The sequence below is a fragment of the Lithobates pipiens genome, unplaced genomic scaffold, assembly GCF_037356315.1.
Source record: "Lithobates pipiens isolate NorthernLeopardFrog02 unplaced genomic scaffold, aLitPip1_a1.2 Scaffold_13, whole genome shotgun sequence".
In the NCBI taxonomy this organism is placed as follows: Eukaryota; Metazoa; Chordata; class Amphibia; order Anura; family Ranidae; genus Lithobates; species Lithobates pipiens.
Genome location: NW_027507718.1, coordinates 331,021,763 through 331,310,120, shown reverse-complemented (window position 1 = coordinate 331,310,120; position 288,358 = coordinate 331,021,763). Strand labels below are relative to the sequence as shown.

Here is a 288,358-nt window from a genome sequence, read left to right as displayed (position 1 = left end):
CTGAACCCAGCACCAAGCCCTCCTTTTGAGGGATGCCCCCACTCCATCGAGTAGGGGGAAGGCTGCTGCATTTTGCGGATATTTGGAGAACAGTAATTCAGGATGGGTGGGTCACCTCAATTATATCTCGTGGTTACAAGCTGGAGTTGCGGGAGGTTCCCCCCTCAGAGGTTTTTGCTTTCCCTCAGATCCTCCTAAAAAAAAAACTATTGCTTCTGGCATTACATCATCTAGTGCAGGGAAAGGCAATTAGCAGACCTCCCAGCTGTTGCAGAACTACAAATCCCATGATGCATAGCAAGACTCAGCCACAAGCATTGACACCCAGAGGCATGATGGGACTTTGCAACAGCTGGAGGTCTGCCAATTGCAGATCCCTGATCTAGTGCATCAAGGAGCGATTTTTGAGGTTCCGGTATCCGAAAGGAATCTGTCCGCTCAGTAGTAACCTCACTCCAGAGAGGAGACTTTCTAGCCTCCATCGATATAAGATGCATATTTACATACAGTGCCTTGTGAAAGTATTTGGCCCCCTTGAACTTTTCAACCTTTTGCCATATTTCAGGCTTCAAACATAAAGATATAACATTTTAATTTTTTGTGAAGAATCACCAACAAGTGGGACACAATTGTGAAGTGGAACGAAATCTATTGGATAATTTAAACTTTTTTAGCAAATAAAAAACTGAAAAGTGGTGCGTGCAAAATTATTCGGCCCCTTTACTTTCAGTGCAGCAAACTCACTCCAGAAGTTCAGCGAGGATCTCTGAATGATCCAATGTTGTCCTAAATGACTGATGGTGATAAATAGAATCCACCTGTGTGTAATCAAGTCTCTGTATAAATGCACCTGCTCTGTGATAGTCTCAGGGTTCTGTTGAAAGCGCAGAGAGCATCATGAAGACCAAGGAACACACCAGGCAGGTCCGTAATACTGTTGTGGAGAAGTTTAAAGCCAGATTTGGATACAAAAAGATTTCCCAAGCTTTAAACATCCCAAGGAGAACTGTGCAAGCGATCATTTTGAAATGGAAGGAGTATCAGACCACTGCAAATCTACCAAGACCTGGCCGTCCCTCTAAACTTTCAGCTCACACAAAGAGAAGACTGATCAGAGATGCAGCCAAGAGGCCCATGATCACTCTGGATGAACTGCAGAGAACTACAGCTGAGGTGGGAGAGTCTGTCCATAGGACAACAATCAGTCGTACACTGCACAAATCTGGCCTTTATGGAAGATTGTCAAGAAGAAAGCCATTTCACAAAGATATCCATAAAAAGTCTTGTCTAAAGTTTGCCACAAGCCACCTGGGAGACACACCAAACATGTGGAAGAAGGTGCTCTGGTCAGATGAAACCAAAATCGAACTTTTTGCCCACAATGCAAAACGATATGTTTGGCGTAAAAGCAACACAGCTCATCACCCTCAACACACCATCCCCACTGTCAAACATGGTGGTGGCAGCATCATGGTTTGGGCCTGCTTTTCTTCAGCAGGGACAGGGAAAATGGTTAAAATTGAGGGGAAAATGGATGCAGCCAAATACAGGACCATTCTGGATGAAAACCTGTTGGAGTCTGCAAAAGACCTGAAACTGGGACGGAGATTTATCTTCGAACAAGACAATGATCCCAAACATACAGCAAAATCTACAAAGGAATGGTTCACAAATAAACGTATCCAGGTGTTAGAATGGCCAAGTCAAAGTCCAGACCTGAATCCAATCGAGAATCTGTGGAAAGAGCTGAAAACTGCTGTTCACAAATGCTCTCCAGCCAACCTCACTGAGCTCGAGCTGTTTTGCAAGGAAGAATGGGCAAGAATTTCAGTCTCTCGATGTGCAAAACTGATAGAGACATACCCCAAGCGACTTGCAGCTGTAATCGCAGCAAAAGGTGGCTCTACAAAGTATTAACGCAAGGGGGCCGAATCATTTTGCACGCCCCACTTTTCATTTTTTTATTAGTTAAAAAAGTTTCAAAAATCCAATAGATTTCGTTCCACTTCACAATTGTGTCCCACTTGTTGGTGATTCTTCACAAAAAATAAAAATTTTATATCTTTATGTTTGAAGCCTGAAATGTGGCAAAAGGTTGAAAAGTTCAAGGGGGCTGAATACTTTCTCAAGGCACTGTATGCTTATCTTTCAACCTCATCAGAGGTTCCTACGTTTTGCAGTAGAGGAATGTCATTTTCAATTTGTGGCTCTATCGTTCGGGCTTGCTACAGCTCCCCGGGTGTTTACAAAGGTCCTAGCACCAGTCCTGGATCTTTTAAGGCCCCAAGGTGTCAGGGAAATTTGGCTGTACGCCATGCACACACCGTTTCTCCTGTGCTAATAAGCACATATTCCATCTACTGATATAATGCATCTCGCCTATAGCTCTATTTCCCGTATGTCCCCAAGTAAACAGACATCACCATAGCTTACGTTCTCAGCTCCCTCAGCATGGCTGCCTTGACGAGCAGTCCACTTGCTTTTATTTACACACATAAAGGAAGTCACAAACTGGAGGGTTTGTCTCCAACAGCCAATTGCTTCCTGTGAATGTCAACACAGGAAATGACCAAATAAGGACATGACCACAAAGGATGTGACTTTCAACACAGGAAATACAACAACCAATACAACAGTGACTAGGGGAGTCTTATGGGCATGTCTGGGTGGGGCCAGCGTGTACAATCTCCAGCCCCCTGTCTCTGATTACAGGAAGCTGGAGATCATGAATACCTCTGCCGACCACAACGATTCAAAGAATCCCGTTCTTGTCGTTTGTGACTCTTTAGTCTGCATTGTTCAGAGAACAAGGCATACCCGGACTATACTACTGTCTTTGTGGATGAGAGATTATCTGCTGGTGTATGCTCATAGCGCCACAAATATGTTGATCAGGCATACAGGGGCAACACGAGTGCACACACTTGTTAAACCGATAATGTCTTTGCAGAGCTAACACACCCCACCAGACGATCGTTCTTAAGGGGCCCTTAGCTGGCGGACATGTCTCCACTCCGCAAACACTTCTCTACATCCCCAAGGAGCTTTCCACTACCAAACGGATCTCAACCAGTCAGTCTGCCCCAGTCAGCTCTTTAGAGCGGGCTGCGGGAGTACTAACACTGGGAGACACTTATGACAATACATATTAAAATACATCTTCATAAAATTTCCACAACAAAGAGATCCTAGATCTCAGGTATCTGGACGATCTCCTGCTCAGAGATCACTCATTACAGGCTCTAGAACAGAGCATAATATGCACAATGCAGTATTTGAAAATCTTAGGCTGGATCATAAATACCAAAAATTAAGCCTTGAAACCAGCTCTAAGTCTAAAGTAGATCCTAGCTGATCCTCATAAATACCAAAAATTCAGCCTTGAAACAGCTCTAAGTCTAAAGTAGATCCTAGCTGATCCTAGATACGGTTCAAGCAATAGTATTCTTGCCACCTGTAAGGATCTGTGCCCTGAAGGTTCAGGTGCATCAGATAAGGGGCACCAGACAACCCTCCATTCGGCTCTATATGAGTCTTCTGGGGAGGATGGTATCCTTTGAGGCAGTGCCCTATGCCAATTCCATTCCAGGCCTTTACAACAAGACATCTTACTGGCCTGGAACAGAAGACAAGCCCTGTATTATCCAATATGCTTATCTCCTTGGGCACGCTTAAGCCTAAACTAGTGGTTGCAGGATTATAACCTGCGAAAGGGAAAATCCTTTCTCCCGGTAACTTGGAGAGTACTGAAAACAGAGCAACCCTAGAAGGGCTCACAGCTCTCTGGAAATGGTCAGGGACAGAACAGATCCTGCTCATCAACGTCCTAGAATTACAAGCAGTACATATGGCCCTACGGTCCTGGACAGTGGAGCTTTAGGACTGCCCTATCAGGGTTCAGTTCGACAATACCACTGCCGTGGCCTATATAAACCACCAAGGTGGTACCAGGAGCCTGGGCAGAGGGACATGTGCCAATTTAAATTGGCAGTCCATATCCCAAAAGTAGAGAACTGCAATGCTGCAGTTCTGCCAGGGAAAATGGTCCCTACACCCAGCAGCGCTGGGGATGGCCAGAGGGCGACCTATTGGCATTCAGGTTCAACAACAAGCTACAGCAATTTGTGTCCCGAACAAGGGATCCTCTGGCAATCGGAGCAGGTGCTCTGATAATTCCATGGAGCCAGTACTCCCTGGTTTTATGCTTTCCCTCCAATCCCTCTCCTTCCACATTTGTTACACATAATTGGGAAAGAGGGGGTTCCAGTCATTCAGTCTGGCCCAGAAGGCCCTGGTTCCTGGAGATTGTGAGACTGACAATAGACGGTTCTTGGACACTTCCACGTTGCCCCGATCTACTGTCTCAAGGTCCTATAGTCCACCCCAGTTTACAGTCTCTAAATTTGATGGCATGGCTCTTGAAGTCATGGTTTATCTGCCTAGCTCTGCGGAGATCCAAGGATCAGACTCCTTTTTTGTTTTTCCGAAAGGACCCAAGAAAGGGCAAGCAGCTTCCAAGGCTTCCTTTGTCAATTGGGTCCATCATTTGATCATTCAGGCCTACGGTCTGAAACATAAAGCTCATCCCTTTAGGGTAAGAGCTCATTCTACCAGGGGTGTATGAAACTCCCTGGGCTTTTCACCATCAAGTATCTGTGGCTCAGATTTGTAAAGCTGCTACTTGGTCTTTAGTACATACGTTCCCAAAATGTTATCAGGTGGATGTTCGAGCAGGTAAGGATTCCACTTTCAGCCGCAGTGTACTGCGGGCTGCCGTATAAGTTCTGTTGGCTATTGTTTGGCAGGATTTCTCCTTCCCCCTTAAGGCTATTGCTCTGGGACGTCCCAGCGGGTAATGAATATTAACAGACGAAAAACAAGCTCTGGACTGCCACACTCTTCAGAAGACCACTTTCTTTTATTGGAAAATCACATCACAGCTCAACAAACACAGCGAACAAGGAAAACATTTCTGGCTTTTCGCACTAGCTGTAGTGCTTATTCATAGCAAACCATCAAGTTTATCAAGTACCATCTCTAATTGAATAATTGAAATGATTGGTTAAGTGATTAAAATAATCAAATATTTGAAATAATTGAAACCCCCATGATAACAAAATAAAAGTTAAGTAAATGAATAAACACCGTTTATAAGACATTGGTGAATATTATTTTGAAACAAAAATAAAGAAGGTAATACACGATAGTAGATAATAATGTGTCACAAAAAATTTAAAAAATATATAAATGTGTGGAAATACATGTGACCAGATGTGATTGTGTGAGAAATTAAAAATGTAAAGATATATCAAAATATATGAAAAAAGTGAATAAAGGTATAAATAAAAAAAATCCATATTGTAATAAATTATAAAAAAGACCAAAAGGGTGAATTTGTTAGCTGGGAGTGTAAAGAAAAAAAAGACATATAGTGATCAAGTGTCCATGAATGAGTAAATAGATGAATGGTGTAAATGATTAAATAAAGAGATATCAATGTTACATGCATAAAAATTCATTAAGTGAATGAATGTAAACAAATAAATGCATGGGTGAAAACATAAATAAATAAATATATAAATACCCTTATCCATGTGTAAATCTTGCTGTGAAACCATCTTACACATATAAACACGTGTATATCAAGGACAAACCACTTAATATTTTACCAATGTAAAAAAGGACTATAATCCTCCCTGCATGTCTCATCGCGTGTGTCCATAAAGCTTGTGTAGAAGAATGTATACATTCTATTATACCATAACGTCATAAGACCATAGTCCGTTCATGAACATATGGACACACACGCATGTGTACATGCAGGGAAATAAAAGTAATTCTTCCCCATAATGTTAATTTTCTCATAGGAACTTTTTCTTATTTTATAGAACCCTTTTTATATTGATATTGAAATATTCATAAAATATACACATCATGTAAAAAACATTATATGAATACAAATTCAAGTCTCAACAGAAGAACCTGTGGTGACCTAGCTATCATAGAATAAAATAGATCGGGGATCTGCAATTAGCGGACCTCCAGCTGTTGCAAAACTACAAGTCCCATCATGCCTCTGCCTTTGGGCGTTATGCTTGTGGCTGTCAGAGTCTTGCTATGCCTCATGGGATTTGTAGTTCTGCAACAGCTGGAGGTCCGCTAATTGCATATCCCTGAAATAGATTCAAATAAATTAAAATGAATATTAGCCTAACTCTGTGTCCCATGATAATATAAAAAAGAAAATTAGTATTTTTTCATCATACATGTAAAAAGCCTTTTCTTTAAGTACATCATGGGATACAGAGATCCTTCCCCTCCTTTTTGAGAATTCAGTGCTTGCTATAAAACTGAAGCACTTCCTTTTGTGTGAGGGGTTATATAGGGGATCACTCCCTGTCTAAAGACCTTTTGGCCTACCAGTGTCCATTCGCCTGGAGATGGAGCATAGCCCAACAGGTAATGAATATTACCTAACTTTGTGTTCCATGATGTACTCAAAGAAAAGGATTTTACAGGTAAGTATGATGAAATCCTATTTTGTTTTAACAGGTGTGTAGACTTTTTTTAGCCACTGTATGTAATGTTTGGTGCACTAGCAAATTTGGATACACTGACAAATTAAAGACCATATTCCAGCCAACATTTTAAAAGCAGTTACAGCAATACTTTTGTTACTTTTGGGATAAAGGTTTTACATAAAATCTGGATAAAGGTTTTACATAAAATCTGATCATTGTAACCACCCCGGTCACTGTTAAATTATTTTCAACCTTCCCAACTGCTACATCTGCAGGACAACTTGTTCTATTGAAAGACCATCACCAGGTAAAAATGAATGGAAGCCTAAAAAAGAATATGAATGAAGTCATCCCATCTAAAAACTAATAAGCTTATTTTTTCATACATCATGGGACACAGAGCCACAGTATTTACTGATGGGTCATATAGGCACCACTAGGTGATGGATACTGGCACACCCTAGACAGGAAGTTTTTTTTTTTTGCAAATATAAGTTTTATTCAGAATTTTTCACACATACAGGGTAGAGCCCCCAAGCAAGAAAGTACAACATAGACAGTGAAGGTCGCAGCCTCCCGAATGTGCATCACAGTAACAGAAAGTACGACTACCAGTTTTGCATTACACTGTGAATAGTGAGTCGACCCCACAAAGATCACTCCCTTGGCCGGTTCCGGTAGAAGTGCCAAAGATATACCAAGTCCAGTTAATATCCCAAGGTCCGGGCCCGCGAACAAAGGTCTAGGCTGTCGTGAGCAGGCAATGGGACGTAATCATAAGAAGAGGTAGGAAGTGAGCGCACAAACAAGAGAAAGGAAAAATAAGAGGGGGGGTGAGAGATGTAGGAAGGGGAGTGGGATAGGATAGAGAAGCAGTGAGGAGAGAGGGGGGGATTTAGGAAAGAGGTGGATAAGGGAAGGAGGGACAGGGAATGGATTAGGGGAGGGGAGTGGAGGTGGTTCGGTGTACCCCATATGGACTCCTGTTAACTAACCCATCTCCACCTATTGCCCGAGAAGGGTTCTGCCTTCTGTCGAGTTCACAAACGTACCAGGTCCTCCGGTAGACTTCCTGCCTATCCTGGGCAGTCATTGTCAAATCTTCCATTTTGTTAATTTCTTCCACCCTCCGTAGCCACATTGCCACGGAAGGGGGAGTTTGTTGCTTCCAGAGCAGAGGGATACAAGATTTGGCCGCATTGGTGAGATGGCGCAATATTGACCGCGCATACTTCCTAGAGGGCAGGTCCGACACATGTAAGAGGAAGAACGCCGGGTCATTCGGGATTTGCCACTCCGTGAATTTTTGGGCTATGTTTCGGACTGCTGTCCAAAAGTCCGAGAGCTTGGGGCAGGACCAAAAAACATGCAGGATCGTACCTCTATCCTCCCCACAGCGCCAGCAGTGTGCAGACGTGTCCGGGAAGATAAGGTGAAGGCGGCTAGGGGTTAGGTACCATCTCGTGAGTATTTTATAATTCAGCTTCTGCATTTTGGTGCATATGGAAGATTTTAGGGCGAACCGCAGAACCTGTGCAATTTGCGCGGGTGTGAAGGTGCGACCCAGATCCCCCTCCCATTTCGCGAGACTAGAGATACGGTGCGGTTGCGGTGGGGTATTCAGTAATACATACATTTTAGAGAGAAGTCGGGAGATGGGTTCCGTGCCAGAGAAGTATTCCTCAAACATGGTCAGCGGTCTGGAATAGTCCGTGGGGTTCGGGATGGACTGAAGAAAGTGATGTAGACGCGCGGCGTTCCAAAAATCCAGACAATAGGGACCCATGTGGTCCATAAGGTCACCGATAGAAACCCAGCCATCACGTGCTACAAACTGAGAGGCCATAGTAAGGTTGGAGTCCCGCAACCGTCTAAACTGCACAGTCGGTAGACCCGGCAGGAATCTAGGGTTACCAAGGATTGGTGTCAGCGGCGACGCCGCGGTCGTCAGGGAGTGTTGTAATGCCGCCTTCTCACTCTGGTAGAGTGTGTTGCCCACAAGAGGGTGAGCTTTCACTTCCCTCGGTAACGCGTCCCTGCACCAGAGAGCAGACTTCAATGGGACTGAACACTGGTGTTGCTCAATTTGGGCCCATAATTTGGTGGTGAGGTTGCGACTCCAATCAATCATCCTACTCAAATGGGAGGCGCGGTAATACTGCTTGATGTCTGGTAACGCCACACCTCCTTATAGTTTCGGAAGTGATAGTTGGGAACGTGGTATCCGAGGCTGCTTCTGTGCCCAGACAAAGCGGGTAAACAGTGCCTGTACCTGTTTAAAATATGCAGGCGGGATTTTGATCAGTAGAGTCTGAAATAGATACAAAAATTTGGGTAGGATGCACATTTTCAGTAAATTACATCTACCGAACCAGGAATGTGTCCCTTTGTGCCATGAGTCCAAAAGCAGCCGCGTCTTAGCAAGCAAGGGGAGGAAATTGCATGTGTACAGGTCCGATAGGTCTGGAGGAATGTTAGTGCCCAGGTAGGTCAGGGCGGTCGTCGCCCACTTAAAATGGAAGCTGGATTGCAAATTGGGGAGCAATCGTGGCGGTATCAGTATCCCCATGGCTTCTGATTTGGTGAAGTTGATCATTAGGTTAGACAACTTCCCGTACGCCTCAAACTCTTTGAGCAGGTTAGGTAAGGAGATGCTGGGGTTAGTCAATGTGAAGAGCATATCGTCAGCATATGCCGAGAGTTTGTGTTGCGCACCCCCCACAACTACTCCCTGTACGTCTGGGTTCAGTCTAACCGTGGCCAAAAAGGGTTCTAGAGATAATGCGAACAGGAGAGGAGATAGTGGGCAACCCTGGCGCGTCCCATTGGTTATCGGTAAGGGAGTTGATAGCGTCCCATTAACTTTAACTTGGGCCGTCGGATTAGAGTGCACCCCAGATATACGAGCAATCATCCGGTCCCCCAATCCCACGTGTCGGAGTACTGCAAACATAAATGGCCAGTTCACACGGTCAAAAGCCTTTTCAGCATCCGTGTTTAACAGGACATACGGTGATCCCGCTTTTCTCACCACATGAATCAGATTAAGCACCTTCGTGGTACCATCTCGGGCCTCACGGGAGAGAATGAATCCAACCTGATCCAAATGATTCAGTTGCTGGAGATGGCTTGCCAACCTAGTAGCCAAGATCTTGGTGTAAATTTTGAGATCTATATTTAGGAGAGAAATCGGCCGGTAACTACCGCAGGATGCCGGGTCTTTCCCCTCTTTATGAATCACCGAGATGTGAGCAGCTAAGGAATCTCTAGTGAACTCCCCGCCCGACCCTATTGCGTTGAATAATGTAAACATGGCCTGCCCCAGCAGGTCTAACAGTCGTTTATAGTATTGCAGCGTATAGCCGTCCGGTCCCGGAGCCTTCCCCGGCTTCATCGTCCCTATAGCTCTGTGAATTTCCGTCAAGGTAATGGGGGATTCCAGTTCCTCACTCACCGCCGGTGATAGGGAGGGCAATTGAGACTTCTCTAAGTAGTCGGACAAGGCCGTTGGAGGCAGGGGGTGGGTCTGTAGATTGTACAGTTCTGATTAAAAATTCCTGAACCCCCGGGTAATATGCATGGGCAATTGGATTTTCCGTCCCCCCGGCGCCGCGATATGGGGAATATATGTCAGAAGCCTACGTTCCCTGACCAGTCTCGCCAGTAGCTTTCCGCATTTGTCACCTGTTTCGTAAGTCATCTTGCGGCAAGATTGAATGGCAGCTTTAGCTCTATAATGAAGTATATCCGTAATTTGCTTCCTGACGGTCAGTAGGTCGTTTTCAGAGGACGGTGAGGTAGCGTGTTTGTGTCTGGCCTCTATGACGTGTAGCTGTTCTAAAAGCTGGTCCAGCTGTTTGGTGCGTTCTCGTTTTATCCGTGCCCCGTGCTTTATGAGGACCCCGCGCACTACCGCTTTGTGAGCCTCCCACAGAACACCCGGAGTACAGTCTGGGAAGTCATTTTCCTGAAAATAACGACGCAATGTTTTGGTGACATCATCCAGAACTTCCGGGGTCTGTAAGAGACTTTAGTTTAGTCGCCAAAATCTATTCGTCAGGGAGGAAGCGTCAGACAGTCTGTAAGTGAGGAATATCGGCGCATGGTCTGACCATGTCCTGTCGCCGATAGAAGAGCATTCAACCGCATGTAATTGGGAGTGGGGGATCAGAAAGTAATCAATTCTGGTATAAAGTTTGTGCATGGGGGAGTAAAACGTGTAGTCTCGTTCGCCCGAATGTTGGAGCCTCCAGACATCTATAAGTTGTGAGTCGTGTAGTGTCTTCGCAATGCGTTTAAGCTGAGCGATCGGCATGGAGGTCTTACCAGACGAAGTGTCTACAGATGGGACCAGCGGGGCATTAAAATCTCCCCCGAGCAACAATTGCCCAACTTTAAATTCCTGTAATTTTTCCATGGTCCTCTCTAGAAAAGTGGCTTGAAGTTCGTTAGGGGCGTATACTGCCGCCAAAGTCACCTGTATGTGGCCAAGAAGCCCTTTAAGAAACACATATCGGCCCGAAGGATCCAACAGGGATCCCTGGCATCGCCACGGGAGTTTGCCAGAGAGGAGTATGGAGACTCCTTTGGATTTAGCTAGCGGGTTGGCCGAATGATATGTCCACGGGTAGTGTCTATTGCGTAGGTATGGTAGTGCATTTGGTTTAAAATGTGTCTCTTGTATAAAGGCAATATCAGCATGTAATCTTTTTAGGTCAGCTAGAAGAATGCGACGCTTTTCAGGTGTATTAAGGCCCTTTGCGTTAAGTGATAGTATGTTCACATGTGATACCGACATAATCAAACCGGGGGAACCACCAAACTAGAGTAAAGGGGAGTGGGGAGAAGGGGGGGGGGAACACAGGGGCGGGCAGACGGGGTCGGTGAGGAGGGAGGGAGGTTTCAGAAGGGGTCAGAGCGGGGTAAGGGTGGGGGCGGGGGTGGGGTGGGGGAAAGGGTCCAGAAGGAGAGACGTAGCAAGAAAAAGCGGAAAGGGAGAAAGGAGAGATAGAGACAAAAGAACCCAAAGACAGGTGCTAGTATAGAAAGAGAGGGGATAGAAGAGGGGAGAAATAAAGAGGAGGGGGGAAAAAGAAAAACAAAGAACCGTAACACGGGAGTGGGCCTATTGCCCCCGTCTCCCTATAGAACAAAATAAGAGCATATAATTTCCCAGGGGGAACAAACCGCACCCCCCGGTAAAATATGCCAGCCTATTGGTGGGGACGACACTGACAGGAAACCAGGTAGCCAGCTCCACAGCCCCGTCTCCCACCTCGTGTAGGTCACAGATGCACCATGTATAACACCTCAAAACTATAGAACAGAAACATATAAAATAAATAACCAAACCAAGAGATAACAGTTCAAGTAAATCATACAAATAGAGTAGAGGATAATAATAATGAGCAGCAACCCAGGCAAGGTGGTTAGCAGGGCATACCGTATCCGGGTAGGGCAACCGGAGCCCACTCCGTGCACATACAACCATCCTTACCTCAGAGTCCCACAACCCCCCCCGTCCCCGAACACCCCCCACCCTCCGTGAACAGCAGGTGCCGCCCGCTGGGATACCCGGCCAGATGCGTCCTCCCCATCTTACCAAAAATAAAATGCAAGACAATAAACGTAGTGACATAAAGTAAGATAAGAGAAAATGAAAGACATCCCCCCTCCCTCCTCACGTAGAACATTTCAATCAGGTCCCAGAGCCACTCATCATACGTAAGGGCTGGCACACGTCCGAGCGCCTGAACAAAGAGTACCGGTTGTGCATATAAACTCCCCTTCTGGATCGGTGACAAGGGCGGCCTGGCCGGTGTATCACCCCGGCGGTGTCCGTCCACAGGGTCTAGACGTCCCCGCCACAGGCAATGAAAGAACTGTCCGACACAATAGCGGGGAGCCAGTCTGCTCGCTAAGGAGCGCAGTCACAGCAGCGAAGTCTCAACCGATAATCCTTCCTGGCATTAAATCAGAGTCAGCGAGAAGCAATGTCTCCTATCAAGGGGCCCGCAGCAATGCGGTGGCAGATTGGGGCAACAAAATCCAGTACGTAAACCGCGGTGAATCAAATGAGGATATCACATCGTTCGTTGCACAAAGGTGACCCAGCTTGCGACCCAGCATAGGGAGATGAGCTGTCTCACGAGGCACGGTCTCCCAGATGGGTAGTCAATGGAACGGCTCCATAAACGGCTCCATGGTGAGGAGGGGAAGTCAGGGTAGCAGCTGGAAGGGAGCCAAGGCGGGGATGTCATCCGCACAGGCCACAGTCGCAGCGTAGGTCAGCGGTATAACATAAATGACGGTGGCGGTGGCGGCGATGGTAATGGCGGTGGCAAGAGGGGGGGGAGGGGGGGGAGCGGAGGACAAGGGATCAAAGAGCAAAAGTTACCTTAGAGCTCGCGGGAGTCATCCCCTGAGGGTGCCCTGGGTCTGCGGCGGTTTCTCTGCTGTCTGGGCGGCAAGTCTCCCCGTCGTCCACGTCTTGGGTCTTGTCCCTGCTGATGGGGCAGAGATGCTAGCCAGTTCGGGACAGCGATAGGTTCCACATTAAGAAAACTGAACAGAGCAGGTAGGGAATCAATGGCGCGAAGAGTGAAGAATCTCTGGTCTTTTCGAAACGTGACAGACAGCGGATAGCCCCAGCGGTATGTAGCACCACAACGGCGTGCAAGGTCCAGCAGGGGCTTCAGTAAAGCACGCCGTTGAAGGGTGGCACGGGAGATGTCCGGGAGGATCCTCACCTCTGCTCCATCAAATTCCAAGGTAGGGGCTTCCCAGGACTTCCGTAAAACCTCCTCTTTGAGGCCATAATGATGAACCCTTCAAACAACGTCACGCGGCCTAGCCAAATCCGCAGACTTGGGGCCCAGAGCACGGTGCACTCTGTCAAACTCCAGGTGGGAAGGCAACTCCACTCCTGGAATATTGCGGAAGATTGCAGCGACAGTGTTTCCGCTAGATCCTCTGTTCCCGTCGCCTCAGGCAGCCCCCGCAGCCGCAGGTTGTTTCTACGGCTGCGGTCTTCCATCTCCTCCAACCGTAATTGTTGCGTGAGTAGCATGTCCATATGGACTTCTTGTGAGGCCTCCATTGCTCCCATCCATAGCTCCAGGGCTGTCAGGGAATGCTCTCCGCCAGAAACCCTAGTCGCCAGGTCCTTCACCTCTTCCCTGACGAGAGCTATCTCCTTACGGTGAATCGCCTCCACCTTATCTATCAGGGCGGTGATGTCGGCTCTCGTGGGGAGAGCTTGTAACAGCAGGCGGAGGTCCGCATCCACTTGCTGTGTCTGTCGGGGGGTCTCCATAGCGTCCAGGGCAGCACTGCGGGTCGCCAGGGGTGTTCCCAGGTATGGAGCAGGCAGGGAAGCCTGAGAAGCCTCCGAATCAAGGTCTGGCGAGGAACAGGCAGCTCGGTCAGCGTCCGCGTGGGCGCGCTCCGCCGCCATATTGGGGCCTGATGAGTGGTGCTGAGAAGGATGAAAAAGTCTCCCAATATCACCCGAATGCGATGCAGGAGTCGGTGGTCGGGTAGATTTACTTTGCTTTTGTGTGGTCTTCTTCTTTGAGGTGGGCATAGTGCGGTCTAACTGTATATTTTATCCGCTAAGTTGAGAGACGGCCGGGAGCTCAAGCGTTGCACGTCTCTATCCTTCCATGTCCAGGCCACGCCCCCTAGACAGAAGGTTTAGCCCCCTATATAACCCCTTCCCTTACTTGGAGTACCTCGGTTTTCTTTTGCCAGTGCCTTAGGTGTTCGTCACAAGTAAAGATGTGTTGTGCTGAGCTCTACTGGAATGTTCCTTACTGGGGCAAGCCATGCAACCGGATCCATTCAAAGTGTCTTTTTAGGCCGAATTGAATGGTACCCGGGCCTCGGTTTTACCTGTAACGCTTCTCTTTTTAGAGAGCTGGACCCCAGTAACCAGTATTTGTTTTTTTTTCAGCCATATTCCTACCAGGGTGCTTTACAAGCTCAGAGCTGCGGATCTCCTGAAAAAAAGGGGGCATCAGTCCCTGAAGGTTTTTCTAAACGGAGCCCACCGTGAGAGGTGAAGATCGGGTCTGTTCCCACAGAACTCTGCAGCTAGATAAGGTAAGAGAGATACCTAAGAAATGTTTCTAATTCTTGTGGGTTTTCTCCTTTAAGTAAATGTATGCTATGCCTAAAGTCGCCACAGGGGGCTGTCAAGAGCACATACCTTTCCATGCTTGTCAGTCTCGTCTCTGTGTCCAAGCTGCACGCTCCTCTGAGCCCATGCTCCAGGTAGGATGTGGGAAGGGGGGGTTTTCTTGTCTGGAATGTCCCCCCACAGCTTCCTTCAGGTTAGAGGTCACAGGGAAGTCGGCAGTATGCCGCACCGCCTTCTGCCGCATCTATTACGGTGGCTCTCCATCCACCGGTCCTCCTCTCCTCAGCCCCAGCCTCCCCTCCATGTGCGATCCAATCAGGATTGGAGACATCAGCTTGCGCAGGAAAAGCAGTCTTTTTTGAAAAAGATGAGGGGGCAGAGCTTTAGCGTGATGTCTGCGTGGTTTAACGCCCACAATGCGGGCTATACAAAGCTATAAAGTGCACTCTTTTGCAGGTGCGCACAGCTCAAGGAGGGACACAGAGGAGACGGGGACACGTGAGTGTGGGTGACACAGGCTTTCCCAGGCAAATATTTACTTAGCATCAGACTGAGCCTTGATAGCTGCGGCAGTTGCTGGACTATTTGCTCAGCAGTGGGTGCATTTTCTGGTAGTACCTCTGCATTTGTGCTTGGCACTATATGGCAGAAGGGGTCGTACAAATTGCCCCAAAAATAGGGGCTGAACGGGATTTCCTTTAGACTCTGAGGACCTCCCCCACTGCGGCACCATCTCCCCCTGAAGGACCTAGGGAGGCTGGTCAGAGTGAGCCACCGGGGTCATGGGCTGCAACTGCTTCTTGCATTTCAGCCCCTGTATATATTACTCAGGAGATTTTTTCCTCAGCCATAAGTGGATTAGAGGAAAGATTAAATGGCCTTTATTGCATCTTCACAAAGTGGAAGAAAATGCATTAGGTCTCCGTCTACCACCCAGGACCCTCAAACAGAGTAACTCTGGGAAAGGGGAGACGAATCCCCCTCAGAGGACCGAGATGAGACTGATTACTCCTCTTCTGAGGAATCAAAGGGGAAGGACCCTCTTCAGCTTCACAGGATGAGAAATTGCTGGTGCAATCTCTTGCTGGAATGGTTCGCTCCACATTTAAATTACCCATAACTGAGTCGGTTGAAAAACCCACGTCTTGTTTGGGTTCACTTAAGCCTCCTCAAACTGCACATGTGTTTCCTGGTCATTTCTTGCTGGAAAGGATTATTTATTCTGAGTGGGATCACCCAGATAAACATTTTTTCCCTCCTAAAAAGTTTTCAACACTTTATCCTATGGAGGAAAATTTCACAAAGATATGGGGTATACCGGCAATTGACGCCGCTATATCCTCTGTGAATAAAAGTCTGACTTATCCGGTTGACAACCCTCAAATGCTTAGGGATCAGCCGATAAAAAATTGGAATTCCTATTAAACATTTTTTCCATTGCAGGTTCAGTAGCTCAACCTGCAGTGGCAGCAATTGGGGTATGTTAATCCTTGAGAGACCACTCGAAGCAGGTGCTCAAGGTTTTCCCTTTTGACAGTTAAGAAAAGGACTAAACTGTCCCTCATTTAAACAGGCTCCTTCTCCAGTGCCAGGGGCATCAGCCTCCAGGCTGTCGCGACGGCCTCCACTGTCAGGCTCAAGGGGTAAAACTCAGAGTCAACCCCAGGGACAAAAAGTCCTGGGGGAGAAAATCTACAAGACAGAACACTAAAGTCTCTTTATGAAGTGATGCCCCCGCTCGTTCGAGTGGGGGGAAGACTGCTACAGTTCTCAAGGGTCTGGCAGGAGGATTTTTGGGACAGATGGGTGGTCACTACAATAACTCTAGGTTACATACTAGAGTTCAGAGAATTCCCATCTCCTCGTTTCCTCAGATCAAATGTTCCCAAAGACTCAGAGAAAAAGAAGTCTCTCTTTCAAGCATTGGAGCAACTTTTTTTTGCAAAAAGTAATTGTGGTAGTTCCCATGCAAGAGCAGGGATTGGGGTTTTATTCAAACCTTTTCACTGCGCCAAAGCCAAATGGAGATGTCAGACCCATCCTAGATCTCAAAGATCTATACCAGTTCCTAAAAATTCAATCTTTTCGCATGGAATCACTCCGATCAGTAGTCTCCATCCTACAAGGAGGAGAACTTCTGGCATCAATTGACATCAAGGATGCATACCTGCATGTACTTATTTTCCCCGCTTATCAGAAATATCTGCGTTTCAAAGTGGAAAAATGTAATTTCCAATTTTTCGGTCTAGCTACTGTACCTCGGGTGTTCACAAAGGTCCTGGCTCCTCGTCTGGCCAGATTAAGGGCCCAGGGTATAATGGTTATAGCGTACCTGGATGACCTGCTCTTAATAGACTGGTTTGGTAGCCTGCTTAGACCAAAGCTTGGTCACTACTGTCAACTACCTGGAATACCTAGGTTGGGTCCTCAACTTAGAGAAGTCTTCTTTAAAAGACGTAAGATGACTAGAGTACTTGGGTCTGGTCATAGATACAACCCAGAAGAGGGTGTTTTGACCCCAGGCAAAAATCAGTGCCATAAAGGAGCTGGTTCAGGTAGTGAGGTCAAAGGAGGGTCCTTCTATTCGCCTTTGTATGAAGTTGTTGGGAAAGATGGTGGCTTCTTTCAAAGCGGTTCCCTATGCTCAGTTTCATTCGAAACTGCTGCAAAACAGTATCCTGTCTGCCTGGCACAAGAAAAGTCCAGGCGCCGATTTTCTGATGCGTTTGTCACCAATAGTGCGTCAAAGCCTCAGTTGGTGGTTGGTACCCAAAAATCTGCGGAAAGGGAAATCCTTTTTACCAGTTACCTGGAAGGTGGTAACAGATGCCAGCGTTTTCGGGTTGGGGAGCATTTCTGAAAGAGACGACTGTCCAAGGGAGATGGTCCAAAACAGAGAGGACCTTACCCATAAACATTCTAGAGGCCTAAAGACCTGGACATTCAGGTTGCAGGGTTGTCCTGTCAGGATCCAATCCGACAATGCCACAGCAGTGGCTTATTTCAATCACCAAGGGGGCACCAGGAGTCATGCAGCACAGGGAGTGGTAAACCAGATTCTAATCTGAGCAGAAAAACATGTGCCATGCATATCTGCAATCTTCATTCCAGGGGTAGAGAAGTGGCAGGCGGACTACCTAAGTCGCCAGCAGTTGTTCCTAGGGGAATGGCCTCTTTACCCCATCTTCTTGGCCATATGCCAAAGATGGGAGATCCCGGATGTAGATCTGTTTGCGTCCAGGTTCAACAAGATCGACAACTTTGTGTCAAGAACAAGGGATCCAATTGCATGCGGCACAGATGCGTTGATGACTCCGTGGCATCAGTTCTCACTGCATTCCCTCCTATTCTGCTGCTACCTCAACTTCTTCACAGGATCAAGCAGGTAAATAAGTCGGTGCTTCTAGTGGCCCAGAAGATCTTGGTATACAGAAATAATGAAGATGGTTGTAGGGTCCCTATGGACCCTACCACCACTTCCAGACCTACTATCGCAAAAACATGTGTACCATCCTACCTTACAAATGCTAAATTTAACGGTTTGGCTATTGAAACCCACATTCTGAAGAGTCGTGGGCTTTCAGGCCCAGTAATTTCTACCTTGATTAATGCAAGGAAGCCAGCTTTCAGAGTCATTTTTAATAGAGTCTGGAAGGCTTATGTCTCCAGGGGTGACTCTAGGGGTTGGCATCCCAGAAAGTATGTCTTGGAGAGAATCCTTGCTTTTCTGAAAATAGTGTTAGAGATGAAACTGGCCTTGAGTATCATCAAGGGCCAGGTCTCGGGCCTTGTTGGTATTTCAATGTCCACTTGCTTCGCATTCTTTGGTGCAAAGCTTTATACAGGGGGTAACGCGCCTTAACCCACCGGTTAGAGTGCCCCTGAACCCCTGGGACTTGAATTTAGTTCTGTCGGCATTACAGAAACAGCCTTTTGAGCCAATACAACATATTCCCTTTGACGAGTCCTTTTGACAAGGAAGCTAATTTTTCTGGTAGCCATTTCTTCTGCAAGAAGGGTATCAGAGTTGACTGCTCTTTCTTGTAAAGAGCTGTATTTAATCATGCACAAGGATAGAGTAGTATTGTGTCCTCATCCTAGTTTTCTCTGAAGGTGGTTTCAGATTTCCATCTAAACCAGGATATTGTTTTGCCTTATTTTTTTCCAGATCCCTGTTCTGCGGAAGGAAAGTCACTACATTCTCTGGATGTAGTGAGAGTGGACTGCTCAGATTCGCAAAACGAATGTGTTGTTTGTGTTGCCTGAAGGTCCTAAAAAAGGACAGGCAGCGTCGAAATCTATCATTGCTAAGTGGATTCAACAGGTAAATTGTTCAAGGTTATGGTTTGAAGAGGAAAGTTCCACCTTTTCAAATCAAAGCACACTCCACAAGGGCTGATGGTGCTTTGTGGGCAGTGCATCACCAGGCCTCCATGGCTCAAATCTGCAAGGCCGTAACTTGGTCTTCAGTCCATACATTCACCAGATTCTATCACCTTTGGGCATAGTGTGCTGCAGTGAGCGGTACAAGGTCCTCAAGTCTGATTGCACCCTACTTTTGTTGTCTCCTTCCACTCAGATAGCATTGCGCTGTGACATCCAAACAAAACTGAGGTACTAAGGGGAGAGGCTAAAGTGTCAGTGTCCATCACCTAGTGGTGCCTATATTACCCATCAGTAAATACTGTGGCTCTGTCTCTGTCAGGTTGGCCACTAGTTACATGCCTGAGTCAAAGGTAGATTTTTCTGCAACTATGTCAGAATTTCTTAGACAACTAATAGCTTTAATGCAGTACAGCCATCCCAGTTCAGAGACCAAAAGTGCCAGGTATCTTCTCCGTCTCCTTTTAGAAAAGGTAGACATGGAAAAGCCCAGGTGGTAATAGGGAATGCTGTGGAAGACTTGCCATACTCCCAAACACACGATGCTATGGCTTGACGTAGCATGCTTGCCCGTGTACATATGAACACTTATGTTGTGTGCAAAAGTCTCAGTATAATCACGTTTGATTCTCCTCTGTCACATCATGCCCCTCTGGTTACTAAGAGACCTGCAAAGACATTTTCCATTTATAAACAGAATGGGCGATTTATGATTTGGGTTTCTCCTAAAAAGGTTTTCACCCCTTGGAGAATCATTGCCAAGCTGTATTCAATGGAAAAAAAATACAAAAACAATTACTAAAAAGTGGACTGTTCTGGTAGTAGATCCTGCTGTTTCAGGCTTATACTTTTTTTTTAAAACACCCCCCAAAACATATATTTTTCTTTCGTTCATTGACGGACACAGCTCCAGTAATCTTGACCGTAGGGTTACTATGCCACCTTCAGGAGAGGACTAGGGAGAACATGTAATACACGTGAAAACAGAACTTTACAGTTCCACCCAGGGGGTGGTCCCTCTGGTAATAACCCCTTAGCCTGCTTCTTGCAGCCAAGTTTTTTTCTGCCTAGTGAAGGAGAAGGACCTAGGCTCCCTGCGGGAACATCGGTCCTGGGATTTTTTGCTGAATTTTTGCCTTTTGCGCAAGATTTCAAGATCCTGTGATAGGGATGAGCTCAGTCGTTCTTCTGTTCGGTGAAATCAGAACTTTGTGGACTGTTCGCACCATATTAATGTGGAGCGAATGGCCCACAATGCACTACGCCGTCACAGTGCATTGCTGGCTCATGATTGGCCAAGCATGCACTGTGAACCTGCATGGTTGGCCAATCACAGCACCGGCAGCACAGTATACACCTGTAGCTACCCTTTATTGCTGGTGTTCTCTAATACAGGCATCTGCAGGAGTTAAAGTGGGTGGTGTTGTGTGCCTCCTGCACATTATACAGCTGAAGCTACCCTTTATTGCTGGTGTTGTTCTGTTTCTGTAACGCAGGCAGCTGCAGTAATTACAGTCGGTGTACTGTGTCATCTGCTCAGTGTGCACCTAAACCTACCCAATTGCTGGTTTTCCCATCTCCCAGCAGGCCATTACTATGTCTGGAAGGCCAACAAGGAGAGGCAGACAGTCACAAGCCAATAAATAGGGCAAGCAGGCTCTGTGTCTAGAGACAACAGTGCTGATCGTGGACGCAGTGCATCGTCATCAGCACATGGCCATGGGACACGCTTGTCCTTATTTTCGGCAGCTGGATGTGTTGAGCCGCATCATGCCGAAGACTTGGTAGAGTGGATGACCAAGCCCTCCTCATCCTCTCTCACCCAGGCTCAGGGTACTAGCAAAGCAGCTACCAATGCGTCCTCTTCCCTCATCTCAATGTCATCAGTCACTCCTTCCCTAGACCCACCATGTCCTCCTGAGGAGTCCCCCGAACTGTTTGAGCACAGTGTTGGGTACATGCTCCAGGAGGATGCCTAGCGTACCTAAAATCCTCTGGCTTACTGGGTCTTGAGGATGGATCACTGGCCAGAGCTTGCACAGTATGCAATTGAGCTACTGGCCTGTCCTGCATCCAGCGTTCTTTTGGAACGCACCTTCAGTGCTGCTGGAGGCTTTGTAACCGATCGCAGGGTGCGCCTGTCCACCGACTCGGTTGATCGACTGGCCTTCATAAAGATGAATCTGTCTTGGATCACCACCAGCTACCAAGCACCTGAAGCTGATGTAACCGAATAATTGTTTTTGAAATCTCACATCCCTTCAAGACTGCCTATGCTGATGCTGAGTGACTGTCCTGTTATGTTTACTGACTATCCTCTTCCTCCTCAATGATCCTGCTGATAACTTGGACGAACATTTTTGGTTCTGGGTGACGCCACTAGCCCAATTTTTCAGCCTCTGTTTAACAGGGTCATGAAATTACAATTTTCGATGCAATGCCTTGCAGCACGGCTCATTCCTGCACTCCAACTAGAGTATATGGGAGAGGTTGCAGTGTCGCGGCACCAGCACCAGTGCCCAAGGCCCAATTTTTCAGCCCCTGTTTAACAGGGGCATGTAATTACAATTTTTAATGCAATGCTTTGCAGCAGGGCTCATTCCTGCACTCCAACTAGAGTATCTGGGAGAGGTTGCAGTGTCGTGGCACCAGCACCAGTGCCTAAGGCCCAATTTTTCAGCCCCTGTTTAATAGGGGCATGTAATTGCAATTCTTGATATAATATTTCACAGCAGGGCCCGTTCCTGCACCCACTGAGAGCAACTGTGAGGACTTATAGTGTTGTGGCACCAGCACCACCACCACCACAACCACCAAAGGCCCAATTTTTCTACCACTGTTCAACGATGGCATGTAATGACAATTCTTGATATAATCCTTCACAGCAGGGCGCTCCAGCGCCCACCAAGAGTCACTTTGAGGGCTTACAGTGTTGTGGCAACACCAATACCTTAGGCCCACATTTCTGCAGAGCATAAAGGGCAGGGCCCTACTTTCAAACATCCAACTTACAAATGTCTCCTACTTGCAAACTTGCAAATTTTTATTTCAAACGTTCGAGTCCCATAGACTTCGATGGGGTTCTAAAGTTTGCACAAATTTTTGGTCCGTTCGAAAGTTCTGGTGCGAACCGAACCGGGGGGGGGGGGGTCCGGCTCATCCCTATCTTGTGATCTGCTATCAACAGGCGGCTGAGTGACAGGTTGGAGGTTGGATAATCTAGATCCTTGTAGTCTCCCCAGCCTGGCCATCGAGTGTGTGCAGAACCTAGCTACGCGCTGGGTCGGCCACGACATGTCCCCCAGGCTCCAGGGGCGGCCGGTGAGTGCAATTCTCCAGGACACACATATGACCGGACTACCGATGTCCTTGTCACAGTGTGCAGTGGCCAGCAGCCACCCCGTACTGCTCGGGAGTGGGTCTGTGATGGGATGTCCCCAGCTTGTCTGGATGGTAAGTACAGCTCTTCCTGCCTCAGAAGGATTGAGCAGCTGGGAATTCCCTGGGAGGTCGATTAGGGGGTCCCCCTCTTCTCTCCCTGTCCCTATTTTCCTTCCCCCCCCATGGGGATGCTGCATGACGGGCCACTGAGCAGTGTGTGTACCTGAGACAGGGGTCCTCTGGGGGGGCTCTGAGCTTAGATTGGGGGCTGTGCTGGGTGTCTGTGTCCCTGGGTGTCTGTGGTCTCCCCGCTGGGTGTCTGGAGGTCTGCATGTGCTGATCACCATAGCGCTGTTCTGCCGCCATTATCTCTGTTCATTCACTGTGTACAGTTGTTTGTTGGACATTTTCTGTGTGCCTCAGTGGGAAGCATGATTGGGGGCCATTTTTCTGTAGCTCAGCGGCCATTTTCTTTGTAATTGTCCCATATACAGGGCGGCCAGCAGCCCTTTTTTTGTAGCCCGGTGCGGTTTTTATCCTCAGCGCTGGTCCCTGCTGCTCAGAACGGCGCGTTTTTTGCTCTGGACACTTGGGAGCTGATACTGGATGCAGGCACCTGTAACTGAACAACACAGCACTCAGTCAGGATGGTGAGTCCTGCGGTGGGGGCTCCTCAGTCTGCAGCAGCTAGGAGGGTTGGATTGTGCATCTGTTCTAAGTTCCCAAGGGTGGCAGACAGGGTGGGTCAGCATGGCTTCAGAAACGGATGTTTCTTCCCCAGAACTCCCTGCAATTGCAACCGGCTCATCTGCAAACAGTGAAATGCCTTTGGACGCTTTGTCGGCGGTCCTTGAAATGTTCGTTGCCAGGGTGGAAGCGGTGTGCGGGTGCAAAGGTGGTAAAAAGCGGCCCCTGCCCCCCCGGCCTTTGGGGAGAGCTCTGATGCAGACTCTGGCCCCCCGCTGAGATTGGCGGCCCCTGCTCTGTTTCAGATGATGCTGACCAGGACTGATCGGACAGTGAGGATTCCCCGTCTGGGTCCGTGCAGGACAAACCGCTAGTTGGAGCACTTATCAGAGCTGTGCGTGATAGCTTGAAAATTCAGGATACAGCAGGTTCCTCTGCTGAAGTAACGGCCCCTTTTTGGTCCCGCAAGTCAGTCCGTACACCTAAGATGTTTCTGTATCTGACTTATTTTGAGAAATTCATATACAAGGAATGGGGAAGCCTGCAACTGACCTATTCAGTCCGTAAAAGAATGGTGGTGCGCTACCCCTTTGAGGAGAGCCTGCATAAAAAATGGTCGGCTCCTCCGGTTGTGGACCCCCCAGTATCCAGGTTAAACAAAGTAACCACGATACTGGTAGAGGGGACTCCTGCATTTAAGGACCTTACCGACAGGAAGGCCGAGGCAGTGGCCCGTTCCTTATTTACGGTTGTGGGGTTAGCAATACGACCAGTACTGGCCACAGCACTAGTGTCGCAGACACTTATTGAATGGGCAAAACTTTTGCACTGTGAATTGGAGAAGCAGCAGGCTACTCCTGTCTGCGTGCAACTAGAAAACCGGTTAGTGCATGGCCTTAAGTATGTTTGTGACGTGGCCCTGGATACGCTTCCCTTGCTCTCCAGGGCTTCAGTGTCAGCAGCGGTGCTGCGGCACCTGATTTGGCTAAAATGCTGGTCTGCGGACCAGGCATCTAAAAAAGAGCCTTGACGGATCTACACTTCCTTGGTGAGTAGCTCTTTGGACCCGGAGATGACATTATTAAGAATGTCACAGGTCGGAAGAGTACCTTGCTCCCACAGGACAGGAAGACTAAGGAGCCACGCCGCAGGCAGGGGCCCTCATTTTCCATTCAAAAGAGGCTTTTTCGTCCATCCAGGACTTCAACTAAACGCTCCCAGTCTGACAGGATGACCTCTGAGGGACAAAAGCGTCCCTGGACCCGCAAGCCTAACAAGCCTGTGAACAAAAGTGCTACTACATGAAGGTTTCCGGCTGTCCGACCAATGGGTCTGCGAACTGATTTCATCTGGCTACAAGATAGAGTTTCTCTCTTGGCCACCAAACAGATTCTTCCCCTCCAGCATACCATTACTCCAGGCTCGCCGGGAGGCCCTCTTGGGGGCAGTAAGGGACCTGCTAAGCCACGGGGTGATAATGCATGTTCTGGAATCGGAAAGGTTTCAGGGGTTCTTCTCCAATCCATAGTCCCCAAAAAGGAAGGGGTATGTCTAATCTTGGACCTGAAAGCCCTCAATTGCTTTGTAAAAGTACAGAGGTTCAGAATGGAATCAGTTTGCTCAGTTGTCGCTGAACTCCATAAAGGGGACTCCCTGGCGTCTGTGGATATCCAGGATGTGTACCTGCACATACCCATATGCCTCAGGCATAAGAGCTTTCTGTGATTTGCAGTAGGGGAAGCCCACTACCAGTTTGTGGCTCTCTTTTGGCTTGGCATCAGCACCCCGAGTCTTTACCAAGGTATTTGCTCCAATTTTGGCGTTGTTGCGACAACGCAGGATCGTAATCGTGGGTTACCTAGACAATCTCCTCCTGAGAGCAGCTTCCTCCTCAGAATTTAAGGAGGATGTGGCAATCGCCATGCAAACCCTGCAAGAATTTGGGTGGTTGTTGAACCTCAAAAAGTCGGTGCTTATACCAACTCAGCGCCTGGAGTACCTAGGCTTACTGCTGGACTCCGTGGAAGCGAGAGTGTTTCTCTCTTCAGACAAACTGCAGACTCACTGCAGGTGGTTGTCACTGCGCTTCTGCATGCGAGTCCTGTGCCTCATGGTGGCCTCCTTCGAGGCAGTACTGTATGCCCAGTTTCACACCAGAGTCTTGCAGAAGGATATATTGACAAAATGGGACAAATCTCCGTTATGCCTGGATCGGCAGATTCGGGTGAGCTAGTCAGTGATGGACTCCCTGCTCTGGTGGCTGAGGTCCCCGGCACTTCGGTCCGGGAAGTCGTTCCTACTTCTACATTGGACAGTGATCACAACGGACGCCAAGCCTGATCGGCTGGGGTAGAGTACTGGGAGTACAGTCGACCCAGGGCCTCTGGTTGAGGGAGGAATCCAAGTTGCCGATCAATGTGTTCGAGCTCCGAACGATCAGGCTAACGGGCGTTGCATCCGGAGGTGTTCAGTCTGCTGTGTCTGCGGTGGGGCACACCAAACGTGGATCTCCAGGCCTCCCGTCTCAATCAGAAAGGTGCCGAGATTCGTATCCAGGACAAGAGATCCTTGGCCGGATGCGTCAGACGCGCTGGTGGCTCCATGGGGTCAGTACTGACCGATCTACACCTTTCCTCCGCTAAAACTGTTACGACATCTTCTCCGCAGAGTGGAGGCCGAGGGGATTTCGGTGATACTGTTTGCCCCAGATTGGCCTCGGCATCCCTGGTATGCTGACCTAGTACGCCTGGTTGCAGATGCTCCCTGGTGACTACCGATGCGAGAAGACCTTCTGTCTCAAGGTCCAATTCTCCATCCTGCTTTACCATCGCTGGTTTTAACGGCATGGCTGTTGAGAGCCAGGTGTTAAGGAACCGGGGCCTGTCTGACTCAGTGATTTCAACCATGTTGATGGCACGGAAATCTTCTCGGAAGATATACCATCGTACCTGGAAGGCCTACATCTCCATGTGTAAGGAGAAGAGGTAGCGTCTGCACACCTATTCTGTTTCCAGGATCCTGCTGTTCTTACAGCGAGCAGTAGACCAGAAATTGGCTTTAAGCACCATTAAGGGACAAATATCAACCTTGGCTGTTTTTTTTCCAAAGACCCCTGGCGTCTCACTCTCTAGTGAGCACTTTTATACAAGGGGCCTGGCATGTAGTCCCTCCATTGCGTCCACCCTTGCCCCTGTGGGATCTGAACTTGGTGCTATCAGCGCTTCAGAAACCGCAGTTTGAGAACATCAGGGAAATTCCCTTGTTGACTCTTTTTCAGAAAGTGGTCTTCCTAGTGGCCATTACATCGGCCTGGAGGGTTTCGGAATTGGCGGCCTTGTCTTGCAAGTCGCCCTATCTGGTTATCCACAAGAATAAGGTGGTGTTGCGTCCGCAACCTTCTTTTCTGCCGAAGGTGGTTTTGGCGTTTCACATCAATGAAGACATTGTGTTACCATCTCCGTGTGCTAAACCGACACATCCTAAAGAGGTGGCCCTTCATTGGACTCTAAGGGTATATTTGTCTGACACGGCTCCCTTTCGGAAGTCAGACGCTGTTTGTTTCGGTAGCTGGTCTGAAAAAAGGTATGGCGCTCTCATCGGCCACTATTTCCAGGTGGATCAGACAGATTGTGGTCCAGGCCCATGCCTTGAAGGGGCAGGTGCCCCCCTTTTCTGTCACGGCCCATTCCACCAGGGAAATTGGAACCTCTTGGGTTTTCCACATCAAGCGTCAGTCGCTCAAGTGTGTAAGGCGGCGACTTACCAAAGTCTCACCTTTACTAAATTCTACAAAGTGGATGTAAGTGCATTTTCGGGTGCCTGTTTTGGCCGCAAAGTTTTGCAGGCAGCTGTGTAATGTTGCAATTCTGCACTCTTTCTTCTGTTTAAACAGTTAGTTTTGAGTATTAATGCACTGTTGCATTTGTTGGCCGCAAGTTCTGATGCGGTTAGTTAAGATGATGACTCCCCTGTTAGGGAGCACCAGTGGTTGTGGGTGAAGTTTTATTGCTGTTCCCACCCCTCGTTATGACACTGCCCCCTGGGCGGAACTGTAAAGTTCTGTTGTTTTTACATGTATTACATGTTCTGCCTAGTCCTCTCCTGAAGGTAGCGTAATAACCCTATAGTCAAGATTACTGGAGCTGTGTCCATCAATGAAACTTCAGAGAAAAGGATTTTACGGTGAGTACAAAAATCCTATTTTTCTGAAAGCACATGACCAGTAGAATAAAAATAAGGTGATTTTTAGGGCACAATATATTGCGCAAATGTTTATCAAAACATTATATTTGCCTAACCACATGCCGATGGCCTAACGTATATGTACTGTGGCAGGTCGGCTCTAGTGGGAGAAATCACATACTTGTATAAACATGCTGCACTACTCATAAATATACTTATATAACAATGAAGATGTGAACTATTCAAACATTCCAGTCCATGAAAAAGTGATCAAATAAGTGACAGAGATCCACCATTCTTGTGCAGGAATCCAAATAAAAAATGCTCATGCCATCCTCCACCTGTGTCTTAGGCTGCTCTCCTCACGGTTTGACCCATTTCACCAGCGGGTCAAACCAAGCAGTCCCCCTCTCGGGATATAAAGAGAGACTGGTGTGATGTCGGCACTGGAGATCCTCTATTCCATACACATACTCTGCCTGGTTAAGCAGGCTTTCCGTGTCTGCGTTGGGCATGTATATGAAAGAAATTGGCAAATCTGGTGCTCTCCGTATAAACAATTTTATTCCCAGAAAAAGCCAGCAAACATACTCACAAATGTGGCACTACAAGCCGTGCTGGCTGTATGAGCATTGATACAATGTAAACAGGGTGGCTGCGGTATGATGTCAGCAGGTAGGCTCCGCCCCCTAAATGCGTGTCAGCCCTACTGAAGAAGTCTACGTCTGACGACACAAAATTCCTTCTAAATCAGGACAATCCGACACTCAAGGAATGAAACGTAAGCTTTTAGGTTGGGACAGACACCCCCGTTGTCTCTAATTCACCTCCCCCAGTCAAGACCAATCGTTATTGGTTTGAGAGACTACATTGGACAATTTATGATCTATCTGGGGTGAGCAGCAGAAGATGACTGTGGAAAAAGATATATGCGATCATTAAACACTACAAACAGGCATTGAGACTGGTTAGGGACTTGTGGAAAGTCGCAATTTTATTTCTTGGATTGGCAAATTGGTGATCGGAGACCCAAGGCTGTTTTACATAGACGGACAATTAAAATCTATCCCGGACTGGGAAAAATAACCTGCGAGATCAACATCCAGTAAGTAACCGAGAAAAAATCTTTTTCTTGTATTGCTTAGAGGATATACCTGCAGCTGTGGGAACCTTGGCATACGGTTACTATGATGATAGCAGCGTTTTTTGTCCTTACTATTGTCATATGCAAACAGCAGAGATCCTGATGATTCATCTAAACCATCCAGTACCTGTTTCTATTTATTCAGTTATATGTAACTACTAGAAATCAATTACGGATAATAATACACCTTCTTGTCTGTTTTTCCCCTTCCTTGGATTATTGGAGGACTACCACAAGGAAGAATATAAGGAGAATACCAATGACTATTTCTGGTTTTGTGCACATTTTTTATTTTCCAGCTGGAGAAATTTATCACCACTTTTTCTTGATGACTGACAGATTGATTGTATATTTACGATTGTACCTTCTGGGCCATCTCGGAAGGGAACGGCGTATAATTACTTCCATGGTATGGAATTACGCTGTTGTCTTTAGAAATTGTTCAGGCTAGCTCTCACCTTCTGTAGGTTGGGGGTAATTATAGGTGTAAGATAGAGGGTGTCATATATTAGGGGAGAGAGGGAGTCATCCACTGCATCAACATACCCCTCTCTTTTGAGAGGAGGAATATTTTTAAATGTACTTTTGTAGAGGTATGGCTTATTGGGGAATTGGTTAGTATAATAAAAACTTTTGTATAGGGACTTTTTGCATGGGATTTCTCTATATGGAGTTAGTATTGGGGATTAAGGTGTTTTATATGCTTTTTTTGTACTTTTTGCTGTTTATAGCTAATACATATATGTAGTTTAACTCTTTAGGGTGTGTGTTAGCATCATATGCTTTTTTGTTTTTTCTTTTTTGGTGATATATATTTTTGATTACACCCCCCGCTATTAAGTCGGTGAGTACTCATTTTTGGATTGGAGGCAGGTTTCCCTAGTTGCTTATGTTTGGTATATCCCCAAATTTTCCCAAGGACAGTCAGATTTTCAGACCTCCCTGGACCGTTTCTTTTCCCATGGTGTGGTTGTTTTGTTGCCTCTGGAGGACGGATTTAAAGGATTCTTTTTAAACCTGTTCATGGTACCAAAACCCAACAGGGGTGTATTCATCCTATCTGGACCTAAAATCCCTAAAAAAAAAAAGTACATTTTTGTGTTCCCCCATGTTTTGAGTGGAATCCACAAGATCAATTATTGCGTCTCAGACAAGGAGAATACTTGTCAGCAGTAGACATTGAAAATACCTACCTCCATTTTCCCTTTTACTCACCGCAACAGTGCTTTCTGCGCTTCACAGAAGGAGACAAATGCTTCCAATTGTTTGAAGTGCCGTCTGGCCTTATCCTCTGCACTTAAAGTATTTTACAATGCAACTCTTACTTCCACTTAAGACCTCAGAACTTCTAGATTACAGGGTACCTAGATGAACACCTGGATTCATATCACAACTGCAAATGTTCAAAGGACCATTTGGATTCTTTAGGCTTTTGGATCGGTAATTAACTTCCAAGAGTCTGCCCTCCAGCCTTCTCTACTTTTGGAATAATTGCATCTCATCCTAGATTTCTGACCAACCAGCTTCTCTCTCCAATTTCTTATGCTTGAATCTTAGAATCCAAAAGACATCCCTCAGTGAGAGTCCTGAGTCTTATTGTTGCCTTTTTCATGGCTGTTCCCTTTGCATGGGTTGCAATCAAGACCCTTGGAAAACATTCTTTTGGCCTGGAACAAACACATTTGTTCTCTTGACTTCCCTAGGCTTCTCTCCAGTTAAGCAAGGTACTCCCTAATTTGGTAGATTGCCAATCCGTCCTTGCAAATGGCAAGATTATTGCTCCCATACTAATGATAATAACAGAGCTGCTTTTACCTTTGCGAACATGTGGCAGGTGGATTGATCTTAGATGCTTGGGTGCGGAAGATGGTTTCTGGGGGCTACAAGCTTGAATTTCATTCTCTGCCACCACTTCAGTGCATGTCAATACACAGATTAGCAGATATTTATGCTGCCTTTGTGGGATTCTGAAGCAAGGGGTCATTCCAGTTATTGTGGTGGAACAGTTTGAGTTCTTAAACCAAAAGGGGGTATCAGTGCTATTTTGGATCTCAAGTCTATAAATGTCTTCAGCCATACCAAAAATTCCATATTGGAATCGATCACAGCTATTACTGGGTTTTGGGAGGAAGTGATGTCATGCATCTGCCCAATCAGTGCTATTACCTTACAGCTTTCTATATCTGTCTGTTGGATCTGGTTGAACAGCTGATTCCCACTGTTGCGGGAGGCACTTTGGTGAGCCTTTTGCTGTTTTATGCCCGAAAGAGCATTACACTGCATTGGAAAAAGTCGGCTCCACCTGCGATGGTTTTCTGGAAGCAGCTGGTGAAAGAGAGCCTACCCCTGTACAAGGATACATACTTCAACAGAGGCTGTCCCCAGAAATACCAAAAAATATGGTCAAAATGGTTAGAAGAACCATCCATGGCTTAGATGGGTGTAATAGTCTGAATAAATTATATGAAATCACACCATAAATAATAAATGCATATAAATGTTATAAGCTCAGGCCATGCGAACCGCTCAATCTTTGCAGTATAAGGCCAAGTCGCATGTACCTATGTGTAGGAATACAAACTCTAAAGACACCCAGTGTATGAGTTACAAGTCCGTATATGTAAGTCACCAAGAAATTCTCTCAAAAAATGTGAATAAAGTCCTCCATAAATGTACCATAAATAATCCACTGCTGAATCCAATTAGGTAGTGCTTGATCCGCCACCAAAAGAAATTAAATTTGCCGCTTACCAGAAAGACATGACCCCCCACTACAGAGGGTCACTAAAAGCATGGCACGTGCCCCTGGATGACGCAATTTTGTTGCGAAACGCGTAGGGATAAGCGATACGCTAACGTCACCTCCAGGAGAACGGGTCTGTCCGCATGCGTCCGGTCTTTAGTAATAAAGGGTTTTACACTATTTGGAGTTCTATCTCTCTTCCATGGTTTTGATGTCCCTATCTTGAGTCCCCCTGGATCTATGAGAAAGATTTCTGTGAGCGCTTCCCCACAACCTTTACTGGAGTGGCGGCGTAAGGAGAACATCGAGGACTCCTCTTGACTGGAAGACGAGTGTATATCCATATGCTTTTAGTGACCCTGTCACATATCAGATAAGACCAGAACTGTGTGGACTGCAACAGAGGAAACCCAAACGTGTATAAGTGAAATATAATGATTTATTAAGGAAAGTGAATAATATAAATACAACCACACAGTGCAATAAATCAACCAACAGAGACCCCCAAACAACAACAGACAGATATGTACAATAAATGGGAAATACCAGGATCGTAAACGATAGGCAGGCCAGGGTCATACACGGGGAGATCAGCAGATGGGGTAAGGAACTCAGGACAGGGAGAAGAAGGACGGATAAGACTGCAGGACAGGGATAATGGTAACAGGTGGGACAGGGTAGGGACCAGGACAGGGAAACAGGATCAGAACCACGGGTCACAGGTTCAGGGCGCAGGAACAGGTTCAGAATCGGGCTCAGGATTACAAGCAGCAGGTCAGGGCACAAGGAACAATACCAGGGCAAACATATGAGTGCTTGCCAGCTATTTATAGGCCTGTGATTGGCCTCAAGTCACACCTGATTGCAGGAGGTGCTGCCTGCTCCATACTGCCAGGATCCATCCGCTGGTGGACGCCAGTACTGCAGCCCAAAGATGATATAACATCAGCAGGGAAAAGCTCTCCTGACAGCTCAAAACTGACAGGAGACACCTGCTGGTGGACCACAGTACTGCACGCCAAAAGACAGATATTATCAGCGGATGGAACATTTCCTGACAGACCCTCTGTAGTGGGGGGTTATGTCTTTCTCGTAAGCGGCAAATTTAATTTCTTTTGGTGGCGGATCAAGCACTACCTAATTGGATTCAGCAGTGGATTATTTATGGTTCATTTATGGAGGACTTTGGTCACGTCCTATAGTGACGAAACGCGTAGGGAGGAGGAGCGACGTCCTAAAGCCACCATCTCGTGTTGTTTGTTTGCGGAAGTATTGGGCGCGAATCGAGACCGGCCGGCTCCGATTTGCTTAACGATCGTTTTAACCTTCATTTCTGTGAGTGCGCATTTGTCTCTTACGTTCGATTAAAATTTATTTGGGTTTTACACTATTGTGAGTTTTATTACTTTTTATGTAAACCTGTGAGCGGGAGTGTATTGAGAGGCGAACGGGTTCCAGAGTTCCTTCGCATCCATCTGTGAAAGCCCTGGACTGGGGGAATCAGTCATCCGCTCTGCATGGTTCTCTGTAACAAGGAACCATACACCTAAGCGGCAGTAATATCTATGGTGGAGGTTGTACACGGGTCACGTTCGTTTTGGATACCTATGCTGTCACTATATCACCGTGGAATACTTTGCAAATAGAGACTTTCTATGGACTTTATGAACACTCCAATATTCTATGTTATAATTTTTTGTCACATATAACGATGTTTTATTAACCACTTGCTTACTGGGCACTTAAACCCCCCTCAGTCCCAGACCAATTTTCAGCTTTCAGCGCTGATGCACTTTGAGTGACAATTGCGCGGGCATACAACACTGTACCCAAATGAAATTTTTATCATTTTTTTCCCACAAATAGAGCTTTCTTTTGGTGGTATTTAGTTACAGCTCGGAGTTTTATTTTTTGCTAAACAAACAAAAAAAGATGCAAAAAAAAAAAAAAAAAAAATCATGTTTTAATAGTTTGTTATAAAATTTTGCAAACGGGTCATTTTTCTCCTTCATTGAAGTGCGCTGATTAGGCGGCACTGATAGGCTGCATTGGTGGGCACTGATGGGCTGCATTGGTGGGCACTGATGGGCTGCATTGGTGGGCACTGATGGGCTGCACTGGTGGGCACTGATAGGCATAGTTAAGGCGGCACTAATAGGCACAGATAAGGCGGCACCGATGGGCACAGATAAGGCGGCACTGATGGGCAAAGATGGGCACAGATAAGATGGCACGGATGGGTGGCACGGATAAGTGGCACGGATGGGTGGCACGGATGGGCACTGATAGGTACCACAGATAGATGGGACTGATGGGCACTGATAGGTGGCACTGATAGGTGGCTCTGATAGGTGGCACTGCTGGGCACTGATGGGCGGCACTGCTGGGCACTGATGGGCGGCACTGCTGGGCACTGATGGGCGGCACTGGGGTGCAGCACCTTTGAGGCAAATTGGGTGGCACTGTGGGTGGCACTGTGGGGTGGCACTGTGGGTGGCACTGTGGGTGGCACTGTGGGCACTATGGGCACTGACAGGGGGCACTGACGGGGGGCACTTACTTTTTCTTTTATTTTACTTCAGGATGGCACTGCGGGAGGCAGGTGGGCACAGGCAGGTGGCAGGTGGTCCCTTGTATTGATGGCCGTGATCGGGACTGATGTCCCGATCACGGCCGCCGGTGATCGGCTTTTTTTTTCTCTCCTCGCGCTGTCAGCGCGAGGAGGAATAATAGCCGATTACCGGCTCCGTTCTATCACATGATCAGCTGTCATTGGCTGACAGCTGATCACGTGATAAGGGGTCGGGATCGACCCCTTACACGGATCGGTGATCAGGCGAGTCTCACGGACTCGCCGATCACAGAGCGCGCCGCGCGCGCCCCTCAGGGGGCGCGCAGGCCGCTCGTAACCAGGACGACGTCAATAGACGTAGTCCTGAAAATGTAGGTCCGCGCTAATGCCGTCATTTGGCAATAGCGCGGATCTGAAGTGGTTAATGTTTAGGGTAACTGGCTATTGGATGATACATTGCTTTTTTGTAGGTTCACATCACATTATGATAATTTATATTATTATTTAAGGGGTTCTTATTGATAATATTGGTACATATTTACTATTTATACCCAATATAATTCCACCTTCGGGTATAGTTATTAATTTAATAGCTATTCTTTTGAGTTTATTACATCTTTATGTAGGGGTTTTTCCACTTATAAATACTAATTTTATTTTTGGTGCAGCTCACCCCTTTCTCTAATTTTCACATTTATTCGAGTATCCACTATCATGTTGGTGTTTTTATAAATAATATCAAGGTATATTTGCTGTCTTCACAGATTTAGCACTTTTTATCTTCATATAGATTTCTTTGCACTTAAAACTTTTCCGCATAGGATAGATAAGTTATCAAGTCAAAGTTTTCGGAGTTTTTTTCACGTAGGTGTATTTTTTGCACATATGTAAGAGCATGGGGTTGGCCTCTACGCCATCTCTCCTGATTCCATCCGTGGGATTCACACCTTATTTAGCATAATGGTGACTGGTGCTTGAATGTAATATTGAGTTGTACTGATGCATACTGATGTTACCCATGTGAGGGTTGCTATTATGCCTTTTTATTGTGTTTTGTGTTGTTCATTTGTATGTGTCTTTAACACCAATAAAAAAAATTATAAAAAAAAAAAAATCCTAGAACTCTTTCACACTGAGGTGCTTTCACTCTAAAAACAAGTGCCTGAAAAGCTCACGAAAACCTATTTCCGTTAAAATCAATGAATACTTTCACACTGGGGCAGGGCAGAGAAATAACGCTCCTCCATTGAAATGAATGGAAAGCTTTTCAAAAGCGTTCAGTGTTTTACTGGCGGTTTAGAAGCGCTTTGGTGTGAAAGGGGCCTTAAATCACCATTTTTTTTTCACCACATCAGTGATTCCTTTGCTTTGCTGTGGGTCCTCAGCCTTTCCTATTTGTCACCCTTGTATTCAGCCTAGCTTCTGCAACCTGGGTGTTCACCAAGGTGATGGCCCTTTTGTTAGCTTTGCTGCGCTGCCTTGGCATGCCCACTGTGGAATACCTGGACTTCCTCCTGTTGAGGGAGCAGTTGGCTGAGGTTTGTGAAACTCGAACTGTCTAGACTTCAAGAAGGTTCAGCTGGATCTTGAACCTTCAGAACTTGGTACTGGAACCAATGCCAAGGGTATCTGCATCTCATCCTAGACACAGTTCAAGCCATTGGAGAATTTAAACACTCCACTCCAAGGCATGAACGCTCCAGTCCAGGAGTAATCCAACTCTTTGCTACTGCATGAGAGTTCTGGGGCTGATGGTTTGGCTTTTTTCGAGGTGATTCTATTTTGTCATTTTCACTTTAGACCCCTTCTATACAAAATCTTGACATTGTGGGATAAGTCAGTCCAGTCCTTGGACAGGCCAATTCACCTGACACCAAAGACTAGGTTGTCCCTGGTCTGGTGGCTCAGAAATCCTGCTTCGAAGCTGGTGAAGGCCCTTCTGGTCTTGTAGAAGATCACGACAGATGTCAGCCTGTCAAGTTTTTTGACACCCTGTCAATGCTAGAAATTTGGATATTTGAGCAATTCCATCTGATTTAATATTCTGAAACGTCAACCGATTTGATTACTCAAGCAACATTGTACACTCTGACTAGAGGGTCACCTGACCAAGGTTCAGTTAAATAATGCGATATTGAGGTGGCATACGGTACATTTACCATCAGGGAGGAATCTGCAGTCTTGCTGTTGCAAGAGAGGCAGAAGTGATTGTCCTGGGCAAAACTTTTATGTTTAGTCTGCCCTTAACCTCATATGTGTAAACAATTGTCAGGCAGACTACCTCCAGGTAGCAGCACCTGGACCCAGAGGGGTGGTCCCTACACCTGGAGATGTTTCAGAACCTGTCACAAGTCAGATTTCGGATGTGAACCTCCAGGTTCAATAACAAATTTGGCAGATTTGTCTTCAGGTACAAGCAGGGGATTGTTATGTGGGATCAGTACAGCCTGATCTATGCCTTTCCTCCCTTGAAACTCCATCCTTCTCATCTCTGCAGAATTGAGGAGGGTAGTTTGGTGCTCCTTATAACTCTGGACTGGGCAGATGCTTTGTGGGCTTGTCTGGATCTTTTGTCCCAGGGACCGATTTACCATTGTGCTTTGTGGTCACTAACGTTAACGGCAAGGCTATTAAAGTACAGGTTCTGAGGGACACAGGCATCTCTAAATCAGTGATTCCCATGATGCTAAATGCTCAGAAGTATGCTTCTTGGCAAGTTTCACATCACACATGAAAGGCATACATTGCCTGATGTGAGTCAAAAGACTTTCTCCGTGGGATGAATCCTGGCATTTCTGCAAATGGTCATGGATCAACATTTGGCCTAGAGTACTATAAAGGCACAGACTGATATGTGCACTTTTGTTGTAGAGACCGCTATCCTCCTATTATTAAATTTTTTTTTTTTAATTTATATCAGGAAATGGGTCCACACAGACCAACAGAATACAAACTGTCCACATAGTTTACAGTTAGTGAGGCAGTACATGAAATACAACATCAATACCCTGCTAGCATTATCGCCAAAAAGAATAAACAGCAGTATGTGGACTTGGGGCTTCACATCATCTTGTGGTCTCACTTCCCAGTTTCTTTTTAACTAACTAGGTATCCCTATCGATACCACTTCCAGTGTACAGGGGGGGGGGGGGATAGGTGAAGCAATGGAGAAGGAAGAACACAGGGGCGAAGAGAAGAAAGGGGGGAAATCAAGTATGGGGTATAAAGGGGGGAGGGAATGTAAGAAGGGGGGAAGCAAGGTATGCTACCCAATCATGGAGTGTGCATATGACCATTCTGACTTACATATGCGGGGCCCATCTCAACGTATCCTGGATGCTGCATACGGTATCTCCTGTCTGTGTTCACCCGTCTCAGGGCCTGGCCCTCAGCCGAGTATATGAACGCAGTCCAGCCTTGCCAGGTTTTAGTGAAAATCTCCTCTCTATTTTGCGCTGTGAGGATGAGATCCTCCATTTTCCTAATGTCCTCCACTTTACGAAGCCAGAGGTCAATGGCCGGCGGGACTGACGATTTCCAATGGAGTGGTATGCAGGCCTTAGCCGCTTCAAGTAGGTGGCGGATCACTGATTTTTAGTATTTTCTGTCGGGTACGTCAGTGGCGTGCAAGAGATAAAGAGCTGGGTCATCTGTGAGAGGCTGGGCCGTGAATTGTTGGATTGTCTGCCGCACCACTTTCCAAAAGTGTGTAAGTTTCGGGCATGACCAAAAGATATGCAGCATGGTCCCTTTGTCTGCGAGGCCTCGCCAACACAGGTCTGATGTATTCGGGTAGAGCTGGTGGAGTAACGAAGGCACAGATCGAAGATTTGTGGGCAAATCTGAGTATACGCTGTCTCTTGGTGCTGTTGAATTGGCAATCTAACTCTTTCTCCCATTTAAGTAGGCCCCGGGGAATAAAGTCTGCTGAGGGAGAATTTAGAAGATTATAAGTCAGTGAAAGTGTGTGTGATAGGACACCCGCGTCAGTGCAGAGCACCTCCAGGGCCGTGAGCATCTGAGCGTCTTCCTGGGGGGTGGGATCGTAGAGAGGAAATGTGTGAGTTGGAGTGTCCTCAGAAAGTCTAGTCAGAACGGGCCCGCAGGGTCTAGGAAATCCGTTGTCGTTTTCCAGCGCCCCCCTGAACTAAAGTGGGATGCTTGATGTAGTCCCGCCTCCCCCAGGTTCCGAAGACTCCCATCGTAAAGACCTGGAGTAAATAAGGGGTGGCCTATGACGGGGTACAGGGGTGAATTCGGGGAGGAGGGGGGGTTTGCGAAACTATCCGAGCGCAGACCTTTGCCGAGTTACCAATCAGTGGGTGACGTTTGATCACACCCGGCAAAGCCGAGTAGCACCATGGCACTATCCGGAGTGGAATCACACTTTGTGCCTGTTCCAGCTGGGCCCACAGCTTGTTATCCTGATGGCGGCACCAATCTATGAGCCTCCCTAGATGAACCGCCTAATGGTAGGCTCGAATATTTGGTAGGGCTAAACCGGCACGTAATTTGGGGAGCACCAAGAGTTTGTTAGCGACTATAGGTCTTTTTTTCGCCCATACGAATTCCGTGAATGCAGATCGAACCCTTTTAAAGAAGGCAGAAGGTATATGTATAGGTAGGGCCTGCATCAGGTAGAGGCTTTTTGGGAGGACGGACATCTTTAAGATGTTACAACGTCCCATCCAGGAGTGCAGGCCCGTATGCCATTGGGACAAGAGTGTTTTTATCTCCGAAAGTAGTGGAGGGAAGTTATACTCGTACAGTTTCAAGATATACGTACCGAGGTACTTCAGAGCCTTGTTTGTCCACTTCAGGGCAAAGCTAGCTTGGAGGTGGTTAAGCTGCGCCGCCGGTAACCCCACGCCCATTGCCTCAGACTTGGCGAAATTAATTTTTAAATTTGAGAGCGTCCCGTACGTTTCAAATTCCCGCATCAAATTTGGGAGGGATACCACTGGGTTGAAAATTGAGAACAACAGGTCGTCCGCGTAGGCTGACACTTTGTGTTGGGTGTGTTTAACCGAGATGCCTGTTGTGTTCGGATTTGATCTAATGTGGCAGAGGAATGGTTCAAGGGAGAGCGCGAATAGGAGAGGTGAAATCGGGCATCCCTGCAGCGTCCCGTTTGTGATCCGGAAAGGTTCGGACAACACCCCATTGGCCCTAACCCTGGCCGACGGTGTTGTATATATGACCTAGATCCATCCTAACATGGTGTTGCCCAGTCCTATGTGGCAGACATGAAATCCCAGCTAACCCTGTCAAAAGCTTTCTCAGCGTCCGTGCTGAGAAAAACACTGGGCCTATTCTCCATGTTAGCAGTATATAGCAGGTTCAAGACTTTGGTGGTGTTGTCTCTAGCCACTCCGGTGGGTACGAAGCCCACCTGGTCAAGGTGTATCAGATCGGGGATGTATGACTGGAGCCTCATGGCTATGATCTTAGTGAATAGTTTAAGATCTGTGTTCAAAAGAGAAATTGGGCGATAGTTCCCGCATAAGGATGGGTCCTTGCCTTCTTTAGGGATCACTGCTATATGAGCCTGTAATGTGGCCTCATGGAGCTTGCTCCCCTTAGTAAGGTCATTGAAAAGGTGTAGAAGATGATGTCCAAGGGATGGGAGTAAGGTCTTGTAATATTGTAGTGTTAGGCCGTCCGGGCCCGGGCCTTCCCTCTCTTGGTGTTACTAATTGCCTGTTGGATTTCAGACAGTGTTATAGGCTCCTCCAAAACGTCCCGTATTTCCGTCGACAGGGTGGGCATGTTGGAAGAGGCTATATAGTCAGCTATTTGTACTGGGGAGGGTCGGGTATTGTCCAAGTTGTAGAGAGACTCGTAGAAGTACTTGAATGTATTGGTGATGTGTTGGGGCAGCGTCTCTCGCGTCCCCTGGGAGGATAGAACAAATGGTATGTAAGACGCTGCCTGTTGGGTTTTCAAAGATTGCGCGAGTAATCTACCACATTTATTGCCCGATTCGTAGATTTTTTTACGGGAGATCTGGAGAGCTGCCTTAGCTTTAAAAAAGAGAAGGTCGTTTCTCTGGGAACGTAACGTATCAAGCTCGCTACCCAAGGGAGTATTCGTGTCTGTTTATGTTTAGCTTCTAAATTGTGAAGTTTACTGAATAACTCAGTCATTTGGGCAGTTCGCTGTCTTTTAAGTCATGCGCCGTGTTTTATTAGTATTCCGCGGATCGCCGCCTTGTGCGCCTCCCAAATCAGACCTGCATCACATTCCCCCGTACCGTTAGTGTGGAAGAAATTAGATATTTCTGACTTCACTTCTGACAGCACCGTGGCGTCCTGGAGGAGGCTCTCATTGAGTCTCCATGGCTTTTTCTGTCCCTTGTAAAAGTCTGTCAAAGCATATTGTAGTGTAACTGGGGCATGGTCAGACCACGTAATAGATCCTATGGTGGATCCTTTGACTGCCTGTAGCTGATTGTGTGGCATCAAGAAATAGTCGATACGTGAGTGGTCTAGAAAAAAAGGTGTAATCCCGTTCCCTGGGGTGGAGAAGTCGCCAAACATCCACCAATTGTGCGGCATGTAAGGCTGTGTGGATAGCTCTCCTCATTCCCTGAGGGAAGGAGGACTGCCTCGTGGAGGTGTCCTCCTCGGGTATTAGTGGAATGTTTAGATCACCACCTATGATTAGTTGGCCTTCCGAAAAGTTTTGAAGTAGGTTTAAGTGTCTCTTCACAAACAGGTCTTGTCGGCTGTTGGGGGCGTAGAAGCTAGCAATGGTAACCTTCACACCGCCAACCATGCCTTTAAGGAATAAAAACCTCCCCTCCGGGTCTGATTTTAGGTCCAGGAGAGTCCACGGCACTCTGGCCGCTATTTGAATGGAAACTCCTCTAGATTTGGCCTCCGTGTATGTAGAGTGGTAGACTGTCAGGTAGGATCTGTTTTTCAAGATAGGGAACTTGTTTTCCCTAAAGTGAGTCTCTTGTAACAAGACAATGTCCGCGTGCTGTCGTTTCATGTCGTTCAACAACATGAGTCTCTTCTCGGGGACGTTGAGTCCCTTTGCATTAAGGGTGACAATGTTAAGCACATCCATGATCGGGTAGGGGTATTAGAGGTGGGAAGGGTAAGGAAAGAAGATAAGAGACGTGTGGGTAGAAGATTGAGGCGATAGAGAGCAATAGTGAAAGGGTAAAGGGGTAAAGAAATTTTAAGGGTGTGGCCGAGAGGGAGAGGACTCCCAGTCAGCACTGTCCAACGGAGCTGGACAACTAGAATGCAGCAATTGGCTGCTATAACTCCCACCGGGTGAAACCGGATGGAAGGCGTCGACCTATTTGGGGGAGTGTTCAGAGCGGGCCAATGGGGAGTTCCCCCAGCCCCCCCCCCGGAGCCCCAGGCCAAGGGTGTATGTGTAGATGTGTATAGTTAAATAATGCCCCTATTGGCACGGCTGTTTTGGGCATAAGGCAAGAAACGTCCCATGAGTCATGAAAACTAAACAAACCAAAGAACTAGGCAAGAAATTACATTGCGTAAAATATCTACTAAGAAACTACACTGGCTGTAAACACGGCATACAAATAAATGCAAAACATAGAAACCCATCAGACATCCCTAAACCAGCAATCCCCCTCACCCGTCAATGTGGCACAACCTCCCCCGCCCCCTCCCATTGACAACCACAGATCCCAAAAGGGGTAAGACATGGAGGGGGGGAAACAGAGGGCCCCCCTCACATTACCCACCCAACAGTCCACAGACCAATATCATCCGCTCCATCCCCACCCAGCTGCTGTATGATGTCCGCCACAGTGACCCACCGACCCCCTCACGTGTTCCGAGATGTCATCATGCTCCGGGAGTCCTCAGAGGGATATCAGCCGATAGGGCCAGGCATACGGGCCATGCGGGGCCCTGAGTTCGAGAGCCGTGCTATACGACCAAGGGGCCAACAGTGTCTCTCCAAAGTGTATGAGCTTCCAGGGCCACCAGGGCCCGGCATCTCTCCACTCCTCCCAGAAATGTCTCCAGCAGCCATGGTGGCTGTGTGGTGGGGGAAAAATCAATAAAAGGGGGTTGTCAAAACACGGGAGAGTAATACTGATGGGGGGTGTAAAAAGTCAACCAGTGCAGAACAACATACAAAGTGTCAGAGAGTGTAATCATGTCTCGCGTGTTCCATTAGCAGATGTGGACATGGTGCGGGACCGACCTCGGGACCTCCGAGAGCGAGCTGGTGGGGCAGGTCTGTCCGACGTGGGGCCTTAGCGGCCCGCCGGACGTTGGATCCTCACCAGCCAATTCGGGACCGGGACTGGTTCTGCCCCCAGGAATGCAAAGAGGGCGGGGAGATCTGTTGGTTTACGTAGTGTGAAGGAGCCGCTATCCATGCGAAAGATGACTGTTAGGGGGTAGCCCCATCGGTATGTGCAGCCGTGGCATCTCGCAACTTCAAGTGCCGGTTTCAGCATGGCCCGGCGCTGTAGTGTGGCCCTGGATAGGTCCGGGAGCATCTGGATCTGCGCACCATCAAAGTCAATGACCCCATGTTCCCATGCCTTCTTCAAAAGTATTTCCTTTTGTGCATATCTATGGAGACGGCACAGAACATCACGGGCCTTGCCGGGTCAGTAGATCTGGGACCCAGTGCCCGGTGAACCCGTACGATTTCCAGAGAGGGAGGCGGAACACCCAGAAGCCTGTGAAAAATAGCGGTAACAGTCTCTGCCAAATCCTCTGTCTCCGGGAGACCCCGCAGCCGCAAGTTGTTGCGGCGACTGCGGTCTTCCATTTCCTCTAAATGGAGCTGCATCTCCTGCGTCACCGCTGCATGGGAAGCCTGCGCGTGTTCCAGGGCTTGCACCCTAGTTTCCAGCGAGGTGATCTGGGTTTCCCCAGAGGTGACCCGGTCTTCTATTGCGTGCAGCTCCGTTCTCACCTCTTGTATGTCCCTGTTATGTGCTTCTTCTATCCGCATGATTAGGGTTTCAATGTCCGCTCTCGTGGGGAGTGCCTCAATGTCCGTCCTCGTAGGCAGGGCCCGCAGCATTCTGTGGAGGTCATCGTCCAGGTTTCCCTGGTCTGCGGTAGAGCCAGCCATTTCAGGTCGTAACGTAGTTGGAGCTTCTGATAGGGGTTCTGAGGTGGGTGCTGTGAGAACATTCTGTGTCTCAGCCCCGTGGGGGACTGGTTCCGTGTGGGGTCTCCGAGGAGTGATGGTGGTGGCAGCCGGGGAAGTGCACGGGCTCCCTCTGAAGAAACGTTGGATATCGGGCTGTGAGGGCTGACTGTGTGTCTCGCGGGTCGCTGATCGTGTCCCGTATCGTTTGGGGGTTGGCATGCCGAGGTCACATCTGGTAAAGTTGTGTTGTGGCCTGTATGGTCCGGGTCAGGCAGGGGGCCCCTCCGGGGTTCAACTTCACCCCGACATCATCAAGTCTTGATCACCGGAGCAAAGTGTAGAAATGTTAAGGACAGCAGGTACTTCTCTGTGAGCGCGCTCCCCTTCTGACTTCTGGTCCAGAGCCGTCACTGAGGGGCAAACGGGTACGTCCCTGAAGTCTCCCGAGCCAGCCCCCCCAAGGATACAGCCCACACGCAGTCTCATGCACCGGAATAGCAGGCCGGTGGAGGGGGGCTCAGCTGCATGTGTGGAGGCCCGGAGAAACCCCAGAGTGCAGCGTCACAGGCCTCAACCCCCCCAACCCCTCAGTCACGGGCTATGATTACTGTCCAGATCGGGGCCAGGGCTCAGTGGGCAGGAGTGGGGAGGGGAAGAGTTCTGTGTCCCCCTTGAAGGCTGAAGCGGCCGCAGTGTTAGCCGGTGGGGCCGCCGCCCCAGGAAACTGTGGGGATGTGTAGGCCGGACTAGACCGCACTAGGCCCGAGCGGACCGCTGTGTCTCCGGGCCCCAGCGAGGCCTCCAGTGCGCGCTCCACCACCCTCCGCTCACACACAGGGGGTTAGGAAAGAGACCCCTACCTCCGTCTCCGCGCTGTCAGCTCCGGCAGGCTTCTGGGCGCAAGATGGCGGCGGCCCGGGTGTAGGAAGATGACGGCGGCCGCGGAGGGCTGAGAGTCCAAACCAGCCGCGCGCCACCCGCAATCTGCGGCAATTTCGCTCAATGTGTCCCCGGGGGTCTCAGGGGACTGTGCAGGCCCGGTTTGGGGTCCGATTCCCCGTTGCAGCACAGCGATGGCGGTGGATTAGCCGTGGAGGTCCGGAGCTCCCTGAGGAAACGTCAGTCGCCGCCCACTATCGGACACGCCCCCCCTCCATTATTTAATTTTAACACATTTCTAGAGTGTTTCCCATGTGGCTCCACCTGTGCGCTCTTGTGACTCTAGGATTTGAATCTGGTTCTCTGTGCTTCAAAAACTGCCCTTTGAACCTATTAGAGATTTCCTTTCAACACCTTCACTCGCTAGGTTGCATTTTGGCTCCATTACCTCTGTCATGCAAATGTTTTTGCTGGTAACCTTATCCAATTAAGAATCCTTACACAAGGTGGTTAAGGGCCAGAACTTCCATCCTACAGTAAGGTAATGTTGGCATTTCACCTCAAGCGGGACATTGTTCTTCCTTTCTTCTGTCTGTATGATAAGAGTTCCCTAGAAGGTGATTTTCCTCTATTGCCTGGATGTAATGCATGCTATGTGCTTTTACCTCCTATGAGCCTCTGCTTCCATTAGAAAAACTGACTTTCTTTGTCAGTAATGATAGTCCCCATGAACGGAAATTTACTACTTGTTCAACGATTTCTCAGTGGCTTAGATAGCCCATCATCTAAACCTGTTTACCACTTCTGGACCAAGCCTATTTTTTTACACTTGTTGCTAACAAGTTGAAATCAGTATTTTATGTTAGAAAATTACTTAGAACCCCCAAACATTGTACATATTTTTTTTTTAGCAAAGGCCCTAGAGAATGACTTGGTGGTTGTTGCAATATTTATTTTCATACATCAGGGGACACAGAGCCATAGTAGTTACTATGTGGGTTATAGGCCACCTTCAGGTGATGGACACTGGCATGCCCTAAATTAAAAAGTGCACTCCCTATATAACCGCTCCCACTGGTGGGAGTACCTCGGTTTTTTCGCCATCGGACGTCCAAACACAAGGAGGCATGGTTTAAAGGCACCCTATCTATTGTTGCAGCTGTGGAGAGACACAGGAGCAAAGTGGCGTTAGAGGTTGTTGACACAGGCATTCCTTTACTACTGCATCAGGCTGGGCATTGATAACAGCAGCAGAGCTGGACTATCTCTCAAGCAGTGCATGCAATTTCTTCTGATGGTACCTCTGCTTTGTGCATCGGGCTAATGTCAGAAGGGGGGTTAAAACACCTCCAGAAATAGAGCTAAAGGAGTCCCCCTCTAGCTCTGGTAAGCCGACTCATCTCTACAGATGGCATCCTCCCCTGAGAGGGAGTGACTGCTTAGAGTAAGCATAAAAAAAAAAAAGTTTAGCGACTTTAATTGTACAGGTTCTCTTTCATTGCCCAGGACCCTCAAACAAGGGAGCTAGGGGTGGGTGGAAGACGAATCCAAATCCGCACAGGGGACCGTGGTGAGGTTGATGACTCCTCTTCTGATGTGTCAACTATGGGAGAACCAGCTGGTTTCAATATCTCAATATCTTGCTGAATGGTCCACTCCACATTTGTGCTCCCTTAAAGAGGAAGTAAACCCTGATGGGTTTACTTCCTCTTTTTTTCCCTGCAAAGGTAAAGCATAATGGACTACTATGCATCGCATAGTAGCTCATTATGTGTCACTTACCTGACACAGGAGCCAGCGAAGTCACCGCTGTCCCCTGTAGTCCGCCGCATCCATCTTGCTGGTGGCGTCTCGCAGCTCCGACGAATCACAGCGGCGAAGCCGCGATGACGTCACTCCCGCGCATGCGCACGGGAGTCGCGTCTCGCAGCTCCGCCGCTGCCATTCGGCGAAGCCGCGATGACGTCACTCCCGCGCATGCGCACGGGAGTCGACAAATTAGGCAAATCCATTCTTGGACTTGCCGCATTTAGTGCGCCTGCGCGCCGCTGTCTACGGCGCATGCGCCGTAGACAGCGGTGCCCATTTTCGGGCAAATATCTCCTAATCCATATAGGTTTAGGAGATATTGCTTGGACCTACAGGTAAGCCTTAATCTAGGCTTACCTGTAGGTCAAAGTGGTTTGAAAGGGTTTACTTCCTCTTTAACTAAGTGTTTGGGTTCGTTAAAGCCTCCTCAGACTGTGCATGCTTTTTCCTGTGTATTTTTTGTATCTGAGAGGATCTCCCAGATAAATGTTATTTTCCTCCTAAGAAAGTTTTATACTTTATCCTATGGTGGAGGGAATTCACTAAGTACGGTATACTAGCAAATAACGCAGTATATCCTCTGTGAATAAGAGCTGTTATTTGGCAGACAATACTCAAATGCTCAAGCATCTGATGAATAAAGTTGGAATTCCTGTTGAAAAAAAACAAAAAAAACACTTTTTTCCCTGATAGATTGAGCAGCCTGTAACAGTAGCCTGTAGCCTGCAACGGTAATTGCTTAATCGTTGTGAGGCCAGTTCCACAGGTGTTCTAGGATCCTGCCCAACAGGCCCAGAATTCTGGCAGCTTTATGCTTGCAATAATTGCTTGTGAATTCCTTTTGTAGAACTTCTAGGCTTATAAACTAGTCAAACGCACAACTGCTGAGATGCCTATGGCGGTTTGTACCTGTACAGTCTGGGAATACCGGGTGTTATACACGGTTCTGTGCACATTGTTGCTAAACACAAACAGCTAAACGCATGAGTGCAGGAACGCACAGCAGCGGAGGATAAACTTCCTTTCACCATGCACAAACTCCTGGCTAGTTTTCCTTTTGCGGTGGAACAGCTATTTTAGGTTGTTTGGATAATTCATCCAAAGAAATTCTAGTGGGAAAATCACCCCCTTTTTTCCCATTTAAGTAAAGGAGTAAATATATTTTCATTTTATTCTTTTGTGCCAGTGGCGCCAGCCTCCAGGCAGTTACGATGGCTTCCGCCATCAGGTTCAATAGGTAATCCTCAAAATGAACCCCAGGGACAAAAAGAGGTCTTGGGGGAGGAAAACCTACAAGATACTGTAGCCTCCTTATCAGGAGGCGCCCCGCTAACTCAATAGGGGGAATTATTCTGCAGTTCTCATGGATCTGACAGGAAGACGAATGGGGGACTTCCTCAATAGCTCCAATCTGGAGCTCCCAGAGTTCCAGTTTCCTCGTTTTTTTAATCAAATCAAACGTTCCTAAGAATCCAGGGAAAAAGGTCTTTCTCTCCACATGGAATTTATCCGATCAGTAGTCTCCTTCCTACAAGGGAACTTCTGGCGTCTATCAACATCAAGGATGCTTTTCTCCATGAGCCAATCTTCCTCGCTCACCAGAAATTTCTACGCTTCAAGATAGAAAAATCTTAATTTCCAGTTTGTAGCTCTACCTTTTCAGGCTAGCTACTGCACCTCGAGTGTGTATAAAGATCCTGGCCCCTCCTTTAGACAGGTTAAGGGCTCAAAGTATAATGATACTAGCCTACTTAGACAATCTACTCTTGATATGTCAATCGGTAACCCGGTTAAACTAAGGTCTGGTTACCACAGTCAAAGCCTGGAATACTTGCGTTGGATCCTCAACCTAGTAAGATCCTCCTTAAAACCATCAAGGAGATTGCAGTGCTTAGGGCTGGTCATAGATAGAGTCCACTAAAGGATATTTTTACCCCAGGAAAGAATCGGTTCCTTAACCGCTTAGCCTCCCTGGCGGTATTCCTGAGTCTGACTCGGGGTGAGATTTAATTACCATAAGCGGTATTCCCGAGCCAGACTCGGGATTGCAACGCTGGATCCATGGAGGGGGTTACCTACCTTGTCCCCTGGATCCAGCGATGGCTCCCCAATGTGATAAGTGAGCCGCCGTGTCTCGCTCGATCTGTGACAGCGCAGAGCTCCGTTCCCTGCGAGCGTTGCGATGCACGGGGACAGAGTTCGGCGCCAAATTCAAAAAGTAAAAAACACAGTATAGATACAGTATACTGTAATCTTACAGATTACAGTACTGTATCAAATATTTACACACCCCCTTTGTCCCTAGTGGTTTGTCCAGTGTCCTGCATGCAGTTTTATATTATAAATACTGTTCTTTATGCCAGGAAACTGGAGATTGTCCATAGCAACCAAAAAATGGCCGTTTACATCAACAGTGGTTATAGACCAGCTACAAAACAGCGATAATAAATTAGAATCACTTGCAGAATAGAGCGATAGTAATTTGTGGGGAAATTCGTCATCAAACACTAAAAGTAATGACAGCGACAATTCTGCAACTCAGCATATTTCAGTGTTTTTGATTTGATTACATTATTGAATAATTTTAATTATATTATTATTTGTTATAATTATTTTATTATATTTATATATTATATTATAATTTATTTCATATTTCAAATTTTATCATACCCGGGGTGTCTATTAGACTCTTGTTTGGACGGATTTAAGTGAATTATTTCTAAGAATTATAGGCCTACAATATAAAACACCAAATTTCCATGCAAAATAATGGTACCGCTTTCAGCACCTAAAACCTGAAATAATCATACCGCCAGGGAGGTTAAGGACCGCCTCCTGCATATTTACGTCGGCAGAATGGCACGGCTGGGCACATCAACGTACAGGTACGTTGCTCTTTAAGTGCCCAGCCATGGGTCGCGCGCGCCGCCGGTCCTGAGCTCTGTGACTGTGGGACCCGATCGCCGCTGGTGTCCCGCGATTGGGTCACAGAGCTGAAGAACGAGGAGAGGTATGCGTAAACGTGCTTCCTAGTGTGGCTGTCACCGATCGTCTGTTCCCTGTTATAGGGAAAGATGATCAGTGACATCGCATGCCAAGCCACGCCCCCAACAGTAAAAAAAACACACACACACGTCACACTTAACCCCTCCCTGCCCCCTAGTGGTTAACTCCTTCACTGCCAGTGTCATTTACACAGGAATCAGTGCATTTAAATAGCACTGATTGCTGTATAAATGACAATGGTCCCAAAAATGTGTCAAAAATGTCCGATATGTCCGCCATAATGTAGCAGTCACAATAAAAATCGCTGATCGCTGCCATTACTAGTAAAAAAAAAAAAAAAAAAAATATTTATAAAAATGCTATAAAACTATCCCCTATTTTGTAAATGCTATAACTTTTGCGCAAACCAATCAATAAACGCTTATTGTGATTTTTTTAACCAAAAATGTGTAGAAGAATACGTATCGGCCTAAACTGTCGCTCTTTTTTTGTTTATAGCGCAAAAAATAAAAACCGCAGAGGTAATCAAATACCACCAAAAGAAAGCTCTAATTGTGGGAAAAAAAAGACACCAATTTTGTTTGGGAGTCACGTCGCATGACCGCGCAATTATCAGTTAAAGCGACGCAGTGCCGAATTGCAGAAAAGGGGCCTGGTCCTTTGGCTGCAAATTGGTCCGGGGCTTAAGTGGTTAAAGAAACTGATTCGGTGGGTCAAACAAAGAGGAATCCTTCTATTTATCTTTTCATGTGTTTATTAGGAAAGATGGTGGCTTCTTTGAGGCCGTTCCTTATGCGCAGTTCCATTCAAGACTGCTGCAAAACAGTATCCTGTCAACTTCAAACAAGAAGATCCAAACTCTGGACTTCCCGTTGCGTTTATCAGCCAAAGTGCATCAGAACCTCAATTGATGGTCGATATCCAAGAATCTTCAAAATGAAGATCCTTTCTACCAGTTAGCTGGAAGGTGGTAACAGATGGCAGCCCCTTTGGGCTGGGGAGCAGTCCTGGAAGAAGCGTCTGTTCAAGGGAAATGGTCCAGATCAGAGATGACCTTGCCCATCAATATTCTAGAAATTCGGGCAGTACGCCTGTCCCTGGAGGCCTGGACGCTCAGACTATTATCCTGTCAGGATACAGCCTATGGCCACATCACCCTGAAAGTGCCTGATCTCAAAGGCTAAGCAGGGTCAGGCCTGGTTAGTACCTGGTTGGGAAACCGCCTGGGAATACCAGGTGCCGAAGGCAAAATCTGGCAATGCTTATCACCAAGGGGCCACGAGAAGTCGTGTGGCCCAGAAAGAGGTGAATTTTTCTCTGTCTTGGGCAGAAAACAACATTCCTTGCCTAAGAGCATTTCCATTCCAGGAATGGAGAATTGGCAGGCGGTCTACTTGAGTTGCCAACTATTGTTTCCGGGAGAATGGTTCCTTCACCCTGGCATTATTCTGTCAATATGTATATAGTTGTCAACGGAAATTACGAACACACAGTAACTGGAGTTAAATAACTTTTAAGTGTATTTCTACTGTTACAGACCATAGTTTCTGCTTATTTGCATGGCATCTTGCTATAGCTATGTCAGTCTTGTACTGTATTCCTAATATTAATATTTTAATAGTTTTGTATGTACAGCATTTTTGTTCAGTGAAAGCACATTTACACACTGCAGAGGTTTCAGCTTCCTTGCTTATACTGCAAAGTAACCTTGCTAGATAGACCCAGGAAAAGCAAGGCTGCAGATGTTTCTGGTGGCCAGAAGGAAGTGTGCAGCTTACCTATCTGGGCCAGAGGCAATGAATGGGAGCCTCCTGCTAAAGAATTTGTAAAGTATGCTTCTTCCTTGAATAAGACTTGGGGTGATAAAGTCTCTGATCATTCTGTAGATTTTAGCCTTAAGGGGTTAGATTTTAGTAAAACAGAGAAGAGGATAGTGGGTTGGCACTTCCTTCATGTTATCTATACTGAATCACAGAGAAGGGAGAAGGCAGAAGTTAAGGTATTAAAAGACCAGCAAGCAGTGCTTCAGAGTGTGTTCGCTCAACTGCTAGTCAGGCATATGAGCGGTGTGCAGCCCTCATGACCAAATCGATGAATGCCTTAAGGAAAAGGAAAGGGCGTAAAGCCAGGGTACGTGTCATTGTCACATCTGGGATTGTGAGGATGTGCTCTCCTCAAATGATGAGGATGAGGAGATAGTTTGAGGTTTCGGATGATGGTTATCCAATGGGAAAGAAAGTGTGCCAGACCTCTCATTACTAAGCACAGGAAAATGCAACATGATTGAGCTGGGATTAAACCACAAAATTCAGGAAGCTAGTTGGGGGAGCTAGAGGAGACTAAAACACAAGACATCAGAGCAGTAGATAAGGTCAAGGACAGATAGGAAGACTACAAGCATAAAATAACTTTTTACAGAGAAGAAAGGGAATGTGGGAGAGAAGACAGGAGGTGAAGTGAAAACCAGACTAGTTATTTCTAGGAAAGAAATGTGGGTGGACTTCTTGAAGGCAGGAGTACCTAAAGATGAAATAGATGGGATTTCTACTGCAGAAATGCTGAAGAGGTGGAAACATTTAGTGGGGAAAACTGTCAGCGTTAGAAACACTACTCCTAGTGAAGATAACATCAGATTAGACATAGAAAAAAAAATCTGAACAGATCCCTCTTGTTAGCCCCAAACCAATTCCCAAAACTGAACATGAACCCAAACCCCTTTATCCTGGGGAGGAGTTTGAGAGAATCAGAAAAGGGGATTGGGAGGTTCCTCATCCTTTTATGAAGGGAAGATGAGTCTCCTGTAATGACAGTGAGGGAAGTGACACCCGCTGTGCAAATGGAGAACAGAGGGTGGGGCTATCAACAAAAACAAAGTCCAAAGACCTGCACCAGAGGTGACATTTCTGGGAATGATGTGGACAGGGCTGCAGAGGAATATTCCAGAGACAGTTGTGCAAACTATCCAGTCCCTGTTGCCCCCTACTACCAAAGAGGAGGCACAGAAGTTCATTGGAGTTGTGGGACTCTGGAGATCGTTCATTCCACATCTTGGACTGATCCTGATATATATATATATATATATATATATATATATATATATATATATATATATATTCTATAATTATAGTCACCAGGAAAAAAAACGGACTTCTCATGGGGGTCAGAGCAGTGGACTGCATTCCTTGCTGCTCACGGAAGCCATTTTGAAGCATCAGGGATTGGGACCCATGAGACAAGGAGTACAATTTCAGCTGGATATAGTGGAGCAAGATGGTACCATATTTTGGAGTCTGTGGCAGCCAAATGAAAAAAGTACCAAGAGCAATACCCATTTGATTTTGGTCCAAACAACTGACAGGGGTACAGAAGAGATACACGCCCCTAGAGATGTACCTGTTTGGGGCATACACAGCACTTCAACTTGTAGAGAAAATTACAGGGAAGGACACAGTCACCATACATACTGCATTGCCAATAGCAGGATGGGTGAGAGATAATGGACTGACCACTAGGGCAGCTGTAGCCCAGAATCAGACATTGATGAAATTGAAGTGGTACCTTCAAGAAAGAGGGTATTGCAGCTGAGGACGTTAGACATTTCAAAACAGTTGGCAGGGCTTGTTACTTTTACCAACACGAAGAAGAGATTCCTATGTTGCAGTCATCCCCCATTCAAGAGGCTCCACCCTTTGAGTCTCTGACGGAAGACATGATAGAGACAGCTGCCTTTGTCTGGGCAGAAATGGACAGCAGCATCCTACAACCCAATTACAGACAATCCTGCAGGAGACCGGAATTGGAGGATCCAGTCAGTATGCAGAGTTAAAAGCTGTAGCGATGACTCTTCAGGAGGATCCTTCTTCCCATGTCACTATCTACACTGACAGCTGGGCAGTTTTTAAAGGACTGACAACTTAGATTCCCACTTGAAAATCAAATGAATGGATGATTCATGGAAAGGTAGTGTGGAGAGGCAAAGAAGTCAGACTACATCTGGAAGGAAGCTCACTCCCACTCAACAAAAGTGGGGCATGTTGATGCACATGTGCCCTTAGTTCGACTTTGGGCACTAGATAAGAGTTGCAGATGAAATTGCCAAACTGAAGGCAACTGTGCCAACTGATCCTGTCTTGATGAACTTGGCCAACTCTGCCCACAAGCAATCTGGACATTTTGGGGCAGAAAAGCAACATATGAATGGGCACAGAAGAGAGTATTGCCGATATCCATGGCCATGATAAAAGCTGTAATATGGAACGGTACAGTTTGTGGAGAAGTGCCACAATGTACTCCACCAGGTCGATTTAAGAGGGCTGAGAGGCCTGCAGCCATCTGGCAGATTGACTTCATCGGTCCCCTGCCCCAGGGAAACAATGAACTGAGATATTGTTGCACTGCAGTGGACACCTATTCAAGACTTTTGCTTGTTCTTCCTTGCAAACATGCAGATCAACACTTCAACTGCTCCAAAAAATTGTCATTGCTTATGGTTGTCCCAAACGAGCCCAAAGTGATAACGGCTCACACTTCACCGGATCAACAGTACAGCAGTGGGCCAAAGATTCTGAAGTGGTTGTGCCACATCCCATACCATCCACAGGCAGCTGGTTTGAGTGAAAGATACAACGGGCTACTGAAGGACCAGATATGCAAACTTACACCCACACGTACACTAAGGGGGTAGGATTGGGTCCTCACACAGGCATTCATGTTAAATTCTAGGCCAAAAGCAAACCATATGAGAGGATGGCAGGGGCTGGGCCACGCATTCCACAGCTGGAGTGCAGAGTTCAGTATTTATGTAAGGTTCCTGAAAGAACAGGGCTTAACAGATGCCAGGTTACTGCTTCCCATGAAGAAGTGTTGTTCCGATATCCAGGCAAGAAGCCAGTTAGAGGAGAGATTGTAGCGGAAGGGTTGGGATCGACTGTTTATATATTATTAGAAGGAACAGATAATAAGCTTTGTTTTCCACTCCACAGGCTGTCTCCGATTTGATCAATAGCAAGACCAGAGAAAAGTGTTTTCAAGATGGGCAGCATAATGGAACATTACAAGAGCTATGGAGAGCAAGGCCTTTGATGTATTACAAGCCTTGACTTGTTTCTAAAGAACTTTAGAATGGACTTTCTAATGAACTTTTAGCCAAAGACTGAAACACCTTCTCAGTGACAGAAATATGGGAGGGGTTGCATTCAAGGAAAATTAACGTGTAGAATGAGTTGTTAGTAATGAAGAGATTTTCTGTCTGTAGGCTGAGTAAAAAATCAAGGGCAGATTGTGTTGCATTTACTATAAATAGATTATATATAATATCTATCTCAAACTAATATATAGATATAATATCTATCTATTGACGTCATGGGCTTTCAGTGGTTATATCTAAATGATGCCTGAGGCCACAGACATCATTCAGATATTGCCGTTTTCAGCCGGTGATTCCCTGCACCATAAGAACTGTTCCGCCGCTTGATCGTTCTTACGGGCGGCGGGAGGGGATGCCCCCCCTCCCGCCGCCCTCCGGTGCTTCTACCGACTCACCGTTTCTATCGGTGAGTCGGTCACAGGATCCGCCGGCCCCAGCAAGTAACCATAGAGATTTCCGGTGGACTAGATTGTCCCCGGAGTCTCTATGATCGTTCGGAGGCCGGGCGCGATGTTATGACGTCACGCCCGGCCTCGGTATTCAAATTAATGGCGCCGATCTGGCTAGGAAGCCAGGATCGTTTTTTTTTTTTTATTCTTCCCAGCCTAGAGGTGAGATATGGGGTCTTATTGACCCCATATCTCACTGTAAATATGTCCGATCATGCCATATTCCTATTACAAGGGATGTTTACATTCCTTGTAATAGGAATAAAAGTCATCAATTTTTTTTTTTTTTTTAAGTGTAAAACTAAAAATATAAAAATAAAATTAGCAATAAAATTTTTTTTTTTTTAAAGCGCCCCTGTCCCCGTGAGCTCGCACACAGAAGCCACACATGTGAGGTATTGCCGCGAACGTTAGAGCGAGAGCAATAATCATTGACCTCCTCTGTAACCCAAAATATGTAATCAGTAAAAAAATTTAAAGCGTCGCCTATGGGGATTTTTAAATACCAAAGTTTGGCTCCATTCCACGAGCGCGTGCAATTTTGAAGCGTGACATGTTGGGTATCTATTTACTCGGCGTATCCTCCTCTTTCACATTATGCAAAAAAATTGGGCTAACTTTAAAGTTTTTTGTTTTTTTTAAGCATGAAACAGTTTTTTTTCTGAAAAAAAGCGTGTTCGAAAAATTGCTGCGCAAATACCGTGCGAGATAAAAAGTTGCAATGAGCGCCATTGTATTCTCTAGGGTCTTTGCTAAAAAAACCATATATAATGTTTGGGGGTTCTATGCAAAAAAATTAGGAATTTTACATGTAGGAGAGAAATGTCAGAATTGGCCTGGATGCGAAGTGGTTAACCAAGATCAGGTTAGTCCGAGTGTTTCTCAAATGAATGCCTTGGTAACTATGGGAACTTTTGGCAGTTGTTTAAGGTAAACAATTTTGTAACCATTGTCAACAAAAGCCCAAATAAAAGGAACAGTAGAGACTCATAGTGAGGCTACTTATGCTTTAACACCCAGAGACTTAACTGTTATCAGCCAAGAAGGTACTTTATTCCTGAAGAAGCCCGAGTCCTAGTTGTCAACGGAGATCACATAGACACAGTAAGGCCCCTTTCACACATGCGGATGGTATGTCCGTATTTCATCCATCCGTTTGCGGATGAAATACGGGCATACATTCATCCCTATGGGATAGCGGGTGTCTGCGGATGAGCATCCGCAGACACCCGCTATTGTCAGCCTCCGCAACTGTCCGATTCTGCAGATGGAGGAAAATACTATTTTTCTGTCCGTCTGCAGAGCGGATCGGATGAACACGGACAGACGGTCCGTGCTCATCCGATCCCCATAGAGGAGAGCGGAGAGCTGACAGGGCGGTCCCTGCACAGTGTGCGGAGACCGCCCTGTCCGCCGCCGGCTCAGCGGGGACAACGGAGCAATCCCCGCTGAGCGAGCGGATCATCACGGGGCGGATCATTACTGATCCGCCCCGTGTGAAAGAGGCCTTACTGGAATTAAGTAACTTCTAAATATATTTCTGCTGTTACAGACCATAGTTTTTGCTAGGCATCTTGCTATAGATGTCAGTCTTGTACTGTATTCCTAATATTGTAATAGTTTTGTATGTACATCATTTTTGTTCAGTAAAAGCACGTTTACACACTGCAGAGGTCTCAATGTCCTTGCTTATACCGCAAATTAGTGCCATTATAGAGGGTGAAGGGATTGCTTAGTGTGCCATTTATATGCAATTGGTACGTAGGGTAGTTATAGAGTGCAAAAATTTGGGATAGGAGGGAGGCACCAATTCCTAAATGAGATAGTGGTGCCATAAGATACTCCCAGTCCACCCTATTGAACGCTTTTTCCACGTCCGTTGATAGTAAAAGGGTGGGCTGGGAAGATCCACGTACTTGTGCCATCAGGGATAGGGTGCAAAGGGAGTTGCCACGTGCCTCTCTACCCGGAATGAAGCCCATATGGTTTCTAGAGACCCACTGCGGGGGAAAAGGGGAGGAGCCTATTCACGATGGCTTTGGCGCATAGTTTGGCATCTATGTTCAGCAGCGAGATGGGGCGATAGCTCCCACAGTTGCTGGGATCTTTGCCGGATTTGGGGGTTATAGTAATGTGCGTATGGATAGTCTCAGGTCGGAGGGCATCAGCGGTGGAGATTGCATTGGCATAGCTGGTCAAGCGGGGTATTAAAACATCTGCAAAGGAGCGGTAGTACGCTACTGTAAAGCCATCAGGGCCCAGCGCTTTGCCATTGCTTTCAAGGCAACACGCATCTCCGCATCGGCGAACTCTCCTTCCAGAGTAGCTAGGGTGTCCAACGGGAGTCTAGGTATGCTAGCCTGTTTTAAGTAGTCTCCAACTAAGCTTTCGCTATAACTGGCGTATCAAGTACATGGGTAGCGGACGTGTTTTTCATTTTTGCTATGGAGGCGTTTTTTCTGTTGTTGCAATGAACGGGCCAACAGTCTGCTTTGCTTATTGCCCCATTCATGGAAACGTTGCGCCACTATTCAAGACTGTTGTTTCTGCTCTGTGTGAAAGAGGGTTTTCAATTCTTCTCTTTTTAAGATCACAGTGTGAAATACTGCCTGGGACTAGCTTTATGCTGCTGCTCAAAAGTAAGGGTTCTAATGTCACTGAGTAGTTACGATTGTTGGTGTGTCTGTTCTATTTTTCCTCGCACCTAATTCTATGAATTTACCGCGGATATGAGCCTTGTGTCCCTCCCAAAGTATTCCTGGTGAAATGTCAGGGTGTGTATTTTCTTTGAAATAGAGGGACAGGTCGTCCCCTATCAGTTTTTTTTTTTATCTACCTCCACAGCTAGGAGATCTTCATTAAGCTTCCAGTTTGTGGTCTTATGAGATAAAGATAGGATTTTTAATTTGAGGACAATCGGGGTATGCTTGGATATGGGGAAGGTCTCAATGTTGGCTCCTATGGGAAGTGAAAGATGGTGGTCTATAAAGAAAAAAAATCAATTCTAGAGTAGGTATGGTGTACATGGGTGTAAAGACCACAGCTTTTGCTTTCTGGATATCTGATAAGCTATAATACCACATGGGATACTGTTGGGGAAAAAAGTTTTACCATAGTCGTGTGTGGGAGGTGGTCTCCTGTGATGATCTGCCCCATAAAAATTTGCTTGCTCAGCAGGGATCACTCCATCGATCCCCGTTGAGCAGGAAGATGACAGGTTTTTCATGAAGGATGTCTCTGTCCATTGCTGCATTCATCTTTCCCTCAATCCTGGCTAGTCTCCTAGTTCCCGCCGCTGAAAAACATCCCCACAGCATGCTTCACTGTAGGGATGGTTTGGCCAGATGATGAGCAATGCCTCGTTTCCTCCAGCCATTACACTTGACATTCATGCTAATGAATTCTTTGTTTCTATGGTCAGAGTCCTTCAGGTTCCTTTTGGCAAACTTTAGGATGGCTGTCATGTGTCTTTTAAGGAGACATGGCTTCCATCTAACCACTTTACCATACAGGCCTGCTTGTTCTTCTGGCAGGTCCTCCTCTCTCCACAGAGAAACGCTGGAGCTCTGTCAGAGTGACCATTGGATTATTAAACACCTCCCTGAGGCCCTTCTCCCCCATTTTGGCCAAGTGCCCAGATCTAGAAAGAGTCCTGGTGATTCCAAACTTCTTGTATTTAAGGATGATGGAGGCCACTGTACTCATTGTAACCTTCAATGCTGCAGAAAGTTTTCTGTACCCTTCCCCAGATTTGTGCCTCGATACAATCTTGTCTCAGAGGTGTAAAAATAATTCCTTAGACTTCATGGCTTGGTTTGTGCTCTGACGTGCGCTGTTGGACCTTATATAGACAGGTATATGCCTTTCCAAATCATATCCAATCCATGAAATTTACCCCAGGTGAACTCCAATGAGTTTGTAGCAACAAATCAAGGATGCACCCAAGCTCAATTTTGAGTGTCATGGCAAAGGCTGTGAATACTTTTGTACATGTGATGAGATTTTTTTTTTTTTTTTTAATTTGCAAAGATTTCAAACAGACTTATTTCACGTTGTCATTATGGGGTATTGTTTGTAGAATTTTGAGGAAAATAATGTTATCCATTTTGGAATAAAACTGTAACATAACAAAATGTGGAAAAAGGGAAGTGCTGTGAATTATTTTCCAGATGAACTGTATACCAGACAAGTACCCTTATGTCCTAGCAGATTACACTTGGTGCCATGGAAGTTGAGAAGCAGAAACTTAACATGGGTCGCTCTCAGAAAGTGCTCTCTACACGAATGAGGGCCTTAAAAATCCACCACAAAAAAAACCCTTACCATAAAGTTTAGACAAAATACATATATACTTTTCTGAAAGCAACAACTGAAATCCCATATCACTCCAGCTCTGATATTAGTTTCTTCAAACTGGCCTACAAAAAAGATTTGTGTTCAGTACCTTGGAAGGTTAAACTGTTGGCAATCCTTGCTGTTAGAAATGAGCTTATACCAAATCCTTGTGACCAGAACATTAGCAAAAAGAGTATCTGAGATGCAAACTTTAAGCCATCCAGAACCTTATCTAGTGTTTTGCCTCAGAACCGATAGTTTTGAAGCTGGTGTCATCTTTTAATTAAGACATTAAGGAAGTACAATTTCCAACCTCCTCTGGAGATGTTCATCTGTTGAAAGTAGGCCAAATGCTCATAGAATAACAAAGGGCCAAAAGACTCCTTTCAGGAATTCCTAAAAACTATTCGTAGTTCAACACGGGGCATGAAAGGGTCATCTACTATCAACACACTGGCTAGAATCTTCGCTAGTTAAAGTGATTTAGAAGGCCTACTTAACCCAAGACCTACCAACTTCTTTAGAGCTGAAGACACTTTCGACCACAGCTTTGCCAACCCCCCTTGTACTGTAGCGCAGATCTGGTTAGTGTCTGGCCTGCAATGTCAGCTTCCTGGCTTAGAGTTGGCATGCCAACAGATATCTGTGTGGAGAGCTTCAGGCACTGGACCTGCGTTAGTGTAAAGCCAGGTACACACTAAGTTTTTTTTTTCAGTCAGAACCACTATACTAACAGTGTGAGGCGTTCTCAGTTATCTGCCCCTGTGAGCTGTTGTGTTCTGACAGAACCCCCCCACACACCCAGCTGTTTAAAATCCTATTTTCTTTTCTTACATCAGGGGACACAGAGCCATAGTACTTACTATGTGGGATGTCCCATAGCAATGGCAACTGAAGGGGGGAACAGATAAAAAAAAAAAAAAAAAAAAAAACAAAACAAAAAAACAAAAAAATAAAACAAAAACAAAAAAAAAAAAAACAAAAAAAAACACAGGAGGCCAGATGACTCATACTGCAGCCTGCAGTGTATGCGGTGCCCAAGGGCAATATCCTCATGACCCTTAATATCGATTTGAAAAACAAAAAAATAAAAATTGGATAAACATCTGAGCCAAAGACCAAGTTGCGGTATTACAGATCTGAGCCATAGAGGCCTGATGATGCACCATCCAAGAGGCACTAATCGCCCTGGATGAGTTTGCTCTTAATCTGAGAAGGAAGAATTTTACCCTCTGGCAGTACAAACAAAACCTGTCACCTCTAAATAGATTATGATCACTCTTACTACATCAAGAGACTTTAGTGCTTTCTCTTCCCCAGATTAAGGCTTCTGGGGAGAAAGGAGGAAGAATAATATCTTGGTTTAAATGAAAACACATTACCACTTTTGGTAAAAATTCAGGATGAGGATATAAAACCACCTCATCCTCATGCATGATGAAATATGGCTCTTACAAGACAGAGCCGTTAGTTCCAATACTATTCTAGCAGAAGAAATGGCAAGCAAAAGAGATTATCTTTCTTGTCAAAGAACCAAGAGAATTTCTCGAAAGGTTCAAACAGCTGATTCAGCAAAGCCGAAAAGACCAAAATTTTAAATCCTAAGGATTTAGAGGTGCCTTGATAGGGGGGGGGGGGGAATAAACCGTGTTACCCCCTGCATAAGCTACGCACCAAGAGTGGGAAGCAAGAGGCCATAGGAAGACATCGACGCTGGCTGGATCTGGCTCTTGATAAAAGTCAAGACCATCTTAATTTAAGATCCCATATGCAGGAATCCTGCCTATTGACATACTTCCTGGGGTGCCAACCCCTGGATCCATACCAAGAAACCTATGCCTTCCAGACTCTAAAGTAAGTGATTCTGGAAGCCAGCTTCCTGGGCTTAGTCAAAGTAGACACTACTGAAGGAGATCACCCACAATCTTTTATAGAGTGGGATTCAACAGTCAAACCTGTTAAACTCCATAAAGCAGGATGAAATACCGGACCTTGTGCAAGAAGGTCGGGCTATAATGGCAGAGTCCAAAGTACTTCTACTGCCCTCTTTAAGATCTTGATAAATTAAGATCTTCTAGGGCCACCAGAATCACCTCCTTTTATTCCTGCTTAATCCTGCAGAGAAGGCACGGAAGTAGCAAAACTGGAGGAAATGCATAGATCAGTGAAAAACTGATCCCCCCCTGGGAAGACTAACGTGTCTGTTCCGCCTGCTAGTGGACCCCTTATTCGATAAAGTTGTCAACCCTCGTAATGAATTTGGACGCAAATAGGTCCCTGTCCAGAGTGCCCCACCTGACATGTTGCTAGGAAGATGTCGGGGTGAAGAGATCATTCTTCCAGAAATAACTGTTGGCATCTCAAGTAGTACTCCCGAAATATTAAAATTGCCGATAGGCAAGGAGTGTTGTGTTCTGCCAAAGCTAGAACATTATTCACCTTTTTATTTTATTTATTTTTGATGCAAGCCACCTCCATGGCTCTGTTAGACTGAATCCTGTCAGGACAGTCGCGTAATCTGACCGCCAAGATTCTATGGCCAGATGTACTGCCTGAAACTTCCAACAAAGTTGATAGGCAAGGTCCTCCAAACAAACAGGGCCTGAATCCTCTTTATTCTAGACCGACAGGATGGTGTCTTGAAGCAGTCTTGGAATAAAACTGCGCGTAAGGGACGGCCCTGAAGGAGGCTACCCCTAAAAATCTCCTGCAGCCGAATGAAGGAATTTTCCTTTATCCTGATAGGTTGAATTAGTCCTACAATGGAACCGATTCAAGCCTGGGGTAAGAATACCTTCTTCTGTATAGTATCTATAACCAGCCCACAAGTAACCTCCTTGATGGTTTTAAGGACAATTTTCCTAGGCTGAGAATCCAACTTAGAGATTTCAGATATCTACAGCTGAGATCAGACTCCAGTTTTAGATCGGAGACTGAATGATCTATTAAAAGTAGATCTTCTAATAGGCCAGGACCGTTATGCCTTGAGCCCTTAACCTGGCTAAAGGAGGTGCCAGAATCTTTCAGAACACTCGTGGTGCTGTGGCTAAGCCAAATGGCAGTGCCACAACTGAAAAAAATAATTTTATATTTTAAACCGCAGAAATTTCTGGTAAGCAGGAAACTGGCACATGAAGATATGCAACTCCCCTCCTTGCAGGATGGACACAGCCGATCGAATTAAGAAAGGATCGGATGTTCAAGTGCCGATTCAGATCTTCGAGATCTAGAATGGGTCTTACCTCTGTTTGGCTCTGGGACCTTAAAAGGTTTGAGCCAAAAAAAAAAACTTGTTCCGCTAAGGGAATCTGATATCACCAACTGGGATAACAGCTGATCCAGAGGCCAGAAAGAGAGACTTCTCTTTTTTTCTCTGGAACCTTAGGAGCATTCTTTGAGGAGATGGACACTCTTGCATAAAGACTGCCGCATCAGCAACCCAAAGGACTCCACAGGCAGCACTCAAACAGGACCCGAATCCCAGACCCTCAGATCGAAAGCCGACTGGGCCATCTGGGCTCTTGAAACTCTAGATGTAACCTAGAGAAGAAAAATCGCAGAAATCCTTCTGCTCTTAACATTGTTCCTGCCAGGCTTTGAGAATCGCAGGACCTTTCCACTCATGCAAATGAGTGGGGGGGTGCTCCTTCATGAGAAGGTCTTAGCATTCTGCTTCATGGGCTTTCTTACCCCAATATCCTGGTGCTGGCCCTGGGAACTCTCCTCAACCTGACGATTGAGACCGTCGAGACTGCCTAAAGGCAGATACCCCAGGCATAGGAGAGGCTGCATGATTAGAGAACTGTTTGAACCTCCTTTTACTGGTAAAGAGAGCTTTACCCCTTTTGGATGTACTTATCCACTCTAAATAGCCTTTCCCCAGGAAGGGACACAGACTGGCTAAGGGTTTTCACCTGGTGCTCTGGCTGATCAATATCTCAGCCACGGACCTCTGCAAAAATGCACTAGTCCAAGTATAAGCCATAGGGCTTAAACGACAGAGTCCTTCATAGCATCTGTGAGACACAGTGCGTCAAATACACCAACCCCTTGTCAGGCCTACTGATCAGGCCGAACTTTCAGATCTCACACCTGTTCCTTAACCCTTTGGAGTCCACATTCCAATGCATTGGCGTGACTCAAAATGTGCTCCGCCACAATAGTGTTGTGGATCTGAATTGCTGGATCCTATAACATCAGTGCATTATCCACTGGACATGTGAGACTCTGCTCACTAAGGTAATTGCAGCATTAATAGCTGGAACCCCCCATTTTTCATAGAAATGTTCCCATTCAGAATACCATAGCTATGCATGAATATGAAAAAACATCCCCAGGTGGGGGAGGTTCAAATGAACCCTATTAGAGGTAGATACCTCAAGAGCCTGTGCTTCAGGCAACAAAAGGGTTACGCAAGGGAGTAGACAGACACCTGACTTGTGCGGCTACTCCCTCGCTGTTAGGAGCCCCTGAAGAGGAAAGATGAGCATCTTCCAATATCTGGGGAGATCTACCTGATCCCCAGCCTCCTGCACCTCAATAAAAGGGCCCAGAGGACTAGATGGGAATCTGCCAGGTTTAGTCCTATGGAGACACATAGCAATAATCTTTTAACTGGTAGAAGAAAAAAACTGTATGAAATAGACAGGAACAGAAGTGTTCTACCCGAGATGGCTCATCTGACTGGCCATTTCTCACTTTTTTTCCTCTCAGGGGAGGATAATATTCTTTTGGAAGGGTTTTTAGTTTGTTGTATACCATTAACCCCCTTAGAACCCTTAGAGGAGTTCCTGGTCCCTTTGTCACTCATAGCTTACAGTACAAAGCAGAGGCAGTACCAGCAAAAGAATGTTACACTTGCTAGGCTATAGTACAGTACATAAGCTGCTATTAGTCCTAGCTATACAGTACAATGTTGACAAAAGGGAGATGCCTGTGTCACCAAAACTGACCAGCAACCACTCTGCTCTGTCCCTCCACTGCCAGACTTCAGCTTTTCCTGTATAGTTTCAATTACTTCCTCCACGTGTGGCCGGCGTCTGACGCCGTTTAGCCACGCCCCGTGTGAAAAACGCCCCCTCCCTCCTCTTTCAACAGGGAGCAGCTGGCGGCGGAGTAAAACGGACGCGATTTGCCCAAAAATACTTTTTTTTTTTTTTAAGAGGCAGCTGGCTGGCATTCAAGGACAAAAAAAAACGCCAAGCTGGGGGCCCAGGAAGTGATCATAAACCCCCTTCATACCTGAGGGTCTGAGCTGGCTTGAACGGAGAAGAGTGTAAAAGCTTCTGCTGTTTCCAGCATCAGAATGGTGAGTGCTCAATACAGCCTCCAGTGGTGACACATAGGCATGACAACACAATACATGGAAGGAGAGATTCCTTTGAAGAAATTCTCCCCTACCTTTCCTGAAAAGCCGCTATGATTGTTCTTGCGGTAGAGGGAATCGCCGGCTGAAAAAATATATCTGAATGCCTGTAACTGCAGGAATCATTTAGGATATCCCCGCTGAAAACCCAGGACGTCATATGACGACTTGTGGTATGGAAGTGGTTAAAATTGTAGTATAAAAACAGTAGATTTACAAAACAAAAAAAAAAATAAAAATCACCAATTTCATCATGACAAAGTGCTTTCAGCAAAACAGTATAGTTAAGATGCATGGAAGTGGTATTCCCCAACTACTTGCTTACGAATTCCACCATAATGGTAAGCTGATGGAAATGTTCAGTAGATGGGGGTATCCAGTAAAGCACTTTGTTAGTACTGTACATCATTTAAAAAATAAAATAAAATCTAATTTCATCATGATGTATGCTTTTATACTACAATTTTAAAGCTAAAATTAAATAATTTTTTTACATGTTTGAATTGCCTTAAAATTCATGTTTTGCAAAAGCTGATTGGTAAAGAGTCCGCCTTAGTTCTGAAGAGAGCACCTGGAAATCTCCTAGGCTACATGTTGCCTAGGAGACATCCAGATGCTCTCCTACCACTCTGCTACACAGCTATGGTACTCCCATTAGTGCCAGATTGAAGCCTGCACACTGTAAACCCCAGGAGCTGTAAAAACCCCAACTGTACCAATCTCAGGCACTCTCCTTCCAGCTCTGCCAGTTGTGTGTCTCAGCCAGTCACACAACAGCACAGCTAATTACCCCTGTGCCTGTCAACTTCCTCAGTGCTTTTGCCAGCCTGCCCTCCACAAATATTGTGTACAGCAGATCAGCACAGGACATTGTCACTATTGATTCCAATAATGGCGAGTGTGCACACTACTTCATGAGCAGCTGTACCTACCGTATTATTCCTAGTGAATGAACAAAATACTTGTATAGCGCACAATGCGAATTGAATCGCCTTCTAGGCGCTGAGGTGTTTTCAATGTGTTTATGTACCTTCCCTGCCTGCCACAACAGTCCCAGTTTCTTATCTGGCCCCTGGGGAAAAGGAATTGCACATCCCCGAATTACACTGGTACAAGTTTTCCTCTGCTTAGAAAAATTGAAGCGCTATTGCTTCCAGGTAAAGCCCCGTATACACGGGCCGAATAGCGGTTCAATGAATGCTACCTGGCCAGCTTCTGTCGGACGAGCATACTGGAAAACCAGAAGCCAACTGGCTCCCAATCAACGCTCTCAGTCAATATCAGAGAGTGCTGACCGAAGTGTTCTGGCGGGGAGGGCCTCCTACCCTGTTGAGCGGTTCTGATGGGGATATCGGTGTACCAACGTTGGGCCATTAGTACAGCGGCTCCGACCAGAGCTGGCAGTTCTTCAACCTGCTGGTTTGAACAGAAGAATACTGTGTGATGAAGAGTGATTCTAGCACATTTTACCCCAAAAAGCTCAGTTCTTTAAACACTAATATCAGTGTTTTCAAGTTTCTCAAAAATGTAAACTGAATCCAAATTTCTCAGGAAAAAAAAGAAGCAAAAAAAAAAACAACTCAGTTTAGGTGTATGTTTATTTCTGAACACCTCTGCAGAGGTCTGGGGCTCTTCTTTTTTTAAAACAAGATTGTATTGTTAACAGCATTTTATAAACCATACTTTAGAGAAATACAGCTCACAAAGCTCTAAAATTAGGGAAACCAAAAATGACAAATAAGTTAGATATCATGTTATGAAACCATAAGCCGTACTGTTTTGCAGAAACAATGGATACAAAAATGTTTCATTCCTTTACAGCTAGTTGTCTGGGATGCTTACTCTGCTTATCCCTACTGTAACAATACAGCATACAATGGATTTTTTTCTGGGGATGTTTTGTAAAATTACAATAGAAGTTTGTCCTCTCCTCTTATAATTTGTTGAGGGTAAAGAAACTTTCCAAACTGGTTTAGTCATCCAAGAAAAAGTAGTTTCCACTCTTCTTCTGATCCACATCCTAAGAGAGGAACACAAAAAAAAAAAAAACAGGTGTATAACACAGATGTGCAAAGCATTCATGGAGCAGAGGAGTAAAATAAAAAAAATAAAAAAAACAGCACAACTGAGCATTTGTAAAGCTAGAATAGAGGCAAACAGCCAAATACGCAGTTAAATTTTAACTATTTTAGTACCATGTTAATATTGATCTCAGCTTGCAATTATAAAACGTTTTTTAAAACTACCTAAAAAATTTGATTTTTAAAACAGCTTACCTGTAAAATCCTCTCTTTTGAAGTACATCATGGGACACAGAGCCATAGTAGTTACTATGTGGGTTATAGGCCACCTTCAGGTGATGGACACCGGCACGCCCTAAGACAAAAAGTGCCCTCCCTATATAACCCCTCCCACTGGTGGGAGTAAATCAGTTTTGTAGCAAAGCAATACATGTGTATACCAAGAAGGCAGGGACCGATGTGTCCCGTGAGGTACTTCAAATTTATTTTCCCCTGTAAAGAGGACCAAGGGAATATCTCGTACTGGCTCCAAAAAAATAAATAAAAAATAATAAAGAATGCTTCTATAAGCCGACAAGACTAAAATTAAGTCCCAAGGTTCAGGGGTGACCAAACTGGAGGATTAATCCGCTTTACCCCCTGAATAAAGTTATGAATCAGAGAGAGAGAGAGAGAGAAGCAAGTGGTTGATGAAAAGACCGATATCTGGCCATCGACAGTACTAAAGGCCAGCTTCAATTCGAATCCCATCTGTAGGAATTCAAGGATCCTATCTACCTTATGACATATTTCCTGGGTTGCCACCCCTGGATCTACACCAGGAGACATGTTTCCAGATTCTTGACTCTGGAGGCCGGCTTCCTAGCATTTACCAAAGTATAACTACTGAGGCCAATCGCCCGTGATCTTTTAGATTTTGAGTCTCAAAAGCCAAAATCGCTAAATTTTGCATTTTTAAAAGGTAGGATGGAATACCGGACCTCGCGAGAGCAGGTCTGACCACAGTGGTAGGGTCCAAGGGTCCCCCACCGCTATCTTTACAATTTCACAAACCAAGATCTCCTGGGCCAAAAAAAAAAAAAAACCTCCTTCCCTTCTTGCTTGAACCTGTGAAGAAGGTGCTGAAGCAGCAGAACAGGAGGGAACGCATAGATCAGTAAAAAACTGATTCCACTGAAAAAATCAAGGCATCCGTTTCATATGCCAACGGATCCCTTGTCCTTGACACAAAGTTCCACATCTGGAACTCATCTTCTGGTATATCAACAGAAACACATCTGGGTGAAAGGACCATTGTCCCAGGAACAATTGTTGGCGACTTCAAGTAGTCCGCCTGTCAATTCCTATTCCTGGAATGAAAATTGTAAATAGGCAAGGAATGTTTTCTGCCAAGACAAATGCCCCCTTGGTGAATGATAAAAGCCACAACTGTGGCACTGTCGGATTGGATCCTGATAGGACAATTCCGCAGTTTGAGAGTCCAGGCCTCGAGGACCAGGCATACTGCCCGAATCTTTAGAATATTGATGGACAACGTCATTCACTGTTCACAAACACATAAGTATGTGCGTGTACAATACAAGCATCAAGAATACATCAAAGTATAGCAAACCTGCCCCTGATGTGTTCTTTACACAAAACACATTCGGCATCCGGGATATAGATCTATGTGCATAGTACACCATCAATTTGGAACATCTTTTATGTATATTTTTATCATGCATTTACTGTTTTTATTATCATTATACTTACATTTCCTTTACAAGTGTTAATACATTGTTACATGTACTTAGACAAATGTTTGAATGTACAATTGATATTATGAGACCACTAAGTGACACCAGGTTTGCTAAACACTGATGTATTCTTGATGCTTGTATTTTACACGCACATACTTATGTGTTTGTAAACAGTGAATGATGTTTACTATAGTGTCTCTCTCTATGTGGTTTTTGATATTGGCATGTATTTTGTTTGATCCATTAAACATGTACTTTGACTCGTTTACCTTCACGTTGTACATGACCTCATCTAAAGTCCCAAAAAACCCCAGTATAATTTCTGCATCAGGGATGGAGGCATGTTTATTATATGCCTCATTTAAAGTCCCAAAATCTCCCCTTTTTGTAAACACTCGAGGTGGAATAGCTAGACCGAAAGGTAGAGCTACAAACTGAAAATGAAGATTTTCTACCTTGAAGCATAAATTTCTGGTGAGCTGGGAAAAAAAAATGGCACATGGAAAAAAGCATTCTTGATTGATGCAGACTACTGATTGGATTGACGCCATGCAAAAATAATGGATATTCAAACCAGGTTTAGATCTTGGAGATCCAAAATGGGTCTGACATCCCGTATGGTTTTGGAACCGTAAAAAAGAACCGTAAAAATAAAAAAATAAAAGTTTGAAAAAACCCTAACCATAAGACAAGATATGATGATCGAAGCTAGAAAGGGGGACTCAATGTACACACAGCACCCCATACTGACAGAGAAACAAAGAATTGTTGACATTTTTGCAGATTTATAAAAAAAAAAGAAAAACTGAAATATCACAAGTATTCAGACCCTTTGCTCGGTATTTAGTAGAAGCACCCTTTTGATCTAATATAGCCATGAGTCTTTTTGGGAAAGATGCAACAAGTTTTTCACACCTGGAGTTGGGGATCCTCTGCCATTCCTCCTTGCAGATCGATCCTCTTCAGTTCTGTCAGGTTGGATGGTAAACGTTGGTGGACAGTCATTTTTAGGTCTCCCCAGAGATGCTCAATTGGGTTTAAGTCAGGGCTCTGGCTGGGCCATTCAAGAACAGTCACGGAGTTGTTGTGAAGTCACTCCTTCGTTATTTTAGCTGTGTGCTTAGGGTCATTGTCTTGTTGGAAGGTAAACCTTTGGCCCAGTCTGGGGTCCTGAGCACTCTGGAGAAGGTTTTCATCCAGGATATCCCTGTACTTGGCCGCATTCATCTTTCTCCCGATTGCAACCAGTTGTCCTGTTCCTGCAGCTGAAAAACACCCCCAACAGCATGATGCTACCACCACCACCATGCTTCACTGTTGGGACTGTATTGGACAGGTGATGAGCAGTGCCTGGTTTTCTCTACACATACCACTTAGAATTTAGGCCAAAAAGTTCTATCTTGGTCTCATCAGACCAAAGAATCTTATTTCTCACCATCTTTGAGTTCTTCAGGCGTTTTTTTTTTCTTTAGCAAACTCCATGCGGGCTTTCATGTGTCTTGCACTGAGGAGAGGCTTCCATTGGGCCACTCTGCCATAAAGCCCTGACTGGTGGAGGGCTGCAGTGATGGTTGGCTTTCTACAACTTTCTCCTATCTCCAGACTACATCTCTGGAGCTCAACTACAGTGATCTTTGGGCTCTTCTCCCACGATAGCTCAGCTTGGCCAGACGGCCAGCTCTAGGAAAGGTTCTGGTCATCCCAAACGTCTTCCATTTAAGAATTATGGAGGCCACGTGCTCTTAGGAACCTTAAGTGCAGCAGAAATTTTTTGTAACCTTGGCCAGATTTGTGCCTTGTCACAATTCTGTCTGAGCTCTTCAGGCAGTTCCTTTGACCTCATGATTCTCATTTGCTCTGACATGCACTGTGAGCTGTAAGGTCTTATATAGACAGGTGTGTGGCTTTCCTAATCAAGTCCAATCAGTATAATCAAACACAGCTGGACTCAAATGAAGGTGTAGAACCAGCTCAAGGATGATCAGAAGAAATGGACAGCACCCGAGTTAAATATTAGTGTCAGAGCAGAGAGTCTGAATACTTAGGACCATGTGATACTTCAGTTTTTCTTTTTTAATAAATCTGCAAAAATGTCAACAATTCTGTGTTTCTCTATCAATATGGGGTGCTGTATGTAGATTAATGAGGGAAAAAAATAACTTAAAATTATTTTAGCAAATGGCTGCAATTTATCAAAGAGTGAAAAATTTAAGGGGGTCTGAATACTTTCCATCCCCACTGTATATGCTACTTTAACCCTTTCATGACTAAGCCTATTTTCAGCATTTGGTGTTTACAAGTTAAAATCCATATTTTTTGCTAGAAAATTACTTGGAACCCCCAAACATTATATATATTTTTTTAGCAGAGACTCTAGAGAATAAAAGGGAGATTGTTGCAATATTTTATGTCACACGGTATTTGCGCAGCGGTGCTTTAAACGCAACTTTTTGGGAAAAGGGACAATTTCATGAATTAAAAAACAAAACAAAATAAAAAAACAGTAAAATTAGCCCAATTTTTTTGCATAATGTAAAAGATAATGTTACGCCGAGTAAATAGATATCAAACATGTCACACTTTATAATTGTACACACTCGTGGATTGACGACAAAGTACGGTACCTAAAAATCTCAATAGGCGATACTTTAAAAAAAATTTACGGTTACCAGGTTAGCGACACAGAGGAGCTAACCTGGTAACTCTAGTGCTAGAATTATTGCTCTCGCTCTGACGATCGCAGCGATACCTCACATGTGTGATTTGAACACCGTTTACATATGCGGGCGCGACTTCCGTATGCGTTTTCTTTGCCTCGTGAGCTCGCGGGGACGGCTTTATGGAGGGATCGGGGGTCTAAAAGACCCCCCACCCCTCCATTACACTTCAATGTATTCAGATCGCCGAAAACGGCGATTCTGAATACCGTATATCTTTTTAAAACTTGCGCCATTGGCAGCCGAGTAAACGGGAAGTGACGTCATGACGTCGCTTCCGTGTTTACTATGAGGAGACTGGAACGAAGCCGATTACGGCTTCGTTCCAGTTCCTCCCCAGCAGCCGGAGGCATCAGACGTGGAATCGGTGCTCCCGATCGAGCGGGAGGGGGGTGTCCCCTCCCGCTCCTCCGGCATAACAGCCGAGCGGCTTTTAGCCGCATCGGTTGTTATGGCTGGATAGCCAATCGCCTGCTGAACAAAACGGTACCGGGATGATGCCTGCAGGTGCGGGAATCATCCCGGTATACCTCCCGGAAGCCGAGTATGCACATCTGCGTACGCTCGGCGGGAAGGGGTTAAAAAAAAAAAAAAAAAAAAAGAACTCCAACTTCTTATCTGTTGAACCCTTTAGTATAGGAGCAGAGTCTACTGGACGAGTTTGTTTACAAAGGATATAGCAGCGTTAATCGCTGGAACTCCCCATAAAGCCCTTTCTCCATAAAATAGTACTGAGAACTTTTTCAGAGGGAAAAAAAATTAAAATAAATAAAAACTATCTGGGTGCTCTCACTCAGAATTGTGGAGCAGACCAATTCAGTGAGTGACTGAAAACAACCTTTCCTGCGAGCTTGATACTTCGCATCAGGTTCTACGGAAGAGGAGACATCAGCCTTTTCCTGGTCCTAGAGAGAAAAAATTCACCATCTCTCGCTCCTAGTTCCTCAATGAGGGTCCTGAGCAATGGACGGGGACCTGTTATGCTTAGTCCCACTCTGGGATACGTTTAAAGCATCAAACCTTTACTTTAAGCTTAAAATGATTGAAGATAAAACCTTCTTAGTAATATACACAGGGCCTGCAGTGTGTAAGAGCAGCTGCAACACTTGCTCCTCTTGACGGCTCACCGTGACCAGCCATATTACTCTCAGGGGAAGATGCCATCTCACTGGGATGGATCTAGGCTTCCGTGTGACTAAATAAGTCTTTCTAAAGCCCTTTATTGAGGTGTTTTACCCCCCTCTTCTATCATAGCCGATGCACAAAGCAGAGGTACTACAAAAGGGAATGCATATACTGCTTTAGCTATAGTTCAGCACAGTGGCTGCTATTAACCGGTTCCCGACCAGCGCACACCGATGTACGTCAGCAGAATGGCACGGGCAGGCATATTGGCGTACAGGTACGTCCAATCTTCAATGCCGACCTGCCATCGCAAACGCGCCGCCGGCATACCCACGGTCTCACGAGACGGCTGAATGGAGAAATGCCGTTGTAAACAGCATTTCTCCATTCTGCCTAGCAACTAGTGACGCTGATCTCTGCTCCATGTGATTGGAGCAGAGATCAGTGTTCACTAAATGAAAGCCCAACCCCCCACAGTTAGTAACACACCCCTAGGCACACTTAACCCCTACACTGCTACCCACTGGTTAACCCCTTCACTGCCAGTGTCATTTACACAGGGATCACTGCATTTATATAGCAGCGATTGCTATATAACTGACAATGGTCCCAAAAATGTGTCAAAAATGTCTGATGTGTCCACCATAATGTCGCAGTCACAATAAAAATTGCTGATCGCCGCCATTACTAGTAAAAAAAATAAAATAAAAAATAATTATTAACAAAAATGCCATAACACCATCCCTATTTTGTAAACGCTATAACTTTTGCGCAAACCAATCGCTTTTTGCGATTTTTTTTTACCAAAAATATGTAGAAGAATACGTATCAGCCTAAACTGAGGGGAAAAAATGTTTTTTTATATATATTTTTGGGGGATATTTATTATAACAAAAGGCAAAAAATAATGTGTTTTTTTCAAAATTGTCGCTCTATTTTTGTTTATAGTGCTAAAAATAAAGACCGCAGGGGTGATCAAATACCACCAAAAGAAAGCTCTATTTGTGGAAAAAAAAAGGACGTCAATTTTGTTTGGAAGCCACGTCACACGACCGCGCAATTGTCAGTTAAAGCAACGCAGTGCCGAATCGCAAAAAGTGGCCTGGTCTTTGACCAGCTAAATGGTCCGGTCTGTAAGTGGTTAATGGCCAGCCTGATGCAGCAGTAACGAGTCAAAGGAAATGCCTGTGCCACCAAACCTGATAATGCCAATTCTTTGCTTGTATCCCTCCATAGCCTGCAGCAGCACACAGTGTGCTTTTAAAAACTTGCCTCCTCATGCACCAGTCTCAAAGACAAGCAGAAAATTCAAGTGATACCCTGTTTCCCCAACTCTTGCCAGAATCTAAATCTGCTGTGCTAGCAGCACAGGGGTAGTGTAAAAACTCTTGCAAGAAGAGGAAGGTACAAATGCAGTTTTGTTCTTTAAGAGGAAGTAAACAGAGGTGGGCTTCACAAGGACTGATCACCGTGATAGCCAATCAGAAGCTATCACACCAATCAGGTGACCTAGAATCTGGAGTCCCAGAGCTCTCGCTGAGAACCTGGTCTATGTGCTGGGAGATTTCATTGGATTGTTAAAAAAAAAAACACTATTAGCATTAAGGTTAAAAACATACATTGGCAAGAGAAAAAAAAAAACTAATTATATAAATATTGAGACGGTCATTGCTGATCTAATAAAAGGAGAGTTGCCTAGCTGTTAAGCGGATCCTCTGGCTTCACTGCAGAAAGAGCCAGCATTACAGCCATATTTCCTTCGTAAGCGCTATGGTTTTAGCCTCGTACACACAATGAAAATATCAGATCAATAATCGTATGATTTTTTTTTTTTTTATGAATGCCGTATGGATGGAAAAAAAAAAAAAAAAAAAAAAAATCGTATGAACTGGTATCACGAGGGAAACTTTTTCGTGTTTATTCTTTGGATAACTTTGAATGAATGGTCATGATCGACTTTTGAAAACTGTGTACTATCGTATGATGGTTTTGAAAGCGTAATTTTTCGTCAGATTTTCTGAACGTGTGTACTAGGTTTTAGCAATGAGAGACAGAAATGGGGAGATCAAGCTGTTACTACAAAGAAGAAAATAACCAGAAGATGATGCAGCATTCCAGACTAACTGCAATTATCAATTTGGATGAGCCTATTCTATGCTTTTAGCTAAAACAAATTACTGTAAAAAGAAACTTGTATCTTTTTACAACCTTAAAAAGTGTATCTGTGCTTAAAATGTAAAATCATGGGTGAGCAGCGAACCAAAATGCCCGCATGGTAATCTCGCTCCTCGCTGCCTGGACACATCAGCCAATCTGAGTACTTCATGTAGGGGTTTCTTGGCTTCCCTCACTCCACCACGATCCTCCAAAGCTCGGGGACACCCCATGGGGCAAAGAAATATGTCCACCCGAGCGCCCTGCGCCAAATCCACAGACCGTGATCCTCCTGGGGTGTCCCCACCTGACGCCATCTTTGAAACCCTGGCCTCAAGTCCAGATTCCTTTTTGCTCTCCCCCTCAGAGGTAAACGGAGCAGTCTTCCATGGTGGGCGACACCTCTGAAGTGGCCCTGTACCAGCAGCCGGCACTCCATGATGCCGATCTCTTGGTCCACTTCAAAACCATTCCCCAAACTGAACCATCAGCGGCAACCACTAAGCTGGCCACGCACCTAAGGAGATAAGGGAGCTAGGCTCCCACAACAACGATCGGGAAGTCAAGATAGACCTGGCCGCCACGGTCCAACTTGTCTTCCAGATCGTTGGTGTGGGAGCCTTGAAGAAGCATGAGGCCATTACGGATCTTAAGAAATAACTAGTAGCAGCCCTTCTTCGCCTGGAAGACTTTGAAAACAGGGCTCGCAGAGGCAATCTGCACTTCAGAGGTATCCCAAGACTGTTGTAGATCTCTCCTCCACTGCCTTATTCAAAGAACTGGTTCTGGCTATCCCAATTGACAGACTGGAGTTCGATCACATTCACTGTGAGCTCAGCCCCAAGAAGCCTGAGGGACCCCCTCAGGACACAGTCATAAAATTCACCTATTACCATACCAAGGAGACCCTCTGAGCGGCGAGGGAAAAGTCTGACCTTGTGTTCCAGGGGTACCGCTACCAAGTCTTGGCAAATCTTTCACAGCCCACCATCGTGAAAAGGAGACACATGAAGCCCTACACCTCAGGAATGTTTGCCCATCAAATCTGGTACCGCTGGGGCTTCTCTTTCAAGGGCCATAGCCACACTTTGACCTCGCCGGACAAAGCTCAGACCGCCCTGGAATCGATCCACCTACTATCCACTGGAGATAATCAGAGCCCGGCTAAATCAACTCCTTCCCAGCCTCCCACCAGCCTGCCGGGCGACACATGGGAGGCAGTGCAGGGGAGTAAGCGCTCCCTCCCGTGTGCACCCCTCACCTGCGGCAGGCTCCCCGTGCTCTGACCCAGGATGAACCTTGGATCCATGAGTCTTGTTTTGCCTCTTCAACCTGGTCTACCTACCATCCACCATGACTGATGGTAGGATTTGACTCCTGTGTTTGTTTTTCCACATTTGCGCACCCCCCCATTCATTGACTAGCCCTGACATTTTTCTGACATCTTTTATGGCACGAAGCTTATCTCCCGGTTGCGCCCCTTCCCCCAGTCCCAGACACCGTAGGCGGTATATGAATTATAGCTTGCATGGACTGAGTGCAGTAATCTGAACCCCTCTCCTCCCCTGAACGTCAGGCATGGGGGGGGGGGAATTGACAGAAAGAGACCCACATGCAGGGCTCTCAGGCTCACTTCATTCTCATTCCTTATAACCACCTTCTCCCTCAACTTTAATGATTTTTTGCCTGACTGCTGCTTGCGGGCCTATTGAACATTGTTTTATGTTGTTGGGGCCTGGCCCCAGGGGTTCACCTGATGGACTCTCACGTTGAGCCCCCAGACTGTTTAGTCCGGAGCCTTATGTGACCATTTCACTAGTACTAGCTTGTGTCAGCATTCTAGGGCGATTTAACTCATTCATTTATTGATATGTCTATATTGTTGCTTTTTGGTTGATTTGTCTTGTGTACTATGCATTTCGGAATATACCTCAGCCTCAACTCCTGTAGTAGCCCGATCTGTTAGACCGCATAGCTCTATTACTAGTGGGCTTTTAGGGCATTTCTGTTGACTCCATACTGGACTAGAGTTGGTTGTCCCCGCTCCCGAATGTTTAACTCCCCTTTTTTTTCCTGCCATGTCTCTTCCCTCCCCTTAGAGATGCATCCTGGGTTAATACAGCCCCAAATAGCCATGTGTCTAGCGGCAGCGCCCCCCTACCTCGCATGTCTTTTTGCAAGATGTGGTGTACTCTGTACAACTCCTCTTCTACCAATATTTAGATTTTTTTTGGCCCCCCTGCCCTAGTCCCTCGTCCCTTTCTCATTCCTTCAGGCTGCCGCTCCCCTATGTTTGCAGATCGCAGACCTTGACCTTCGCTACAGAATTCCATCAGTCCAGCTCAATTTTGTCTCCTTATGTGAATAGAACTTTGTGAAGAAGAAGCCATAATATTCACTGTTTCAACTCACAGGAGAAGAGCACAAGGGTATTTCACCACTTAAAGTCTAGCCATGGCGACTGTGTGCTTGCAAGAGACCAGGTTCTCTATTATCGCAAGTTCACTTCCCTCTTGCTCCCCCAACTGATGGCCTATTTCAACAGTATGAAGCAGGGCGTCCTGCCCTCCCCTGATTCGTTACGGGCACACATTTCCATGCTCCTGAAAACCAATGATAAAGCCCATGAGCCCCAAGCCTTCCATTCCATCTCTCTACTGAATGGGGATATTAAGCTCTTGGGGAAGATCCTAGCCGTTCATATCAAATCGGTACATTTGCTCCCTGATCGACAAATCAGGTTGGCTTTGTACCAGGCAGGGGACAATGTCCAGAAAATGATTCACTTAATCACCTTGCTACATCACCATAAAATTCCTGGATTCCTCCTATCACTCGACATATACTCTCGTGGGACTACTTACAATACGTCTTAAAAGCAATGGGGCTTTGGGGACTCCTTCCTCCAATGGTTAGCCGCCCTTTATTCTTGACCCTCTGCCGATGTCTGTTATGCAGGATGCCCATCACCCTCGTTTCTTTTTAGAGGAATGCGACAGGTGTGCCCCCTATCTCCTGTTCTTTTTATCCTCGCCCTCAAGCCCTTACCAATAGTTTGCTGTTTGCAGACAGACAACGCTTTCCTAACTCTGATTAACCCAATTGTTTCCTTGCCTAATTTGCAGTCTTTTGACCCATTTTGCTGCTATTTCTGGGCTTCAAATCAAACCACAGAAAACCACGGCATTGAACATCTGTCTTCTGGACCCCCCGGTTTCACACCTCCAATCTACCTTCCCACATCATTGGACTACCTAGGTATCAAGCTGACTCACTCCTACTTGTCCCTTTTTTCCCCACCAACTTTTACCCTTTACTGTGTTCCATCACAGCTCTCATGGCATCCTGGAGATACCCCACTCTATGCTGGATTGGCCACATTCACGCAGTCAAGATGACTGTCCTCCCGAAAATCTTATAATTTTTTCTGGGTCTTGCCCATTAGTGTCCCCACATTTTACCTACACCTACTTCAGAATACAATGCTTTCCTTTATTTGGGCAGATAAGCACCCTAGGGTCTCACGCTTAACCCTATATGCCCGTTTAAGAGGCGGGCTTGGAGTTCTGATCGTAATGAAAATTACCAAGCAGCACAAATCTCTCAGGTCACATCCGACAATCCTCTCTAGGTTCTTCTGGAGGTTCTTAACTGGGCGTGCCGGTTTCTGCTTTGGCTTCCCTCCCCAAACTCAGCCCTCTAATGGCTCATAGCCCTAAGCTCTAGGACTCAGCCTGGTATTTCGGAAGTCTTGCATACCCGTTGCTCCCACTCCTTCCTCTTTTGAAGAAACCCATGTTTCCTCCTGGCTTAGAACAGCCACAGACCTTCAGGTTGCATTATATATTGGTGGAGCATAACGTCCTGGAGGCTGTAATAGAAACCTTAATTGGAATAACAGATATCGGACCATGGCCAGTAATGATGAAAATGAAATTGAAAGGGGAAGAACAGGGGAAAGGCCAATTGAGATTAAACAAAGACTTAATAGAAGATGTAGAAATAGAAAAGACATGCATTAAATCGACCAATATTTTTTGCTGAATGAGACACCAGACTTAAAAAAAAAAAAAATAAATAAAAAAAAAAAAAAAAAGGCAATTATGTGGGAAGCCCATAAAGCTTTTATTAGGGCGAAGGTGATCTCCATTGGGGCAAAGGAAAAAAAAAAAAAAGGAAGAAGAGGAAGAAGAAGAGGAGGAAGAGGAAGAAGAGGAAGGAGGAGGAAGAAGAACGCAAATACTATTGTAAAAAAAAAAAAAAAAAATATATGAATTAAAAGAAAAAGGCATAAAAAGCAAGCGGAAGTCGAAATCCATCAGGCTTGAATTATAAAAAGAACAAATAAAAGATTTGATGGAACAAGAGTAGTAAATGAGAGATATAAAATGGGGAAATAAACCAGGGAAACACCTTGCAAAAATCTTAAGAAATAAGAAGGCTTAAAATTATATAGAAAGGATAAAAAAATAAAAAAAATAAAATGAGAGCGGACCGATGGTATATAAAACTGATTACACAAAGGCCTTTCAAACATACTATAGTGCATTATACTCGATCAGAAATAAACACACACAAAAGAAAGAAGAAAATGTAAAAAAAAAAAAAAAAAAAAAAGAACAATATCCAATAGACGCCAATTACCAAAAATTCCTGTAGAAAGACTGAAGGAACTAGATGGACCAATTACACAAGATTAAAATAGAAAAAGTATTGAAACACATAGGGAAAAGCGCAGGACCCGATGGGTTTACGAATACTATAAATAATTTCAAAATCTATTACCAAAAACGTGCGACTACCTGAACAAAATAGTGGGAAATTAAGAAATAAGGAGTCATTACTAGCCCATATTACAAGAATACCCAAAGAGGAAAGGGATAAAACCATCTGTTCTAACTATAGGCCCATAGCGTTGTTGAACACCTATACAAAGTTATACGCAAAAATTCTGGCTTTGAGGCTAAAAAATTTGAAGTCAGAATGGGTGAACCCAGACCAAACAGGGTTGGTACCTGGTAGAGAGGGCAGGGATAATAGTAAAAAAACAATGTTAATGCTGCCAAAGAAAAAAAAAAAAAAAAAAACAACAGGGAACCCCAGGGCTACTCCTGTCAATTGATGCAGAGAAAGCATTTGACAGAGTAGACTGAGGATTCATGAGAGACACGCTCCAACATCTAGGATTGGGACCTAAAATTATGAGCTTGATTAAAAATCTATACAGTCACTTAGTGGTAAGGGTTAGCAGCAGTGTAGTGTTGCAGGGTTCAATGAAGACAGAGGTGCCCAACTCTTGTATGTATTGTCATTAGAACAACCCCTGGCAACTTTACGGAACAGTGTTGATATAGAAGGGGCGAGAGTGGGAGAGGAGGTACATAAGGTGGCGGGATACGCAGATGATATCTTACTGTATGTAACTAAACCTAGGGTGACATTACCAAACATAATGAGGAAAAATATGGGGAATGCTCAAACTTTAAGATCAATCCCATAAAACAGAAATACTAAATATAGGTGTAGAATAAAAAAAATAAAAAAAAGGAAGGAATTGCACTACAAAAGGGAATTCCCATTCAGGTGGGTGGGAAGAGAACTATCGTACTTAGAAATTAAGCTGACACCTGCATTAGAGAAGTTATACTTGGCTAATTATGGGCCATTACTGAATGAGATCAAAATGGAATTTAAGAAAATATCAATGAGACCCCTGTCCCGGATGGGAAGGATGAATATGTTAAAAATGATTATCCTTCAAAAAATAATATACAAGTTCCAAACGATACCAATAGCAATGTCAAAGTTTTTTTTGGAAAACAATGATGCTAAAATATATATGGCAAAAAAAAAAAAAAAAAAAAAAAAAAAAGGAGAAATGTTTAAACTTCTTTACTGGTAAAAGAGAGCTTTTCCCATTAGAGCTCCTTTGGCTGTATTTATCCAGATTGTCTCCAAATAGCCGTTTCACCATGAAAGGGTAAACTGGCTAATCGCTTTTTACACGGTGCTTCAGCTGACCAATTTTTCAGCCATAGAACTCTGCGAGAATGCACTAGTCCAAGCATAAGCTATGACGCTTGAATGATAGAATCTTTCATAGCATCTACTGTAAAACATTGCTGGGTCTGCTCATCAGGCAGAATTTTAAGTATCTCCACAAACTGTTCCTTAATGGACTGAGATACACCAATTGCCGCAAGAAGCGGCTGCGCTACTGAACTTGCTAAAGACACATTGTTTTTAGAAAGAAGTTCCAACTTTTATCTGTTGGATCCTTTAACATTAGCGCATTATCCACCGACCATGTGAGACTGTTGTTCACTGAAGCGATGGCAGCATCAATTGCTGGAAGTCCCTCCCATTTCTTATAGAAATCCTCTTCCATAGGATAAAGTGTGGAGAATTTCTTAGGGAGGAAAAACTTGTTTATCTGGATGTTCCCATTCAGAATACATAAGCTTTTTTTTTTAGCCATGCATGAATAGGAAAAGCATACTCAGATGGGGGTGGTTTTAATGATCCCAAATTAGAGGTGGGTTCCTCAAGAGCCTGCGCTGCAGGCAGCAAAAAAGTTGAACAAACCAATTTAGTAAGAGTGCAAAAGCAACCTGTCTTGTGATGCTACTCCTATATTAGGATCCTCAGAAGAGGATATATAAGTATTTGCCAAATCTTTGGGAAGATCTACCCGATACCCTGCACCTCAAAAAGAGGGTCCTGAGCACTAGATGGGGATCTGCTACGTTTAGCCCCACTATGGAGAGATATCATAGCATCAATCTTCTTCTCCAAATTACAAATGGTAGAAGAAAAAAACTCTTGTGTGGTATATACAGGGACTGAAGTTTCTAGTGCATCTGCAACAGTCTCCCCTGATGGCTCAATCTGTCCGGCCGTATCACCTCTCGTATCACGAGGAGGATGACATTCTTTTGGAATAGATTTAGTTTGTTGTGAAACAACTGACCCTTTAAAACCCTTAGAGGAGTTCCTGGTCCCTTTACCACTCAGCCTGAAGCACAAAGCAGAGACACTACTAGCAAAACAATGTACACTTCTAGGTTATAGCCCAGCGCTATAATTTGCTATTAATACCTAGCCTGGCAAAGTAATAATGTGTCAGAGGCAATGCCTGTGTCACCAAACTTGAAGCAAGGCAACCTCCTGCTCATGTGTCCCTCCACAGCCAGGAGCAGCTACACACACAGTGCTTTTAAAATGTCCTCCACATGTGGCCAGCATCTGACGCTGTTAGCCCCCACCCCCTGCGCTAACTACGGCCCCCTTTCTTTCAAAAGAATGTGTCTTCCTGCGCAAGTGGCAGACTTCAGGCGCCTTGCTAAAAGCGGATATGGAGGCGGGGGTAAAAACTACCATTGAGCGGCTGCGCGGTTTGTCTTTTTTTTCCCAAAAATAAATGCCTTTGGCATACAAATCCCCAGAAGGGGAAGATACCAACATTGGAGGCGCAGGAGGAGAACCAGTCCCCCCTTTCTTACTGGAGGATCTGCTTGTGGCCGGAGGAGAGGAGAAACGAAGGCTTCTGATAAAGCGCTGTTTCCCGCATCAGGCGGCGAGTGCTCAATACAGCCCCCAGTGGTGACACATAGGCATGACAACATTATAACTCAAAAGGAAAAAAATCTTAAGAAAATCTCCACTAACTTTTCCTCGCTACAGGGTTATCTGAAATAAACCCAATCTTCACCCTTCATGGTGGGCTCCGAAACCTTCAGGAACAAAGGAACCTAGAGGTTACCCACAATCCTGGACCTGCAACAGCACCCTGCCAGTAAAACTTTATGGTCTTACTACCAAAAAGTACTGGATCCCAGGGTCCAGTTCTCTAAAAAGAGAAGTGTTCGCAAGCAAAACCTTGTTTCTTCGGACACGAGGCCCAGGTACCATTCCTTTAGCCCAGGAAAGGACACGCTGAACGGAGCCGGTCAGCATGGCTAGCCCCAGCAAGGATTGCTTCCAGTGGAGCTCAGCACAGCACATCTATACTCGTGACCAACACCTTAGACACTGGCAAAAAAACGGAGAACTCCCAGTAGTGGGCGGGGTTATATAGGGAGTACAGTTCTTGCCTTAGGGTGTGCAAGTGTCCATCACCTATCAGTGGCCCTATAACCCACACAGTAAGTACTATGGCTCTGTGTCCCCTGATGTATGAAAATAAATCACTTTATCCCAGTCCTCAGCAGGTCAATCCCTGCACCTTTTGCAGAATATTGGTCTGTCCCCGATGTCTTTTCTGGAGAAAAGTGGCTTCTTTGCTGCCTTTCTTGACAACAAGTCATCTCCTCACTGTGCATGCAGAGGCACTCACACCTGCCTGCTGCCATTCGTGAGCAAGCTCTGCACTAGTGGTGCCCTGATCCCACGCAGCTGAATCAAATGTAGGAAACGGTCCTGGTGCATGCTGGACTTTCTTGGGTGCCTTGAATTGAACCTCTCTTGAAGTTCTTGATGATCCGATAAATGGTTGATTTAGGTGCAATCTAAGTAGCAAACATCCTTGCATGTGAATCCCTTTTTGTACAAAGCAACGATGACTGCACGTGTTTCCTTGCAGGTAACCATGGTTAACAGAGGAAACACAATCAAGCACCACCCTCGTTGTAAAGCTCCCTGTATATTATTTAAACTTAATCAGTGATTTCCAGCCTTGTCCTCATCAATACTGACACCTGCGTTAACAAGAGAATCACTGACATGTCAGCTGGTCTATTTGTGGCAGGCTGAAAAGTTTTTCGGGATTATGTTCCTTTTCATGGCAGAGGGACAATTAATCGCAAATCATCTGACCACTCTTCCTAACATTCAGGAGTATATGCAAATTACCGTAATATCTGAAGCAGACTGAAAAATAATATTTGTGCCATTCTCAAAACTTTTGGCCAGGGGTGTATACTGTGATTTTGGATCTCCATTAGGCAAGGAGATTAAACACAGGTTTTTGATTCATAAACACTATTTTGCAGGCTGCTCTGCATACTTACTTTAATAGAATTCATTTTGTTTATTCTTGGTCTGTAGTTGTTGGGGTCTCTCCTAAATGTGATTTCCAGCTGAGACAAAAATTTGTTCATTCCAGCAAGAAGTGTCTGAGGGCTGCAAAAGAAAAGCAACTTATTTAACAAGTATTTACAGTAAGAAATGTCAGGTGAATGAAAATAAATCCAGTGCCAGTTAAAATTATATTGTTAAAAATAACATTTCCATACACACATTGTAACCTGCCCAATGTTACGTTAACTGTTATGTTGCCAATATTAAGTGCTTCAGCAAAAGGGAATGATGATCAGCAGCAGTCCAAGATTCCCTTTCACCCTCTGATTAGCGGACACAATATGGCTAGGCTCCACAAACCTGTAGAGGTTGAGCCTTCAGTCATATACATGGCATCCCGAAAGTATTCACAGCGCTTCACTTTTACCACATTTTGTTAGGTTATAGCCTTATTCCAAAATGGAATAAATTCATTATTTTCCTCAAAATTCTACAATCAATAACCCATAATGACAATGTGAAAGAAGTTTGTTTGAAATCTTTACAAATGTAGTAAAAAAAAAAAAAAAAAAAAAAAAAAAGAAGATATATATATAAATAATATATAAAAATAAATCACATGTACATAAGTAGTCAGTCTTTGCAATGACACTCAAAATTTAGCTCAGGTGCATACTGTTTTCACTGATCATATATATAGAGTTACATATTAGGCGAGGTTGAAAAAAAAAAAAAAAAAGGCCATCAAGTTCAACCTGTGTGTGGGATTTTATGTTAGTATTACATTGTATATCCCTGTATATGTTGTGGTCGTTCAAGTGCATATCTAATTGTTTTTTTAAATTATCGATGCTCCCCTCTGAAACTACTGCCTGTGGAAAAGAATTCCACAACATGAATCGTTCTTAAGGGAAAGAACCTCTACACACTTTAAAGTTAAACCGCTTTTCTTCTAGTTTTAATTTATGGCCGCATGTCTTAATAAAATTCCCTTTTGTGGAAAAGTTTTATCCCTATTGTGGGGGTCAATGGTATGGTATTTGTAAATTGAAATCATAGCCCCTCAAGCGTTTCCTCTTGAGAGAGAACAAATTCAGTGCTCGTAACCCATCTACCTACCTCATAACCAAGGTCCTCCACCCTTGTTTTGTTGCCCTTCTCTGGACTCCATCCAGTTCCAGCACATCCTTCCTGAGGACTGGTGCCCAGAACTGAACAGCATACTCCAGGTGCGGCCAGACCATAGTCTTGTAGAGTGGGAAAATTGATTTCTGGAGTTAATCCCTTTTTTAATGCATGCCAAGATTCAGTTTGTTTTTCTTACAGCAGCTTGCCATTGCATGCCATTGCTGGGCCGGTCGTCTACTAGGACTCTACGGTCCTTTTCCATCCTAGATTCCCTCAGAGCAGGTTGTAACACGACCCCTTCGTGGTGAAGGATCAAGTATGGTTCCCTGACCGAAAGGGCCACCAACTCCGATACCCTTCTAGCTGAGGTGATGGCCATCAGGAAGGCTAGCTTGCGTGACAGTGACATTCTAATGGAATTTCCTTGATAGGCTCAAATGTTTGTTCCTTTAAACACAAACAAATTCAAGTTCCAAGGACACATAGCTGACCTAACGGGGGGGGGGGGGGAACAAATGCGTTGCCCCCTGCATAAAAGGTTCAGACCAGCGAATGGGAAAGGCTAAGGGCCTTTGGAAGAATACTGACAGGGCTGAAATCTGACATCTGATTGTACTCAAAGTCAATATGATTTCCACAGCTGACTGTAGAAAAGATAGTAGATCGGGGCGGCGTGGAAGCATCCATGGCCAGTCTATTGTCAGTCTCACAATCTCCAGGAACCAGGGCCTTCTGGGCCAGGCTTGTGCCACCAGAATGACTGGAATCCTGTGCAACAAATGTGGAAGGAGTAGGATTGGAGGGAAAGCATAAACCAGGGAGGTACTGGCTCCACAGAACCACAAAAGGAACATCTGCTCCGATTACCACAGGATTTCTTGTTCAGACATAAACTGCTGTAGCATGTTGAACCTGGATGCCAGTAGGTTGACCTCTGGCCGTCCAATGCTGGCAAATTTCCTGGAACATCTCTGGGTGTAGGGACCATTCCCAGGGAGATCTGCTGGCGGCTGAGATTATCTGCTTTCCAGTTCTCTCTACTCCTGGGATATGGACTGCCAATAGAAATCAGCAGCTGTTCCTCTGCCCAGGCTAGTATGTGGTTCACCTCCTTCAGAGCTTTACGACTCCTGGTACCTCCTTGGTGGTTTATTTAGGCCACTTTTTTCATTTTTCAGACAACCAGTCCTGAAGCTCCACTGTCCTGGACAGTAGGGTCAGATGTACTGCCCATAGTTCCAGGACATTGATAGGGCAGATTTGTTCTATTGCTTGACGATTTCCTCTGAGCCCCTCTTGGGTCGCTCCCCAGCCTGAGAGACTGGCATCTGTAGTCAGTACTCTCCAAACTAACGGGAAGGAAGGATTTTTCTTTTCGCATGTTCTGATCCTGTAACCACCAGTTTAGGCTTAAGCACGCCTGTGGATAAGAACATTAGATAATCCAGGGCTTGTCTTCTTCTGTTCCAAGCAAACAATGTCTTGTTGTAAAGGCCGAGAATGGAATTGTGCATTAGGCACTGCCTCGAAGGACACCATCCTCCCTAGAAGACTCCTACAGAGCTGAATGGAGGGTTGTCTGGTGCCCCTTTTCTGATGCACCTGATCCTTCAGGGCAAAGATCTTTACGGGTGGCAAAAATACCCTTGCTTGGACTGTATCTAGGATCAGACCTAAATACTTTAGACTTTGAGCTGGTCACAAGGTTGATATTTTATTTTTTTTGGTATTTATGATCCAGCCCAAGCTTTACAAATACCGCACTGTGCAAGTTATGCTCTGTTCTAGAGCCTGTAGTGCGTGATCTATGAGCAGGAGTTAGTCCAGATACCCAAGCCCTAAGATCCCTTAAAAGATCCAGTACTGGTGCTAAGACCTTTGTGAACACCTGGTGAGCTGTAGCAAGCCCGAAGGGTAGAGCCACAAACTGAAAATGTCGTTCATCTACTGCAAATCAGTCTTTTATATCGATGGAGGCTATAAAGTCTCCCATCTGGAGTGAGGCTACTACTGAGCGGACAGACTCCATCCAAAAGGAATGGATCAGTAGATACTGGTTCAGGGATCTTGGGTCCAAAATGGGCCTTGTGTCTGTTTGGTTTTCGAACCGTAAACAGGTTTGAATAACATTCGCGCCACCTTTTGGATACAGGAACCTCTACAATCACTCCTTGATGCACTAAATTATGTAGTTCCTGAAACAATAAGTCTTTTTGGAGAATCAGAGGGAATGGTGCATCTTAGAAACATCCGAGGGGGACCCCCCGCAACTCCAGCTTGTAACCGCGGGATGTATAGTTGAGGTGACCCACTCGTCCTGAACCATTGTTCTCCAAATGTCCGCAAAGTGCAGCAGCCTTCCCCCCACCCAATAGAGTGGGGACGTCCCCTCAAAAAGGAGGGCTTGGTGCTGGGTTTAGAAGAGTTTTGGACCCAGGTATTTTTCTGGCTCTAGCTTTGCGGCCTGTCTCTGGCTCTATCGCCCTGGTGCTGAGACACTTAAGGAAGCAGTCCCTGAGGATTTAAATGAGACACGCCTGGTGCTTTTCTTCAAAGGAAGTATAGAAATCTTCCCTCTGGAAATGTTTTGGATATACTTGTCCAAATGATCACCAAATAAATGTTCCCCATGAAAGGGGAAACCTGCCAATAACTTTTTACAAGGAAGCTCGGCTGACCAGTTCTTAAGCCACAAAAGTCTGCGCATATGTACAGACAAGAAAGCCAAACCGAGAAACCTTCTGTATTGAATCCTTTAAAGCTTCAACAGCTAAACAGCGATCAAGATCGCCAGATCATCCTCCCGGTTAGGCCTGTCAGGCAGTCTGACCTGATCCTTTATGGACTGGCAGATACCAATTAATGCAACAGTTGGCTGAATAGCTGAACTGGCCAAAGAAAAGGAAGCCTTTAATAATGATAATTTCTTGTCAACAGGGTCTTTCAAGCCCTCTGTTATCTACCGGACAAGTTCTTATTTAAAAAGGAAGAGATTGCTGCATCTATGCTGGCATGCTGCACTTAAACTTTTCATTTGTGGGATATAAAAGAGAAAACATCTTAGGAGGAACAAAAATCCTGTCAGGATGTTCCCAATCCGTATACACAGCCTGTTCCAACAGAGGGTGCAAGGGGAAAGCCTGAGCGGCCCAAAGAGGGCTCAGGGACCCCAAAGAGGACCGGAGGGCTCAGTAACCTCTGCGACAGAGGCAGACATCAACTGGATATCTTCTTGTCTAGATTGCTCAGAAGCAGACTCATCCGCCCTCCACAGAATCCTGAGCTTTTAGCTCTTCCCCCATCCTCTAACATTTCTGCTCCAAACTAGGAGGCTCTGTGGAGACAATCATGGCAGCAATCCTGTGTTCTAACCCGGTTAGGGCCGAGGACAGTTCATACACTTTGTAAACACCCACAGCCATCTCAAAATTCCCCCATATGGTCACTGCACACAGTCTCTAGCTAGATTGACATTGTTACAAACACTGGGATACCCCATAATAGTAAATAAAGGGGTTTTACTTACCCGTCCAGGCGCAACGCAGCTTAGAAGCTAAGAGCCCAATCTTCACCCATCACGGGGGGGTTTCTGTCACTTGAGGACCTTCCAAGGACTAGGTACCCTTTTCATGTGTAGGGGGTCCACTCCCTTGGACCTGTACAGCACCCTGCAGGAATGCCTTAGTGTTGTGGTGTCCTGGATTCCACCTCGCAGGTTCCAGGGCCCCGGAGGTCACATTACAGGCAAAACCTTGTAGGATCTTAAGACTCCTTTGCGAGGCTCGGGTACCACTTATTTAAAGCATAGAGCGCCTGTGTCAAATGGATCAGATCGGTCATTACCTTGATTTACTTAAAAACCGTTTGTGGGACTAGAGACTTGGAGCTCAAACAACCACGCCATCCACCTTGCAGATATGGTTAAAAACTGAAGTACTTGCTGTATGAGAGGGGTTATATAGTTTATCACTTCCTGCCTGAAGACCTTTGGTCTACCAGTGTCCATTCACCTGGAGATGAAGTATAACCCCCAGTAGGTAATGAATATTAGCCCAACTCTGTGTCCAATGAAAAATAAATAATTAATTTAATCCATTTTAGAATAAGGCTGTAACATAACAAAATGTGGAAAAAGTGAAGTGCTGTGAATACTTTCCGCATGTACTGTACAATGGATCTTAATGTCAGTAACCAGCTAAATTTAGGATGCATCTTCCCTGAGTGCATTTTTTTTTATTTTGTTTTTAAGTACACGTTATTCTCAATACAGAACTTAAGAAAATTCTCTAAATGATATGAAGCTCTTGGGAAAAAGCAGATTTTGAATGTTAATGTAAAAAAGAATAAAGAATTTCCTTCCCAAACCCAAAATGGAATCATCGATCTGGTCATAGTCCAAAACTTTTCCCGGCCAGATGTGAAACAAGGATCATTTATAACACAAACATCCTTCATATAAAACCCAATTAAAGTCATAAACTGATTTGCAAGTCATATAGACACTGTTCTAATAACTGAGAAGGCAACCATTTCCAATGTTATAGAAATCACAAATCATAACAAGGGTGCTACAGGGCAAAGACAAGAGAAAAAAAAAAAAAAAGGAGGGAAGGAAAAAAATAAATAAAAAGCGCGATTCTATTGGGCTTTAAATAACGTAAATTCTGTCTGTCAGTGAGGCTTTTTTAATTGGGCTGTTTGATTCGTCACCAGCATAACATTGGGTACAGGTTCTTTGTAATTTTTCTTGGTGTTTGGCTCATTTGCACATTTTCATAGAGGTATAAAAAGGCTACCTGTTTGCAACTGTATCCCTAGATGGGATGCCATCAAAGACGATAACACGGTCAGCAAGATAAGTGGCCATAATAAAATCGTGCTCCACAATAAATGCGGTCTTTTTGGCATGAAGAATGAATCTACAATGAGAAAATACATTAGTTTAAAGTTTAAAGAACATATTTCCTCAATACATGAAGATGCAAAAAAATAAAAATAAATAAAAAATAAAAAAACACTACCGTTTGATGACTCTGGCGGCCATGAGACGTTGTTCAGAATCCAAATATGCTGAAGGCTCATCAATTAGGTACACATCGGCAGGTTTACCCAAACACAGTGCCAAAGCCACACGTTGCAACTCACCTCCAGACAATGTCTGCACCTGTTGGGCATAATCAAACAATTCTCAAAGAATGTTCAATATTTGGGGTATAAACTATATCAAACATACATTAATCTCTCCATGACTGGAGGTTAACCACTTCACTACCAGGCACTTCCTGCCCAAGCCAATTTTCAGCACTGTCGGACTTTGGGTACAGTGTAGCATGACCACGCAATCGTCATTCAAACACTTTTTTTTCCTTCTGTTCCCTCAAAGCAGAGCTTTCTTTTGGTGGTATTTGATCACCTCTGCGGTTTTTATTTTTTGCACAAAAAATAAATAAAAAATAAAAAAAGGCTGAAACTGTTGAAAAAAAACCCCCAAGTTTGACTATTTCTGTTAAAAAGGTTTGTAAATATGTACGTTTTCTTCAATGATGGGAATGATGGGCACCGATATGGCTGCACTGATGGGTGGCACTGCTGGGCATCATGTTATATAATGGTGCCAGTCAGTGCCCATTTGTGGGCACTGATTGGGCATCATTTGCACATGTGGATGGCCATGGGGTACATACCTGGCCATCCACGTTGTCCCCTTCCTTGGTGGTCTAGTGTGGGCATCCAAGGGGGGGCTGCTCTGATAATCAGCGCAGACCCCCCGATCAGCTCTGCTCTACTCGCGTCTGTCAGACGTGAGTGAGGAAAAGCCGATCAATGGCTTTTCCTGACGACACTCTGATCAGCCATGATTGGACATGGCTGATAACGTGGTAAAGAGCCTCAGACACACCTCTCCACCGATCACCGCGATGCGCGCCACTTGCCGACCCAGCTGCCGTCATATTGCACAGGTCGGCACGATCCCGCAAACCGCTGTAAGTGTAGGTCAGCACCTTTAAGGGCGATAACAGGCAGGCACACTCTGCACAGCGGATGACCCTCTGCACGTGGCCAGGGGCCGCAATGCCCACCAGCCACTCACTATCGCGGGCACGAGAGCCAGAATGAGGATGTATGTAAACACACAGATCCCCGTTCTGACAGGACAGGAGACACAGATCTGCTGTTCCTACTAATCAGGTGCAAGTGCTGTTCAACTGCCTAGACACCACACGTGGAGATTGTTTGTTCCCAACAGCATAATATAAGACATATGTGCGGGTTTGGTGCGGGCCACCTATGGGTCCCTAGCATTTTCTGGCTGTGCATCTCTGTGGGGCGATCTTTCAATAATTCTGGCAGATAACAGCTTTGAGAGATATTTTTTTTATACACACACACCTACATACATTATATATATATATATATATATATATATATATATATATATATATATATACACACATATATACACACACATATATATATATATATACACACATATATATATATATATATATACACACATATATATATATACACACATATATATATATATATATACACACATATATATATATATATATATATATATATATATATACATATACATATATATATATATATATATATATATATATATATATATATATACACACACAAACTATTTACTCTTGATATGAGATTTATTCTCAGTTTTGTTCATTTACAAATAAATGACTACAGCTATTTGTTCTCCTTATATATGCCTCAAAAGGGAATGTTTTCCTGAAACATGTCAGGCGTTTTGGAGTTCACATTATAAAACCATATATGAAACCTTTGATCTTGTGCAGACTACATATATTTATGATTCCACGCATTGATATATGTATGGATTATATTATTATACTGTTCTGTAAAACGATTTTGTGTATCATTTTTGTGAATAAATTTGTAATATATTTTTTACTCATATTTTGGTCTGCCTTAAAAGTCCCGCTGTACCGGGGGGTACTGTGATCTCCCCGTTAGGGGATCTTTCTCTTTACACGTTTCGGGATGTTGGCGACAATGCTATTGGAAAGTTTTATGCTTTCCTTTATGGTTCATCACTTATATAACAAACCAAAATTTTGAGATTCTTTCCAGGAACCTTGCTAATTGCTTTTCAATAGTTCAGGCCCTTTTACATTGGTGCAAGCAAAAACCTATATGGCGATTGTGATGCGCTTTCAATGCATTTTTGGCACATGTTCTGGGATTCCCAGCATATCCCTTTGAACCTTGGACATGTGACTTAAAAACGCACCAAAAATGCACTGCGGGTGAATGATTAGTTTTCCATTGAATATCAATGTGCGTTTTTGTTGCACCAAAAATGAAGCATGCAGGACTTTTAAAAAACACACCGCACCCATAGCTTATTGGTTTAAAGAGTTCAATATAAAAGGATACATTTTTGTTAAGCACCAAAAGTACATCATAAACCAATCAGTATAAAAGGTCTAAGACACACAGCATTGAATGACAGTGTAGTCCGATAGTTAGAAGTGCACACTGCTAGCTCACTACAGCATTACAGATTAATGTTCCTAGTACACCTTTTCCTACTCCCACTATTGTTTTTAGCCACATCACTATATATTACAGTTTTACTCTGTGTAAGGCAATTTGTTTTAATTTTAAGGATGAAAGTAGAATACCTCTTGATCAATAATATTTTCAATTTGCATTGGCTTCATCACATCGGTTACAAACTGAGGATGGGTGTAGGCATCTCTAATCTTCTCATGTAGCAGTTGGCGGACACTTCCCTGTTTGTAACAAAATATTAGTATAAGAACATGCATTGACCAATTTGTGTTTTTTTCTATACCACTTTTGGCCTTATTTTGTGTAAAGATTAGTAACTCATAGAAACAAAACTGGGGCATACTATAATCATAGCAGAAAAAAGACCAATATTAAATTACCACTATATTTTGCAGTCTATACCTACGCTTCCACCTTAAAGTGGACCACGTTTTATATTGTGACCAGTGGCAAATTCAAACCACATTCGGTAAGAGAAGTTTCTCTATGTTTGTAAATGGGAGGTATACAGGCCAGTTCAGTAAACTTTGTGCCAATTACTGATCTAAGCCCGAGGCGTATACAATTTGACCCAGATACACTGAAAATGACTGCCTTTTTAGCCAGCAGACGTTGGTGGATTATGAAAGGCAAAGTTCCAGTGGCTGGGTATGAGTGGGGAAAGGTTCTGCTTGGAGCTCACATAAGGCCAATTGAAACCCTATTATTAGGGCAGGTTACCATTTTGACTTTATTATATGCAATTTTAAAATCTATCATACTAGGCTATTGGAAGTTTCTGAATGCATCAAATCCTAATACACTACAGGAAACGTTTTGCCCATATACAAAGTGACCCATTTTAGGTGTATACGTACTACTGACTTAGGACTGATTTTCTGTGGCTTGTAGCTCACATTAAGGAATGGTACGTCACCTGTAATGAAAATACACGAAAGCACATTTAATTCATCTAATCTGACAAGCCATTTTTACATCAATATAAACTACAGCCGGTATTACTTAGCATTCTCTTGCCCCAATGCTTATCAGTAAACAAAGTGTTACTAAACCCACAACATTAGAATCAGTCTAAATGCAGTAAAGCATGCTTGTTATACTCACCTAAAGGGTTAATCCAATGCATTGTGTAAAAAGACTATTTGATTCTGTCTTCTCTGATCCTCCCCTTCCTTTACTGTCCCCAACCCATCTGCTGATAGTACAGAGCTTTGGGGGTACTCTACACATGCTCAGTTTGGTGTGTATTGCTACACAGATTTAATTTGCATTATATATATATATATATATATATATATATATATATATATATACATACACATACACACACACACACACACACACACACACACACATACTTGTAAAAAGAGAAAAACGTTGACAATCATTTTCTCTTGGTGTATATGGAAAAATACCAGCAAAGCCTGTAACATGTACAGCCCTGAACTCGTAAGTCTAAATAGGGCAGGGGTACTTATGGCGGCAAGACCAGGAGCTCTCTGCTCTTTTACCAATCTAAGCTGCGAGGTAGGAAATAAAGCACACCTACATATGCCAAAAACCCTTTTTCCAGTTTATGAGCACTTTAACCACTTCCCACCTGGCCAATGTACATATACGGCCAGGTGGGAGCTCTCTACTTCTGAGAGGACGTTCAGGAACGTCCTTCAGAAGGAGGGGGATCGCGCGGGCACCGATCCCGATGTGCTTGTGTCACCCGGACACGGCGCATCTAGGATCAGCAGGAGGGCTCTGTGATTGGCCCTCCTGATCACATGATGGCCGTTTTCAATCACGGCCGTCATGTGATGTAAACAAACAGCCAGTTGCTAGGCAATCGGCTCTCCTCTCCTCACACGGAAGTCGTCGCTGAGGAGAGGAGAGCAGATCGCTGCAGCCGGCTGGTGATCAGTGAGTATGAGCTGTTTTTACAGCTTTTTACTAACTGATCACCAGTCTAGTATAAACCTACAGTGTAAACACACATGTCACCACAATACACGTCACCACACATGTCCCCAAAACACACATGTCCCCAATAAAAAGACATGTCCCCAAATAAAAAAAAAAAAAAAACACATGTCCCCCACATATGTCCCACTAAAATCACATGTTCCAATGATTATCTGCACACATATGTACATGATCACCTGCACACATATGTACATGATCATTTGTGTACATATGTCCGTGATCACACAAACCAATTATTATACACGTAACGGAATTTTTTTTTTACCAAAAACATGTAGCAGAATACATTTTGGCTTAAATTTATGACAAAATTTGATTTTATAGGATTTCTTTTAAAATAGAAAATGTTTTTTTTCCAAATTTCCGCTTTTTTTGCGCTTATATCGCAAAAAAAAAAAAAACAAACAAAAAAAAAAACGGAGTTGTGAATAAATACCACCAAAATAAAGCTCCATTTGTGCGAACAAAATAATAAAAATTTCATTTGGGTACAGTGTAGCATGACCGCGCAATTGTCATTGAAAGTGCGAGAGCGATGAAAGCTGAAAATTAGGCTGGGAAGGAAGGGGGCGAAAGTGCCCTGTATTGTAGTGGTTAAATACAGTATGAAAGCAAGGGAAACATTGATATTACCTCCTTCATCTGGTTTCAGCCTACCAGCAAGCATTCGAATAAAGGTAGTTTTGCCAGTTCCTGTTGAGAGAGAAAAAAATAAAAATAAAGACTTATTATTCTGGAATGAGTCCTCCAAAAAAAAAAAAAAAAAAGGTCATATGCACAAACGCGCCAAACTTTGTTGCTGAAAATTTGTATGTACCGTTTTGTATTTTTACAATAAAGAATGTTTGCATTGCACAAACATGCACTTTACAGGAATAATATGGGCTGGACTACTCCAGTTTATCAATGCAGACCAACTAATACTCTAAACATAATCATGGATTCTGAGCACTAGTACATTTTTAACCACTTGCCGCCCGCCATCAAATAACGGCGGGACAGTGCGACTCTCGTTCTGAGTGGACGTCATTTAACGGTAATCGGCTCTCCTCGCCTCACACAGTGTGGCGAGGAAAGCTGATCAGCATAATTTCCTCACAGGGGACAGTGAGAGATGTGCCCTGATTACATTAGATTGCCACCATTGCCAGCAACCCATGCTAACCAGTGCCAGCAATCACTCCCCACCAGCACCAACAATCAGTGCCCATCAGAGCCAGAAATCAGTGCCCATTAGTGATGCCAGTCAATGCTGGCTTCCAGTGCCGCCTATCAGTGATGCCCAGCAATGCCACCCATTAAGTGGCGCTTATCCATGCCGCCCATCAGCGGCCACCAGTGCCGGATATCAGGGCCCATCAGTGCACACCAGTGCCCAATATTAGTGCTTCCTCATCAGTGCGGCCTCATCAGTGAAGCTTATTAGTGCCCATCAGTGCGGCCTCATCAGCGCACATCATTGAAGGAGAAAAATTACTTATTTACTGACAGTATTTTTAGTTCTCAGTATCTACCTACTACCTGCATTCCCAAGTTTTGTAGCAAATGAGCCCAGAGAACACAATTAAACACATAGGGGTCAGACTGGTGTCCTTCAATGGATTCTAAGGAAAGGATTGAACGTGGAGTGAAATTCCAACAAACCAAATTACATCCAGATAATGGCTGACACTGAAATAAAACCAGACAGATGGAAAACAACAAAAACAAAAAAACAAACAATGCTCTCCTTGAGGTGAGGCAGAGACTACACACCTGAGATGGAAACGGACAAAGCTGGAACATTCGTTTTTTTTTTCTAGGGACAAAATCCACTGGACTTCACTTTCCTCCCTCATGTGAAATGTATGCCACTGCTGTGATGTTGTCCTACAGAATCCAGATCAAATTCCCCTACAGCAGGATGATCCAACGCTGCAGAGACCACCAAAAAACATTGAACACTCCATGATGTTGATCAGGAGATGAAATTGTTCTGAAGACCAAGTTCCCTGCACCAATAAAGTGCCCAGGTTTCTTTACCAACACAACAGATTTGTCCAAGGTGCAGAAGAGAGGCTGCATATGGGGGGGGGGCACAACCAACCGCAAAGCATAGGGAAGGCTAATGCACTGTAAAAACTATTACATGCAGGTAGACCTAGTAGATTCCATGAGGAATTTCTAAACCTGAACGAAGACATTCATTAAGATCCAAGATAGGGCGCATGCCCCTTTTTTGGTCCAAGAACTGAATACGTTGGAGTAAAACCCTGCAAACATTTTGCAACAAAAATTCAGGGGAAATGGCACATTAATCCTAAAGACCTGCGTGGGCTTAATGGACATCTATACATGTAGTGACAAAGGACAATTGGGAATAAACCAAAGAGGGGTCAAAAAGTGAAATTAGACCTTGCAGTCCCTGCAAATAATCTCCCGCATCCTATCGGTCTCAACGTGTGGGGCACAGCTTAAAGAAAAAGGAGGTTTGCCTGAGGGTTTGGCAGATCTTGCGAATGGATTTGGAGCCAAGCTTAAGGAATCTGGACAGGGATGTTGTGATAGTGGTGTAATGAAAAGGCAAAATTTATTTATTGCTGGAGACAGATGAACTTTTCCAGTCTTTTATGCTTCTTCTGTGAGGATTGGTTGCTTATGCCACTAGTAGCATCCTTGATAATGGTATCACAGCATTTGCACCCTTTACTGTGGAAACTAAGCTCAGCACAATGATAGTAAGGGATGAAAGCAAATTATTATTTTTTTGACAAAGCAGTGTTATGATCACTATTACATTAATCACTAGCTAAAAAAAAGGTCAATAGCCAGCCATTTCACTGTGACTATTCAACGGCTTAGTCACTACAAGTATACAGTACATATGAAATTGCACACATCAGCACATACCCCATGAACAGATACAATTGTGTTAAAGCCTGTCAAATGGGAAGCACACATCTACTGTGTTGAAATACTTACAATGCCTTTGGTTGCCAAAAGTATTAAAGCAGAACTCCAGGCAAAGATGTTTTATTGAAATTTAAATAAAAAAAAAAGTGTAAAAAAGGTTACCTCCCAGGAAGGGTATTCCCCTTGCAGGATTGATGCTTTATCTTTAGCATTTACACTTTTATTCACGCTTGATCGTACAACTCTTGCTATACTTCTGTTCTGTTGCAGCTATGAAAGCGGACAAGTGACAGCGTTGTGTAACTGCACATCTCCCCTGGGCAGTCACAGAATTCCATGTTTTCTTTGAATCATTTGAAAGATACAAGGTATTAAATCATTTAAGTTATTTTTCCTAATTAATGTACAGAAACATACAGAATTGTTGACATTTTTGCAGATTTATTAAAAAAGAAAAAAACTGAAATATATCACATAGTCCTAAATATTCAGACCCTTTGCTGTGACACTCATTTAACTCAGGTGCTATCCATTCCTTCTGATCATCCTTGGAGATGGTTCTACACCAGGGGTCTCAAACTAGCAGCCCTCCAGCTGTTACAAAACTACAAGTCCCATCATGCCTCTGCCTGATGGAGTCATGCTTTTAATTGTCAGCCTTGCAATGGCTCATGGGACTTGTAGTTTTGCAACAGCTGGAGGGCCACAAGTTTGAGACCCCTGTTCTACACCTTCGAGTCCAGCTGTGTTTGATTATACTGATTGGACTTGATTAGGAAAGCCACACACCTGTCTATATAAGACCTAACAGCTCACAGTGCATGTCAGAGCAAATGAGAATCATGAGGTCAAAGGAACTGCCTGAAGAGCTCAGACAGAATTGTGGCAAGGCACAGATCTGGCCAAGGTTACAAAACAATTTCTGCTGCACTTAAGATTCCTAAGAGCACAGTGGCCTCCATAATCCTTTAATGGAAGACATTTGGGACAACCAGAACCCTTCCTAGAGCTGGCCGTCTGGCCAGACTGAGCTATCGGGGGAGAAGAGCTTTGGTGAGAGAGGTAAAGAAGAGCCCAAAGATCACTGTGGCTGAGCTCCAGAGATGCAGTCGGGAGATGGACGAAAGTTGTAGAAAGTCAACCATCACTGCAGCCCTCCACCAGTTGGGGCTTTATGGCAGAGTGGCCCAACAGAAGCCTCTCTTCAGTGCAAGACGCATGAAAGCCCGCATGGGAAAAAATAAAAAATAAAAAAATAAAAAAAAAAAGAAAAAACATCTGAAGGACTCTAAGATGGTGAGAAATAAGATTCTCTGGTCTGATGAGACCAAGATGGAACTTTGTGGCCTAAATTCTATATGGTATGTGTGGAGAAAACCAGGCACTGCTCATCCCCTGTCCAATACAGTCCAACAGTGAAGCATGGTGGTGGCAGCATCATGCTGTGGGGGTGTTTTTCAGCTGCAGGGACAGGACAACTGGTTGCAATCGGGAGAAAGATGAATGCGGCCAAGTACAGGGATATCCTGGACGAAAACCTTCTCCAGAGTGCTCAGGACCTCAGACTGGGCCAAAAGTTTACCTTCCAACAAAACAATGACCCTAAGCACACAGCTAAAATAACGAAGGAGTGGCTTCACAACAACTCCGTGACTGTTCTTGAATGGCCCGGCCGGAGCCCTGACTTAAACCCAATTGAGCATCTCTGGGGAGACCCAAAAATGGCTGTCCACCAACGTTTACCATCCAACCTGACAGAACTGGAGAGGATCTGCCAGGAGGAAAGGCAGAGAATCCCAAAATCCAGGTGTGAAAAACTTGTTGCATCTTTACCAAAAAGACTCATGGCTGTATCAAAAGAGTGCTTCTACTAAATACTGAGCAAAGAAGGGTCTGAATACTTGTGATATTTCTGTTTTTCTTTTTTTTTTTTATTACTCTGCAAAAAGGTCAACAATTCTGTGTTTTTCTGTCAATATGGGGTACTGTGTGTACATTAATGAGGGAAAAAAATGTACTTAAATGATTTTAGCAAATGGCAATATAACAGAGTGAAAAATTTAAGGGGGTCTGAATACTTTCCATCTCCACTGTCATACAAAGGCAGCGTGACTCAATGCTGGCCCTGGAAAACACTGGGTGGCCATGTTGCTGCTCATCGCATGCGACAGCATGCCACAGTAGTTATTCCCAGCTTCTGATGGACCTGTCAGAAATCCTACATCACTGCATGGCTAGTTAACCCTTCCCTATGCTATCCAAAACTCCAATAATTTTTTGGCTGCAGTTACAGCTAAAAAAAAAAAAAAAAAAAAAATAAAAAAATAAAAAAAAAAGTACCTGTTCTAACTTGAATACAAATTCAACTTAAGAACAAACCTACAGAACTTGTTCTTAAGCCGGGCACTGCCTGCACACTAAGCAATCTGGCTTGGTTTACTAAATCAGGTGTAAAAAATCAAAATCTGCACAGGTTCATACCATTCTCTCCCAGCATGACCATGATTTCAGAGTCCGTGAACTCTCCAGCCACAATCCTCAGCTGGAAATCGCCCATCAGCTTCCTCATTGACGGGTACTTATACATGCACATCTTTTTTATTTCTTCTTCATTGGCAGTTTCTGCCACCTTAAAAACTAGTGAGGTGTCCCTAAATCTTAAGTTTTCGGTGGGAACATAACCATCCAGAAAAATGTTGATACCTGAAAAGAAAAAAAGTTTAAAAAACATACGTAAACCCATATTAGCATTACAAAAATAAATAATGAGAACATGATTTATTGCATACTCTATTACAATGTTAGCAAAGTACGACTTACCTTCTCTGACGCTGAAAGGCATAGTGACTACACCATAAGCACTTGGAACACCATACAAGCAGCAAATGAAGTCAGAAAGATAGTCCAAAACACTGAGATCGTGCTCTACAACAATGATGTAACTGGAGGGGAAAAAAAAAAAAAAAAGTTTTAAGCTTATATACACATTTTAGAAATTAAACAGAAGCTGTAATATTAAGGATGTGAAGCAGATAATGTAGCTATTAAGGAATTCCAAGTAATATGGAAATTTTTTATATATATTTTATTTTTTTATTACATGGGTCCAAGTTGGGCCAATTTAACAATGCATAATACAACTGGCAGATGTCCCTAGGGCCTGGAAATCACTGCAGTACACAGACACCAATACAGCGATTTCCAACTGCTTCTGGGTATCATGCACCGAGTAGTTGCCCCTGCTGCATTTTAAACCACTTGCATTTTGTAATTCTCTCATTGGATGAAAAGAAGAGCGTGAGGTCACTCTCCCTGCCTCTCTACCTCATTCAGAGAACACTTTGCATTCAATGGCACCAAATGGCCAAACTCCTGTGATCTAAATCCAGCAGGGCAGCCACTCAGCACAGGACCCAAAAGAAAGTGGAGTTCACTGGAGTAACGGCACCTACTTGAGTTATTTACAGCTTCCAGGAACATAAACCAGGTAAAGTATATGCATATTTACAGTGGCCTGAGCTGGACCAATGCAACCACATACAACATATCTGGAATCCATACCTGGAAGTGGTAGTAAAATCATTTTTTATTTACACCTATAGGTAAGCCTATAAAGGCGGCTTACCTGTAGGTGCAGGAAATATTTCCTAAATGTGCACTCAGTAGATGGTGTGCTGTGCATAGAGAGCCATGCCGTGGCGGTGACGCCCCCACCCATGCACAGGAGTGACGTAATTGCAGCTTGGCCAGTCAAGGGCCGCAGACCACAAACTCGGAAAGAAGACTGTGTGAAGATGGAAGCCCTATCAATGGTGACAGCATGCTGCTGGAGGGCTTAGTTTTAAAGGCAAGTCTTTCAATAATGTGCTAGTATGCCATGCGCATTATGACATTTGCGGGGAGATTTTATTTTTTTGTGGTTTACTACTGCTTCAAATAGTTTATTGCCATAAATAAACTATCTTCTGAGGTCCCATATGCGACTCTAGAAGGTAGACTTGACATAGAAGTGCAGTTTGGCTCTGTGGCCAACTACTAAGCAGGCACCAGAGCATATACCTGCAGTGAATATGACTGCTCCCAGGTACACATGCATTAAAAACATGCAACCTTTTTTCAACATTTGTTTTTTCCAGTTGTCTCACCTTCAATTAGGCTACTACTGAAAAACTGCAAAGCCAGTTATACTCTTACTATGCCAGGACCAGGCAAATCTAAACCAGAATTAGAAGCCAGCACTAGAATGTCCATTATTTATAGAAAAACATCACATCAGAACACAACCTGTATACCCCCAGGAGCCTCCAGGGACCAGTCTAAGAAAATCAAAGTTCTCTTGAGTGACAGTTTACAGAGCCTAGGTTATGTACTCCGCTATTAACAACAGCTTGGTCAAACACCATAAGCCCCTCTATGTTCATTTTATAGGTTAATGCTCATACTATGTTCACTTTAGCAGGAACTAAAAGTACCAGTATGCTCCATGAAGTTGCAGGGCTGGATGTAACATTTCTGTATATGCTGAAACAGAGTGTGCAGAGCTTAGCCCCGTTATGTCACACTGTATCTTGTAGGTATTCTTATTACAGCCTCCAGGTCCCAGAACATGGCTGTGCTTATATCCCGAGGGACTCTACCCTCAGAACACACCTGCTATCTGGGTCCGCTGAACTGTCTCCTACCCATGCTCCAGCCTCCCCCAGCTTGCACCGACAGCACCTCACAACCTTCAAAACATGCGGCAGCTGCAGGCAGAGAAGGGAAAGTGGGGCCAGTGAGGTCAGCAGCATGTGTCGGGGAAGGGATATGCCTGGGTATCAGAGTGCTAAAAATGCTAATCCAATAGTATCCATACCCAAAACAAGTATGAAGAGGTGTTGTGACATGCTAATCTGCATGCTTGTTCTGAGGGACTCAAAGCAGAAATCTCAGATTTTGAGAATGAACTGTCACGCAGTAGGAGTCCTGATTATGTTTCCATTTAGCAGGCCACTTGTATTTCTTACCGGTCAGGGTTAATCAGAGATCGGATGGTAATGGCAGCCTTAAGACGTTGCTTTACATCCAAGTAACTGGATGGTTCATCAAACATGAAGCTGTAATGGGACATAACTACAATTCAGTTAAATGTACACAGACTACTTCTAATTTACCAATAAAAACAAGTCTTCTTACATGTCAGCTTTTTGAATACAGACAACAGCACATGCAAACCGCTGAAGCTCCCCTCCAGAAAGGTCTTCCACATTTCTGTCCCTCAGATGAGTCAGATCTGAAATGTCAATGGTCATTCCATATTTAAAAGCAAATACAGAAAAAAGCAATGAAGTAAAACACATATCAAGCAAAAAAAAAAAAAAAAAAAAAAAAAAAAAAAGATATATACAGATTACAATTGGTGCAGAAGACTGTGCTGGATACTAACAAAATGCCATGGTGCATCTTTTGTACCGAAGAACAGTGAAAAGCTCATGGAAGACAATGGCTAAAGACACCCAAAAACGAAAACATGCTGTTACAAATTAAACACTAAGGGGCTCATTTGTAAATGGAGGGCAGATGTTTCCATCTCCTCCATTATACTACGCAGGTCTTGGGCAGTCTGCATTTTATGGCATATTCAAAAACACAGCTGCAGTGTGGAGCCTGCAATGTCACACAGCATTTTCTCTGCTTAGCAGAGCTAACTGTAGGAGAGCCAGTCATCTGACAGGTCACTTGACTGTTCTCCTGGCGTTTTGTCCTCTCCCATTAATTCAACAATGCTATGGCAGCTTTAGATTCCTGAGGCGCATGGGAAAACGAAGCTCACTTTGTGTTTATTTTTTTGTAATGTAGCAGTATGGCAGGGAACATACAGGAGTACTTACCCAGCAGTTCACAAACCCTAGTTTGGGTTTTTGTTTCATCTTTTCGATCTAAAATGGTCCCCACAGGGCCCTGAGATAGCAAAAATATTTTATTACTTTGCAACTTATTGTAAAGGCACGTCTACCCCTTCCAAGGCAAAGACATGCAAGCGTAATACAATCATATCCCCTATAGATTTCACGACTCCAGAACAAAACATTGCATACACACCTTTGCGGCTTTTGGAATTTGGTCCACATACTGAGGCTTAATGATGGCCTTCAAATCATCCTCCAAAATTTTGGTGAAATAGTTTTGCAATTCTGAACCCCTGAAATAAGTCAGTATTTCTTGCCAATCTGGGGGATCCTTTTTGAGAGAAAAAATAAAAATAAAGTATACAAAAATTATTTTGAAATTATTTTTTAACCTAAATTTAAAAGCGATCTCCATATTGCTAAACTATTAAATTCATACTGTGAAAGAAGAGTGAAAAACCTACAAGTATCACTGGATGGCGACACTGACCTTTGTTCTTTAGCAAAGCTATGCTTGTCAAAAATAGGATTTTTTTGTACTCACCGTAAAACCCTTTTTTCTGTAATTCACCGAACGACACAGCTCCTCTCATTGGGTTGTTACGCCACATTTAGGAGAATACTAGGCATTACATGTTATGTAAAACACAGAAAATTCCAGTACCGCTCAAGGGGCGGTCCCTTAGGTCAGTGTTTCTCAACTGCAGTCCTCAAGGCACCCCAACAGGTTGCGTTTTCAGGCTTCCCATTATTTTGCTCAGGTGATTTGATCAGTTTCACTGCCTTAGTAATTACCACAGCTTCAACTGAGGGAAATCCAGAAAAACATGATCTAGCCTTGAGGACTTGAGTTGAGAAACACTGCCTTAGGTAACAACCCCTCAGCCTGCCATGCAGTCATCAGTATGTCAACAAGCAGTATAAAGTAAAGAAAAAAACCAGGAGGGGCGGGTGCTGTGTCGGTCGGTGAATTACAGAGAAAAGGAACTTACGGTGAGTACAAAAAAAATCCTATTTCCTCTTATATTCACCGACTGACACAGCTCCTTTCGTAGCCATTGAGACGTCCCCAAGCAGCGCCAAAATGAGGGGCGGGAAAAACAGCATTAAAAAAAAAAAATAAATAAAAAAAAAACCTTCATCTACCATGGCAAGTGGGAACTAGTGTAACTTTACCCACAAAAAAAACGTGCGTGGAAAAAAACCACCACAAAACCAGGGTACACCTCAACAGGAGGGATTACCCACAACCGCACCAAAAACTCTGGTAACTAACTAATGCAACAGTGCATTAACTTAAAAGGAACTGCGTTTTTACTCAAAAAAAAAAAAAAAAAAAACAACAGGAAAGGGAAATATTGCATACACAATTGCAACTATACAGCCGCCTCCAAAACTTTGCGGCCAAAACAGGCACCTGCTGATGCACTGATGTCTACCTTGTAGAACTTGGTAAACGTGTGGACAGACGACCAGATCACCACTTTACACACTGGAGCGACAGACGTTTGATGTCGGAAGGCCCAAGACATTCCAATTGCCCTTGTGGAGTGGGCTGTGACCGGAAAGGGGGGCACCTGATCCACCTGGAAAAATGGCGGCCGACGAGACCGCCATGTCTTTCTTTGGACCAGCCACCGAAGAAAAAAAAAAAAAAAAAAAAAAAAAAAAAAAAACAGTCTGGACTTCCAGAAGGGAGACGTGCCAGACAAATACACTTTCAGAGCCCGAACCACGCCCAATAACACCAGGTTCAGATTCCCCAGGGGGAAACGGTGAACGCATCTGAGGGACTACATGTCGCACCCCTGAACAAAAGTACTCACTAGTGAGTGAGACGCCAGAGGTCGTTGGGGGAAAATAAAAAAAATAAAAATAAAAAAAAGACAGCCAAGGCTAATATTTGTCCTTTAATGGAGCTTAACGCCAATTTCTGGTCCACCCCTTGCTGAAGAAATAGCAGGATTCTGGATATAGAAAAGTAGCGGATGCCATCCTTTCTCCTCACACCGAGATGTAGGCCTTCCAGGTACAATGATACATCTTCCGAGAAGATTTTCGTGCTCTCAACACAGTTGGGATCACCGAGTCCGACAGACCCCGGTTCCTCAACACCTGGCTCTCAATAGCCATGGCGTTAAAGCCAGCGATGGTATAACAGGATGGAGAATCGGATCTCGAGACAGAAGGTCCTCTTGTAACGGCAGTCGACATGGGGCGTCTGCTACCAGGCGCACTAGATCTGCATACCAAGGACGCGGAGGCCAATCTGGGGCAACCAGAATTACTGGGACCCCCTTGACTCCCACTCTGCGAAGCAGACGTGGTAACCGTTTTAGTGGAGGAAAGGCATAGATTAGCTGGTACTGATCCTACGGAGCCACCAGCGCGTCTGACATGTCTGCCCACGGATCTCTTGTCCTGGACATGAATCTCTGCACCTTCCGACAGACAGGCCAGAAGATCCACATCTGGTGTGCCCTACCGCAGGCACAGTAGCCCGAACACCTCCGGATGCCCCGCCAATTCTCTTGGGTCCAGCATCTGGCGACTTAGATAGTCCGCCTTCCAGTTCTCCACTCCCAGGATGTAAAATAGCCAGCAGGGCCGGTACATGTCGCTCTTCCCACCGAAGTATGTGAGCGACCTCCCGTGCGGCGGATGAGCTTCTTGTTCCTCCTTGGTGATTGACGTATGCCACTGCAGTGGCGTTATCTGACTGGATCCTGATCGGACGCCCTTGCAGTCTCATCGACCATGTGGAGAGGCATAGCCTGATCACTCTTAGTTCGAGCAGATTGATCTGCAACTTGGATTCCTCCGTCGACCAGAGGCCCTGAGCCGACTGAAACCCCCCATCACTACACCCCAGCCGAATAGGCTGGCGTCCATTGTGATCACTGTCCATTTCAGAGGTAGGAACGACTTCCCAAACTGAAGCACCGGGGACCTCAGCCACCAGATCAGGGAATCTCTGACCAACTGGCTCACCTGTCAAAATCTCCTTCTGCAGAACTCTGGTGTGGAACTGGGCATATGGTACTGCCTCGAAGGAGGCCACCATGAGTCCCAGGACTCGCATGCAGAAGCGAAGCGTCGACCACTTGCGGTTCATCAGCAGTTTCACCGCGGCTCAGAGTCTGCAGCTTGTCTGAAGGGAGAAAAACTCTTGCTTCCCTGGAGTCCAGCAGCAAGCCTAGGTACTCCAAACACTGAGTCGTTACTACCACCGACTTTTTTACGTTCAACAGCCATCCAAATTCTTGCAGGGTCTGCATGGTGATCACTACATACTCTTCTAATTTTGAGGCGGAAGATGCTCTAAGGAGGAGATCGTCTAGGTATCCCACGATCGCAAAACCGCGTTGCCGCATCACTGCCAAAACTGGAGCCAATACCTTGTTAAAGACTCGGGGGGCTGATGACAACCCAAAAGGGAGAGCCACAAACTGGTAGTGGGCTTCCCCAACTAAACCGTAGAAACTTTTGATGCCAGAGGTATATTGGTATGTGCAGGTACGCATCCTGGATGTCTAAGGACGCCAGGGAGTCCCCTTTATGGGGTGCAGCGACTACTGAGCGAACCGACTCCATTCTGAACCTCTGCACTTTCTTATAACCTATGCTTGGTTGTCATTTTTTTGAAAAAAATAAAAGAAAATGATTTACTTTTTACTTATTCTCCCCTCCCCCCCCCCCCCATCATATAGCAAACAAACAGTCCCCTATGTGATGATTTTTAGGTAATAGGTTCTCTTTATTGAGATGTGCGGGGTCTAAAAGAGCTAACATGTCTCCCTTGTATGCCATAGAATGTTTTAAAATGCAGATTGCAAAACATCCTCTCCCAGCAAAGCACGCCAGCGACACCAAGAATTTGACCAGGAAGAAACGTCAGACGTCGCTTTCTGGGTCACAAGAAGAAGGGGAGGAGAGCGGATGGGTGCCCACTCCTCTCCTTCCCCTCTACCTGCTGGCACCAGCCATGGAGATCACAGGCCCAGCAAGCATTGTGGGGTGGCGGGGAGCCGGTACCGGGGTGCGTGCGATCGATCGGGCGGCAGCAGAGCTAGAGGAATGATCTAGTCTGCCTATCAGTTTCACACACAATCCCGGTGGCTGCAGCCATCAGATTGTGTGCATGATACCCCCCACCGTTAGGTCTGTACATCGCCAAAAGGGTTAATAAATCTTGGGTAATGCACTAGGCATTTGTGCCCCCCTCCGTGTCTGTTCTTTTGCAGGGTAAAGTTGGTTTCCCATGTCTGAGGAGGGCTGCATTGTCCCGAAGGTTACACAGACCCTGCATCTAATCCTGATCAGATGACTATCCTTTTGAGCGCTGGAGAATTTGTTTGGTCTATTGCATGCACTGCACATTTGTACAGACTATTAAGTCCCAGATGATTCACATCTATATGCTTGCTGTTGCAAAAAGCACAAGACTACAGACATTTGCTCCAGAGGCCCTGTAAAAGAGTGGTCTACTGCAGCGGTGGAGGAATTAAGGAAATCCACTCTGTCTGACAGATTAACACTACTGACAGCTAACAGATGGAGGGCCAGACCAGTCAACTCAAACTGGGATTTATAGAGGGACTCTTAACTGCCTGTAGAACCCCCCCAAAAAAGGTGAGAACGCCCACACAATCAGCCTAGTAACTTTCCTATTAAAGTGAGTGACTAGTGCACAGGCGTGTGGAATTTTTTTTTATAAACTACTTGTCTAAAGGGTGACAAAATCAGGGTTCCAATCTACACGCCAAAAAAATAAAAATTTAAATCTGAGTTTTTTTCAGAAATGTCTGGGGCTTTGTGGCGACTAAGTTTTTTAAAAATTTTTATACATTGCACAGTTTATCTCCTACTCACTCCAGCACCGCACTCGGAGACTAGCAGGGAGGGGTAAGATCTTGAAGTGTGACAAGCACCGATTGGGTGCTTGTCAGGAAAAAGGGTGCGTCAGGCTCTCAAGGCTCCCTTGCACATGGAAGCACATGGGTGCTAAATACAAGTGTATGCTAAGCAGCCAGATCAAGCTCCGATGTCCTCTCTGTTAAAAGGAGAAGTTCCCATTTAAAAAAATAAAAAAAAGATTTTTTACGATGTTGGTACTCCTAGTCGATTCATTCACAGAACTGTGAAAGATGTTTAACCCATTCCCAGCAAGTGCCATTAGTATAGTGACAGTGTATATTTTTTAGCACTGATCACTATTAGTGTCACTGGTTCCCACAAAATGTCAAAAGCACCATTGTCAGATGGTCCACCGAAATCCCTCTATAAGTCGCTGATCGCCACCATTACTAGTATAAAAGAAAAAAAATCCAGTATATACTGTGAGGGGAAAAAAGTCTTTTATCCCCTGATATTGTACGTTTGTCCACTGACAAAGAAATGGTCAGACTATAATTTGAATGGTAGATTTCAACCGTGAGACAGAACAAAATAATCCAGAAAAGCGCATTTCATTGAGTTATAAATTGATTCGCATTTTGAGAGAAATAAGTAAGTATTTGGTCCCCTACCAGCAGGATTTCTGTCCTTCAGGTGTCTTATATACTGGAAATGAGCCGAGTTTAGGAGCACAATAATCTCAGCTTGTTACCTGTATAAAAGACACTTGTCCACAGAAGCAGAGTCCAATCTCTCCACCATGGACAAGATCAAAGTGCCGTCCAAGGATGTTAGGGACAAGATTGTAGACCTATAAGACCAAAATCACTAAGCATCTTGGTGAGAGGGTAACAGTTGGTGCGATTATTTGCAAGTGGAAGAAACAAAATAACTGTCAATCACCCAAGGTCTGGGGCTCCATGCAAGATCTCACCTTGGAGTCTCAATGATCATGACAACGGTGAGGAATCAGCCCAGAACTACACGAGAGAATCTTGTCAATGATCTCAAGGCAGCTGGGACCGATAGTCGCCAAGAAAACAATTGGTAACACTACACCGTGAAAAACTGAAATTCTGCACTGCCGGCAAAGTCCCTCTGCTCAAGAAAGCACATATGCAGGCCCGTCCAAAGCTTGCAAATGAACATCTGAATGATTCAGAGGAGAACTGGGTGAAAGTGTTGTGGTCAAACGAGACCAAAACCGAGCTCTTTGGCATCAAATCAACTCTGTGTTTGGAGGAGGAATGCTGCCTATTACCCCATGAACATTATGTTTTGGGGGGTGTTTTTCTGCTAAGGGGACAGGAGAACTTCACTGCATCAAAAAGGGACTATGGACGGGGCCGTGTACCGTCAAATTTTGGGCGAGAACCTCCTTTCCTCAGCCAGGGCCATGGGTGGGTATTTCAGCATGACGATGACCAAAATCACACAGCCAAGGAAACAAAAAAGAGTGGCTCAAGAAGAAGCAGATTAAGGTCCTGGAGTGGCCTAGCCAGTCTCCAGACCTTAATCCCATAGAAAATATGTGGAGGGAGCTGAAGGTTCGAGTTACCAAACATCCGTCTCAAAACCTTATTGATTTGGAGAGGATCTGCAAAGAGTGTTACAAAATCTCTCCAGAGATGTGTGGAAGTCTGGTGGCCAACTACAAAGAAACATCTGACCTCAGATTGCGAACAAAGGTTTTGCCAATATTGACTTATCTTCTATAAAAATAAAATTATATACTTTTCTATTACTCTTTATTACCATGTATTATTGGTGATTGCCTTACAAGCACCAGGGCCTTTAAAGTGGCATAAGGGGGACCCCCCCCAATCTTCTTTATCCACTTTCTGGGATGTTGGCCCACCCCTAGTTCGATCTAATCTCTCTTGTCCCTATAACAATATGGGTCCCAGAGATTACAAGCATAAGGGATACTGAACTCCCATGAAATAACTAGGGGAGTATGGGCTGAGGTCACTTGTCCTGTGTTTTAGTGAAGACATGTTGCTTACATGCAGTGGTAATGCAACTAGGCATGGACCTAAGGTCACTCCACCCAGATGTCTGCTCGGTGCATAAACCTTACCCCTTTTTTGCTAGTTAATGTTGGCAGAAAATGTACTCAGTGCAAAACAGTGAGGTAGCGCCCGATGCTTCTGCCCAAACAGCATTTACACACACACACTTAACCACTTGCCGACTGGCTCACGCCGATATACATCAGCAGAATGGCACAGTTGGGTGAAACCCTGTATGGGTACGTTGTTCCCGCTGCACGGCGGGGGAGCGTCCAGCTGGCACGATCGCAGGCACAAGAGCCAGCATGGGGATGTGTGTGTGTGTGTGTGTAAAGACACAAATCCCTGTTCTGTCAGGGGGAGGGGAGACAGTTTGTTCCTACTTAGTAGGAACAGCGATATGTCTGCTCCCCCAGTCAGTCCTATCCCCAGTTAGAAACACTAACAAGGGCACACAGTTAACTCCTTGATCGCCCCCTAGTGTTAACCCCTTCCCTACCAGTGACATTTACACAGTAATCATTGCATTTTTATAGCACTGATCGCTGTATAAACGTCAATGGTCCCAAAAGTGCGTCAGAAGTGTCCGATCTGTCCACCGCAACATCGCAGTACCGCTAAAATAGCAGATCACCGCCATTACTAGTAAAAAAAAAAAAAAAAAAAAAAAATTTCCCATAGTTTGTAGAAACCAATCAATTTACGCTTATTGCAATTTTCTTTAACCAAAAATATGTAGAAGAATATGCTGGCCTAAACTGAAGACATTTTTTTTTTAAACATTTTTGGGGATGTTATAGCAAAAAGTAAAAAAAATAAAAAAAAGGTTTTTTTCCCCCAAAATTGACGCTTCGTTTATAGCTCAAAAAATGAAAACCGCAGAGGTGATAAAATAGCACCAAAAGAAAGCTCCAAAGCCTTTGAGAAAACACACTAGGCGATACATGTCAGGTGGGTGGTGACATTACCTAGGATGCCCTCTAGCTGAGGTTTTTTGCTTTGGTGGTGGGAGCATTGGTGCTACTTTCATTGGGGGTTAAAGTGTGAATGAAATTTGTTGCACTTTATGAGGATTTGTCAGATGAAGATTGGATGGTGTATGGGACAGTTTTTAGCATTTTGGACAATTTGCACATTTCTTTGGGATATAGATTTCAAGAACTATATCAGCTCTATTACACCAACTTAAATTGTTTGTTTTCTGAAGTTGTTACACTGCACATTTTTTGCACAGATGTAATTTTTTAGGATACATATCACTTTTGTTTCAATTGTATAATTTAGGGAGAGGATTTAATTAGAGAACTTTACTTATTCTAGGTACACTCATAAAGTAACACTTCCGAGACAGGGTCACACTTGAGCTGTGCCATGGCTTTAAGACTGGTAAAGCGCTCTCTGCCTTGCACAGTACTAGTCTGTAAAGCACCACAATGCAAAGCCTAGTGCCCAAAGACCACATTCAAGACTAGCCTTGTGTGTCCAAGTCGAGAGGGGTCTGCTAGCAAAAAATGGTCAGTCAGTCTTTAGCACAGCCAGCCTTAGTGCACTAGCAAAAACAGAGGCATGCTGGGTAGACAACAGATGACATGTGACACTTTAAAAAGTATACATCTAACAAGATTTTAATCAAATCCCTTTTCTCTCCTAATACACAAAATCAGACAATCCTAAAAAGCACTTACATCATACTTTCCAAGATTAGGTTTTTGCTTTCCAGCCAAAATTTTCAAAGCTGTGGATTTCCCAATACCATTAGTGCCAACCAATCCTAGCACCTCACCAGGTCGAGGAGTAGGCAACCTATTAAAAAATAAAATAAAATAAAAACAATTAACTGGATCTGTGTAGATGAAATAAGTAACAGAAAATACAAATTGGTAGTGGCACCACACACTCTAAAAAAGGCACAGTCTATAAGGTTTTAACCAGTATAATATTATTTGTATGGGCAGACAAAACATTTCATTTTAGCCCATAGAAGTAGAGGCCTAACCTCCTCAAACATCCTAGCCCAGGTATTAGTCTTACTCAGTCACCAACCAAGTATTTGGATAAAGTTATTAGGAGATGCAAGATTGTATGAAAATGGAATATAAAAATTCTACCATGTTTACAGGACAGATAGTTACTTTCCCGTATCCATAAATGTAAAAACATTCTAAAAATACCTTGTACTAAAAGATTTGCAATGGCAGAGAGCCTTCAGCCAATTAGGGATGAATACAAAGAAGTAAATACATTTGAGCATTTGAGGTTTCCCAACACAAAATGCATATATAATTTGCAGGCCACTGATGGGCTGACAGCCCTACATATTCAAAATCGTTTTTTGCCACAACAGGCATTCCACATTTATATATCTACAAATCCATTCCTTTCAAATAAAAAAGATGTGGAAAAAATTAATGGACATGTTAGGCAGCCGCAATAAAGCTCTAGAGATCAAATGATCATAAGCAGAAAAATAAATGTCAATGGTTTGTTGCATACAGTTTGCCCTGGGGGCACCGCTACGTGCTCACTTCCCAGCCACTGCTCCGTTTGTCCATATAACACAGAGCCACGGCTCGCCCCCTCCCCATTGGCTCAGACAGCAAAGGCCATCATGAACATCACTGGATCGGAGGGGGCCTGCATGAAGGTAAAAAACCTTCAGCCTTTAGAACAATTTTTGGCCCGTGTTGATGGACAAATACATTTGTGCTTTTGACATTCGTTTGAGACACTTCTGAGATCACTCAAAATAAGTTGTACATTTGATCTGCATTTGAATCCCCCATAGATTCATATAGGAAGAGAAGCAAACAAAGGCATGTTGACACAGCTCCTTATATTATAGGGTTACATTTATTATTGCTTACCTGTGAAGCTTGAAGGCATTGGCACAATATCGGTGAGTGGTTTCCTTTTCCAGGTTGCTTGGCAGGTTAACAATGGACAAAGCTACAAAGGGACATTTCTGTAAAAAAAAAGGGAATAAACACAAATTCACATGAAGCAGAAGTCAGCACACTGTCGGATGTCAGTACATGCTTTCTGTTTCAGCATCAATGCAGTCCAGTGCCACCTGAAGCCTCTATTGTTGCCATTTTGCAGCATATCTATATTGGGAAATGATGGCTGGCGCTGTACTTATACCGGGACCAATTCTTCAGCACGAGCAAGTGCTGATACTTAAAGCTAAATAAACACAGAAACAAAAACTGTAATATATAGCAGCTTACCAAGCCTTACATGTGGTGGCTACATTTGTTTTCTTTTTAGGGCTGGACTTTTTGCTAACTCTCCTATGCTCCCTTTCCTCCTGGCAGCAGCGCTTTGGCAGAAAAACACCTCACACTTGTAAACGTGTGTAATACGCTCAAGGTACATAAAGCCCTTGAGCGTTAATTTAACTGGCGAGAATAATGATTTATTCTGGCCACTGAAATAACACACCTAGCGTCAAAGTGCATTTAGACTAGAGCTGCCACGACGCGTCAACGTAATAAACTATGTCGACTACGAAAATTCATCGACGTGCGTGAAAGGCGTTGATGCCTCACACTCATCTCGTGGGTAATGGCGGCCGCTGCTCCTGGGAATGGAGAAAGTTCCAGCGTAGCACGAAAAGCTACACCACAACTTTCAAAAGTATGGGAATTCTTTAAACAGAGGCTAGATAAAATGGTCCTTTGTTCCCTTTGCAAAACCGAAATGGCGTACCATGGCAGCACAACTGCGATGCACGAGCACCTCAGAAGAAAACATCCTGGCACTCAAACGTACGAGCCATCTTTGTAAGTAGTACTTTTTAGTTTTGGGAGACAATGGGAGTAATTACCATTGTGTTTTGGTCAATATATGCTAGTAAATAATTACAGATACATCATCTATTAGTGCATAATCAGGGGTACCCTTATTTGTTGCTGTGCGCTTTGTTAATTGCTTTTTTTTATAGTGGCTCTCTGTTTTTTTTAAACGTTTGAAAGTTTGAGATATTCGTGGCCAATGTTGTAGCTGCATAATGCTGCAGTGCAAATGTTCAATGTTGTCGCTGCTCTGCGTATTTTGGAAGAAAAGCATGGCATCTCTTCTCTCAGGTGTGCTGGTCATACATTGCAGTTAGTTGTCAACCATGCCCTGAGGGATCCCCAGATCAGCAAGACACTGAGGGCTGCAAAGTGCCTTGTACAACATTAAAAAAAAAAGGGAGCTGGCCACTACAAAGCTTAAAGCAAAGAAGCAACAAATGGGTACCCCAGAGCATGCACTAATAAATGATGTATCCGTAAGATGGAACAGTACTTTACAAATGATCAGCCGCCTGCTTGAACAGAGGTGGCTTGTGACTGCAACTCTTTCCAATCCTGATGTCACACCACGAGGGAAGCGCTTCCTGGATTTAAAACCTGATCAGTGGAGCTTACTTGATGAAGTGGAACAAGTCCTGAAGCCTTTTGAGTGTGCTACTGTTTTCTTGAGTGGAGAGTCCTATTTGACTGCTTCCGCTCTACCTCCTCTGGTAAAGGGCCTCCAGAAATCCATACAGAGGACAAATTTGCGAGAAAGCAGCAGTCAAGGCTTTCCAAAGTGTTGCTGCACAGGAGATGACATCAAGATGGGAGCGGGAAACTAAATTCAGAAATGATGGTGGAGAAAATATATGTCTTATTGCAGTAACCCTGGACCCCAGATTCCGCAAACTAAAATTCCTGCCAGCAGAGGACAGTTTAAAAGTTCACCTCAAGGTCCAAGCTCTTGCTCTTGAAGTAAAAAGAAGATACGAGGAAGAGCAAACGCAACATCAATGTGAGGAACAACAGTCAGCCAGTGCAGACATGAAATTTTCTGAGAAGAGGCAAGTGTCTGGACAATTTGCTCGGTTCTTCAGATTCAGATGACCACCACAGTAATGGTGAGGATGACATGACTGGTCACATATAAGATCAAGAAGAAACCCACAGTGAAGTTGTGAGGAATAAGATACACTTGTATTTCAGTGAGCAGGCTATTCCAAAGGAAGAAAATCCACTGAAATAGTGGAAGGAAAATGAAGAGGTTTCCCATCTTGGCAATGCTGGCAAAGTTACTTGTCTGTGCCTGCAACATCAACCCCATCTGAAAGGTTTTTCTCAGTTGCTGTCAACATTGTGACTGAAAAAAGAGCAAGCCTAACTTCAGAGCATGTCGATATGCTAACCTTCCTCCATTGCAATGAAGTAACACAGGTCCCCAACCTTTTGCACTGTTCATGTTGGGCTGTATTTATGTTGAGATGGCTTCCTTCAGGTAATCTTTGCACTGTATTGGCCATTTTTGCACAGTGTTGAGCTTGGCTCCTTGAAAACTATGTTACCTTTACTTCACAGGTATGTTTTACATTACAATTAACACACCACAAAAATACTGCTCAATACTCTACAATAACACCATGTAATGATTACATAGTGTTATTGTATGTTGACCAGCATTTTTGTGGTGTTACTTTATAAACAACACTTTAGGGCAACAGGCATATTGCCATATAAATTCTGCCATCTTTAGCAAAAGATGCATTCTGAAAGCATTGTGTGGTTGAACGTAGTAAGGTTACCACATAATGCATCTTTTGCAAAGTGTTAGGCAGAATTTATATGGCATTTTCATGCCTCATGCCCTAAAGCGTTAAATTTATTTTTTGGCACTTTATTTTTGTATATGTCTTTCATGTGTTTTTGCACGCAGCAGTGCAGAGCAGCAGTGCCTTTGTTGCATTTATATGGCATTTTTTAATGCTTCTGGCTTTGAATTAATGGCGATGCCATTATTCGTGCCTGATGCTAAAGTGTTGTTTACATTTTATTTTTAGCACTTTTTTATACTGTAAAAACTTCAACCACTGTACATTGAAGTATTTTTTGGAAAAATTTAATAAAAGTTGAAATATTATATTAGAAGTTGTACCTTTTTTGTAAAGTTATCCTAAGGATTAATTAGCTAATCACAAAAAGAACACACTAGATTAAGAAAAAGAATAATAATAAATATATATATATATATATATATATATATATATATATATATATATATATATATATAATTTTTTTTTTTCGTTCTAGTCGATGACTTTTTGAAAAAATAAAAATCGATAGATTAGTGGACAGACAAACTAATCGTTAGTTGCAGCTCTAATTCAGAAGCATCATTCGTTTTCTCTGCCAAAACGCCGCTGCTCCTGGGCACAATGGCTGTGGGTTTGGTTTCTTTCGCTAAAAGCCTGTGTCTGCATGGAAACATAGGCTTACATCCAGGGGCGTTAAGGAAAAAAAAAAAAAAAAAAAAGAAAAAAGAAAAAAAAAAAAAAAGCCAGGCTTTCCCAATAGCCAAGTTAAAGCGGGAGTAAACTCGCATATGACTTTTACCTATAGGTAATTTGCCTTATAGGCTTACCTATAGGTACTGTAAATAGCTCCTAAACGTGCAGTTTAGGAGAGATTTACTGTACATGCAGCTGGTGATGTCGCCAGCGCATTCACTCTGAAAGAACAGCCACTCGGTCCGTAACTTCAGAGTCCTGTGCCGTAAGCCATGGCTCACACGTGCATGAGCGGGAGTGACATCGCGGCTCAGACCACTCACACAGCCGAAGTCCGTGAACCCAGAAGATGGAAGCCCTCTCAGCATGGCGCTGGAGGGCTTTGTTTTAAAGTAAGTTTCAAAGTAAGCAATGCATACTAGCACATCATGGCTTTACCTTGCAGGGTGGAAAAAACAAACAAACAAAAAAAACACACACACACACACACACACACACACACACACACACACACACACACACACTGCGGTTTACTACCACTTTAAAACTGCTGGTGTGCATGAGGTCTTAGCCTTTTCCTTTATTTCACCTTGTGGTGTACGTTCAGGATGAAGTAGTAAATCACACACCTTTGTACAACAGCATTGTCATTCTGGAGACAGGCTGATGTTAGACTAGCAGATTTAGACAGATATGACAAATAAATTGAAGCCAAACTCTGGCTAACACTTCATAAGTAGGTACCCCAAACTGTTTTTTCCTTTTGGAATTTATAATTAAATAAAAAGCTGAACATTGTAAGCACCCCTGTAATTCAGCCACCATATCTAAAGACTGGTAAGGTGTAATTGAACACATTTTTGTTTTGATACCATTTTAATGGTGTCAGCTACCTGCTGATGAGAGTTTGTGACTTTTGGCTAATGACTAATTTGACTAATTTGCTATGAAAATGAACAATGCAGATTAGTTTCCTTAGCCTATAAATAAAAAAACACATTCACAAACATGGGATCCCTGCCAAATTAAAGTTACCTTGATACAGATACCACATCCGATGCAGAGCGTTTCTGAAATCCATACAATCTTGCTCTGTGCAGTGACCTCAATGCATAGTTTTCCTAAGATAAAGAATCAAACCAATCATTTATTTTACGAGAACTTTTAAAGAAAATGTAAGAAAAAAATAATAATATTGAAGCGATGACTAACAAAATGAGTGGCAAGAAATATATCTTGAAGATATATCACAAAAGATTGAGACAACAAATCTAAAAGGGTGTATTAGATATAGTAATTCAAGCTTGAATGGGAGCATGATTCTAGTTGTCAAAAGGAGCTACCGTATTAGAACATGGGATGAACTGGATAAGATATTGGGGGATCCAGTGTAAGTGGCATCAGAGGTAAACCAGTGGGATAGACTGGTGTGATCACAAACTGGGGAGAGGGCATTAACAGGGGACATTGGAGGAAAGAAAAAGGGAAAAAGGACCTGGTGAGAATGTACACAGAGGTGGTCTTGGAGAAAAAAGGAGGGTAGACAAAATGGAGAGGTAAGCATAGTTGGGAGCAAGAAAGGTGAAAAAAAAAAAAAAAAATGGGGAGTGCAGTTAAAGTCCAGCCCAACACTAAAATCCCTGCATCTACAGACATACACAAACACTAACCTATCTAACCCTGTAAAGCTCTGCAGAGGACACAGCTGACAATGGCTGTGAAATGAATGGGGAGTGACATCACCCATAGACTTACTATGGGGCTTCTTCTGCTGTCGGCAGTGTCCTCTGTACCCGCCTCCACAGTGAAGCCACGGCTGACAGCTCAGCGTGGGACCAAGGCAAATTGGATTAAAAAAAAAAAAAACACAAACAAAAAAAACAAACAAACAGGTATGTATACTGATCATGGATGTCTGTAGATGCAGGGATTTTAGTGTTAGGGTGGACTTCTACTTTAAACAAAAACTTTGCATAGAACAGGGAGAAAATAGGCAAAGGGAGGGGAGGATCTGAAAATATGCAACAGTTTTTAACAAACACCATCTCTGTGGGCTGAGTTCACACTATTCACAATATTGTTCTATGCGCTTTATGTTGCTGCGCCACTCAGTCTAAATTAGAATAAAGTTAGGCTGCAACCTGTGTAGGAGTGCTTTGAGATGCATCCAAGTATGGTCAGAAACCATCACCAACATTGGGAACAGTAGAAATCTCTCTTTATTTGGCTCCTGCATACATTTATACATACATAAAAAGAGGATTCTTGTATTCGCTGGAAAAAAAAAAAAAGAAAAAGGATTTTCTAGGAATCCACTGAGGGACATAGGAAGTCTAACCCACGTGTTATACTGCTGCATATAGAAGGGAAAAAAAAAAAGTAGGCAAAGACCTACCCCACCCACCATCAAATCAGTACCAAGAGCATGATCATAAACATGGAAGAGAGGGACATGTGTCCCTCAGTGGATTCCAAGAAAATAATTATTTGGCAAGTACAAAAACTGTTTTTAGTTCATTGAGGGACACAGGAAGTCTCCCCTTCATGAGATTCAAAGCAATCCAAAGGTTTGAGCAATATAGCAAACAAAACATAACAAGCCCAAGAAAACATGCATGCATGCAGCATGCATGCAGCTCAAAGAGTAGCCCAAGGCTCTGTTCACACACAGGCTTTTTGAAACGCAAGCAGAATCGCCACGGTTTCAAAAGCACTGTTAAAATGTGAAATTGTACATCAGCGTGTTCTGGTGACATTCATTTCAATAGCACCTAAAAACACCTCGTGATTCTGCCGCAATTGTCTAGCAACAAATTGCATGTCGCCCAAAAGAAGTTCCGAACTTTGCATTACAATTATGACAAACGCACTGCGTTTTTAGGTGCCATTGAAATGAATGGCACCTGAACACGCTGATGTGCGATTTGACTTTTTAACAGTGCGTTTTTAAATCACGACAATTCCACCTCCGATTCAAAATGCATAAGTGTGAACAGAGCCTGAAGTTTTTTTATGCTTGAAGCTGAGGTCAGATGAGGCAAAAACATCCACCTAGTAAAAACTTAGAGAACATGTTAACAGAAGACCAGGCGGCAGTCTGGTAAATCTAAGATCTAGCTTCTAGATCAGAGAATGCAGGAATGGCTGGAACCTGAAGTTACAAGATCAGCATTAATGATCTGTGAGAGTCACCTAGCGTTTGTTGAACGAGAAGCTGGTCTGTTTCAGGCAATCAAAGAAGAGAATCAGTCATCTTAAAGGAAATGGCTGAGAGAGCCCAAAATCTGGAAAACACATCCAGACAATGGAAAATTTACTATGGGTGAAATAGCGTTGGACAGAGGGATGGAAGAAGAATGTCCTGGTTAAAGAAAAATGCAGATCTGGGGAATTCATAAGGAAAATATGGACCCAAAAGGAAGGCACTAAGAGCCTTGAAAGCGAAGATAGGGCAAATCCTCTTTTTTGGGTTTAGGAACCACAAACTGGAATAAACAAACACACTAGAAATGTTCTTCTACAGAAACTGATGCAACGCACCTTGATCCAGAAGGCCTGGAAGGCCACAATGGAAATCTGCCAGTCTAAGGAAACACAAGAATATTAGAGGTGAAAAAGGAGGGGGGATAGCAAAACAAATGGAGTGGAGACATGAAAAGGTAATTTTCTTGACAGTCAAAGATAGCGAAGACAAACTGATTTAACCACTTCGCGCCCGCGCTATAGCCGAAAGACGGCTACAGTGCAGCGCTCAATTGCCAGGAGGGCGTCCCTGGACACCCTCCTGTTTACTTCCCCTCTGCGTGCCGCCGCACATCGGGGAAATTCTGTGTTGGCCGCATCTCTTGGACACAGCCAATCACAGATTGTGCTAAATGGCCAATTACATCGGCCATTTAGCACTCGATCGGAGCTTCCAATGAGAGATCATCTCATAAGTAAACATATGAGATAATTTCTCATCACTGGCTCTCCCACCTCACAGAGACCATGTGTGAGGAGGGAGAGCTTCTGTGCTGCAGCGTGTCATCAGTGCCACATGTCATTGTCCAAGTGCTCCAGGGCCTTCAAAAGTGTAATAGGTAGTCAAGTTACATGTGATGGTGCTTCCTGCATGGTGGGCCTCTACGTGGCTAGGCTGTGGAAGTCACACACATGTGGTATCGTAATACTCAGGAGGAGTAGCAGAATGTATTTTGGGGTGTGAGAGAAATAACCTATTACAATGACAATTTTGTGGGGAAAAATAAATAAAAAATCTTAAATTTTGTAAAGAATTGTGGGAAAAAATTACATCAAAAACCTCACCATGCCTCTTACTAAATACCTTGGGATGTCTACTTTCAAAAAAAAAGGGGCAAATGTGGGGGGTATTTGTACTTTCCTGGCTTGTTTTTATGATTTGCAGTACAGTTTGTAGACTAACTTTCACACAGACCAAATAATATCCACTAATTAGGGTTATTTTTTTTACCAAAAATATGTAGCAGTATAAAATTGTGACCAAAATGTATAAATTGCAAAATTTTATCACAGAAACTAAGAAAAAAATTTTTTCTCTAAATTTTCGGTCTTTCATTTATAGCACAAAAAAGAAAAAAACCCAGGAGGTGATTAAATACCACCAAAAGAAAGCTCTATTTGTAGGAGAAAAAAAAAAAAAAAAAAAGAACAAAAAATTTATTTGGGTACAGTGTGACTGAGTAATTGTCATTCAAAATGTGAGAGCACCAAAAGCTGAAAATTGGTCTGGGCAGGAGGGGGGTTTAAGTAGGCAAGTGGTTAAGGCTAAAAAATAAAACAAAAAAGGGTATTTACCTGTTCTGTGCAATTAGATTACACATGGCGACTTCCTTACCACCCCCTCTGGAGTTTGCCGCCTTACTCCTGGTGCCTTTTCTGTGTGACCAGAAAAAGAGCAGTGGCACTGCAGTGTAAGAGGACTCAAGTAGCGTGTAGTTTTTAGGGATGTGGGGGGGGGGGGGGGGGGCGCAGCTCTACACATATCACTGACACAAAGCACATGTGAGCTGAAGCTAAAAGCTATCAGCGTCATGTTCAGCAAGTACAGAATCAAATTCAGCTGTTAGATCTTTTTTTGACCAGATTCTGACCATTCAAACAAGGTCACTGTAAGGTTATGGCAAATTAGTTATAGAATCTGCAGGAAAGGGAAGGAGAGCACGTGCTAGTAATCCCCGAGATGAGAACATGACAACATGACTCCAGGGTGCAGACCTCTGCACCATCACCTCCAATCTGCAAGCAGCCCACAAATTGGGTTTGTGGTCCAACCACATAGCAATAATGCAAGACTTATGGTCAGTATAAAAGAAAAGGCCTCAAATACTCATGAAACCTCCCTCCCCCACAAAACACACTGATTGAATGCTGGTTACAGGGAGCTGTACACACAATCCTGAAAGTTGGCCGGTTCCAGCACTTTTGGCTACATGTGCACAGCCTAAGGAAGTCTTCAGAAATAGGGCAGGTGTTGTGGCAATGCTATCAGTTTGGACCTGGAAAGTGCTCTGCAGCCAACCTTTATCAGTATGGATCCTGGAAAGAAGAACCCAGGCAACCCTCCTAGGTCGGCCTATGTTTTTGTCTGTGTAAGTTGCAATATAAGCCAAAGGGTTCGAGATTTTCTGTGTCCTTCAACAGATAATACATCTATTTGCAAAAAATCTATATCAAAAGTAAAACATTTAGAGCACATCTTTCTTAAATAAAACTATAAATGAAGAGGCAAAGCTAGAGACAGAATGATAGGTGTGGACTGGAGATGTCAGCCCATTGCCATTTCTTAAGAGACTTCCAATGAACTGAAGATACAAATACTTGGTAAACACTTTCGGTCTCTACTAGTAGTATAAAAATAAAATTAAAATAAAAAAGAATTGTCCAGATCACACATTTTAGGCAAGCAGAAAAATCTGAGCAGTAAGTGCTTGCAAAAGCCAAAAGTGGCTGTAAAACATTCCCTTTAGTATCCCCAGATGGTCTGATCCTTGCCAAAGTATTAGGACGACAGGACAAGACTGTTTAGGAGCACCCTTATATAGGGATTAACATTTCAATCCACTTACCCATTCGTACCACAGGGCAGCTTTTCTTGCACTCTTGACGACACTTCTTTGGCTTGCATTTGTCATGATTAACAATAGCTATTCTTGTTAACTTGTCTGCCATCTTGAGGGTGTAGTATTTCCAAAGAGATTTCCAACAAGTTTAAAACCAGACCTTAAAATAAAAATAAAAAAAATAAATAAAAAAAAGAAGAAGAAGGAGGTGGGGGGGGATATTACTATTTTTGAGGCATTATTGAGGTTGTACAGTGCCAGATGCGACCTTGCTTAAAGAGCAGCTTTAGTAAACCCCCCCTCCAAAATAAAAGTCAGCAGCTACAAATATCAGTGATGTCCTCACCCAATCAGCATCTTAGCTAAGGGAAACTAGCCGTCAGGCCTTCAGGCTTGACGGCCAGTGCGAAATGTGGCAGTAAAGGGGGGAGGATGCAAAGAAGTGGAACTTCCACTTTTAGGGGCCTTTCACAAGGGGCTGTCCATTTTTACAACTCCGGTTGCTCAGCAGGGATCACTCTGTTGATCCCCACTGAGCCAGTGGATGAAAATTTCCGTCTCTGCACTCTGTGCAGGGACGGACCTGTCAGAGACACTGCTCTCACCTATGGGGGGATTGGATGATTACGGATACCCTGTCTGTTTTCATCCGATTGAAGGATGGAAAATAGGACATCCATCCATCTGGATTTTGTGGAATGGATCGGATGTCAGTGGCCATGCACCACTGACATCCGACACTCCATAGAGATGTATGGAGCGACTGTTCAGATCCGCACATGTGAAAGGGGCACAAGTCTGGTCTCACCAAAAAGAAACACATACACTGTAAGTGTTGCTTTTTTGCTGCTCAGGAGTATCCTAGATGAAGATGAGAAACATTCGACATACAAAAAACTCAAGCACTTTCTCACGCAGTAACTAGTAGTTGCCACCATAGCACAAGTGGAAATCAAGGCCACATTCTGAGGCTGCATTCACACGAGTGTTTTGTAGCTTGCAGCTACAAAACTCTCAAAATAAAATTATTTTTTTTAAATAAAAAATTGTTTTGCCTGTTCACACCTGAGTGCACAAAAAGGTGTAAACAGGCAACATAGAAAACAATTGATTTATTTCAAATCTGAGAACGTAGCCTAAAGAGGAGTTCCAGTAATTTTTGTGTTTATTAAAAGTCTGCAGTTGAAAAAAAATAAAATAATAATAATATAATATTATATATATATATATATATATATATATATATACATACATATACATATACACACACACACACATATACACAATCTGGTGCACAGCTGCTGCCCTGTAGAAGCAAACTGCTATAGGGCGGTCGGCAAGCAGTTAAAGTTTTATTAAACCCAGACTATGAAATACTCCCATTACATGCTATATAATAGAGTGTTCATGCTCACAAAGCCACTAAAGCATTTGTTTTGTGTAGAGTGAAATATATCTGGATGATCCTGCCTTCAGCTGTCCCTTGCATCTTCAGTATTAAATATATCTAAAGTAGATAATTGCTAATACCTGGAACAGCAAAAAAGAGCCTTGGATGCAGATGGCTCCTGAACAAAATAAAAGCTAGTGTCAGTCATCTTTGACTCCGCCTACACCATATCAATGTACATAAAACACACGTGATATTCAATAAAGATTTATTGGGAGCTGTAAAACATGTATTTGATATTTATAATCTAATTTGAATTACTTTTCTGAAACTTTTTTTTTTAGTTATGGGACTGGCACATCACTGTAGAGAGCATATAACACTAGAGCAGGGATATGCAATTAGTGGACCTCTTGCTGTTGCAGAACTACAAGTCCCATGAGGCAAGGCAAGACTGACAGCCACAAGCATGACACCCAAAGGCTGAGGTATGATGGGACTTGTAGTTTTGCAACAGCTGAAGGTCCGCTGATTGCATATCCCTGCACTAGAGTAACAGAAGCCCCTCCCAAGGATCTTTTCCAGCGGATGCCAAAGAACAGGGAGAGATCATGTGACCATGACAGTTCTGCAGGAATACAATACTTAGGAGGAGTTTAAAAACAAAATACAGTGCCATGATATATGATAAATGGGAATGAATGACGACAATTAACACTTCTGTTTAGTATCAATTTAACTAGCCTTAAAACGGTCCCCTCCTCTAACACCTATGTAACTTGTGTAGGAGATATGTACATAGAGACATTTTCAGGCAGCTCTGGTCAGGTCACATGATAGCCTCAGTCAGTGTGCCTGCAGGGGAGTGGAGGGAGGGCCAGCAACATATGAGCCATTGAAGCCTATAGGGGAGATCATGTGACCATATACATCTTTTTTTTTAAAGGATAAGTTCACCTTTTGGGAAAAATAAACGCACATAATTTTGCAGGGAATATAAGTATGTGCATTCCCACCTAAGGAGCCTGGAAAGCATTGCACCGGTGATCAGAGGATCAAGGCTGCAATGCCAGACTCCTTCAGACAAATCAGCAATGACTGACAGTACTTGCAGTTCATGAATTCACAGGAATTAAATGAATGATGCAGACATGTGGGCGGAGCCCCACACAATCACATTTTAAAATAGTGACAGCGGGTGTGAGAAGATTGCCGACACACTGCTACAAGGAGGGGGAGAGCAGCTGGAACATGTTTAAGTTAAGTTTCACCCTAAAAACAGGTGGAACATGTAACATACTTATCCATTTACAACTTACCCTTTGTTCCGTTCACATATACATTCACTAGCCACTTAATAATAATAATAATAATAATAATAAAGTACACCTTGCTAGTACCGGGTTGGACCCCCTTTTGCCTTCAGAACTGCCATAATTCTTCATGGCATAGATTCAACTGGAAACATTGCTCAGATTTTGGTCCATATTGATATGATAGCATCATGCAGTGTCTGCAGATCTGTCGACTGCACATTCATGATGCAAATCCACCACATCCCAGAGGTGCTCTATTAGATTGAGATCTGGTGACTGTACAGGCCATTGGAGTAGTGAACTCATTGTTCTGTTAAAGTGGGTGTAAACTCTTACAAACCACTTTGACCTACAGGTAAGCCTAGATTAAGGCTCATCTGTAGGTCTAAGAAATATCTCCTAAACCTACACGGTTTAGGAGATATTTGCCGAAAGACAGGCACCACTGTCGACGGCGCATGTGCCGTCGACAGCGGCGCACTGAGCGCGCTGCAGTTAAAGGCAATATGCCGCGAATGGCGGCTCCCGTGCGCGCGTGTGACGTCATCGCGGCTCCGACGAATGACAGCGCTGGAGCAGCGAGACCCACCAAGAAGATGGAGGATCCGGACTACAGGGGACAGCGGTGATACATAGTAGTCCATTATGCTTTACCTTTGCAGGAATTCAAAGAGGAAGTAAACCCATCAGGGTTTACTTCCTCTTTAAACCAGTGGTGAGATGATTTGAGCTTTGCGACATGGTATCTTATCCTGCTGGAAGTAGCTATCAAACACCGTCATAAAAGAATGGACATGGTCAGCAGCAATACTCAGGTAGGCCTTGGCATTTAAAAACATTGCTGAATTATTGGTACTAGGGGGTCCAAAGTGTGCCAATAATATATCCCCCCCCCCCCCACACCATTGCACCACCCTGAACCCTTGATACAAGGCAGGATGGATCCATGCTTTCATTTTGTTTACGCCAAATTCTGACCCTACCATCTGAATGTTAGGAACTGAAATCAAGACTCAGGCTCACCAAAATTGGAAAGGTTGCCTGGTCTGTGTGACTTGTAGCCTCAATGTCCTGTTCTTAGCCCACAGGAGTGCCACCCGGTGTGGTCTTCTGCTGCTGTAGCCCATCTGATTCAAGGTTCGATGTTGTGCATCAGAGGTGATATTCTGCATTCCTTGGTTGTAACAAGTGGTTATTTGAGTTACTGTTGCCTATCATCTGGGTCTGTGCATTCTCTTCTGACATCAACAAGGCATTTTCTTCAATACAATTGCCACTCACCGGATATTTTTTCATTTTTAGGCCATTCTCTGTAAATCCCAGAGATGGTGGTGTGTGAAAATCCCAGTAGATCAGCAGTTTTTGAAAAAAAACTTAGACCAGCCTTGTCCGGCACCCACAACCATGCCACGTTCAAAATCACTTAAGCCCACCAACCACAAACTTTTTTTTCTTTTTCTTAAGACCCCATTCACACCTGAGCGTTTTGTAGCTTGACGCCTGAAGCTACAAAACGCTGGAGGGGAAAAAATCCATTATTCTCAATGGAGATGGTTCACATCTCCACTCCAAGTCGCCTGAAGCCCTACGCCTGAAGCTCAAACAAGTTCTGGACCCTTTTTTGTTGCGCGAATCGGGCTGATTTGGGCGTTTTTCTTCTTTTAACATTGGTGACCTTTTGCCCTGCACAAATTCGTGGCAAATCGCGGTAAAAAACGCTACGCTCAGGTGTGAATGCAGCCTTAAAGTCAGCAGCTACAAACACCGTAGCTGCTAACTTTTAATAAGGACACATACCTGCCCAGGGACCACATGATGTCGGCCCTCCTGAGGCCGATCCATCCATCAGATCAGGTGCAGGAGCTGCCATTGTAACTAAGGGAAACCGCACAGACGGTTTCCTACAGGCATGAGCGAGTCGCTTGGCGCTTTGTGAAAGACCAGCTTGTCATCTGGGACACACAAGTCCCAGAAGACATTGTGGGGGAATGAGGAGGGCTCACCGCAGAAGAGGACATGACATCCTGCGCCACGGCTGAGATAGAACAGACGTACACCACGTACTTGGGAAAAAAAAAAAAAAAAAAGCGTAGGAAGGGAAAAAAATGAATTAAAAAGATATCCAAAAAACGATTTGTGGAGGGGTTGTCTTTAGATTAAGACCACCTTACAAAAGTGGGTGGAACTCTGCTTTAAATCCACTTTCTTCCCCATTCTGATGATTTGAACATCAGAAAGTCCTCCTCACCACGTCTAGATGCCTAAATGCATTGAATTGCTGCCTTGAGATTGGCTAATTAGCAATTTTTGTTAGCAAGCAATTGAACAGGTGTACCTAATAAAATGGCTGGTGAGTGGATATATCTATGAGGTTACATATTGGTTGCACTTTTTTTTTATTGATAAGTACTAGTAGGTTTGTAAGAAAAGCGTTTAAAAAAAAAAAAAAAAGTTAATATACCTACCAAAATGGCCAATGTTATTTAACATGCTAGGGTTTGCAAAACCAGCACAGAGGCACGAGCAGAGCTCAGCAACTGTTACAGAAAGGCTGGAAAGATAAGAATAGGAGAGCAAGTTCTGCAGAGTGCAGCTATCTCATGAGTCAAGGGACAGCTGGACAGTTCCCTCTGCAGATGTGTCCTAGAGACATTAAAACAGCAGAGCTAGAACTGAGCATTTATGCAGTGTTATCAGATACTGTATAAAGCCATCATCTAAGACAGTAACAGAAAAAAAAAAAAAAAAAACACGTCACAACATACAAGCCACTGGCTCCTGCTGATAGTCCTGGCTCCCTTACTGCAAGGGAGACCACCAAGTACCCCAAATCCTGTGAGAAGAGGCTCCACCAGTGTTACCTTGGCATATCTGACCCATATCCATTCACTAAAGAAAATGAATGCCTGTTAACAGGATCACAAGCAGCGGTCAGACTTTCTACTGAAGTGAAAGACTGCACATACATGAAGAGGTACAAGACAGAGGAAGGAGATTTGAAGATTTGCCTTGGAGCCCTAGACAGGCTGCATAGCATAAGTTACCAGGGAGCTGCATTACAGGCAAATACTGTATATAACCAAACTGCACTATGCATAGCTCAACTTCATCTATGTTATGTCCATTAGCTCACTCATCTGCAGACAATTTGGACTGGCCAGAGCGTGATGAAAACTCCAGTGCATGCACCTGGGGGTTAATTCATCCCAATACCCAAAAAATGTTGGTATCGCCCAATTTACACTTAAAAGAGATGTATTTTTTTTGCTTTGTTTTTTTTGATTCATACTTAACTCGGTGGATACAGCATCAGACTGACGCCGTCTCTGCACTGTGAACTGAGCCACCGCACATCGCTGATGGCTCGGTTCTCACAGATCCCTGAGAGGAAAGCCGCTGACTGTCAGTCAGCATCTCTCATCTCTGCCTCTCCACACTCATTGGATCGCTGAGCTGTGGAGGGGCGGGGAGAGGCTGCCTTAGTGGCTCGCTGAGACTGCCATCAAGGTGGCTGGTGGATCCAGACTTGGGAAGTAGGGATGACGTGCTGCCTCAACTGACAGCAGTGACCGCTCTCTGCTGAAAAAACAGGTCAAAGGAGTGCAAAACAAATTGCACTCCTGTGACTCCGAGGAGAAACCCAGCCTCAAAAACTCAGGCTGGACTTCTTTAAACACTTTCCATCCAGGCCAATTCTGACATTTCTCTCCAACACGTACAATTCATCATGTTTTTGCTAGAAAATTACATAGAACTCCCAAAAATTATATAGGTTTTTGTTTTGTTTAGCAAAGACCCTAGAGAATTCAATGGCGGCCTTTGCAACTTTTTATCTCACACGATATTTGCGCAGCAATGTTTTCATGCTTAAGGCACAAAACAAAGTAAGCCCAATTTTTCTGCATAATACGAAGTTACACCGAGTAAATAGATACCCAACATGTCACCATTCAAAATTGCACACGCTTGTGGAATGGCGCCAAACTTCGGTATGTAAAAGTCCCCATAGGGGACGCTTTAACATTTTTTACTGCTTACATGTTTTGAGTTATTTATTGCTCTCGCTCTAATGTTCGCAGCAATACCTCACATGTGTGATTTGAACACTGTTTTCACGTGTGGGAGGGACTTACGTATGCGCTCGCTTCTGCGTGCGAGCACACAGTGACAAGGGCACTTTAAATTTTTAGTTTTTTATTGTTAATTTAACTTTTTTTTTTTTGACACTTTAAAAAAATAAAAATAAATTTTTGATCATTTTTAATCCTATTACAAGGAATGTAAACATCCCTTGTAATAGGAATATGGCATGATCTGTCCTCTAGGCTGGGAAGCCTGAAATAAAATAAAAAATGAATGATCGCGGCTTCCCAGCCAAGGCAGCGCTATTCGTTTGAATGCAGAGGCTGGGTGTGAAGTCATAACATCGCGCCCGGCCTCCGAACGATCATAGAGACTCCGGCGACCATCTAGTCCACCAGAAATCTCTATGATCACCAACTGGGGCTGGCGGAATCCGTAATCTGACTCACCAATGGAAGCAGCGAGTTGGCAGAAGCCTGCATGCTAAGGTGTTTTCAGACAGTGGGGCTAGAGGTGGGTTAGGCCCCTTTCACACATGCGGACATTATGTCCGTATTTCATCCATCCGTTTGCGGATGAAATACGGACATACACGCATCCCTATGGGATAGCGGGTGTCTGCGGATGAACATCCGCAGACACCCCATATCGTCCTCCTCTGCTATTGTCCGATTCTGCAGACGGAGGAAAATCCTATTTTTCTATCCGTCTGCAGAGTGGATTGGATGAACACGGACAGACGGTCCGTGCTCATCCGATCCCCCATAGAGGAGAGCGGAGAGCTGACAGGGCGGTCCCTACACAGTGTGCCGGGACCGCTCTGTTATCCGCCGGCTCAGCAGGGACAATGGAGCCATCCCCGCTGAGCAAGCGGATCATCACGGGGCGCATCATTACTGATCCGTCCCGTGTGAAAGGGACCTTAAGCATATAAAGAGGGATGAGCACAGCAAACGCTAGTGTAATGATTCATAAGACAGGGGGAGTACAAGGATCCTGAACACAAATTAGAGACCATTTTATTTTTTCTGGATGTTTTTTTTTTTCCATTGCGATTTAGCTGACAGTACTTCTTGGTGCTGGACTATTGCCTTTATATGCTAATAATTCGATGATGGAGGTGGCTGTGATTTCAACAAAGCACCCAGGAATCTGTGGCAACCCATGCCCGTCCCCCCCGCACAGATGCTGCCTGGGCGACCCGTGGCCTCCCCTGCAGATGCTGCCTGGGCGACCCGTGGCCTCCCCTGCAGATGCTGCCTGGGCGACCCGTGGCCTCCCCTGCAGATGCTGCCTGGGCGACCTGTGCCCCCCCCCCCCCCCCCCCCGCAGATCCTGCCTGGGCAACCTGTGGCCAAGGCAGCATCTGCAGGGGGAGGGAAGGCCAGGGGACGCCCCCAGCCAGCATCTGCAGGGGGGACCCCAAAGCGCCCAGGCATCCAGAGCCTTCCTAGTAGACTGGTGAGCACACAGCAAAAACAATGCATATGGTGTTCAGCCTGTTGTGCTGCAGCACTGGCCACTCAATGAGCAGAGTGGATTACAGCACATCTGTCTAATACGATCCCCTTGTTAGGTGTACATCCAGCCCTAGCAGTATGTCATGTAGGAGGGGGAGCAGTACTCCCACCCATGTACCTTTCTGCTCAGTACTATACGGTTCCCTATCACGATCACCCCATTCACTAATCAGTATCAGCAAAACGACTTTCAGAGCCCACTGCAAGCCGCTTATAGGGGGAAACTAGACAGGTCAGAGCAGCCGGTGACTCACTCCCAGCGTTGGCCGACCTCCCACACTCAGGCCAGATGGCAGGCCGTACAGGTGGTTACTTACCGGTGATAGGACGGGGAGGGGAGTTGTTGCCCCTAAGGCTGCTTATCGGGAGAGAGGAGGCCTGCCGGAAGATATCTTCTTACCCCCGTCTCTCGGTGCTCTCTCTAGCTCTCCTCCCCGGGCAGCAACGTGCAAACCACACGAAAAGAAACCGGCCAAGATGGCCGCCACTGACGCTTCCTCCCACACCACCAGCGTACAGCGCCGCGTTTCACCGTGGAACGCAGGCTCTCTCGGCGCACATGAGTGAGTTGGGAAGATGACGTCATCAGGAGGCTTCTAACTTGCAGAGACTGCTGGCGCTTATGCAGGGAACCATTTGAAGTGGAATTGGTGGTGCCAGGGATGAAAGGCGTACTGTAAGCAGATTGCATATGATCTCCGTCCAGTACAAAGTAGGTTCGCCATGGAGGGGGAGGGGGAGTTTCTGTCATCCTGCACTTCATTCACAGTGTTGACGGTTTGCTAAGAGTACCTGTCATTGCTATGATGGGACCTCCACCCCCAGGATTGCCCTTTCATGTGCCAATGGGGTTTATTTACTAAAGCTGGAGAGAGCAAAATCAGGCTCAATTCTGCATAGAAACCAATGAGCTTCTAACCCCAGCTTGTTCAATTTTGCTTTTGTAATAAAACCTGGAAGGTGATTGGTTTCTATGCAAAAGTGAGCCTGATTTTGCACTTTCCAGCTTTAGTAAATAAACCCCATTGTGTATTGCAAGTCAAAAATCAGAATTTATCTTTTCATTATTAGTATTTGGATACTTCATTTAACATTCATGTATAGTCAAAACTTGCTGTATGTTTTAGTTTTGGTTGTTTTCTCTGTGTCCTGTCTGGGAGATTTCTTGTCACTTCCTGTTGGAGCGATGCAACAGGAAATCTCCTCTGTTGTCACCAGAAAAGGTGTCCACGCTGGAAGGTTCTCCTCACCTATTCTGGAGAGAACTATACAATTCTACATTTCCCTTCCCTTTCTGTTCTTGTGACAATCCAATACCTGGATAAATTTAAATTGTGGATCTACCTACAGGAGGTCTAACCCCACACCACTCGATCTGAAACTAAAAAACAAAGTTTACTCTATACATACACTTTAAAGTGGGAATAAACACCCATGTATGATTTTTACCTATAGCTAAGCCTATAATAAGGCTTTCCTATAGGTACAGTAAATATCTCCCAAACAGGTCTGCCCTGGTAACCATCCTTATTTAAATGGAAAGGAAAGATAAATCCAATTTTTGTTGTGTGTTGTGTTTTTTTTTTTTTTTTTTTAACTAGAGCAAGAGGTAGGTCCGTTCACACAGGGGCGACCCGTCAGGCGACTTAGCCGCCTGACAAGTCGCGTCCCGCTCTATGCAATGGAACCGTTCTAATCGGAGCGACTCAAGTCGCTCTGACTTAGAAAAAGGTTCCTGTACGACTTTTGGGGCGACTTGCATTGACTTCTATACAGAAGTCATTTCACAAGCCGCCGCTAAAGTCGGATCCTGGTCGCCTGAGGCAGTCACGCTGCAAGTCGTGCTGCCTCAGTGTGAACGGGCTCTGAGTGTTAACCTTCCAATGGGGACACCTGTTCTGGTGTCAACTGTATAATGCCCCGTACACATGTTCCGATTATCGGACCACAAAAGTAGCTTTCGGACAGATCGTTCGATAATCTGATCGTTAGTACGCAGCTTTCGACAGCCGATCACGACAGTCCGTCCAACCAAATCCGAAGGGACAAATGGGAAAATTTTGGCCGGATGACAGCCCATCATACGACAATCGTGTAGTCAGTACAGTATGCGTCCAATAAAAGTTGTTCGACAAACACCACGCATGATCGGAAACACGAAAATAAACCAGAAGGACACACGGGTCACGCGTATTTGACATCATTTAAATACGTAGCTACGCACGACGGAAGATTTTTCCAGAATCGTACGACAAAAATCTTACACACATTTTGCACTGTTGTATTCGATCTTAGTTGTATGCAACAAAATGTGAACGATCTGTCTTACGATAATCGGAACGTGTGTATGGGGCATAAGAAGGAAGTTCCCCTTGCTTTGGAGGGATCTCTCACTTCCTGTGATGTCTCTGGGGCAGGAAATAAGAGGAAACCTTTTCAATTGGACATTGGCAGAAAAAAAAATTGACTGCTGAGTCTAATTATTTTATGACATTACAGCTTAAAACAAAAAAAAAAGTTTTGACTATACATCAACTAAAATAAAGTAAATATAGGGGCTGTCATTACTGACCTCCTGCTGAAAATACTAGTTCCCTGGCTATTATTGCTGACAATCTGACCTAAAGGCTTAAGGTTGGGTTCACACATGTGCAGTGCAAATTGAAGCTTCTTTTTCTGAGGTCAGGTTTACATCAGTATCAGGTCAGGATTTTATCCTGTTCACAACTAAATGACATGTAGGATTCAGAAGCGTTCCCATAGAAGTCAATGGGCCTGAATCTGCACCTGAGCCGGACTACACTGCTCAGAAAACTGACAGGACACATTTATAATTCTCGTTGAATCCAAACTCCGACTGCACCGGACATATGCAAACAGGCACAATAGAAAACAATGCTCTTTCACGTCATGCGAGTTGGATGTGGTTCAAAACGCATCCAATTCGCGTGTGTGTGAACCTAGCCCTACTCTTAATTTCCACCAATCATTATTGGGGACTAGAGCTGCACAATTCTGGATAACATAAGAATCACAATTTTTTTTTTTTTTTTTTTTTGCTTAGAATAAAGATTGCGATTATTTTTGGCATAACATCATCTTTCACATTATACAAAAAAAATTGGACTAACTTTACAGTAGAACTGCACAATTAATCATTAAAAAATCGTGATCTCGATTCAACCCCTCTGATCTCTATTGCAGAGTTTGCCGATTCTTTCATATAACAAGTGGAGAGACTTATCTGCTCACTCAGCTGTCAAAACATCCGGGCAGTCTGCCATGTTTTTAAAATGAAACATTGTAACTAACTCTTCCTTCTTAGGTCAAAGGGAAACTTCTGTGTGTAAAGAAAAAAATCCAGGCAGTCTGCCAAGTTTTTAAACAATGTGTAAATGCAGGAAGTTTAAAGCGATTGTATAGTCAAAATGTTAACTTTTACCTACAGGTAAGTCTATAATAAGGCTTACCTGTAGGTAAAAAAAATATCTCCTAAACCTGTATGGCTGAAAGCCCAGCAGATGAGGGACCTTGCCGAAAAGAAATCTCCTGTGCATGCGCAGGAGTGACGACATCGCGACTCCAGCCACTCATAGCGCTGGAGCCATGATACCCGGAAGACACACCGAGGCAACATGTCAGCTACCTCGGCGTGGACCAGGTGAGATGTCGGGACCCCGTTCTAAGGTAAGCATACTAGCTCATTATGTCTTTTGCCTTACAGGTGTAGAAAAAAAAAATTCTCAGCGGGTTTACTACCGCTTTAACCACTTAAAGTCTAAATCTTTTTCTGACACTTGTTTCTTAAGTTAAAATCAATATTTTTTGCTACAAAATTACTTGGAACCCCCAAACGTTATTTATATTTTAGCAGAGACCCTAGGGAATAAAATGTCAATTGCTGCATTATTTTATGTCACACTGTCTTTGCCCATCGGTCTTTCAAACGCATTTATTTGGGAAAAGATACACTTCAGTGAATAAAAAAAAAAAAAAAAAAAAAAAAAAGAAACAGTAAAGTTAGCCCGATTTTTTTTTTTATTTTTATTTTGAATCGTGATCTATCTTCTAAGCAAAAAAATTGTGATTCTCATTTTAGCCAGAATCGGGCAGCTCTACTTTACAGTTTCGTTTTTTTTTTTTATTTAATTGAAGTAGATTTTCTCCCCAAAAAATGCTTTTGAAAGACCGCTGTGCAAATTCAGCATGACATAAAATATTGCAATGACCGCCATTCTCTAGGGTCTCTGCTAAAAAATATATATAATGTTTGGGGTTCTAAGAAATTTTCTTGCAAACAATACTGGTTTTAACTTGCAAACAATACGTTCCAGAAAAAGGCTTAGTCTTCAACCACTTCAGCCCCGGAAGAATTTACCCCCTTCCTGACCAGAGCACTTTTTGCGATTCGGCACTACGTCACTTTAACTGACAATTGCACGGTCATGCGACGTGGCTCCCAAACAAAATAGATGTCCTTTTTTCCCACAAATAGAGCTTTCTTTTGGTGATATTTGATCACCTCTGCGGTTTTTATTTTTTCCGCTATAAACAAAAAAAGCGTCAATTTGGAAGAAAAATTCACTTTTTTTTTTTTTTTTTTTACCTTTTACTATAATAAATATCCCAAAAAAATATTTAAACATTTTTTTCCCCCTCAGTTTAGGTCTATATGTATTCTTCTACATATTTTCGATTAAAAAAAAAATCGCAATAATTGTTTATTGATTGGGTTGCACAAAAGTTATAGCGTCTACAAAATAGGGGATAGTTTATGGCATTTTTATTGATAATTTATTTTTATTTTTATTGTGACTGTGACATTATGGCAGACACATCGGACAATTTTGACACATTTTTGGGACCATTGCCATTAATACAGCGATCAAAAAAAATGCTAAAAAATTGCATTGATTACTGTAAAAATGTCACTGGCAGTGAAGGGATTAACCACTAGGTGGTGCTGTAGAGGTTAAGTGTGTCCTAGGGAGTGATTCTAATTGTGGGGGAAGGGCTGTGTGTGACATGTCACTGATCAACACTCCCGATTACAGGGAGTGCTGATCAGTGACAGTGTCATTAGGCAGAATGGGGAGATGCTTGTTTACATTAGCATCTCCCCGTTCTTCCTCACCATGAGAGGATCGCAGGTATCCCCACGGACATCAGGTCTGTGGGACCCGCGATCATGGTCATAGAGCTCCCGGCAGGCGCGCCCGCAAGCTGCCTCTTAAAGGGCAACGTACAGGTATGTTAATCTGACTGTATGTGCCCTTCTGCTGCAGTATATCTGCGTGAGGTGGTCGAAAATCAGTTAAAAGAGAAGTATGTGTTTTTTTTTTTTTTTTTTTTTTTTTTTTATATTCATACCTACTTAGGTGGATGCAGCATCAGGCCAATGCTGCAGCTGTCCTCAGGCATCTCTGCACTGAGAACCGAGCCACTGAAAACCACCGATGGCTCGATTCTCACTCGTCCCTGAGCGGAGAGATGCTGCTTGTCAGTCAGCATATCTCCTGCTCTGATCCCCCACGCTCATTGGAGCGCTGAGCTGAAGGGGTGGTGAGCGGCCATCTCAGTGGCTCTCTGAGACTGCCATCACCTTAATGCATCCTATGCATTAAGGTGAAAAAACTTCTGACAGTAATCAGCCCCCCCCCCCGCTGCTGTTACCCCTAGCAACAGGGATCCTGTTTTTCCTGCAGAAGGTGCTGGGGAGTCCAGTAAGGAAAAAGTGTTGCCCCATGGCTACATGGGGGCATTGGCCTGTAAAGTGTAGCAGAAATGAGACAGCACACTCGACTGAAGGCTATGACACCTTCCCCAGGAATGGATATGACTTCTGCCATAGTGATTGACTATGGGACTAATCCCAGTGACATGGGGGAGTGAGTTAGTTGAGAAGATCACCTATGTGGATGTTGGCTGCAGTGTGCTGCACTGGGAAATGGGAAGGCATGGGTTAAAGCCCAACCTGCAGCAAGGCTGAGAACTAAAATGGACATGTGGACTTTGTGTGTGCCTGAGGTGATCCAGCAGAGTGCTGGGAAAGTATTACTAGGGGTAACCAAGAAAGTACATATGCCATGCTCCTAAATGACAGCAACAGATATGCCCAGGGAAACCTCCCAGGAGCTGGCAGCAACAGTGCTGAAGGTTTCCCTGGACAGCTGTAGTGCTGCCCTAATGGATAAGAGTGTTCCGTTAAAGAGGAAGGGTGGTGTAATGGGAAACTCACAGGCTCCAGTAGGTAAGAGTCTAAAGGCCCATACACACAATCAGACTTTTTGACAGCAACGGTCTGACGGACCTGTTTTATTGGAAGAATCCGACCGTGTGTATGCTCCATCGGACAATTGTTTTTGGTTTTTCAACGGACAAATGTTCGCTGTGCATTATCTCAAACTTTCGGGCAACAAATGTCCGATGGAGGATAATCCGATTGTGTGCACACAAGGCCGTAGGACTAAAATTTAAAGTACAAACATGCATGCTCAGAACCAATGCTAAAGATCAGACAACAATAACAGAAGTTGCCCAGAGGGTGGCGGTAAAGAGTGGAAAAACCACGTGGTTGGTTTGTTGTTGGAATGTTGGCTGAAAATGTTCTGCGGTGTGTATGCAGAACAAGTTCACGGCCAATGCCCCTTCGGACCAAAATGCACGGTAAAGTCCGTTGGAAGTCCGATCACGTGTATGAGGCTTAAGACAGCCTTTAAAAGCCAAAACTACTGATGGTAATGCTGATAAATGTATTACTGGTGATGTACTCGTGAATAATGCGTTTTGCAGTCAGAGGTTGTGGAAACCTCCTGATACCTCTCTGGTGGAACAGAGGGGGCCCGCACCACACAATGAGAGTGTGTGGGTGCAGTCCAATGTGTGTACCAGCTGGTAAGGGGTTAGCCCATTTGCTAAGATTAAAAATACAGAGGTTTAAGGGCCACCAGAGCCAGCTGATAAAATTGACAAATGTATATTGTTATCTGTAATTCAACAGCATCCATCAGTGTCCCTTTGGGCAGATGATGTGGTGCTGCAGAGTACCAATGAAGGGGACACCACAGATTAGGATGAGTAGTGCAAGGAAATACTTGCGATACAGGACAAGTGTCCATATTTAACAATGTGGTGGACATGACAGCTACTATGTCCAATGCAGGGATTTCAGAGCGGTCAGTGGTTGAGTGTGCATTGGCTCGTGCAGAGATTTCCTCCAGTCAGAAGGATCAGATAAGGGCACATACATAGCAGAAGTTTTGTCCACAGCCCAACATCTGAATAATGTCCAGTGCCAAAATGACAATTTAACTGAGGGGATTAGTGTGAGACATGCATCTGACAACTCTCCAGGGGAGCACTACATTAAGATGACAGCTCTCTCCACTGGGATGGAGGTCTCTTTAATGTCTTGACATTCAGTAAATGAGCCACCCCACGTCTCTGAAAAGTCCCCAAAAAAGTTGTCTATTTAGATTTGGAATGCATTGAGGTATCCCGTATATTACTGGAAATGCATGAACTTGAGAAAGGCAAGAACATTACCTCTATGCCTGGGTAGCCCCACCTCAGCCAGACAAGCTCGTACTGTGTAGTGGCAATAGGTGAACTGAGGTAGCGCTGTTTAATATTGATCAAGAGTGGAACCGGTGAGCATGGTTCTTGGTAATAGTGTGGCAAGTGGCTTCACAGTTCCCTGTGATGGTGCTTCTGGATGTGCGATCTTATGGAAGTTGAATTGTCAAAGGAATCGCAAGAGACTGACGTGTTGAAGTTCTCTCTGCAGAATGCAGTGATGGAAAACATTTATGCTAGTGCGGTCTGAGATAAAGCTGAGCTGTGGTTGGTAGAGGATGTGTATACTGTCTCATTCACTAGACCTCATAAGAAGAAAAGGCTCGGAATGGGCGTGGTAACAGCAGAGATTGTGGCCGTTAACATTAAAGAGGTATAGATTAGGGTACCCGAAGATACACCTGAAAGACAGTACTGATAGTATTGGAAACTGTGACACTGAAATGTGTAATCTGGTGATATATGTTTTCGCCAACAATGTTTTTTTTCCAGGGGTAACCTCAACAGGGTTTATGAACCTGGAAAACCACCAATGTTGATAAAAACTGGTACATGTGTCAGACTACACCACAAAAGAGGGAGAAAGCTTAGTGTGAAGAACAGTGGGACCCCATTGAGATTAAGGGTAAGGTGTATTTGGAAGCATACCTGGAAAAAAGGGTTAGCCTATTTGGCTAACTGCTGGCACAAAGGTGTCCCAACCAGAGTGATGGGTTCAAGTGTTTTGCCCTCCAGATCAAAACAAAGATGGGAGGGTATTTGACAGTGCTGGGTCCTGCCACTGTGTGAAGATGGGCAGAAAATACACAGGATTCGCACTAAGAATTCGGAGCTCCAGAGAATTATTTCCGAGTGTTGAAGACTGGCTAATCTGCGTTCTCTGGCTTTTGTAATTCTGGAGCTTGAAGGCTTCAAAGTGTCTTGAGGGGAAGCAGCTTTCAATCCTGTGTCCAGGTCTTATTAGGGACCTGCAAGTTATGTGATGTGCATACCCATTATAAACCAAGCCTGAGCATAACTCAGAGCGCACATTTTGCAGACTGAGCCCTCTCAGAAGAGAGAACTGTATGTTCCTACCAAATGACTGCACCCCATGTTGGGGAATTCCTTGTTCACAGGACTCTGTTCCAATTGAGTGAGCCAAGAGGGGTCAGGTCGAAAAGACCAAAGCAAAGAGAGCAGTGGTGCTGCTGACAAGAGCCAGATGGCTTGGCATTTTCAGTTGACTGTTTTGTGAAGCTAAAATTCCTGTGTGGGAAACTTTATGTAAACGTTTCTTTTTCATTTTATTGAAAGTGGGCTGGTAAGACTTTAAAAACCCATGAGTTCAGATTGGCATCACTCATTAGAAATGTATCTACCACATAACCTAGGACCATGCCCAGGGTCCATGCTTTACACGGAACGTTATATATTTTGCATTCACATCAATCCCTGACTTCAAAAACCTTACAATTTAAGAATATTTTCCTATTGTTAAAACAAGATTTAAAATAGAATGTACCATAGTTTTGTGCCTTCTTTATAACACTGTTTATTTCTTTTCCATCTCATACTGTATTACACAGTCACAAAGAAGAGCCAGGTTTGTAGACTTCATGTTTGTTTAGGCCCCTTTCACACATGTGGACAGTATGTCCCTATTTCATCCATCCGTTTGCGGATGAAATACGGACATACATGCATCCCTATGGGATAGCGGGTGTCTGCGGATGAACATCCGCAGACACCTGCTATCGTCCGCCTCCGCAATTGTCCGATTCTACAGACGGAGGAAAATCCTATTTTTCTATATGTCTGCAGAGTGGATTGGATGAACACGGACAGACGGTCCGTGCTCATCCGATCCCCCATAGAGGAGAGAAGAGAACTGACAGGGCGGTCCCGACACGGTGTGCCGGGACCGCCCTGTTATCCGCTGGCTCAGCGGGGACAACGGAGCCATCCCCGCTGAGCAAGCGGATCATCACGGGGCGGATCATTACTGATCCATCCCGTGTGAAAGGGGCCTTATTCTGCTTATATTTTCTGTTTGTATGTCAAGATGTTTTCCTTTTTTGGACACTTGTTCTTAGCCAGTCCCTCTTTACATGTGTGAATTAATTTTGTCTAAGACAAAGTAACAGAACTTTGCTTACTGGACTGTCGTGTTGACCATTCACTTGTAATATCAAGGGGGCATCTCACTACCTGCATGGGGATGTCTGAAGCAGTTAAAAAACTGTTCTAAAGTCCTCTCAAAACAAGAAACCAGTCACAGGTGAATTGCCCCTTTGCGTGTGTTAAAGCTTTCTTGGCAACGCATGCAATTGCATGTGTGACGCCTGTTGTGTAGGCGTTTCAATGGGCCCTCAACACAGCTCAATGCATCAAATAATGCACCTGCACTATTAATACACCTCCATTTGTTAAACAATGCAGCTACACTTTTTTTTGGCAACATGATTTGCCCCATTACACAGAGCATTTACAGTACATCTGTGTTGTATAGTAGGCGAGGTTGGAAAAAGACGCAAGTCCCTCCTATGTGTGTTCGTTTATGTCCGTGTTTCATTGTATATCCCTGTATGTTGTGGTCATTCAGGTGCCTATCTAATATTTTTTTGAAATTATCAATGCTCCCCGCTGCAACCACGGCCTGTGGAAGAGAATTCCACATCCTAACCGCTCTTACAGTAAAGAGCCCTCTACTCAGTTTAAGGTTAAATCGCTTTTCTTCTAAATTTAGTGAATAGCCGCATGTCTTATTAAATTCCCTTTCGTGGAAAGCGAAGCTTTATCCCTATTGTGGGGTCACCAGTACGGTATTTGTACATTGAAATCCTATCCCCTCTCAAGAGAATATGTTCAGTGCTCGTAACTAATATCCTCCAGTCTTTTTATTAGTTTTGTTGCCGTTCTCGTGACTCCCTCCAGTACCAGCATATTCTTCCTGAGGACCGGTGCCCAGAACTGGACAGCATACTCCAGGTGCAGCCAGACCAGAGTCTTGTAGAGTGGGAGAATTATTGTTTTATCTCTGGAGTTAATTCCCTTTTTAATGCATGCTAATATTCTGTTTGCGTTGCTTGCACCAGCTTGGCATTGCATACTATTGCTGACTGAGCCTATCATCTACTAGGACCCCCAGGTCCTTTTCCATCCTAGATTCCCACAGAGGTTCTCCCCCCCAATATATAGATTGCATTCATATTTTTGCCACCTAAATGCATTATTTTACATCTTTCTACATTAAACCTCATTTGCCATGTAGTTGCCAACCCCATTAATTTGTTCAGATCTTCTTGCAAGGTTCCCACCTCCCGCAGAGAAGTTATTGCCCTGCTTAGCTTAGTATCCTACGCAAATACAGAGATTGAGCTGTTTATCCCATACTCCAGGGCGTTTTATGAATAAATTAAATATGTGGCGGTTTAAAAAAAAAAAATTCTTACTATATGTGTTTGGGATTCTTTTTTTTTTTTATGTATTTTGTAATTCTTTAAAGCGATAAATTACTTTATATTAAAATATAAACAATCACATTCCTTAAATCACAAAAATTAGATTTCTAATGTATTCAATATGCTTGTCCATTAGTGCATAATTATTAAATAATACAAACATTTACAAAAAAAAGACCAAATAAAAGATAAAGCAAATGAAGTTATATATCCAGTGAGTCTGCTTAGTTCAATACCTTTAGAATCCTTTACAGATCAAAACTGCCATATCCGATTTATATTCTGTGTGTCGTGGGTGGTTGCTTTCACCAAAAAGTAGAGCTGCACGATTCTGGCCAAAATGACAATCACAATTTATTTGCTTAGAATAAAAAGATCATGATTCTCTCACGATTCTTGCGATGTAAAATCTTTCACATTATACAAAAAAAGGCTAACTTTACTGGTTAGTTATTATTATTATTATTATATAATATATATATTTTTTTTAATGTTTGGGGGTTCTAAGTAATTTTCTAGCAAAAAAAATATATATTTTAACTTGAAACCAACAAATGTCAGAAAAAGGTTTAGTGTTTAAGTGGTTAAACTTTTTTCACTTAGGCCCCTTTCACACTGGGGCATTTTTCAGGGGCTATAGTGCTAAAAATAGCGCCTGAAAAAATCTGTCCCCTTTCACTCCCGTGTGGAAGCCGGAGGGCTTTCACACTGGAGCGGTGCACTAGCAGGACGGTGAATTTACCGCTCCTAAATCGCTCCTACCCATTGAAATCAATGGAGCAGCGTGGCTATACTGCCGGCAAAGCGCCGCTGCAGCAGCAGTTTTAACCCTTTTTTGGCCGCTAGCGGGGGTTAAAACCGCCCCGCTAGCGGCCGCATACCGCCGCTAAAACTGCCGGTGCCCGCACCGCCCCAGTGTAAAAGGGGCCTTAAACACAAAGTCTATTCCATTGACAAATTGTTACAATGTTTATACTTAAGTTCAACTGCTAAAGAATGTTTTGATGCTTGGCATACTGCCCAGTTTTTCTCTTCCTTTCTTTTGATGGCTGTGGCTTCAGAAGAGCAGAGAGAATTATTTGCATAGAAAGAATTGTGAAACACTTTAGTCAAGATCACGATAACGATTCTTGACGCTTAATTGTGCAGTTCTACCTAAAAGATGTCTTGATTTTTTTTTTTTTTTTTTTTTTGGAAAGAGGGCTAAGGTGTAGCAAACAGGCTGCCGGGTCATGATCAAAGGAAAGGTCTGTAAGATCTTCATTTAAAGCACATACATCTGGATAGTAAGGACGAATTCGAGGGCAAATCCAAAAAAAATGATAGAGCATTGGGATTCTATTTAAATGGAAATGAATGTATACAGTAAGTTGCTGTGCATTGTGGTGAAGTGGATTTTAACACTCACTACTACAATGCGTTGATCTGAATGCAGCCTTTATCAACTGCTGGCTTGCTCACAATCTTTCAGACAATGGAGAGGTGCTTTCTGCTTCTTCCCCTCCCTCTACCAGAAATCTCAGCTGTCTGGGCGCTGTCTTTATAGTATGGTTTAGAAAATAATCTTAAATGATGGTGATGCAGGTTTGATTTTAACCATTCACTATATCCACAACAAAGAAATGGTTTTCAGCTTTGTACTTTCTTTTCCGTTGAGTTACACAGGACGTATTAAACTGCATTGGGGAAGATTGGACACTGCTAAACAATGAAACCATTAGGTCAGCCTAGTATAAACCTTCCTACTACCAGCATGCCTCAGTTTTGTGCTAGTGTCCTAGGAGGATAGATAGCTTTTATTCAACTCAAGGTTTTTCACCCTAATTCATTCTATTGTTTTACTTACCTGAACCCGGTCTTTCCAGCGATGGGGACGAGCATCCCCACCTCCAGCCGGTGTCTTGGGTCCTGATTGGATAGATTGACAGCAGCGCAGCCATTGACTCCCACTGCTGTTAATCAAATCCAGTGACGTCGGGGCGGGGCCGAGTCTTGCTGTCTGTGTCAATGGACACAGCAGCAGGACATGGGAGCGCACCGCACAAGTGCCCCGGGGGAGAGCGGCTCCCCAATGGGGCAATCGAACAGAGAAGGGACCCCAGAAATGATAGATCGGGGCCACTCTGTACAAAACCAACTGCACAGAGGAGGTAAGTATGACATGTTTGTTTAAAAAAAAAGCAAAAAAACCCCCAAAAAAATAACCTTTAGGTTTTCTTTAAAGACTAACCTAATTTTTCCAAATCATCTTCCAGGGCAGCATAGGAGAGTGGCTCTGCCCACCTAAAACTGGAAACTTGTCGCCCACAATTATAGAAGCCAGAGAAGACCAGCCTGCACAGTTCATTGTGTTTCCTCAGGTCTACAGGTAACACCAGAAGGTTAGATTCTGATATTTTGTTATTTTTCTTAGACTTTCATGCTAGGCTGCAGTGTCCTCCTTGACTCTTCAATCCCATGCCATGCAAGAACAGTGTGCCTAGCAGGTCTGTAGTAGAGTTTGAGTGGCTAAGAATATTCTGAAGGGTCCTCACCCTAAAAACTTTCCCCTAGGAGTCTTTCTTAGCTGGGAAAGGAGCATCCATACCTATCCATTGATACATTTGCGCAACTTGTGCTCAAACGTTTGCATACCTTGTCAGAAATCGTGAAATTTTGGCATTGGTATTGAAATTTGATTGATCATGCCAAAAAATTAGGTTTATTTAAGGATAGTGATCATATGAAGGCATTTATTATCACATAGTTGTTTGGCTCTTTTCCAAATCATAATGATAACCAAAATCACCCAAATGGCCCTGATCAAAAGTTTGCATACCCAGGAATGTTTGGCCTTGGTACAGACAAGCAAGGTTACACACATACACATTACAATGTCAATTAAAGGTTAATTTCCTACATATGTTGCTTTTTAAATTGCAATTAGTGTCTGTGTATAAATAGTCAATGAGTTTGTAAGCTCTCATGTGGATGCACTGAGCAGGTTAGATAACAAGCCACGGGGTGCAGAAATAAACTGTCAAAAGACCTGTGTAAAAAGGTAATGGAACTTTTAAAAAGATGGAAAGCATATAAAAAGATATCCAAAGCCTTGAATATGCCAGTCAGTACTGTTTATTCACTTATTAAGAAGTGGAAAATTCTTGATGCCAAGCCAAGATCAGCTAGACGGGGAATCTTGTGAAAATTGATGGCAAGATGAATGCAGCATGTTATCAGAAAATACTGTCAGGCAATTTGCATTCTTCTGCATGAAAGCTATGCATTGGGATGTTCTTGGACTTTCCAGCATGTCAATGACTGTAAGCACAAGGCCAAGTTGATCCTCCAGTGGTTACAGCAGAAAAAAGGTGAAGGTTCTGGCCTTAAATATCATTAAGCCACTCTGGGGAGATCTCAAACATGCGCTTCATGCAAGACAACCACAGACTTTGCATGACCTGGAGGCATTTTGCCAAGATGAATTGGCAGCCATGCCACCTGCAAGAATTTGGGGTCTCATAGACAACTATTACAAAAAACTGCACGCCATCATTGATGCTAAAGGGGGCAATACGCCAGATTAAGAACTAAGGGTATGCAAACTTTTGAACAGGGGTCATTTTATTTGATTACTTATTGCCATGTTTTGTTTTATGTTTGTGCCATTTTGTTATGACTTAGTTGAAAATTAATCCCATTCGAAATAAGAAATGTGTTTTGCCTTCTCACTCATGTTTTCTTTATATAGTAAAATGACGGGCGCAAGATGGCTCTCATTCTGGGACAACATTATATGACTTCTGACATATGATTATCAGCGATGCCAATCAGTGCTGCATATTAGTGCCGTCTCATCAGTGCAGCCTATCCATGCCCATTAGTGCAGCCTCATCAGCGCACATCAGTGAAGGAGAAAAATTCCTTATTTACAAAATAAATAGGAAACTAAGAAAACTTTTTTGCAAAAACAATTGAAAACCCAGTGGTGATTAAGTTCCACCAAAAGAAAGCTGTTCTATCTGTCTCAAAAAAATTATAAAAATGTAATTTGGGTACAGCATTGCATGACCGCACATTTGTCATTCAAAGTGCGATAGTGATGAAAGCTGAAAATTGGCCTGGTCTGGAAGGGGGTAAAAGGGCCCAGTATTGAAGTTGTTAAAAATTGTATATACTGTATATACTGTACTAATTCGCCAAGGGTATGTGAATGACCTCCATAGAAAATCATGTAATTTCACTTTAATGCGATTCCATGTGTTCTGGAACGCATCAGATATTGCAGCAGCGTTGACCAGCGCTAAATCCTGCACAGGAGGCTCTGTTTCTAGGATAACTGATCAATTCCATGGAGCAGAAAATATTTCATTCATGAGACAAGAGAGAAAAGTTAAAGGAAGCAGTGGCTATGCTTCAATCTAATCAGCCTCTGTATATCACTCTGTCAGCCATTGGGATTCTAACCTTCCCATTTCAGAAATTCAATGTGTGAGACTGCATTTCTGGCTTTTTCTTTTAAGAGTTTGGGATCACCAGGTGGGTTCTCTGAATACCTTGGTAAAAGTTCCCACCAAAGAAATCACTTTAGTGGTGGTGAAATCAAGCCAATCTTTCAGTGGGCCTTCTATGGTATTTTCCAATTGAGAAGAAACTGATCACAGACGCCATCTCCTGGGGCTGGGGAGCTCACCTGGGAGGGAAAATGGCTTAAATGGCCTGGTCAAGGAGTCAAGCTTCAAGATCCCAAAATTGGAGAAAGTTAAAGGCTATTGTGATGGCTTTACCAGTGTTCTTTCAGAATCTTCAGGTTTATCAGGTACATGTCCTTTTGGACAATGCCACAGCCGTGGCATATATCAACAAGCATGGAGGCACAAAAGGTAAAGTTCCTCAAGCCTTAGCAGTATAAATACTTGTCTGTGCAGAGCCCCATTTCGTATCCTTATCGGCAGTCCACCTCAAGGGTACCCTGAATTGGGTGACTGACTTTCTGAGCAGGCACTGGTTTCAGGAGGCAGCATGGGCCTTCAATCCGGAAGTGTTCTTGATGATTATAAAAGAGTGTGGTCAGCCTCAAGCAGACCTCTATGCAACCCTCCTCTTTTTTTTTTTTTTTACTCTCTGAGCACAGAAAACTGTTCCCAGAGGATGGATGCTCTGGCAAACCTCTTGGAATGTAAACTTTGCTGCGCATTCCCCCCTTTCCAGTTCATTCCGCAGGTGCTGAGGCAGCGATGTTTAATTCCTAATGCCCAGGGCATGCAGTACCCGGCAAGAAGTTGTTTTTTTTCTCTCCATTTGCGTTACCCACCAATTTATTCTATATGCCCTCTTCTTTAAAAATTATGTATAATGTTTGGGGATCTAAAGAAGTTTTCTAGCAAAAAAATAATATATTAAACTTATAGGCCACCATAAAGCCCCATTCTTTTTTAAAAGCCCCAGACATTCCTAAAAGCACCTCTGCTTAATGGAAAATAAAACATCAACCTTTTATGTTTTTCTCTCCAACTAGCAGTCTAACCATGTTGGTATCTTCCAATTGGACAGGACTTGCTGTTGTAGGGGCCTTTACATTACCCAGAGGTAGCCATGTTGAGCCTCACAGCCCGCTTTTTGAAGTTTAGCTCTTAAAAAAGGATTTTTATCGGGAATGTTTAATTTCTACTCTTTTGGAAAGTCAGAATTGAGTGACTAGAGCGGTTTATGCTTAAGTATATTATTCTTGGTGCAGACAAGGTCCTGGCAATCGGTACCCTCCAATATACAGGTGGCGGCCTTGGGAGGGTTTTTGGAGAAGTCGATTTCTTATGGACCCTTAGTCGTGACTTTTTTCAAGCTTCTTACCAGGTCTAGACCAGCACCAGTTGAAATTTTTTCCAAAGTGTAATTTGCTCAATAGTCCTGCAGGCACTGACAAAAGAACCATTTGGATTCACGTCTCAAGTTCATTACCTTTTTAAAGACAGTTTTTCTAATTGCAGTAAGTTCTGCACATAGAATTAGTGAGCTCCAGGCCCTGTCCACAAGAAACAAGAGAACCATTTTTGTCTATTTTTCTGATGGGATTATCCTAAAAGCGAATCCAGCATTTCTCCCAAAAGTTGCTTTAATTTTCAACCGTCCCAAGATCTTCAGAACTTTTGCCCAAACTCGGCAGAAGAAAAAGAATGGGATTTCCACCCCTTGAATGTAAGGAGAGCAGTAAGGCGTTACCTGGAGCTAACTCCGGAGACAAAAAAGGCCAGAGAAAGCCTCCTTTTAAAGATCGGTGAAGAAGTGTTTCTTGTCCAGGGTGGGAGGAGGTACGATCTCTCTGTCCTGAAAGACTACTAGAAAACAAGTGACCCGAAAATCTGACCTAAATTTATGTACGTTCATATATGTTGACGGCTCATTCAAACTTCATTCACACCTCAATGAGGCAATAAAACATGATTTTTGTTTTATTTACCCCAGAGCTTGCTAACAAATGTGACTACTTTAGAGGAGTCCATTCCCTAGCACAGCCCCCTATCTCCTTGCATGTCACAGCTCTCTCTCCTGCACGTGTCTAATTACTGTCTTTGCTCGCAGCTCCTGTGCTCCTCTCCTCCCTACATAATCTGTTATGTGGTAACTGGGGGAGAAGAAAAGAGGAATACTAGAGTGTCACTTGAGTGATGTCTCTTAACCCTTGTACACACAATGAGAATATTGGACGAATGATCATCTGTGTGTGTGTGTTTGTTTGTTTTTTTGCACACTAGTCTCATATCGAAAATTAAGGTGTTACTCAATTTTTTTTGTTGTTGTTTACCAGCATTGTAGCCTTGTTATTCTGGTTTTGTTCGTTTTTTTTGGAAGAAAACTGTACTGATTAAATGAAAATCATATGATCTAGTATCGTACAAAAATTTTTTTCTGTGTTTATGGTTACTTTTGGATAATTTTGGACAAACTTTCGGCTCTCTAAAGCTGTGTACTAACAATCGGATTATCATAAGATCGATTCGCAATCTGTATTTTTCGTTGATTTTCTGATCGTGTGTACTTTACTTTATTTTTTTTTATTTTTTAGGCTTTAGTCTGCTGGTGCTTCTCACTCCACATCCAAGCTATAGCAACTCCCAGCGACAGTATCAAGGTTTTGGAAGCCTACACAAGGTGGGCTTTTACAGGTAAATAACATGCCTAAAATGTATTGAATGCATGCCTAAAAATATATTGAATCTTTTGGGAAGAATGTTTTTGAAATGAATAGTCTGGCAACGGGGTATTTTGAAGAATAGGTTATGGGTAAAATCCCTGATGTTTTCTTTATCTCAATGGTAAGATTTTGTTTTTTGATCCGCAGTAGTTGGAAATGACAACACCAAACAAAACCCCACCGGGTGCTGACCCTAATCAGTTAAAAAGAACTGGTACTGTTCGAGAAATTGGCTCTCAAGCGGTTTGGTCTTTGTCTTCTTGTAAACCAGGTACAATATTATTATTTAATTGTACTAATGAAGATGTGAAAATTTGTAAAAATCCTTGGTTTTCTGAGACATCTCCTGTGTTTCGATTCCACACATATCTAATACACAGTATCTGTTTTGAGTAAATGGGGGATGTTTGAATCCTATTCTGGTTTGTTGTGACCATTAGGCAGCTTTCACACTTAGGCCCAAGTGCTTTCACATTGGAGCAGCGCGTTGGCAGGACGCTGAAAAAAGTCCTGCAAGCCACATCTTTGCAGTACTGTGTAAAGCGCCCCTGCCCATTGAAATCAATGGGCACTGCTTTGTGGGAGGTTTTAATCCTTTTTTGGCTGCTAGCGGGGGTTAAAAACACCCCGCTAGCGGCTGAAAACCTCAGCAAAACGATGGTAAAGCGCCGCTAAAAAACCAGACGCCTTACCGCCGACGCCCCCAATGTGAAAGTAGCCTTTGACACTCCGCCACTAGTTCCCAGGTCAAAAAAAATTAAATTCCTATGGATTTATGCAGAGATAGAAGAAGCCATCAGGGGATCAATCCTTTTGAGCGTTGATCCATAACCAAAATATGATTTGGGTTTATCCAGCAATTGGAAAGCATGAAAATATGGCATTAATTTCTGCATTAATTCTGTGTGTTAGGCTGTCCTATTCTGCATTTTCCAGAATTCAGTATAGTGCATTACTTTGAATACAGGGCCAACCTCTCTCTAGAAGACCACAGGAGGTTTGGTCATGATGGCCTGGGTACATAATAGGAAGTTAGATTGCACTTGATGTATCCAACCTGAAATTATTAAGATGGGAATGGATTCTAAAGGTGTGTCTGCGGAACACAGCAAGGAGGAGATGGTAAGTATTGCAATTAAAGCTAATATTTTGCTAGTGTTAGTAGCAGCGGATGATCTAGTGGGCTTCTTGGTAAATTGAGTGAATCTGCTATCAGCGTGAGTCACTTCTGAGAAGTTTTCCTGACACCAAGAGAAAGAAGGTGACAGGGGAGGGATCTCTAGCAGATTGAAAGACCTAGCTCTTTTCCTATGTTCTAAGTGGGGTGTGTCCCTACCCTTTAATTAGCTCTCATAGCCCCCCTCACTGAGTTTACAGTGTGTCATTTCTGCTCTTTTTTTTATTTTTATTTATTCTGACAGCTCAGACAAGCTTTATCAATTTTGGTCTTTGGATGTAGAGAAGCTGATAAACAAGTACAATTTCTGTAGAAGGATTTGTTTCAGATCTGTGTCAACTGAGGCCAGTCAATTCAGTGGGTATATGTTATGGTTTACAACCACTTACATAGCAGCATTGTATTTTGTATTGCATTTATAGTCTGCAAAGCCATTTATAGTCTACAAACTGCGTTTGACAGTAACATAGGGATACATTTAGAAATAACCAAAATGTATGTATTTTAGCAGAGATGCGCCTTTTTGTTTCTTTATAGTACTCTGAACCTTAGAAAGGTGAGATTAAATAGACTGAACAAATACTCAAAACTAACACATTGAGACCCCTTTTCACACTGGAGTGGTGCGGGCCTTTACCGCTGTTATGGCAGCGCTTTTCGGCTGCTGGCAGGTTGCTTTTTTACCCCCGCTAGCGGCCGAAGAAAGGGCTAATAGTCCCCGTGTTGCTGCTTGCTGAATGGCTTTGCAAGCGCTTCAGCAGCGCTGCCCATTCATTTCAATGAGCAGGGACGTATTGGAAGCGGTGTACACACCGCCCCAAAAATGTTGCTTGCAGGACTTTTTTTTTTTTTTTTTCCCGTCCTGCAGGCACTTTTCAGGCACTTTATAGGAGCTATTTTTAGAGCTAAAATGCCTGAAAAGTTCCCCAATGTGGAAGGGTTCTTAAGGAGAATGCCAGCCAAAGCGCTTTTGGCTTTACTTCTCCTGTGGATCAAAGAAGTGCAGTTTGTTTTGCACTCCCGTGACCCATTTTCAGCGGGCTGAAATCTGCTGTCAGCTGACATCAATTAACCCTTTGATCACCCTAGATGTTTGACCCCCTTCCCAGGCAGTGTCAGTACAGGGACAGTGCATATTCTGATCATGGTATTAGTGTCACTGGTTCCCGCAAAGTGTCAAAAACGTGAGTTGGTGTCCGATTGTCCGCCACAGTATTGCAGTCCTGCTATAAGTCACTGATTGCCTCCATTACTGGTATAAGAAAAAAATAAAAATTAATTCCAGTATATATCCCATAGTTTTACAAATGCTAGAACGTTCACGTAAATCAGTATATATTCTTATTGGGATTTTTTTTTTTTTACCAAAAACACGTAACAGAATACATACTGGCCTAAATGTATGAAGAAATTTGATTTTTTTATTTACATTTTTTTTTTATTGGATATGTTTTATAGCAGAATGAAAAAATTTATTTTTTTTCAAAATTGGCTGTCTTTTTTGTTTTATAGCACAAAAAATAAATGCAGTGATGATCAAATACCATCAAAAGAGAGCTCTATTTGTGGGGAAAAAATAACATACATTTGGGTACAGTGTTGCATGACTGCGCAATTGTAAGTTAAAGTAACGCAGTGACATATTGCAAAATGTGGCCTGTTCATGAAGGGGGATAAATCTTCTGAAGTAGTTAATTAAAGGGGAGTTCCAGACATTTCTGTGTTTATTAAAAGTCAACAGCTACAAAAAGTGTAGCTGCTGACTCTTGCTTGGTTTCCTCCTTCCCTCTGCATCGCCGACATTGCAAGTGTGGGCACCCAGCTGTGACAGCTTGTGGCTGCACAGCTGGGTGCGCACTGCACATGCTCGAGTCACGCTGCGTGTCCTAATTGGCCGGGCAATCTTCTGGGTCCTGTGACGTGTCCCAGAAGTTTGCAGGGAGGGAAGCAGAAGTGGGAGCTGGGTACCTATCAAAACTAGGTACCCCCCCAACCCCCCCCCCCTTGGGTGGAACTCCGCTTTAAAGCAGTTAATATTTTACTTTTGGGGGAAGATAATCATACTCCGAATTGCATTTTTTACATTGCACTATTTATTTATTTTTTTTTTTTTTATTCCCCAAGGGTTTGGAGTCGACCAGTTACGAGACGACAATTTGGAAACTTACTGGCAATCTGATGGATCTCAACCTCATTTAGTGAATATACAGTTTCGGTAAAACATTTTTTTTATTATTTTAATAGCAATGATTTAAACCCGTGATAAGCTTTTTTTTTTTTTTTATTTATTTTTTTTTTTTTTTGCTCTCTGTGTCCTATTGGGGAGAATTTCCTTCACTGTATGTCAGACACAACAGAACATGAGAGGAGAGCTACAAAGTAATGGAAAATTCTCTCCTAAATGTTTGTCATGGAAACAAAGCCCTATTCTGACACCAATGACAACTCAAAAATTCAGATTTTCCCTTACTTTCAGTCTTGGCCTGGTGGTCAGAACAATTGAAGAGGGCCACAACAGAGACATTGACAAACAATAAAAGCGTGACCGCGGTTCTGTCCCTTCCATATTTTATCCAAAATGGGAATAAAAAAATTGTGTGCACGGGTTTGATTTTGCTGTGGGAGCTTTGATTGTGTAAGAAGCTGTTTACTCATATTTGGGAATTCCTATAGTTTACGCCTTCAAGCATCCTGAAGCTGATAGGAAACACCAGACCTGAAATGTCAGTCACTAGTTAGAAAAGTTGATGATTTGATATTTGCACCACTTTATACTATTTTTGTATCAAGCCCATTAGGAATGCACTGAAATTTTGGTTACCGAAAATGGTGTGTTCGGCATATTTTCAAAAGAAAAATGCTGATAATTGCGCAGTAGCCACGCCGCCAGGTGCCGCTTGTTGCGGTGTGTCATCCTGGCTGCTCAAAAGCCCTGTCCTCCCCTCCCTCCCTGCTCTCCTTGCAGAGCCACGATCTCCCTCTGTCGGGGAGCTGAATTGCCCAGACCACAGTAACAATGTCCTGCCTCCTGTAATAGACGGCACACTAATCCAATGCCAGGACATTGAATCAATGTGACGTGATCACAGGAGGGGGGACATTGTTACTGCGGCCTGGGCAATTCAAATCCAGCTCCGCGAACACAGCGGGAGATCGCCGATCTTATCTGGGCACAGGCAGGCTGCATCTGACGGGCTCAGGTGAGAGGCTGTATCTTACAGGCACAGGCAGACTGCATCCACAGGCACTGGTGAGAGGCTGCGTCTGACAGGCACTGGTTAGAGGCTGCATCTGACAGGCACTGGTGAGATTCTGCCTCCACAGGCATTGGTGAGAGGCGGCATCTGACAGGCACAGGCAGACTGTATCAAACATGCACTGGTAGGCTGCATCTAACATGCAATGGTAAATAAAAATAGAAAACAAGTGCACATCCACTCTTATTTAAAAAAATATATATATTTGAAAGACTATGAATATATAATTATATATAATAGACATAGACAAGTGAGTGTCACAAATGCAATATCTCAAATGAAAAACTCCTAAGGAAAATATCAATGCAAAAAAAGCAATTGGTGAACTAATCAGAGATGACTGTTGTTCAGAAACAAAAACAAATAAAGTCCATATAAATGAAGTGGCCAGGGTATGTGACCCTGTATCTCTTAATATCAATGGCACTTGCCAGATTCGTAGGATCTCAAATTATAGAGATCAAGGATGCCTGCGCATAAGCCTGCCGGCAGGAATACGGTCCTCCTGTGGTTCAGTTCAGGGGTAATACTCCTTCAGTTGCAGCAAGATATTCAATTTTGGACACAAGACTTCCAAACAGGAATCATCCTATATTTTTTGGATTGTCCTGGATGGCCTCGTTCAATAGAGGACAGAAGAAGAGGACTTCATAGTTTAATATGTACAAAAAAGGTTTATTTTTTAAAAGGTAGCAAACGCTTACATCCAAGAACACGGTAAGAAAAAAATTAAAACAGCCGCGGCTCAAGACAGCGGACTGTTTGGTGTAATGACGTCAAAGGCTAGTGCTCCTCCCAATGCGTTTCCTCATACAAAGCATCGACTGGGAACATGCACTGGTATGCTGGATCTAACATGCATTGGTAGGCTGGATCTAACATGCACTGGTAGGCTGGATCTAACATGCACTGGTAGGCTGGATCTAACATTCACTGGCAAGACAGACTGCATCTTATATGCACTGTAAAGGCTGGTGATACAAGAGATGGTTATGCCCCATACACACGATTGGGATTTTCGATAACAAATGTTGGATATGAGCTTGTTGGCTGAAAGTCCGACCGTGTGTATGCTCCATCGAACATTTGTTGTCGGACTTTCCACCAACAAATGTTGGCTAACAGGTTCTCTCTTTCCACCAACAAAACTTTGTTGTCGGAATTTCCAATTGTGTGTACACAAGTCCAACACACAGAAGTTCACGCATGCTCGTAATCGAGCAATTCAAACAAAAATCTACGGTTTTGTTGGCGGAAAGTCCGATCATGTGTACGGCGCATTAAAGAGATGTTCAGAGACTGCAGACTACATTTTTCTTGAGCTTTTCTTGCTCTAAAGGTGCCAAAAATGGCCAACAATAATTTCATATTAAAGGGTTACTAAACGCCTATGGTTTTTAAAAAAATAACAAACATCGTACTTACCTCCACTGTGCAGTTTCTTTTGCACAGAGTGGCCCTATGCCTCGTCTTCTGGGTCCCTCAACGGCACTCGCGGCTCCTTCCCGCATGAGGAAACCACCTAGGAGAAGCGCTCTCCTTGGGGGTCCCTGGAAAGGCATGCACCCGAGTCCAGTATTTACATCCATAGATACAAAATGCCAGACTCGGCCCTGGCACCAACGCAACGGGAGCCAATGGCTGCGCTTCTATGAATCTATCCAAACAAGAGCCGAGACAAAGGGCAGAGAGGTACAACACGTCTCCGCCTTGGGAACGAACGGGCTCAGGTGAGTAAATCAGGGGGGCTGGTCAGTGTCAGAAGTTTTTTCACCTTAATGCATAGGATGCATTAAGGTGAAAAAACACGAGGATTTACAACCCCTTTAATTTAAATTAATGATATTAATTAAAAAGTCGAATAGAATACAGTTGTGTATATAATTTTTTTTTTTAAAACTATAATTTTCGGTTTTGGTTTTCGCCACCAAAATTTCCATTCGGTGCACCCCTAAAGCCCATGCCCAACTTGCCCTGCCAAAGGACATAGGCGTAGTACTTGGACCATCTCGTGGGAAGTAAGAGACAGTTGCTTATTGACTGGTCTGTGCATCAGTACTATACAGATTAAAGGACCAGCGCATAAAGAATGTATACTGTGAGATCACTATGCATGTTCAGAAAAAAATACTCATGATACTAAACACTCACTGTTTAATTGAGATTGTCACTTCTATTGCTGTATGTGGATGATGGCACTGTCATTATTTTAATTAAAAACAAAATGTAAGTACCTTGTTCCTTACATTATACAGCTGTCACTTGATCCAGCTCTTTCCCAGCCTGTCTGCAGGGAAACAGTGGCATGAGGACCTTCAAGTTCTCTGCTGCTGGTTAAAAAAAAAAAAGGGGAATACAAAGTAAAAATAATATCAATAAACAGTTTTTTTTTTTTTTTTTTTAAAGAGTATTTATTGAGAAATAAATAAAGACAAAGACACAAATACAGATGCAATAGTAACAAGTACGATATTGCGGAACCATCATCGCAGATGAGGTGTATAAAAAAATGGGAGCAGTTTGTATCTTTATCGTAATGAACTAAGACCATAAACTGAAATACTTAAACCGAGAGGAAGGCAGTGAAATTAGTAGAACAAAGCAGCAAACTGACGGCGACTGGATGGATCTTGCGTAAGAAATAGTTGCAAAAGTAATATATATACATATAACAGGATAATGTCATTTCCCATGAATAAGAAAAACAACGGATCATAGGATCAGGAGTATTAGATTGGATGTAGAAAAAAAAGAAATAATAAAAAGAGAGGAGGGGAGGGGAAGAGGGGAAGACATACAGAAAGGAAAATAAAAAGGTGAAAAGAGGGGGGGAAGGGAATGCGAGGTTTTCATGTAGAGTCCCTAAGGTAGGAGGGTTCCAAAGGGTAGTCCTGGAGGTCAGTAGGTTCCTGAGCGTGGCTCAAATATTAGATTGGGGGGGGAACCGACCCCGAGATTGGTAGTCGAGTGTCGTAATAGGAGAAGGTGAAGTGGTCCAAGTTGATGATGTCCACCGGAGGGAGAGTGTCAGATATGAAGGGGAGCCATCGCGCGTAGAAACGAGACTTCGCTTTTTCGTCCCTGAAGTTTGCGTTGTAACGATCTTTGTACAGGAGTGAAAGGAGTTCCTTCTGCGTCTGGGCGACGGAGGGGGGAAGAGATGAAGTCCAGCTCTTTAGAATGGATTTCCTGGCAAGGAGTAGGCACAGCAGAGACCAGTCCACATGGGAGGGTTTGTACGGTGTGCCGATTAGGGGAACTCGGTTGTTGATGGAAGACCATGGAAGCAGGAGAGGGTCCCAGTATCCAAAGATGAGAAGAAGGGGGTCCTTTGGCAGTTTCAGCAGGGTAACTTTAAAGATGTAGGAGAGGATCCGATCCCAGAAGGATGAGATGAAGGAACAGGACCAGAAACGGTGTGCCAGCGAGGGCCTGTTCTGGAGACATAGGGGACACTTGGTGCTGTCCTGACCGGAGTTGGATGGAAGGAAGGGAAGGTATGCCCAGTGGGCAATTTTTAGTTGCGTTTCTCTCCAGAGCTCGTTGGGGGTTAGGCGGTAAACTTTGTTAAGTCCTTGCAGGATTTTTTCTACTATATCCCGGTCAGGGAAGTCTTTCTCCCAGTTGGCGACTGATGAGGATGTCAATTGAGGAGTAACCTGCTGGAGTAACGGTGTGTAGATGTCTGAAATTTTATAAGTATCGTCTTTGAGCAGGCAGTCCAGAAAGGTTAGGGGGAAACGTTTACGTTCATCACTGCAGACATCCTTCAAGTAACTGACACATTGCCTGTAGTGGAAAGCGTGAGCTGACGGGAGGGAGAACCTGTCCGCTAGAAGGGAAAAGGGCATAGGGCGCCCAGATTCAAGATCGCAGAGTGCAGCAAAACTGGTGATGCCCCGCCACGGCCTGGGCAATGCGCTCTGTGGTGGAGTCCCCTGCAGGCTGCGTGGAAAGACTGCCCTGTAGTGGAGGGGCTGGAGATGCTGGCAGTGATTGTGGAGAGGGGGGAGAAGCAGTGTCACAGCTCACCTCCATGTCCGCTGCGCGCTGTGAGGAGAAGGGAGCCGAGTAGGCCGAAGCCGGGGCCTCGATTTGTGGCAGCGCCGCGGTCGCGGGCGGCGTCGTAGGCGCTCGCGCGCCGGTTTTTTCCAGGAACCGGTCCATGGCTATGAGGGGTGAGTCCGGGGGGTGTTTCGTCGGAAGCCCGGCCGCTCAGCAGAATTTTAAAGCCGATTTTGGGGTCGTGATGCGGGAGCTGAGGAGGAGAGCAGTCACTCCATGCGGCGCCGGAACCGGAAGTAATAAACTGTTTTAAATTGTCATACAAATATATTTGAAATCAAATATTTATTATTTTGTGGAAATAACATGATGTGGGTGGCTTTCCGCTAGTTACAGGCTATGTCACGCCCCTCCAGCCTGTGTCTTAGCATAAGTGGGAAGTGAAGCCACCACAAATCACATTTAATATCTCTCCCCCATTGTGTTTAGCTGGTTAGTGGGCATGGGAGGTGAGGGAGGGAGTGGGCTATCTTTTACCAATGGGTAAATCGGGAGCGCTGATCATTGACATGTCACACACAGCCCCTACCCCCTACAGTTGGAATCACTCCCTAGGACACACTTGCCTACAATGCCACCTAGTGGTTAACCCCTTCACTGCCAGTGACATCTTTACAGTAATCAATGCAATTTTTTAGCATTGATCACTGTATTAATGCCAATGGTTCCAAAAATGTGTCAAAATTGTCCGATGTGTCTGCCATAATGTCGCAGTCACGATAAAAATCGCTGATCTCTGCCATTACTAGTAAAAAAAAAATATCAATAAAAATGCCATAAAACTATCCCCTATTTTGTAGACGCTATATATATATATATATATATATATATATATATATATATATATATATATATATATATATATATATATATATATATATATATATATATATATATATATATAGTGTGTGTGTATGTATATGTGTGTATATATATATATATATATATATAATGTGTGTGTATATGTATATATATATATATATATGTATATGTATATATATATATATATATATATATATATATATATATATATATATATATATATATATATATATATATATATGTATATGTATATATATGTATATATATATATATATATATATATATATATATATATATATATATATATATATATATATATATATATATATAATTTGGGGATATTTATTATAGCAAAAAGTAAAAAATAATGCGTTTTGAAAAAAAAAAATTTTTTAAATTGTCGCAGTTTTTTTGTTTATAGCGTAAAAACTAAAACCCGCAAATGTGATCATATACCACCAAAAGAAAGCTCTATTTGTGGGGGAAAAAAAGGATGTCAATTTTGTTTAGGAGCCACGTCGCGTGACCATGCAATTGTCAGTTAAAACGACGCAGGGCAGAATCGCAAAAAGTGCTCTGGTCAGGAAGGGGGTAAATTCTTCCGGGGCTGAAGTGGTGAAAGTCATGGGTTTTTTAAAATTAAAGTCAGGTGTATGATTAACCAATTATACCAAGCAGGTGCTAATGCTCATCGGTTTCATAGATAGGTTAAAACGGTCATTAACTGATACAGAAACAGCTGTGTAGGAGACTTAATGCTGGTTGAGAAACAGCCAAACTCTGCTACTAAGATGAGATTGTGAAAGACCGTTTCGTGCTACAGGTTATACACCATGGCAAGACTAAACACAGCAACAAGACACAAAATAGTTATACTGCAACAGCCAGGTGACTCCCAGGCAAATATTTCAATGCATACTAGGGTTTCAAGATGTGCTGTTCAAGCTCTTTGGAAGAAGCGCAAAGAAACGGACAACGTTGAGGGCTGTAGATGCAGTAATCGGCCTAGGAAACTTAATGTTTCAGTTGAAAGACACATCATGCTTACCTCACTTCAACATCGGAAGATGTCCAGCAGTACCATCAGCACAGAACTGGTGGAAACCAGTGGGAGCCAGGTACATCCATCTACTGTCTGGAGAAGTCTGGCCAGAAGTGGTCTTCATGGAAGAATTGTGGCTAAAAAGCCACACCTCCGATGTAGAAACAAGGCTAAAGTGACCCAACTATGCAGGAAAATATAGGAACTAGGGTGCAGAAAAATGGCAGCGGGTGCCCTAGACTGAGAAGTCAAAATTTTAAATACTTTTCTGTAACAGGAAGCATTTTGTTTGTCGAAGGGCTAGAGAGTGTTACAATAATGAGTGTCTGCAGGCAACTGCAAAGCATGGCGGAGGTTCCTTGTAAGTTTGGGGCTGCATTTCTGCTAATTGAGTTGGATAAATGGTGTCCTCAGTGCTGAAAAATACTGGCTTGGCAATCATACCATACCATCAAGGAGGCTTGTGTTTGTCCCCAAATTTATTCTGCAGCAGCACATTGGCCCCAAACAGCCACTGTCATTTAAAATAGAAATTAAGAAGATGCAGCATTGGCCCTTTTGCCAGTTCTAAAGCTGAGAACTGAGTGATCAAAGACTGCTGATCGTTCAGTGCTCTGTGAGCAGAGAGCAGTGGAAGTGATGGTTTGGCCATCAGAGAACCCTGATCTCGCCATCATTGTCTTTCTGAGATTACATGAAGATACAGAAGGATTTGAGGCAGCTGCAGAGGATCTGTGCTTGGTTCTCCAAGATGTTTGGAACTACCTACCTGCCTGCCTGGTTCATTCAAAAACTGTCTGCAAGTGTACCTAGAAGAATTGATGCTGTTTTGAAAGGGAAAGGGTGGTGATATCAAATATTGATTTGATTTGAATTTTTCTTATGTTCATTTACTTTCCGTTTTGTTAATTGATAAAAACAAAAATGAGCACTTCTATTTCTGAAAGCATTCTTAATTTACAGAATTTTTTAACACCTGCCTAAAACTTACTATAGTAGTGTATGGTGGATGGACCATGGTCTTGTGGCTAAAGTAGGACTCTGCCTCTCCTCTCTGGGTGTCAGCGAGATGAGAGCAAATTAATCCAGCATCCTTGACTACTTTCAGACATGTCTGCCGAGCCAAGTGGCTAATTTCCAGTGTACATGCCGAAACAGAATGCTGCCTGCTACACTTTGGTTCTCCCTGAATGGACAGCAACGCAACGTGTGTGTGTGTACCCTTGTGTCTGCATCCACAGACCCCTGGGAGGGGAGTGCAAGCAGGTGGGGGATGGAACACTAAGCAGACCTGGACCTTCCCAGGAATATTACAGCAGGTTTCTTATGGTGAGCAGTGCTACACTATGCAGTTTTATGTCACCCTGCCAACTGCTCTAGTTCTGGCAAATGTGGACACCAATGTCTCCAAGATAGGTTGTTGTTCTTTTCTTATAGTATAATTCCTACTATAGCCTTTATGTTGGGAGGCACAGTGTGAGGTTCCTTTTGGGAGGATGTCTCATAGTTGGGTATCGGTTGCGTTGATTAGGGGTGTTGGCGTGCCCCTTACAAGTGCATGAGTTGCATGTGCCATGTATTTCTGATTTTCTAATTGGTTTGGCAATTGGAAGGCAGAGGCTGCAACCCTAACACTTCTCAAGCTATAGAGCAGAGCACAAGCAGCTCAGAGGCAAGCAGATGCTCTAACCTGTGAACTCCTTCCTATACGTAGTTACTCAGTGCTGTGTAGGGATACTGGATTACATTATACCCTTGTGTAAACTCTCCTTTTTGCTTTTTTTGCAACAAGGAGAGGTGACCTAGGGGGTTCTACTGTGCTGTAATTGGTCCTAGGAAATGGCCATTGGTCCTAGGAAATGGCCTTCACTTAGGCTGACGTAGATGCATAAAATTTGGATCCTGGACGAAACCTCTATGCAAGTGTTGCATAGAAAAACCCTTATGAAGCCCTTGTTCACACTGAAGGTGGGTTTGAAATCATGCAAGTTCAGCTGAACTCACCCGATTTCAAACCCGCATTTTAGTGCGAGTTCGGAGGCAATTTGAAAGACATCTGTGCGGGTTCATGCACAGATGTCTAAAGAAATCACCCTGGAAGTCGCCAAAAGTAGTGCAGGAACTACTTTCGGAAATCGGTGCAGTGCCACAAAGTCGGCTTCGCACGAGTTGGGACAGTGCCGTTGCCGGCAATAGGCTGCAATTTGACATGTCAAATCTCCCCCATGTGAACGGGGACTTCTGATTGTACTAGTTGCATTTCTAGGGTGTCAGTAGCATTAATTTACCACTAGGTCTGGGCTCGTTAAGACCTCTGTCTTCCACTTAAGTGTGGGCTAGATGAAGATATGTACTTAAAGTGATATTAAAGTCCTTGTGTTTTTTTTTTGTTTGTTTTGTTTTTTAAATGACAAACATGTTCTACTTCCCTGCTCTGTGCAGTGGTTTTGCACAGAGCAGCACAGATTCTCCTCTTTTCGGGGTCCCTCGCTGGTGCCAAGTGCCCTCACAGCAAGCAGCTTGCTATGGGGGCACCCAAGCCGAGCTGCTGCTCTGTGTGTCCATTCGGACATGGAACCATGACTCTACCCCCTCTCTCTCTCTCCTCATTGACTCACTTACTTTTTCTCAGCCAATCAGGAGGCAGAGTCCCGGACAGGCGAGTCTCTAGTGCAACATCGCTGGATCAAGATGGGGCTCAGGTAAATATTAGAGGGGCTGGGGGGAGGGGGAGGGGGGGCTGCTGTGTATACAAAGGTTTTTTTTATCTTCATGTCATGCATAGAATTATTGTTTTCTTTAAAACAAATGTACCTGCTAATTTCAGGTCTTTCAGAAGCTCCCCACAAGTGGTCCTTGGATCTTGTATAACTCTTCTGATAATTCTTTTTACTACTCTGTCAAAAATCTTGCAAGGAGCACCTGGTCGTGGCCTGTTCTTGGTAAAATTATGTTCTTTCCACTTCCGGATTAATGCCACAACAGTGCTCACTGGAACATTCAGAAGTTTATAAAACCTTCTGTAACCAATGTCATCAGTATGCTTTGCAACAATAAGGTTGCGAAGGTCTTGAGAGAGCTCTTCACTTTTACCCATCGTGAGATGTTTCTTTTGTGACACCTTGGTAATGAGACACCCTTTTTATAGACCATCAATTGAGTCTAGGTACTCGCTCCCCCCTTTCCCCTCACAAAAGTGTAAAATGTAGCAGTGGATGGAGGGGGGGGGGGGGGGTAGGGTGCAAACAACCGGAGCATCCCCTTTTGGGTGGATCTCCACTTTACCTCACATCAGTATCACAATACACCCCATGGTCCTAGAGTCGAGTCAGATTTTAAACATTACCTGGGCACCTGGGATTTTTAAATTAGTCATATTCCTAATTTACCCAGCTCCTTGCTGCTTAGTATTGCATTTAGACCCCTTTCACACCAGGGCGTTTTGCAGGCGCTATAGCGTTAGAAATAGCGCCTGCAAAATGCCCTAAAGAAGCTGCACCATCGCGGTGCGCTGGCAGGACGTCAGAAAAAAGTCCTGTCAGCAGCTTCTTTGAAGCGGTGAAGGAGCGGTGTGTTTACCGCTCCTCCACCGCTGCTGCCCATTGAAATCAATGGGGCAGCGCTGTAATGCCGCCGGCAAAACGCCGCTATTGCGGTTTTAACCCTTTCGTGGGCGCTAGCGGGGGGTAAAAGCGTCCCGCTAGCGGCCGAAATGCGCCCCAAATCCGGCGGTAAAACGCCGCTAAAAATAGCGGCGTTTTACCGCCGACGCAAGTTGCGGGGTGGTGTGAAAGGGGTCTTAACTGGGAGTGTATGGGCTGCTACAGTGCATCCAGAAAGTATTCACAGATCTTCACTTTTTCCACATTTTGTTATGTTACAGCCTTATTCCAAAATGGATTACATTTATTATTTTCCTCAAAATTCTACAAACAATACCCCATAATGACAATGTGAAAGAAGTTTGTTTGAAATCTTTGCCAGTTTATTAAAAATAAAAAACAAAAAAATCACATGTACATAAGTATTCACAGCCTTTGTCATGACACTCAAAATTGAGCTCAGGTGCATCCTGTTTCCACTGATTTCCTTGAGATGTTTCTACAACTTGATTGGCGTCCACCTGTGGTAAATTCAGTTGATTGGACGTGATTTGGAAAGGCACACGCCTGTCTATATAAGGTCCCACAATTAACCGTGCATGTCAGAGCACAAACCAAGCCATGAAGTCCAAGGAACTGTCTGTAGACCTCAGACAGGATTGTATCGATGCACAGATCTGGGGAAGGGTACAGAAAAATGTCTGCAGCTTTGACGGTTCTAATGAGCACACTGGCCTCTATCATCTGTAAATGGAAGAAGTTTGGAACCACCAAGGCTCTTCCTAGAGTGGGCCGCCCGGCCAAACTGAGCAATCGGGGGAGAAGGGCCTTGGTCACCCCCCTGACTAAAAACCCAATGATCATTCTAAGGCCGCGTACACACGGGCGGACTGTTCGCCCAACCTTGTCCGCTGAACAGTGTTTGGGCGGACAGTCCGCTCGTGTGTGGGCTTTCAGCGGACAGTTTCAGCGGACAGTTGGACGGACAAAGTCTTTCGGAAATTCCGAAAAACTGTCCGCTGAAACTGTGTTTGAGCGAACAGTCCGCCCGTGTGTGGGCCTGTCCGCTGTACTTTCGAAATGAGCGGACTGTTCCCGCTCGGAAAGTCCGCCCATTTCGAGCGCGTGTACAGGTAGGCGGGGCCCGCGAAGGAGACGTCGCGGGCTCCGCCGCCTGGAATGGGCTTAAAGGGGAACCCCAACGCCGAAAAAAATCGGCGTGGGGGTTCCCCCCAAGTCCACACCAGACCCTTGCCCGAGCACGCTACCCGGCCGGCCAGGAAAGGGGGGCGAGCGAGCGCGCCCCCCCTCCTGAGCCGTACCAGGCCGCGTGCCCTCAACATGGGGGGTGCCTTGGGGAAGGGGGGGCCGCGCGGCCCCCCCACCCCAAAGCACCTTGTCCCCATGTTGATGAGGACAAGGGCCTCTTCCCGACAACCCTGGCCGTTGGTTGTCGGGGTCTGCGGGCGGGGGGCTTATCGGAATCCGGGAGCCCCCTTTAAGAAGGGGGCCCCGGATACCGGCCTCCCACCCTATGTGAATGAGTATGGGGTACAATGTACCCCTACCCATTCACCTGTGAACTAAAGTACAATAAAAAACACAACACAGAGAAAAAATATTTTATTGCACAGCTCCGGGGGTCTTCTCGCCGGACTCCTCCGCTATGTGTGTGTAGCTCTTTTGCTAGCGGAGGAGTCCGGCTTTCTTCCTCCCCGCCGCCGGCCTCTTCTCCCGACTTCGGGGGTCTTGTCCCCCTCTTTGGTTCTTCTGCCGGGCCACCGCGCCTGGTCCGGTGGCCCGGTCTTCTGTCGCCGTCTTCCGTTCTTCTGTCGCCGCCTTCGGTTCTTCTGCCGGGCCACCGCGCCTTCTTGTAGCTCTTTTACAGGCGGTGGCCCGGTCTTCTGTCGCCGCTGTCGTCGCCGCCGCCGCCGCCTTCCGTTCTTGTTCTTCTTCTTGTTCTTCTTCTTCTCCTGGAGATGTTGACTCGACGAGCTCTCCGGCCGGAATGCCAGAGCCGCGCTGTGCGGTCACTTATATAGTGAAAATGGGGCGGTGTCACATGGTATATGTCACATGGGTTGGTCACATGGTGACCCCGCCCCCTTACGATGTCATAGTCCCCATGTGACATCAACCCATGTGACCAACCCATGTGACATATACCATGTGACACCGCCCCATTGTCACTATATAAGTGGCAGCGGAGCGTGTCCCTGGCATTCCGGCCGGAGAGCTCGTCGAGTCAACATCTCCAGGAGAAGAAGAAGAACAAGAACGGAAGGCGGCGGCGACGACAGCGGCGACAGAAGACCGGGCCACCGCCTGTAAAAGAGCTACAAGAAGGCGCGGTGGCCCGGCAGAAGAACCGAAGGCGGCGACAGAAGAACGGAAGACGGCGACAGAAGACCGGGCCACCGGACCAGGCGCGGTGGCCCGGCAGAAGAACCGAAGAGGGGGACAAGACCCCCGAAGTCGGGAGAAGAGGCCGGCGGCGGGGAGGAAGAAAGCCGGACTCCTCCGCTAGCAAAAGAGCTACACACACATAGCGGAGGAGTCCGGCGAGAAGACCCCCGAAGACCCCCGGAGCTGTGCAATAAAATATTTTTTCTCTGTGTTGTGTTTTTTATTGTACTTTAGTTCACAGGTGAATGGGTAGGGGTACATTGTACCCCATACTCATTCACATAGGGTGGGAGGCCGGTATCCGGGGCCCCCTTCTTAAAGGGGGCTCCCGGATTCCGATAAGCCCCCCGCCCGCAGACCCCGACAACCAACGGCCAGGGTTGTCGGGAAGAGGCCCTTGTCCTCATCAACATGGGGACAAGGTGCTTTGGGGTGGGGGGGCCGCGCGGCCCCCCCTTCCCCAAGGCACCCCCCATGTTGAGGGCACGCGGCCTGGTACGGCTCAGGAGGGGGGGCGCGCTCGCTCGCCCCCCTTTCCTGGCCGGCCGGGTAGCGTGCTCGGGCAAGGGTCTGGTGTGGACTTGGGGGGAACCCCCACGCCGATTTTTTTCGGCGTTGGGGTTCCCCTTTAAGCCCATTCCAGGCGGCGGAGCCCGCGACGTCTCCTTCGCGGGCCCCGCCTACCTGTACACGCGCTCGAAATGGGCGGATTTGCCTCCGCCTTACGTGGGCGAGTCCGTTCATTTCAAAAGTTGAGCGAACTGTTTGCCCAACCTTGTTCGTCAAACAGTCCGCTCGTGTGTGGGCAAGTCCGCTCATGCAAATTTTGAGCGGACTGTTTGATGAAACTGTTTGCCGAACAAGGTTGGGCGAACAGTCCGCCCGTGTGTACGCGGCCTGACAGAGCTCCAGTGCTTTTCTGTGAAGGAAGGAGAACCTTCCAGAAGAACTACCATCTCTGCAGCACTCTAACAATCAGGCCTGTATGGTAGAGTGGCCAGATGGAAGCCACACCTCAGTAAAAGGCACGTGACAGCCCTCCTGGAGTTTGCCAAAAGGCACCTGAAAGACTTATGCCCCGTACACACGATCGGAATTTCCGACAGCAAAAGACTGAGAGCAGGTTCTCTATTTTTCTGGCGGAAAAAGTTCAGATTGGAAATTACGATCGTCTGTAGCAATTCTGACGTGCAAAATTGCTACACATGCTCGGATTCAATTCGATGCATGCTCGGAAACATTGAACTTAATTTTCTCGGCTTGTCATAGTGCTGTACGTCACTGCCTTCTTGACGGTCAAAAGTTCAGAGAACTTTTGTGTGGCCGTGTGTATGCAAGCCAGGCTTGAGCAGAATTCCGTCAGAAAAACCATCCAAGTTTTTTCCGAAGAAAACTCTGATCGTGTGTATGCGGCATTAGACCATGAGAAACAAAATTCTCTGGTCTGATGAAAACCAGATTGAACTCTTTTTGGCCTGAATGGGAAGCGTCATGTCTGGAGGAAACCAGACACTGCTAATCATCTGGCCAATACCATCCCAACAGTAAATCATGGTGGTGAATCATGCTGCGGGGATGTTTTTCAACAGCAGGAACTGGGAGACTAGTCAGGATTGAGGGAAAGATGAATGCAGCAATGTACAGAGACAGCCTTGATGAAAACCTGCTCCACAGTGCTCTGGACCTCAGACTGGGGCTAGAGTTCCTCTTCCAACAAGACAATGACCCTAAGCACACAGTCAAAACAACAAAGGATTGGCTATGGGACAACACTGTGAATGTCCTTGAGTGGCCCAGCCAGAGCCAAGACTTGAACCCGATTGGACATCTGGAGAGATCTGAAAATGGCACCAAAGCTCCCCATCCAACCTGATGGAGCTTAAGGAGTCCTGCAAAGAAGAATGGAAGAAACAGCCCAAAAATAGGTGTGCCAAGCTTGTAGCATCATATTTAAAAAGACTTGAGGCCATAATTGTGCCAAAGGTGCTTCAACAAACTATCGAGCAAAGGCTGTGAATACTTATGTACATGTGATTTTTTTCGTTTTTTAATTTTCAAACAAACGTCGTTCTTGCTGTCATGATGGGGTATTGTTTGTAGAATTCTGAGGAAAATACAGAATTTTATCCATTTTGAAATAAGGCTGTAACATAAAAAAATGTGGAAAAAAGTGAAGCGCTGTGAATACTTTCCAGGTGAACTATATACAGAACATGCACGTAGCTGCCATAACACCATTCTGATGTGGGAAAAGTCATAGGTATGGGTGCGTGTATTTTGGATATGTATGGCATTGGGGGCAGACTCCCAGGTAAATACAAGATCCTATTGTCTAGATGTCAATTGGTATCGCACTTCTGCAGGTTATTATGTACATTGTGAGTTATCACAGTAGCTGCTTGTGGACAGAGATATTGTATGCTTATGCAGGAGTATATTATTGGATTGTCCTTGCATACAGCTCTAATGCAACTTATTATTTTTAACTATGCCTTGCAATAGCAGAGCTGTAAATAACCTAGCATGTTCAGCAGTTGATGTCCAATGCTAACCTATCTGCAAGGAAGAAAACAGGAAAGTCCCAAAACTCCTTTCTTCAAAAAAAACGGTGGCCTGGACCTGAGCACATTCCACATCCCTAGACTTTTATGTGCTATAGGTTTTCCTGCATTCTCCATTACATCTGTTGTGACCCATGTGTTTGTGTGGGGTAACTGCAATCCTCACAGCTATTTATGGCCAAAGAGCCATTTGGGGCTGCCATGCAGTAAATACAGTGCAAGACTCCACATTGAATACTCCTAATAAACAATGATCTCTAATACATCAGGGCCGAATCCTACACTCCCAAGTACCAATGCATGGGTTGGTGACTGATTGACAATCTAGCAATTTATAATAATTTATAGTGATCATAGGGCTTATCTATTCACTCCTTTGTACACTGATTGACAAGGACATTGTGCTATTAGCTATTTGCCCACATCAGGAGCTGCAGTGAAAATGGCTTAGCTATCATGAATTCCTACAGCAAGTTTTTTTTTTTTCTGGACTGGATAGTTCTTACAGTAGATCTGGAGGCATGAATAAAATTCACCCTAAGTTACAGGGCATAGGAATTGGTAATGCCTTCCCTTTTTCAAAGCCATCCAATGAGAGTCATACTATTTTTCTTAAAAATGCAAAGGAAACAATAAAGTGACACTTTGGGACTATTTGGATGAGTTCCTAAGTTGTCACCATGTACACCAAGGACACCATAGATAAGTGAATGAGATTCATGTTTTCAGTGCATACGGTACATTGGCTATTCTCAGTCCTGTGAAACCCTAGGGTTCTTCCAGAGGTTGCTAGGGGTTCCTTTAGCTGTTTGTGATTGACCTTCCATTTGATGTTGCCTCCATAGTCCCAGGACTAACATCACTTGACAAAGTCAGCAGCCTGCAACCAATAGTCTTTTTAGCTATCTGTAAGGGTGACCTTTTGACCACCTCTGTAAGGGATTTATTTTTCCTTCTGACTACCAGTGTGTAAGGCAGTTTTTCCATTACCCTTAGGTAAATTGATTTCAATAAAGGTTCCTAGAGACCTGAATTTTTTTTTTTTTTAATATAATCTTTATTTATGCAGAACAAAGTAAACATGTCACATTAAACATTTCCACGAGTGTAAAAATAGACAATACCAAGGACATGTATAATATATGTAAGCACACAAAATATATCAACATACTATTAATGCACTCTCCGTTAGGAGGTAGCAGCAACCTTAAGGGCATAAGCATAGACCTAAAACTTGAAAAATAACAGGTTCTGGAGCCAATCCTGGACTGTCAAAGACAGAGTGCTAAGTTGTCAACAATGTGGCCCATCTGGCCCTGACGTTGAGAGAGGGGGCCAAAATGGCCCCCAACAGACCACCATCGCAAGGGCCACACACAGATATGTAAGTGCTGAGAAAAAAAAAAGGAATGGGCTCATCCTCAAGAGAGGTGGCCTTGCCTACCGTGGCAAAACATTAGGTCAGTATGTCAATCTTATGCACTTTAAAAAACAAACATTCAGAAGAAGGAAAAACATTGTAAGCATCCAAATGAGAACAAAGGGGAAAGAAAAATCAGGCGCATACCTAAAATGTTCACTGTTAATCCAGTGGCTCGCACCAATGTCCGCTGATGTAAGGAAGGTGGTAACGTGGAATAGAGGAAAGACATTCCTATGCCGAGAAAAGACTCTAGCTCTCTGCTGCTGAGAATGCATTTGTTGTCTAAGGGAGGTTTCCGCCAGTTCCAGAAGCGCCAAATCCAAACTAGAGGAAACTAACCTTGGGTCAGAAACGTGATCTAGCCCACATGCTGGTGAAGCGTTCGAGTGTACCCTTACAAGTTGCTATCCAGTCCTCCTGCGTCCCTGATCTTATTCACCCTATGTAGCCACTCCACGCCAATGGAAACACCGGGGTGGCCAGGTCCTTCATCTGATTATTCCAATCCCAAACTCTTAACAACATGGGTTGTCAAAGGAGAAGTGCTGTCTGAGAACCCCCTGTGCTCCAGGACCAGCCACGGGAAGTAAGACTAATTTCTGTCCGCCATACACTTTTCCAAGTTTACCCAGAGCTTGGATTGAGTATGAAAACACCAGTTCAGGCCCTGTAATACCTCTGAATATCCAGAATTCCCAGACCACCTTTTTTTTTTTTGCGCGCCGCAGCACTCAATGCGATTTGTGGTCTCCACGCATTATACACAACCTAGTTAACATGCTGGTAAGTTGGGTGAAGAAACATCTGGGCAGGGGTACAGGCACCATCTGCATGTAGAAAAGTATCCCTGGGAGGATATTCATTTTTATAATGTTTACCCGTCCCACCCAAGTGAAGGCTATCTTATTCCATTAGGCTAAATCCTGCCTAATTGTGGCCAACAGCAAGGGGTAATTATTAGCAATATAGGGTGTCAAAGCTGTCAGCGTGCTGAATACCCAGATACTTCAAAGAGGATTTGGCCCAGGTAAAAGGGAAAGCTGTTTGCAGGCTGCTTACTAGGAGAGAAGGTAATTGGATAGGCAATTGACATTTTATTTTAAAATTTGAAAGTGCCCCAAAACACTGGAGTTTTTGCATCAGGTTAGGGATTGAAACAAGTGGATCCGTAAGGTGAAAGCACATCTGCATAAGCGGACAGTTTATGCTCAGTGTTGCCCACCTTCAGTCCTTTAATATCTGGGTTCACCCTCACAGTGTGTAAAAGAGGTTGAAGAACCAAATCAAAAAGAAGAGGCGTAAGGGGGCACCCCTGCCTCGTGACATTCTTGATGGAGAACCTGGGGGCAAAAAGACCATTGACCTTGACCTGGGCACTAGGGGCTGAGTACAGGGCCATGATCCATGATAACATGTTTGATCCCAACCCCAGGGTCACCAGGACTGCCCTAAGGTAGGTCCAATCTACATGATCGAATGCTTTTTTCTGTCAATAGGATCAGGTATGGTATTGGGGTCCTGATATCTACAAGTCCAATGAATAAGGTAAATAGCCCTGAGGGAATTATCCCTTGCCTCGCGGCCCACAATAAATCCTGTTTGGTCCAGATGGATAATATGGGGTGTAAGATGTTTCAGGTGATTTGCCAGTATTTTTATATCCACATTAGGCAGCAAAATGGGACGGTAATTTTGAAGTAAAGTTTTTGAAGCATGCGCCGTAGACAGCGGTGCCTGTATTTTGGCAAATATCTCCTAAACCGTGTAGGTTTAGGAGATATTTCTTGGACCTACAGGTAAGCCTCAATCTAGGCTTACTTGTAGGTCAAAGTGGTTTGTAAGGGTTTGCAACCACTTTAAGGGAGGCAGAGAGGAGAGTCAGTCTCTCTCTTTCTCTTTCTCTCTCTCTCTCTCTCTCTCTCTCTCTCTCTCTCTCTCTCTCTCTCTCTCTCTCTCTCTCTCTCTCTCTCTCTCTCTCTCTTTCTCTTTCTCTCTCTCTCTCTCTCTCTCTCTCTCTCTCTCTCTCTCTCTCTCTCTCTCTCTCTCTCTCTCTCTCTCTCTTTCTCTTTCTCTTTCTCTTTCTCTTTCTCTTTCTCTTTCTCTTTCTCTTTCTCTTTCTCTTTCTCTTTCTCTTTCTCTTTCTCTTTCTCTTTCTCTTTCTCTTTCTCTTTCTCTTTCTCTCTCTCTCTCTCACATGTGAGTTTGGCCACACTGACCATGTTCATTTTGATGTCAAATTTGGGCGTTATTTACGAAAGGCAAATCCACTTTGCACTGCAAGTGCACTTGGAAGTGTAGTCTCTCTAAATCTGAGGGATAGATCTGAAATGAGTGGAAGCTCTGCTGATTTTATCATCCAATCATGTGCAAGCTAAAATGTTGTTTTTTATTTTCCTTGCATGTCCCCCTCGGATCTACAGCAACTTTATTTCCAAGTGCACTTGGATGTAACCCCCATAGTCTTTTGACTAAAATGCTGTTTTAAATAATATTTTAGTTGACTAAAATCTCCAGTACATTTTAGTCGACTAAAATGATTTTAGTCAACTAAAATCTAATCGGTATAGTTAAATTGTAATGCATTATTTAAGCAATTTACAACAAACTCATTACATACTCCTGGAGTAAAAATCGAATAACGTTATTTATGGTATTAAGTTTTGAACATGCACTACAGACACAGATTTAGCCCTTGTGATATATAACCAGTGTTCATTTCGATGTCAAATTTCAATTTAGTTTTAGTCATCTTTTGACTAAAATTCAATTTTAGTTGACTAGAATAGTGTTGATTTGTTCAACATATTTTTTTTCTATGAAATTACCACTGCACACTTTTTTTTTTTTTTTCGTTTAGGATGGAATGGGGAGGGTTTAGAAGGCATGTCAGTTTTAATTGCTGTCTGACCCCTCATTAAGGTGGTTCACCATATTTGTCCTATTTACCATTAACATTGAAAGGTGAAAGTAAAACAAAATCCAAAATGTTTGGTTATCCCCAGAAAAGTAATAGATGGGAGATCTTCTAATAGGGACACTAGTTCTGGTGACCTGGGGGTCCCCAACAAATTCCTTTTAATTTGCAGGGATTTCTTCTCGCTTCCTGTTTTGCTATGGGACAGGAAGTGCAGGGAAATCTCCATAATGGGACACAGAAAAAAAAATGACTGGTTATAATCCTCCTTTTGCTCTAGTAAAAAAAAAAAAAGTTTTGCCTCTAGTTCTTTTTTTTAAGGTAAAATGTTCCTAGCCTTTAGTACTACTTTAAGAAAAGTAACCTTAAAGAGGGATTCCACTGGAAACAAACATATTAAAAGCCAGCAGCTATAAATACTGCAGCTGCTGACTTTTAATAAATGGACACTCACCTGTCCCAGGGTCCAGCGGTGTCGGCAGCCGAGACCGATCGATCGGCTGCTGCCGCTGCCAATCGCGGTGAGGGAATCGGGAAGTGAAGCGTTGCGGCATCACTTCCCGATTCCCTACTGCTCATGCGCGAGTCGCGCAGCGCAGTGGGAATGGTCCGTGCTGTCTCTGGGATCCGTGTGTGCCCCAGTACACAGCGTGGCGGGACAGGAAACAGCATAGACTCCCGTGGGAGTTTGTGCCTGGAAGTGGGTGCAAATACCTGTCTTAGACAGGTATCTGCACCCCCCTCCCCCCTGAAAGGTGGCAACTGTGACACCGGAGGGGGGGAGGGTTCCGATGAGTGGAAGTTCCACTTTAGGGTGGAACCCCGCTTTAAGATCAAACGTGTAGACATTGTAATGGGCAGTTATACTAGTTAGAAACCTAAACGCAAAATGAATTTGGTTACTGTGAAAATTGCTTTTCCAAGTCACAGTTGCTAAAGTGGACCTGTTTATTTAAAGGATAAGTTCACCTTTAGGAACATGTTACATGTTCCAACTGCTGCAGCCGCTCCTGCTGCTTTCTCTCCCTGTGACAGCAGTACGGGGAGAAGTTCTCCATACTAGCTGGGCCTCCACCGACACAGATTTCTGTGCATGAATGAACTACAAGTCCCGACATGCTTTGTGATTGTCGGCTTGTAATTTTCAATGAACTATCACCGCTCTGTGCTAGTTCATTGAGTCTTCCTGTCAGTGTGAAACTGCCTGGTCAGAGAGGATTACAGGGCAGACAGCTCACAGTGACAGTCTCCAGGAGACCTGCATGGCATCGGCAATCTGCTGATCACTGGCGCAGTGCTTTCCCCTTTTTACCTTTAAAAAGGTGCATTTTATTATTATTATTTTTTTTTTTATAAGTGAACTTATCCTATGTGTATTAGAATCATACTCACTTCTATTCTTTAAGCGCTTGCCAATAAACATCATTGTGAAAAGGATCCAATGGTTTCATAACTATTATTAAGGATTTATATAGCGCCGACCGTTCGCACAGCGATTTACATAATGGAATAACTGTATCTCATTCACCAATGAGCTGCATTATGTGCATTTTCAATTGACAAAATATGGTTGAATCTTAAATTACTGTTTTGATCTGTGGTTTGCAAAATGCTACACTTGAGGCTTCCTGTAGTTTATTGTTTGGTGAATCTTGTTTATGTATGTAAGTGTGTGCCAAACCTTTGCAAATTATTTCAGGCATAAAGCTTACATTGCCCAACTTTTAAAAGTGCAGCAAAAACATTTTGATGAGCTTTCATTGTGGTTCTCTTGCTGTGTGTGTTTTTGTTTTTCTGGCTTATAGAAGAAAGACTACCGTGAAAGCTTTATGCATTTACGCTGATTACAAGTCAGACGAAAGCTACACACCAAGTAAAATCTCGGTCAGAGTGGGCAACAACTTCCACAACCTTCAAGAGATTCGGGTAGGTTGATTTTGTATGTTTTTCTTTTACCGAACAAAGTCAAATTGGTTTCAGTATTTAGCACTGTAAGTTATGGGTTGTTAAATTTGTAAACTTTAACTATTTCCAGGTTGACATCATGCGGTTTGGATCTTTTCCTGATTGTGTAACTATTTTCAGTGCATCCAGTTTCCCTGAATCATTTTTTTTCCCTTGTTTTAAAGGAAACCTGTGCTGAAAGAAATACAAAGACTGCCTTTGCTGACCCAGTTGCCTGGCTTTCTCTGGCTTCAATATGTTTTCATCACTAACTCAGAATAATAACGCAGCCAATGACATCCAAACTCTTGTTTCAATACATTGATCCGCCTGAAGCCAGGCAACTGGTTTTCACAGAATGAAAGGTGACCTGTGGCAGCATTTTTTGTCATTAATTTAAAAAGTACCATGTAAAAAAATGTATACACTTAACCTTTAGCTTGGCCATCTTAGCCACTATGTCACTACTGTGTCTCAGTGATGCAGCAGGGGACGCAGTCATCTGATACATGTCAAATTAATAGATACAGAAGATTCACTGGCCAGTGTGGTTCTGATAGACGGCAAAGATCAAAAGTGCCGACAGCAGGGTTATGACTTTTTTATTTTTTTATATCTGGTTTTGAAGTGAGCTTAGTGTGAAATGATTTTGAATTGTTTTCTCATTATTTATAAATGATATCTTTGTCCAGTATTACAAGTATTTTTGTGGTCTAGCTAATTACTGGGCGATCTGCGCTTTAGCCCACGTTCACATCAGGCCGTTTTGACATGTCAAATCTCCCCCTGTTGCTGGCAACGGCACCATCTGAATCGGTGTATCGCTGACTTTTGCGGCACCACAACGATTCCCAAAAGTAGTTCCCCACACTTCTTTTGGCGACTTCGGGGGCAATTTGAATAGACATCTTTGCATGAACCCGCACAGATGTCTGTCCGATCCCACCAGAAGTTGGACTGAAATGCCAGTTTGAAATCGTGCAAAGTCAGTTGAATTCGCACAATTTCAAACTGGCACTCAGTGTGAACGTGGGCTGAAAGCATTCACCTTTACAGACAATCTGTAACTGCATCACAAGGACGGAGCTGATGATCCGAAATAGTCTGGCCAGTACTGGTAGTGCTAGGCGGAGAGGAGGGAATGTAGCGGGGATTTCAAATCTGCAGACCGTTGGAGTGACTTGCCAGGAGCCTTGAGAGCTCAGGATCATTGAAGGTAAGTACAGTAGGGACCAGGGAGGTGGGGAGAGCATCCAGTGAGAGGGTTAAAGATCTTCTATAAAGGGAAACTTGCACTTTTTAAGTTTTAATTTTGGGATCAGTGATGTCATTAAAGTGTAACCTTGTCTAGCCTAAAAGTCTCTCAGATAATAAAATTGCTGGAGTGACCGCACCAAGACCTGTCTTCACGACTAATCACTGTGGGAAAAGGAGAACAGTTGGGACTTTATATGAGGCGGTGACCTGGTAAAGTCAATTGCCTCCACCCCTATCTATATGTCAAAAAAAGGGGGAAGGGGATTGGGACTTTGAATGAAGCACATAGGTATAAAGAATTCAGTTTATTATATAAATTAACATACAAACGCATAATCATGAGTAAGTGTACATCCAATACAATTATAATAACTGGTACAATTCATAAAAATTTATATCTATACATACAATATAGATGGGTTGCCACATGATTATAAACGATTAATATAAAAAATTATACATACTGACAGATATCAATTGAATCATAGGGACAGGGTATATAATAGCTCTATGCATTTCGTAGATTGATCAACTCTTCAGGAGCATGCGCATGAGTTCAATAACAAATATAATAGAAGGGAGTTGCTGTATGGTCTGATCCTACCCAAGGAAAAAAGAAAAATCATAAAATTAAATTAATGAAATTAAAATAAAATATAAAAACTCCACTCTCTACCATACTTACAAGGATGACTATATAATAAATGTGTGGCACTGTAGATCGGGGACCCCCAAAGGGGGGCATCTCCAACGGCAGCTGAGGTGGTGTGAGTGGCCTGCCTTCCAGCAAGAAAATCATCCAGGGGAGACAGATTTCCAGAAATTGAAGTAGTAAGGGTGACCATAAGTGCTGAGGCCATCGATGAAGGACTCCTGAAAAAATATATAATAACCAATAACATTTTATAAGCAATAACGCCTAGAATAGTTGATCCAGCGAATATCCAGTTGCTTCCTGAGGCATCAAGAAGGATTTTTTTTCTCTGCTCGAGCAAATTGGACCATGCTTTGTTGGGGGGGGGGGCATTTTTGGCTCCCTCTGGTACAACTGTGGGTGAAAGATTGTTTATATGGAGGTTTTTTATTTCGATTTTTTTTTTTTTTTTGCTATTGGTTGAACTAGTTTGCCTTTCTTCAACCTGACTAACTTTAACTATGGCACGTTTTCCTCCACTGTCCCCTTCCAGGACAGAACAGTTGCATGCTATGTGGAAATGTTAAAAATGTTTTTAGACTGCATTCACATTTTAGCATTTTGAATCGCGGGCAGATTTGCCTCCATTCTGCCCGTGATTTGAATGCGCTGATGTGTGATTGACAAATTATAGGACTCCAGATTTGAGATTCTATTGATTTGAATGACACCTAAAATTGCGTTGCGGGTCTGCCGCGCTATAAATCGCACTGCAATCGCGGCAACCCACATCACGTGAATGATGTCGCCCCAAAAGTAGCTGCTGAACTTTTTTTTTTGGGCGACATGCTTCACATGATGCAGGTTGCCGCGATTGCAGTGCGATTTATCGCGGCAGACCCACAATGCAATTTTAGGTGTCGCTCAAATGGGAGTCCCGCTATTTTTCATTCGCTCATCGATGCTTTAAAATCGTGGGCAGAATCGCGGCAAATCTACCCCTGATTCAAAACGCTGAAGTGTGAATGCAATCTTAACGGCATAGTCCCTAAATCTTACTATAGGTAGAGTGTTTCTACTGCTATTTGCCTTTCAGATGACTAAAAATTCTGTTTATTTTAAAATTCCCTTGGACCTACCACATGCAGGAAAAGATTTTATTATGTAATCATAGGTCAGAACAGCCAGAGGATAATACATGCTTCTTTTCTTTCCAGCTTGATTGTTGACACACAAATAAACTAGAAGATAAACAGCAAGTGTGGTAGGGCAGTTTGTGAAGTGTTTTTCATTCTTTAATTGGATCCATCAGAAAATATTTTGCTGCTAAGACATTTTTCTACTTTGTAGGGTTCAATAGCCATGTCACATCTGATATACAATTATGATTTGGCACCAGAATCCCTTTTCTGCAATTTGCAAGGATCCCCCTTTTCCTATCTTTCTAACAAATTTAACCACTACATCACCATAACACTGTACTACTCTGGGGGGTGAACAGGGATTTGTTTTTATTTTTTTGGCTAACACTTTGATCGCAGTTACACCGATGATCACTGTAACAGCAATATTATAAAAATGTCACAAATGAGTTCCATTCTTTACAGCTGTGATTTGCTATTGTGTGATGTGATTGGCCCACAGCTATCACATGGTGCAGGGTGCTGTGATGACCCAGGTAGCATGTGACAGCTGTGGGCCAATTATTATTGGAAACAGGACTCTTGTGAATGAAATTCATTCATAACAGCTTTGTTGACATTGTGATCATGTGACCGCATAGCGATCACATGGTCCCCCAGCCGATCAAAGAGGCTGTGTATCGGGAGCCACAAACTGTTGTGTCTACTGCAGGAGCAGCGCACTGCATGCCGCTAACCCAGAAGAGGCAGGATGACGTACATGTACATGATCTTCCCTGGCCATGCCATACTGTGGCCAGGCAGCAAGTGTCTATAGAAGAGCTAAACAAAAATAAGGTAAAAATTAATAGCTCTTTTAAAAGATAAAGTACTAAAAAACAGCGTTTGCTGGAATATTCATCTTCAATCCAGAGATTTCCCCCATTGTACTTTTTTTTCTGCTACTAGATGTCCTCATTCTAATGGCTATAATAATTCAACCTACTTCCTATGATTCTATGTCATCCTCAACCACCTGCAGCCTGGGACTGGACATTGAGAAAGAGAAGCAGCGCAGTAATACGCTCATCTCTCTGTCACTCTGCTTCTTCACCTTTCAGCCTGCTTCTTATCAGTACACAGACTGATTGGATCCTTGTGCCGCTTCTTCATCTCACACTTTAGCCTTTCCATGGGGACTGCAACAAGATGATACCAGCTCTGCCTAGAGTTCAGCCTTATGTTTTTTTCATGTTGTGTGGGCAAGGTAATCAGTAATATGTTTAAGTTTTTAATACATCTAAGGCCCCTTTCTCATGGGGTGGACTCTGCCTGCTCAGCAGTGAATCTGTTCGCTGATCCCCGCTAAGCAGGCGGATGCCTGGTCCATGTATGCTTATGCAAAGCAGACACAGTCCGCTGTCCTCTATGGGCAGTCAGATGTAAACGAACCACATATATGTTTACACCCAATGGCCATCTGATCCGCCAGATGAATGGGGAACAGATCCCCATTTGTCTGTTTTTAGCAGTCCGGATCGGATTAGATGTTGGCGGGTGTCGATTGCACATGTCCGTTAACACCCACCGCTCCATAGCATGCAATGGATGGTCCCACCCATTTGAATAGAGTCTTAAAGGGATCACAGTACTCCCATGACTATAAATTTATTTACTTTGTTGTTCAAAAGAACTCTTTGTTCAAACAGCAGTTTTATCTGTGATCTGTTTTTATCTGTTCTGTCCTGATTTGCTCCCACTTCATTTCTGTTTTTAATAACTTTTTTTTTTTAAACGAACTTGGATCCTAATGTTCATTTCTGTATGCTTTTGCAGGAAGGTGTTAAATGCAAATATCAAGTGTAATAGTATTTTTATTGGTCTGAGATGACCTCCATGTTTGAAAATGTCAATATGTCTCCAGCTATCCAAACATTGTTGTGCCTGCCATTGCCCCCTTCTGCGTTTAACATAAAAAGTTTTTTTTTTTTTTAATGTGTGACAGGTACATTAGGCTGGGACTTGATATGCATTGCTAATACAAACATTGGAAGGTTGCGACCACATAACATGGATGAGATGCGTTCCCATTTTGTAATAAAAAGGACTTGTTGCAGTGCTGGTAGCATTTTCAGTTTACTCATGTCTCACAGCGCACAACCGAAATAGCTTTTTTGGTGATATTTCTAGCCCACAGGGGATTTACTTTATATGCATTTTCCTTTTAAGATGTAGACTCTTCCTGAGTAGGCTGAATATGAAAATAAATGGTAAAATGGAAGCTGGGTACACACAGCTGTGTGCCTGTCCGTGTGAGTGATGTCTGGCTGAAAACTATTTGTAGCTAGAGAGTCTGCATGTATGTTTAGGTTACTGATAATAACATTTTTATAGGACTGCTTTTCCCAGCAGGGTGCAAGTTTTTAAACAGTTCTGCAATTAAGGATTTAAGCTATAAAATGCCAGACACAATTGACTTTATTTAAAGGGCAATTTCAAGTGATGTTGAAGGTTCGGTGTTAGGAGAATAAATAAACGTGTCATACTTATCTGCCATGATCCTCTCCTTCAACGGTCCCCCCCCCCCCCCACTGGTGCTCCTCCCTCTTGACCAGTTTCCCCAATAGCAAGACGCTTGCTATGGGGGGATTGTTGCATGCTCGCTCCTCAGCCCTGCTCTATGTGTCAATAAGACACAAAGAGCCGGGGCCCTGACCCACCCCCACGCTCTCATTGGCTCACTGCTGTGATTTACTGTCTCAGCAAATGAGGAGAAAGACCCGGGACAGACGAGGCTCCTGTGCACATCGCTGAATCGAGAGGGGGCTTAGGTGAGTATTGGGGGAGGGCTGAGGAGGGAGCAGCACACAGACGTTTGTTACCTTCATGCATAATGCATGAAGGTAGAAAAACCTTCAGGCTTAACAACTACTTTCCAGCTAACTTCTGGTGGGGCAAGGGCTAGTAATATGTACTCAGTTTTTGGTCTTTTAATCCAAACAACCTCCTTATGATTGCTCCAGTTAATGGTCATATTTATTAACCAGTAAATGTGATATTCGACACACATTCACAGTTGAAAGGAGGAATGGATGAACATGTCTCCCCTTGTCCATTCACAGAATACCTTGTGTTCTGTGAACCAAAAAATGCAGGGCTTTTTTGTGAATAGACCAGGGGAAAGGAAAGGCTATTTTGCGAGAGGTAACTTAAATGAAAAGTACAGCCAAAGCTTGTTTGGCTGTACTTCTCCTGTGAATCACAGGAGTGCAGTGCATTCTGCACTGCTGTGACCCATTTTAGCAGACCTCAGCCTGATGAAGGAGCACGCACGCTCCGAACGCATGCCTGCTGGCCCTGTGCCCTACATCCGGTGATGTCTCAGCCAACGTGGAGCCGACTGCTAGCTTGACTCGGAGCCTTAGAAACCCCTGCAGCTAGTGAGACAGCAGCAGCACCCCACGCCGCTGGCTATCTGGATCAGGACTACACAGCAAGCCTCCCCTTGTGACTAGCCTTTTTAACCCTTACCCTGTGAGTTAATTCTTATTTTAATTTTTTTATCTTAATAAATTCATCATTTAATCTTTTTAATATACTGCACTCAGAAGAGCGCCGCTGTTCTCTACAATATGAAGTCTGGTCCAGGCTGTGAAAGGAGCCCGACAATATGGTCAGGATCCACTCACAACCATGGAATGGCACCTGGCTCAACCTTTCAGCAGAGCCTGGGTCAGCCGCTCCTGCCCCCTTCCACAGCTCAGCGCTCAAGTGGGCGTTGGGGGAGGGGGCGCAGAGCAGCAGCTCACAAAGCTTTGGGAACAGAGTGATCAGCATTGTTTGATTGCTCAATTCTCAGTCTTAGAGCCAGTAGGGGAAAAATGGGGCATCGGACCAATGCTTCATCCACCTGGGTAAGTATAATTCTTGGGGGGAAAAAAAGTCCCATACTTCTGTTTTAAGCAGTTTTAATCCAAATGCAAACATTTCTGATATTGCAGCTTACCAAATCTTACATGTGATAGCTGCAATAGTTTTCTTTTTTAGGCTTTATTTCTGCTATTTTCATCTGGTGATCCAGCTAGTAAGTCTGTTTTTCAAAAGAACAAACTCTCTTCCAGATGTATTCGTTTACAGCAGCCTTTCTCAAGCTTTTCAACACCGATGAACCCTTGAATTAACATTCCAGTCTCCGGCAATCCCTGCTAAAAATGACTAAATCTGCAATTCACAGTACATTAATGTGATGGTCAATGGGAAGAATGTGCCTTGCACTTCTGATCATTGGGAAGAATAACCCCCTTCCCGATCGCTAAAAAGATCAATGTTGTGAGCAGGAACTTATCTGAGAGGCAGAAGTTACTCATTGCTCTGGGAATAGGGAGAAGATAAGCCTTTCAACACTCACAGGGATGCTTGTAATGATCAACGATGATTTAGTTATGTAAACCAGTGGTCATCAATCCTGTCCTCAGAACCCACTAACAGACCAGGTTTTATGTATTATCTTGGGGAGATGAAGACTAGAATACTGCAATCACTGAGCAGCAAATGATATCACCTGTGATGTATTTCAGTTACCTTGCAAACCTGGCCTGTTAGTGGGCAGGGTTGATGACTACTGATGTAAACCTTTTCCTAAAAGGAATTAGCAATGCTGCTATTTGCTGTGCTCCTTCATCCATAATGGGGGAGTGGGGAAACAGATCACCAGGTGAAAACAGAAGGGAACCCCCCCCCCCCCAAAAAAAAAGTGCAGCCATCATATTGGTAAGCTACTATATATTCTTTTTTTTGGGTTTAATGCTGCTTTATTTCACTTGTGGCCTTATGAAAATAAACGTTTTCCCCGTGCATAGTGTCACTTGTGAAGGGTAAGGGTTAAACACAGAGACGTAATTAGAGCCTTCAGGGCCACAGTGCAAGAAATCACAAGGAGCTCCCCCACGATGGCAAAATACCAGGGCCTGATAGCAAGTTTGACCTTTGTGACCCTGGTAGTTCCACCGCTGGTGTCGCGAGTTTTTATTTTGGTAGTTTTATGGTAGTTTTCCACTATCTCGTTCTCTGAGATCAAACTTTTCCAGGGAAGATCCAGGGAAAAGGCAATCTCTGTTTTGAGCATTAGACTGATTACTGGCTCAGGGGGTGATCATACAGATCCCCATTGGCTCAGAAAGCCTGGACTTTCAGGTTACGGGATTGTCCTGTCCGGATCCAATCCGACAATCCCACAGCCGTGGACTATATCAATCTCCAAGAGGGCACCAAGAGTCTTGCAGCGCAGACAGACGTGAACCATATTCTAACTTTGGCAGAAAGGAATGTTCTGTGCCTATCGGCAGTCTTCATTCTGGGAGTAGAGAATTGGCAGGAGGACTACCTGAGTCCCAGCCAGCAGTTATTCCTGGGGAAGTGGTCTCTTCACTCCGACATTTTTTTGGGCTGTTTGCCAAAGATGGGGGACTCCGGACATAGATCTTCTAGTGTCAGAATTCAACATGAAGTTAGTCAACCTTGTGTCCAGGACAAGGGATCCACTTGCATGCGGAACAGATGCTTTGGTGACCCCGTGGGATCAGTTCTCACTGATCTATGCATTTCCCACTATTCAGTTGCTGCCTCGACTTCTTTGCAGAATTGAGCTGGAAAGAAAGCCGATAATTCTGGTAGCACCAGCATGGCCCAGAAGGTCATGGTATGCAGAAATTGTAAAGATGGCAGTGGAGGATCCATGGTCCCTTCCACTACGGCCAGACCTACTCTTACAGGGGCTGATATTCCATCCTACCTTACGAACCCTAAATTTAATGGCTTGGCTATTGAAACCCACATTCTTAAGAAACGTGTGCTTTCTGGGTCAGTTATTTCTACCTTGATTAATGCAAGGGAGCCAGGTTCCAGAACTATATATTATAGTGTCTGGAGGGCATATGTTTCCTAGTGCGAATCCAAGGGTTGGCACCCCCAGAGGTATATCGTAGGCAGAATTCTTGCCTTTCTACGATTTAGGGGTAGAGATGAAGTTGGCCTTGAGTACTATTAAGGGCCAAGTCTCATCTTTATCGGTCTTATTTCAAAGACCGCTTACTACACATTCTTTAGTATGGGGTTTTATGCAAGGGGTGATATGGATTAATCCGTCAGTCAGATCACCTTTGAACCCTCGGAAATTGAATTTAGTTTTGTCAGTGTTACAAAAACAGCTATTTGAACCGATACAACATATTCCCTTAATCCTTCTAACAAGGAAGTTGGTGTTCTTTGGTTACTATATCCTCAGCAAGGAGGGTTTCGGAATTAGCTGCTCTTTCTTGTAAAGAGCCATACTTGATTATTCATGAGGACAGAGTGATGTTGCACCTTTGACCAGATTTTTTGCCAAAATTGGTCTCAGGTTTTCACCTGAACCAAGATATTGTCCTGCCATAATTTTTTTTTAAAACCATGTTCCAGGGAAGAAAAATTACTACATTGTCTTGATGTGGTGAGAGCGGTCAAAGTCTATTTAAAGATGACTGCTCAGATTCAGAAGACTGATGTCTTCTTTATTCTGCCCGAAGGTCCTAAGAAAGGACAGGCAACATCGAAATCTACTGTCGCTAAGTGGTTTCGGCAGGTTATAAGTCAGACTTATAATTTAAGGGGTAAGATTCCACCTGTTCAAGTCAAAGCGCACTCTACCACGTCAGTTATTGCTTCTTGGGTAGTGCGTCACCAGGCCTCCATGGCTCAGATCTGTAAGGGCGCACCTTGATCTTCAGTACATACATTCGCCAAATTTTATCAGGGGGATGTAAGGAGGCATGAGGATATCGCCTTCAGGCACAGTGTGCTGCAGGCAGCAGTATAAGTCCTCAAGTCTGGGGGTGCCCTATAGGTTGTTTCTCACTCCCTTCAAATGGCATTGCTATGGGACGTCCCACATGGTGATTACTATGGTGCTTTGTGTCCCATGATGTACGATAAAGAAAATAGGATTTTTATAACAGCTTACCTGTAAAATCCTTTTCTTGGAGTACATCATGGGACACAGAAGTCCCTCCCCTCATTTTGGGGTTTAGGTATATTGCTTTGCTACAAAAACTGAGGTACTCCTAGAAGGAGGAGGGGTTATATAGGGAGTGAACTTCCTATATTGGGTATACCAGTGTCCATCACCTGAAGGTGCCTATATACCCACATAGTGATTACTATGGTGCTCTGTGTCCCACTATGTACTCCAAGAAAAGGATTTTATAGGTAAGCTGTTATAAAAATCCTATTATTATTATATCTTTTCATGTAACAACACTGAAGAAATTACACTTTTCTAGAATGTAAAGTAGTGGGTGTACAGCTTGTGTAACAGTGTAAATTTGTTGTCCCCTCAAAATAGCTCAACACACAGCCATTAATGTCTAAATGGCTGGCAATAAAAGTGAGTACACCCCTAAGTAAAAATGTCCAAATTGGGACAAATTTAGCCATTTTCCCTCGCCGGTGCCATGTGACTCGTTCGTGTAACAAGGTCTGAGGTGTGAATGGGAAGCAGGTGTGTTTAATTTGGTGTTATCATTCTTAGGCCGCGTACACACGGGCGGATTGTCTGGCCAACTAAGTTCGTCAGACAATCCGACAGACAGTCCGTCCTACTTTTGAATGAACGGACTTGACCACACACGATGAACAGACAGTCCGCTGAAAGCTTGCGCGATGACGTGTACAGCACGTACGACGGGACTAGAAATACGACGTCCAATACACTGCAATGCAACCTTCGGCCGTGTAAATCCTTTCTGAGCATGCGCCATACTTAGTCCGTCCAACTTGCCTACTCACGAGCGGACTGTCCGCTGAAACCAAGTTTGGACGGACTGTATTACGGAAATTCCGAAAGACTTAGTCCGCCAGACTGTCCACTGAAAAAGTCCGCTGAAGCCCACACACGAGCGGATTGTTCGCTGAAACACGTTTCAGCGGACTAAGTTGGACAGACAGTCCGCCCGTGTGTACGCAGCCTAAGTCTCTCATACTGGTCACTGAAAGTTCAACATGGCACCTCATGGCAAAGAATTCTCTGAGGATCTGGAAAAAAAATTGTTGCTCTACATAAAGATGGCCTAGGCTATAAGAAGATTGCCAAGACTCTGAAAATGAGCAGCAGCATGGAGGCCAAGACCATACAGCAGTTTAACAGGACAGGTTCCACTCAAAACAGGCCTTGCTATGTTCGTCCAAAGAAGTTGAGTGCATGTGCTCAGCGTCATATCCAGAGGTTGTCTTTGGGAAATAGACTTATGGGTGCTGCCCGCTTTTCTACAGAGGTTGAAGGGATGGATGGTCAGCCTGTCAGTGCTCAGACCATACGCCGCACACTGCATCAAATTGACTTCCATGGCTGTCGTCCCAGATGGAAGTCTCTTCTAAAAATGATGGACAAGAAAGCCTGCAAACAGTTTGCTGAAGAGAAGCAGACTAAGGACATGGATTACTAGAACCATGTCCTGTGGTCTGATGAGACCAAGATAAACATATACGCCTCCAAGATGACCACTGTCTTGTTGAAGAAGCTGAGGCATGTCTCCAGACCTAAACCCTATTGAGCATCTGTGGGGCATCCTCAAAAGGAAAGTGGAGGAGCGCAAGGTCTCTAACATCAACCAGCTTCATTATGTCATCATGGAGGAGTGGAAAAGGACTTCAGTGGTAACCTGTGAAGCTCTGCTAAACTCCATGCCCAAGAGGGTTAAGGCAGTGCTGGAAAATAATGGTGGCCACACAAAATATTGACACTTTGGGCCCAATTTGGACATTTTCACTTAGGGGTGTACTCACTTTTGTTGCCAGTGGTTTAGACATTAATGGCTGTCTGAGTTATTTTGAGGGGACAACAAATTTACACTGTTATACAAGCTGTACACTACTTTACATTGTAGCAAAGTGTAATTTCTTCAGTGTTGTCGCATGGAAAGATATAATAAAATATTTACAAAAATGTGAGGGGTGTACTCACTTTTGTGAGATACTGTACATGTGATGATTGGCACATTTTACTTGGCTTCTTATGGAAAATCAGCATGTTGTTTATTCCCTCTTGGAGTTAAAACGTGTCAGGATTTCTTTGCCTAAGCCTTCATGTACACGAGACGCAGATGCAAACTCTGCTGGACACATGTTTTTAAAAGCTGAAACCGGTGTTTAGAAACGCACGTGTTACCGCGATTTAGTGCCGTTTTACCGCATTTTACTGCATTTGCGTCTAGAAGTGTTTAGATAAGCTAACATCATATACCCTCCCCAGCTCAAAAAACAGTATTAACTATTTCAGCAATTTTGTGAGACCAGAGTGAGTAGCAGCAGCTGTGAGAGCAGCAGTGTACTTGTATTTAGCGTGTCACGGCAACTGCCACAAGTTGTGGATTGTCCACTTGCCACATCACCTGCCACAAGTTGTGGATTGTCCACTTGCCACGTCACTTGCCACATCACCTGCCATGTCACTTGCCACGTCACTTGCCACAAGTTGTGGATTGTCCACTTGCCACGTCACTTGCCACCTGCCATGTCACTTGCCACAAGTTGTGGATTGTCCACTTGCCACGTCACCTGCCACAAGTTGTGGATTGTCCACTTGCCACGTCACCTGCCACGTCCCGTCAGGTCACTTGCCCCTTCACCTGCCACGTCACCTGCACAAGTTGTGGATTGTCCACTTGCCACATCACCTGCCACATCACTTGCCACAAGTTGTGGATTGTCCACTTGCCACGTCACCAGCCACTTCACCTGCCACGAGTTGTGGAATGTCCACTTGCCACGTCACTTGCCACGTCACCTGCCACGTCACCTGCCACAAGTTGTGGATTGTCCACTTGCCATGTCACTTGCCACTTCACCTGCCACGAGTTGTGGAATGTCCACTTGCCATGTCACTTGCCACATCACCTGCCACGTCACCTGCCACAAGTTGTGGATTGTCCACTTGCCACATCACCTGCCAGGTCACTTGACACGTCACCTGCCACAAGTTGTGGATTGTCCACTTGCCATGTCACTTTCCACTTCACCTGCCACGTCACTTGCCACAAGTTGTGGATTGTCCACTTGCCACGTCACTTGCCACAAGTTGTGGATTGTCCACTTGCCAAGTCACTTGCCACGTCACCTGCCACAAGTTGTGGATTGTCAACTTGCCACGTCACCTGCCAGGTCACTTGCCATGTCACCTGCCGCAAGTTGTGGATTGTCCACTTGCCACATCACCTGCCAGGTCACTTGACACGTCACATGCCACAAGTTGTGGATTGTCCACTTGCCATGTCACTTGCCACTACACCTGCCACGTCACTTGCCACAAGTTGTGGATTGTCCACTTGCCACATTACTTGCCACCTGCCATGTCACTTGCCACAAGTTGTGCATTGTCCACTTGCCACATCACCTGCCATGTCACCTGCCACAAGTTGTGGATTGTCCACTTGCCACGTCACTTGCCACTTCACCTGCCACATCACTTGCCACAAGTTGTGGATTGTCCACTTGCCACGTCACCTGCCACAAGTTGTGGATTGTCCACTTGCCATGTCACCTGCCAGGTCACTTGCCACGTCACCTGCCACAAGTTGTGGATTGTCCACTTGCCACGTCACCTGCCACAAGTTGTGGATTGTCCACTTGCCATGTCACCTGCCAGGTCACTTGCCACGTCACCTGCCACAAGTTGTGGATTGTCCACTTGCCATGTCACTTGCCACTTCACCTGCCACGTCACTTGCCACAAGTTGGGGATTGTCCACTTGCCATGTCAATTGCCACCTGCCATGTCACTTGCCACAAGTTGTGGATTGTCCCCTTGCCACGTCACTTGCCACTTCACCTGCCACGTCACTTGCCACAAGTTGTGGATTGTCCACTTGCCACGTCACTTGCCACCTGCCATGTCACAAGTTGTGGATTGTCCACTTGCCACGTCACCTGCCACAAGTTGTGGATTGTCCACTTGCCACGTTACCTGCCACAAGTTGTGGATTGTCCACTTGCCACGTTACCTGCCACAAGTTGTGGATTGTCCACTTGCCACGTCACCTGCCACAAGTTGTGGATTGTCCACTTACCACGTCATCTGCCAGGTCACTTGCCACGTCACCTGCCACAAGTTATGGATTATCCACTTGCCACATCACTTGCCACTTCACCTGCCACGTCACTTGCCACAAGTTGTGGATTGTCCACTTGCCACGTCACTTGCCACCTGCCCTGTCACTTGCCACAAGTTGTGGATTGTCCACTTGCAATTGCAATTGTTTAAAAAAAAATTTAAATGGTTTTTCATCATTTGCAATAATTTTTGAGATTTTTAATGTAAAAAAAAAGGTCACCTTTAAAAACGCTTATAAACGAAAATGCGGCAAAACGCTGTAGCGGCGTTTTGCATCTGAAACGTGGAAACTTTTGCGTCTGAAACCATTTTTTTGCTTCTGGAAAAACGAGGTTAAACGCAACTGCATAAAAATGGCAAAAAACGAGACTGTGTACATGGACACATAGGATAACATTGAATGAGTTCAGGGGCAGTTGAAAAAAGTGTCCAACTGCCTCTGAACACGCGTTTAACAGCGTCTCGTGTGCATGAAGCAAAGGTTGTAAATGTTATCTGACTACCAAATTTGTGGTTTGTTTTTAACAAGTATTGTATCATTTTGATATATTCTTGTTTTGGCTTTTTTGTAATAATAAAGTCAAATTTTTATATATATATTTGTAGTTAGGCCCCATTCACAACTGAGCGTTTTGTAGCTTGAAGCCTGAAGCTACAAAACGCTGGAGGGGAAAACATCTATTATTCTCAATGGAGATGGTTCACATCTCCACTCCAAGTCACCTGAAGCCGAACGCCTGAAGCTTAAACAAGTTCTGGACCCTTTTTTGTCGATCGAATCGGGTAGATTTGGACGTTTTTCTTCTTCTTTTTACATTGGTGACCTTTTGCCCTGCACAAAATCGCGGTAAAAAAACGATGCAAAATATTGGTAAAATCGCGTTGTTTTCTGCCTGAAAACGCTATGCTCAGGTGTGAATGGGGCCTTACTGGAGCCCAAAAAAATCCTAATCAAATGTCTTTCAAATCTATCTCTAAAAGGAAATCGAAATTTGATGTCAAAATTAACAGTGCACTACCTTAGGGGTAGTTGACTTACTACTTAAAGAAAAACAAAAAAACATGGGCCGTGGTGGATTAAGCCATAATGTGCTAGTATGCACCACATACTAGCATGTTATGAAATACTTACCTTTTAAAATAAAGCCCTCCAGCTGCATGCTGTCACTAACAGGGCTTCCATCCTCACCCGGTTTTTCTTCCAAGTTTGCGGACTGCAGCTGCTTGGGTGGCCAAGCTGCAATGGAGTCACGGCTTAAAGCACAGAGCTCTGAAAGGACAGCACAGTATGCCTTACCTTCAGCACGCATGCGCTGGTGACGTCACCGGCTGCGTCCCGTGTGAATATCTTTTAAACACCGCAAGTTTAGGAGATATTCACTGTACCTACAGCAGGTAAGTGTTATTATAGGCTTACCTGTAGATACAAGTTCAAAGAACAGGTTTACTACTGATTTAAGTTGGCCACATACTTTTCAGTTTGTTTGCACAACCTTTGTACATTCTTCTATAGATTTGCTAACCACTGTGTAGTGTGATGGCCTGCCGCATCAACCAATTTTGTTTTATACCCAATCAGCAAGGCCTGAGTGTTGCCAAATTAATGAAATTATAACACCTTCCTGCCCAGACCAATTTTGAGCTTTCAGCGCTGTCGCACTTTGAATGACAATTGCGCGGTCATGCTACACTGTACCCAAATTAAAATTAAATTATTTTTAAAAAATTTTCCCCACAAATAGAGCTTTCTTTTGGTGGTATTTGATCACCTCTATGGTTTTTATTTTTGCTAAACAAAAAAAAAAGACTGAAAATTTTGAAAAAAAAAAAGTTTTTTTTGTTTCAGTTGCAAAACTTTGTAAATAAGTAAATCTTTCTCCTTCACTGAGGTGGCACTGATGAGGTGGCACTGATGAGGTGGCACTGATGAGGTGGCACTGATGAGGTGGCACTGATGAGGTGGCACTGATGAGGTGGCACTGATAGGCGGCACTGATGGATGACACAAATAGGCACTGATAGGTGGCACAAATTGGCACGGATTGGGCATGGATAGGCGGCACGGATTGGGCATGGATAGGCGGCATGGATTGGGCATGGATAGGCGGCACGGATTGGGCATGGATAGGCGGCACAGATGGGCATGGATGGGCACTGATAGGTGGCACGGATGGGCACTGATAGGCAGCATTGTATTGTATTATATTTTACTGATGGATGCCAATCAGTGCCAAACAATAATGCATGCCAATCAGTAATGCCCATTGTGGGCACTGATTGGCATCCATTGTGGGCACTGACTGGCATCCCTGGTGGTCTAGGGGGGCATACCTGGTGCTGGGCTTCTCTGGTGGTCTGGTGGTCCAGTGTGCGCATCCTCGGGGGGGGGGGGGGGGGGGCTGCGCTGATAATCGATCAGCACTGAACCCCCCCCGTCAGAGGAGTAGCCGATCGGCTCTCCTCTACTCACGTCTAACAGAATAGGAATAGGCTCTTCCTATTTACTCTGTGACCAGCCGTGATTGGACACGGCTGATCACGTGGTAAAGAGTCTCCGTTGAGACAACAACGACGATTGCCGGGATGCGCGCCCCCGGGGGACATCATATGATGGCCGGTCAGGATTTTGAAACCACTTTGCCGCCGTCATTTTGCTATAGGGTGGGCGGCAAGTGGTTAAATTAGAGACTGATCCTGGATGATTCCTGAAAAAGCTGGAACCCACCTTTTGGAAGGGAAAAGTAGATGAAGACATCATAAATGTTATAATTCCCCATTATTTTGCACTTATTCACGTAACATGTAAAAAAAAGTACCTATTACATTGTCTTTAAAGAGGTACCTCAAAAAAGAAAACCAATAAAGCTTGTCCCTGCAAGATAGTGATTGTAAAGGTTTGAGTTTTATTTTTTTTCTAAATAACAAACGTCATGCTGTACCTCCGCTGTGCAGTTCGTTTTGCAGAGTGGCCCCCGATCCTCGACTTCTGGGGTCCCTCGGCAGCTCTCCCGGCTCCTCCCCGCATCATATAACCCCCTAGTTGAAGCGATCTCCCGGGGGGTTAGCTTGCGGGCGCTCTCCAAAGTCCAGTATTTGCGTGCATAGACACAGAATGTTGGAGTCACCCCCCCCCCCCATCCAATGTTAGTACAGCAATCTTCAGCGCTGAGCTGTTGTGTTCTGACAGGGGGGTGGCTCCCGCACCAGAACACTTCGATCAGAGCTCTCAGCCATTGGCAGAATGGGAGCAGAAGGGCTGCTGTTTTTTTGGGGTTTTTTTTAACCGGCTGATGTCTCCTGACATTTGGCCCCTGTGTACTAGGCATTAGAAGCATAATGTGCTAGTATGCATCGTATATTAGCACATTATGAAATACTTCTCTGAACATAAAACCCTCCAGCGGTGCGCTGTCACCACTGACATGTCTTCCATCTTCACCCAGTCTTCATTCTGGGTTTGTGGCCGTTTGAATGACCACTCCGCGATGACATCACTCCCGCGCCTGCACGCGGAAGTCATGGCCTCATGACTTCCGGATGGAGCGCATGCGTTGATGACATCACTGGCACTGCTAACCTAAATATCTCCTAAACTATGCACATCTGGGAGATATTTACTTTACCTATAGGTAAGCCATATAGGCTTACTTGTAGGTATAAATCAAGAAAAAGGACTTTACTACCACTTTAACCCAGTCCCTTTTCCCTAAATCTTAACCCTTCAAATTAAACTATCAAACATAAATTAACCCCCTGACTCCTAACTCCCTAAAGTGGCATACATATCTTTTTGGGGATGATACTTTAGGCCCAGGTAAGGGTAGACAACTGTTTTGTTTTTAGGTATTAAATTAGTGCCAGTTAAATCTAACAGTCCCACACTTTTTTAATAACCAGTTTTTCCTCTGTTTTTATTAGACTGTGCATGTATCTTTATCTACTCTCTGGAATCACTATCCCCAGGCAGGTCTATGAACACAAATGTTAGGTTTAGCTGCTAGCTGCATCTCAGTGGAGAAATAACGTTCAATACAGGATTTCTAACCTACGTTCCAGGGAAAAACAAGAAGGGCTGTTTTATTATCGTATTGTGCAGACTTTCCATCAAACTGGTTACCTGGGGCATGTCTTCAGGCCGCACTGGGCTCATAGAGCAGTGCTGTAAAAAATAGTGCCCTCTGCATTATTGATGACCGCTCACTGCCGCTGCTGGAAGAAAAGGACCTGGGGTGCCATGTGACCACACTAAATGCATCTCAAAAAAGGAGTATACTAAATATATATATATATATATATATATATATATATATATATATATATATATATATATATTTAAAAAAAATTTGTATGGGTGGCGCATCAGTGGTGTTGGGGGAGGACATGGTAGGACCCCGACCTGAAGTTGGGCTTTAAGGGCTGGCTTAAAGGGTAGCAATGTTACTTTGTGAGCACTCGTGAGTTTTATAAAAAGGAGCAGTAAAGTAGAATCACTATGTTGCTCTCCTAGGTGGCAGGCAGGAGTGTGTTTATATAATATTAAAATAGACATTTTATAAATGCATAAAGTCAATATAAGTGCAGAAAATGTGTATTTATTTAAGTGTAATCAATAAAATGTACTTATATACGCAGTTAACAAGCCATCACACATTGCAATATATCCAGAGATATTGGTTGTTTCAGAAAAATAGAAAGATTGAATTTGTTTAATGATTTATACATGTGTGTTGATCCTGCAGTGATTTGTGGGAACCCGCACACATGCAGCATCTTAGACATCCACTAGATGTCAGAGTTGCATTAATCTAAAGGCTGTATGCTGTGTGGTTTCAAGTTAAATCTCTTATTTTGTGTTGTGAATTCTTGCATACATGAGTTATTGATGTCTGCCAAATAAATATAATTGATAGCTAAATATTGTTTATTCATCTCAATATTTTGGTTGTACAGAATAATCAAAGTGTTTGTAAATAAGCTGAAAAGGGTTCCATTAAAAGTCTGCTGGCCAATAAATACAAATATTAAAGCGTTTATGGTAATTGACATATTTCAGAAACCTACTACTCTATCTGCCAGCCATTATTACTTTTTATGATTAACACATACATTTGCATTTAAAGGGTCAGTCAATCTAGTAGTAATATTTCAGGTATAAGTAAAGTCAGGGGAGCTGACTTGAGTCCTGTTTTTCTCTTACACACTCCAAAGATAAGACCTGTCATTGGCTGCCACCTTTCTTTTATTTCTTTCTCCAGGTTATAAGTTAAATGGAAAATCCGCATGGGAGAATGGGACCACCCTGTAACTTTTATTATCAGGTGTAAAGGCCACAGACCTCTAGCAGTAAATCATAACATCAAAGAGATTGTTAGAAGATTGGAATATCCACCTTGTGGTAAACACCTGAAAAATCTATTTTTAGGTTCATTAACCCTTAAACTGGTATTAAAGTCTTGTTTATTTTTATTTTTTTTGTTTTGTATAAAAATAACAAACATGTTATGGTAAGGGCCGGTTCACACAGGGGGCGACACGAGGCGACACGACTTGCCGTGCCGCGACCTGACAAGTCGCCCCCGTTCTGTACAATGGAACTGTTCTAAGAGGAGCGACTCGAGTTGCTCCGACTCAGAAAAAAGGTTCCTGTACTACTTTTGGGCGACCTCGGGGCGACTGGCATTGACTTCTATACAGAAGTCATTTGCAAGTCGCCGCTGAGGTCGCGGCAGGTCGCGGCGAGGCAAGTCGTGTCGCCTCGCATCGCCCCCTGTGTGAACCGGCCCTTGTTCTGTGCAGTGGTTTTGCACAGAGCAGCCCAGATCCTCCTGTCTATGACAACCAATTCGCTCCCATCTTTCATTTTTAAAGCCTAACTAAACAGGCTAAAGATTGAAGCTGATTGGCTGCCATACACAGCTGCTACAAATTCCGTCTGCTCCTCCCATGGTACATGTTGACATGAGGCAAAAAAGACCCACAAAGTCCAAGTTCACATATGTGCAGCCGCGGTTCCCAGCTTGGGGTTTGGTGAGTCCCTGTTCACCCATTCAGATGCGAATCGGGTCTGAATTTTTGCCTGAATTAGCACCTGAGCCAGACCCAAAGATGCACAGAACCCTTTTGGAATGCGGATCACACCCCCAGGAGCTGTGTAAACTGGCTCCATTGAAAACCAGGCATACTCGACTGGCATGCGAATTGGATGCGGAGAAACCACATCCAATTCATACATACGTGAACCCAGCCTTAAATTTTACCAGTGAGTATTCGTTATTTTTCTTTTATATGCCTTTCACTGGCTAGTAACATGCTGCTTGAGTTTTTGATTATACAGTTTCGTGTCTCTTAGAAATCATTACTTATCATAAAATATTTATTTCTTAGCTGGTATAACTACCCTTATCCTTTTTTTTTTTTTCATATCCGCTTTCTGAAATCCCCAGACACTGGGACTGGGCGAGGCAGGTGTACAGCCTTTGGGCCTGTGTCGATCGGTTTAAGTAAAGAAAATGCAAAACCTACTTGAAGTGGGTCTCAAGAAGTGTAGTGATGCTCTTTCATTGTTCAATGACCAAGCTGTTTTATTTAACTGCAGTAGATAATAATGAAGACATGGATGTAACAAAGCTGTCTGTAGGAATGCCTGGATCACAAAGCTTTATGAACAGAAGTCCAAATCCTTTGGAAGATAAAATAGTTCACTTCTCTTGATTTATCCATTCACAGAGAGTTTTGTTTTAAAGAAAAAGTACTAACTTTTAAAAAAATTTTTTAATAGTATTCAGTTCCCAATGAGACAAAGTACATGTAATGCTTTTTCCCATACTCCTAGATGCTCGCTAGCTGTCAGACAAAGCACCCTCCCCCTCGGCACACTTCCACCCCACACCTCAGCTAACAAGGAGTAGGTTGCTTTGCTAGCAGGCTCCTGTGTTTGGCTCCCAGCACTTTCCCAAGGCAAATATTAGCATCAAAAATGCAGAGGGAGGTGAAGCATGTCGGTAAATGTTGGGAGCCTGAGGCAGGCGCTTGCTAGCAAAGCAGTCCTCTCCTTTCTAACTGCGCTGTTGGAACGCCATACGTAAATGGTGGATGCCCTGTCCAATATCACAGAAAACATTACAGAGCACCTAGGCAGATAGGGAAAAGTACTGCAGGTACTTTGCCCAATCAAGAACAGCATAGTGTAAAAAAATAGTAATACTTTAAGTTACATTTCTGTTTTCTAAATATTCAAAGATTATCTAAAAAAGCAGAAGAAACATAATAGTTTAACAGTGTGGTTATTGTAAAGTACATAAAGAATTAAGTTATTCATCCATGTCATGTGGTTTTTCACATTTGGTTTGGAATGTGCTACCTGTGGTGTACCAGTCTTGAATATACTCTATAGTCGGGAGATGCATTTTAGTAATATCACTTATGAGGCTTGATGGCTTGACTAGCCCTTTCTAGGTTAAATGTCTGGTGTTATTTTATTACATCTCTGGCATTCACCAAATCTAGGCTACAGGCATGCACTGTCCTTTCTGCAACCACCAATTTTAACGGACTCAACTATGTAAAGGTATTTCTTTCTTTGAGTGGGTTTCATTTCCAGTAAAAAGGAGTTGTTGGTTTCCTCCACATAGAACTAATTTCTTATTCAAATAACCCTGCAACTTCAGTAGACCTGAGAAGTATCTGTTTTTCAGCACTCAGCACAGCTTATCTGTTTTCAGACCTTAATTTTGCTTTCCCCCCCCCCCCCCAGGAAACTAGTAGAGTGTTTAATATTGCATATGCTGCCACAGCGACACTTCCTAACATGTAGAATCGATCTGTACGTCTCTTGTTTAAAGTCTCCATTGTGATTTTTCATCATATTTATAGAGCTTTACACATCTGAACAGGCTAAATATATGGCTCTTATTTTTAAAAATTTGAGCCAATAAAATAAAAGCAAAAGTAGAGCTGTTGGCCACTGACGGTGGCCAATTCATTTCCTTGTTTTATACGTTTGTTTCCAGAGGGTAAAAGCTGTAACTTTATGGTCACTGTGTACATTATGGCCACGTTTGTACCCCATTTTCTTTCTTTTTTTTAATTAATAGTCCTATTCAGTATGTGTGTGTCCTTGAGACATCACATTTTAAATGTACAGTTTTGTTTACATATATACACCAATCAGCCATAATTTGCTGATAGGTTAATGGAATAGCATTGCTTATCTCTTTACAATAGCATCTGAAATACATTGGGATATATAAAGCCTAGTACACACTATCAGTCTTTTTTTTCTCTGGGTTAAATGAAACAAAACTGACAGCTCAGGTCAGGGCCGCTGTGCTAACAATCCAATGTTAGTACAACGATCTCCCCCGCTGAGCTATTGTGTGCCAACAGGGGGACGCTCCCCACTAGAACACAGGTCAACACTCTCAGCCATTGGCTGAGAGTGGTGATCCAGAGCCGGTGGGCTGCTGGTTTTCCAGCATGCTCGTCCAAAAGAAGCCGGCCGAACCGGCTGCCATACACACGGGCTGAATGTTGGCTAGCATTTGGCCCATGTGTACTAGGCTTTAGGCAGCAAGTAGTGAACAAATGCTGTCCATGTGGTTGATGTGTTGAAAGCAGAAAAAATGGGCATCGCGGTTTGATATGTATGGGCTGCATAGCCTCAGACTGATCAGGGAGCCCATGTGTCCACAGCCAAAAGCACCTACAATGGGCACATAAGCATCAGAACTTGACCACGGAGCAATGGAAAAAGGCGGCCTGGTCTGATAAATCACATTTTCTTTTACATGATGTAGATGGATGATGCATGTTTTTATCATTTTTATTCCTAAATGTGTTGCCCTTGAAGAGTATTCTCACTTTCCATCTGGAGAAAGAATTATCCTCATGACAAAGAGTGTTGGACATTCTCTCCAATGGAGCACCCACATAGCAGTAAAATATGGTGGGCTTTAATCCTTCCCCACACTATCCAAACATTTAAAACAAAGATTTAGCTATAGATATACTTTAATAAAGGAAAATAATAAAATGGTCTTATTCAAAAGTTTGCTTGTCTTTAATTCTTAATATTGTGCATTATCCCCTTTCGTATCAATGACGGCTTGCATTTTTTTGCGATATATGAAAAGCAGACCATTCTTCTTGACAAATGGCCTCCAGGTCCTGTAAATTATTTCAAGAAACAAACAAAAAAGGGCGCACCAGCTTAGGGCATTATCCCACAAGTTTACTTTATTGAGAAATTCTCATAAAATGTATTCACAAACACTCATCAAGCTACTCGTCTGTAGTTAAACAGTCCTGGACATAGTACGCTCCATAATTCAGCAACAACTTCTTCAGAGCCAAACCTTATGAATGTCCCCACTAAGTGTGTATATGTGTATATATATATATATATATATATATATATATATATATATATATATATATATATATATATATATATACACACACACACGATTATCTTTCAGGGCATGAGGATTCCAAGCTCCACCTTTGGGGTGGAAACAGACTAATAGGAGGTCTAGGGGAAAAGTGGCATTATTTGACTGTCTTAGCAAGAACTGCATGTTTCAGGTCTCCCCGAAATTACTCAATGATTTTGAAGACAGGAGATTGTGATGACCACTGCAGAACCTTGCATTTTTCTGCTTCTGCCACTGAAGAGTCAACCTGTAGGCTTTGGATCATTGTCATGTTGGACAGGCTAAGTGCATCCCATATGCAGCTTCCAAGTTGATAAACTAACATTTTCCTCCATAATGTTATGATCATTCGCTTCCTTTATCTTTCCAAAAATGTTGACCAAATTCCCTGTTTTGATGCAGCTCACACCCCAACAAAACAGCAGAGATCCACTTCTACACATCATAATAGGGATGGTATGCTTCTCTGCATAGTTCATTGGTTTGGCTGAAAAATTTTCAACCGTCTCCTTCACAACAGTCAATCAAAGGATCTACTTTTGTTAGGTGGAAGGGTGCCTATAGGGCCTGCTACGGTTTTACCAGATTCAGCAGGAATTGAGCGCAATTCAATCTGTGTATATCTTTTACCCTTTAATTAGTAGATAAGAATTAGTAATCTAATTCGGGCACTCAAAGTCACAGCAGCAATGGTTTACATGGGAGCCTTGCCTGCATCCTCTTCCATTTGGGAGCAAAACTCACCTGTATTTAATTAGCCCTTCCACTAGACTACCTATTCCTTGATATCGGCTACTTTTCTCTTTCAAAACTGACTTTTCCAGTGTCACTTGCTATATTTACATTGGGACAATTAGTGCTTCTGTCATACCATGAACTTTGACATCTGTGATTACCATATAGATCAGGTGTCTCCAAACTTTCTTAACAAAAGGCCAGATTACTGTCGATCAGACTTTAGGGAGGCTGGAATTTGGCCAGCGGAAGTTAAAAATGTCCAAGTGTCAGTGGGATTAAACAATTCCTCAACCTTGTGAAGGGAGGGGGGTGGTGTTGCGCTTCCTCTAGTATATTTTTTTGGTGTATTACCACGGTATTGCCAAAGTATTAGTTATATGTCCAACAATTGACGATAAAGTGCATAAGTGCAAAATCAGTAAATGATCTTAAATTACTTAACAAGTGTGTTAGAAAAACATAATAGTTTTAAAACAACAAAAGACAAAATAAACAATATCTAAGCAACAAAAATAAAATTGTAGCTAAAGGGTGACTATATCACTGTGCAATATATATATAAAACATAAGTGAATGGTTCATAAAGTGACTGATATGCAAACGAAATTGACTCAAAATATATAAATAACGTATACACAGATAATTTCAATCATCTAACTACAGAAATATACAGTGCGGTATTGGATTTTAGTCCTTGATCCAATGTGCAAATATTGGTGCAAACGTACAAAGTGTTTCGCTGGAACACTGTGTATAACTATCTTGGTATTAAGGTGACACTGTGCCTTTAAGTGCAGAAAATAAGTTAGATCTTCAGTGTCGTTGACACCCGTGGAAAAAATGGATGATTACCTTACTGCTGTAAGGTATACAGCGTGTAGCAGAGTAATCTTTAGGAGGAGGGGGGGGGTTCCCTTCAACTCGGTTTAATCCTGGACGTTCGTTCACTTTTAAGTGGAGCCAGGGGGATGGGAGGGGAGAGGGGTAGGGGTGATCCTTTTCTTCCTCTCTTTCACTGGGTACCTCAGATCATAGCATTCTCAATATGCATTTAAAAAAGATAAAACAGGCCCACCATGGTGTAGTATTTTAAATAAAAAAGGAACTTTTATTTACATCTGTTTAAAACACTCACATTTCTGTAGGGTAAAAACTGGCGTTGTATAAACGAGCGCCAAGCTCGTATCTCGATGCCTGAGCGTCTGTTCTGGTGTCTTAGTTAGCCTCTGGTCCTACGCGTTACGTCACGGCACGTGACTTCAGTTGAAGTTGAAGTCACATGCCGTGACGTAACGCGTAGGACCCGAGGCTAACTAAGACACCAGAACAGACGCTCAGGCATCGAGATACCAGCTCGGCGCTCGTTTATACAACGCCAGTTTTTACCCTACAGAAATGTGAGTGTTTTAAACAGATGTAAATAAAAGTTCCTTTTTCATTTAAAATACTACACCATGGTGGGCCTGTTTTATCTTTTTTAAATGCATATTGAGAATGCTATGATCTGAGGCACCCAGTGAAAGAGAGGAAGAAAAGGATCACCCCTACCCCTCTCCCCTCCCACCCCCCTGGCTCCACTTAAAAGTGAACGCACGTCCAGGATTAAACCGAGTTGAAGGGAACCCCCCCTCCTCCTAAAGATTACTCTGCTACACGCTGTATACCTTACAGCAGTAAGGTAATCATCCATTTTTTCCACGGGTGTCAACGACACTGAAGATCTAACTTATTTTCTGCACTTAAAGGCACAGTGTCACCTTAATACCAAGATAGTTATACACAGTGTTCCAGCGAAACACTTTGCACGTTTGCACCAATATTTGCACATTGGATCAAGGACTAAAATCCAATACCGCACTGTATATTTGTGTAGTTAGATGATTGAAATTATCTGTGTATACGTTATTTATATATTTTGAGTCAATTTCGTTTGCATATCAGTCACTTTATGAACCATTCACTTATGTTTTATATATATTGCACAGTGATATAGTCACCCTTTAGCTACAATTTTATTTTTGTTGCTTAGATATTGTTTATTTTGTCTTTTGTTGTTTTAAAACTATTATGTTTTTCTAACACACTTGTTAAGTAATTTAAGATCATTTGCTGATTTTGCACTTATGCACTTTATCGTCAATTGTTGGACATATAACTAATACTTTGGCAATACCGTGGTAATACACCAAAAAAATATACTAGAGGAAGCGCAACACCACCCCCCTCCCTTCACAAATTATACAAATTTGGACACGAGTTTGGTCCATACGGTGGATGCAGCACCCATTATTTTGTATACATCACAAATTCCTTTTAGCGCAGGAGTACCCACCCTACACAAATTCCTCTACCTTGGTGGTCAGATGGAGTGAGAAAATTACATGGCACCTTGGTCTGTAGAAGAAGGAATAGTGCCCCTTCATTGATGTCAGTGGTAGGAATAGTGCCCCATTGTGTCAGTGGGAGGAATGGTGCCACCATTGGTGGTGTCAGTGGGAGGAATCGTGCCCCATTGGTGGTGTCAGTGGGAGGAATCGTGCCCCCATTGTCAGTGGGAGGAATCGTGCCCCCATTGATAATAAAAGAAGGTATTCCTGCGCCAACTCAAAGAATACTAACTAGCCTACTGCTACACGCACTGAGGGAAATGTTTGAACCCATAGAAAAATGAAAGGATAAGTGGATAGTGGTGCACTGTACAGAAAAATACTCAAATAGAATCACACTAGAAAATATGTGGTAACCAGTGGCAGTGGTCTCGCTGATGCTAAGCAAAAGAAATAGAATTTGTTTATGCATTCTTAAGTTTTTTTTATATTGAAACAAGCACTTTATTGCACATCAGTTATGTCATGTCATCTCTGAATTTTCTTTATATTTTTTCTTGAATATATACTTGCCTAATTATGTTACTTTATATCTTTGCATAGTATCAGTGAGACCGCTGGCAATGGTTACCACATATTTTCTAGTGTGATTCTATTTGAGTATTTTTCTGTACAGCGCACCACTATCCTCTTTTCCAATCATGCCCCCATTGTTGTCAGTGGGAGAAATAGTGCCCCCATTGTTGTCAGTGGGAGAAATAGTGCCCCCATTGTTGTCAGTGGGAGAAATAGTGCCCCCATTGTTGTCAGTGGGAGAAATAGTGCCCCCATTGTTGTCAGTGGGGGAAATAGTGCCCCCATTGTTGTCAGTGGATGGAATAGTGTCCCCAATTGTTGGTATCATTGGGATTAATAGTGCCCACGTTGTTCGTGTCAGTGGGAGTAATAGTTCCCCCATTGTTGGGGTCAGTGGGAGGAATGTCCCCCCATTGTTGAGGTCAGTGGGAGGAATAGCGCCCCCATTGTTGGGGTCAGTGGGAGAATAGCGCCCCCATCATTGGTGTCCGTTGGGAGGAATAGTGCCCCCATTGTTGGTGTCAGTTGGGAAGAATAGTGCCCCATCATTGGTGTCAGTGGGAAGGAATAGTGCCCCATCATTGGAGTCAGTGGGGAGGAATAGTGCCCCATCATTGGAGTCAGTGGGGAGGAATAGTGCCCCATCATTGGAGTCAGTGGGGAGGAATAGTGCCCCATCATTGGGGTCAGTGGGAGCAATAGCGCCCCCATTGTTGGGGTCAGTGGGAGGAATAGCGCTCCCCATCATTGGTGTCAGTTGGGAGGAATAGTGCCCCCATCGTTGGTGTCAGTTGGGAGGAATAGTGCCCCCATCGTTGGTGTCAGTGGGGAAGAATAGTGCCCCATCATTGGTGTCAGTGGGGAAGAATAGTGCCCCATCATTGGTGTCAGTGGGGAGGAATAGTGCCCCATCATTGGAGTCAGTGGGGAGGAATAGTGCCCCATCATTGGAGTCAGTGGGGAGGAATAGTGCCCCATCATTGGAGTCAGTGGGGAGGAATAGTGCCCCATCATTGGAGTCAGTGGGGAGGAATAGTGCCTCATCATTTGTTTCGGTGGGAGAAACAGTGCCCCATTATTAGTATCAGTGGGAGGAATAGTGCCCCATTGTTAGTGTCAGTGGGTAGAATAGTGCCCCATTGGTTTCAGGTGGAGAAATGGTGCCCCATTATTGGTGTCAGTGGGAGGAATTGTGCCTCATTGTTGGTGTCAGCGAGGCGAATAGTGCCTCATTATTGCTATCAGTGGGAAGGAGTAGGCCCTGAGGGCCAGATAAAGGCAAGTAAAGGGCTGCCTCTGGCTCGTGGGTCGCAGTTTGTGGACCACTGATATAGATCAATGATTTATATGGTGATGTGAGGGACTACAGTTATGTATGGTTTGGAATTGGGCCATATAACCTAGGACTCATGTGTATGAGACCTCCTTGAACTGTTTGGCTGATTAGTCTGTACAGTGAATGAATAACAAGAGGTTGTCTGGTATAGAAATTATAAATTTGGCTTACTTGATTTGTTGGAGGAGTGTTTGGCCGCATAGGCTTATTTTGTGATATTGCAATTACTGTTTTTTTTCAGGAAGTTCTGCAGAAAACAAATACTACTTGTGGTGTAAGGCTTCATGTACACGGGACGTTGTTTAACCTCTGCTGAGCGATTTAACTTGACAGCTAGAAGCCGATGTCGAAAAACGTTTACCTGCCGCGTTTGCGTCTAGAAGCGTGTTAAAAAAAAAATATTTTTGTTTTATTTTTTTGTTAAAATGAAAAACGTCTAAACGAAACGTTGCTAAACGTGAGTTGCCGCATTTAGCAGTGTTTACAGGCTGTTACAGCTGAGAAAAATGCCCAACTGCCTCATGTACAGCAGTGTTCATGAGGCCTACGCCTTGGATGTCCTTTTTCTCAGCTAATGCTAAATCCAGCATGCATGAACTGTGGTTTGAACCTGGCAGGAATTAATTTACAGTTTGCCTGTTTGGAAAGTGAGAGTAACGGAATTATCCGTTTATGTAGTATAAAAATCTCCTTAGATGTATAATGAAAACATCATGCGGCTTCACAGACAATCCAAACAGCATTTTGGTGTTTAGCTTCTCCTATTTATGGAATTCTTTCTTGCCCCCTGGTTCATGTTTATGGTGATCTGTCACTAGGCTGACCATGTGTCTAATGAATGCGTAGAATACATTTCTTCACAACAGTTTACATTTTCTAATAATTTTGTTAGTGTAAATAAGAATGTACTGCTTACAGCTTAAATATTTGTTTGCCAGCCATGTGCAGCTGCATCAGTCTTGGTATGTTTTATTAAAAAAGAAAGCATGTATGTATCTTATATTTAAAATATATGTATGTGGAAACAAATATATAAGGGGTCCTTTTAGACATCTGTGTGTTGTTGTGGTATTTTATTGCTGCAGCTTTGTTGCAGTTTCCAGGAAGGGCAATAAGGAAGGATGACCCTCCTTACCCAGCTGAACTTCAGTGATGCAACCTCCTAAAGCTAAATTTTAAATCTGTCTGATTTGCATTCTCTGGTCCCTCCTTTTCCCAACTCAATAACATGCTAATGATATTTTTAAATAAATGCTTTCAAGTTTCATTACATGCCATATTTTAGACCAAGCAAGGTCATCACTGACTGTTTTTTTTTAATGCAATGTAGGCAGATCATGGTGGAGGAGTCTGCAAGGTGCTGTACATACCTTTCTGAAAATATCACCGATCCCTACCTCAGTACTTCTCTCAAGAGCCCCTTAGCCCTGATGCCATCAGTGGGTTGGATCTTGAGATGAGTTATGCAAAACTATCTATGTTAAAACGCCTTATTAGTTGTGAACCTAAACCGACTTTAGGGTCTCCACTCCGGTATCTGTGTCTCCAATTCAGTGTGTTTCACTGAGGGTGCAGGTGAAGCTAGGAGAAGCTTGACTCCATGAAATCCACAGAACAAGTAGAGAAAAATCTCAGCCACCGCACACCATACAAGCCCAACGTGTAATAGAGGATAGCAGCCTCAGCCTAACCCCATCCAGGCCACACCCCGGATATGTTGGCTGAGTTATGGAGGACTTTCCAGCTTTGGATCATCTCTTGTCTCAAAAAGTGATATTGGTGGTCCCCTTGGAAGAGCAAGGTTTGGGGTTTTATTCAAACCTGTTCACGGTTCCAAAACCAAACCGAGATGTCAGACCCATTTTAAATTTCAAAGCAGTTAAAAACGTTTTTTTGAATATCCGCTCTTTTCACATGGAGTCAATCCGATCAGTAGTCTCCATCCTACAAGGGGAGAACTTCTGGCGTTAATCAACATCAAGGATGCTTATCTTCATGTGCCGATTTTCCCCGCTCACCAGAAATTTCTACGCTTTGAGGTAGAACATCTTCATTTCCAGTTTGTAGCTCTGCCTTTCAGTCTAGCTACTGCACCTTGAGTGTATACAAAGGTCCTGGCTCCTCCTTCAGCTGGGTTAAGGGCTCAAGGTATAACAATACTAGCCTACTTAGATGATCTACTCTTAATAGATCAGTCAGTAGCCCACTTAAACCAAATGTTGGTCACAGCAGTCAGCTAACTGGAAAACCTAGGTTGGATTCTCAACCTAGAGAATTCCTCCTTAAAACCATCAAGAAGATTGCAGTACTTGGGGCTGATCATAGATACAGCTCAGAAGAGGGTGTTTCTACCCCAGGAAAGGATCAGTTCCATAAAGGAACTGATTCAGTTGGTCAAAACAAAGAAGAATCTTCTATTCGACTTTGCATGAAATTGTTGGAAAAGATGTTGGCTTCTTCCGAGGCCGTTACTTATGCGCGATTTCATTCAAGACTGCTGCAAAACAGTATCCTGTCAACTTGGAACAAGAAGGTCCAAGTTCTGGACTTCCCAATTCGTTTATCCCCCAATGTGCCTCAGAGCCTGATTTGGTGATAGATATCCAAGAATGTTCAAAAAGGGAAATCCTTTCTACCAGTTGCCTGGAAGGTGGTAACAGATGCCAGCCTTCTGGGCTGGGGAGCAGTCCTGGAAGAAGCGTCTGTCCAAGGGAAATGGTCCAAATCAGAGAGGACCCTGCCCATCAATATTCTAGAGATTTGGGCAGTACGCCTGGCCCTCGAGGCCTGGACGCTCAGACTACGGAATTGTCCTATCAGAATCCAATCCGACAATGCCACAGCTGTGGCCTATATCAATCACCAAGGGGGAGCGAGAAGTCGTGCGGCCCAGAGAGAGGTGAATCATATTCTTTCATGGGCAGAAAGCAACATTCCTTGCCTATCAGCAATTTTCAGCCCAGGGATAGAGAATTGGCAAGCGGACTACTTGGGTCGCCAACAATTGTTCCCAGGAGACTGGTCCCTTCATTGCAACCTTTTTCTGTCAATATGTCAAAAATGGGGAGTTCCGGACGTGGATCCGTTTGCATTCAGGTTCAACAACAAGGAATCCAATAGCATGCGGAACAGATGACTTGGTCTTTCTGTGGGATCAGTTTTCACTGATCTATGCGTTCCCTCCTGTTCTGCTGCTTCTGCGTCTTCTTCACAGGATCAAGCAAGAAGGAAAGGAGGTGATTCTTGTGGCCCAGGAGATCTTGGTTTGCAGAGATCATAAAAATGGCGGGAGGGGACCCTTGGACCCTACCACTGTGGCCAGACCTTCTCTAGCAAGGTCCGGTATTCCATCCCACCTTACAAACGCTAAATTCAATGGTTTGGCTATTGAAAACCACATTCCAAAGTTATCTCCTTCAGTAGTTTCTACTTTGGTTAATGCTAGGAAGCCAGCCTCCAGAGTCATATGCTATAGATTCTGGCAGGCATATGTCTCCTGGTGTGAATCTAGGGGTTGGCACCCCAGAAAATGTCATAGGTAGGATCCTTGAATTCCTACAGATGGGATTAGAAATGAAGCTGGCCTTGAGTGGTATCAAGGGCCAGGTGTCGGCCTTATCTGTATTTTTTCAACGTCTGCTTGCTTCACACTTTCTGGTTTTGTATCTTTATTCAGGGGTAACGTGGATTAATCCACCAGTTAGGTCACCCTTGAACCCTTGGGACTTAAAAGTAGTCCTGTTGGCTTTACAAAAACAGCCTTTTGAGCCAATTTGAGATATTCCCTTGGTCCTCTTGATGAGGAAAATTTAATTTTCTTGGTTGCCATATCTTCTGCAAGAAGAGTATCAGAGTTGGCTGCTCGTTCTTGTAAAGAGCCATATTTGATTATTAATAAGGATAAGGTTGTATAATGACCTCATCCTAATTTCCTATCAAAGGTAGCATCAGGTTTTCATTTAAACCAGGATATTGTTCTGCATTTATTTTTTCCACAACCTTGTTCTGTGGAAGAAAAGTCACTACATTCTCTTGATGTGGTGAGAGCGGTCAAGGTCTATTTGAAAGTGACTGTTCAGATTCGTAAAACAGATGTTTTGTTTATGTTGCCAGACGGTCCTAAAAGAGGTCAGGCAGCATCGAAATCTACTATTTCAAAATAGATTTGTCAAGTGATTGTTCAAGCTTATGGTTTAAAGAGGAAAATTCCTCCTTTTCATATTAAAGCGCACTCCACCCGGGCTGTTAGTGCTTCTTGGGCAGTGCATCACCAAGCCTCCATGGCTCAGATCTGCAATGCCACAACTTGGTCTTCAGTCCATACATTTACCAGATTCTATCAAGTAGATGTAAAAGGTCATGAGGATATCACCTTTGGGCGCAGTGTACTGCAGGCTGCAGTATAAGTCTTAGTGCCCTACTTTTGTTGTGTCTCCCTCCCTTCAGTTGCCATTGCTATGGGACATCCCACATAGTAACTACTATGGCTCTGTGTCCCGTGATGTACGATAAGAAAATAGGAATTTTTATAACAGCTTACCTGTAAAATCCTTTTCTTTGAAGTACATCAGGGGACACAGAGGTCCCTCCCTTCTTTGGTATACACATGTATTGCTTTGCTACAAAACTAAGGAACTCCCAGCAGTGGGAGGGGTTATATAGGGAGTGCACTTTTTGTCTTAGGTTGTGTCCCATGATGTACTTCAAAGAAAAGGATTTTACAGGTAAGCTGGTATAAAAATCCTATTTTTCTTTAGTTCATTGATGGACACAGCTCCTTTAATTCTTGACCTTAGGGTTATCACGCACCTTCAGGAGAGGACTAGGCAGAGCATGTAAAACATGTAAAAACAGCAAAACTGCACAGCACCGCCCAGGGGGCAGTCCCTCCGGCTATAACCCCTCACCCTGCTTCCTGCAGCTCAGTTTTTTCTGCCTAGTGTAGAAGGACCTGGCTCCCTGAGGGGACCATTGGTCCTGGGAAATTTTTTAATTTTTTCTGCAATTTTGATCCTGTGATCTACAATCAACAGCCGGGCTGGGTGACAGGCTGGATAATATAGATCCTTGTAGTCTCCCTAGCCTGGCCATCGAGCATGAGCAGACCCTAGCTACGAGCTGGGTCGCCAACGACATGCCCCTTTCTGCTCCTGGGGCTGCCGATGAGCTATATGCTCCGGGGCACACATATGACCAGGCTACTGCTATCTGTGCCACAGTGTGTCGTGGCCAACAGACACCCGGTACTGCTCGGGTGATGGGTCTGTGGTGGAATGCGTCCGGCAATCCCGACAGGGGGGTAAGTACGGCTCTCCCTGCCTTGGCAGGATAGAGCAGCTGGGCATTCACTGGGAGGTCGACTAGGGGGGTCTCTCACTCTCTCTTTCCTCTCTCCCTATCCCTCATTTCCCTCCTCCCCCTGCTGGGGCCGCTGTGTGACTGGGCATGAGGTGCGGTGTATGTACCTGCCCGGGGGGGGGGGGGGGGGGGGGGCTGCGCTGGCTGTTAGGGTCTGTTTTTTTTTTTTCTGCCCTTTTTTCTTCACTTTGATGTGCTTGGGCTAACTACTATGAGGAGAGGCCACTGCCATTTTGCTGAGGCTGTTGCCATTTTCCTGTAGTTTTTATGCAGTGTATGTGCTGTCAGCTTTTTTCTAGAAAGTTTGGCGGCCATTTTCTTGGTGTTTTTTTTGCGGGTGGCTGTTTTCTTGTAGCCTCAGCATGGTTTACCTCTAGTTCTGGGTCTGTGTACCTCAGAACAGCACGGTTTTTACTCTGGGCACATTGTGACGTACACAGGGCAGAGTGGTCAGCGGCAGTGCAGCACTTGGTCAGGGTGGTGAGTCCTGCAGAGGGGCCCCTCAGTCTGCGAGTAGCTAGGAGGGTGGGATTTGTGTACCTTGACTTTAGTTCCTAAGTTGTGGCAGGTGAGTGAGGGTCAGCATGGTGTCAGAAGCTAGCACTTTTTCCCCAGAAATCCGTGCTATTGCAACCGGCTCACCTGCTAAAAATGCGTTGCCTATGGATGCTTTGTCGGCGGTCCTGGAGACCTTTGTAGCCAGGGTGGAAGCAGTGTTGGGGCACGGGGGGCTACGTTACGACCTGTGCTGGCCATGGCCTTGGTGTCTCAGATGCTTACTGAATGGGCAAAGTTGTTGCACCATAAATTGGAGAAGCAACGGTCTTCCCCGGTCTGCGTAGAACTAGCAGATCAGTTAGTGTATGCCTTAAGTATGTCTGTGATGCCGCTCCGGGGTACGGTCCCTTTACTCTCTAGAGTATCAGTATCGGCAGCAGTGCTACAGCGCCTGATATGGCTGAAATGCTGTTCTGCAGACCAGGAATGTAAAAAAAAAAAATACTGGTGGATTTGCCCTTCCAAGGTGAGAGGCTATTTGGAGCTTCGCTGGATGACATTATTAAAAATGTTACCGGTGGGAAGAGCATGTTGCTCCCACAGTCCAGGAAGGGTAAGGAGCCACGTCGTAGGCAAGGGCACGCTTTTTCTGCTCAGAAACTGCTTTTTCGCCCGCCCGGGTCGGCAGGTAAGCGTTCCCAGTCCAACAAGGCACCTGCTGAAGGACAAAAGCGTCCCTGGTTTCGCAAGCCAAGCAAGTCTGCGAGCAAAAATGTTACCACATGAAGGTTTGCCCCCACCCAACTCTTGGGTGGGGATTCGCCTTCAGGAGTTTGCAGCTCGGTGGACCCCCCCCCCTACTGTCCGACCAATGGGTCTGCAAACTGTTTTCATCAGGATACAAGATAAAAATGTCTTTCTTGTCCACCAAACAGATTTTTTTTCCCTCCACCCTACCTCTATTTCCGACTCGTCTGGAAGCCCTGTTCGGGGCAGTACAGGACCTGCTGCTGCACGGGGTGATACCTGTACCAACACTGGAAAGGTTTCAGGGATTCTACTCCAATCTGTTTGTAGTCTCCAAAAAGGAAGGGGTACGTCCAATCCTGGACTTGAAGGCCCTCAACCGTTTTGTGAAAGTGCAAAGGTTCAGGATGAAAACAGTTTGCTCCGTAGTCGCTGCACTCCATCAGGGGGACTTCCTGGCTTCCTTGGATATCCAGGACGCGTACTTACATGTACCCGTGTATCCATATGCCTCAGGCATCAGAGGTTTCTGCAATTTGCAGTCGGAAGAGCACTACCAGTTTGTGGCGCTCCCTTTTAGCCTGGCGTCAGCACTCCGAGTCTTTACCAAAGTGTTAGCGCCAATTCTGCCGCTGTTAAGGCAATGTGGGATCGCAATCGTGGGTTACCTAGACGACTTCTGAGAGCAGCTTCCACCTCAGAATTAAGGGAGGATGGTAGCGATCACCATGCAGACTCTCCGGGAGTTTGGTTGGGTGCTGAACCTAAAGAAGTCGGTGTTAGTGCCGACTCAACACTTGGAGTACCTGGGCTTACTGTTGAACTCCTCAGAAGTGTTTTTCTCCCTTCAGAGTTTTTCTCCCTTCAGACAAGCTGCAGACTCTTCAAGCTGCGGTGAGGTTATTGGTGAACCGCAGGTGGTCATTGCTGCACTTCTGCATGCGAGTTCTGGGCCTCATGGTAGCCACTTTTGAAGCGGTACCGTACGCTCAATTTCACACTTAAGTCCTGCAAAAGGAGATTTACTCAAAAAGGAACAAATCTCCATTATCCCTGGATTGTCAAATTCGGGTGAGCCAGTTAGTCAGGGATTCCCTTCTCTGGTGGCTGAGGTCTACAGGCCTTCGGTCCGAGAGATCATTCCTTCCTCTCCATTGGACAGTGATCACAACGGACACCAGCCTGACCGGTTGGGGGAGTTTTGGGCGTACAGTCAGCCCAGGGCCTCTGGTCGTGGGAAGAATCCCAACTGCCAATGTGCTGGAGCTTCGGGCGATCAGACTGTGCCTCTTCACATGGTCCAGGAGGCTACAGCGGCGTCTGGTCAGGATCCAGTCTGACAATGGTCCAGGAGGCTACAGCGGCGTCTGGTCAGGATCCAGTCTGACAACTCCACGACGGTGGCATATGTCAACCATCAAGGAGGAACAAGGAGCTCGGTCGCAGCACAGGAGGTCGTTCAAATCCTCCAGTGGGCAGAGCAGCACGTGCTGGCCCTGTCAGCCATATACATTCTGGGTGTAGAAAACTGGCAGGCGGACTACCTAAGTCATCAAATGCTGGTCAGGATCCAGTCTGACAACTCCACGATGGTGGCATATGTCAACCATCAAGGAGGAACAAGGAGCTCGGCCGCAGCACAGGAGGTCGTTCAAATCCTCCAGTGGGCAGAGCAGCACGTGCTGGCCCTGTCAGCCATATACATTCTGGGTGTAGAAAACTGGCAGGCGGACTACCTAAGTCATCAAATGCTGGACCCAGGGGAATTGTCGTTGCATCCGGATGTATTCCGGCTCCTTTGCCTAAGGTGGGGCACACCAGATGTGGACTTCCTGGCCTCTTGGCTCAATCGGAAGGTGCAGAGGTTTGTGTCCAGGACAAGAGACCCCTGGACGGACGCGTCAGATGCGTTGGCAGCTCCATGCGGGCATTATTGGCTGATTTATGCCTTTCCCCCTCAAACTTCTACCATGTCTACTGCACAGAGTGGAGGCCGAGGGGATTCCAGTGATTCCGATTGCTCCAGATTGGCCTCGACGTCCTTCATACGCCGACCTAGTATAACTGGTGGCGGATGTTCCTTGGTAGCTGCTGATGCGAGAGGACCTTCTATCGCAGGGTCTGATACTTCATGCTGCTTTACTGTCGCTCGTTTTAATGGCATGGCTGTTGAAAACCAGGTACTAAGGGACCGAGTACTGTCAGACATAGTAATTTCCACATTGCTGAGAGCACTGAAGTCGTCTTTTCGAAAGATTTACTATTGTACGTGGAAGGCTTACATCTTCATGTGTGAGAAGGGGTGGCGTCCGCGCACATATTCAGTGTCCAGGATCCTGCTGTTTTTGCAGCGAGGAGTGGATCAGAAACTTGCCTTACGCACCATCAAGGGGCAGATATCGACCTTCCTAGGATCTTAATCTGGTGCTATCGGCACTCCAGAAACCGCCGTTTGAAAACATTAGGGCGATTCCTTTGTTAACTCTTTCTCAGAAAGTAGTCTTTCTAGTGGCTATGACATCTGCCAGGAGAGTTTCTGAGCTGGTGGCCTTGTCATGCAAGTCTCCCTACGTGGTCATCCACAAGGATAAGGCAGTGCTACGTCTGCAGCCCTCTTTCCTTCCAAAGGTGGTTTCGGCATTCCATCTAAATGAGGACATCGTGTTACCATCCCTGTGTCCTAAGCCGACACACCCGAAAGAGGTTGCCTCACATTCCCTGGACATGGTCCGGGTTCTACAGGTGTATCTGTCTGCTACGGCTCCTTTTAAGGAAGTCAGACTGTCTCGGTGGCTGATCCGAAAGAAAGGTCTGGCGCTCTCGTCGTCAGCCATTTCTCGGTGGATCAGACAGATCGTGGTTCAGGCCTATGCCTTAAAGGGGCGGGTGCCCCTTTTCCTGTCATGGCTCATTCCACCAGGGTGTGTAAGGCGGCGACTTGGTCATCCGTTCACACGTTCACTAAATTCTTCAAAGTTGACTTAAGCGCATCTTCGGATGCTTGCTTCGGCCACAAGGTTTTACAGGCGGCTGTGTAAGGTTGCACTTTACACTTTCTTTCAGTTACAAGTTTATTGTGAACGCATCTTTTGATGCATAAGTTGGCTCCAGGTTTTGATGGCAGCTGTTTCAGATAGCAACTCCTCTGATGAGGCGTTCCTTCTGTTGTGGGTGACGTTATGTTTTGCTGTTTCCACCCCTCTTTTTTTGACACTGCTTGGGGACGTCCCTAAGGTCAAGAATTAAAGGAGCTGTGTCCATCAATGAAAGAAAGAGAAAATGACACAGCACCCACTCCTCCTATTTATGTTTGTACTGCTTTTTGACGAACTGAGTTGCAGGAAGCAGGATGAGGGTTTATAGCCAGAGGGACCGCCCCCTGGGCGGTGCTGTGCAGCCTTGCTGGTTTTACATTTTCTGCCTAGTCCTCTCCTGAAGGTGGCGTGATGACCCTAAGGTCAAGAATTAAAGGAGCTGTGTCCGTCAAAGAACTTCAGAGAAAAGGATTTTACGGTGAGTACAACAATCGCCATTTTTTTGTTCCAGGGGATGCTTGAAATCTGACTTGTATCTTAGGCAGACTTATGGGAAAATTGGTGCGCCAATCACACAAGCAGGAAATGATATTTCTGGGGAGTGTTCAGTACACGTTCTGTGTACAGAACAACTCCAGGTAGCCATATTGCATTGCATTTTCTGAAAATTACAGCAGCTGCAGATTGAAAAGGAAAGGTAATTTTTCATAATATTCAATTACAATCACTTGTGTTGCAGTTGTATACTCCTATTTTTTTTGCTATTTTTTTTTCCCCCCCCACGGAAGTGGAGTTACTCTTTAAAGTGCAACTATGGCCGAAATGAAAAATGACATATATGACACTAGTATTAACACGGTAGTCTTTTTGTGTTTGAGTCACCGGCTGTAACTTACTCTAAGTCTGTTTTTCAGCTTACTTTAAAGCGGTACTGAACTTCATTTTTTTTAAAACTGCAACAAAGTTGCTTTTTATTGCAGAAGAGACCTGCTATATCTTGTTTGTAATAACACACAATTACCTCCTTTCTCTCAGTCTTCTAATGAATGCAGATAGCTTGTGGGTGATGACGTCACAACTTGCTGATAGTTCTTTTAATAATTAAGAACTAATCTTTCAATTTAATTTATCTCTTCTTTAGTGGACTCCAGATTTCTTTTTTAAAGTCATATGGGGTTTGTCTGTGGTAGTTCTTGTATGATGCCTTTTATTCCTGTGTATATATATATATATTTTTTTAGTTCTTTCTCGTCTGAAATTTCTTGGCTGATAAGCTGTATGGTGTAATGCGGGTGGAGTACAGCGTGTGCTGACAGATAAATACATTGCCTTAGCTCGAAACTGTACATTTACAAGTGATCTGCCTTAGAAACCATATAGAGTGTATACATTATTTATATGTTTCTACAGGAACATTTCGTACCACTAATTTAGATCAACAATGTATTAACAAATTGGTAACATCAATTTATTTTTATTTTTTTCCCTGCGCCCAAGTAACCATGTACTCCCAAATTTGTAACCCGTCATCCACTACATGTCCATAAGTAATAATGCTGCTGCACTTCTTTTTTTTTTTTCACTTTCTTTTTTATTGAAGTTATATATCATAGACAGAAGATAATGAAGAACAACATAAAAAAAAATAGAATAAGGTAGCATATGCATCAGGAAAACAACGCACAATAGATACCGATAGTCAAAAGACGTTTCATAAGGCTGGGTATGTTCCAAAAGGATGGGTTAACCAATCTAAATATACATAGCCAGTGTAGGACAACAATATAGCAACATTCTCGTGGCTAGAAAATGATTGACCTGTAATGGCATTTTACTATAAATAGTAAAATTCAAGTGGTACCGCTACCTTAGTAATGCTGCTGCACAATTTTACTGCAGAACAAACCGTACTGTCGCCCTGTTGCACAAAGTCGAAAATCAAGGGATCTACTAGCAGTATTGATGGGCTGTTGCACAAAAAACTGCTGTGGTAATGCTATTGACAGACTGCATTGTGTACATACCTTTTGCTTTTGCACATAATTCCCCTTTAAAGAAGAACTGAAGTATATTTTCTAAATTAATGCAAATACTCTGAAATCGAAAGGTAAAGATAGCGCATGCATACATTTCTGTATATATGTGTTTTATTTTTTACTTTTTCCATATTTAAGTTAGACCCCTTTCACACTGGGGCCGCACAAGAGCTAAAGCGCTGCTCGTTTTAGCGGAGCTTTAGTGCTTTTCGGCCACTAGTGGGGTGCTTTTAACCTCAAAAAGGGGTTAAAAACATTTTGCTGTGCTTTCAAATCACTTTTAAGGAGCTTTGAAAGCACTGCCCATTCATTCATGAATGGGCAGAGGCATTTTGGGAGCGCTGCAACCCGCCCCAAAGATGCTACTTGCAGGACTTTTTTTCCTGTCCCACAAGCGTACCGCCTCAAGTCACGCTGGAATGAAAGAGAGGCGTTTTTTAGGCGCTTAACAGAGGCTATTTCCAGTGCTAAAGTGCTTGAAAACTGCCCCTGTGTAAGAGAGGTCTTATGCATGTCATCTAGCAGAGTCTGTTTCACTACCTCACTTTAATGTTAAAGTGATTGTAAAGTCTAGTTTAAATAAAAAACAAAAAACAAATTACCTGTTCTGTGCAGTTGGTTTTGCACAGGGCAGCCCCAATCCTCCTTTTCTCAGGACCCTCTTTGCTGCTTCTGGCCCCTCCCTCCTATCGAGTGCCCCCTCAGCCAGCAGCTCTCATGGGGGCACCCAAGCCGAGTCCGAGCTCCATCTATCCATTCAGACACGGAACACCCTGGCCTGGCTCCGCCCCTTCTCTGCCCTGATTGGCTGACTGACTTTGACAGCCTCTGGAGACAGTGGTGCCGCTGCTGTGTCTCAGCCAATCAGGAGGAGTGTCCTGAATGGCTTAGACACTCGTGGACATCACTGGAGAGAGATGGTGCTCAGGTAAGTAATGGGGGGGGGGGGGTGCTGGGGAGGCTGTTACACACAGGTTTTTTTTTATCTTAATGCATAGGATGCATTAAGATAAAATACAAACTACTGCCTTTACAACTCCTTTTAATCCTCCCTCTCCTGCTCTTTTGTCAACCACTTTTTGTATGTTATATGTAATGTAGCTGTCAATCAGATGAGAAGGGATAGCACAAGGCAGAACTGGAAGGAACAGTGGTGTGTACCCCCTCTTGTGCAAAAGTAAAGTATATAAAACCTGTGACCTCTGATCTGTGTAGCGGGATGTAGAGTCCTAGAGAATCCTAGGTTCTACCACTATGCCTGCGTGGCAGCTGTGGGTGACCTGTTGAGAAAGCCACAAGGAACACAGTTTTGCAAGTTTGCATGCATCATTATAAGTTGCATTTTTAGCATGTTTGTGGCTGGGCTTTAAAGTATAATCATAGCTCTGTTATCTTTGTAATGAAAATAAATACAGTACGTTGGACAACTTGGTATATTTAGCGCCTGTAACAGATCTTCACTTTAAAACCATATTTAACTTTTTGCTACACATGTTGCAGTTTTCTTATGTACAATACATTCTGTTGTATGGGATTGCATCTGATTTTCTAAATTTTCTGGTCTTTGGTTTTCAGCTCCACCATTTAAAAATGAGATCCAGCATAAAGGTTTCTGTCACACGGCAAGGATCAGGTGTTTTCCATTTGGAAAATCCCATGTGTTTTCCATTCTGAAGAGCTCATGTGTTTGGGTTAGTTTTGTATAAAAAGTTTAACATGATTTTGAGAGCTTCCAGGCTTCTGAACTCATTGTGAATACCCCTTGTTTCTAAAATGTCACAGCTCTGAAGCTTCTGATAAGACTAACAGGCTTTTTCAATAAACAGTGGAAGAATCGAAATGCTTAAGCACTGTAAGCTATAGCAAATAATTACAGTTCATGAATACTCAAGTCAGACCAGTACAAGAAGAATTCCGACTGGATGATATAGATTTGCACTTTTGCTCTTTTCATTTTTCCACTAATCCTGTAAGTGCCCATGAACCATTTACAGATTTGTCATTTACATTATCAATCAAAAGATTCCTTTGTGTAGCAACATAAATAGATTCACATTTCTTAGAGCCCTCTGGTTTTACCAGGACCAGTGGCTAATATGTTAATGTTTTAACGTCCCTTGCACTTCTTGATTCCTACCTTCATTCAAGGGGTTCAACATGTGCCACCCCCTGTGCGTTGTTCATTGCCACTGAGGGACCTGAACCTGGTTCTTTCTGTCCTTCAGAAACCTCCCTTTTGTGAATATTAGAGATATTCCCTCACTTATGCTTCTTCAGAAGGTTGCTTTTTTGTATCGTCTCGGGTGTCAGAGACAATAGGCGGTGTCATGTATGTCTCCTTAGTTGGTCGCACACAGGGATGAGGTGGTTCGTTGTCTGTGTCCCTCCTTTCTTCCGAAGGAGGTGTCTAATTTGCACCCGAATGAGGACATTGTGCTCTATTCCCTGTGCTTATGTCCATTGCATCCTAAGGAAGTTGCATTTCACTCCCTGCATGTGATCTGGGCGGCTTGGGTTTATCTATCTGCTATTGCTTCCTTCCTGAGGTCAGATTCTTTCGTTGTAATTGTAGACAGCCCTCAAAAAGTCCTGGTGGCATCGTCTGCCACCATTTCCCATTGGATCATGCAGATGGTTGTCCAGGGTTATGCGATTAAGAGTCAGGCTCCTCTTTTCCCCTTTATGGCACACTATACCAGGCTGATTCTGACATCAGACATCTGTTTCTCAAGGTGGCTACCTTGTTGTAGGTGCACACCTTTACCTTTATGTTTGCATCTCTGGATGCTTGTTTTGGCCGCAAGGTTTTGTTCCCGTTCCACTTATGGGGAGGGGGGGTTCAGGTGGCTTGCATGTTTGCCTGTTTTGCTCCTGGTTCCCATTTCTTGTTGAGGCACTGCTTTGGGACGTCCCCATGGTCAAAAATTAGGCGAAGCTGTGTTTGTCAATAAACGCAGAGAAAATTTGATTTTTTTTTTTGTTACTCACTGTAAAATTTAGTTCATTGGCAGACACAGCATCCGCCCCTCTAGTTGGTTAATTTTTCCTTTTACTGCATTATGACTGACTGACCTGCCTATAGCAGAGAGGAGTTTATACCAGCTAGGATTGCCCTTATGTGATGCTGTGTTCTTTTCTACCTAGTGTCTTAATCCTGTAGGTGGAGCTCTTTGCTTGAGAATTAGGAGAAGCTGTGTCCCTCAACGAACTGAGAGAGAGGAATTTTGTGGTGAGTGACCTCAGCCTAGCAGCAAAACATGTCATATCCTAAGCGAAAGATAAGCAGTTCCACTGCATGATGTCTGTTCAGCTCACTGACAGTTCGAACTGCAGATCAGTCTACAACCTCCTGGATCATTGTCTCCAACTTGAGTGCACACACTCCTCAGAGTCACCCTTAGATCCATCAGGTGTTACCACTTCTCTGCCTTATTCAGCGAGGAGTTCTGAACATTGCTACACTTAATGGACATCCTATGATTAAAACCTCAGAATGCAGAGGCCATAAGCATACTTCTATTCATACTCCTTACAGAGAAAGAAGAGAAATTCAAATCAAATCAATATTAAGTGTGACTACCCTTTGCCTTCAAAACGCATAGGTCCACTTGCACACCGTTTTTGAAGAAACCCGGCAAGTTGGTTGTTCCAAACATCTTGGAGAACTAACCAGAGATCTTCTGTGGATGTAGGCTGCCTCAAATCCTTGTCTCTTCATGTAAATCCCAGACAGACTCGATGTTGAGGTCAAGGATCTGTGGGGGCCAAAATATTACTTCCAGGACTCCTTGGTGTTCTTCATGCTGAAGATGTTTATTCATGACATTGGCTGTATGTTTGGGGTCATTGTCCTGCTGCAGAATTGGGACCAATCACACACCTCCCTGATGATTTAGCATGATGGATAAGTATCTGCCTATATTTCTCAACATTGAGAACACCCTTGATCCTGACCAAATCTCCAATATCCATTTGACCAGGCTTTTATTAAGAAGTCCATTTCCACTATGAATTCGGCTGTACCCTGCCTTGCAATACACAGACTTTACCTATTGAGAATATACCAGTGTTTAAGGATCCTATTGACAAAGATCTGTAGGATCTCTGCTAGCAATCAGCTCTTAGGGAGCCAAAATGACAGGAAGCGGTTAAGGGACACGGACCCAATCCCTCTGTGTTTGTGGTCTGCTTTTAGCGCTGTTTTTCCACAAAACTGAAGCCTGATGGAAGTGGGAGGGGATTAACCTGGACGGCCAATGGCTTTTTTTTATTGTCTCTGAATACTGAATCTTGTGTCCCTTAATGAACTCGAAGAAATCGGATTTTACAGTAAGTACAAAAATAACATGTTTTACTGGATTTTTTTTTTTTTTTTACTCCGCAGTGACCCTTCAAGTAGTATTTCCTTTTGGATTTTCTTTAACCCCTTTACAACTGCGTAATATATATATATATATATATATATATATATATATATATATAGCATCCCAGAAGTGGGATTTAAACCTGGGCAACACATAAATGTAGTCTTGTGTTTATGCTATGAGCACGCTCAGCCACGTGCTTCCAGCACTGAGACCGGGCTGTCAGTGACATCCCTGGGTCTTTGTAAATATAAATGCACCGCTAATAGGTAAACAGGAAATATGTGATATGACATCAACCATAAACATAAAAATAATAGTAATAACTCAATAGTCCAAAATACGTGCATATAACACATACACCATAAAAAGTGTGAAAAAGTCAATCTCTGAAAACGTTAACCATATGTGTAGCTCAATGGTCCCAAATATGTGGAAAAATATATATCTCGACAATAAAGGAAGTGAATCAAACTGTAAGTGAAATCTTGAAAGGAGATATAATCGCACCACCACCACCTTTGATAAGAGAAGGCTTACCAGATTTTATTGACCATATAGGCTTGTAGGTTTAATCAACCAAATGGATATAACTGGTCCTGAACTCCAAACGATAGATCCACATCAATATTTGAAGTCTCAGTGGGATATAAGGTATGGAAAACTGCACTCAAAACTTCATATGGAGGGCAAAGGCTCGCAACCACGTAGCATGCGTCATACAATAAAGAAAAGCTTGCATAACGCGCTACCCTTTAAGCAATATTTATTAAATAAAATTAAAAGTGAACACTCACATTATAGAAGATCATGAATAGGCACGTCAAAAACAAGTCTATAGCGATGTATATAGAGGAGTTCACCGGATGCGTTTTGAAAAACTAGTCGTCATCTGAGGTATGGAGGCCCCTACACCTCCACCGCTTAAATAAATATGATGACCTCCAAATTAAACCAGACACTGGAAGTAAACGCCGCATGATGTCATTTCCGGCTAAACCCAGAAGGGACTTGTGCAGAACAATATACCTAATATAAAACCAATATAGATCCAAATTTTGTTATAGCATCAGCCTGGCCATTCAAATCATCTCCCACGTTGGTAAAGAACTTCATAATGGAGACAAACCTCATCGCACGTCCGTAGCCGAGCCTCGCCATGAAAACCAGGCCCGGCCACGTGACTTCCGCCCCTTCACTGGACAACATGGTGGATTTGTACCCAAGCCTCGCCATGAAAAAGAGGCTTGGTCACATCATTTCCGCCCATCGGCCAATCCACGGAGGGGCCCCGATGTAAAAACATCAGCCAAGCCTCGCTTTCAGCCTCGCTTTCAGAACAAAGCTTTATGATAATGTCACTGTGTCAGCAGATGATTACATGTAATACGTCTATGTCATGAAAATTAATACCGTCATTCATGGCGAGGCTTGGCTACGGAGTTGCGGTGATATTTGTCTCCATCACAAAGTTCTTTACCAACGTGGAGGATTATTTGAATGGCCGGGCTGTTGCTATAACAAAATTTGGATCTATATTGGTTTTATATTAAGTATATTGTACCGCACAAGTCTCTTCTGGGTTTAGCTAGAAATACATCATGCAGCGTTTACTTCCTGTGTCTGGTTTAATTTGGGGGTCATCATATTTATATAAGTGGTGGAGGTGTAGGGGCGTCCATACACCAGATGACGACTAGTTAGTCAAAACGCGTCGCGTGGATTCCTCTACACACATCGCTATAGACTTGTTTTTGACGTGCCTATTCACGATCTTCTATAATGTGAGTGTTCACTTTTACTTTTATTTAATAAATACTGCTTAAACGGTATCATGCTATGCAAGCTTTTCTCTATTGCATGACGCATGCTACGTGGTTCCGAGCCTTTGTCCTCCATATGAAGTTTTGAGTGCAGTTTTCCATACCTTATATCCCATTGAGGCTTCAAATATTGATGAAGATCTATCGTTTGGAGTTCAGGACCAGTTTTATCCATTTGGTTGATTAAACCTACAAGCCTATAGGACCTGGGTGGTGTATGCCTTTCCAGGTCAATAAAATCTTGTAAGACTCCTCTTATCATGGTGGTGGTGCGATTATATCTCCTTTCACGATATCACTTAGAGATATATATTTTTCCACATATTTGGGACTATTGAGCTACACATATGGTCAACGTTTTCAGAGATTGACTTTTTCACACTTTTTTTATGGTGTATGTGTTATATGCATGTATTTTGGACTATTGAGTTATTATTATTATGTTTATGGTTGATGTCATATCACATATTTCCTGTTTTACCTATTGGCGCAGCATTTATATTTACATTTACATGTTTGCTTCCTTGTCTACAGCTGGGCTGGCTGCTAATGGGTCTTATTTCTTATAGCGCAGTATATTTTCACATATTTGACATCCCTGGGTCTTTACTAATGATCAGGACCCGGGGGAACAAGACCCTGATCACATGATCACTGTAAGATAGCCTCTGATTAGATATCCGAGGTGATCACTTACTGTGTAGCCCTTCCCTGTTTTGTCTTTCCTCTGTGAAGAGGAGAAACAACAGACTCTTGTCTGCTAGGGAGGAGGAAACAGTATCTATTCCTCCACCCTAGGAGAAGTCTGTATAAATTTTTTTCTTTTAAATAGTCTATTGATGCTTAGTGGCAGAGTAGGTGACAGTGTAAATATCAGTTAGTGGCAGTATGCAGTAAGTGGCAGTGTGCTTTAGGTAAGAAATTTGTCATTGTGTTTATGTAGGACAGAAAAAATGTCCTCTTATTTCTTGGCCCTACTACAGGCATAAACAATTAATCACACACACTGCCACGATCATCAGTAGAATTTATTTAGGAAAATTTGTTTTGCAGATTTTTTGGTAATGGTTTAAAAATATACCGCCGAATAAAAAAAAAAAATACTTTTTTTTTTTTTTTTTTTTTTTTTACTTTTTGGAGTCAGTTCTCCTTTTGATAAAGCGCCCCCACGCCCATCCCCTGCAACATTTGGCACTTTTCGGGGGGGAGGGGTGAGTGGATACCTGTCAAAACCAGGTACCTGCTCCCACTTCTGGGTAAGATCTCCACAATCCTTGAGGTGATCTACAAAAATTTCAGCCCCTCCTCCATCGCGGGATCCCTGGATAGATAAGTGTCCTTATATTAAAGGTCAGCAGCTACAGTATTTGTAGCTGCTGACCTAAATATATATATATATATATTTTTTTTTTATAGGCTGCAACTCCTCTTTTGATAATACAAATAAAAAAGATTTCCATGAAATGTTCCCACCGAATGAAAGCCATCCACCTGGATACACTAGGTAGTTGTGGTGATATGTACAGTTATACTAACACATGTCAAAGTTGTAAATCGGGCTTGGACGTTAAGGTTTATTTTGATGGTCGTCATGAAGGGGTTAAGCTAATTGTTTTTTCCTTGAAAAAGTGCACATGTGAAATAAAGAATGAAACATGTTTTCAAGGCCAGAGTGGACAGAGTTCTGAGTGGTTGAAATGTAACTCTGAGCCTAGTGGCTGCTCCAGTAGGAAATGGAAGTGTATAAAATACAAGAGTAAGTGAAAGAAAAAGTGAGGTAGCAGATGTCAAACCTCATTGTGTTTCTGCAAGGAGATACTTTTGTTTTCTTGTCCAGAACAAAATAGACAAATCTGAAATACAGACTAAGAAGACAGATTGCTTTACGCTTGTTGAACAAACACCAAAATTATCTGTAGTTAAAATAAACCTTATATCTGCAGTCGAAACAAAATGGTGCATTTTACCCAAACTGCAAAATACAATGTGTAATAAGGGATTTTGTGGTTTTACAGCTCAGTGCTTGTCCTCGAAAGCTGTGCTCTCAGCAACGTGGGTGGCAGGTTATGCTACTATATAATGTATTGTAGTTGGCTCTCCACACTTGTCAGGGTTAGCGTTCAGCCATTCGTAAAATTTTCCCATTGTTCTATTATGTGAACCAAGGCTGTTTTAAAAGTGCCCTCGAACCCTTGAAAAGAGTCTAATTAGAAAGTATGATACTGAACCACTTAATATAGCGTTATCTGTTTTGTGCCATTCAAACACTTGTTTATCCCAGTAAGAGCATCCCAAATAATATCTCAGTATTAGTGCTATAAATTCTATTCAGCGAGCAGGGATTCGTAAAATGTGCTTCTGCATTTATTTATTTTTTTGTTCCTTTTCCATCTTTAGTTTCTGTGTCTTTTGACATACCTTCTCTATTGGCAGCTCGGACTATTTTAGCAAATAATGCTGTTTCTAGTAGGAGTTGCGAAAGACGAGAAAGGGAAAAAAAAAAAAAGAGCACTTTGTGTGAGGTCCTTGTAAAATGAACCTCAGGAACTTTGCGTTATTGCTGCTTTTTTTTTCTGTGCTCCTTCTGTCCTTGACATGTTGTGATTAGAAATTACATCTTTTCAGTGGACTAGATGAATGCATTTTATTTTATCATGACCATAATTTACATACATTTTCTTGTACCTCTTATTTCTGAGCTTGGCACTGGCAGAAACAAGCAATTATGGTACTTAAATTCCATTGTGCCAGCACCTCCAAGACACAATCCAAAATAAATAAGAAGTTTGCCTGCTGGGCTGTATGCAGTATACTTGTGTGAACATCAGTGCCCGCTGTTCACACATCATTTTTCACAGAACGTTCCTCTTGGAATAAAGACTAGTTGTTACTAAAGGGCATTGGAACATTTGTTGTTCTGTGTTTAAGGCAGCAGATTTAATTTATTTGCACTTTTCAGAGCGGTTTGGTTTTTCTGCTTTGAATTTTTAAAATTGAGAGCTTTATTAAAGGGTCAGTCTGCACAAAACTGCGATTTTAATTTCACTGGTGGGTCAAATAATCCACAGCTATTTTTCACAGACTTCAGCTGTAAAAAAAAAAAATACTGTATTTCAATTCCCAGGTCTGCCTACCTACCACAATTATTGCAGAGGTAATGTAAAGTTATTTTTCATTTCATGTACAGTGAATATAAAACGTCTACACACCCCTTTTTAAAATGTCAGGTTTCTGTAATGTAAAAAATGAGACAAAGATACCGTATATACTCGAGTATAGGCCGACCCGAATATAAGCCGAGGCCCCCAATTTACCCCCAAAAAAACTGGCAAACTTATTGACTCGTGTATAAGCCGAGGGTGAGACATGCCTGTCCATCCCTGTGTGTGTGTCCGTCCATCCCTGTGTGTCCGTCCATCCCTGTGTGTCCGTCCATCCCTGTGTGTCCGTCCATCCATCCCTGTGTGTGTGTGTGTCCATCCATCCATCCATCCCTGTGTGTGTGTGTGTCTCCATCCATCCATCCATCCCTGTGTGTGTGTGTCTCCATCCATCCATCCATCCATCCATCCCTGTGTGTGTGTGTGTCTCCATCCATCCATCCATCCATCCCTGTGTGTGTCTCCATCCGTGTGTGTGTGTGTGTGTGTGTGTGTGTGTGTGTGTGTGTGTGTGTGTGTGTGTCCAGCCTACCTTTGTCCCGAGCCTCCGTCCCGTGCCTTGCCTCCTTGCCTCCGTCCCGTGCCGGGCCTTGCCTCCTTGCATCCGTCCCGTGTCGTGCCTTGCCTTGCCCCCGTCCCGTCCCGTCCCGTGCCGTGCCGTCCCGTGCCCTCTTCGTCGGCGGCCATTGTAAGTTCAAAAGCTGCGCCGCCGCCTTCGCCTGTGATAGGCGGAACACTGAATTTCCCAGCAGCCTGTGTTCCGCCTATCACAGACGTCGTATCATCCTCGTCCGTAGTACGAGGATGATACGACGTCCGTGATAGGCGGAACACAGGCTGCTGGGAAATTCAGTGTTCCGCCTATCACAGGCGAAGGCGGAGCCGGAGGCGCGGCTTTTGAATAGAATGGCCGCTGTCTGTCTGCTCGACACGCTGATCGAGCGGGCAGACAGCGATGACTCGAGTATAAGCCGAGGGGGGCACTTTCAGCCTCAAAAAAGAGGCTGAAAATCTCGGCTTATACTCGAGTATATACGGTAAATAATTTCAGAACCTTTTAATGTGACAGGAATGCAAACTGAAATATTTTAGGTGGAGGGAAGTAAAAAATAATAATAATATGGTTGCATAAGTGTGCACACCCTTACTAATACTACTTTTGTTGAAGCACCTTTTGATTTTATTACAGCACTCAGTCTTTTGGGGTATGAGTCTATCAGCATGGCACATCTTGACTTGACTCTTCTTTGCAAAAACACTCCAAATCTGTCAGATTGTGAGGGAATCTCCTGTGCACAGCCTTTTTCAGATTACCCCACAGATTTTCAATCAGATTCAGGTCTGGGCTCTGGCTGAGCCATTCCAAAACATTATTCTTTTTCTGGTGAAGCCATTCCCTTGTTGATTTGTATGTATGCTTTTGGTCGTTGTCATGCTGAAAGATGAAGTTCCTCTTCATGTTTGGCTTTCTAGCAGAAGCCTGAAGGTTTTTGGCCAATATTGACTGGTATTTGGAACTGTTGATTCCCTCTACTCTGACTAAGGTCCCTGTTCCAGCTGAAGAAAAACAGCCCCAAAGCATGATGCTGCTGCCACCACCATGCTTCACGTGTGTATGGTTCTTTTGGTGATGTGCAGTGTTGTTTTTGCACCAAACATATCTTTTGAAATTATGGCCAAAAAGTTCAACCTTGGTTTTATCAGACCATAACACATTCTCCCACATGCTTTTGGGAGGCTTCAGGTGTGTTTTTGCAAAATTTAAGCTGGGACTTGGATGTTTTTCTTTATAAGAAAAGGCTTCCGTCTTGCCACTCTACCACATATGAAGAATACTGGAGATTGTTGTCACACGTACCACACAGCCAGTACTTGCAAGATATTTCTGCAGCTCCTTTAATGTTGCTATATGCCTCTTGGCTGCCTCCCCGACCAGTTTTCTTCTCATATTTTTATCAATTTTGGAGGAACGTCCAGTTCTTGGTAATGTACCTGTTGTGCCATATTTTCTCCACTTGATGACTGTCCTCACTGTGTTCCATGGCATTTCTAATGCTTTGGAATTTCTTTTGTACCCTTTTCCTGACTGATACCTTTTAACAATAAGATCCCTCTGATGCTTTGGAAGCTCTCTGCGGACCATGGCCTTTGCTGTAGGATGCAATTAAGAAAATGTCAGGAAAGACCTACTAGAACAGCTGAACTTTATTTGGGCTTAATCAGGGGCAATTGCTTTTTTTTTAATTCATTAAAGTGTTTGTTTTTTTTTTCCAAAAAAAATTGCGTTTGAAACATTGTTGTGCAAATACCGTGTGACATAAAAAATTGCAACTACCAACATTTTAGTCCCTAGGGTCTCTGCTAAAAAAACATATATAATGTTTGGGTGTTCTGAGTAATTTTCTAGCAAAAATTTATGATTTTTATATGGACGGAGAGGAATGCCAGAATTTGCTTGGGCTGGAAATGGTTAAAACTGTAGTAATTATATAAATAGGATTATAGAATTACATTTTAAACTTAGATTCTTTTAAAACCTATTTCATTTGCTATCCAGTATTAAAGTATTATTGAAATGATTATGAAATATAATATATGCTTTCAGACTATTAAGTATTAATGGAAAGAGATGGTGTGCCTCTGTGTTTTATAATAGGCGTTCCTGAAACTGTACTTTTATTGGATTTTTCAAAAATGGAACAAATTATGAAATGGCATTTCAAATAAAAACATTTTAAACAATATTTTGGCAAAAAATAAAAGGCACATAGATACCTTTTCATGGTTGTCCATCATGGCCATAGTGACAACAGCTATGTCATTGGGTAAGTACAGCTATTTTTACTGAACTGGTTGGCTGCCAGTCAAAATGGCAATAAAACCACAATATAAATACCTTCGCAACTGCAAAGGTCTAAGTGCCTTTTATTCATTTTAATCTTATTAAGCTATTCAACATTGTGTTGTGCTTCTTGGCAGCCAAGGTGCAGAAGACAGCAAGCGTAGAATGTTGGCATTTACAAGCTAAGGTTTTCTTATACTCTCAACAGTCAAAATCACAAGAAGTAAAATTTTTCTTTTCTAAATACAGTGCACCCGTATTCACAGCGCTTCACTTTTTCCACATTTTGTTATGTTACAACCATATTCCAAAATGGATTATATTCATTATTTTTTCAAAATTCTACAAACAATACCCCATAATGAAGCAACAGGGTGTTTTTATGGGATTGTAACAGTGCCAGCAATCAGAAGAAAACACATTTTATATAAAACCAATAAAGTTTATTTGTATTGAACTAAAAATAAATGTTCAAGAATATTGGTACATATCATATCACAGGTTACAGGTGTCCTAATATAAGGGTGATCAGAGAGTGGTTTCAGACCCCTACATGTTTCGCCAACATTGGCTTCTTAACCACTTGCCACCCGCCCTATAGACAATTGACGGTGGCAAAGGGGTTTCATAATCCTGATTGGACGTCATATGACGTGATCAGGATTATGAGCCGCTGCGCTCCCCCGGGGGCGCGCATCACGGCAATCGTTGTTGCGGGGTGTCAGTCTGACACCCAGCAACTACGATCTCGGTAAAGAGTCTCAGACGGAGACTCTTTACCACGTGATCAGCCGTGTCCAATCATGGCTGATCACAGTGTAAATGGGAAGAGCCGGTGATTGGCTTTTCCTCACTCGCGTCTGTCAGACACGAGTAGAGGAGAGCCGATCGGCTGCTCCTCTGACAGGGGGGGGTCTGTGCTGATCGATTATCAGCACAGCCCCCCCGAGGATGCCCACACTGGACCACCAGGGACGTCACCAGACCACCAGGGAAAAGGTAATCCTCCCTAGACCACCAGGGATGCCAGTCAGCACAATGGATGCCAATCAGTGCCCACAATGGGCATCACTGATTGGCATGCATTATTGTTTGGCACTGATTGGCATCCAATAGTACAGTATAACACCAATGAGTGCCCACCTGTGCCGCCTATGAGTGCCCACCTGTGCCGCCTATGAGTGCCCACCTGTGCCGCCTATGAGTGCCCACCTGTGCCGCCTATCAGTGCCCACCCATGCCCATCTGTGCCGCCTATCCATGCCCATCTGTGCCGCCTATCCATGCCCATCTGTGCCGCCTATCCATGCCCATCTGTGCCGCCCATCCATGCCCATCTGTGCCGCCCATCCATGCCAATCCGTGCCAGCTATCAGTGCCAATTTGTGCCACCTATCAGTGTCCATCCGTGCCGCCTATCAGTGCCACATCATTGAATGAATGAAATACTTATATAGCGCACAATGCGAACTGAATCGCCTCTAGGCGCTGTGGCGAGCTTTGATCATCTGCTAAAAGAGGAAGGTCTTGAGTTTTTTCCTAAAAGCCAGGTGATTTTCTTCCAGGCGGATGTTGATTGGTAGAGCATTCCATAGCCGAGGCCCTTGGACAGCGAATCTCCGATCACCCTTGGATTTATACCGGGCTTTGGGCACGAGGAGGAGGTTTTTGTTGGCTGATCGAAGACTGCGGTTTGGTGTGTAATGATTTATTTTCTCCATTAGGTATTGCGGAGCTTCTCTATGCACGCATTTGTGGGTGAGGCAAAGGGTCTTGAACGTGATCCGATTTTTTACGGTTAGCCAATGTAAGCTCCTCAGTGAAGGAGAAATGGATTCCCAGGGTTTTTTTCCTGTTATCAGCCTTGCCGCCGTGTTTTGGATCAGTTGTAATCGCGCAAGTTGATATTGTGGTAATCCTATGTAAAGCGTGTTTGCGTAGTCCAGTCGTGAATTAATGATTGTTCCAACTACCACTGCTTTGTCATTCTTTGGGATAAAAGGGATGAGTCTGCGAAGCATTCGCAGCAGATGGTGAGATCGACTGACTACAGATCCTATTTGCGCATCCATTGACATTTGTGCGTCTAAAATAACCCCGAGACTCTTCGCTTTGGTCTTTGGGGAGATAGTCTGCCCAAAGACGGTTGGTGGAGACCAGGAGGTTTTGGTTGCGGGCTTATGATTTGGGTGTAAGATAAGAAGCTCTGTCTTTGATTGGTTCAGCTGGAGGGAGTTGGTGGTCATCCAGTCCTCTATTGATTTGAGGCAGTTTTCAAGTTGTTGTTGGTGATCTTTTTTTCCATTGATCCGGAAATAAAGTTGCGTGTCGTCAGCGTAAGAGTGGAAGCAGAGATCTGAGCATCTGATGATTTGAAGGAGTGGGCGAATGTAAATGTTGAAGAGAACGGGTGACAACGGAGAGCCTTGAGGGACTCCGCAGGTGACTGCCCGAGTTTTGGAGAGGAATTTTCCTAGTTTCACTGTCTGTGACCGATTTCCTAGGAAGGACGCGAACCATTGGAGATCTATGTCTTGGACTCCGGCTACTTCTGTGAGGCGGACGAGTAGAGTATTGTGATCTACTGTATCAAACGCTGCACTTAGGTCTAGCAGTACGAGGAGACACGGCTCTCCGTCATCTGCTGCTTCGAGGGCGTCATCCCAAATCTTGAGGAGAGCCGTTTCTGTTCCATGACCCGGGCGGAAGCCTGATTGCAGCGGGTCCAGGAGTTTGTGAGTATCCAGGTGAAGTTGTAGCTGATGTACTACAGCTTTCTCCATGATCTTAGAAATGGTGTTGAGGCTTGTAATCGGCCTACGGTTGTTTGGATCCTGAGGGTCCAGGTTTGGTTTCTTGAGTAGAGGTTTGACGATGCCTTGTTTGAGGATGCTGGGAACAATCCCTTCGTGGAATGATCGGTTTATGAGGTGGGTTATGGTTGGAGCCACGATGTCGGAGCATTCTTTCAGTAGTTTTGTGGGGATGATGTCAATAGGTGAGGTACTGTCACGCAGTTTATTAATGATGTTTTTTGCGGTGTCTACGGTAATTGGGGATAGTGAAAATTTTGGCGGTTGCGGTATGTTGGTGCGGACATCCTCTTTATGTATTTGCTGGCTGAGGTTGGATGTTTTCTTCTGACAAATTGTTTCCCTGATGGTTTTGACTTTATCGATGAAAAAATCCGACAGTTTGTCACAGTAATCCTGGGATTCGCTTTCTGGGGGTTCTAGGCACACCGGATTCATTGATTGATTAACCAGTTTAAACAGTTCCTGTGGTTGGTTTGCGGCCATTGAGATTGTATATGAGAAGTGGTCCTTTTTGGCTTTGAAGATTGCTTTCCGATAATTCTCTGTCAGACCTTTGTAGTTAAATAGGTTTTCCTCGGTGGGATTTCTTCTCCATGTTCTTTCCGCTCTTCTGCGTTCTTGCTTTAGTACGGAGAGGGAGCTATTAAACCATCCAGCATTTTTCTTCCTGTTGAGAGCCCTGCGTTTTGGTGCTACCGAGTCTGCTGATTGCAGTAATGCCTTGTTCAGGGAGTTGAGTGTTTCCTCCGTAGAGTGGTTTAAGGTTATTGTAGATATTTTTTTGGACAGAGTGGTTTTGAAGGCTTCGGAGTACAGTTTTTTATGCGATCTGGTCCAGTGCGTTGTTACAGGTTTCCGTTTTGCGTTGGTCATGTTGGTAGTGATTTTGAATTTGATGGCGTGGTGATCCGTCCATGGCAGAGTTATGTTGTCGAGTATGTTGACGTCGATGTTCTGTTTGAAAATGAGGTCCAGGGTGTGTCCTGACCCATGCGTGGGAGTCTTTATCAGTTGCTGTAGACCCAGTTCTTCTAGTTGATTGATGCAGGCAGTTGCGATGGGGTCTTTAGGCTCGTTTGCCCAAAGGTTGAAATCTCCGAGTGCCAGGAAATTTTTGAATTTTAGGGTGTGCATTGCAAAGGATTCCGTGAGGGGTGAAAGAAGATTGGACTTTGGTCCCGGTGGTCTGTAGCACAGTAGAATATGAGTGGTGTCATGGGGTGTTGTTTGAAAATGTAGCGTCAGGGTTTCCATAAAAGACACTGGGTTCTGAGATGATGGTTTAGTGAGATCCAGGTGACCTTTAAAGATCACTGCTAGGCCTCCTCCTTTTTTCCCTATCCGGTGTTCGGTTAGGATCCTGTAGTTTTCCGGCACCAATTCGGTGAGGATGGTGTTGCAGTCAGAGGTTAACCAGCTTTCGGTGATGAAGAGGCAGTCTACATTGTTCTCGATGATGAAGTCGTGTACTTCCAGTCTATGTTTGACTGCAGACCTGGCGTTAATCAAGGCGCAATCTAATTGTAGTGGTCGAGTAGATGTCTTCCTGTGGTTGGGAGCTGCTTGTCGTCCGGTTTTTAATAGTTGTTCTCTTTGAAGTATTTTTTGTATGGAAGATGGCAATGTGGTGTTGATGTTCCTTAGTCTGTGCAGAACTTCAGCTGAGTATTTGAAGTAGCACATGGTTTGTGGATGCTGTTGATAGTACTATGGGCCTAAGATGATGATCCTGATCAGGGTATTGATCCTGAGGTGGGGCTAGGTATCAGACTTGCCGCCGTGCTTGAGGCTATTAGCGCGCAAGTTGATCAGGGGATGCCTATATGGATGCGGAAGGAGTTGTTGTATTCGGTTGCTGGCTGTTCCAGTTGCCTTTACTTAAGGTGGAGGTCTCCGCTTAGAAAAGAAGTCTGGCTGTGATCTGGAATAGTCGTCCTAGGATAGCGTAAAAATGGAAAGGAGGCCGGAGGTAGGGATATGCTAACCTATGGTTGTTCCAGAGGAAGGCGAAAAACCCCCTGACAGTAGCAGCCAAATGCACCAGTGGGCAAAAATTCCTTCCTGACCCCCGTAGGCGGTCGGACGGAGTCCCTGGAACAATCACTGGGGGGGGGGGGGGGAGTGGAGGTGCGAGCTTACCTGGCTGCGGTTGTCCCCTTTAAACACTCTGGTTCCGGTGAATCTGGCTTGCTGTCAGCCTGACATTTCTGGAAAGCTGTCTGGTTGCCCCTTGCAGTGGGATCTTTAAAATGGAGGGGAGGATGGAGGTAGGATAGAGGTTAGAGACTCCTGTCTTAACTCCTGTTTTCAACTCCTGGTTATTAACTCTCCACTTTAGTTCAAAAAAATCCACTTGTGTTCAGAAAATCCACATGCAAGCCACAATCAGGGAGCAAGCTGATTGGTGCCCATCAGTGCCGCCTTATCAGTGCCCATCAGTGTAGCCCCATCAGTGCCCATCAGTGAAGGAGAAAACGTACTTACCGTATATACTCGAGTATAAGCCGAGATTTTCAGCCTCTTTTTTGAGGCTGAAAGTGCCCCCCTCGGCTTATACTCGAGTCATCGCTGTCTGCCCGCTCGATCAGCGTGTCGAGCAGACAGACAGCGGCCATTCTATAATTCAAAAGCCGCGCCTCCGGCTCCGCCTTCGCCTGTGATAGGCGGAACACTGAATTTCCCAGCAGCCTGTGTTCCGCCTATCACGGACATCGTATCATCCTCGTACTACGGACGAGGATGATACGATGTCCGTGATAGGCGGAACACAGGCTGCTGGGAAATTCAGTGTTCCGCCTATCACAGGCGAAGGAGGAGGCGTGGCTTTTGAATTTTACAATGGGCGCCGAGGCGCCGACGAAGAGGGCACGGGACGGAGGCAAGGCAAGGCACGGCACGGGACGACACGGGACGGAGGCAAGGCACGACACGGGACGGAGGCAAGGCACGGCACGGGACGGAGGCAAGGAGGCAAGGCACGGGACGGAGGCTCGGGACACAGGTAGGCTGGACACACACACACACACACACACACACACACACACACACACACACACACACACACACACACACACACACACACACACACACACACACGGATGGAGACACACACACACACAGGGATGGATGGATACACACACACACAGGGATGGGTGGATGGATGGAGACACACACAGGGATGGATGGATGGAGACACACACACACAGGGATGGATGGATGGAGACACACACACACAGGGATGGATGGATGGATGGACACACACACACACAGGGATGGATGGATGGATGGACACACACACACACAGGGATGGATGGATGGATGGACACACACACACACAGGGATGGATGGACGGACACACAGGGATGGACGGACACACAGGGACGGACACACACACAGGGATGGACAGGCATGTCTCACCCTCGGCTTATACACGAGTCAATAAGTTTGCCAGTTTTTTTGGGGGTAAATTGGGGGCCTCGGCTTATATTCGGGTCGGCCTATACTCGAGTATATACGGTATTTACAAAGTTTTGAAACTGAAACAAAAAAAAAACATTTTTTTTTCAAAATTTTCGGTATTTTTTTATTTGTAGCGCAAAAAATAAAAACCGCAGAGGTGATCAAATACCACCAAAAGAAAGCTCTATTTGTGGGAAAAAAATGATAAAAATTTCATTTGGGTACAGTATAGCATGACCACGCAATTGTCATTCAAAGTGCGACAGCGCTGAAAGCTCAAAATTGGTCTGGGCAGGAAGGTGTTTAAGTGCCCTGTATTGAAGTGGTTAAGGGGATTTTTACAGATCACCACTTTTCCACAGAATTCTGATAAGATAAGATCATGTACATAATCACTAGTTACTCATAAAAAACGCTTACAATTAATGCATAGGAATAGTTACTTATTCTTTCCACTCCTTTAAACTCACTCATAATGACAACGTGAAAGAAGTTTGTTTGAAATCTTTGCAAATGTAATAAAATTGAAAAAAATCACATGTACATACTGTAAGTATTCACAGCTTTTGCAATAACGCTCAAAATTGAGCTTGGGTGCATTTTATTTCCACTGATCATCCTTGAGTTTTTTTTCTACAACTTGATTTGAGACCACCTGGGGTAAATTCAGTTGATTGTACATGATTTGGAAAGGCACACACCTATCTATATAAGGTCCCACAGTTAAAAGTGCATGTCGGAGCACCAACCAAGCCATGAATTCCAAGAAATTTTCTGTAGACCTCCGAGACAGGATTGTATCGAGCCATAGATCTGGGGGAAGGGTACGGAAACATTTCGACAACTTTGAAGGTCCCAATGAACCCAGTGGCATCCGTCATCCATAAATGGAAGAAGTTTGGAATGACCAGGACGGTTCCTAGAGCAGGCCCCCAATCGGGGAAGAAAGGCCTTTGTCAGGGAGATGACCAAGAACCCGATGGTCACTCTGACAGAGCTCCAGTGTTTCTCTGTGGAGAGAGGAGAACCTTCCAGAAGAACAACCATCTCTGCAACACTCCAATCAGGACTGTATGGTAGAGTGGCCAGACGCAAGGCCACTCTTCAGTAAAGGGCACATGACAGCCCGCCTGGAGTTTGCCAAAGGGCACCTGAGGGACTCTCAGACCATGAAATTCAGAAACAAAGATTGAACTCTTTGGCCTGGAGGAAATCAGGCCCGCTCATTACCTGGCCAATACCACCCCTACAGTGAAGCATGGTGGCGGCAGCATCATGTTGTGGGAATGTTTTTTCAGCTGCAGAAACTGGGAGACTTGTCAGGATCAAGGGAAAGATGAATGCAGCTCCAGAGTGCTCTGACTGGGGCAAAGGTTCATCTTCCAAAGGACACCGACCCTAAGCACACAGCCAAGATAACAAGAGTGCCCTAGGACAACACTGTGAATGTCCTTGAGTGGCCCAGCCAGAGCCAAGACTTGAACCCAATTTAAATATTTCTAGAGAGAGCTAAAAATGTGCACCTACGCTCCCCATCCAATCTGGTGGAGCTTGGGAGAAACTGCCCAAAAATAGGTGTGCCAAGCTTGTAGTATCATAATAAAAAAGTCAGTCGTTATGGATTATTTTTTGTAGAATACTGTGAATACTTTCTGGGTTTGCACTATATGTTATCTTCACTTTTTTAAATGTATTTGTTTGCATTTGTTTTTTTTCACAGTGGTCTTGTTTCTTTTTGGCATGTGGCATACTTTTAAATCATGAGGCCTCTTGTAAAAGCTAATATATATATATATATATATTTCTTTTTTCTTTTTTTTTTTCTGCATTCTCGCTGGTATTAAAAAATAAATAAAATAAAGTGAGATAAATGGGAAATACTGCAAATTAATATTATGTAGTATTATATTCCATTAATGGATTAAGCTCTAGGACAGTGATGGTGAACCTTGGCACCCCAGATGTGTTGGAACTACATTTCCTATGCTGCTCATGCACTCTGCAGTGTAGGTGAGCGTCGTGGGAAATGTAGTTCCAAAACATCTGGGGTGCCAAGGTTTGCCATCACTGCTCTAGGATGTTCTTGTCTACCTACCTTGTTGTACAAAACCTATTTACAGTAGCTCAAGCTGCAACATAAACATTTATTTTTATTGGATACCTCTTTCTGCAGTGGATTGTTTTTTTTTTTCTGTGATGTTTAGCTAACCTATATTAAATGTTTATTTGTAAAACAAAGATTGTATGTATGTATATGTGTGTGTGTGTGTGTGTATGTGTGTATATATATATATGTGCGCACACATTACTGTAAAAAAAAGGGGGTTTAGAACATCAGTTTTGAAACTTATTAACTGTGAAAAGACAGTTAAAATGATCCAAAACCATTTTAAAAGGAAAAAAATCTGAAGGAATCCAACTGTAATAAATTAGCAATCGAAGACAGTACATCTGCTTTTCTCCACATTTTATGAGTGAGATGCATTCAGGTTTATTCAGATTTTATAGAGATAAGCTGCAGACTTTTCCATTGGGGCCTCTGAAGAGTAGGCCTCACACATGCAGTTCCATATAGCCATGCTGGCTGAAAAGAGGTTCAGAGCACCACCTGGGCTTTTTTCTCTCGCTAGTCTTATTAGGGGATATAGTTAGCATGGGAAGGGGAGTCAATTATGATTACCACATTTATCAGCGTATAACACGCAATTTTCCCCCCTTAAAATAGGGAAAATTGTGTGTGCATGTTATACGCTGATATAGGCTGCCTCGGAGGGGAAGGAGGGAACGAACACTGCCTAAATACAGAGCCACAATCTCCTGTGTGCTTGGCGCAGCTTGCCATCATGCCCAATCCCGCCCCATAGACGGCTCCTAGCGTTGATGTCCCGGCATTGGACCGCTGTTATGTACATCATAGGAGCCAAGCCAAGGGGCAGGACTGGGCGTGACTGCGAGCCGAGTACACACGAGATCCGGCTCTGTCTATCCCGGCATTGACAAGGCTGCAGATGGGCACGGATCAGCCTGCAATTATGGACAAGGCTACAGATGGGCACTGATTAGGCTGCAATTATTGGCAAGGCTGCAGATGGGCACTGATCATGTTGCAGTGATAGGCAAGGCTACAGATTGGCACTGATTAGGCTGCAATGATGGGCAAGGCTGTAGATTGGCACTGATCAGGCTGCAATGATGGCCAAGGCTGCAGATGGGCACTGATTAGGCTGCAATGATGGGCGAAGCTACAATGATAGGCAATGGCAAGGCTGCAGATGGGTACTGATCTGACTTCATTACTGGGCAACAGCGAGGGTGCAGATGGGCACTGATAAGGCTGCATTGATGGACACTGACCCTTAATTTGCTTCAAAATTCTTTATTTAAAATTTTAAGGTTTTTTCCCTAAAACTTCCATCTTAAAATGAAGGTGCATGTTATATGCCTGTGCATGTTATACGCCGATAAATACGCTAACTTAAAAGTTTAGTTACCCTTTGAGACATTTCCTGTAATTATAAGCATACTTTCAATATCATATGGCACCAACACATGCCTTTTGTAAATGTGTGACTTTGCTGATTGCGAAAGTCATTGCTGCTTATGTTTAATAGGAAACTAAACGGGTCAATTCACCTTCAACCACTCAGACATCTATAGTAAATATATAGAGGCTGCCATTGCTGAACTATTCTCCTGCAAATGTTACCTGGCCAGCATGTTAATCCAACAACTTAAAAACGTTCCTGTTCCTGGTCAGTGATTCGGAGTGTACTGAGGTAAGAGACGATCAGAGAACTAGCATTTTCAGAAATGATAGTTCCCGCACAATATAGGTTGTCTTTTAATAGAAAAAAAATCTAATCTCAGCTAATAGATGTAATTCACACATATATGAATAAGGATTGTCCACCATGTGACAATTTTCAGATCTGATTGAGCTGGGGTGCCAACTTTAACTGCTTCCCGACCAGCCGCTGTCATTATACTGTGGCAAGGTGGCTCGTTCCTGCAAATCGCAGTAGCTGTACGTCGGCACAGGAACTCGCTTTTGTGGGGGCGGGGCCATTGGCCAGCAGGGGAGCCAATCAGTGGGTTCAGCAGACTCTGTCTGCCGGCCACCCACGATCGTTCCCCGCAGTGATGGTACAGAGATCTTCCTGTGTAAATAAGGCAGATCTCTGTTCTGACAGGGGACATCACACAGATCCTTTCTTTCTGCTATGCAGGAAGACGGTTCTGTGTGTTTCCCCAGTCACACAGTTCCTCATACAGTTAAAAAACACAAACGGGGAACACATTTAACCCCTTGATCGTCCCTGTTAACCCCTGCCAGTGTCAGTACAAGAACAGTGCATATTTTTTAGCACTGATTACTACAGTAATGTCACTGATTCCCCCAAAAAGTTTCAAAAATATCCATTAGGTGTCCGATCTGTCCGCCGCAATGACGCAGTCCTGCTAAAAATCACTGATCGCTGCCATTACTAGTAAAATAAAAAAAATAAAAAAATGCCATCTATCCCCTATTTTGTAGATGCGATAACTTTTGCACAATCCAGTCAATATACACTTTTTGCAATTTTTTTTTTAACAAAAATATGTAGCAGAATACATATTTGCCTAAACTGATGAATAAATGTTTTTTTTTTTTTTTTTTTTAAGTGTTTTATAGAAGAAAGTAAAAAATTTTGTTTTTGTTTTTTTCAAAATTGTCGCTCTTTTTTTTCTTATAGCGCAAAAAAAATAAAAACCGCAGAGGTGATCAAATACCACCAAAAGAAAGCTCTATTTGTGTGAAAAAAGGACATCAATTCTGTTTGTACGACCGCGCTAACCTTCCGGGGCTGAAGTGGTTAAATATAATTTAAAGTGACAGTAAAGGTTTTTCTTCTTTTAAAATAACAAACATGTTATACTTACCTGCTGTGTGCAGTGGTTTTGCACAGAGCAGCCCCGGTCCTCCTCTTCTTGGGTGGTCCGCCAGCGCTCCTGGTCCCTCCCTCCTACCAAGTGCCTCGATAGCAAGCAGCTTGCTATGAGGGAACCTGTGCAGGCTTGTTCCTGAGCTGCTGCTCTGTACATTCAGACACAGAACACAGTTCGGCCCCACCCCTGCTCTTTCCTCATTGTCCACCTGGCTGGGATTGCCAGTAGCAGGAGGCAATGTCTTAGCCAATGAGGAGGCAGAGACCCTGGAGAGCCACTGCTCTCATGCACATCACTGGATTGAGATGGGGCTCAGGGAAGTACTGGGGAGGTGGGGGGAGCTGGAGGCGCTGCTGCACACGGAAGGTTTATTACCTTCATGCATAGAATGCATGAAGGTAAGCAATCTTGAGCCTTTACAACCTCTTTAAAGATGAACTGTAGTCATTGATGATAATTCACCTATACCAAACTGATAAGGATAAGTTTGCCTTTCAAAAAAAAAAATATTAAATACACATTTTTTCCAACCTACAAAAACGTGTATTTAAAATATATATATATATGTTGGCCTCTAAAACATTGCACCTACCGGATCTCAGACTCCTGCAGACTGTGTAGCTGTCCACACGGTCCCGTTCTTTTCAAATTGTGACAGCAGGTGTGGGAAGAAGATCCTGGGCCCACTGTCACAATTAGAAGGGGGATAAGGGAAAGGCTGCAGTATTTTTTTAGTTGAACACTGCGCACAATAATGTTTTTTTTTGTTTTGTTTTTGTCCACAGAAGGCATTATTGTTTTACTAAAATCCTATTTGAATTGTGCTGCGGTTGCTAAAAGTCTACTGATCTAATTTTGTTGTACTGGATCAGATAGTCAACCGTAAGATCGTTCCACATTTTATTAATGATTACGAGTCTGTTTCTCTTGATGTTTTGCTAAGTGGTAACTTAGACTGCTATGGTAGAATTCAAATTACCCATACAATTCAAACACGACACCAAAAATCTCAAGTGAGTTCTCGTTCACAGCCAGGCTCAGGGGCTTTATGTTAGTGGATATTTTATTTAACCATAAATGATAATTCAAGTTCTGAGAGAAAGAGGAAAAGTTGGGACTTTGAAGCCTGTCATTATAAATAGGAAAACTATTTTTGTATTTTTTTGTTGTCAAGATCCTATTTGAGCATGCCAAACCGTGAAAAACCATCTATAGCAATCCATAATAATTGAATTGTAGTCGACAAGACTTGTGTAAAAAATAATGCTTCCAGCATGGGGTACACAGTCATTGCACATGATTGACATATAGGATACAAACAAATCAAATATTACATGTCAATACATACATATGATAAAATATAAATATCAGATAGTACACATGATATATAAAGAATTGCGGGATTGAAACTCGATATGTCTTGGCACCTATTGTTGGAACTCTATGGGTTTCGTGAATCACGCTCACTCATCAGGAGTAAGGTTGCAAAAATTAAATCACTGTAAGTACAGAGAAGTCAGTTATATAAATATAGTAACAAACCCATCATAAAAATGAGGGAGGGAAAGTTTTCAGAATGATACAAAAAAGTTCCCTTAAAGGGCATTTGGATATACTGACACTTACAGTATAGTGCTTACCAAGAACTGAACTGGCTCATGTGGGGGTGAAGGGAGTGGAAAAGGTGGTTCCCATCACATGCCCATTCCGGAGCTGAGGCAGGAAATCCAAACCATTTGGGTGGTGGCGGGAGGTGCCCTCCTGTGCATCAGCGCCATGCATTGCGCCCTGCCAGCCGCGTCCTAGTGGCGCTGGGGGGGCATGGACGTTTATTATCCATCTTGTGCTTCAGGGTGAGCGGGTGCGGATCTTTCCTTTTTCTTTCTTTTTTTTTTTTCTTTTTCATACTTTCATACATCATGGCACACAGAGTTAGGCTAATACTCATTACCTACTAGGTTATGCTTCCTCTCCAAGTGAATAGACACTGGTAAACCAAAGGTCTTTAGACAGGAAGTGATCCCCTATATAACCCCTCCCATACAGGAAGTATTTCAGTTTTTACCAGTGTCTGCAAGGCGGATGGGCAAGTTTATTGCAGCTCTCTGAGCTTCGGGTCTCTAGTCCCACAAACGGTTCTTAAATGAATCAAGGGATTGGCCTATCGGATCCATTTGACACAGGCTCTATATGCTTAGATAAATGGTGCCTGAGCCTCACAAAGAAGACTCGAGATCCTGCAAGGTTTTACCTATAATGCGACCTTCGGGTGCTGGACCCTGCAAAGTGGATTCATGGACACCACAGTGCTAAGGCATTCCTGCAGGGTGCTGTACTGGTCCAAGGGAGTGGACCATAAACATGAAAAGGGTACCCAGCCCTCGAAGGTCCTCAAGTGACAGGAACCCACCATAATGGGTGAAGATTGTGCTCAAAGTTTCTAAGCTGCACTGCGCCTGGATGGGTAAGTAAACCCCTTTATTTACTATTATGGGGTGTCCCAGTGATTGTAACAATCAGTAAAGCTAGCTAGATGCTGGACACCTGTGTTCGGTGACCATTACGGGGGCGTTCTGGGCTAGTTGTGGGTGTTTGCAAAGTGTACCTTTTTTGCTTCTGTCTGGCTGTTTTTTACCTGTATGACGGCGTTGCGACGGTGCGCCATTTCGCCTTGGTTCGCAATGGCATATTTGCTAGAGCGCTGCTGTATTCAGCAGTTTGATGGCCATGGCACATGTGACTTTGCGGAGCAACACATGCGTTGTAGCCTTTATCTGGGCACACTAACATTTGCGTCATATGCGAATACAGCCACGCCCGCACGTATGCACAGAATGTTCTGGCGCACAGCCAGCTTATTTAAGCTGTGTATGCCAAGCATGCAGTGCTTCCAGAAGGCAGAGGTGGGACACAGAACAGGCTCTGAACCAAGCATTTTCAGCGGTTCATTTCTCCTTACCCAGGTCACGTGAGTCACCAGGTGTTGCTTGGCAGGCTAAAGGTGCTTAGCAGGATTGTTGCATAGGGGCTTGGTGAGCCCTATTAAAGGGTCTCCCTTCTGAAGTGTGTTAACTACTTGCCGACCAACCGCTGTCATACTGCAGCAGGTTGGCACATTCCTGTGAACCGTTGTAGCTGTGCGTCGGCCCTCTAAGTGGAGATAGCAGACGCTCGTGGCCAGCAGTCGCAATGACCGCTGACCACGCGCCATCACGTACACGAGAGCCAGAATAGTGATGTGTGTGTGTGTGTGTGTGTGTGTAAACACACAAATCCCTGTTCTGTGAGGAGAGACCGCTACGAACAACGATCTGTCATCTCCTCTAGTCAGTTCCTTCCCCCTACAGTTAGAACACACACAAGAGAACACAGTTAACCCCTTGATTGCCCCCTAGTGTTTAACCCTTTCCCTATCATTGACATTTACACAGTAATCTGTGCTTTTTATAGCATTGATCGCTGTATAAATGTCAGTGCTCCCAAAAATGTGTCAAAAGTGTCCGATCTGTCCGCCATAATGTTGCAATCCCGATTAAAAAATTACAGATCACCGACATTACTAGTAAAAAAATAAAATAATAAAAATGCCATAAATCTTTCCCATAGTTTGTAGATGCTATAACTTTGCGATTTTTATTACCAAAAATATGTAGGAGAATACATATTGGCCTAAACTGAGGGAAAAAATAGCTTTTTAAAAATAAATAAAATGGGGATATTTATTATAACTAAAAGTACATAAAAAAAATTTTTTTAAATAAAATTTACTCTGTTTATGTTTATAGCGCAAAAAATTAAAACCACAGAGGTGATCAAATAACACCAATAGAAAGTTCTATTTGTGGGGAAAAAAAGGATGTCAATTTTGTTTGGGTACAGTGTCGCACGACCGTTCAATTGTCAGTTAAAGAGACGCAGTGCTGTATCGCAAAAAAATGGCCTGGTCAATAAGCAGGCAAATCTTCCGGGGCTGAAGTGGTTAATGCTACACCCAGGTACTCTCTTTTCATGGATTGTAAATGTCTTCAAAAAAGGAGCCAGACTAACACTATAGGGAAGGCCACTCCTATGTCATCAGTAGTTCACGATGAACCTAGTCATACCCCTGGTGTTGTATCCCCTGAAAGACCAGAGGCTTCTGGGCAAAACTGAGCCACTGCGCCTATCTGATATTGTGCCTACAGTCAGCGCTGCTGCTTCACCCTTTATCACCAAGGATGAACTCTTCTTGGCCCTAGCCGGGAACAGGATTGCTGGCATGATTGCCTCCATCCCTCAGGGTGGCAAGAAGTGTGACAGATCCCCCTCCCTGGAGCCTCCTAGTTTGGAGCAGGAATGGGTTGAGGATGGCGAAGAGCTAAAAGCTCAGGTTTCTGTGGAGGGCTTGGCAGATGAGTTTGCTTCTGAGCAATCTGGACAAAAAGATACCCAGTTGATGTCTGGCTCTCAGTCGCAGACTCCAGACTTACCGAGATGGTTCGTTCTGCCTTTAAGTTGCCTCTTACAGAGGTTACTGAGCCCCCCTGGTCCTCTTTGGGGTCCCTGAGGCCTCTTCAGGCCGCACAGGCTTTCCCCTTACACCCTCTGTTGGAACAGGTGGTGTATGCTGATTGAGAACATCCTGACAGGATTTTTTTTCCTCCTAAAGAGGTTTTCCCTTTTATATCCCATGGATGAAAAGGTTAAGAAGTGGGGCATGCCAGCCGTAGATGCAGAAGTCTCTTCCTTAAATAAGAACTTAACTTCTCCGGTAGACGCACAGTACTTGAAAGACCCTGTTGACAAGAAATCAGAGTCATTATTAAAGGCTTCCTTTTCTTTGGCCAGTTTTGCTATTCAGCCAGCTGTTGCAGCAATTGGTATCTCCCAGTTCGTAAAGGATCAGGTCAGAAGGCCTGACAGGCCTAACCGGGAGGATGATGTAGCTGAAAATAAGATAGATATTCCTCAAGCGCTGTGTTTTGCTGTTGACGCCTTAAAGGATTCAGAACAGCAGGTTTCTTGTTTGCGCAGACTTTTGTGGCTTAAGAACTGGTCAGCCGAAGAAAAGCACCAGGCATCCCTTGTTTAAAAACCTCAGGGACTGCTTCCTCAAGTGCCTTACTGCCAAGGCAGTTCTGCCGCCAACAGGGCACTAGAGCCAGGGGCAACCCGCAAGGCCAGGGCCAGAAAAAGCCCTGGGTCCAAAACTTTTTTAAACCCAGCACAAAGCCCTCCTTTTGAGGAGATGCCCCCATGCTATCGGGTGGGGGGAAGGCTGCTGCACTTTGCGAATATTTGGAGCACAATAGTTCAGGATGAGTAGGTCACCTCAACTATATCCCACGGTTGCAAGCTGGAGTTCCCCCTCAGAGGTTTCTAAGATCCAGCGTTCTCTCAGATCTTCCAAAAAGAGACTTATTGTTTCAGGCACTACATCATTTAGTGCCTCAAGGAGTGATTGGAGAGGTTCCTGTATCCGAAAGAGATGCAGGGTTTTACTCAAACCTGTTTATCTGGTATCTGGACGACCTCCTGCTCAATGATCACTCACTATTGGCTCTAGAACAGAGGATAACATACACAGTGCGGTATTTGGAAAGCTTAGGCTGGATCATAAATACTGAAAAGTCAGCCTTGAGACCAGCTCAAAGTCTAAAGTATTTACGTCTGATCCTAGATACGGTCCAAGCAAGGGTATTTTTGACACCCAAAAGGATCTGTGCCCTAAAGGATAAGGTGCGTTCGGGTAAGGGGCACCAGACAACCCTCCATTCGGCTTTTTAATGCGTCTTTTAGGGAGGATGGTGTCCTCATTCGAGTCAGTGCCCTATGCCCAGTTCCATTCCAGGCCTTTACAACAAGACATCTTGTTGGCTTGGAACAGGAGAGGACAAGCCCTGGATTATCCAATGTTCTTATTGCCTCTGGCACACTTAAGCCTAAACTGGTGGTTGGTCAGAACCTGCGAAAGGGAAATCCTTCCTCCCAGTAACTTGGAGAGTATTGACTGCAGATGCTAGTCTCTCAGGGGAGCTACCCTAGAGGGGCTCACAGCTCAGAGGAAATGGTCAAGGACAGAAGAGATCCCGCCCATCCACATTCTGGAGTTACGGGCAGTACGTCTGGCCCTACGGTCCTGGATGGTGGAGGTTCAGGACTGCCCTATCAGAGTTCAGTCCGATTTAATGCCACTGCAGTGGCCTATATAAACCACCAAGGTGGTACCAGGAGTTGTTCAGCTCTGAAGGAGGGGAACCACATACTAGCCTGGGCAGAGAAACATGTGCTGATTCTATCAGCAGTCCATATCCCGGGAGTAGAGTACTGGAAGGCAGATTATCTCAGCCGCCAGCAGATCTACCTGTGGTCCCTACACCCAGGAGTGTTCCAGGAAATTTGCCAGCGTTGGGAATGCCCAGAGGTTGACCTACTGGCATCCAGGTTCAACAACAAACTACAACAGTTTGTGTCCCGAACAAGAGATCCTCTGACAATCGGAGCAGATGCTCTGATAGTTCCATGGAGCCAGTAGTCCCTGGTTTATTCTTTCCCACCGATCCCTCTCCTTCCACATTTGTTACGCAGAATTCGGAGGTTCCAGCCATTCTGGTGGCACCAGCCTGGTCCAGAAGACCTTGGTTCCTGGAGATTGTGAGACTGACAATAGACGGGCCATGAACGCTTCCACGTCACCCCGATCTATTGTCTCAAGGTCCTATATTCCACCCTAAGTTACAAACTCTAAATTTGACGGCATGGCTCTTGAAGCCAGGGTTTTAAAGGACAATAGCATCTCTGGACCAGTGGTGTCTACCCTAGTGAATGCTAGAAAAGCTGTCACTAGGAATATGTACCAGGTCTGGAAGACTTATATTGCTTGGTGTGAAGCCAGAAAATGGCATCCTCGGAAATAAGTGATTGGGAGAATTCTCTGTTTTCTAAAGTCAGCTATGGAAATCAGATTGGCTTTGAGTACAATCAGAGGTCAGATTTCGGCCTTGTCAGTATGCTTCCAAAGGCCTTTAGCCTCCCATTCGCTGGTCCGAAGCTTCATGCAGAGGGAATCTCGTTTAGGTTACCTATATTTCCTTAGGACTTGAACTTGGTGTTGTCTGTGTCACAGAAACATCCATTTGAGCCTATCAAGGAAATTCCATTAGACTTGCTGTCACAAAGCTGGTCTTCATGTTGGCCATCACCTTGGCTAGAAGGGTATTGGAGTTGGCGGCCCTTTTGTGCAGGGAACCATACTTGATCTTTCACCATGACAGGGTCGTGTTAGGACCTTTTCCATCCTTTTTGCCAAAGGAGGTGTCAGCCTTTCATTTAAATCAGGACATTATTTTGCCTTCTTTTTTCTCTCATCCTCGTTCCGTGGAAGAGTGATGACTGCATTCCTTAGACGTTATCCATGCAGTCATAGTTTATTTGTCTAGATCTGCGGATAGCCGAGAATCTGACTCATTTTTTGTTTGCCAAAAGGACTCGAGAAGGGGCAGGCAGCTTCCAAGGCTTCCATTGCTAATTGGGTCCATCAATTGGTCATTCAGGCCTATGGTCTGAAACGTAAAGCTCCGGCCTTTAGGGTGAGACCTCATTCTACCATGGGTGTAAGAACCTCGTGGGCTTTTCGCCATCAGGTATCTGTGGTTCAGATTTGTAAGGCTGCTATCTGGTCTTCAGTGCATACGTTCACAAAATTTTATCAAGTGGATGTTCGAGCAGCCGAGAATTCGGCTTTCGGCCACAGTGAACTGCGGGCTGCCGTAAAAGGGCTGATGGCTATTGTTTGTGTCTCCACCCTCTTTTTTGAGGATTCAGTGCTTGCTATAAAACGAAAGTACTTCCTGCATGGGAGGGGTTATATAGGGGATAACTTCCTATCTAAAGACCTTTGGTCTACCAGTGTCTATTCACCTGGAGATGAAGTATAACCCAGTAGGTAATGAATATTAGACTAACTCTGTGTCCCATGATGTACTCAAAGAAAATCATTTTACAGGTAAGATAATGAAAAAATCCTATACTTTTTTCATAATTTTCACTTTTTTCTATACTTTCACTATTCATCTATTTCACACACCACTCACCATACAATCATCATCTTCCAGATACACTCTAGATACACTTCTAGATACACTCCTTGTTTACCCAATTTTTTTGTTTTATTTTTTTAATAATTATTTTCACTTTTTTATATACTTTCACTATTCATCAATTTCACACACTACTCACCATACAATCATTATTTTCCCGATTGGTACGGATTGTCATCCTCTTTGTGATTGCATTGTGATGACCTGAACTGCCTGCTAGCTGACCCCCTGACTTGGTTTGGGTTTCCTGCCTCAGCTCCAGGCTGGGCATGTGATGGGGACCCCCTCTTCCACTCCTTTTACCCCTGCATGAGCCAATTCAGTTCTTGGGCTGATCTGTAAGTACCAGTATATCCAACTGCCTTTTTAAGGGAACTTTTTTGTATCATTCAGAAAACTTTCCCTCCCTCATTTTTATGAAGGGTTTATTACTATATTTATATATCTGACTTCTCAAACTTACAGTGATTGAATTTTTACATCCATACTCCTGATGAGTTAACGTGATTCACGAAACGCATAGAGTTCCAACAATAGGTGCCAAGACATATATTTTATCATATGTATGTATAGCCTTGTAATATTTGATTTGTTTGTATCCTGTATGTTAATCATGTCCAATGACTGTGTACCCCATACTGTAAGCTTTTTTTTTTATTTTTTTTTATTTTTTATTTTTTTTACATAAGTCTTGTAGACTACGATTAAATTATTATAGATTGTTATAGATGGTTTTTCATGATTTGGCATGCTCAAATAGGATCTTGACAACAAAAAATCTAAAAATAGTTTTCCTATTTATAATGACAGGCTTCACTCAAAGTCCCAACTTTTCCTCTTTCTCTCTGTACGCATAATAGGCATGGAGGCCTGCCATTATTATAGAGGGTTGTGCCAGGTCACATCTTTTCTTAATGATTACTCAGGTTCTGTTGCTTGACACTGTACACATAGGCAACTTCTTTTTACTATGAGGATATCTTCAGTGTCTGCATTCACAGACATTTCATACTGTATATCGTTGTGTGTGGCACAGGCAGTGTAGCCAAGAGGGCAGCTCCCTTAATTACTTCCAATGTTGACATCAGTGATACCCTATGAATCAGCTGCTGCAAGCCACTGAGAAGTCGATCTCATGGTAACATTGCTTACCACAGTCTGTAGCGGTGGATGGTTTGCCAAATATATATAAAAAAAAACTGAATCTAGTTGTGTATTAATAATTAAAGAAATGCATTTTAAATATCAAAGAAATCTTAAATCTATCTTCATATTCTTTTCTCATAATGGTCTGCCATCTCAGAGATGGAAGGCCAGTGAAATGAGCCAATCAAGGTCTATAATATATAATTTGAGGTAACCAAGGAGTTGAGCATTCATAGCCATACTTTCTACAGTCATGTATTGGATAAATGAATGCTTTACACTTTTCATTGCATATATTACGGAGGTTCTTGAACATTTTAAATACTAGAATAGTAGGATAGAACATTTATGGAATTTATATTCTTGGAGTTCTATTTATAATGCTATTGTTTTCCAACTCTCAAAAGTTTCCTTTCATTTTTCAATAAATACAAGGTGAATGTTATATGGAATGCAATTGGTTCCTGTGGGCAACCCACATCCTCCTCCTCTTGTACATGTGCACGAGAGGGGGGAATTTTGAAAGTTAAATCTTAAAAGCATATTTAGTCTTAATGTATGTTCATCCTTCGTCTACTTTAGTTATACATTTTTTTTTTTTTTCATGGAGATCATGTTTACTCCTGCCACCAAGCTTGTCTATCCTGCAGCTCTTTCTTCACTTTACCTTTCTCTGGCTTGTTCAAGTGAAAATCAAAGCTTGCGATCTAGCGTTAGAAGCTGCCAAAGATGCAGAAGTCATCTCCTTACATGGTGGTCTTAATGTCTCATAACTGTTTTGCTGCTATAAAAGCGCTTTTTTCCTACAATTGACTCTTTCACTAGAATCAATTCTGCTTGTTTTTGTTTGGGTTTTTCCTTAAAGCGTCTCTTGTAGGGGCTATCCTTTTAATTTGCTTGGAACTGTGGAAGTTTCTTTTGGACCAAGCATCATCTCCCTTTTTGGAACTACTGCCTCACTTCTACAAGTTTGTCTTCTTCCTACATAAAAAAGAAGTGGCATAAGGCCAGATTGTAACACTTTACGTGTTGACAGGTACAGTGCTGTGGCTCAGCCGTCATATCTGTTAAAGGACAAGTGACTATAGATTTGAGAGCAAGTCTTATTTTATTTTATTTTTTTACTTCATGACATTTATTATTGAGGACCTTCCAGACAGGAAAATATGCATGCAGATCTTCTGGCAAATTGCTTTATGTTTCCTTAGCATTTTTTTTCTGTGATGTATCCACACGAAGACACTTCTTGATCAGCCAAGTCTTTCATGCCCTATTACACTTTTGCCTTATGTTTAGATTTTATTTTTGTATTTAACAAGAGGTGTCTAACCAAAAGCATGGTGTCCTTGTTTTACCAAGGTCTGTGCAAGTAAATAAAGAAATGTTCTTTGCAACAAAAGTAGCTCTTACTTTCTGCCAGTTTACAGCCTGCTTACAAATGTAATCCCTAGCAAAAATAACATGATTCATTAAAATAGGAGTATGTCATTTTTGTATTTTATTTTTTAGCAGCCACTGTGACATTAATCAGTTATCAATGATTTCTAGAACTGCTTTCTTGAGTTGAATGTTTACTACTTTGATGTAAGTGCACATTTTGTGTTTTATAAAAGCATAGTCTTTTTCCTGCCTTGCACATTTTTAGGTTACTTAGACAGGTGTTTTGTCATTTTAGAACCTGATTTCTTTTTAACCACTTTAAGACCGGGCCTGTTGTAAACCAAGCTTGTTGCTTACAAATCGAAATTATATTTGCTAGAAAATGACTTAGAACGTGCAAACATTGTATATATTTTTTTCTAACACCCTAGAGAATAAAATGGCGGTTGTTGCAATACTTTCTGACACACTTTATTTGCGCAGCAGTCTTGCAAGCGCACTGTTTTGGAAAAAAATACACTTTTTTTAATTAAAAAATGAAGACAACAAAAGTTATCCCAATTATTTTTTTAAATTGTGAAAGATAATGTTACGCTGAGTAAATTGATACCTAACATGTCGCGCTTCAACGTTGCACCTGCTCGTGGAATGGCGACAAGCTTTTACCCTTCAAAATCTCCACATGTGACATTTAAAAAATTCTACAGGTTGCATGTTTTGAGTTACAGAGGAGGTCAAGTGCTAGAATTATTGCCCTCACTCTAACGATTGTGGTGATACTTCACATGTGTGGTTTGAATACTGTTTTCATATTTAGGCGCTACTCACGTATGCGTTCGCTTCTGCACGCGAGCTCGGCGGGACAGGGCACGTTTAAAAACTTTTTTTTTCTTATTTATTTTACCTTTTATTTTTACACTTATTTTTACATTTTACACTGATGGTGAGGCACTGATGAGGAGACACTAATATGCAGCACTAATAGGTGGCACTGATGTGCAAAGACTGGTGTCACTGATGTTCACAGAGTGGCAGCACTAATGGGCACTGCTGGGGCTGCATTGTAATCGGGGCACTGATGATCAGTGCCCTGATTACCTTTACAAATCTTCCCTGTGAGGAGATGCAGCTGATCGGCTCTCCTCACCTCACACTCTGTCTGTGTGAGGCAAGGAGAACCGCTAAACGGCACTTCCTTGTTTACGTGTGATTGGATACAGCCGATCACAGGGGCAAAGAGCCGCAGCTCTTTGCTGAGATAGTTGTCATGCCGTGTCTCAGGAACACGGCACACTTATGATCGCTGTGCCATGGCTAATCTGACCACCATCGTATGACGTTGTGCCAGAACGAGAGCATTTTTCTTTTCTGACAGAAAGCTTCTCTTAAAAACACAAGACAAAAGGTTTTTTTTTCCTGCCTCTGAATGCTGAGCTTAAAGTGGTTGTAAAGGCAGAAGGTAAAAAGAGTTAGAGTTATACTCCCCTACACTGTGTGCATCAACAGAAGCACACAGCCCTGTAGTGCAGAATATAAAAGGCACTCCTCTGCTCCTCCCTTCCCTTTCCAAGCTAACAAACTGACTAGAGACCTTGCAGTTAGCACTTTCTTGTGAAGACCGGAATTTCAGAGAAGGAATACTTAGGGAAGAGGAGCCAGTAGCATTGAATGCTGTAAACTGCAAGCATCGGGTAATAATTATAACATTGTTTACTGGGGTATATTTATTTTGTTTTAAATGTCTTAATGGGGTTGTAAACCCTTACATATACCCAGTGAAGTACTAGCCCTAGGTGATACACAGAGATGAACCAAATCCTGCTACATACATTGTACCTATTTAGCTGCAGTCTTCTCTTATCTACAGCCTTTCAAAGTGCAGAATTTATGCAACTTGTCTGAGCTTTCAAGAAGCAGGTGGGAAGCTGAAGTTACACTCTGTAGAGCTCAGTGAGGAGGGCTGACTGGAGGGTAGGGGCACACCCTCTTAACACAGCACACAGGAACAGAGCTGAGGCTGTCCATCACAAGCTCCCTCCACTGTCACCTCTTTACCTTGTCAGAACTTGTCAGAAATGACTCATGCAGATAGAGGAACAAGGCAGTAGACAGAAAAGATACTTAGTGCTCTGGATTGAGACAAGCACACACTAGAGAAGGGATCACTAAATGGTGGACCACGGTCCGGACCCAGACTGCTTGGCAGCCCGGACTGCAGCACAGCTTTTTTTCTCTTGGGCATAATGGTTTGTAGAATATTAACACTGTTTCATTACTGATCTCTTTGGCTTTTCTAAGTAAGCAATCCAGTCTCTATTAGTATGGAATGGATGTTCAACCTTAAGAACTTCTTACCTAGGGGACTGTCCTAGTTCTTCATTCAATCCTTTTTTCCTAATCGCCCATGCAGACTGGTCTTTTCTGAATAATGTGTTTCCTCCTTTATTGTTATTGTGGAATCTTCTAATACCCTAATAGACATGATGGTATTATTTGGATAACTGCGGTAGTCTTTAAATCAATGCTTTCTAGTAATATTACTGTAGGCACCAGATGCTGTAACACCCTACTTTTAAAATATTGGACTTAAAATCTTTTTAAAGTGAATTTTTTATTTTATTGGGTTTTTTTTTTGGTTTTTTTTTTACTGCTTTCACATTTTAGGTATGTTTTTTTATTCAGGTATGAGTGTCAGCTTTTTTTTTCACCCCGTATTCTTCCTGTTAAATACTAATGCCACTTTTTTGAAGGTAAATAAAAATTCATAAAACTATCCAGATTCCCTTTGCTAGTCATTTCCTGGACTCTGAAGAGGTAAAATATTTACATCCCTGCTGTAAAGCAAAATCAAACACCCTGCAGTCTGAAATCCTAGATGGCAAAGCTCACAAACAGGATTATTTTTAGTTTTCTTTTTAGAATGTTTAATAAATCTCGGGCTTGTTGCTTGTATTGTGTACTCGTAGAGCTGCCATATTCCCTGGTATACAATAATGGGATAAAATGCACATCATCTTCACAGTGCAGAAATTCTACTGCTTGTTTTATCTGCAAGCAATTACAATAGGTATGTATAGCTTTTTTTTAAAATTTTAATAAATCGTGAAAGGGTTAGAACGCCTGGTAGGTTTGTGTTGCTGTCTTTGACCCCACTGGAGCAATTTACCCTTTTTTTTTTTTTTTTTTGCCCTAGTGACCATTGTCTCATGTACAGAGAGTATTAGTAAATCCACAATGTTGTCAGAGAAACAGGAAGCGGGGGGAAATCTTACATTGGAGACACCTGTACTGGTGACAGCTGTGTAAGAGGGTATACCCCATTGTTTTGGATTATCGCCTCTTATTTTATGCTGTCTTGGACAAGAAATCTTCCCAACTGGCCACAGACAGAAAAAAATAAGCTTTAAAGTACAATTCCAGGATATCACTATGTAATCCTAAAACTTCTCCCACCCCCTTCTAACAACTATACTAACTAACCTGTAGAAGAAAAATGTACCGTATTTATCAGTGCATAACACGTACCCCAGGTTACATTTAAATTCCCATCAATGCAGCCTTATCAGTGTCCATCTGCAGCCTTGTCCATCATTGCAGCCTTGTCAGTGTCATTTGCAGCCTTGTCATTGCAGCCTTGCCATTTAAAAATCCACAAGAGTCTCACAATCAGTGGGGGGTCGGCGTATAACACGCACCCACTATTTTCCCCTGATTTTAAGGGGAAAAAAGTGCGCGTTATAAGCTGATAAATATGGTATATACTTATTCTCAACCTGCTCTGGTCCGGTAACAAGATCCCCCAGGTGTCAGCAAGGAAGGGCTACAGGGAGAGGAGAGAGGGCTCTGACAGGGGCTTGAATACCTAAGCAGTGAAGTCACCCATAGGCTATCTATGGGTCATATATTGTTGGCTAGATGGCAGAGGGGAGCCAATCACATGACCGGACTGGAAATGCCAGAAAATAGGTAGGTATATGCATTAGTTTTAAGACTAGTGATTTGAAACCCTTTAGTAAAAAATCTGTTATACAGTACTTACCTGCTCTGTGCAGGGTTTTGCACTAAGCAGCCCAGTTACATAGGGCTTTAGCAAACTAAATGCCTTTCAATTGGGATTTACAGCTACTTTAATGATAGAATGAGCTTCTTGTTTTCATTTCACTTTGTAACCAGCAGCATGGTAATGAAATGGTGACCATTATCAGACTGATAAATATGCCCTATTACATTCAATTCAGTTTGTTTATCATTTCTAGAGTAAAGTTAACTGTACTGTTGAAACATTCAAATGTTTTATTTTTTCATGCTAAACACTTTTACGAGGACAATTTTAGCCTGCCAAATACATTGGTTCCAGGGGATCTAAATGTGCTGGTAACTAACAAAAAATTGTTTAATCCTGGAATTTTATGGATATTAAATAGATCCTGCCAAATTATACATAGTCCATTGCTGACTTCACAGATTACAATGAAGTGCTTATGTATATAACACTTGATTGCATTTCTTGTAGCTGAATAGTATACAGTAGTTTGAAAATTTAATTTTCATATACAATGTATGAACAGGTTTATGTGTGTATATACACTATATTGCCAAAAGTATTAGGACACCTGCCTTTACACGCACATGAACTTTTAATGGCATCCCAGTCTTCGTCTGTAGGGTTCAATATTGAGTTGGCCCACTCTTTGCAGCTATAACAGCTTCAACTCTTCTGGGAAGGCTGTCCACAAGGTTTAGGAGTGTGTCTGAGAATGTTTGATCATTCTTTCAGAAGCTCATTTGTGAGGTCAGGCACTGATGTTGGACGAGAAAGGACTGGCTCGCAGTCTCCACTCTAATTCATCCCAAAGGTGTTGTATCAGGTTGAGGTCAGGACTCTGTGCAGGCCAGTCATGTCTACCCAAAACTTGCTCATCCATGTCTTTATGGAACTTGCTTTGTGCACTGGTCCATATCATTTGGTGGAGGGGGGATTCTTGTGTGGGGTTGAGCTTGGCCCCTTAGTTCCAGTGAAGGGAACTCTTAAGGCGTCAGCATACCAAGACATTTTGGACAATTTCATGCTCCCAACTTTGTGGGAATAGTTTGGGGATAACCCCTTCCTGTTCCAACATGACTGCGCACCAGTGCACAAAGCAGGGTCTATAAAGACATGGATGAGTGCATTTGTTCACAGTCTTGAAACCAAATGGGTGCATGCATCCGATACTGGATTTAGATTTGGTAAAAGGGTGCTATTAGATAGATTTCACAACATAAACAGCCTTGTAATTAGTACATATCAATATGCAATGAATTACTCCATACCTGTTTGTTGCAAGTCCACAATTTATGGGTGTTGCACCATTCTTCTGAGCATTTATATCAGTCACTAGTGGTTTAGCAATTGCAGCTCGCCTGTGAATGTTTTTCTTATGGAGTTCTCTCTGCACAGTTTTTTGTGGACACAAGCTCACAGTAGAAGCAAGAGAATATGAGGAAAGGGGAGAATTGCTTTCCCTTTCCCTCATGGGATGGTGGTGATAAGAGTTTCAAGCCCCCCCATTGATTGATTTCAATAGGGGGGTTGTGATGGATCAAAAAGGTCAGCTGATTGGGAATGTTCTGATGTTCTACCAGAGGGATATTCGAAGAGCACCCCACTGATTTTGTTTACCGTTTTAAAGTATTATTTATGGTGAATTGTTAATTGTTTATATTTGTGAAAACCGATAAACAAGGCCGTGGTCATATTTAATTGAGTTAGGTGTTTTTATTTTTTTAGTTTAAGCTGCCTACTGTCCCATGATACATCACTTCTACTTTCAATGCAAAACTTGTTGTCGCTTTCACACCTGTTAATAGTGTGGTGTTTCCATATTTTTGTTCAACCCATGTATTGCGTTCTTTGTTATTTTTACAAATCGGCTTTGACATAGTAGACTGTTTATTTTAAGGAAGCAGGTCGCTGTCCTTTACTCAGGTTTTCTTTGCAGGAATGGTTGCTGCCTCTGCCTACTAAATGTTAACATCAGTACCACCTTGTCTATTAGGATAGTTCTTCTAAACATGGGTGCATATTATCATTTTAGGCCTGATTCACACCTATGCAGGTTGCAGTTTGCATATTCCAGGTGTATTTTGCATTTTTCAATGCACATTTTTGATCCATTGAAGTCTGTGGAGCCAAAAACCAGAAAAAAAATCCCTGGCCCTTTCCATAAAATTCATAGATGTGAACCACATCCATAGGAAACCATGTTAAATGGACTGTAGTGCATTTTCAGTTTTGCAGAAACACACTAAACAATGCATAGGTGTGAACCAGGCCTTATAATGCAGTTATAGTATAGGCATTTAAACTGAAAATCAACCTTGTTGATCCTCTCCACCAGAGGCAGAAAACAGATAATTCAACTGTTTTAACTTTTGCCAGCAATTGGGTTTTTGGACTTTGTGTTTTTGCATATATAACTAAAATATGATGTTGATTATATTGCTTCTTGATCCCTTTTATTTTGCTTTTTTTGTAGCAACTTGAACTGGTTGAGCCCAGTGGCTGGATACACATCCCTTTAACTGATGCTCATAAAAAGCCCATTCGAACCTTTATGATTCAGATAGCAGTGTTGGCAAATCATCAGAATGGGAGAGACACTCACATGCGACAGATTAAAGTCTTCACACCAGTGGAAGAGAGTTCTATAGGAAAGTTCCCCAGATGTACCACTATTGATTTCATGATGCATCGTTTCATCAGGTGATCTAACCAAGATCCAATAAATGGCTAACCCTAGCATTGTCACATATGAATGCTTTTATTTTCTTTTATTGCTGTTGTCAAAATGTATAGTTTTATTACTTGACACCAGGCTATAACTTTTTAATTTCCAGTCTGTTTTAGTATATTGGGGAACAGTTTGTTTGTTTCCTCATTGTGGTGTTTATATTTTTTTAAGCTGACATTTTTACAAACATGTACTACTGCTATGAAAAAAAAGAAATTGATGTTGCATTCTTTCTGAAATGTGTTCATTGCACTGAAATGTTCTTTATGCCAAAAACATGATAACTTTTTACTTTTGCTTTTATTTTGTATATTTCTTTTTCAATAAATTGTATAGTATTTTTGGGGTGTCTCTTCACTTTACCATCATATCATCCAATACCTGCAATTTAATTATATGCTTTTGTACCAAGCTTAGTAAGAGTGCGCCTTAATAATAAATAAATGTACCTCCTCCTTCAAAAGTGTACATTTTTGTGTCCCTTCTTCTGTAGCCTCCTGGGATATTTGACAGGGATTTTTTAGGAGGCTACAGGAGCAAACCCGCCATTCACTTAGGGGTAACAATTTTTTTTATATATATATTACAGAGGATGTGGGGATTAAAAGTCATTTTGTGAGCGAAGTTCTGCTTTAATCAACTATAGCATTTTGTAAAAAAAAAAAAAAAAACTGGCCCCCTTGATGTTTTTCCTGTTATATTCATATATTTATATTTCAACCTGGATTTAAAATGCTTTTTACCATGTAATATATTGAGAAAAAATTGTAATCAAGACAAAATAAAAACTGAAATACTGACAGTGTATAAGTATTTACTCCCTTTTGCTATAAAAAAAAAAAAAACCTAAATAAGATGTGGTCAAAGCAAAGAACTTAAGAGGTCTCATAATTGGATGATTATGTAGTGTCCACCTGTGCGCAACCAAAGTGCCACATGACATCAGTATAAATACACCAGTTCTCAAAAGTCCTTCCAACACCACTAAGCAAGCAGCATGAAGACCAAGGAGCTATCCCGACAGGTCAGAGGCAAAGCTGTGGAGAAGTGTAGATCATGGTTGGTTATTAGAAAAAAAAACTTTGAACATTCCACAAAGCACTATTAAGTCCATTATTAAAATGTAAAGAATATGGCACCACTACAAACCCCACAAGACAAGGCTGCCCATTAAAACTCACAGGCCAGACAAGAAAGTTAATCAAAGACGCAACAGAAACACAAAATATAACACTGAAGGACATGCAAAGACCACTTTAAGTCATACAGTCCACAGAGTTTGGCTCTATGGTAGAGTGGCTAAAAAAAAAACATTGTTTAAAGAAAAATAGGAATGCATGTTTAAGACTTCCCCAAGCACATGGAAGAAATGTCTCTGGTCAGATGAGAATAAAATTGAACTTTTTGGCCATCATGGGAAACGCAATGTGTGGTGCAAATCCAATAAGACTCTCACATTGCATATATAAAAACACAGCTCTAAGTAAAATGCCCATCTGGTGTCCTCCGTCAGTCTTGCGTCAATGCAATGTGAGAGTCTTATTCACTTTAATAAATTAAGCTACTTTATTTTAAATACTACACCATTGGAGGCTTCTTTCCCCCTTTTCTCTCTCTGAATGAGTGACATGATACTGCGAAGGTGGTGACCTGGTGTCCAGTACATTTGCTGCAGGGATGGATGGCCCCCTGGTGGTCTAATATATGTGTCCACATCACTGAGCTATAGAAGTAAAGGAGTGGAAGACCCCCTGGTGTTGGAGAATAAGACAAGCAGGAGAGTTCTCTAATGCCGCGTACACACGATCAGACTATCCGCCGGACTTTCCGAACGAGCGGACCTACCCACACACGACCAGACTTTTCTGGCGGACAAACCGCCAAACTATGGCGGGAGTCCACTGGACTTTTGAAATGAACGGACTTGCCCACACACACGAAGGAAAGTCCGTTAATTTTGAACGTGGCTCTAGGTAGACGGGACTAGCGAAGGAAGTCAATGTCGGCGGCGAGATTGACACCTCTCTGGCCTTGTCACCTGGTATGGACTTAAAGGGGAAGCCCTACGCTGGAAAACTGGCGTGGGGGTCCCCCCAAAGTCCATATCAGACCCATATCCGAGCACGCAGCCCGGCCGGTCGGGAAAGGGGGTGGAGATGAGCGAATGCCCCCCTCTCCTGAGCCATACCAGGCCGCATGCCCTCAACATGGGGGGTGCTTTGGGGAAGGGGGGCCCTGTGGCCCCCCCACCCCAAAGCACCTTGTACCCATGTTGATGAGGACAAGGGCCTCTTCCCGACAATCCTAGCCGTTGGTTGTCAGGGTCTGCGGACGGGGAGCTTATGGGAATCCGGGAGCCCCCTTTAATAAGGGGGCCCCCAGATACCGGCCCCCACCCTACGTGAATGAGTATTGGGGTACCATGTACCCCTACCCATTCACCTGGGGAAAAAAAGTGTAAAGAAAAAACCACAACACATTTTTAAAATAATTTATTGCACAGCTCAGGTGGTCTAAGGCGGCGACATTGACTTCCTTCACTAGTCCCGTCTACCTGGAGTCCCGTTCAAAATGAACGGACTTTTCTCTGTGTGTGGGCAAGTCCGTTCATTTCAAAAGTCCGGCGGACTAACGCACCGATGGCCGGATTGTCCGCCGGACTGGCGAGTCCGGCGGACAATTTTGAGTCAAAACTTCTTTCTAAGTCCGCCAGACTTTTGGAAAGAAAAAAGTCAGCCGGAGGCCACACACGGGCGGATTGTCCGGCGGACTCTGGACAGCCGGACCAAGTCCGCCAGATAGTCTGATCGTGTGTATGCGGAATAAGTCAGATGCGATTATGACAAAGGAGTGGAGGTGAGAGTTCTGAGAGCCCAGATTTGGATCTTGCTGATTATTCTCTCCTATTTGTGGGAACCAGTTTTTAGTGCGTCTTTTGTGATTTACCATTTTAAAAGACTTTTTCTATCCGGATCTATGAGATGGTGCATATTTTCTCTATTATTTAGGACTATTACTAGTGACCCATTATTATAAGATTTATACTTGTTTATTATACACATTTTATTATACACATTTTTTTGCGCAGGATCATTATGTACTTTATGGATTTTATTGGGATTTTATGTGATAGACCAACACAAAGTGCACATAATTGTGAAGTAGAAGTTAAATGATAAATGGTTTTCAACATTTTTTACAAATCAATATCTAAAAAGTGTAGCGTGCATTTGTATTCGGCTCCTGAGTGCCGGTTCACACTAGTGCGATGCGAGAACCCTGCAAATCAACTGCGGGTTCCCGCATCACACTCGACACGCACGGCAGTTCACACTGCCATATGCGAACTGCTGGGGAGTGTCATTATATGTTAACGACACCCCCATTTTAGCTTGCATATCGCACTGCGAACTGACAGTTCGGACATGAATCGGACATCGCACCCGCACAGACATCGCATGTAATGTGAACAGCAGTGCGCTGCGAATTACATGCGATGTCTGGCATTTCACTAGTGTGAACCGGCACTGAGTTAATACTTTGTAGAACCGCCTTTCGTTGCCATTACAGCTTCAAGTCTTTTTGGGTATGTCTCTACAAGCTTTGCGCATCTAGAGAGGGACATTTTTACCCATTCATCCCTGCAAAATAGCTCAAATACCTAAATCCAATTGAGCATCTGTGAAGAGCAATTTTTAGGTCTTGCCACAGATTCTCAATTGGATTTAGGTCTGCACTTTGACTGGGCCATTCTAACACATGAATATGCTTTGCTCTAAATAATTCTATTGTAGCTCTGGCTGTATGTTTAGGGTCATTGTCCTGCTGGAATGTGAACTTCTGCCCCAGATTCAAGTCTTTTGCAGACTCTAATGCCGCGTACACACGACTGGACTTTCCGGCAGACTAGGTCCAACGGTCTTCCCGACGGATTTTTAACGGAGTTATGACGGACTTCCAAATGAACGGACTTGCCCACACACGGACTAAAGTCCTTTCATTTTGAACATGATGAGTTACGACGGGACTAGAAAAGGAACTCAATCTCGCTGCTTTTATCGGTGAGATTGATACCTTGCGAGCCCCGTCGCCTGGTATGGATTTTAAGGGGAACCTCCTAGGCCGAAAAGCGGTGTGGGGTCCCCCCAAGGTCCATACCAGACCCTTAGCCGAGTATGCAGCCCAGCCAGTCAGGAAAGGGGATGGGAGCGAGCGAGGGCCCCCCCCCCTCCTGAACTGTAGCAGGCCGAATGCCCTTAACATGGGGGGTGGGTGCTTTGGGCAAGGGGAGCGCCCTGCGGGTCCCCCCGCCCCAAAGCACCTTGTCCTAATGTTGATGAGGACAAGGGCCTCTTCCTGACAACCCTGGTTGTTGGTTTTCGGGGTCTGCGGGCAGGGGGCTTATCAGAATCCGGGAGCCCCCTTTAATAAGATAGGAACTGGGTCCAGCGGAGTTCTGGTGGGAAGATTTAAAACATGTTCAATTTCTAAAGTCCGTTGGATTTTTGGACAGCAAAGGTCCGATTAAGCCCACACACGATCGAATTGTCCGACGGATTAGTTCCGTCGGACCTTTGCTGTCGAAAATGTCCGGTCGTGTGTATGTGGCATAACAGGCTTGTAACAGGCTTCTCAGATTGCCCTGTATTTGGCTCCATCCATCTTCCCATCAACTCTGACCAGCTTTCCTGTCCTTGCTGAAGAGAAGCATCCCCAAAACATGATGCTGCCACCGCTATGTTTCACGGTGGGGATGGTGTGTTCAGGGTGATGTGCAGTCTTAGTTTTACGCCACACATAACGTTTTGGTTTTAGGACAAAAAGTTAAATTTCGGTCTCATCTGACCAGAGCACCTTTTTCCACATGTTTGCTGTGTCCCCCACATGGCTTCTTGCAAACGGGACTTCTTATGGCTTTCTTCTTGCCACTCTTTCATAAAGGCCAGATTTTTGGAGTACACGACTAATAGTTGTCCTGTGGACAGATTCTCCCACCTGAACTGTGGATCTCTGCAGCTCCTCCAGAGTTACCATGGGCCTCTTGGCTTCTTCTCTGATTAATTCTCTCTTTGACCAACATGTCAATTTAGGTGGACAGCCATGTCTTAGTAGGTTTACAGTTGTGCCATACTCTTTCCATTTTTGAATGATGGATTGAACAGTGTTCCATGAGAAGTTCAAAGCTTAGGATATTTTTTTATATCCTAACCCTGCTTTAAACTTCTTTATAACTTTATCCCTGACCTGTCTGGGGTGTTCCTTGGCCTTCATGATGCTGTTTGTTCACTAATGTTCTCTAATAAACCTCTGAGGGCTTCACAGAACAGCAGTATTTATACCGAGGTTAAATTACACACAGGTGGACTCCATTTACTAATTAGGTGACTTCTGAGGGCAATTGGTTCCACTAGATTTTAGTTAGGGGTATCAGAGTAAAGGGGGCTGAATACAAATGCACTCCACATTTTTCAGATATTTATTTGTAAAAAAAATTGAAAACCATTCATCATTTTCCTTCCACTTCACAATAATGTGCTACTTTGTGTTGGTCTATCACATAAAATCCTAATAAAATACATTTACGTTTTTGGTTGTAACATGACAAAATGTGGAACATTTCAAGGGGTATGAATACTTTTTCAAGGCTGTGTGTGTGTATATATACAGTATGTGTGTATTTGTATATATATATATATATAATATACTGTGTGTATATATATATAATGAATATACACACACACACCTATAATATTGAATACCAATCTCAATATCGCTACCAAAAATATCCAGTTTCTTTGATGTAATTAATAACCCAGTTATAACAAGAGTCCTTTTATTGTGCTTTATACATCACCCAATGCGCTTGAACAAATGTGTGACCTCCACCAGTTGTGCTCTCACCTGGTTTTATTGACCTTACATACTATGTAGGGTCAAAACAAGCTTTAGTCCCTAAATATAGACTGTTAGGTTTGTTTCCTACTTTTAATCCAAACTTTCTCCACAGAGCAACCTCCTTCAGAACATATGCACACTGCGCCTTTAAAGGCACTCTCCAATCTTGACCTCCCACTTCGCCCTACACGTTAAAAAATAAAACAAATTATATTTTAAATTTTTCTATTGCCCCCCCGTTCACCCTCCTCAAAGATTCACTGGGACTGCTGCAGTAGGATGTAGCCCTATCCTCGGCCCTGAGCAGGTTCGCCCTAAGCTGTTTGCGGGCCCCCCCAATCAGTGTCTGATACTGTCCTCTGGATGAGGCCTTAAAGGCATCCCACACCACCGCCACTGAGGCCGACCCTGGATTTATCGCCCAATAGGCGGCCATCTCCTGACGGAACCCTGGATCTACCCCGGGGTCAGAAATCCAAAATCTCGACAACCTCCACAATCTGTCCATAGGAGAGCCCTCCAGGGATATCTGGAGAAGGAATGGTGTGTGATCAGAGATTCCCCTCAGGAGGATGGATATCTGCTGAACCCGGGGCAGTAAGGGTCTCCCCGCATAGATCAAGTCTATGCGCGAGAGAGACCTATGAGTGGCCAAGTGGCATGTAAAGGATCTATCCGTGGGGTGTTGCCACCTCCACAGATCCATCAGCCCATATGTCTCCGCCTAGATGGACAGGTCCGACGTAGACTCCCCAGAAGAGCCAAATCGGTCAGGCCAGGGTTTGGTGTCATGTTAAAATCTCCCATAAGCAACAAATTGTCCGTACCATACTTAGCAACAAGGGGGCCCAACTTCTGAAGCAGTTTAATTGAAGAAGGGGGAAGGTATATAAACACCCACCAGCAAGACTTCCAAACTTTCCACTATTGCATGAATTATTATATACCGTCCATCCGGGTCAAGCTCCAGCCCCAAGAGCCTAAACAGCAGGGACTTGCGCACCAAAATACTGACCCCCCTGGCAAAATTGGGGTAGGTTGAGTGATATTGGTGGCCATGATTAAGTCAATTTTATGACGAAACATGTCGGATTTTGGCTACTAGGCGAATGAGAGAGATACATATAGGATGCTGAACATCTTACATTGATCCCTGTAAAGCGGCGGTACAGTTAAGGAGCGGTGAGAGACTATCCATTATTCCCGCATATCCTGGGTCCGCCGTGACCACCTATGCTTCAGTATGGGTTACTCAAGAGTGCTGTGAATTTTTATATTTGGCGTGTTTATTCATCCTTTGATGTGAGTGCAATGTGAGAGATTTTTATGTGTGATTAAAAAGTTTTATACTGTATCACGTTATGGAAGCAAATCTTTTCTTTGTTGCATGAGAGTATCTATGGGAACAGCCGTGACACCTATGGAAACATCCGTGGCGTCTATGAGAACAGCCATGGTACTAGCCCTGCATTCTGGAGTGGAAACCTGGATACCCCATTTAAACCCTGTAAAGGGAAAAAGCACATCCAGCCAAACACGAAAGTGTGAGGCATATACAGCGGGTGAGTGTATTCACATAAGGGGAGAGGAGCCACATCTAGAGCGGTGTGGTGGAGGAGTGTAGATGTAATCTGCTGTTTATTCAAGAGACACTGGTTAAACGTTTTTTTCACTATTCCATTATTTGGATTATGATCTGAAGATTCAACGTATGGACTATGATTTTACTGGGATACATTATATTCTCAGGAGCTTTTCACAGTGGTGTTGGTAACAATGTTTTTAGGAAGTGGACATTGTTTGATAGAACTTGAAACAATTCATTTGATTCTCGTTACTTGTTTATTTATTTTTTAGTGTTGAATAATATTTAGTCACAGGATATTTTTTTCAACAGAACGTATATATTTGTTATCACTATTCATCTGGTGATATGCACTATATAATAATTTGTGTTAATTAATTTCGATACAAACTATTAATTAATTTTCTCTATTTTCTGTATGCTCGGGGCAGGGCTTGCACAGTGTAGTAACATTTAGTAATTCATGTTCACTGGACTGGGTCTATCATCTTTAATATTTTTTAATTCACTGGTGTGGATTTATATTCAGCGCTGCTTTTTCTATTGTTTAGATAAGGAATATTGTACAGATATTGGTGGCCAACCCATGTTTTTTTAAGACTAAGGATCTTCCTCCCAACCAGGTGCATTTCCTGAAGGACACATATGTGGGGGCTGTAAGTCTTCGAGAATTGGAACATCAGTGACCGCTTCACAGGGGAGTTAAGGCCCCTGGTGTTCCACGAGACAATTGTTAGCGATGCCATGTGACTGTTAGATGCATCAGTGTAGGATGTTTTTTGGCATGGGGCAGGCCCCACTCAGATGGAGCACAAGCAAACAAACTGTCCCCACAGAGAGAGTAGCCCGCAAGGGGCGCTAAAAGTGCAGGCCCATATGACTGTGTCAAGCTTACATTCACATAATAATCAGATGAACAATAACTAAAACTGAAACCATAACAAAACAATTCCCCCCCCTCCCGGCCAACCCCCCCAGAACAGTGGGTGGCATTCCTTCCCAAAAAAAGCTCAGCAAACCGTCAAGACATAGGGGTGTCGTGTGCAAGAGGCTTACTGTACATGTGCTTGCTGACCCATAACAGTTAGGGTCATCTGGATGATAAGTAAGGTGCCGGTCTCCCGGCAAGCTGGGGCTACAAATTTAGTGCAGGCAGTCAAATGTTCCTACGACATTCACGTGCCCCTGGCGCAAACTGAATCTCCCGGAAAAAGGGTCCATGGGGGCAAAAATGAAAGAGGAGGGCACAGGAAGGGAGGTGGCAGGCCCCCAGTTACAGGTAGGCTGGGCTGGTAGTACTCCACATCTTCAGGAAGAAGGAAAACTATTCGGGTGACAAAAAAGAGGAGGGCCCCCCAATCCCTGCGGCCATGCCGCCCCAGGGAGAAACCCTCACCAGAGAGCGCCAGGTAGTCATAAGCAAACGTCTAGCAGGAACAAAAAGAACAAAAGCGATCAAAACAGGAACTATAAGATCTGTACTTGCTTTATCCCACACGGATCGTCTTAAGCCAGGAAGATGCCTCCTCCGGCGAAGTAAAGAATCTCACCCGTTCTCCATCTTGAATCCGGAGTCTGGCGGGAAATAGCATGCTGTACTTCAGATTTTTGGCGTGAAGGCGCGCTCTCATGTGGTCAAATGATTTCCTTTGACGCTGCGTTTCAATGGAGTAATCTGGGAAGACTAGGAGTTTAGCATTCTCATACTTCAGCTCCCCCACCCCCCTGGCCTCTCTGAGGATAAGGTCCCAATCCCTGAAGTTGAGTAGCTTTAAAATAAACGTGCGTGGGGGGGCTCCTTGTGGGCCTCTGACTGCGGGGATCCTGTGGGCACGTTCCACCACAAAATGAGGGGAGAAGGACGCCTGGGGTAGAAGGGACCGCAGCAGCTGCTCCGTGAACTGGGTGGTATCATTACCCTCTGCTCCCTCAGGCAGTCCTATGATGCAAAGATTGTTGCGTCTATTGCGATTTTCTGCATCTTCAGCTTGCGACTGACTGATTTTTAAGGCGTGTATGTTGGCTGTGTGTTCCCTCTGCACATCCTCAGCTGCAGACACACGCTGTTCCACCTCTGTCACCCTGCCTCTGAAAGCATCAATGTCTCTCCTTATTAGACCCAATTCTATATACACACTGTCTATTTTTTCAGTCAGAGCCATTTTACAGCCATTAATTGCCTCTAAGAGCACAGCATGCTCTGGAGGAGCCTGGGAAGCAGCAGCCCCATTACTCACCTTCTCTCCCTGGGATGCCATGATGTGCTGGCCGGCTGCGGCCTTCCCGCCAGCCGTGTGTGCAATCCCAGTCTGTTTCTGGATCTGACGGCGCGCTGCTCCCCCCCGTTTAGAGCCAGGCATGGACAGGCGGGTCCCGGGGCTGAGGTGGAGGCGATCGGGCGGTGGATGAGCTCCCAGCATTGCGGGAAAGCAGGATAATTGATCCGGACGGCGGAGCAGAGCTAAAACACGTCAGCTCCTGTCGCCATCTTGGACACGCCCCCAGAATGGATGTTTAGCGTGTGTGTGTGTATATAGAGCTGCAAATTCATAATCATGTTGTGTACATCACATCATACAAAACTCAAAAAAAAATATTTTTTTCCTGGCTTTTAACCACTTCAGCCCTGAAAGGTTTTACCCCCCTTCCTGACCGACCAGAGCACTTTTTTCAATTTGGCACTGCGCTTATTTAACTGGTAATTGTGCGGTCATGCAATGCTGTGCCCAAACAAAATTTGCATGCTTTTTTTTTAGGTAGTGAATGGTAGTTTCTTTTTTTAAGATTGGGGTCTATTAGACTCTAGATCTTTCCTCTGCCCTCAAAGCATCTGACCACACCAAGATCGGTGTGATAAGATGCTTTCCCAACTTCCCAATGGCACTGTTTATATCCGGCGAAACCAAAGTCATGAGCTCGTAGCTTCCAGTTTCTTAGGCCATAGAGATGATTGGAGCCGTTCTGGTCTTCGATCAGCTCTATGGTCAGCTGGCGGAACCAACGGCTGCATTTCAGGTTCCCCAGTGAGACAGGAGAGCCAGAGAAAATCATTGAAGATGGTGGGAGGGTGGGGATATTTTCTCCCACTGCTTGTAAAAGCAGTCTAGCGGCTAATTAGCCACTAGGATTGCTTTTAAATGAAAGCCGACTGCTGCCTGAAAAGAACGATACCAAGATAATACCTAAACCTGCAGACATCACTCTGGTAACCACTCAAATTACAAAAACATACCAGTACGTTGCTGGTCCTTGTTGGGCATATAATGTAATGTTCTTTTTTTTTCATTCAGCATGTGGGCTGCATGAAAAAAGAAATTGATCTGTGGGTATGGCAACCATTAGAATACCGCCCTGCATCCACCGACTTCTAATGATGGGCATACATGCACCGTTTGAAATCACCTCCTGCAGCGATAGAGTCACTGATTTACGTATCGTGAGAGCAAACACTGTTGCTGTCAAGATAAATCAGTGCTGCAGCTGAATGGCGTACCTGAAAACAATGGTAACAATAAAACATTAACTCAATAAAACAACAATCTGTGAAAAAAAAGAGTAAAAAATATATGCCGAAGCATGGGGGTGATCCACCCCCAACGTTAGGTACAAATCGCCCTCCACCCCTGCCCCCCATGCTTCGGCATATAAGCTCTTTTTTTTTTTAACTGTGGTGATGAAATCACTTCCTACAACGCTGGAGTCGCTGATTTATGTATCATGAGAGCAAACGCTGTTGCTGTCAAGATAAATAAATCAGTGCTGCAGCTGAATGGCGTACCTAAAAAGAAAATAATGGTTAGCAATAGAACACAGTAAACAGTAAAGTATAAAAAGAATTGCATACCTGAAAAGAAAACATGATAAAACATAATAACAATAAAACATTGCAGTTATAAAATACAGTAAAACAGAGCAGAACACTAGATAGAAAATTGAGAAAGAAGAACAATAAAACGACAACTTTTTTTTTTTTTACACTTTTATTTGCTTATTTTATTTTTATTTGTTTTTATTTTTTTATTTTTTTTAAGTGTTACTGCAGTGCTGGATGTACGGCCAAGATGTACTAGGTGGCTGGTGCTTGTCAGTTCACCAGAAGGATGAGCTGCACTAGTACTGGCTCTCTGCTCCATACGTGAGCCCTGCAGTTCTTACACCTCAACAACAGCAGAAGAATGGGGTCGGGTACACCTGACCTTAGCAGCGACCAGTACTCCGTCGTCAGAGCTATCTGTCAAGGTGCCGCTGCTGTCTACAGGATTATATTCTGAGCCTGAATCTGACAGATGAGTGACTTCCTCTTCACTCTCATCTGTCATGCTCAGAAACGTGTAGGCCTCTTCACTAGTGTACCTTCAATTGGGCATTTTGGCCTCTAAATTTACTGGTACAACTAGTGAAATTCACAGGAAAAAAGAGCATATGATTGACAGCGACTGCTTCAAATGCTACCAAAAAAACTGTTAGCGATCTCTCAGGGATCAGGCCTGACGCTTCGAATGCTGCAGTTATGTGTTTAGTGTTTTGTAAGTGACAGTAATCGATTGATACTGCACTTGGGTGGGCTGGGCTGAGGGGCTAGCAGGTATCTGGGCTGATCCTGCTACTGCTGCGTTTTTGGGAACCCTAAACTACTGGGAACGCTAGTATAGATCTGATCAAAGATATTGATCCGTCCAGACACTACACTACTAAGGGAGGTGTATGGTGCATGTGTGGGTGTTAGCGCTACTGGCACTAATCTGACGCTGCCTCGGGCGATGCAGACCTTAACTGACACTAAAACCTAACTGCCAGGTGATCAGGGGATTAAACCTTTATTAGGTAATATATGGCGGGTACCCCAGCGCTTTAAAAAAATAACTAACTAGTGTCACCCATGACTCTAATACGGTGATCACTGGTGACAGGGGGATCAAGGGGTTAAACCTTTATTGGGGGGTTTAGGGGGGTACCCTAAAGCTACCTGGACCTACTACTAGCTGCCTTAACGCTGATTAGTGTCACAAATTACACCAGTACAGTGATCAGTGAAAAATCTGACAACTGCACTGGGTGACACTGTGACAGGGAGTGAAGAGGTTAACTGGGGGGGGGGGGGGGCGATCGGGGGGTGACAAGTGTACTGGTGTTAGTGTAGTGTTGGTACAACTTACTGTGAGATGTTTTCTCTCCTCACTCTGGAACAAAAAGAGTTCCATGAGGGGAGATGACATCACTTTCCCTGCCTGTGTTTACACTTACAGGCAGGGGAAGCATTTAATTCATCAGAACCGATCAGCAGGTGCAGGCCAGAAATCATTGGCCTGAACCTGAAGATTGATCGGTTCTGTAACAAATCCGATCGTTGCGGGCATGAGTACGGAGATTTGCGCATCGGTGCCATTCTGCTGCCGTACATGAGACGGTCGGTAACCGGTCAATGCCAGTAAAACAGGAAAAATACAGAGGGAGGTGAATACTTTCACCATGCATTGTATGCATGTGAATTACCTTAGATGGGAAAAGCATTAGCTAAACAGTATTCAAGTATCCACAATGACCAACGGATAGCTTGGCACGGATGGACAAGCACCACATTTTTAGTATCTGGACAGCTATTGATCTGCTAAAGAGCTTTTATACACATATTAGGTAGTTATTGCCTAATTATGATCTGATTTGATATCAGATTACTTTGTTTAACCTAGCATCTAGCAATTATGATGAATTAATTAGACATCTGATAGGCCATCTTCAAGAGTATTATGCCTTGAGAGAGGTTCAGAAGGGATGACAAACAGGATATGTGCAGCTCTTCAGTTTTTTTTTTACCGTTTTTCTTGTAGCAAATTACTGCTTTGTTTGTTATTGACATGGCAATGGGGTTCTGCCCTACCGGGACCCTGTAGCTGAAATAATACAATACAAATGCTTTTTATTTTATACTTATCTTTCCTTCATACTTATCTCTGGATCAGCAGGAGACACACCCAGTGTCAGACATTAGTTAGCACGATGGAACTATAGAGTGGCTGCAAATCATTGCTTTTATAGACCACTAACAATCCATTAGGTAAGCAAACACTATTGCACTTCACTCTTTATAATTCAGGAGAAAATGTTTATTTTTCAACCTTGTCTTGGAACCTTAAGTATCTTTACAATATCTAAATTATATTGGTTATAAAGCTGAGATCCATACAGGAAGCAGTGGTGGAACACCTGTAACCAGGATTTTGTGGTTTAAGTGTTAATAGGCATGTAAGTTTCAGATGACTGTATGATGCCTCTGGTAATTCTAATGGAGAGGATAAGGAAGTGGGAGAGGAAAATGAAAGGCCACCTGTGTTGAGAAACGATGTATTCTTCAGAGCACAACTGATATTTTATCTTCCCAGCAGTGACTAAAAATCTTGTAAAAAGAATGGAATTAAATGGAGCTCTGTGATTTATTTCTAAGAGTTGGACATCCTAATAAAAACCACAAAATATGTATAAAAGATTATAGCCACTGGAACAAACCATATTTTTTTTTCGTTCATTTTGGGTGTATCCTTAGAGTACACATTTAATAAAACTTTAGTTTAAAACATTTTTTTTTATTTTTCTCCCCCAAGTTGTTTTTTTAAATTTATTTTTTTAAAGATTCACACTAGTTATTTAACTTATTGTATCAGTTCATTGCCTTTTTTCTCTCTCTTTTTTTTAGAGACAGCAAGACTTGTGACATTGCACTAAATCCATCTAGGGATTTACTTGATGAACTGAGAGTGCCAGCTTGGCTTGATTACAAAGAACCTCACATTTAAGTCAAAAGGAATTTGAATGCATTGGTGCCAAATCAACACATTTACAGTTTATTAAGGAACACCCTCACTTTGCATTGATTTATTAAATTAAAATTAATTTATAAGCTTATGATAGCAGGGACTCGTACTTCTTGATTTTTGTGGTCATTAGATAACAATATTCAAAGAAATACATAGCTGGCAATATCTTATATTATAGCTACATTAAAAAACACATTTTAAAAGAAGTGTAACCAAGTCAAAGCAGAGTGGGGAAAGAAAAGAAGTCCTTGAAAACATTTTTACATTTTTGAAGGTGCAGTATTCAGTGCTGCAATATCCATATGTTATGCTTTAGCATTGAATTTGAAACATATAAAAAAAAAAAATCCTTGAATAACCAAGCTTTCGGCCCAATTAAATACAACTCTTTCTTGTTCATTGAGGACACAGGAATTCAAATTGTGGGCCAGTAACACTTGCCCTTTAAGGGTCAGTGTCTCATCACGGGTGTCCTGGGGCAAGGGGCAATGGAGCTCAGTCTAGGAAGGCTCACTCCTCCTCGTAGGGCAAAATGTCTTCTGGCTTTACAAAGTAGAGGACGTTTAATAGCCTTTGCTGGCATTTGGACGACCAACATTTTAGATGCTTGTGTATGGGAGGCAGTTGCCTTGGGCTGCAAGTTAAAATTCTGCTCCCAGCCCCCTCCTCATTTACTGTATTTTCAGCCTACCTGCACCAATCATCAGGGAGGAACCAGGGGTCTTGCTGTGGCAAGAGATAGAAAGGATCCTGTCCTGGGTATAACTGCAATCCCTGCATTGTCCACTGTTTACATCCCAGAATTAGACAATTGTTAGGCAGACTACCACAGCAGGCAACACCTGGAACTGAGGGAAGGGGCCTAAACTCTGAGGTGTTCCAGGACCCATTCCACAGGTGGGAAATGCATGGTGTAGCTTCCCTCCATGTTCAACAGTAAACTGGACACGTTTGTTTCCAGGTACAGGCATCCTCATGCAGAAACAGTGGATGCTCTGGTGGCTCAGTGGGATTAGTACAGCTTGATCTACACCTCTGTTCCCCTGAAACTCCTTTCTTGTCAGCTCTGCAAGATTGAGATGGAGGGCAATCCGGTAACCCTGATAGGTCGTGACTGGCCCAGGTAGATGGGGAACTCAAATCTTATCAGACTCTTAGCAGACCCTTCACGGGCTCTTCCAGATTGTCTAAATCTTCTTTCCTTATTTTAGCAGTGTAGCTGTTGAAGCCTATGTCATGACGGGCTGAGGCATCTCTGACTCTGGGATATAACCACTATGCCAAAAGCTTGGAAGTCTACTTCCTACACGGTCTATCATAGTACATAGAAGGCATACTGGATTTTAATCCCAGAAAATTCTCCATGGGACAAATCATGGCCTCTTACAAGGTTATGCTTCTGGTTACCATCACCTCTGGCAGGTAAGTGTCTGAGTTGGCTGTGTTATACTGTAAAGAACCACTTGCTGGTCTTTCTTCCTTCTTTTGGTAGTTTTTGTCTTTCACTTCAACTGGGACATTATTCTTCAGTCCCTCTGTTCAGCTCCAGTTAATGAGAAGGAGATCTCCCTCTGGTGCCTGGATGTAGTTAGTTCTGTGCGTGCCTACCTCACAGCCACCGCTGCCATTAAAAAGAATGTCCATTACTTTGTCATTCCTGATGGTTCCCATAAAGAGGAACCTGCTTCTCATTTCATAATTTCTCAGAGGCTTAAACAGGATCATAGTTCAAGTTTATGGTTTTAAGAAACAGGTTTTACCCTTTTCTGATAAGGGGAACTCTACTGAACCTGTTACGTTGTTCCGAATGATCTCTGATGACTACAGAACCTCTGTGGAGAGGGGCAGAAGGGGAGGTTATTGTAATCTTGCTTAGGATGACAATGCTGCTCCTCTGAAGATACAGTAGAGAGAGTAGTCATTTTCACCGTTGGACGGGAAGTATGCTACTAGTAGGAGCACCAGATGCAAATAAAGGAAAACAAAGCTTTAAAAATAAAAATAAAACGATTGGAGTCACAGCAGCCCTGGCATATGTGGCCACTGATGTGAGGAAGGCTCTGTCTTTGTTTCCTTTTTCGTAAACTGCAAAAGGGAGACCATTATATATTTTACATTAAGATTGGTTTGTAACCACTACCATTCATTGCGTTTTAATCCTCCCCCTGATTGGGGCACCACTGGACTTGTGCAGTTTGAGGATTATTGGAAAAACGTCATAATCTCCTGATGAAGCGTTTCATAGAACGCGTAACATGTACAGCACATGAGCTGAACCACCTATGTTACACTGTTTCTGCAAAGGACTTCTGTGATTCTATTGTATTTTATCCCTATATTATATACTTTAACAAAATGGGAATGTATGGATCATTTGTTTAACTGTGATGTATTAGACAGTGTAATTGTCATGCTCTTAGATATAATAATGGATGTTTTGTTGTTTTTAGAAATAAATATTGTTTGAATTTATATATATATATATTTTTTTTTGTGTCTATGCCTAAAAAGTCCATCAATGAACAAACCAAAAGAAGAAAAGGGCAATGAAAACAAGTATTGTTTACAATGAATAATGCAATCAAACAGGGAAAAAAAACATATTATGAATATTATTGGGCCTTCAACACAGATTAAATAGCATGTTTTCTGAATAACAATAGATTATCATGATGATACTTTTTGGACTATGTTTTCTTTGTAAAATAGCTATTATAAGTATTATAAGTATTTAAATGACCCCCGTTCAAAAGTCTGCATACCCTTAGTTCTTAATACCGTGTATTGCACCCTTTAGCATCAATGATAGAAAACGTAAAGTTCTGGCGCATAGATCGTGTGTGCCCAAATTTAAGTATAGTCTCTGGGGAGTTTAATTATATTAAAAGGGACACTCAGTTCAAAGAGTCCATAAAAAAGAGTCCCAATAAAGATTCCTAAAAGGTTATTACTGTGGCAGAGGGAGCCATCCTTAAGAGTGTGTCCAACTCTGAAAAGACATAAGGAAAGGAAGGGGGGAAGGCAACAAAGTGTAGTATTAAAGTCGGTTTTTAATTGCACAAGGTGAAGAAACACAAGATTAAGGGTTAAAAGGTGCTTATAGAAAGGTAGTCTGCCCGGGATGTAGTGCCGTCCAGGCTCTGCCGGTTGGTTCCTGGTCGCTGACAGTGGGTGGTAGGAGACCGTGGCTCTCTGCAGCTGAAGGAAACTCACGCTGAGTGGAACACTTGGGTGGATTGATATCACTTCAATACAGGGCACTTTTACCCCCTTCATTCCCAGGCCAATTTTCAGCTTTCAGGGCTGTCACATTTTGAATGACAATTGCGCAGTCATGCAACACTGTGCATAAATGACATTTTTATCTCTTTGTTCACACAAATAGAGCTTTATTTTGGTGGTATTTGATCACCACTGGGTTTTTTTATTTATTTATTTATTTTTTTTCGCTACAAATTTAAAAAGACTGAAAATTTTGAAAAAAAAAAGTTTTTCTTCGATCCTGTTATAAAATTTTGTAAATAAGTAAGTTTTTACCTTCACTGATGGGCACTGATGAGGAGGCACTAATTTGCAGCACTGATAGGCACTGATATTCAGCACTTATAGGCCGCACTGATGAGGAGGTACTGACAGGCTTCCATGATGGGCACTGCTTGGCATAACTGGAGAGCACAGGTGGGCACCTTTTGGCATCACAGACTGGCACTGTTTGGCATCACTGGTTGGCATCCCTGAAGGGCATGCACTGATAATCAATGCTCTTATTATCAGTGCAGACCCCCCCCATCAGGAGAACCATTTATTGGCTCTCCTCTATTTGCACCCTGTCAAGCACTAATGGAGGAAGCCAATAACCGTCACTTCCTGATTATGAGTGACACACTGCACCAACGATCGGCACGTGCACGAGTGGCTTATCCTGCTGGACATCATATAATGTCCAATCAGGATAATGGAACCCCTACCTAGCCATCATTCTGCTATAGGCCAGGCGGGAAGGAGTTAAAGCAGAACCTTACCCATAAGAACTTGATAAAAAATACTACATTAATAATTATGCTACCAAAATGAGTGTGTGGTCTAAATTGCCTCCAGCATTGCTTCTGTTTCTTCTTGCTGAAGGCTGCCATTTTGCTGAAGCCCAGAGCCCCAGCAGTAAATCATAAAGTGGAACCTAACCCATCAATTTAATGGTTTAAAAAAAAAAATTATATTCCAGGAATGCTGGGATTTCTAACTGTCACATTTGCTTGTGTCCTCTACCAAACTGTCAAATCGGCTGGTGTCATAATTAATCACATTTACTGCACCATGGCAGTTGCAAATCAAACAGCTTCCTTGGCTGTAAAGGATAGGAGGGTTTCCTTTTTAAGACTGTCAGCAGATCACCCTCTACAAATTTGTCATTGTCTAAAACTAGAGAGCAACTGAGCATGTGCAGAGCATGTGTGTGTGTGAGACATTGTATTACTGGATTTTAAACAGTAGGCAATGACAGTGTGGCGTGCATTTGCATTCAGCCCCCCTTAGTCGATACTTTGTAGAACCACCTTTCGCTGCAATTACAGATACAAGTCTTTGGGGGTATGTCTCTACCAGTTTTGCACATCTAGAGATTGAAACTTTTCCCCTATATTCTTTGCAAATTAGCTCACGCTCTGTCAGACTGGATGGAGAGCATCTCTGAACAGCAATTTTCAAGTCTTGCTACAGATTAAGGTCTAGACTTTGTCTGGGCCACTCTAACACATGAATATGCTTTGATCTAAACCATTCCAATGGTTCAGCTCTGGCTGTATGTTTAGGGTCGTTATCCTGCTAGAGAGTGACGTTTTTGCCCATTCTTCTTCGCAAAATAGCTCAAGCTCTGTCAGATTGAATAGAGAGTTTCTGTGAACAGCAATTTTCAAGTTATGCCACAGATTTTAAATTGGATTTAGGTCTGCACTTTGGGCTATTCTAACACATGAATATGCTTTGATCTAAACCATTTCATTGTAGCTCTGGTTGTATGTTTAGGGTCCGTGTCCTGCTGGAAGGTGGACCTCCGCCCCAGTCTCAAGTCTTTTGCAGACTCTAACAGACTTTCTTCAAAGATTGCCCTGTATTTGGCTCCATCCATCGTCCCATCAACTCTGACCAGATTTCCTGTCCCTGCTGTAGAATAGCATCCCCACGACATGATGCTGCCTCCACCATGTTTCACGGCGGGGTTGGTGTGTTCAGGGTGATGTGCAGTGTTAGTTTTCCACCACACATAACATTTTGCTTTTAGGCCAAAAAGTTCCATTTCGGTCTCATCTGACCAGAACACCTTTTTCCACATGTTTGCTGTGTCCCTTACATGGTTTCTCTGCAAACTGGGCTTCTTATGGCTTTCTTTCAACAATAGCTTTCTTCTTGCCACTCTTCCATAAAGGCCAGATTTGTGGAGTGCACAAATAATAGCTGTCCTGTGGACAGATTCTCCCACCTGAGCTGTGGATCTCTGCAGTTCCTCCAACTCTTGGCTGCTTCTCTGATTAATGCTCTCTTTGACAAGCATGTTAGTTTAGGTCAGTGTTTCTCAAATCCAGTCCTCAGGCCCCCCCAACAGGTCATGTTTTCAGGATTTCCCTCAGATGAAACACCTGTGGTAATTACTAAGGCAGTGAAACTGATCAAATCACCTGTGAAAAATAATGGAAAACCTGAAAACATGACCTGTTGGGGGGGCCTGAGGACTGGATTTGAGAAACACTGGTTTAGGTGGATGGCCATGTCTTGATAGGTTTACAAACAGCTGTATTTATACTGAGATTAAATTACACACAGGTGGACTCTATTTACTAATTAAGTGACTTCTGAAGACAATTGATTCCACTAGATTTTAGTTAGGGGTATCAGAGTAAAGGGAGCTGAATACAAATGCATGCCACACTTTTCAGATATTTGTAAACAAAACATTGAAAACCATTTATCATTTTCCTTTCACTTCACAATTATGTGCCACCTTGTGTTGGTCTATCACAAAAGTCCCAACAAAATACATTTAGATTTTTGGTTTTAACATGACAAAATGTGGAAAATGTCAAGGGGTATGAATACTTTTTCAAGGCACTGTATTTTAAATGTTTTACATAGCTATACCTGCAAAAGAGGCCAGCCTGAAGTAATCTAGCAGGACTTAATTTTCTGACTAAAATTCTACTTTAATTTTGTGTTTCGTTTTGTGACTGCTAGTGCCAGCAGTACAACTACTCCAGCAAATATTGTGCTGTTTTGTTAATTAATACTTTCCGGTTTCCAAAGAACAAGTCATTGACAAATGGAACATCACTGGTATATTCATATTGAACTCATATGTTTTGAAGATGTTAGCTGCCATTGCAAAGTCTGTTCATCTTATATGACTTCTTAATCTTTGGCAGCTGGGCATTGAGCAATGGAGAGGATGATTAAAGCAGCCTTGGCTCTTACACATGGAAGATAATTACTGACCTACGGAAGTAGTTTGAAGTAAGAAAGACTGTAAAGGTCACTTAGGGAAGGCAAATTACTAGACCTTTTCAAGTGTGAATAACAAAAAACGTAATTCACATATTGAGGGGCGGGATGAATAAAGTAATAAAATAAAAGTAGTAAAATTCCTCACTAAACAGCTTTTAATAAGTAATTCAATCTAAGAATTAAGCTTAGCATACCTGGCGTACCCACACACTAACCTACCGTTGTTGCTATAGGTAATGAACATGTTGCGCCACCCCTGGAGGAGCCGCTGTATGTAATATAATTGGAGATGACACACCTGGCCCACCCATCACTTACTGACACGCCTTGGGCTTTTTAACAATTTATTTGAACAGCAACAACCTAAAAAAGGACAATATGTATATGTCAAAGAGCACACAAGCAACAAAACAATATATTTTGTTGCTTGTATGCTTGTTTATCTTTTCTTTGTGAGCCTGGACAAAACAAGCAGTTAACCCATACAGTACAGCCCACTGCATGAGAAAATAAAAGTTTTGCTTCTTTAAAGAAGGGCTTCATCAGACAATCAACATCTCCTGCAGGGGCAGCTCTGTTCTTTGTTGAAAAAAAAATAGACTCCACCTTGCATCCATGAATCAAATTTGAATAAAGTCATCATTAAAAACAGTTATCTACTACTTAATTCCAAAAATGTTGGACTAGTTTGCTATCGCATTACTTGGATGATATATTTATCTTTTTCCATAGTCTAGACTCTAGAGGAGCACCGTAACCATGGGTGGATGGGGTGGTTGTTTTCAGAAGATTTTTTACCTTAATTCATAGAATGCAGCTGACAAGAAAAGGGAAGCCTTGTGTGTGGTCACCTGAGACACAGGCTGCTTTTTGTAAACTATTAGTAAATCTCAATCTTGAACTAGCTTTTATCGTGGAGGTGTATGCTTCAGAATCTGCCATAGGTGCTATTCTTTCTCAGCCAATAGGAGAAACAACGCTGCTCCATCCTTGCACTTATGTCTCTTGTTTAATGGCCTCAGCCGAAAGCAATTATTACATGGAGAATAAGGAACTGCTGGCAATTAAGGACGTTTTTTCTGGATGGAGGGTAATCATCACGTATCGATTCTCACTGATAATGAAAATGTAGAATTCATGCGTTCTGCCACAATATTGTCTTCTAGACAAGCAGTTTTTGTTGATATTCTTTTCCAGATTCAGTTTCATTATCTCGTTCCTGACCTGGGTCAAGGAAGGGTAGAGCTGATGCTTTATGGTCGATGTCTGGGCCTCTCCAGGAATGCAGCTCTGAATGTACAAACCTGTCTCAAAGAAACTTTGTAGAAGCCACAAGTTCTAAGACATTCTTAAATCTTTTTAAAGAGGATTTTAATAATGACCCACTTCTTAGTCACAATCCTGAGGACATCAACCTTTATTATAAGAATGGCTTTTGGACTCATTTGCATTGTCTCTAAGTACCTCAATCTGTTTGGGTAGAAGCCCTGAGGTTAGTTAATGACTAAACGTGCAGAGCATTTTGGGGTTTATAAGAAAGAAGAGCTTTTTCCTTTTGGTGGCCTGGTTACAAGAAAGATGTTAAAACATATGTGGCCTTGCTTGACTTGTGTGCGCAATAAGACACCCCAATCATCTCCTTTGGGGTTGCTCCAGCCACTCCCTGTTCCATCAAGACCATTGAAGTCAATTTCTATGGACTTTGTGGTTGATCTACCTCCCTCAAAAGAAATTACTGTTATCTTGATAGTTGTTGACTGTCTCACAAAGATAGCTGCTTTCATCCCAGTTAAGGGGGTAACCACTTCTGAACAAACTGCAGAATTGATGGTTTGGGAAGTCTTTAAACTCCATGGATTTCCTGATGATGTAGTACAGGGATATGCAATTAGCAGACCTCCAGGTGTTGCAGAACTACAAGACCCATGAGGCATAGCAAGACTCCAACAGTCACAAGCATGACACCCAGAGGCATGATGGCACTTGTAGTTTTGCAACAGCTGAAGGTCCGCTAATCGCATATCCCTGATGTAGTGTCTGAGAAATGAATACAGTTTACTTCAAAACTGTGGAAAAACTTTTGCTCAGCTTTAGGTGTTACAATTAAACTGTCCTCTGCTTTTCATCCTTAGTCTACTGTTTAGACTCGAGGACAAATCAAACACTGGAGCATTATCTTTGATGTTTTGTTAGTTACCTTCAGGATGACTGAGTGGACTATCTTCCTACGGCAGAATTTGCATATAACAATTCTAAACATAACTCCACTTCTCAAAGCCCTTTTTTCTTAAACACAGGGATCAATCAGTTATTATTCCTGATCTACCTATCTCAACTCCAATTCCTGCTGTTACCAACTGATTAACTACATTACAGGAGATTCAGGAGAAACTCCAATGGTTTCAGTAGTGGCATCAGCCTCTGCTGCCCCCAGCTCTATACTCTGTTACTTAACACAAAGGTACAACTCCTGGTTCTAATTGTGTCCACTATTCCCTTAAGAACCATGAGTTGCAGGGTCTTCTTGATAAAGCATCAGAGTCCCTATTCTTTATTCCATTTTAGGCTGAAATTAAACCCAGACAGGACTGCCAACCATTGATGTCCTGTAGCATCCAGATTGGCTGTCGTGAGTGGGTTATTTCCATCTTAACTTCAAATTCTGCTCTGTTCAGGTACTCTTTTCTGTCAACTTCAAGCCCAAGAATTCTAACTTATGAATAGCATAGTTTCTTTCAGAAAGGGTAAGACTTCAGCCCATGTAATCGACAAGTCTCAGAAGTCCATCATGTTCCTTATACAGTACACCACCTAATCCTTCTTTTTTTTGATAAATTCTTTATTTTTTCCTCTTTTCTTTCCATAGATTTCACATTACATTTCGTTATATATCTACAACTTCCTTAACAGCTATATCTTATAATATTTCAATCCATACCTCAATTCCACGTCATCCTCCCCCATCCCTCACCATTCCCTCCCAAGAAAAAAATAAAATAAAATAAAAACAGAATTTTCATAATAATCCCCCCCTCACCCCCCTCCTCACCCCCCCCCCCACGACCCGCCAGCGCTACCCCATATTTCAAATGTTTTACATCATACTTTCTCTATAATTTAGATATGGAGCCCAAATCTTCTGACATTTCTCATCTTGATCTGTCATTGTCATTGTTCAATTTTCCATTTGTTGGATTTCTGCAATTCTCTGAAATTCACCTAATCCTTCTCTGCTAGAATCAGCATGTTGTTCCTATGGCTTGGATGGATCATCATAGGCCAATACTGGAGCATTGGTCAAACGCCATTTCAACAGAAGGAAAGCCTGTTCACATTGGTCAGACCATTTTCCCTCTCCGAGCTCTTGGGATTTTCTCGGCCCTTTGTGTGGATGTGCTTTTCTTCACCTTCTTCAGCCCACAGGTGCTAGGTGAGGGATTTGGTTATCTTCACAAACCCCTCCATTAACCTCCTGTAGTAGTAGCAGAACCCCAGAAATTATCTTAACACATTCACATTGCAGGGTCTGGGCTAGGTAGTCACAGCTTCCAACTTCTTGGGATCAGTAGCCACTCCTTCTGAGATAACTGCTGGCTGATAGAATTGATACTTCTGAAGAGATATTTTCAACCCTTCTTCATAGTGACGTTTCAAGACCTTTACAACCACTCCTCGTGCTCTTCTAAAGCCTACCCAAAGACAATGATGTCATCTAGGTATACCAACACTTGTTTTCTACATCAAGCACTGAAATGTTGCAGGGGCCCCAGCCAAACCTTGGTGACAGGGGAGGTCATGAGCACACACTAGGCTAAGGTGTCAGTAGTTTGAAATTGTCCTACCACTGATGGACCAAATTCATGCTTGACTGAGAGGTATCCATCATAGGGGAGTTTCTTAGTCCCTGTTGCCCAGATCTCTAAGGTCGGCCATACAGAGTTTGAAACGCAAGAGAATCTGGCAGGCTGGTTGTACCCAAGTTGATTGATCAACTTAGTACATTAAGCCTGCCCATTAACAGTTCTAATCTCGTCTGGTTCCTGCTAATCAATCAACTTGGGTACTACCAGCCTGCCGGATTCTCTTGCAATTATCTGTGGCTGCTATAGGTGCTAGCAATAATCACTGATAATCAGCAATTGTCTTCTCCTGGTGGGAAGAGCCATCCACGCCAGGAGAAGAGAAGCTAGTAATAGCATGGTCATACCAAAAACTTGATCAGTTAACATGGTGGATGTCCCAGATCAGCTTCAGATACTTGAGAGATGACATGGTGTAGCTAATGATGATGATGCCCCTTAATGGACCCCTTAATGCAATATAGCTCTATACCTACCATACTTACCTACCTACCATACTATACCTACCAGGCTTACTGTTTGTTTTTTCCACTGTAGTTTTAAACGGTATATGTGCTATTTTTTTTCCTCGCTGGTTTTGTTTTTTCTTTCTGGGGGAACAATACGTTTTGTGGTCTATGTACAGTGCATCCAGAAAGTATTCACATTGCTTCACTTTTTCCACATTTTGTTATGTTACAGCCTTATTCCAAAATGGATTAAATTCATTATTTTCCCTCAAAATTCTACAAACAATACCCCATAATGACAACATGAAAGAGGTTTGTTTTAAATCTTTTCAAATTTATAAAAAAAAAATCACATGCCTTTGCTCAATACTTTGTTGAAGCACCTTTTGCACCAATTACAGCCTCAAGTCTTTTTGAGTATGATGCTACAAGCTTGGCACACCTATTTTTGGACAGTTTCTCCAGTTTTCCTTTCAGGACCTCTCAAGCTCCATCAGGTTGGATGGGGAGCGTCGGTTCACAGCCATTTTCAGATCTCTCCAGAGATGTTCAATCGGGTTTAACTCTGGGTTCTGGCTGGGCCACTCAAGGACATTCACAGAGTTGTCCCATAGCCACTCCTTTGTTATCTTGGCTGTATGCTTAGAGTCGTTTTCCTGTTGGAAAATGAACCTTTGCCCTAGTCTGAGGTCCAGAGCACTCTGGAGCAGGTTTTCATCAAGGATGTCTCTGCACATTGCTGCATTCTTCTTTCCCTCGATCCTGACTAGTTTCTCAGTTCCTGTACTGAAAAACATCCCCACAGCATGATGCTGCCACTACCATGCTTTACTGTAGGGATGACATTGGCCAGGTGATGAGCAGTACCTGGTTTCCATCAGATTTGACACCTGCCATTCAGGCCAAATAGTTCAATCTTTGATTCATCAGACCAGATTATTTTGTTTCTCATGGTCTGAGGGTCCTTCAGGTGCCTTTTAGCATACTCCAGGCGGGCTGTCATGTGCATTTTACTGAGAAGTGGCTCTTGTCTGGCCACTGTACCATACAGGCCTCATTGGTGGAGTGCTGCAGAGATGGTTGTTCTTCTGGAACAACAGAGAAATGCTGAAGCTCTGTCAGAGTGACATTCGGGTTCTTGGTCACCTCCCTAACTAAGGCCCTTCTCCCACGATCACTCAGTTTAGCCAGACAGCCCACTCTAGGAAGAGTCCTGGTGGTTCCAGACTTCTTCCATTTACAGATGATGGAGGCCACTGTGCTTATTGGGACATTCAATGTTTCAGAAATGTTTCTATACCCTTTTTCCAGATCTGTGCCTTGACACAATCTTGTCTCAGAGGTCTACAGGCAATTCCTTCAACTTCATGGCTTGGTTTGTACTCTGACATGCCCTGCTACCTGTGGAACCTTACGGTATATAGACAGGTGTGTGCCTTTCCAAATCATGTCCAATCAACTGAATTTACCACAGATGGACTCTAATCAAGTTGTAGAAACATCTCAAGGATGATTAGTGAAAACAGGATGCACTTGAGCTCAATTTTGAGTGTTGTGGCAAAGGCTGTGAATACTTATGTATTATGCAAAGATTTCAAACTTCTTTCACGTTGGCATTACGGGTCATTATTTTCATCGTTTTGAGGAAAATAATACATTTTATCCATTTTGGAATAAGGCTGTAACATAAAATGTGGAAAAAAGGAAATCGCTGCACTGTACAGATGCACTGTACGTGGCCATGCTAAACTTGCCAATATGTAAATATTCTATGCCTTTGTGAGCAACAAACACTTTTCTAACAGGTTCTGTAACATTTGTTTAAATTCTTGGATTCTTTCATTACTGAATCTTAGTGGTACCTATATCTCATATTGTTATGTTATAACTACAATGCTTATTGTATGTAACTATATGACCGTGTGTAGACCATTATGTTGTTGTTTTTAATGAAAAGTTTAATAAAAAATAATCTGATTTAAAGAAAAGAGCAGGAACTATCAGAGAAGAACCTACTAACGTGGCAGAGAACCTTCTTGGAGGAGGGGTGGCAGCTTGTTTAGTTACTTGAGCCCAAACTAATTTTTTGGTCAGTTGTTCATTATATTGCTATCTAAACCAATAATTTGTCGTTTGGTGTGCACTGATCTCTCGATCTAGAGCCTGAACCTGATGCTAATCTAGGCATCATATGTCAGAGAACTCACCGTGTGAATGCCCGTCCCCATGCAGCAGTGGCTTTTTTTCGTTCTGTTAATGCTAATGACCATGCGCAGTGTCCCCGACAGAGGCGAACGAGTTCTGGAACGAACGGACGGACGCACACGCCAATATGAACGCGTGTGCGCACTTGCGCAGCAATCCGAACGTGTGTACGCACTCACGCACGCACGTTCACATCCACCAATCCTGGCGCATGACACCATATATAAATAGGGTCCTTACCTGATACCAGTGCTGGATCGTCTTCAGCTTGTTCCTGAGATACCTGACCGCTGTTGAACCTGTTACCTTGTTCCTGACTAACCCGGCTTGCTTGACTATTCTTCTGGATCACCCCTGCTTACTACTTACCTGGATTGATTATACTGACCTCGGCTTGGACTATCTAATTTGGATCTGCTTTCTGATTCTGTACCCCACTGCCAGCACATTGCCAACTCTTGCCTGTCCTTGACTATGAACCTGCCTTCTGTTCCTGTACCTTGTTGCCAGACAGTTGCCAACCTTTGCCTGTTCCTGACATTGCAGTATTCCTACTTACCTGCTTGGCTTCCGCTGGACACTTCCGGTGACCAGTCTACACTTCCTTCTCCATGAGGATTCAGTATCTCCGAGTTTCAGTCTTCAGCCTACAGGCACCTGCACCCTTTCACTGCCTCAGCACTGCCTGTCCTCACTACCAGGGGTGTTGAGATCGGAACCGTGCAAGAGGCGACCCTCAGCATTCAGACTCCGCTGTAAGGTACGTGACAGCTTAACTGAGGCTTGCTGTAAAGGTTTGAGCCCCATCTGCCCACTGTTTTGATTCTGGGAACTGGAACAAACTGACTTAGGCAACTGGCTGGCTGCTTCCCTGGGGCCCTCTCAAGTCTTCCGCAAGCTTCTTGTGTTGGCTTTCAGGCTTTGGCAGACCTTAGCAGTTGTGCCGGTAGTGTCCCATTCCTACACAAATTGCTTGGGCTCTGGAACACTCTTGTTGGATGATGTGGTGATTTTGGTTGACAGTGAGGTCATCATTTAACTGATTTGTGACATCTGTGACTTGAAGATTGCTATCACTGCATTGACCCCTACTGCACACACTGATCCAACTTCAGCATGTGATATTGTCATTGATCTAGCCATGGCTTTCTTGAATTCAAACATAGCTTTCTCTTCTCTTACTACCTGAGTTCATTAAGGTAGTAAGAGAAGAGAAAGCCATGTTTGAATTCAAGAAAGCTATGGCCGGATCAATGACAATATCACATGCAGAAGCTGGATCAGTGTGTGCAGTAGGGGTCAATGCAGTGATAGAAATCTTCAAGTCACAGATGTCACAAATCAGTTAAATGATGACCTCACTGTACTATACTTTAATGATATACCATTCTCTTAAGTCTTCAGCTGAATCCAGACCAGGTCAGAATGTCAAGTACCACTCAGGATCTGCTTCATCCGGTCTTGATCTATAGCTGCAGTTTCCATTCCTTTCTTAAAGATGATTTGGTACGGCACTTATTCAGCCGCCTGGTATACTCAGTCATTCCTTCCCATGTTGAAACATGTGTTTAAACTGATAGATCAACTCAGAAGCTTTCTTTGTTTGGCCAAATTTACCTTGTAGCAAAGCAAGTTAGTCATGAATTGTACAAGTCCCCTGACTAATCTTGATATTTTTAATGGCCTCTGCAGCAATTCCTGTCAAACGCTCAGTAATCCATTGTTTCTTTTGCACTTCTGGGATATTCTATTCTTCCAAATTCTGCATGGCCTATTTCAGCCAGGTTTCCTACTCTTCTTCTGCAGCAGGAACTGCCTGTATCCCACAGAAAGTACCAGCTTCCTGTAGCCTGTTACTGAATGAACAACATTCACCTGGTTACACATAGTTAAAAAGCTTCCAAGGGCAGTGAAGAATTCTGCCCCTGTAGTGATTTAGGTTGTTGATGCAGAAGTGCCTTCCATCTGAGTTGGCTTGACCTCTCAGGGTTAGCTTTCTGCACTCTCGAATGAACTAAAGCTTCAAGTCCCCCTGATACCTGTATGCTGTCCCCTTGAAAGCCAGTTGGGAGTCTTCTCTTCCATTCTATCAAGGCAAAAATCTAAGAGATTGTCTGATCAACTCTCAGATCCACCACAAACGTTTTCTGGTCAGGCACAACTATTGAGACCATTTTAAGGTTAATCTTACCAGGTTACGGCTGTAAGGCCTATAACTACACAGAGCCCAATTCTGCCATTTGTTCTTCCCACCACTGGGCAGCAGCAACTGGGCCCATCCTTAGTGGCTTAGCTGGTGGAGGTGGTCATCACTCTTTTTCTCTGTGAGGAGCAGCTGGATATAATGTATTTTTGTAATTGGAGCTGACACACCTGGCTTACCCAGTGCTTTAAGCATTTAAACAATTTATGTGAACAGCAATAATCTGAGAAAAAAACAATTTGTGTTTTCAAGAACACACAAGCAACAAAACAATATATTTTGTGTGGAGGGAATATTAACTAGTAATGCTTTTTGCTTAGTACCACAAGGGGGGAAAAGCTAATTATAGCAGCTAAACAGTCATGGGCGTCTGCAGCAGGGGTCAAGTGCCCCCCCTGGAATCCCCAAGGTGTTGCAGCCGCCGCCATGCTGCATCCTCCGCTCTCTCCTCTGGATCACAGAGCGGGCTGCCTCTGTGTTCAGCGGCAGCTCTGTAACATGGCCCCTCCCTCCCCCAGACCTGCTTGTGTGATAGTAGAGAGAATCAACGTTCCGCCTATCACACGAGTCGGTCGGGGGGGCGGGCCATGTTACAGAATGGCCGCCGTACACAGCCAGCCATCGCTTTTATCCATAGGAGGAGATGCTGCAGGTACAGCCCGCCCTGTGTGCCACAGTGCCTGGATAGGAGGATCGGGGAGGCTGCAGGGGGCCCCTCTGCCACTTCTCCTATCCAACTTATTTTCTCTCCCCAGTTCACCTTGTGCTCCCTGCCCCCCCAGTGCTCTCCTCCAGCACCACACTCTCCTGCCCCCCCCCGTGCTCTCCACCACACTCTCCTGCCTCCCGCCCAGTGCTCTCCTCCACCACCACACTCTCCTGCCCCCCCAGTGCTCTCTCCTCCACCACCACACTCTCCTGACCCCCCCCCCCAGTGCTCTCCTCCACCACCACACTCTCCTGCCCCCCCAGTGCTCTTCTCCACCACCACACTCTCCTGCCCCAGTGCCCTCCTCCACCACCACACTCTCCTGCCCCCCCAGTGCTCTTCTCCACCACCACACTCTGCTGCCCCAGTGCCCTCCTCCACCACCACACTCTCCTGCCCCCCCCCAGTGCTCATCTCCACCACCACACTCTCCTGCCCCCCCAGTGCTCTCCTCCACCACCACACTCTCCTGCCCCCCCAGTGCTCTCCTCCACCACCACACTCTCCTGCCCCCCCAGTGCTCTCCTCCACCACCACACTCTCCTGCCCCCGTGCTCTCCTCCACCACCACACTCTCCTGCCCCCCCCAGTGCTCTCCTCCACCACCACACTCTCCTGCCCCCCCCAGTGCTCTCCTCCACCACCACACTCTCCTGCCCCCCCAGTGCTCTCCTCCACCACCACACTCTCCTGCCCCCCCCAGTGCTCTTCTCCACCACCACCATCTCCTGCCCCAGTGCCCTCCTCCACCACCACACTCTCCTGCTCCCCCCCAGTGCTCTCCTCCACCACCACACTCTCCTGCCCCCCACCCAGTGCTCTCCTCCACCACCACACTCTCCTGCCCCCCCCGTGCTTTCCTCCACCACCACACTCCTGCCCCCCTCCAGTGCTCTCCTCCACCACCACACTCTCCTGCCCCCCCAGTGCCCTCCTCCACCATCGCACTCTCCTGCCCCCCCCCCCGTGCTCTCCTCCACCACCCCACTCTCCTGCCCCCCAGTGCTTTCCTCCACCACCACACTCTCCTGCCCTCCCCTCAGTGCTCTCCTCCACCACCACACTCTCCTGCCCTCCCCTCAGTGCTCTCCTCCACCACCACACTATTCTGCCCCCCCCGTGCTCTCCTCCACCACCACACTCTTCTGCCCCCCCAGTGCTCTTCTCCACCACCACACTCTCCTGCCCCCCCAGTGCTCTCCTCCACCACCACACTCTCCTGCCCCCCCAGTGCTCTCCTCCACCATCACACTCTTCTGCCCCCCCCAGTGCTCTCCTCCACCACCACACTCTCCTGCACCCCCCCGGTGCTCTCCTCCACCACCACACTCTCCTGCCCCCCCCACAGTTCTCTCCTCCCCTGTTCTTGCTGCCCCCCTGCTCTCCCCATCCTTCTCTAGCCACCATCCCAGTGCTCTCCACTCCCCCCGTTCACCCCCCAGTGCTCTCCTCCACCACACTCTCCTGCCCCCCCCCCACAGTTTTCTCCTCCCCTGTTCTTGCTGCCCCCCTGCCCTCCAGCTCTCCCCATCCTTCTCTAGCCACCATCCCAGTGCTCTCCCCTCCTGTCCCCCCCCCCCGTGCTCTTCCCTCTGTCCCCCCCAGTGCTCTCCCCCCTGTCCCCCCCAGTGCTCTCCCCCCCTGTTCCCCCCAGTGCTCTCCACTCCTCCCAGTGCTCCCCCCACCCCCCGCACAGTGCTCTCCTCTCCCCCCAGTCCTCTCCCCTCTGTGCTCTCCCCCTGTTCTCCTCCCCAGTGCTCTCCCCCCTGTTCTTTCCCCCCCAGTGCTCTCCACTCCCTCCAGTGCTCTCCCCCCTGTTCTCCCCCCCGTGCCCTCCACTTCCCCCACTGCTCTCCCCCAGTGCTCTCCCCCCCCCCCCAGTGCTCTCTACCCTCCAGTGCTCTCCCCCTGTTCTTCCCCCCCAGTGCTCTCCGCCCAGTGCTCTCCACTCCCCCCAGTGCTCTCCCCCCTGTTCTTTCTCACCCCCCAGTGCTCTTCAGCTCTCCCCATCACTCTCCAGCCCCCACCCCAGTGCTCTCCAGCCCCCCATTCTCCCCACCCCTGTTCTTTCTGCCCCCCTGGTGTTCTCCAGCCCCCCCCCAGTGCTCTCTACCCTTCGTGCTCTCCACCCCTGTTCTTTTTAGCTCCCCCCAGCACTCTCCACTTCCCACCCCTGTACTCTCCACTCCCCCTGCATTTTGCCCCCACCCATGTGCTCTCCAACCCCACCAGTGCTCTCCACCCCCCATAGTGCTCTCCAGTCCCCCGTGCTTTCCACCCCTGTTCTTTCTGGCCCCCACTGGTGCTCTCAAGCTCCCCCCATTGCTTTTCACTCCTCCCTGCTCTTCGTACCCCCCAGTACTCTCCAGCCCCCGTGCTCTCCACCCCTGTTTTTCTGCCCCCCCAGTGCTCTTCACCACCCCACACTCTTAGCCCCCCCCAGTGCTCTCAGCCTACCGTGCTCTCTACCCCTGTTCTTATTGGCCCCCCCAGTGCTCTCAAGTTCCCCCCCAGCGCTCTCCGCTACCCACCCCTGTGATCTCCACTCCCCCTCGCTCTTTGCCCCCACCCCCGTGTTTTCTACAACCTGCCAGTACTCTTTGCTCCCCCTTCTCTCCAACTCCCACCCAGTGCTCTCCACTTCCCCAGAACCAGAGGACAGGCTGACTGGGGCTGGAAAATGAGGACAGCTGAAGGTCCAGGTGGCCAGGGACCACTCCATCTTACAGCAGACAGATCTTCTGGAAGGAGCACCGTCCCCATCCAAAACGAGAACAGACTCTGCCTGCTGCTGGCCATCATGGATATCCTGCTGGCATGCAAGGTACCGTACCAAGCATCAACAACACACCTTCCCACAGACAGGGACTGCAGACTGGGACATGGGGCACAGGAGGGGCTGCAATGATGGACACAGTGAGGCTGCATTCACGGCACAGTAAAGCTGCATTTGATGGGCACTGGTGAGGCTGCATTGAGCTCTTGCAGTCTCTGACCATCTCCTGTAGGGAGTCTGGAGAGGAGTCAAGAGTGGGAGCACCGCCAGGATGGGGGTCATGGGAGAAGTCAGACTTGTGTGGACTGTGGACAGGAGACTATAGGATAAAACCAGAGCCACCAAGCTGGAGCCGACTGACTGAGCCCTGCACAGTGCACCTGAGAGGAGGTCAGTAAAAGCACCGCCAGGCCAGTCGGGGGGGGGGGGGGGGGTCACTGATGTAAGGGGGGGTGAATACGATAATGTAAGGGGCACTGATATAAAGGGTTTCCTCCTTATGTTAGTAACCCACCCCCCTTACCTTCGAGTATTCTTTCTGCAGAAGGTGGCCCCCCCCCATGTTCTGAGTTCCTGGGGTCCCCCTTGATGATTGATCACTTACCACTATTAACTGGTAAAATGTATGGTTTTCCCTTTCATGAACAAGAAAATAATGACGTTATGCTGTTGGGCTGGTATAATAATGCTGTGAGGCTGGTATGAAATTTTTTTCAAGGGCTGGTTTTTGAAAGCATGGGCATCCGCAAGGTTACTCAGGTGGCTGCGTACCATGCCCATATAGCCTAGAGAATGTACATCTTTTTACATTGCAATACATCTGTTGTTGCCATATTTTTATCTTTATGAAAACAGCCTATACAGTGACAGTATGAGATCAAAATATGGCCACAACAGATGTATTACAATGAAAAAAGATGTACATTCTCTAGGCTATATGGGCATGGTACGCAGCCACCAGAGTAACTTCCAATACAAAGTGAAGATGAATTATCTGTTGTATAACACATATGTATTACCAGTGGAAAAATTTTCATGAGATTGCCGAAAAGGGGCGGAGCATGAGCGGCCTTAAAATGATGCCCCCCCTTGGAAAAAGTTCTGCGGACGCCCATGTAAACAGTCCCTTCCTCATTGAAATAACACAATAGAGAAGAAAGTCAGCTGAAGTTCAAGCTCTTACCAGTCCCATGCTCACTCCCGGAATCTCTATACTTTCACAGACTCAGGTATAACTTTAACCATCAGCAGGGAAAGGGGAGGCTCTACCAGGCAGTCCAGTCACACAAGATGTTTTCCTCGAATGCCCCACGCCCTCCCAGGGA

The 288,358-nt window shown here is 44.0% G+C and overlaps 2 protein-coding genes across 5 annotated transcripts; one reads left to right on the top strand and one right to left on the bottom strand.

Annotated features, from left to right (window-relative positions):
- Nucleotides 1–65,424: 65,424 nt before the first annotated feature.
- Nucleotides 65,425–130,133, bottom strand: ABCE1 (ATP binding cassette subfamily E member 1). Its single transcript, XM_077476974.1, has 18 exons — nucleotides 129,961–130,133; nucleotides 121,341–121,494; nucleotides 116,287–116,372; nucleotides 111,836–111,933; nucleotides 110,657–110,774; nucleotides 102,257–102,394; nucleotides 102,046–102,115; nucleotides 101,351–101,447; nucleotides 101,182–101,271; nucleotides 98,996–99,117; nucleotides 98,657–98,878; nucleotides 93,917–93,976; nucleotides 92,167–92,225; nucleotides 91,420–91,530; nucleotides 88,768–88,910; nucleotides 88,543–88,665; nucleotides 82,609–82,720; nucleotides 65,425–65,864 (listed from the first exon to the last, which is right to left on the bottom strand). Exons 2-18 carry the CDS (start codon nucleotides 121,441–121,443, stop codon nucleotides 65,817–65,819), a joined length of 1,800 nt encoding a protein of 599 aa, XP_077333100.1. The 5' UTR covers nucleotides 121,444–121,494; nucleotides 129,961–130,133; the 3' UTR covers nucleotides 65,425–65,816.
- A 71-nt stretch (nucleotides 130,134–130,204) lies between these two features.
- Nucleotides 130,205–254,847, top strand: ANAPC10 (anaphase promoting complex subunit 10). Of its 4 annotated transcripts, none has more exons than XM_077476977.1 (7): nucleotides 130,205–130,355; nucleotides 142,917–143,029; nucleotides 147,704–147,803; nucleotides 147,980–148,103; nucleotides 151,134–151,224; nucleotides 172,907–173,027; nucleotides 253,793–254,847. In XM_077476977.1, the coding sequence occupies exons 4-7, from the start codon at nucleotides 147,989–147,991 to the stop codon at nucleotides 254,021–254,023; spliced, it is 558 nt and encodes a 185-aa protein (XP_077333103.1). In that variant the 5' UTR covers nucleotides 130,205–130,355; nucleotides 142,917–143,029; nucleotides 147,704–147,803; nucleotides 147,980–147,988; the 3' UTR covers nucleotides 254,024–254,847. The 4 variants fall into 4 exon arrangements, with proteins under 4 accessions (XP_077333103.1, XP_077333102.1, XP_077333105.1 ...); XM_077476976.1 differs by having other exon boundaries at nucleotides 142,917–143,042; XM_077476979.1 differs by lacking the exon at nucleotides 253,793–254,847 and adding an exon at nucleotides 176,791–176,847 and having other exon boundaries at nucleotides 142,917–143,042.
- The last annotated feature ends 33,511 nt before the right edge of the window (nucleotides 254,848–288,358 follow it).

Coding starts and splice junctions, on each gene's coding strand:
- ABCE1 (XM_077476974.1), bottom strand. CDS start 121,443: ATGGCAGACAAGTTAACAAGAATAGCTATTGTTAATCATGACAAATGC. Junction 99,118..101,181: donor TCTCTGATTAACCCTGACCG/GTAAGAAATACA, acceptor TTTCCCCTCCAG/TTACATCATTGTTGTAGAGC. Junction 92,226..93,916: donor GCTGAAACCAGATGAAGGAG/GTAATATCAATG, acceptor TTTTCATTACAG/GTGACGTACCATTCCTTAAT.
- ANAPC10 (XM_077476977.1), top strand. CDS start 147,989: ATGACAACACCAAACAAAACCCCACCGGGTGCTGACCCTAATCAGTTA. Junction 148,104..151,133: donor TTTGTCTTCTTGTAAACCAG/GTACAATATTAT, acceptor TTATTCCCCAAG/GGTTTGGAGTCGACCAGTTA. Junction 173,028..253,792: donor ACAACCTTCAAGAGATTCGG/GTAGGTTGATTT, acceptor CTTTTTTTGTAG/CAACTTGAACTGGTTGAGCC.